General features: G+C 27.8%; 70 protein-coding genes across 70 annotated transcripts; 35 read left to right on the top strand and 35 right to left on the bottom strand.

Moving 5' to 3' along the window:
- Positions 1 to 1971: 1971 nt before the first annotated feature.
- GO595_005056 (carbohydrate binding domain containing protein) lies at positions 1972 to 4251 on the top strand (the record flags this gene model as incomplete). Its single annotated transcript, XM_067918257.1, has 1 exon — positions 1972 to 4251. One exon carries the CDS (start codon positions 1972 to 1974, stop codon positions 4249 to 4251), a length of 2280 nt encoding a protein of 759 aa, XP_067774606.1.
- Positions 4252 to 4574: 323 nt separating this feature from the next.
- On the bottom strand, positions 4575 to 5183 carry GO595_005057 (small GTP-binding protein; the record flags this gene model as incomplete). The annotated part of the gene is made up of 1 exon (XM_067918258.1): positions 4575 to 5183. The coding sequence occupies one exon, from the start codon at positions 5181 to 5183 to the stop codon at positions 4575 to 4577; it is 609 nt and encodes a 202-aa protein (XP_067774607.1).
- Positions 5184 to 5360: 177 nt separating this feature from the next.
- Positions 5361 to 6161, top strand: GO595_005058 (40S ribosomal protein S2-1; the record flags this gene model as incomplete). The annotated part of the gene is made up of 1 exon (XM_067918259.1): positions 5361 to 6161. The coding sequence occupies one exon, from the start codon at positions 5361 to 5363 to the stop codon at positions 6159 to 6161; it is 801 nt and encodes a 266-aa protein (XP_067774608.1).
- A 6136-nt stretch (positions 6162 to 12297) lies between these two features.
- Positions 12298 to 12732, top strand: GO595_005059 (40S ribosomal protein S23; the record flags this gene model as incomplete). Its single annotated transcript, XM_067918260.1, has 1 exon — positions 12298 to 12732. One exon carries the CDS (start codon positions 12298 to 12300, stop codon positions 12730 to 12732), a length of 435 nt encoding a protein of 144 aa, XP_067774609.1.
- A 245-nt stretch (positions 12733 to 12977) lies between these two features.
- On the bottom strand, positions 12978 to 15722 carry GO595_005060 (sensor histidine kinase; the record flags this gene model as incomplete). Its single annotated transcript, XM_067918261.1, has 1 exon — positions 12978 to 15722. The coding sequence occupies one exon, from the start codon at positions 15720 to 15722 to the stop codon at positions 12978 to 12980; it is 2745 nt and encodes a 914-aa protein (XP_067774610.1).
- Positions 15723 to 18988: 3266 nt separating this feature from the next.
- On the top strand, positions 18989 to 20698 carry GO595_005061 (2,3-bisphosphoglycerate-independent phosphoglycerate mutase; the record flags this gene model as incomplete). The annotated part of the gene is made up of 1 exon (XM_067918262.1): positions 18989 to 20698. The coding sequence occupies one exon, from the start codon at positions 18989 to 18991 to the stop codon at positions 20696 to 20698; it is 1710 nt and encodes a 569-aa protein (XP_067774611.1).
- A 1148-nt stretch (positions 20699 to 21846) lies between these two features.
- Positions 21847 to 23085, bottom strand: GO595_005062 (putative membrane spanning protein; the record flags this gene model as incomplete). Its single annotated transcript, XM_067918263.1, has 1 exon — positions 21847 to 23085. The coding sequence occupies one exon, from the start codon at positions 23083 to 23085 to the stop codon at positions 21847 to 21849; it is 1239 nt and encodes a 412-aa protein (XP_067774612.1).
- A 468-nt stretch (positions 23086 to 23553) lies between these two features.
- Positions 23554 to 24183, bottom strand: GO595_005063 (uncharacterized protein; the record flags this gene model as incomplete). Its single annotated transcript, XM_067918264.1, has 1 exon — positions 23554 to 24183. The coding sequence occupies one exon, from the start codon at positions 24181 to 24183 to the stop codon at positions 23554 to 23556; it is 630 nt and encodes a 209-aa protein (XP_067774613.1).
- A 189-nt stretch (positions 24184 to 24372) lies between these two features.
- On the top strand, positions 24373 to 25455 carry GO595_005064 (zinc finger MYND domain-containing protein 10; the record flags this gene model as incomplete). Its single annotated transcript, XM_067918265.1, has 1 exon — positions 24373 to 25455. The coding sequence occupies one exon, from the start codon at positions 24373 to 24375 to the stop codon at positions 25453 to 25455; it is 1083 nt and encodes a 360-aa protein (XP_067774614.1).
- A 414-nt stretch (positions 25456 to 25869) lies between these two features.
- On the top strand, positions 25870 to 26295 carry GO595_005065 (uncharacterized protein; the record flags this gene model as incomplete). The annotated part of the gene is made up of 1 exon (XM_067918267.1): positions 25870 to 26295. The coding sequence occupies one exon, from the start codon at positions 25870 to 25872 to the stop codon at positions 26293 to 26295; it is 426 nt and encodes a 141-aa protein (XP_067774615.1).
- Positions 26296 to 26396: 101 nt separating this feature from the next.
- Positions 26397 to 26852, bottom strand: GO595_005066 (uncharacterized protein; the record flags this gene model as incomplete). Its single annotated transcript, XM_067918268.1, has 1 exon — positions 26397 to 26852. One exon carries the CDS (start codon positions 26850 to 26852, stop codon positions 26397 to 26399), a length of 456 nt encoding a protein of 151 aa, XP_067774616.1.
- Positions 26853 to 29102: 2250 nt separating this feature from the next.
- On the top strand, positions 29103 to 30551 carry GO595_005067 (uncharacterized protein; the record flags this gene model as incomplete). Its single annotated transcript, XM_067918269.1, has 1 exon — positions 29103 to 30551. The coding sequence occupies one exon, from the start codon at positions 29103 to 29105 to the stop codon at positions 30549 to 30551; it is 1449 nt and encodes a 482-aa protein (XP_067774617.1).
- Positions 30552 to 30817: 266 nt separating this feature from the next.
- GO595_005068 (uncharacterized protein) lies at positions 30818 to 32230 on the top strand (the record flags this gene model as incomplete). The annotated part of the gene is made up of 1 exon (XM_067918270.1): positions 30818 to 32230. The coding sequence occupies one exon, from the start codon at positions 30818 to 30820 to the stop codon at positions 32228 to 32230; it is 1413 nt and encodes a 470-aa protein (XP_067774618.1).
- Positions 32231 to 32968: 738 nt separating this feature from the next.
- On the bottom strand, positions 32969 to 33487 carry GO595_005069 (60S ribosomal protein L11; the record flags this gene model as incomplete). The annotated part of the gene is made up of 1 exon (XM_067918271.1): positions 32969 to 33487. One exon carries the CDS (start codon positions 33485 to 33487, stop codon positions 32969 to 32971), a length of 519 nt encoding a protein of 172 aa, XP_067774619.1.
- Positions 33488 to 34347: 860 nt separating this feature from the next.
- On the bottom strand, positions 34348 to 35028 carry GO595_005070 (molybdopterin-synthase adenylyltransferase MoeB; the record flags this gene model as incomplete). The annotated part of the gene is made up of 1 exon (XM_067918272.1): positions 34348 to 35028. One exon carries the CDS (start codon positions 35026 to 35028, stop codon positions 34348 to 34350), a length of 681 nt encoding a protein of 226 aa, XP_067774620.1.
- Positions 35029 to 44887: 9859 nt separating this feature from the next.
- On the bottom strand, positions 44888 to 46396 carry GO595_005071 (Phosphoribulokinase / Uridine kinase family protein; the record flags this gene model as incomplete). The annotated part of the gene is made up of 1 exon (XM_067918273.1): positions 44888 to 46396. The coding sequence occupies one exon, from the start codon at positions 46394 to 46396 to the stop codon at positions 44888 to 44890; it is 1509 nt and encodes a 502-aa protein (XP_067774621.1).
- A 77-nt stretch (positions 46397 to 46473) lies between these two features.
- Positions 46474 to 47076, top strand: GO595_005072 (exosome complex component MTR3; the record flags this gene model as incomplete). The annotated part of the gene is made up of 1 exon (XM_067918274.1): positions 46474 to 47076. One exon carries the CDS (start codon positions 46474 to 46476, stop codon positions 47074 to 47076), a length of 603 nt encoding a protein of 200 aa, XP_067774622.1.
- Positions 47077 to 52117: 5041 nt separating this feature from the next.
- Positions 52118 to 52549, bottom strand: GO595_005073 (uncharacterized protein; the record flags this gene model as incomplete). The annotated part of the gene is made up of 1 exon (XM_067918275.1): positions 52118 to 52549. One exon carries the CDS (start codon positions 52547 to 52549, stop codon positions 52118 to 52120), a length of 432 nt encoding a protein of 143 aa, XP_067774623.1.
- A 206-nt stretch (positions 52550 to 52755) lies between these two features.
- GO595_005074 (Legume-like lectin family protein) lies at positions 52756 to 54039 on the top strand (the record flags this gene model as incomplete). The annotated part of the gene is made up of 1 exon (XM_067918276.1): positions 52756 to 54039. The coding sequence occupies one exon, from the start codon at positions 52756 to 52758 to the stop codon at positions 54037 to 54039; it is 1284 nt and encodes a 427-aa protein (XP_067774624.1).
- Positions 54040 to 58055: 4016 nt separating this feature from the next.
- GO595_005075 (uncharacterized protein) lies at positions 58056 to 60224 on the top strand (the record flags this gene model as incomplete). Its single annotated transcript, XM_067918278.1, has 1 exon — positions 58056 to 60224. One exon carries the CDS (start codon positions 58056 to 58058, stop codon positions 60222 to 60224), a length of 2169 nt encoding a protein of 722 aa, XP_067774625.1.
- Positions 60225 to 60565: 341 nt separating this feature from the next.
- GO595_005076 (SNARE domain containing protein) lies at positions 60566 to 61417 on the top strand (the record flags this gene model as incomplete). Its single annotated transcript, XM_067918279.1, has 1 exon — positions 60566 to 61417. One exon carries the CDS (start codon positions 60566 to 60568, stop codon positions 61415 to 61417), a length of 852 nt encoding a protein of 283 aa, XP_067774626.1.
- Positions 61418 to 62989: 1572 nt separating this feature from the next.
- Positions 62990 to 63679, bottom strand: GO595_005077 (aspartate/glutamate racemase family protein; the record flags this gene model as incomplete). Its single annotated transcript, XM_067918280.1, has 1 exon — positions 62990 to 63679. The coding sequence occupies one exon, from the start codon at positions 63677 to 63679 to the stop codon at positions 62990 to 62992; it is 690 nt and encodes a 229-aa protein (XP_067774627.1).
- A 9002-nt stretch (positions 63680 to 72681) lies between these two features.
- GO595_005078 (uncharacterized protein) lies at positions 72682 to 73779 on the top strand (the record flags this gene model as incomplete). The annotated part of the gene is made up of 1 exon (XM_067918281.1): positions 72682 to 73779. The coding sequence occupies one exon, from the start codon at positions 72682 to 72684 to the stop codon at positions 73777 to 73779; it is 1098 nt and encodes a 365-aa protein (XP_067774628.1).
- A 3480-nt stretch (positions 73780 to 77259) lies between these two features.
- GO595_005079 (uncharacterized protein) lies at positions 77260 to 77751 on the top strand (the record flags this gene model as incomplete). Its single annotated transcript, XM_067918282.1, has 1 exon — positions 77260 to 77751. One exon carries the CDS (start codon positions 77260 to 77262, stop codon positions 77749 to 77751), a length of 492 nt encoding a protein of 163 aa, XP_067774629.1.
- Positions 77752 to 82707: 4956 nt separating this feature from the next.
- On the bottom strand, positions 82708 to 84423 carry GO595_005080 (uncharacterized protein; the record flags this gene model as incomplete). The annotated part of the gene is made up of 1 exon (XM_067918283.1): positions 82708 to 84423. The coding sequence occupies one exon, from the start codon at positions 84421 to 84423 to the stop codon at positions 82708 to 82710; it is 1716 nt and encodes a 571-aa protein (XP_067774630.1).
- A 4813-nt stretch (positions 84424 to 89236) lies between these two features.
- On the top strand, positions 89237 to 90661 carry GO595_005081 (uncharacterized protein; the record flags this gene model as incomplete). The annotated part of the gene is made up of 1 exon (XM_067918284.1): positions 89237 to 90661. The coding sequence occupies one exon, from the start codon at positions 89237 to 89239 to the stop codon at positions 90659 to 90661; it is 1425 nt and encodes a 474-aa protein (XP_067774631.1).
- A 9412-nt stretch (positions 90662 to 100073) lies between these two features.
- On the bottom strand, positions 100074 to 100739 carry GO595_005082 (calcyclin-binding protein; the record flags this gene model as incomplete). The annotated part of the gene is made up of 1 exon (XM_067918285.1): positions 100074 to 100739. The coding sequence occupies one exon, from the start codon at positions 100737 to 100739 to the stop codon at positions 100074 to 100076; it is 666 nt and encodes a 221-aa protein (XP_067774632.1).
- A 7385-nt stretch (positions 100740 to 108124) lies between these two features.
- Positions 108125 to 109411, top strand: GO595_005083 (uncharacterized protein; the record flags this gene model as incomplete). The annotated part of the gene is made up of 1 exon (XM_067918286.1): positions 108125 to 109411. The coding sequence occupies one exon, from the start codon at positions 108125 to 108127 to the stop codon at positions 109409 to 109411; it is 1287 nt and encodes a 428-aa protein (XP_067774633.1).
- Positions 109412 to 110531: 1120 nt separating this feature from the next.
- Positions 110532 to 111971, top strand: GO595_005084 (E3 ubiquitin-protein ligase, related; the record flags this gene model as incomplete). Its single annotated transcript, XM_067918287.1, has 1 exon — positions 110532 to 111971. The coding sequence occupies one exon, from the start codon at positions 110532 to 110534 to the stop codon at positions 111969 to 111971; it is 1440 nt and encodes a 479-aa protein (XP_067774634.1).
- A 513-nt stretch (positions 111972 to 112484) lies between these two features.
- Positions 112485 to 113198, top strand: GO595_005085 (Parkin coregulated protein like protein; the record flags this gene model as incomplete). The annotated part of the gene is made up of 1 exon (XM_067918289.1): positions 112485 to 113198. One exon carries the CDS (start codon positions 112485 to 112487, stop codon positions 113196 to 113198), a length of 714 nt encoding a protein of 237 aa, XP_067774635.1.
- Positions 113199 to 116275: 3077 nt separating this feature from the next.
- Positions 116276 to 116677, top strand: GO595_005086 (ankyrin repeat domain-containing protein; the record flags this gene model as incomplete). Its single annotated transcript, XM_067918290.1, has 1 exon — positions 116276 to 116677. The coding sequence occupies one exon, from the start codon at positions 116276 to 116278 to the stop codon at positions 116675 to 116677; it is 402 nt and encodes a 133-aa protein (XP_067774636.1).
- A 521-nt stretch (positions 116678 to 117198) lies between these two features.
- GO595_005087 (putative centrin-3) lies at positions 117199 to 117723 on the bottom strand (the record flags this gene model as incomplete). The annotated part of the gene is made up of 1 exon (XM_067918291.1): positions 117199 to 117723. One exon carries the CDS (start codon positions 117721 to 117723, stop codon positions 117199 to 117201), a length of 525 nt encoding a protein of 174 aa, XP_067774637.1.
- A 1098-nt stretch (positions 117724 to 118821) lies between these two features.
- Positions 118822 to 121194, bottom strand: GO595_005088 (protein phosphatase 2C; the record flags this gene model as incomplete). The annotated part of the gene is made up of 1 exon (XM_067918292.1): positions 118822 to 121194. One exon carries the CDS (start codon positions 121192 to 121194, stop codon positions 118822 to 118824), a length of 2373 nt encoding a protein of 790 aa, XP_067774638.1.
- Positions 121195 to 121902: 708 nt separating this feature from the next.
- On the top strand, positions 121903 to 122754 carry GO595_005089 (peptidylprolyl isomerase; the record flags this gene model as incomplete). Its single annotated transcript, XM_067918293.1, has 1 exon — positions 121903 to 122754. The coding sequence occupies one exon, from the start codon at positions 121903 to 121905 to the stop codon at positions 122752 to 122754; it is 852 nt and encodes a 283-aa protein (XP_067774639.1).
- Positions 122755 to 122911: 157 nt separating this feature from the next.
- On the bottom strand, positions 122912 to 123241 carry GO595_005090 (putative peptidyl-prolyl cis-trans isomerase E; the record flags this gene model as incomplete). Its single annotated transcript, XM_067918294.1, has 1 exon — positions 122912 to 123241. One exon carries the CDS (start codon positions 123239 to 123241, stop codon positions 122912 to 122914), a length of 330 nt encoding a protein of 109 aa, XP_067774640.1.
- Positions 123242 to 124121: 880 nt separating this feature from the next.
- GO595_005091 (transcription initiation factor TFIID subunit 5) lies at positions 124122 to 125279 on the top strand (the record flags this gene model as incomplete). The annotated part of the gene is made up of 1 exon (XM_067918295.1): positions 124122 to 125279. One exon carries the CDS (start codon positions 124122 to 124124, stop codon positions 125277 to 125279), a length of 1158 nt encoding a protein of 385 aa, XP_067774641.1.
- Positions 125280 to 127962: 2683 nt separating this feature from the next.
- On the bottom strand, positions 127963 to 129435 carry GO595_005092 (glucosidase 2 subunit beta; the record flags this gene model as incomplete). Its single annotated transcript, XM_067918296.1, has 1 exon — positions 127963 to 129435. One exon carries the CDS (start codon positions 129433 to 129435, stop codon positions 127963 to 127965), a length of 1473 nt encoding a protein of 490 aa, XP_067774642.1.
- Positions 129436 to 133619: 4184 nt separating this feature from the next.
- On the top strand, positions 133620 to 134342 carry GO595_005093 (linker histone H1 and H5 family protein; the record flags this gene model as incomplete). The annotated part of the gene is made up of 1 exon (XM_067918297.1): positions 133620 to 134342. One exon carries the CDS (start codon positions 133620 to 133622, stop codon positions 134340 to 134342), a length of 723 nt encoding a protein of 240 aa, XP_067774643.1.
- A 1091-nt stretch (positions 134343 to 135433) lies between these two features.
- Positions 135434 to 137860, bottom strand: GO595_005094 (uncharacterized protein; the record flags this gene model as incomplete). Its single annotated transcript, XM_067918298.1, has 1 exon — positions 135434 to 137860. The coding sequence occupies one exon, from the start codon at positions 137858 to 137860 to the stop codon at positions 135434 to 135436; it is 2427 nt and encodes an 808-aa protein (XP_067774644.1).
- A 673-nt stretch (positions 137861 to 138533) lies between these two features.
- On the top strand, positions 138534 to 140054 carry GO595_005095 (Poly(A) polymerase beta; the record flags this gene model as incomplete). The annotated part of the gene is made up of 1 exon (XM_067918301.1): positions 138534 to 140054. One exon carries the CDS (start codon positions 138534 to 138536, stop codon positions 140052 to 140054), a length of 1521 nt encoding a protein of 506 aa, XP_067774645.1.
- Positions 140055 to 142719: 2665 nt separating this feature from the next.
- On the bottom strand, positions 142720 to 143361 carry GO595_005096 (uncharacterized protein; the record flags this gene model as incomplete). Its single annotated transcript, XM_067918302.1, has 1 exon — positions 142720 to 143361. The coding sequence occupies one exon, from the start codon at positions 143359 to 143361 to the stop codon at positions 142720 to 142722; it is 642 nt and encodes a 213-aa protein (XP_067774646.1).
- A 133-nt stretch (positions 143362 to 143494) lies between these two features.
- On the top strand, positions 143495 to 145717 carry GO595_005097 (nuclear cap-binding protein subunit 1; the record flags this gene model as incomplete). Its single annotated transcript, XM_067918303.1, has 1 exon — positions 143495 to 145717. The coding sequence occupies one exon, from the start codon at positions 143495 to 143497 to the stop codon at positions 145715 to 145717; it is 2223 nt and encodes a 740-aa protein (XP_067774647.1).
- Positions 145718 to 167398: 21681 nt separating this feature from the next.
- On the bottom strand, positions 167399 to 168019 carry GO595_005098 (Ras-related protein Rab-5A; the record flags this gene model as incomplete). The annotated part of the gene is made up of 1 exon (XM_067918304.1): positions 167399 to 168019. One exon carries the CDS (start codon positions 168017 to 168019, stop codon positions 167399 to 167401), a length of 621 nt encoding a protein of 206 aa, XP_067774648.1.
- Positions 168020 to 168644: 625 nt separating this feature from the next.
- Positions 168645 to 169166, bottom strand: GO595_005099 (translocon-associated protein subunit beta; the record flags this gene model as incomplete). Its single annotated transcript, XM_067918305.1, has 1 exon — positions 168645 to 169166. The coding sequence occupies one exon, from the start codon at positions 169164 to 169166 to the stop codon at positions 168645 to 168647; it is 522 nt and encodes a 173-aa protein (XP_067774649.1).
- A 248-nt stretch (positions 169167 to 169414) lies between these two features.
- GO595_005100 (60S acidic ribosomal protein P1) lies at positions 169415 to 169732 on the bottom strand (the record flags this gene model as incomplete). The annotated part of the gene is made up of 1 exon (XM_067918306.1): positions 169415 to 169732. The coding sequence occupies one exon, from the start codon at positions 169730 to 169732 to the stop codon at positions 169415 to 169417; it is 318 nt and encodes a 105-aa protein (XP_067774650.1).
- A 776-nt stretch (positions 169733 to 170508) lies between these two features.
- Positions 170509 to 170841, top strand: GO595_005101 (dolichyl-diphosphooligosaccharide-protein glycotransferase; the record flags this gene model as incomplete). The annotated part of the gene is made up of 1 exon (XM_067918307.1): positions 170509 to 170841. The coding sequence occupies one exon, from the start codon at positions 170509 to 170511 to the stop codon at positions 170839 to 170841; it is 333 nt and encodes a 110-aa protein (XP_067774651.1).
- Positions 170842 to 170866: 25 nt separating this feature from the next.
- GO595_005102 (uncharacterized protein) lies at positions 170867 to 173293 on the bottom strand (the record flags this gene model as incomplete). Its single annotated transcript, XM_067918308.1, has 1 exon — positions 170867 to 173293. One exon carries the CDS (start codon positions 173291 to 173293, stop codon positions 170867 to 170869), a length of 2427 nt encoding a protein of 808 aa, XP_067774652.1.
- A 4132-nt stretch (positions 173294 to 177425) lies between these two features.
- On the bottom strand, positions 177426 to 178121 carry GO595_005103 (33 kDa inner dynein arm light chain, axonemal; the record flags this gene model as incomplete). Its single annotated transcript, XM_067918309.1, has 1 exon — positions 177426 to 178121. One exon carries the CDS (start codon positions 178119 to 178121, stop codon positions 177426 to 177428), a length of 696 nt encoding a protein of 231 aa, XP_067774653.1.
- A 122-nt stretch (positions 178122 to 178243) lies between these two features.
- On the top strand, positions 178244 to 185693 carry GO595_005104 (PIKK family atypical protein kinase; the record flags this gene model as incomplete). The annotated part of the gene is made up of 2 exons (XM_067918310.1): positions 178244 to 178730; positions 178906 to 185693. The coding sequence occupies 2 exons, from the start codon at positions 178244 to 178246 to the stop codon at positions 185691 to 185693; spliced, it is 7275 nt and encodes a 2424-aa protein (XP_067774654.1).
- Positions 185694 to 186192: 499 nt separating this feature from the next.
- Positions 186193 to 188554, top strand: GO595_005105 (uncharacterized protein; the record flags this gene model as incomplete). The annotated part of the gene is made up of 2 exons (XM_067918312.1): positions 186193 to 188454; positions 188537 to 188554. The coding sequence occupies 2 exons, from the start codon at positions 186193 to 186195 to the stop codon at positions 188552 to 188554; spliced, it is 2280 nt and encodes a 759-aa protein (XP_067774655.1).
- Positions 188555 to 194491: 5937 nt separating this feature from the next.
- GO595_005106 (ARM repeat-containing protein) lies at positions 194492 to 196084 on the bottom strand (the record flags this gene model as incomplete). The annotated part of the gene is made up of 1 exon (XM_067918313.1): positions 194492 to 196084. One exon carries the CDS (start codon positions 196082 to 196084, stop codon positions 194492 to 194494), a length of 1593 nt encoding a protein of 530 aa, XP_067774656.1.
- Positions 196085 to 197440: 1356 nt separating this feature from the next.
- On the top strand, positions 197441 to 198817 carry GO595_005107 (leucine-rich repeat domain-containing protein; the record flags this gene model as incomplete). Its single annotated transcript, XM_067918314.1, has 1 exon — positions 197441 to 198817. One exon carries the CDS (start codon positions 197441 to 197443, stop codon positions 198815 to 198817), a length of 1377 nt encoding a protein of 458 aa, XP_067774657.1.
- A 174-nt stretch (positions 198818 to 198991) lies between these two features.
- On the top strand, positions 198992 to 199297 carry GO595_005108 (uncharacterized protein; the record flags this gene model as incomplete). The annotated part of the gene is made up of 1 exon (XM_067918315.1): positions 198992 to 199297. The coding sequence occupies one exon, from the start codon at positions 198992 to 198994 to the stop codon at positions 199295 to 199297; it is 306 nt and encodes a 101-aa protein (XP_067774658.1).
- A 14-nt stretch (positions 199298 to 199311) lies between these two features.
- On the bottom strand, positions 199312 to 199911 carry GO595_005109 (tubulin-specific chaperone E; the record flags this gene model as incomplete). The annotated part of the gene is made up of 1 exon (XM_067918316.1): positions 199312 to 199911. One exon carries the CDS (start codon positions 199909 to 199911, stop codon positions 199312 to 199314), a length of 600 nt encoding a protein of 199 aa, XP_067774659.1.
- A 5689-nt stretch (positions 199912 to 205600) lies between these two features.
- On the bottom strand, positions 205601 to 208369 carry GO595_005110 (uncharacterized protein; the record flags this gene model as incomplete). The annotated part of the gene is made up of 1 exon (XM_067918317.1): positions 205601 to 208369. One exon carries the CDS (start codon positions 208367 to 208369, stop codon positions 205601 to 205603), a length of 2769 nt encoding a protein of 922 aa, XP_067774660.1.
- A 78-nt stretch (positions 208370 to 208447) lies between these two features.
- Positions 208448 to 209413, top strand: GO595_005111 (DnaJ domain containing protein; the record flags this gene model as incomplete). Its single annotated transcript, XM_067918318.1, has 1 exon — positions 208448 to 209413. The coding sequence occupies one exon, from the start codon at positions 208448 to 208450 to the stop codon at positions 209411 to 209413; it is 966 nt and encodes a 321-aa protein (XP_067774661.1).
- Positions 209414 to 210348: 935 nt separating this feature from the next.
- GO595_005112 (Tubulin-tyrosine ligase family protein) lies at positions 210349 to 211584 on the bottom strand (the record flags this gene model as incomplete). Its single annotated transcript, XM_067918319.1, has 1 exon — positions 210349 to 211584. The coding sequence occupies one exon, from the start codon at positions 211582 to 211584 to the stop codon at positions 210349 to 210351; it is 1236 nt and encodes a 411-aa protein (XP_067774662.1).
- Positions 211585 to 211874: 290 nt separating this feature from the next.
- On the bottom strand, positions 211875 to 213065 carry GO595_005113 (Beige/BEACH domain containing protein; the record flags this gene model as incomplete). Its single annotated transcript, XM_067918320.1, has 1 exon — positions 211875 to 213065. The coding sequence occupies one exon, from the start codon at positions 213063 to 213065 to the stop codon at positions 211875 to 211877; it is 1191 nt and encodes a 396-aa protein (XP_067774663.1).
- Positions 213066 to 219259: 6194 nt separating this feature from the next.
- GO595_005114 (Auxin Efflux Carrier family protein) lies at positions 219260 to 219616 on the top strand (the record flags this gene model as incomplete). Its single annotated transcript, XM_067918321.1, has 1 exon — positions 219260 to 219616. One exon carries the CDS (start codon positions 219260 to 219262, stop codon positions 219614 to 219616), a length of 357 nt encoding a protein of 118 aa, XP_067774664.1.
- Positions 219617 to 225835: 6219 nt separating this feature from the next.
- Positions 225836 to 226498, bottom strand: GO595_005115 (uncharacterized protein; the record flags this gene model as incomplete). Its single annotated transcript, XM_067918323.1, has 1 exon — positions 225836 to 226498. The coding sequence occupies one exon, from the start codon at positions 226496 to 226498 to the stop codon at positions 225836 to 225838; it is 663 nt and encodes a 220-aa protein (XP_067774665.1).
- Positions 226499 to 237177: 10679 nt separating this feature from the next.
- Positions 237178 to 239895, bottom strand: GO595_005116 (uncharacterized protein; the record flags this gene model as incomplete). The annotated part of the gene is made up of 1 exon (XM_067918324.1): positions 237178 to 239895. The coding sequence occupies one exon, from the start codon at positions 239893 to 239895 to the stop codon at positions 237178 to 237180; it is 2718 nt and encodes a 905-aa protein (XP_067774666.1).
- A 543-nt stretch (positions 239896 to 240438) lies between these two features.
- On the top strand, positions 240439 to 241683 carry GO595_005117 (uncharacterized protein; the record flags this gene model as incomplete). Its single annotated transcript, XM_067918325.1, has 1 exon — positions 240439 to 241683. One exon carries the CDS (start codon positions 240439 to 240441, stop codon positions 241681 to 241683), a length of 1245 nt encoding a protein of 414 aa, XP_067774667.1.
- Positions 241684 to 241907: 224 nt separating this feature from the next.
- GO595_005118 (Kel2p) lies at positions 241908 to 243797 on the top strand (the record flags this gene model as incomplete). Its single annotated transcript, XM_067918326.1, has 1 exon — positions 241908 to 243797. One exon carries the CDS (start codon positions 241908 to 241910, stop codon positions 243795 to 243797), a length of 1890 nt encoding a protein of 629 aa, XP_067774668.1.
- A 2421-nt stretch (positions 243798 to 246218) lies between these two features.
- GO595_005119 (uncharacterized protein) lies at positions 246219 to 247118 on the top strand (the record flags this gene model as incomplete). Its single annotated transcript, XM_067918327.1, has 1 exon — positions 246219 to 247118. One exon carries the CDS (start codon positions 246219 to 246221, stop codon positions 247116 to 247118), a length of 900 nt encoding a protein of 299 aa, XP_067774669.1.
- Positions 247119 to 247728: 610 nt separating this feature from the next.
- Positions 247729 to 248676, bottom strand: GO595_005120 (CAMK family protein kinase; the record flags this gene model as incomplete). Its single annotated transcript, XM_067918328.1, has 1 exon — positions 247729 to 248676. The coding sequence occupies one exon, from the start codon at positions 248674 to 248676 to the stop codon at positions 247729 to 247731; it is 948 nt and encodes a 315-aa protein (XP_067774670.1).
- A 3218-nt stretch (positions 248677 to 251894) lies between these two features.
- On the bottom strand, positions 251895 to 252431 carry GO595_005121 (uncharacterized protein; the record flags this gene model as incomplete). The annotated part of the gene is made up of 1 exon (XM_067918329.1): positions 251895 to 252431. One exon carries the CDS (start codon positions 252429 to 252431, stop codon positions 251895 to 251897), a length of 537 nt encoding a protein of 178 aa, XP_067774671.1.
- A 463-nt stretch (positions 252432 to 252894) lies between these two features.
- On the bottom strand, positions 252895 to 253359 carry GO595_005122 (putative 40S ribosomal protein S18; the record flags this gene model as incomplete). Its single annotated transcript, XM_067918330.1, has 1 exon — positions 252895 to 253359. One exon carries the CDS (start codon positions 253357 to 253359, stop codon positions 252895 to 252897), a length of 465 nt encoding a protein of 154 aa, XP_067774672.1.
- Positions 253360 to 253815: 456 nt separating this feature from the next.
- On the top strand, positions 253816 to 254700 carry GO595_005123 (mRNA capping enzyme, large subunit family protein; the record flags this gene model as incomplete). Its single annotated transcript, XM_067918331.1, has 1 exon — positions 253816 to 254700. The coding sequence occupies one exon, from the start codon at positions 253816 to 253818 to the stop codon at positions 254698 to 254700; it is 885 nt and encodes a 294-aa protein (XP_067774673.1).
- Positions 254701 to 255021: 321 nt separating this feature from the next.
- GO595_005124 (uncharacterized protein) lies at positions 255022 to 256188 on the bottom strand (the record flags this gene model as incomplete). The annotated part of the gene is made up of 1 exon (XM_067918332.1): positions 255022 to 256188. One exon carries the CDS (start codon positions 256186 to 256188, stop codon positions 255022 to 255024), a length of 1167 nt encoding a protein of 388 aa, XP_067774674.1.
- Positions 256189 to 259553: 3365 nt separating this feature from the next.
- Positions 259554 to 260702, bottom strand: GO595_005125 (uncharacterized protein; the record flags this gene model as incomplete). Its single annotated transcript, XM_067918334.1, has 1 exon — positions 259554 to 260702. One exon carries the CDS (start codon positions 260700 to 260702, stop codon positions 259554 to 259556), a length of 1149 nt encoding a protein of 382 aa, XP_067774675.1.
- Positions 260703 to 288358: the final 27656 nt, after the last annotated feature.

Consider the following 288358-nt stretch of genomic DNA (forward strand, 5'->3'; position numbering starts at 1 on the left):
TGGGGTATTATTAAACGAAATTAAAAAAAGCTTAAATTGAAGAAAGAAGACGATCTTTTTACAGCTATAAATCAATTTTGGATTACGATTGATGATAAAATTGTCGATGCGCTTGTTGGAGATTTTATCAGAAGATGCGAAATGATAAGAGATCTTGCAGGAGAAAGCCCAAAAACCGTTATTTTGAATTCAATTAACTTCTGAGTTATGATATCCAGTGAATAGGCCAACATAGTCCTTGTGATTTTTGGTTTTTAGGACACCGTAAAGAACTTTTAGAGGATTAGGAAATAACAAATTCTGAAATGCTTGTCGATTAATTAATCTATATATGGAATGAGATATCTTTGGAGGAAATTTGATCGGTTTATTGTAAATGGGGAAGAAAGTGTATATGGATTATTGAACACGAAGTAAGGTACTATCAATCTCAATGAACAAACATAGTTTTCATTCATCAGAATAGGGGTGGGAGCTCATTATATTTTGCCTTTCCTGTAATACATAAGGGATAATTTAGCTATTTTATTTATGACCATTTACAAATGCCAAATTATATGTTGTTTTATAATATAATTTAAATAATTTTCAAATATTATTATGAAATACCAATTTATTAAAATAAGTTATATATAAAATAAATAAACATCGATGTCGGAATAGGAATTCCTTGGTGGCTGCAAAAATGGCATTTTTTGAAAGAATTGTGATGTGAAAATGATCGTTGCCATATGTCACGTAACTTGATAAAAACTTCAATATTGCACGATTGATACCGGTTGGAAGTGTTTAAAATGTAAATTTATATTCAAAAGAAAATTGGAATTTATTTTTTATATCTTATCATGCAATTTGTGCTCATGAATTAGTCATGTATCAAATGAAAGTCAGTGTATTCCGGGGGATTGCTCTTTTTTCTCTTCTTCTTGTTCTCTTTTTTTGATTAATTGTCATATGATCTTTATTTCAATTGGATGCCTTTCCATTTCGTCTTCATTTAACTTCGAAATACCAATCATGAAATTTACACAATTGTTCTAATCCAGATCTCCGATCTTCTATATTCTTCTTGTCTTTCTATTTCTTTTTATTTTCTTGCTTTCCTGTAATTCTTTTTTTGGACTTTTTTTCGAACGGATTTTCTTGGTGTCAAGCAATCAAATAACCGTTAAATTCACGGTTATTTTCTACGAGACAAAAAATTCAATTTTTGAAAAGTGAAAATAACATCATGAATTTTAATTTAATTATGCTGCAAATCAGAAATAAATGTATATATATAAAATAAAAAAAAAGGTCATAGGGCAGACCAAGTTTATTTTTTCTTAATTTCGAAATATTTGCATTCCAAAAAAGTGAAGTGAAATGCTTTTTTTGATAATTTTATTGAAAGAAATGAAACGAGAAACTTCGAAGTGAGCAAGCACACAGTTTTTTGTTTTTTATAATCCTTAATTCAAAAAATATCTTTTATTATGGATTTCTTTAATGTTGAATGATACCACTAAAATAAAATTCATTAAATGTGAACTATATAATCACAATAAAGAATCTCTTTCTCTTGGAATTCCAAATACAAGCATTCAACATTTTATATATCTTATGTTAATAGAGTTCACTTTTGACAAAGAAAATTTTCAAGATATATTAACGAATATTTTTATTGAACTTTGTTTGTTTCACCGGCATTCTAGAATAAAGGCAAAATAATCGGATAGCAATATACTAAATTAAAGGTGTTATTAGATGGTTCGATGTGATTTTTGTTTAATTTTGGCTGTACAGTCAAACCGTTGGCCGCAAATTTTAGCAAACGATAGACAAATTAAATGAACAGTTTCACAGAAAAAAATTATCGTCATTCTGAAATTTCTATCGTTTCCCGGTTAACGTTATTTTGACTGTTGCATTCAAACCATTTGAAAATTTTGTTCACAAAATTGTGAAGGAAAATTTTTCTCAATTTGCAACATGATCTTATTCATTGCACTCTGCCTTGCTTTCGAATCAAATTATGTTACGAACCCTTCATTTGAATCAGGGCTGTCAAATTGGGGGTTTGATTACAGCACATGTAAAGTAACATCTGAAGTATCACATTCTGGAAATAGTTCAATTTATTGTCATGATACATCAGGAGAGAGGAATGCACTTGCATACCAATTTAAATCCAAAGGATCATTACCAAGTGGATATTATTATAAACTTTCAGCATGGATTCGAATGAAGGACTGCACATCAAGATTATTAGTTTATGCTGAAGGCCAATGGAATGCATACACAATTGGTCTATATGTTTATAATGATAAAAATCGTTCATGTTCAAAAAATGATAATCAACTCTATAATTGTGATGATGATTGGTATTATATTGAAGGCACCACATTAGAACCATTAGAATCCACACAACCATGCACCATTGGATTTGGTCTTCGTGATAAAGGCACTGGCGAATTTTGGATTGACGACATCACATTTACACCTGTTATGACGACCACATTACTCAACAGCGCCGATGTTACATGTTGGCGTCAAGAAGCGTATCGAGACAAGACCAATGTAATTGTTGATCTAGCAGTCAAAAACACGCATTGGGAGAATGGCGATGATTTAGCATTCGATGTTGATTTCATTAACCAAGAAACAGGGGAAACAGAGTTAACACTTCATGAATTTACGATCAAACGTAACATCGAAAACATTTATGCTAACTTTGAATTAGATCCAACACTTTTAACGCCAGGTTATTATAATGTTAGTGTTACATTATATAATCTTTTGTTTAATATTACTGAGAAAACTCAAACATACATTCACATCTTATCTGAAAAACGTGATTATGCCATTTATATTGATGATAGGATGCGTACTATTGATCATGGGAAAGTTTTCTTTCCACTTGGCGTATACTATGATTATTGCGATTATTCCGAAGATATCATTCGTGACTATATTGCATCTGATGACAGTCCATTTAATTTAGTTATAGGCGGCGGACGTAGTAAAGCAGCGATGGATCGTGTATATAACATTACAAATGGTAAAATCCGTGTTATAGACTTAGGCACATCAAATAAAGTTGCGTATAGTAATGTTACACAACGTAAAGAAATTGCAAAACAACTTGCTGATTATGCGAGAACAGTCAAAGATTCGCCAGGTTTATTTGCATATTATCATCAAGATGAGCCTACGTCACAAGTAGTTCCATCAATGCATGAGAATGTTATAGCATTACGTGAAGCAGATCCTGATCATCCTGTTTATACTGCAGTTAATCGACGATTAGAGTTACATTATATTAAAGAAGGCTTAGATTGTTACGGAAGTGATATTTATCCCGTACAACATTACGACGATTTCCATGCAGTGTATACAGTGACTTATCAAGGACGGAATAGTGTTATAAATAATAGAGCGAATTGGGGAATTCCACAATTCTTTAGTTGGAAAATAATTGATGAAAAACAATTTCCTAATGAATTACCTCCAACTTATGATCAGTTACGTCAAATGACATATCAAATGATTGTCGGCGGCGCAAATGGAATTATATATTATGACTTTAGTGCGACAATGTGTGGGCCACAACAGCCATGGCAAGATGAATGGGAGAAGTTAAAGAAAGTCGCAAATGAACTAATGAATGATTACGTGCCAATTATATTATCTGGTAATGACGTTGATCCAGGTTATGCACAGCCAACGTATGAAAAGGAACTTAATGTTGGCAGAGAATGCGCTGTACGATTCTTTAATTATGATGGATATGATTACGTTTTGGCGGTGAACATTTGGCAATATAATGCAAAGGAATGCACTTTCTTTAAGCCAAATACTACTTCAGATATTGAAATAGTTTCAGGTAACTCAAAAGTTACAAAGCAAACAAATACAACTTTGACTTTGAGTATGCCGGCAATGGACGTGACATGGCTTAAGATTACGAACGAGCCTTACAACGAGAAATTAACAGAGGCTCAAAGCGAACAAGTTAAAACAGGTGAAGAAGAAGAAGGAGGAAAACAAAGTGAAGAAGAAGAAGGAGGAAAACAAAGCGATGTAAAGGAAAGCAGTGAAGAAATAAGTGGAGGACCCGACAGCGGAGAAGGAGAAGGAGACGGAATGTCAGAGACAACAAAAATTATTATCGGAGTCGTCGTGGCCGCAGTTGTGGTGATTGCTGTGATCGTCGGAGTTGTTGTCGGCTTGAAAAGAAGGAACAAAAAGGAACAGTCGGTTTCCGTTTGATTAAATAAATTCTCTCATTGTCTCTGAAATGTACTTTTAGATTTCTGAAGAATTATTTCCATTGTATTTGTAACATTTCACTGAATAACGTTTTCGTGTTATTTTAAAATGAAATGAATTTTTGTAACAGATGATGCAGATGCAAAAATTAATATTTACGAACGAATTACATAAAAACGTTGTGATTGGTAATATCCAAATTCATGCACAGTAAATATTGAAAAAATACTAAGATAAGTTTATTATATATTAAATAATTTTTTGTTTTATGTTCATTTAGCAAACAAAATTTTGTATTCTTTGATACAGAAATATGAAGAGGATTAACAACATTTTTTGCTTTCTTTCTCTGGCACCACTTGTTCTATTTGTATTTCAATGTTCTGGTGTAACTTCTGGCGTCTGTTGTCAATCACTTGTTCTGTTAGAGTTTGAAACATCCTTTTGATTCCGGTTCCATCTAATGAACTTGTTTCAAAGTATTGAATTCCTAGCTCAGCTGCTTTGTCGTTGGCATCAGCCGTTGATACACTGCGTTGTTCATTTGGGATATCGCACATATTTCCACATAAAGCAATAATTGCCTGATCATTAGAACTTGAAACTTCATTATACCAGTTTGTAACAGATTCAAATGTGCTAACCGGGTTAAACTTTTGTATGTTGGAAGGATTTCCTAATGCAAAAAAAATTATGAAAATAGATGCATAATTATAATAAAATCTAGGAATTGATTTATATGACTCTTGTCCAGCAGTGTCCCAAATACTTACATCCATTTTCATTCCTTTTACATTCATTTTAATTTCAAATGTATCATTTGCTACTGTTGGTGGAGCAAAAGTATATGCTCCTTTAACAAGCCAAAGAGCAGCTGCAGTCTTCCCAACACATGCATCACCAACAAGAACAATGTTTATTCGTTGTTGCATATGAGCAAAAACTTGCTCCTGAACGCTTTTTGACTTTTTGATATATCTTTATGAAAATGTTGAAAATTTCGGCTATTTATAAAAATGCCGATTTGTAAACCATTTTTATTTTTGACCGTTTATTCGGACTTTTGATATGAAAAAGGAATTGGCGGTTTTGGTCGGGCCTTTAGGAAGATGTCTGAAGTGAAACAAAATGCTGATGGACAACGTCGTGGCGGAATGCGCGGCCGCCAACAACGCGAGCGCCCACAGAGAAATGCACAAAACAGAGGAAAAGACACATGGCAACCAAAGACTAAATTAGGTCGTTTAGTTGCTTCTGGTCGTATTACATCTATCGAACAGATTTACCTCCACGCTATGCCAATTAAAGAACCAGAAATTATTGACAGACTTTTAGGTGATAACTTAAAGGATGAAGTCATGAAGATAATGCCAGTTCAGAAACAAACACGTGCAGGTCAACGTACTCGCTTTAAGGCTGTTGTTGCTGTCGGTGATTATGATGGACATGTTGGTCTTGGTATCAAAACATCTGCCGAAGTTGCTAACGCAATTAAAGGCGCTTTAATTTATGCCAAGCTTTCTATTCTTCCAGTACGTCGTGGTTATTGGGGTAACAAGATCGGACAGCCTCACACTGTTCCAAATACAGTTACAGGAAAATGCGGATCTGTTAGAGTACGTCTCATCCCAGCTCCACGTGGTTCTGGAATTGTCGCAGGTTCAGTTGCTAAGAAGCTCTTAGCTATGGCAGGTTTCGAAGATCTTTTCACATCTTCAATTGGTAACACAAAGACATCTGCAAACTTCCTCGTTGCAACATACAAAGCAATAGAAGCTACGTATTCATTCCTTACTCCTGACCAATGGGAGCAGAAGGAACCAGAAGCACATCCATTTGTTCAATATAGTGATATCCTCGCAAAAGACAACGAATTCAAAGTCACAAAGGTAAATATCAATTTGGAGTAAACATTATCTCCTTTTTTTATTTGGTTTTAAGAAATAAATTAAAATTTTATCAATTAAACAGCCTAATTCTTAAAATGAATAACCGGTGAAGTTGTTTTATCTGTGTATAAATAAATAATCAACGAAAAAACGGTTTTCTATATAGAAAATTCAGTTATTAAAAAGTCAAATAACTGCCGTTTAGCTGTGAGTAATGTTATCAATTTTTGTTTTTCTGAAGAATATGGTCTGCCAGAAAATTTTTTTGAATTAAAAATTGAAATGAATTTATTTTTGCGTATGTTGCACAATTCACATTATATACGGGAAATAAATCATACCCAATATTTTACTTATTAAAAAATTTTAAAGTAATGATTTTATTGATGGTCTAAACTCAAAAATTATATTTTAATACACAAATGAATAAACGGTTATTCATAACCGTCAAGTGCGCTTCACTTTGTGTATTATTTTAAGAAATGAGCTTCTATGGGAGAACTACAACAAATTATCGTGGGCATAGTTATGTCCAACCAAATTCATTTTTACCAAAACAAAAAGAATACTTGTCAAAACTTAAATCAATGCAAAAAATTATTTTTGAATTAAAAAATGAAAACATAGAAGAATCAGTCAGTTCGATGTTAGGTTTTTTTGATAAAGAGTTTTTAGATTCAATGAATATTATTGTTTATCGATTAATTTATTCATCAGTTCAATCGCTAAAGGAAATCGATGTATATCTTAAATATTTACAATTACTTGAAACAAAAGAAAAAGAAATTTATAAAGATGAGGAATATTCAGAAATTATTCAGCTTTTTTCTGAGTTTTTAAAAAAAAATAGATCACAAGAAAGTTATTACATTCTTGAAAATATGATTGAACAAAAATTAATTCCATCTGATTTCATGACTGGTCTGAGAATTCCTTATTTTGTTCATTATGAAACGAAAGAAGAAATAAAAAAGTATATAAACACAACTTATTTTTATTCCCCTAATGATGTAAAATTTATTTCTGAAAATTTTGAAGAATTATCAAAGAATAATTGGGAACTTCATAAGAAATATATTAAAGAAGGACACAGTCCAAGTGAAATTGCGAAAATAATTCGAAATGATGAAGTAGATAAACTTCAAGAAATATCATCTAATACAAAATTTAATTTTAATCAAACAATTGAGCCATCACTTTATGAAAGATGTTCTTTTATTAATAAGCAAAGTGTTACATTAATTGATTATGCAGCATTTTTTGGATCAATTAAATGTTTTAAATATTTACTTATGAATAATGCAAATGTATCAGACACAGGTAAATATGCAGTTGCATGTGGGAATGAAGAAATCATTCATTTATGTGAACAAAATCATTCATCATTTGAAGGTGCATATGAAACAGCAATTGAATTTCATCGAAATAAAATTTTTCAATATCTTTATGAAAATAAAATACATACTTCTCCATCTTTCATTGTACCATGTATGAAATCATCTAATTATGAAATTATATCATTTTTTGAAAAACAATATATTTCTGAGTCTGAAGCTCAACAATCATTTGAAGTTAAAAATATATTTATTGTTAAATATTTCTTAGAAGGAAATGTTATTTCAAATAATCTTCTTTTTGCTTTAATAAATACACAAAATATTAAACTTATTAAATATGCTCTTAATCAACAAATTCAAGATATAAATGCTAGTGATAAATTTTTAATTAATCATTTAATATTTTTTAATATTTGGTGGATTTTATTCATATTTTTTGAAACTATTCTTTCTATGGCATTAAGTTTTGGCTTAACTGAAATTGTTGAGATACTTTTAAATAAAAAAGATCTTCATTTATATGGTAATTATTTTTGTTTATTATTTATATTGTCTTTAATAATTTGAAATTTTATATTATTTGGCATTTATCATAGTTATTTTATATTGCGCTTTCAAATGCAGTAAACAAGAATAATTTTGAAATTTTCAAGTCAATCCTGGAAAAAATGGATGAGAAATTTGAAGAAAGTTTTGTCTATTTGGTTAATATAGTTTTTTTTATAAATAGATGGGATTAATCTCAATAATTTTTTAAGATATGTATAAAAGCAATCCAAGATGATAGATATGATATTCTTAAGTACTTATTGGATCGAAAAAAAATCAATTTAAAATTAAAAGATATTTCTCTATTTTCCTTTCTGTTTACTGAAAATTGGTGTATGTTAATAATAATTGGTGTTCATTTAGAATACTTGAAACACTTTTAATTTCTGCTGCAAAATATAATAGAGTTAAAATAATGGAGTTACTCATAACACTCAAAGAAACTGATGTGAACGCTAGTGATATTTTTTTAAATATAAAGATGTTTATTCGAAATATGACTTGTAAAAATTTAATATTTGATATTCGAATTCAATATTTCATACAGATCTAATGATTGCTTCAAAATTAGGAAATATTGAAAGTGTTCAATTTCTCACAAAATTAGATAAAGTTGATATTAATCTTCAAAATTTTTCTTTATTAAATATTATAATGTTTAAAAATATTTGATAAATTATATACATATTATTTGAAACAGCGCTTATGCTTGCTATTCAAGAAAACAAATTCGAAGTAATCCAAGAACTTATTAATCAAAGTAAAATCGATATTAATGAAAAAAATATTATTAAATATCATATAAAATTTTTGAAACTATTATACTGTTCATATGAAAAATTTGGATTATATTCTTTAATTTTGAAACAGCCTTAACCATAGCAATAAAGGGGGAGAAAATTGAAATTGTTAAAATGTTGCTTGAACACAAAAATATTGATGTTAATGCAAAAGAAGTTTAATATTTTTGTTTGAAGTTTGTTTTTATATTTCCATATTTGTTTAATGATTTTGGAAATTGTTTAATCAATTTTATACACCATTAATGGTTGCAAATGGATGTAATAATATAGAAATAGCTAAATTACTTCTAGCACATGATAAAATCGATATTAACAACAAAAATTTTTGTTAATATCCTAAAAATTTGGAATTTTTAGAAATGTTTTCAAACTGTATTAATTTTAGCAGCTAAAACTGGAAACTTTAAGTTTGCACAAATTCTTCTTGAAAATAAAGAACCTGAATCAAATATAAAACTTATTGAAATTTATTTTAATTTTTTGAGGTTCAATTTATTTATTTGAATCAAGCATTCCTAATAACGAAGCGCATTTCAACGAAAATAAAAAATTTCACAAACAAAAAATCGATATCAATTTAAAAGATATTAATTAGTTATATTCAATATTTTCTTATTATATAAGAAGTTAAATATTAACTCTTGGAATATCTTCACCTGATTTAAAACAGCACTTATAGTAGCAGCTGAGCTAAATAATTCTTTAATTGTTCAATTACTTCTTTCACAAAAAGGAATTGATATCAATGCTAGAGATATTATTTCATAATTTTTAATGTTTTTTCATCTAACTTTCTATTTGAATGAATTTTTTGGAATAATTTTTAAATATTTAAATCTGCACTTATGGCATCAGAATCTAAAAATAAAATTGGAATTGTTAAGATGTTACTTGCAATGAAAGGAATTGATGTTAACACTCGAGACATTTCATTGATAATTTTAATATTTATTTAAGTATTTCAATGTTTTTATATAAAATTTGGAATTTGCTTTAATTTTTTTACTACAGTATTGAAAAATGCATTGTTCAATGATCACAAAGATATTGTAAATTTATTAATGGAACAAAAAGGTATTAATATCAATGCTAAAAATATTATTTTGATATTTTTAATATTGAAATCAAATATTTGATTTTTTCTAAATATTTTTGGTGTTTTCTAAAATGATTTGATACTATATTAATTAGTGCAGTTAATAAAGAAAAGAAAGATATTGTGGATTTCCTTTTATCGCAAAAAGGAATTGATATCAATGCTAAAAATATTTATTTATTTAATTTAATTTATATTTTTCTTATTTGTGGTTTCAAAATGAAATTAGGAATTTGAGTTTTTATCTTAGGACAGCACTTATGAATGCATGCGTTATTGGTAATTTATTTGGAGCTTGTATTTATTTAAGATTACTTCTTAATAGAAAAGAAATAGATATTAATGCAAAAGATATTTATAATTTTTATTTATTGTAAATTTAATTAATTTCATATTTAAAAATAATGTTTGGTATTTTTTAGATATAGTTATGACAGCATTGATGTATGCATGTATAAATAATATATATAATGTTAAAACACTTCTTAATCACAACAGAATTAATATTGATATAGTGGATATTATTTTACAATTTATAATGATTGCGTGAAAGATTTTTAATTTGAAAATTATTTTTGGGAATTATTTGATCAATTTCGAACAGCATTTATGTATGCATGTGAATATTGCAGTACCAAAATTGCTTCAACACTTTTTAAAATAGGAGCTGATATTAATTTTAAAGATGTTAACTCAATTTTTTTAAAATTTTTTATTAATACATAAAATTTCAAAAATATATTTGGAACTTATTTTTGTATTTTAAGACGGCGCTTATTTTAGCAATCAAAGGGTGTCAATCAGATATTATAGAATTTCTTCTTCAACAAAAAGACATAAATGTTAATATACAAAATATTTTAATTTTTATTTATAATTTTTCTATTAATAATTTAATGTTTTAACATTATTTTTGGTATTTGTTATTAATATTTAGAACAGCACTAATTATTGCTTCTAAAAAAGGAAACATGGAATTTATCAAATTACTTCTTCAACATAAAGAACTCGATTTAAATCTACAAGATAAATATATATTTTTATTAATGTTTTACTAAAAAAATTGGTCTTCAAAACTAATATTTGGTATAAATTCATAATATTTTATACAGCACTTATGTATGCATCTCGATATGGGTATTATGAAATTGTTGAATTACTTCTTGAAGAAGGAGTTGATTATAACACAAAGAATATTTATAAATTTTGTTTGTAATTTGTTTTAATAAAATGAAGTTTCAAAATAACTTTTGGAGATAGTTTATATAATATGAAACAGCATTTACAATTGCATGTGAAAAAGAACATATTGATATTGTTGAATTACTTCTTTCACAAAAAAGAACAAATATTATTACAACTAATATTTATTTTATTTATTTATTATTAATTTCATTTATTATTTGTTTTAAAATGTTATTTGGAATTTAAATATTTTTAATGAAACAGCTTTAATGATTGTAGCACAAAATGGTAATGTAGAAATAATGAAAATTCTTCTTAATAAAAATATTTTTGAAATAAATTCCAAAAACGTATTTTTATATTATCTAGAATTTGTTTAATATATTTTGGGTTTCATTTAATAAATTGGAATTTATCAAATATTAAAGAAACAGCACTTATACTTGCATGCAAAAAAGGAAATGAAGAAATTGTTAAAATGCTTTTGGAACAAAAAGGAATTCAAGTTCATACGAAAAATATTTATTTTATTAATTTAATGATTGTTTTTATAAATTAATGATCAAATATTATATTTGGAAGATAATTAAAATATTTAAAACTACACTTTTTATTGCAGCTAAAAATGGAAACAAAAAAATTGTCAGTTTACTACTTGAAATTAAAGGATTCGAAATTAATGCAAGAGATATTTCATTTAATTATTTGTAGTTTAATTTGATCATTTCTTGTTTTAATAAGATATTTGGAATTCATCCCATCTATATAATACAGCATTAATGGTAGCATGTGAAAAAGGAAAAAAAGAAGCAGTTGAAATTCTTTTAAAACAAGAAGGAATTGATCTAAATGCTCGAAATATTTCTTTATTTATCTTAATAATTATTAATAATACTTCGAATTTTATAATCATATTTAGAATTTAAATTTAATATTTTTTAATGCACTTATGATTGCATGTGAAAATAATCACCCTGATATTGCCGAATTAATTCACAAGCAAATCGATCTTAATTTTAAACGTAAATAAAAATATTTCTTAAAATCAAATTTATCATATTAGCATAATGTGAAAGTTACATAAATAACTTTTAAGAAATTTTATTATTTTATGAAACTAAACAAAGCAAGTCAATTCGATTCGAACAAAGTCCAGTCAATTTATGCGACTGGTCGTCCTTTTCGCAATGGGTAAATCCAAAGCATGCGGACGTCAAGCAGCTCGCAAACTTCGAGTTGCACATAGAAATAACCTCTGGGCAAGCAAGAAATATCGTAAGAGGCAAAGCACTACAATTTATAAGACTCCATTAGAAGGTGTTGCCATGGCTTCAGGCATTGTTACACAAAAAGTTGCTGTCGAAGCCAAGCAACCAAACTCTGCTATTCGTAAAGCTGTTCGTGTCCAACTTAAGAAAAATAGCAAAGTCATCACAGCATTTGTTCCACGTGATGGTTCCCTACGTTTAATTGATGATAATGACCGTGTTCTTGTTGCAGGTCTTGGTCGTTCAAACCGTTCTGTTGGTGATCTTCCAGGAGTTCGTTTCCAAGTTATCAAAGTAGCCGGTTTCTCACTTCTTGCCTTATGGCTTGGAAAGAAGGAAAAGCCAAGGAGCTAAATAAATACTTTTTTCTTCAAGTGATTAATCATTGGGAAAAATTGCATTTTTTTTTAAACAGTCACTCTAAAATCCGAATAATCCCAACACAGTGAAATAGAATTACAATTCATACGATCTGTTTAACAAATCGCTGAATTAGATAAATTGTGTAATGAAAATGACATTTTTTGAAGAAATCTTTTTTCATGTCGAGAAGTCAAAGAAATTCACATTTTATTATTTTAACACTTAAGTAACAAACATTAGTCCACTGATACTGATCTGTCAATCATTTTGACCTGCCCCAACAACCGTTCGTAAGAATCCAAAAGTGTCGCGACCAATTGTTTTTGTTCGTCTTTTGCCGATAAGTCCATCAAAATCTTAATTAACGGCATCAAAAATTTGATGGCGTATTGAATTGATTGCTGAACATTATTTAGTATTGTCGCCTCAAGCAAGTAGTTAAGTTGCAGCTCTGATAGCCTTAAGTATGCAGTGTCACCTTGTTGAACGAAATTCGTCAAATCTACAGCTATGCCACTAATGTGATCTTGATTTTCTCTTACTTTTCCTCGAATTAAAATCCATCTGACTACAGAATCAAATACAAGTGGAATTAGGATATTACAACTTTGCCTTTTCTCAAATGCGGCCATTATCGCAGCATGCGTTGAGTTGATGAAATCTTTTCGAACATTCTGATTGATAGTTGTCCAATTAAATACAATGGTTTTATGAGCATTCGGTTGCGTGGAGAAAGTTCTTTCAGGGTAATTTGCATTTTCGAAAGCGAACATTAACATCTTACTATTATGGAACGAAGTATTAGTAATTGCCAAAGTTTCATTAATACTATTAAACTTATTCACCAAATCGTCGACATTAAACAACAACAGAATCATTTTTTGTGGTGCGCCAAATAAGTACAAATAGAAATGCATATAATTGCCACTACTTGTTAAGAACCTTAAGTTGAAATGTGTTTCCAAAATTCTCTTTTCTTTAATTTGCAAACATGAATCATTAAATTGTTCATAATCATCTGGATAAATATAATCCTTCAAATTAATCAAATAAAATGACTTAATGTTACTCAATATAGAATCATTAGTCACAACACTTTCCATAAATCCGCTATCATAATCAATGCTTGCGATAAAGAATGAGTCGCTATTGAAGCTCGTGTTCTCTTTAATGTTACGATCGGGATAACAAATCGCTTGCATTTGACTTAATTCGCGAGATGAAAAGATGAAAAATCCATTTTGTAACTTGGTGCGTATCGCAGAATACCAAACAAGATGTCCCAAAGATGATATGATTCGGAATTTGATCTTTTGGTCATCTTTGGAAAACAATTCTTTATCTTCCGGATATATGATCTCGTCAATAGACGTAATCGGTTCACTATACCCCAATTCTTTGGATAATGAGATCGGATCAACTAATGTATGGTCTTCACGAACTTTATGGAATCCTAATAATGCTGATACCATTTTGCCATCTTCATGTGCTTCGTTTAATTGGATTGTCTTCTGATTCAACGTTGTGACATCTTCAATTAGATACATATAAATTTGTTTCTCTAACGTTATATCATAATAACTTAACGAAGCCATTGATATCCAGACATCACCGATCTTTGGATGCTTTAAGGATAAGATATGTGTCTTACATTCTTGTCGATTCTCGATCTTTAAGAACTCATTAATAATATTTTTATCACTATTTTTCATGATAAAGTCAAAGATGTCCTTTGTCATACTTTCGCCGAATAACATTCCATGTGAGTCGAAGTATTCATTAGGTTTGTCCATACATTCGACAATTGCAAAACATTTTGATGTTTCCAATAACTTATAAATTCTTGACAACACACCCGATTCACTATTTAACGATATTATTGAATGATGATATGCAACTAATATTGATAAGAAGAAATGGAAACGTCTTTCTGATGATCTAAAGACTATTAAATCTGATCGGATGACCGTTATGATGTAATATTCGACATCGGCAACCGCAAAACGGTTACATGCCAATCTGAATTTTGGATAGTTTACAAGCTGGAAGACGTTAGAGGATACGTTAGCCTTTATATTTGGCAAAGTTTCTTGGATTGCATCAGCTACTTCTTGATCATGGACAACACTGGCTATAGTTTCATACTCACCTTGTTTTGTCATCATATTTACTGATATTGCTATGAAGTCCAATTTTTCACAAATCAGTTCAATGTATTCTTGGAATGCATTAATAGTAGGAGTTAAAGAAATACCTTCGTTAAATATATTAATATGTAAGCAATCCAAATAACTTAAATATAATGATATCATTCCAAGTGGTAACTTCGACTCATCGTTTGGTTTCAATGTGAATTTGCAGTTTGCATCGTCTATTTTGAATTCGATGTCGGTTGTGATGTGTTCGTTCGGTTTGAAATGTGATGTGATAAGGGCGTCCGTTACGGTGCCATAATCGTTGAGCTTCAACTTGCCGTTTTCGATGCGGTAATCAGTGCTATCATGAAGCTCTTTGTAGATGTCGTCCCATAAGATTACCATGTATATGTCATTGATGATGTAATAGACATGAAGTTTGGTGAAGATGATCTCATTAGGTCGTTGAATTGTTCGAATGCTTTCCATGGAATTCTTTTTGGTATTGGAGACTTCTTTAATGAGGTTTAACAAATGAGTTTTGTATGGAGTAGATGTAAATGGTCGAAATGATAAAGGTGATCCGGTGGATGTACAAAACCAAACAATTTGACTTTCTTTGATGTTGTCAAGAACCTTGCGGTAGAGGAGAATCAGTCTTAAGAGCAACAAGATGAGGAAAAGAAAAGTAAGCATGAGGGATAAATATTTGATGTGCTTTGAAAAGCTATGGCTTGGACAAAAATTCGTAATGCTATGTGAATAAACAAATGCAGTGGTTTCGTTTTGAAGATATGGTTCAATTAATGTGAAATTTGATGAAATTTCAAAATTCGGATTTTCCATTCTTTGATACGTGATAACAAACTGCGCATAGTTAACACAGTTCGTACAATACGTCAGCTGTGTAGATAAGTTTTGAAGCATTAATGGGAAAAAATCATTATTTCCAACAAAAGTAATGAAATTTCGTTGATAATTACTACCATGATTCTCATAAATATATGGGAAATCAATGGGAATACGTATGGTACATTGTGGTTTTCTTCCTTCGAGTAAATTTTTTGAGATAAATATATCTGGCTTTAAATTTGTTGAAGATACTTTAGTGGCATCAGAAAAAGGTGAATTTGAACTCATGCTTGTGAGTTTGGTGTCAATACTTATGTATTTTTTGTTGCAAAGGAAGCTAAATAGAACAAACATCACCATTACTTTTACATAAGTTTACATTCCATACAAAATTCTCGTTACATACAAAAGTCAAAAGAAAAATGTAAATTGAATACGAGATAAAGGAGGAGGAAAATACGTATATTCCATTTATTATATTCGTTCAGATGAAAATAATGAAGAATATATATTCTCATATGCATGCATGTTTGAAATTATCTGATATCAAAATTATGATATATCATAATATTATGAAGATATTTTAAGTTAAACTTTTTATCGTAATCATAGAATTTTTCAAACGTCAGGAACAGAATTTGGATAAACTTTTTCGGTTATTAGCCGTTGTAAAAAATTTAGCAATTTGTGTTTTCGGATCAATTAAGAATAATCTAAAGTCTTGTTACCTTCAGGGTTCTTAGTTTCTTTTTGTTTTGTTATTAATTTGCAAGGGTAAAGACAATTTCCAGCACCACAATCACAGATGAATTGATGATTATTTGGTGCAACAACTTCATAGACATCATGACCTTTGTGACATACTTTTTCACATTTAGAACATATGCAATTGGGAGGAAGGACGCCACATGTGTTACATAAGTAATAATGTTTTTTGTGTACTTTTTGATGGTTGGCAATTTCATAAGTACAATGTTTAGATGTGACATTAATTCCTTTTTGTGCAAACAATGATTTAACAATTTTCATGTCACCTCTTTTAGATGCTTTTCGAAGTGCTTCAATAAATATTTTGAACAATTTTCAAATATTATTTAGATATATCAAATTATTAAATTGAATTGATAATGAAATAAATAAACATCTAAAGCATTAATATCTATTCCAGCTCTTTTAAGATGTACTTTAACTATTTCCATGGAATTAACAAATATTTCTTACATTAATACCAATTCTTTTTTGTGCAAGAAGAGGTTTGTCTATTTCACCAATTTTAGAATTTATAAGTGCTGTATTAAATAATTCAAATAATTTCCAAATATTGTTTTGAAATAAAAAATGATTAAAATAAATTTCAAATTAAATAAATGTATATCTTTATAAATAATATCAATTCCTTCTTGTTCAAGAAGTAATTTAACTATTTCTGTATTAGCACTCCAAGATGCTTTCATAAGTGCTGTTTTAAATAATTTAAATAATTTCCAAATATTATTTTGAAATAAACAATACATCAGTAACTCTGTTTGCAGGTTTCCAATTTCCAAAATTTCTTTCTCATCAAATATACAAAATAACCATCAAATCATATTTTCATTTTCCAAAAACGATAAAATTTCATAATTTCCATATTTTCTACAGGCTTCAATAAGTTGAATCTTTATCTGTTCATTAGAAGAAATTTTCTGCGTTGAACTATAACGAGAACCATATCTAGACGCACCATTTGAAGTAGTTCTATTTCCATCTATTTTTTCTAGTTTGTTTTCATAAATATAATGAAAGATATCATTTTGATGAAATTTAATTGCTGCTTTCAATAACCCTTTAAATTGCGCATGATTTTGCACACATAAATGAATGATTTCTTCATTTCCACCTGCAACTGCATATTTACCTGTATTTGTTAACTCAGAATTATTTAATAATAAATATTTAAAACATTTAATTGATCCAAAAAATGCTGCATAATCAATTAATGTAACACTTTGCTTATTAATAAAAGAACATCTTTCATAAAGTGATGGCTCAATTGTTTGATTAAAATTAAATTTTGTATTAGATGATATTTCTTGATGTTTATCTACTTCATCATTTCGAATTATTTTCGCAATTTTACTTGGACTGTGTCCTTCTTTAATATATTTCTTATGAAGTTCCCAATTATTCTGTGAAAGCTGTCTATAATTTGATGTAAATGCTCTTTCAATTTTCTGATCAGTATTATTGCTTTCTCCAGATGTATTACTGGGGCCCCATTGGTTACCCTGATTATTATTTCCTCTATATGTTGTACAAGTTATAACTGTGAATTATTTCCTTTATCTTTTTTATAATGTATAAAATATTTTGATTGAATATTTTTAACTATATCTTCATCTGCTAATTGTTGTTGTATCATTTTATCAAGTAAATAATATGCTTCTTGTGATGTAATTCCTAAAATATAATTTTTAAATTATGCTTGGATTAGTTTGAATTATTTCTTCTTCTTTCTTTTGAATTCCTTTTAAATAATCAAAATATAAATCATATGGGGTTTGTTGAGATAAAAATGCTGAATATACTAAATTACATTAAAAGAAAAGTAGAAATTCTTATCGAAAAAATTCATTGTTTGTTGGATGGAAAGATCTAAATTTTCTTTATTTAAGCTAAATATTATGTTTTCAAGATTATTTAATGTTTCTGTGTTTGGGGAAGTGGAAGTGTTCATCAGAATTGGGCAACGTTAAAAAAACGGAACGAAAAAAACGCCCCTTTTTCTAACGATAAAAAAAAAAGTAATGTGTCTTCGTTACGATTTTTGCACGCCCAACGTTGAAAAGTGGAAAAAACAATCAAAAAATTTGACGTTGACCATGTCTGCTATTCATACCAAATGAAGTGATAAATGGCAAAGATTTCATGAATCACAGAAAAGATGAGGAATAACTTAATACAGATCAAAATTTTTATAAATTTTTTTTCCCGCTAATTTTTAGAACCTTTAAAGGTTCAAACTAACCTATATCTAAAAAATATGTATAAATATTATATTTTCAAATGAAATTGTTAAAATACTTCTTGGGCTTTATATGCATATAGAGAATCTTCTAGAACATTTCATCAGAATTCCCAAATGATTAAAAAAATTTTAAAGATAAAGATTAAATTGAGAATATATTACAAAAAAAATGATCTCATAATATTATGTTTCTTATACCATGAATCCATTTTTTATTTGATATCGAAAAAGCAAAAAAATTTTATTTTTTCAGATGTTTGGGCTTTTTATTTTCTTTCTTCAAATTAGACAAAAACCAGATGGCGCAGTTCTTTGTATCATTGATGGTACGGGAGAAAGTGCGTGGCCTCAAGGGAATGGCCTTGGAGGAGCTCGAACACCAAATCTTGATTTTCTTAAATTTAATTATCCTTATGCTTCTTTAGTTGCAGCACAGCAACCTGTTGGATTAATTCGTGGAGAACCAGGAAGTAGTGCTGTTGGCCATCAAACTATTGGTCTTGGTCGAACAACACCAAGTTATTTTCAATATCTTGAAACATCACTTCAACCAAATGCTAAAACTTCACTTATCAATAATACTCTTCTAAGACAATCGTTTAGGCAAGCCAAAAGCAAAAATTCAAGAGTTCACTTTTTTGGTGAATGTACAAATTCCGCTGTTTTCGCCCATTCCAAATTTCTTAATCCGATGTTTCAAGCAGCAAAAGAAGAAGGTATTTCCAGGGTTTATGTTCATTGTATGATTAATAGTCTCACTCATCCAACTTCTTATTATTTCCAATATCTCCAAGAACAAGCCCCATCAAACTTTACAGCCGAAATTGCTTCGGTCCATAGCAGTTCGACGGCAATGGATAAAAACTTCAACTGGCATAAAACAGCAGAATCATATCAATCTCTTCTTGATCCCAAATATGCAAACTTAACGAACCAAAAATCAGCAGAAGTATTCATTGATTCATTTCATGTTCCATCTCCTGTCTTTAAACCAATTCTTTTTGATAAAGATGCAATTATTAGGAATGATGATGTCCTTGTTATTTTCAACTTTAGAGAGGATAAAACATATCAAATTGCAAAAGCTTTCATTAGGGGTTTAGATGGTTGTCCTCCTCTTCCAAATAACGTCAAAATTGTTCCTCTTATATTATATGATAAGTCATTTCAAGATATTCCGACTGTAATCCCAGCAGTGGAATATCCGAATAGCCTTGGATCTTGGATATCCCAAAAAGGTTTTCGTCAACTTCGAATAGCTGAAAAATACAAAAGACCACATGTCACCACATTTTTCTCTGGTGGTATTTTACAGCCAATATTCCCATTAGAAGAACGAATCATAGACATAGAATCTGTCCCTGATGATCAAGCAGATCTTCACCCACAAATGAATGCTTCACTTGTCGCATCGCGTGTCATAACCGCCATCAAACAGAAAAAGTTCAAACTGATCGTTGTAAACTTTGCAAATGTTGATGCAACAGGTCACCTCGGCAACCTTACTGCAGTGAAGAAAGCGATTGAATTTGTAGATGAGAAAGTCGGCGAAATCTATAATGCGTGTGAAGGCAATGGTTATGCTTTGTTTGTAACAGGTGATCATGGAAATGGAGAAGAAAATATTAATCTTGATGGAAGCAAACAAACAGATCATACAGTAAACAACGTTCCTTTCCTAACTAACCTTAAAGGGTTTAGGATTAAACAACTAAAATATGGAAAGGCGCCATTCTTGGGAAACATTGCTGCATCAATACTTACAGCATTGGATATTGATGTGCCACCAGAAATGGAACCTTCGATACTGGAAAAAGATGATGTGTACAACTATAGTACGGTCTTAGATAGAAGTCCTGTTGCAATTTTGTTGTTTTTGGCTTTGGTAATGCTGATTGTGGCGATTTTCATGAAAAACATCAGAAGGGAAAAGAGCAATTATCAAAATAAATTTGTATTATAAAAATAAAAATAAATTTATTTGTTTTGTTTGAAATTCCATTTTGTAAGAAACCCGAAGATAATGTTAATCAACAACCATTACTTATTACGACTGATGAAAAAGAAGGGAATAAATAAAAGATAGTTTTATATAAAAGACAACATAATATTTTATTATCATTTTTATAAATTTCTTTAACTAAAATAGTAGAGAATAAATATATACAAAAATTTCTAAATATAAACCATTATTATTAATGATATATTAATTATACTCTAAAGTAAACAGAAATCGCTGATAGTGTAATGGTTATCATGTAGGATTGTCGTTCCTGTGATCCGGGTTCGATTCCCGGTCAGCGAGTTTTTTATTTCTTTTTTTAATTATTATGATTTTTTATTCTATTCCTATTTTAAAATGTATGTGATTTTCCATTAAATTTTAATGATCTAAATTTAAATTAGTCTTTGATCATATCTTTGCTTTTCGATAAAAAAAAATTTCTTTTATTATTTTTTCGATTTTTACTTACTCAGTATAATTTACAATTAACTTTATTGTGGTTTTGAATTGTTTTTTGATAATTAAGTCTTTCAATTATCATCAATTTTTTTGGAAAACATGTGAATCTGATAATAGAAATAAAATATAAATACTTACAAGTAAAATGTTATTAGAAAAATTTGTTTTAACAAGTGAACAAATATTATTTTGTAGGTACACAAAAATGATTTCATGTATCATATAGAGAATGAAAAATTACGAAGTAGCTACTTAGGTTTGGTTATAAACCAATTGAAATTAATCCTGATCAAAAATATTATATCAAGCCTCTTTCAAACAGAAAGTCAATTATTTTTTATTGAAATTTATCGATCGATTGATCGATTTTAAAATAGGAATAGAATAAAAAATCATAATAATTAAAAAAAGAAATAAAAAACTCGCTGACCGGGAATCGAACCCGGATCACAGGAACGACAATCCTACATGATAACCATTACACTATCAGCGATTTCTGTTTACTTTAGAGTATAATTAATATATCATTAATAATAATGGTTTATATTTAGAAATTTTTGTATATATTTATTCTCTACTATTTTAGTTAAAGAAATTTATAAAAATGATAATAAAATATTATGTTGTCTTTTATATAAAACTATCTTTTATTTATTCCCTTCTTTTTCATCAGTCGTAATAAGTAATGGTTGTTGATTAACATTATCTTCGGGTTTCTTGCAGCATGAAGTAATTTTCACGCCGAAGTTTGCGATGTTATTGTGTGTTGTTGTACCTAACATCATAAGTACAAAACCGAAACATTGCAAAATCGAATATAATGAAACGCCTTCGCCATATATCCTACTTGGGACAGAGTAAAAGACAATAACCATAACAATCCAAACCAAAATAGTTCTGCAAGCATCCACAAGCGTACGAGCTGTTGCTGAAAGAGCCTTTGAATAAACAAATGAAAACCAGTTAAAGAATGCAATGGAAACGAAATAAAGGAATTGCAAACCTGTAATTAATGGATTATGGAACATCATATAAAATGAGTTTTTCATATTTTCATATGAACCATGGTCATTGCCAGGGATAGCATTTGTTACTGGTAATGCAACAGCTATACTTAATATGGCGCCTGCAATACCTTCGGAACCAACAAGAAATAGTGATGGAATTGGTCCGGTCTTGCTGGTGTTTTGCTTAAGAAGTTTCTCTTCAAAGACAAACTGAATGGAACTGAAGATTTGTGCAACTATAACAAGTCCAATTCCAAGAAAGGTATCTTTGATGCTATGTCCGCTAGAACTCTTGTCGCTGAGAACTGCTGAGGTACCGACAATAGCAAGACCAACAATGGCAAAAACAACACCTAAAATATGATGAAGTGTTGGAATACGCTTAAGAAATATGCGGCCATTGATCATGGTGAAAACTATAACAAAGCCACGAAGAATTTGTACAACAGAGGCGTTGCAATAAACAAGACCAATACCAGTAAGAGTGGTAGATAATAAATCGCAAAGTGCAAATAATGTTACACAGAATGGAAACTTCCAACGCAGACCACCAGTAGGATCTGAATTAACTTCTTCACGTGAAACAAAAACAATTTTGGCTTCATTGCTTTCTGGCGCAATCTCAGAAATTGAACTAACTGTGCCACCATCGGTTGGTTTCGTGCATTTATAGTAAAGCGCAAACAAATAGAATATTACCATGCACATAGATTCACCACAAAACATAACAAATGTACATAGCCATGGTTTCGAATAATATTCAAGCTCTCCATCTATATTCTTTCCTTTCGTTTGATACATGATCTTCTTTGCAATCGTGTTCAGAGATCCTGAAGCAAGCATGGCTGCAGCAAGCAAGATTTCGGCCAAGAAACCCATGAGAAAAATTGGACGAAAACGATGAACCGTATTTGAATAGATATTGAAATTTCTATGCTTTATTTTACCAGTGAAAAATTAACGTACTAATTTACAACATGTCAGTTTTGACGATCAACCCACTTCGATACAAAATGTAAAGTATCTAAATTACTTTATCGTATTAATAACCCAAGTAAAAAAAATGTTGCTTTTGTTTTTGGCTTATATGGCAGAAAATACAACAACCCCTACTCCACAGCCAACAGCAATATCAGGAGTTCCTTCAACATTAGGTGTTATGTTAGTATGTGCATTTGGAATTTTATTAATGTTGGGCTCTGTTCTTATTTTATGCATTAAGCCACTTAGCACAGGTGGAGCTTTATCAACACAACCATTGCTTTCGGTTAATAATGATACTGAACAAAAAATTGATTAGGTTATTATTTTTATAAATAAACACAACTTTACAATACTTATTTCAAATCACGCAAATGAAGAAACCAAACGAGAGTAATATGAAATATCAGGAAATGAAATTTGCTGTTCATTGGGATTTTGTTGATAGTAGTTTTCGATAAGATTTTGCTCATATCGAATTGTTTCTATTGAACATTTAGCTGTGGTAACTAAAATTCCTTTTGCTTTGTCTAGAAGTCTGAGATGTTCTTCTAGAATTTGATTCTGCTTTTCAACATTTTCAACATCTTTTCGGAATTTTCTTATCGCTTCTTTAATAACTCTAACGTCCCCAACATTTTTGATATCATTGATATCTGATAGGTTAGAATTGAAAGAATTTTTTTTGGAAATCCGAGCATAATCAACTTTTGCAAGTCCTTTAGCTTTTGCACGAATCCTATTGTATTCTTCTTTTGTTAGATCAATAGGAACAGATTTTCGTTTTTTTGATTTGATATCTTTTTCTGTGACAAAATTACTAAAATCATGAAACTTAACATTATCAAAATGAGGTATTAAAACAAGTTGATCTACTTCTTCTTGAGTGGGGTTATATACTCCTTGTTCAACTTCTTTTTCGAAACTTTTATGTAATGATACATTTGGCTTATATAACCTTTTTTTGGTCGGCTTTCCTTCTTTTCCATCACCCATTACAGATTCTCTTATCCTGACATTTCTTTCATTGTAAGCAGCCAGGTTATCTGAAATGTTATTTTCCATTACATGAAAACTAACGTATTTAAAGTGACAAAAATTGATAATCACATACAATTTTTTGTAAGGAAATGTTGTTGAATAGTTTATGTAAAAGAGAAAAAAACGTACAAAAAGTAGAAATTAATGGCTAATCTCTCAAACAGCGAAATAGAGCATTATGTTGAAAACTTACGTAAATTTCCGATTGAAGAAATTGGGAGCCCAGCTTGGCTTCAGCAAACGCTGAATATTGAAAGATTAAACGTTTGTGCACATGCTCAAGCTGCAAATAATCAATTCGAAAAAGTGGTTGATGCCATCAATTCTTTTGATAAATTTGAAGTTCTTGTTCATGAGCTTCTTGCTGTTGATTTATGGCTTAAGAATTGTATGTCATCAATCAAAGAGCATTCACCAAAAATGGCATTTGCTCGCATTTATATGACAGAAAGAAGTGCCATTTCCATTATGAATCTGTTGGAACTTGTTGTTTTTCATCCAGATGATCTTTCTAGTGAAGGTTTACTTCCATTAATTGATTTTTGCAATAACAAAATGGCTCAAGTCCTTAACCATGATCTTTCTGAACTTCTCACCGAGAACCCAAGTGAAGAAGTACGCAATATATTTTCATTTGGATTTTCATCCTTATCCATTATTTGGTGTCTTGCAAGTTGTCCTGACATATCTATTACTGTTACTAAGCGTCTAGTTTCCGAAGACGATGTTGTTATGACCATTTGTGCACTTATCATGAAACAACCATGGCGAACTGTTCGTCGAGGAAAAGTCATAAAATGGTTTAATGGTGAGCTTAAAGAACTCAAACCTGCTGAAGCTTTACGCGTTTGTCCACCTGAAGCACATGCATGGACATCACTACAACAACTTCTTGAGCCGAGATGCCTTGAGTTAACAAAGTGGAACGATCACAGAAAGCAAGCAATTATTGACGTCGAGAGTTTGCTAAGCGAAGTTTTGATTGATCAGTTGCCTCCTCTTAACGGTCTCCGCCGAATGATACAATATCTCAGAGTGAACGAAGTTCCACAGCCTAAGTTCTCAGCTATAATAGAGCAATACCCTGAGATGCTCGAAGAATTCGAAAAAAAGAGAGATTGGAAAAAGATTACAGAAAACGCAATCGAAAAGTTCTTCAACCCTCCAATGCAAGTGCTTCAAAGAGAGCTGATGGAAATTTCACAATTCTTCGATATATATCAGTGAGTGAATTATTAAAAATGTGATAAGATACGAATTGGATTTATTCTTTTCATTTTTAATTGCATTTTATCGTCGTTACTAAGTGAAGCTTCAGAGGTAATTTTGGTATTACATCAATTTTGCAAAGGTTTTTTCTTTTCTTAACTTTAAGATTTACTTTTCGTTAAATTAAAATCTTGTAATAATATGTAAATTTTAGTTAAATTTGATTCTCACTTGCTTTGAGAAGATTACTATGATTCTGAATGAATAAAAAAATATTGATCGATGAGATCATATGAAAAATTGAATTTATTTCCATACCTCATGACATGCTAATATGGGTTTATTTTTGCTTATGGGAATTTCGTCAAATAATGATATAATGACAAAAATAATTTTCGCTATTGATGTTAACGTTCTCTTGGTCAAGTAAAAATGAGCAAAAAAGAAACAAAAAAGAAGAAAGATCAACCAAAAGTTATAGATCCGGCATTAGTGAAGGCCGCACAAATGCTGGTTCGTGAAGATGTTGATTTATCAATATTACCAGATTCTAAATTAAAATCAGAATTTTTTGAATTAGCAGATCTCGCATTAAAAGGGAAAATCAGATCACTTCAAAAGGTGCGCCTTGAGTACCTTTGTGGGAAAATGGCTGAATATTATGATAATATTAAAAATAGAGAAATTATTGAAAAACGTAAAAAAGAAGCAGAAATTCTACGCCAAAAGAGAGAAAAAACACGTGAGATGTTAAGAAAGAAAACAAAAAAAGGACAACCAGTTCTAAGGAACTTGGCTAAAGTTCAGCTCATGCAGATTCAAGAGATGCTTGAAAAAGAAAATCAAGCAAATAATTAAATGTATTATTCATAAAACCTTGGTTTATATTAGAAATAATGAATGTTTTTTTTTTTTTTTTTTAAATTTATTGAATTTATTGATTTTTTATTTTTGAGTTTTTAGTCAGTTATTTTATCAGCGTAGCTAGCTTTCTCCTCTTCTGTAAGTGCTTGCCATGCTTTTCCGGCCTGTTTGAAACGTTGTGTATAATCAATTTCTGGATGTTCTTTACTCCAGATACGTACAAAATTTGTATACGGTGTGGGTTTCTTTGGTGAGCTTTCTTTAGTCTTCTGCTGTTTTACGTTTTGATAGCGAGCTCTTGGGATGGCTGTTAAATCGGGTCCATAATTATCTGGAATTGCATTATAGTCTGACAGAGACAATACTATTGGTGATTTTTCCTTAACCTTTAGTTCCCACTTTCGCAAAATAAATTCTTGATAAACAAGATTATTGCAGACTGATATTGGAACGTCAGGCGATTTTTCAGATATCTCAGCGATCCTAGGAGCATACAATTGATTCCAAAGTTCTTTTTCTTTGTTATTGAATCCAGATATGATTTGCTTCATCCAAATGAAAAGTGTTTTCTATCGCCTTCACTTCGCAGGTGTCACTTTTAATATAAACCTAACAATAACGAAAACAAAATGATGAGATTAAGAATTGCTTGATTATAATTTATTATTTTTGATAATTTTTATATGTTTATGCGTGATTTTCTTTTTCTTAGAAATCATTTTAAGATTATTCTTGATCAAGAAGCAACAGCATTATTTCTTTGTGTCCATTTGCACATGCATATTCAATTGCTGTTTTAAATAAATAATTTAATTTCCAAATTTTGTTTTAAAATACCTAAAAATATTTGAAATAAACATTAAACAATTTGAATAATTATCTTTAATATTAATATCAATTCCTTTTTTATTAAGAAGTAATTTAACTATTTCTGTATAACCACTTTGAGATGCCAATATAAGTGCTGTTCTAAATTATTATGAAAATTTCCAAATTTTATTTTGATATTTCAAATCATAAAAACAAAAAATATCGATAGAATTCACATCAATTCTATTATGTTCAAGAAGTAATATTACTACTTCTTTATGACCATTTTGAGTTGCATTTGTTAGTGCTGTTTGGAATAATTTAAAGAATTTCCAAGAATGAAATATAAATTGCATGTTAATTATATAAATATAGAATAAAATAAATATATATCTTTTTTATTAACATCAATTTCTTTTTGCTTCAGAAGTAATTTCACAATATCAACATAACCTTTTATAGATGCTGAAATTAGTGCAGTTTGAAATAATTTAAATAATTTCCAAATGTTATTTTGAATTATCAAATCTTTAAAAAAGATATTGAAGAAAACAAAAAAATATTTTGCGCATTAAAATTAATTCCTTTTTGTTCAAGAAGGAATTTAACCATTTCAGTATAACCCGATTGAGAAGCATAAATAAGTGCTGTATTAAACAATTTAAATAAATTCTAAATATTAAATAGAAACCCAAAAATAATAAAATAAATTTTGAATATAAAAAATCGATATCTTTAACATTAACATCAGCTCCTTTTTGTTCTAAAATGTATTTCAAAAGTTCCCAATTTCCTGATTCAGAAGAAAACAAGAGAACATATTTAGGAAGTTGATTTTCCTTCAGAAAATGTTTAACAAGAAATATATTACCATTTTTTGCTGATTCATTTATAATATCATCATTAATTTTCATTCCTTCCTTCTGCAAAAATGAAAAAATTTTATAGTTATGATATAAAATACATAACATTCCGAATTCTTCTAAATCATTAATTTTTTCTAATTTGTTTTCATAAATATATTTAAAGATCTCATTTCGATGATATTCAATTGTTATTTGATATGAGTTTTTAAACGATGAATGATTTTGTTTACACAAATGAATGATTTCAAGATTTCCACCTGCAATTGCATATTTACCTGTGTTTTCTACTTTTGCATTATTCATAAGTAAATATTTAAAACATTTAACTGCTGAAAAAAATGCTGCATAATCAATTAAAGTGACATTGTTTTGATTAATAAATGAACATCTTTCATAAAGTGATGATTTAATTTTTTGATTATAATCAAAATCATTTTGTGATGATATTTCTTGAAGCTTTTTTACTTCATCATTTCGAATTATTTTTGCAATTTCTAATGGATTAACTCCTTCTTTTATTAACTTCTTATGGAGTTCCCAATTATTATTTGATAAGTCACTTAGAGAATAAGTTTGTTTAGGAAAATAAGTAACTCTTTTTCTTACTGATTCATAATGTAAAAAGTATGGATGTTGAATATTTTTTAATACTTCTATCCCCACTAGATTATTTTGGATTAGATTCTCAATGATATAATATGATTCTTGAGTGCGCCTTCTTAAAAGAAAATCAGTGAATACATTTAATATATCAGATTTAATATTATTGTTTTCTTCAAATTTTTTTATCTCTTTAATAAAATCAATATATACTTCAACGTCAACTCTTCGTACGGCAAAAGAAAAATATATCATTTGACTAACAATTAAATTAAAAGAATATGAATAATTAATATCAAATTTATTATTTATTGTACCCATTGCAACTGAAATATTTTCCTCAGTGAGATCGAAAATATTTTGTTGAATCAATTGAAGAGTTTCCCATTCATTTGAATTTTGGGTTTTATTCATCAAGCAAATAATTAACGTTCGACTGACATTTTTTATTATTTTGGGGCACACCGTTTGTGAATTCCGACGGTTTAACGGTGATTTTATAAGCAAACAAAGTCAATTTCATAAATGACAAGAGTACCAGCAGAATTTAAGCGATACCAATTGCTTTATGCCACCTCATTACTCCTTAAAAAGGAGCAGCCGGTAGTGTCAGCAGTTCTCGATAACTTTTTTTGTATGCAAGTTGAACCTGATGACATGTCAACTTTATCACCAGAGGCACAAACATTTTTAACAACACTCCAAGCAAATTTGCCTGAATTGACGGACACTTCCGTCGAAGAGACAAAACAATATGCCGACCAATTATTTGACGAACTAAACCTTTACATTCAGGTCGGAGAAATCAAGCCTGACATCCCTAAGCGCCTTTGCATGTGCGAACAAATTTATTCCATTTTCGACGACGACGAATCAGCTAAAAAAGTTCAACTATGCAGAACACTTTCCTCTCAAGTCAAAGGCCAAATGGCGTTAATCAGACAACAGGCAGCAGGGAAGCCAGCGCCACCCGCTGCCCAACAAAAGCCTACAGCACCTCCTGCAGCTGCAAAGCCAGCGCCATCAGGTCCACCAGTTTTCACGCCAAATAATGCACCGCCTCCAAGTCAGCCAAAGCCTACAGGACCACCAGTCTTCACACCAAATGCTTCATCTGCTGGAGGACCTCCTGTTTTCACACCAAATGCTTCTTCTGCTGGTGGTCCACCAGTGTTTACACCAAATACTTCTAATGCTGGAGGTCCACCAGTGTTCACGCCGAACAACGCACCGCCTCCAAGTCAGCCAAAGCCATCAGGGCCACCTGTTTTCACACCTAATACTTCTAATGCTGGAGGGCCACCAGTGTTTACACCGAATAATGCACCACCTCCAAGTCAGCCAAAGCCATCAGGGCCACCTGTTTTCACACCTAATACTTCTAATGCTGGAGGGCCACCAGTGTTCACACCGAATAATGCACCACCTCCAAGTCAACCAAAGCCATCAGGTCCGCCAGTCTTCACACCAAATACTTCGAATGCTGGAGGACCTCCTGTGTTCACGCCTAATACTTCTAATGCTGGAGGGCCACCAGTCTTCACACCGAATAATACTCCTCCTCCAAGCCAGCCAAAGCCAGCTGGTCCGCCAGTGTTCACGCCAAGTCCATCTGATACTGCACCTGTATTTACTCCAAACGCTCAGCCTGATCAACCAAGTAACATTCCAAGTATTGATGAACTACCATTAGACCAAAGTATTCCAAAGATTGAACCTCTTCCAACAGATGATTCATCATTGAGTAGTTCTGCTAAAGGTAAGTTCGACCTTTCCACTGGTCTTTCTGTTCTTGATGCTAAAGGACTCCATTTGTTAATTGATGTTCCCGAGGTTCATAATGAACTTTGTCGCATTACAATCAAAAATTATCTCAAAATTGCGCTTGACAAATTGCAGAAAGGAGACACACTTCAATCGCTCGGGTTATTGGAAGACGCATTGTTCACATGGGCCAAAGGAAAACCTCAATAAATAAGATGTAATTTCAACATCAAAGATTTGATGTTGTCACTTTTGTTTCAAAAACAAAATTTTTTGAAATTCGAAAACGTTTTATATCATTTGCAAAAATCGGCTTCACGCACATTAATTTTATCGCAGATTACCGATTTAATGTCAATAGAATGTTCCATCATCTAAAAAAAGATTTCGTTTTCTTTTGCAGTCAAAAATATCTATCGTCAAAATTCACGCCGCCAAATACAAAAGTGGCAAACGGTTTTGTCAGTTTATACCAAATGCAATATGATATTAAGCAAGGAATATGCACAATAAAAGCAACTAAAGATCTTATTGACCAAATAAAAGAAGAGGTGTTTTCTCAAGTCGGACAAAGCATTGATGATTCGATAATGCAAATCATCCTTCAAAAAAAAGTTGTAAAAAATGAATTGCCAAGAAAGGTAGAAAACAAGGACAACACAATTTCACAAGCAATTCAAGATTTAATTAAAAAATATAACATTGAATCCAACGACGGAAAACGTTATACCTTGACATACGGAGAAAATGAAGCTGCAACCATTGATAAAACGTTCAACGGTAAAAATAGGTATGTGGTACATGAAGATAATACAGATTCAAACTCTTTAATTTATATGTTTGATCTCGATTCCGCCAATAAGAAGATCAAAATCCGAAGGAGCCCTAAAGACAAAAACGACACCCACTTCTACACCACGTCTTTATCATTACTAGGACTTTATTCTTCCAATAAGATTGTTCTTAATTCCTTTACCAAGCGTGCTGCATCATATCTTTCCTTTTCACTTGAAAATCCATTTGAATTTACTGATGATGTTGATGTATCTACCATCCCAGAATTCCTTCCAGATCTAATTGGGAAAGTCTATGATCCCATTGAAATCTCATCCTTTACAAAACTTACCTTTACAATACCTATTCCTAAAGCCATATTCATAATTGAGATATATGCCACCAATCAACCAGAAGAAGAAAAGTGTAATTTCAACAAAATTTTTATGGACAAAAAGTACGTTTACACCCTTTCAATTCTTGGCACTTTTCCGGTTTTATTCGAATTAAACGGCTCCTCTGTAAACCTTTCATTTGCCGACACAAGCATTGCCACTGCGGAGACCATTAAGGGTCAAGTTGAACTTGCTTTAAACATTTTTAACAATGTCAAGATGGATATAGCCCGATTTATTAATGTCGATGCATTTAATTATGACATTGGATATGCCCAAAAAATGTCACGCGAACTTGGGTATGCATTAATACGAGGAGATAACATTGAGAATGAACAGTCCCTTGGTAGTTTCATGATTTGGTGCGTCCCAAGTGCGCCAGGACCTGAAGCGCGAAACAAGTTTGAAGAAAAATGTCGAAAAGATTACGAAGAGATCAAAATGTATTTATGTAGTAAGTGTTGCAAATATATCTCTAAAGGTTATAGCGGCGAATGCTTCTTGCAAGAACATCTCGGCGAAAAAATTCCGTTCGATGACGGGAAAATGGAACAAACGGAGTATACACCGGACGGAGAGATAACGCTCGTGAAATACTCGTGCTGCGGCCAGATACCGAAGTTCATGGAAGCGGAGGGCTGCTCGAAAATGGTGTTCCCTTGCCACATGATGACGGAGCAATCGCCTTCGCAGCTCGAGTTCATGTGCTCGTCGTGCTAAACAATTTATTTCATTTTTCTTGTGCTGTAACGTTTTTAGAGAGTGTTTTTGTTGTTTTGATGGAATTTGAGGAAAGAAAAGGAAAGTTGGCTCAGCTATGAGGGATTAATGGCGCTGAGCATGCTGAAAAAATTCGTAGTGTGTCAACAATATGAACTGTCACAAAAGCATTATCAAGGACTTTAGTAAATAATTCATTTTGATCGATGTGATAAGTGTTCGAATGATGCTTGAGCATCTATATATAAAGACACAACGAATTTCATTTTGTATAAAAATATACAAAATAGAGAACAAGGTATAAAATGTATATGAATGTGAACGACAATAAAGAAGTGGTAAACTAGAGATGCAGTCAAATAAATGAGCTTTGTTCCCTTGTATAAACTCAGCTATTAGAACTCGTAGCCTTTGAATATTTAAAACGAGGATTATTCAAATTTATATTGTCATGTTAGGAGAAAGAGATTATATACTATAAAAGACAGTCTTTCCTGAATAAAACTATTTTCCATAACGTTATGGAAGATGAAAAATTTTAGAAATTACAAAAAATAATCATAATTTCTACATATGATTTATCACAGTAATTGCACAATTGTATGTTATACTTTACCAAATTAATACACAATACACAATGCGATCAGAGTTGGATGTGATACCAATCTAATCGTTTCAAAACAAAGACGTGGCACTACGCCAGATGAAACGAAAAGGTAATGATGGTCTGTAATCAATTTATTTCAGAAGTGTTCCTTGGAATTTTTGGATATACCATTCTTTGGCTTCTTCCTTTGTGACCCTTTGCTTGGGGCCAATCCTTGATCTGCAATGCTTCCTTTTAGCAACACGTGCTCCTGGTCTTTCAAGAACAACATAAAGATCCATACCATGAATACCAATATCACGGTCATATTTAAGGCCAAGATCAATGTGTTCTTTGATACCGAATCCAAAGTTACCTGTGCTTGAAAAACAGTGGGAACTGATTTCAAAATCATGAACTTGGAGAGCATCGTTTAAGATCTTAAGAGCATTTTGGCCGCGAACAGTGACGTAAGCAGCAATTTTATCATTACGACGAACACCGAACTTTGGGATTGTTCTGTGTGAACGTGCAAGCATTGCTTTTTGCTTTGTCAATTGTTCAATGACACGAGAAGCACGTGTTACTTGATCACCAACTGAGCCAGGATTAATGTTAATGCAAAGCTTAGAAACGCGGATTTCGTTAAGCTTGTTTTGTTTTACGGACATCGGATAAAGTGGCATGACCAAACCGTCGTGAATTGAATGCTTTTATTCATAGCCTCGAATTTTCTGTGTTTTTATGGTTTGCCAGTAATATATTCTCACAAAAATAGGTTTGCCAAATTAGATAATGAAACTTTACCTTCATAACTTTCTTCAGGATAATTTTCAAGGAAAAACATACTACCCACTAAAAATAATAAACCCACAAGCACAAGATGTAACAGTTGAATATAACCAAGAGATGATACAAAATTTTGTAAGAAGAATTGACTTCCATGCTTTAAAAGAAGCATGTGATGATTTACATGTAGAATTAAATATTCCAGAAGATTTAGATCATCTGGATGAACAACAATGCAAACATTTACATCATATTCTTTTCGAAATTGAGATTGTTGCCGGTGAACTTCATTCACCATCAGGACGTGTGTTCCCAATCATTTCTGGTATACCAGATATGTGCCCACATATTGAACCAATTCAAAATCAAGCAGAAGAAGATATGAATGAATAAATAATTTCAGATATAAAACACTTTATGTTTGTTTATGATTCTGTAAAATTTTACTGAATATTATTACCTTTCATCTTTTTTTCATGAAGGATCATTTAGAACTTCGTATTTACAAACGTGTTACTGATTTTGTTGGTACACTTGCAGCTGTTAAACAAGTAACACAAATTGGTCTCGAACCAGAAGTTCACGTCGAAGTTTCCGTAATAACAGAATAAACGAATTCTTAACAATTAAATTTAAAAACTTTTTACAAATTAAATCTCCTCATTTTCAACTTGAACATGTCTATGGTCAACAGCTCACGTACTAGTTTGTCGCCTACTCCGGTTATGATTGCAATTGCTTGTTATGCTTGTATAGTTCCAACAATTGAACATATTCCTGGAACGACTGGAGGTGGCGATGGCAATTGTTGTGGAACCTGTGGGTGAATACATGAAATACATGGGGATTTTGGATCTGATTCCAAATCACAATAAACAGAAACTTGACCTTGACCTGCTGTAATAGAGCCAAAAGCCATGGGAACTGAAGCTCTGACACATGCATGGTTAACTGCATACCTAACTTCAAAGTTATCTGTGCAATCCATTAAAACATTTGGTTGATGTTCTTCGATTAATTGATAAGCTGTATCTTTATCAATGTGAGTAATAACTGGAACGTTATCTGATAAACAAAGAAGTGGTGATGAAGTTGCTGTTTTGGATTTTGATTTACCAATATCATTTTGTGTATATAAAAATCGACGATGAATATTAGATATAGATACTTCGTCACAATCAATAAGAATAAGATGACCAACACCAGAACGAGAAAGAATAGTTGAACATGTGCTTCCAAATCCACCACATCCTACAATCATGACTGTTGCGTCTTTGAGCTTGGCTTGACCTTCCCATAAACAGGGAGTTGGCGAGAAAATATTGTTTCCAAATCGCTTTCCATTTAAAAATGGAATTCGTTGATTGCAATCTGTGTACTGTTCATCTGTACATTTAGAAATCCATGTAATAAATTTCTGCATAAGTTTGTCCTTTTTTAAATACAACGCCAAGTACATGCATTTTCGTCCTTTTCTATTTGAAAAGCTTTTAACCGAATTTAGATTGAACATTATTCTTTTTATATTCAATAAATATTGTTTGGGATAAGCTTTACAAAGTCTATTCCTTGCTACTACAAGAAAGGTTAACTGTGTGGATCAATACTGATATTTACAAAAATAATTATTAACTCGAATAACCAAAATATTCAACTTATTGGAAGCAAATTACTGAAAATTCCAAACCAAATTAATCCTTTTTGTATAGAAGAAAAAGAAAAATAATTGTAATATCATTAATTACAGTATGAATAAATATAGAAACAATTGCTTTTCTTGTAACATGCTACATTTTCTAAATAAAAGACCTATTTAATTTATAATTTGGTAATCATGAGCTTCATTATGATCAAAACAACAGTTTTATGGTGAATTAGCAAATTATGGCACTCGGATTATGTTTTGGTCAGTATCAAGATTCTTTAGCTTTAACCTAATAGATAGCTCAAACGATTGTTTAATATAATTCAAAAGTGTTAAAACTGAATTTTCAGTTTCTTGAAATTAAACAAAAAAATTGTTCATAGTTGGTTTTTCCAAACAATATGAATCATGAATGAAAACAATGAATTTACTTTAAAAAAATATTCCTTCAGAGTATAACTGTTTATTTTGTGTTATTAAATTTCGAATTTTATTTGGTTTTACTCTTTTTCTCATGAAATAATTTTACGATTTCTATGTAACCCTTTACAGATGCAATTGTAGGCGCTGCATAAAATAATTTAATTAATCTCCATGTATTATTTTGGAACAAAAAATAATCAAAATTTTTATCAAATCAAATCTATAAATATCTTTAACATTAATATTAATTCCTTTTTGTTCAAGAAGTAATTTAACTATTTCCGTGTGATGAATTCTAGTTGCTAAATTAAGTGCTGTTTTAAATAATTTAAATAATTACCAAATATTATTTTGAAATATAAAATTATTAAAACAAATACCAAATAAAATAAATAAATATCTTTAGCATTAATATTAATTCCTTTTTGTTCAAGAAGTAATTTAACGATTTCTGTATGTCCTTTTGAAGATGCACAAATAAGTGCTGTATTAAATAATTTAAATAATTTTTAAATATTATTTTGAAATAATAAATTATTATAACAAATATCAAATAAAATAAATAAATATCTTTAGCATTAATATTGATTCCTTTTTGTTCAAGAAGCAATTTAACTATTTCTGTATGACCATATTCAGATGCATATTTTTGTGCTGTATTAAATAATTTAAATAATTTCCAAATATTATTTCGAAATAATAAATTATTAAAACAAATATAAAATAAAATATTTAAATATTTTTAGCATTAATATCAATTCCTTTTTGTTCTAAAATGTATTTTATAAGTTCAATGTTTTCTGACTTTGTAGAAAATAGAATTATATTTTTTGGGAATTGATTTTTTGATAGGAAATATTTTATAAGATATAAATTTCCAATTTTAGCTGTTTTATTCATTATTAAGAAACTAAATAATTTCTAAATATTTTAATAATGTTTGGGTTATATTTATTGATTTCTTCTTCTTTGAGTTTAATATTCTCTATAAAATTTATATAAATATAATTTAATTCTTTCTTTGAATCAAATGCATAATAAACTAAATTACAAATTATCAAATTAAATGAATATGGAAAATTTAGATCAAATTATTTCATTGTTTGTTCATTTGATATTTCAAAATTTTCTTGTGTTAAATTAAATATAATTTGTTTGAGTTTTATAAATTTTTTTACAATAACAGAAAGTTTCCTTTTTCTTGTTTTCCTGTGTGATTTATGCCTTGCTTTCTGCATTCAAAGATGAAATAATTTTTTGACATCTTTTATTAACATTACAAAAAGTGTTAAATAATTATGCTACCTTCCCCTTTAAAAAAAGCTAGCTTAACAGATCCCTTAGCAAGTTTGAATTTGGAATCAACATAACGAAAACATGGAAAAAAATGAATTTTCTTTGATGCTAAACGTTATCATTTTTACAATTTTCTTACCTTATAACATAAAAAGTTTTGCATTCGAAAAAAAAATTAATAAACCAAAAAATTAATTATTTTATAAACTATGGTAAAATCAAAAAAGAATTTTATGTTTATTTTTTGTACTGGTGACTTGTTAATGCTATGGATGAAAACAAAAACATATAAACAAATGAAAATCAAAAAAGGAAAAAATTCAAAAACTTAAAAGGAATATTAAAAATATTTCATCAAATGAAAATACTTTTAATGAAAATGAAACATTAAATAAGTTAAAAGAACAATTAATAGAATATCAATTACAAAATAAAAATTCTCTTCAAGAAAAACGAAACATTAAATTTCGAAGTTCATAAAACACAAAACGAAATTAAAGATTTAATTGAACAAAACAAGAAATTAAATTCCGAAATAAAGAATTTCGATGAAGAAAAAGAGAAAATTATAAAGGAAAAAAATGAACAAATTATTAAATTACAAGAAATATCTGAAAATCAACAAAATAATATCGAAAAGTTGACTAAAAAGATCGATAATTCAAACGACGAATTACAAAAAAGTAAAAACTTAATTCATGAGTTACAACAAAGTGATAATAAAAAAGAAGATTTAAATAATCAAATAAATTCATCAAAAGATTTAATTAAAAAACTCGAGTTAAAAATTAATGAACAAAAAGAAGAAATTAAAAATTTACAAAATAAAGTTTCAAATGATAATAAAAATGAAAAAATATCAAAAATTGAAGCACAAATAAAGCAACAAAATAAAGAAATAGAAATACAGAAAGAACTTTTAAATAAAACAAAACAAAAGAATCAGAAACTAAAAACAGAAATATTAAATATTCAAGCAAATTCAAATAAAGACAACGATTTCCATAAAATAATTAAAGAAAAAGATAAAAATGAATCAGAAATTTGGCGAATCAGAAAGAAATCAGGCGGAACTGAGAGAAAAACATCAGTCTGCATTGAGATTGATCGGGGAATTATGGACTAAGAACCAAACATTGGCTCGAAATGCTAAGAAATGATCTTAAATTATCAATAAATACTTACTGTAGAACATTTTACTTTTAGCAAATTTTTCATTTCCAAATGGAAACAAAAGTTTCAGAAATAAATTACAATATTCAAATCTTCATGATACAAAATGAACGAGATAGAAAAATTAAGTAAAAATATTTTATTAATAACAATAAATGATTTGTGAATTTTCATATCGAAAGTTTTTTGAACTTTGATATCCAATGCCATATTCGCTCCAAATATCTTTATTCTATTTGTATTTACCATGTTCGATTGCAGGTTCAATCATTATTGCTTATTAAAAGAGTTTATTAACACAGCGGGTGGATTTGCTTCAATTGCAGCTTTCCACATTTGATTGTAATATTCACCATTTTCACGACTACGTTTGTGTATTGTTGAAACCAGGTGATACTGTGGGAATAAAGAACATGTTTTTTCTTTAGGATGAAATCGAACTAATCAATTTCCAATCCGAAATTGTGGATGCATAAATATGACCTTCTGAAGCATCTAGTGTGAAAATACCATCATAACCCTCCTCCATTGATGCTCTAACATCACTTGAATAAGAGATTGTATTGAAAAGAAAAGATTTGGAAATTGAGATATCAAAGTTGGAAGAAAAGACGAATTGATGAAATTGGACTCTGAAAATAATATAACAGGTTTGTTATCAATAGAGAATACAGATGGATTATCTTTATAGTTTTGACAAAAATAATTGATATCTGATTCTAAAGAATAATAATTTTGTGAATTGTAAAAAGGTATAAAAATTCCTACTTTAATGTTTAGTCAGGTACAATATTTATTAAAAGACCAAGTGTTTGTATTGAAAACTTATCAAAACCAACATTAAAGAAATCAGAATGGTTGGTTCCAAAATAACATAAAAACATAGCATCAATTCCAATTGATGATAGGATAGAACAGTGATGTCTTAGGATAAATTCATTATGTGACGAATATTCCTAATTTAGGATATAAAGTTGATGGTATATCGGGTGGAACAATTCTTTCTGGTGAAGAAGAGCGAATTTGATAAGACCAAAATACTAAAGCTTTATCATTTTCTATTGTGCCCCAACATCCAAAGTTATGCATAACTTTTTAATTTGGTAAATTTTCCAATATATTGATAAATACATTAATTTCATGAAAGTCTTTAGATCTGAATTTGATTATTACTTTGGTTAATGAAGAAAGGTAAAATTTTACAATCGAACAAAGTTTCACAAAATATTATGTTTTGGGAAAAAACAAGATTTCCCATTTCTAGAATATTATTAGTTATCTCACTCATTTTTTCATTTCTCATTTATTTCAAGATTTTTACAATCCCACAACTATACTTCAATTTTGATCTGATATTCAGACATAAAGAATGGTGGAGAATTTTCACAGCATTATTTTGCTTTGGATCTATTAGTAGTTCTTCACTGTGTCGTATTTCTACTTTTATATTTTTTTCAGCTGAAGTCGAAATTAATTATTTTTCAAGTAAGCCATTTGATTATATTATTTTCCTACTTTTTGGCTTTACTGGCATTTTTATATATGCGTTATTTTCACCTACAGTAATGCTTTTTGATCAAATGATATCAATGTACATAATTTGTTATTGGCTCCGGAAAGAACCAACAAAACATTTTAATTTAAATGGACATAGGATCTCTGACAAATTGATATACTTTGTTTTTAGTGTTCCAAGTTTAATAAATAGTCGTTTTTCAGAGCTGATTTCGGAATTAATTATTTATTTGTTAGCTCTTTCATACTTCTTTATAAAGGACGTAGTCAATGCAAAGTACAAATTAAATATGTTCTGCTTTTCACAGGATATCAATTCAAAGCTCAATGAGTTAATCAATTGACCAAAATTTTTCATGATTTTAACATGTTTTTATTTAAAAAATAGAGTAAACAATTGTTTGATCATATGTTTTTTAATATGAATGTAGAATTAATTTTTTTTTTAATTTTCAAATTAAATTAACTTTTAACAAATTTACTTTTAAATTAACTTTTAACAAATTAACTTTTCGAAAAAAAAATTGTTTCATGGTGACTCATTTTATTCATGAATTTTTGCACTTGTAAAATCATGTTACACTGAAATAATTAGAGATCAAAGTTAAAGCGTATTTATACACTATTGGAATTTCTTCATGCATGTACCTCTTTAGTGAGATCAGTAAGAATTTATGGGAACCCTTCAAGCATTTTGAAAATTGGAGCATGTTTTAACTCATCAAAAATAATAGGGAAAACAATTATAAAATTGTGCTATTCGGGTGGTTTATGTGTTATAAGCTAACACCAAATACATTTTAGTATATTTGGTGTGTTAAGGAAATATTTCAAATTTTTTAAACTTAAAAAGAATATTCATTTTGTTTTTAATTAGAATATTTCCATTTTTATTTGAATTAAAAAGAATTTTTTATTTTGATGATTTCTAAGTAAGTTTATTAGATATCAATTTGTTTAAAAGCAGTTAAAAATTCGGGGTGGTTCGTAGCGCCGATACTTAACCGTTGATATCACTTTAAATGGAAAAAAAGAATTTTATAAACATCTGGCAGAATGGATGGGAAATCCTTACTTCAATCACAAAAAAAGTTTCTGAACTAAATGAAGAAAATATTGAATATTCAATAAATTCGATAATTAATAATTTCGAAGAAAATTATTCGTTATCTTTTAATATAATTATAAGTCAAATTGTATTTTTATTTTATTCTTTGAGAAAAAATAACTTCCAAATTTATTTTGAATTCTTGAAGAAAATTGAAACATTTGAAGAAAACAACAAAAGCAAATCTAAAATATTTGATGTATTTACGCGTTATCTTCTAAAACAGCGAAATGAAGAATCAAAATATCTTCTTGAAAAGATGATTAAAAACAATTTACTTGAACCCAAAATCGTTCAAAATGAAGAATATGTTTATTTTATACATTATATGCCAGAAAACGAAATCGATAAATTACGTTTACAAATTTCTTTCGCTAAAAATCCTTACTTTATAGAAGATAGAGTTTCCCCATTAGGATCTGAGCAATTAAAAAGATTTTTTGCACATTTTGAGGAACTTTCAGCAAATGATTTTGAACTTCATAAAAAATTAATTAACGAAGGAGTTAATCCAAATGAAATTGCGAGAATCATTCGAAATGATGATATCGAAAAGCTTCAAGAAATATCATCACAAGAAAATTTTGATTTTAAACAATGTATTAAACCATCAATATATGAAAGATATTCATTTATTAATCAATGGAATGTTTCATTAACTGATTATGCAGCATTTTTTGGATCAATTAAATGTTTTAAATATTTGTTTTTAAATAATGCAAAAATGATTTTTGTTCGGAATGCAATTGCAGGTGGAAATGAAGAAATATTTCACATATATGAACAAAATCATTTATCATTTAAAGATGCATATGAAACAGCAATTAAATATCATCGAAATGATATCTTTAAGTATATTTACGAAAACAAATTGGAAGAAGTATACAATGATGATATATTAAGAACATACAGTTTAGAAGAATTAGGAAAAATTTGTATTTTGTATCATAATTATGAAATATTTTCATTTTTACAAGAAAAAGGAATGAAAATTAACAACTATATTATCAATGAATCATCAAGAATTGGAAATTTGCTTCTCACTAAATATTTTCTTAAATTTTATCAAATTCCAAATGATATTTTAGTTTTCTCAGCAGAATCAGGAAACATTGAACTTGTTAATTATATCTTACAGCAAAAAGGAATTAATATTAATGCTAAAGATATTTATTTATTTTATTTGATATTTGTTTTAATAATTTTATATTTCAAAATAATATTTGGAAATTATTTAAATTATTTAATACAGCACTAAAATATGCATCTGAATATGGTCATACAGAAATAGTTAAATTACTTCTTGAACAAGAAGGAATTGATGTAAATGCTAAAGATTATTTATTTTATTTAATGTTCGTTTTAGTAATTTTCTGTTTCGAAATAATATTTGGAAATTATTTAAATTATATGATACAGCACTTATTATTGCGTCTTTTTATGGTATAATTGAAATAGTTAAATTACTTCTTGGAAAAGAAGGAATTGATGTAAATGCTAAAAATATTTATTTGTTTTATTTCCAATATATTTTAATAATTTGGATTTTCAAAATATTATTTGGAATTTTTTCAAATTATTTTTTACAGCACTTATGAAAGCAACTGATAATGGTCATAAAGAAATTATTAAATTACTTCTTGAACAAGAAGGAATTGATGTAAATGCTAAAGATATAATTTGTTTTAATAATTTTATATTTCAAAATAATATTTGGAAATTATTTAAATTATTTGATACAGCACTTAATTTAGCAACTAGATATCATCACACGGAAATAGTTAAATTACTTCTTGAACAAGAAGGAATTGATATTAATGCTAAAAATATAATTTATATTAATAATTTAATATTTCAAAATAATATTTGGAAATTATTCAAAATATTTAATACAGCACTAAAATATGCATCTGAATATGGTTATACAGAAATAGTTAAATTACTTCTTGAACAAAAAGGAATTAATATTAATGCTAAAGATATTTATTTATTTTATTTGATATTTGTTTTAATAATTTTATATTTCAAAATAATATTTGGAAATTATTTAAATTATTTAATACAGCACTAGAATATGCATCTGAATATGGTCATACAGAAATAGTTAAATTACTTCTTGAACAAGAATGAAATTACATTTTGTATATACAGATATGAATAAAAATGTACTAACCCCTGTTGCACTTTTTCACTTCACTTTTTTGAGAAAAATGTAAAAAACAAGCGATCTACGCAAAGCTCCAGCTATCTCGATTGATATCTTAAGAGAAAGGCTAAATCACACTAGCTTAAGCCTATCAGATCGAAGAGCTTCATTAAGAAATCCTGATTTTTTGGAGCTACAAACTAGAAACGAACAAGTCATTTTTATACGGGTATTGCAAATCAGAATGCCATACTTTGCTAAATAACAAAAGATTAAAAGAAATATTTGGCACAAGTCATGGTGTAATCGCAAATATCAGAAAAAAGGCAAAAAACATAAAAAAAGAGTTGGGACGTCCCAAAATTTTTTATGATGAAGAAAAAGAACAAATATTGAAATATATATTTGATATGGCAGATAAAAACAAATTTGTTACAAAATAAGAACTTCTGCACTACATAAGAGAGCAGTTTCATCAAGAAATATCAAAAGGATGGCTCTCGGGATTATTTGGAAAAAACGTTTAACAAATCGGTTTCACAAAAGCAATTCCCCAAGATAACACAAGATTGAGCGTACCAAGAATTTTTTTGGACAAACATATTGAAAATATAAAGAAATATTTGTTCGGGGAAGCTTTCTGCTGAACTTGTGTTTGACATTGATGAAATGGGGTCAAGTGAGTGGGAAGATAAGATAATAAAAACTGTTATTGCTCCTAGAAATTTATGCCAAAAATCAGTAATGGTTCCAGTAAAGCGCTCAGTAAGTCATCAAACATAACTAGCATGCGTTAGCGCAGCAGGGGATGCAATTGTGCCAATGGTTATTGCTACCAGCCCCCAAGCGAAACAAATTTTTTGAACATGTGTGAAGGAAGATATAGATTTAAAAATATCGATATATAATTCACCTTATGTGACAAAAGATATATTTTATGAATACATAACCAAAGTATTTCTATTATAATATGTGAGTAGTCATAGGAGTATCCATCGATGGATTTTCAAATGAATTCGCAGTTTTATCAATATATAATCATTCAACACATTGTGACCCCGAGATTTTGAAAATACTCGCTAAAAATCGAGTAATTGTAATTACATTTCTTTTCCATACCTCAAACATTTTCCAGATGCTTGATCTTGTAATATTTGGTGAACTAAAAAATGTAAAAAAGGGACTTACTCCAAAGGAAACTTTGAATGATGTTGCTGCTTTAATCGAAAAAATATTTCGGGCTTATGAACAGGTTACGACCAGCACAAATGTGCGCGCTAGCTGTGAAAGAGCTGGAATTATGTCTGAACTTGATGATAACTTAAGGAGAATCATTTTTGATGAGGAAAAAGTGAGAAATTCATTCGAATTACTTGGAATATGGAACATCAATTTTGATGAATCAACTTTATCTTAAAAACGAAGAAACACCAAGTGGAGATTTATTAACAAGGAATACTTCCCAGAAGGTTCTTTTGAATAAACACACAAATAATTTAAAATATCTGATGTGTGAAGAAAGAAAGTGAAAATATTAATATTTCTAAAAATTAACATATCACTTCACTTGAGGACAATATTAAGTTATAAACATAAAAACAACAAAATCTAAAAAAATTGACAACAAACATATAAGTTTATTTTCTCATCAAATAAGTAGATAAAAGGATATTTTTGTTTTTTTCAAAAAAGTGAATTGAAAAAGTGCAACAGGGGTTAGTACATTTTTATTCAAATCTGTAAAGAATGAATTTAAACATTTATATAAAGAAATTCTATCTCATCAATATATATGATAGTATATATGAATTAATATTTTGTCTTCAATGCTCAAAAATGAACAGACATTCGGTATACAATTTCTATATTTTTTATATTTACTCAACATAAAATTGTAATATACTCAATTTTTTTATATTTCCTCGGAAGTCATAAATATGGAAATCACGGAAGCAAAGCAGAATCATTGATTTATTTCAGTACTTTAGATCGGAACCGCCAACGAACTCTCTTAAACAAGAGGTGTGTGGAACTATTTCAACAGAGAGTGGGTAAAAGAAGTTAAGGAATCCTTGAAGCCTCAAAGCCTCCTTTGTTACCTCTTGTGATTGAGGAGAATCGGGATCTTCATCAGGACCAGGAATTGATGCTTCAGCCAAAAGTCCTTTTGCGTAAATCGACAAAACTGGAAGCTCATAAACCAATGCCGAGTTAAAGAATAACTCCGCGTTTGCCTGGAATGGGAATATATTATTTTCTTCTCCTTTACGGACGCTTACCCATCTTTGGAGAGTTTTACGTGGTGAATGACCACGGAACTTAAAGTCACGAACGAGTCTTCTTATCAAACGTAATGACGCTGTTGGGAATCTATGAGTTGAGTCTATATTAATTGGAGTAAGTGCTGATACATATATTGGACAAACTCGATCTGCTCCAAATGCGTTAAGAAGAATAGGATTAAGTCCGTGGATGCCTTCAAGTATAAGGAAGCAGTTGGGAGGAAGAGTGATGAACTCAGTGGTGCTGTCTTCGCCAACACCCTTTTTGAATACAAATTTGCGGCGCGGAACGGTTTTGCCACTCAGGAGATCGTTAACTCGCTCACTCAAAAGTTTGATGTTGAGAGTGGAAACATGCTCAAAATCTTGAAGGCCGTCGGGGCCGAACGGGATCTCGGAGTTGTCCTTGAAGTAGTCGTCCATTTCGATGATGACTGATTGATAGCCGACAACACGAAGTGAGATTGCAAGACGTTTGGCAAATGTGGTCTTGTTAGAGGATGATGGACCGGCAATGGTAATGATCTTCTTCTTGTCGAAATTAGCTACAAGATGATCTGCAATTGTGGCTAGTTTTTGCTCATGAAGACCTTCAGCAACCCATTTGATTCCATCTACTTTACGATCAAAGATCAGTTGGTTGAGGTTTGAAGCATACTCACACTTGAGAAGTTTGGCCCATTCTGAATATTCTTGGAACATTTGATGAAGTACTTCTGGATCTTTGAATTCTGGAATTACATCTCCTGCGAAAAATGTTGGTGATCGTAAAACAAGTCCATCTGCATATTTTCTAATTTCGAATATTTTGAGTCGATCTTTATCAGTTGAACATGGCTCTATGATGTAATCAAGAAAGTCTTCATACTTAATACATGAGATTTCATTGTCTTGCCATGTTTTCAACACATTAACTTTGTCAATTTGATTTCGCTCTTGGAAATAATCGCAAAGTTTTGAGTGCTTCATTGTGACTATCTCGATAGGTTGATCGCTTTCAAGGATCTCATTAATTGAAGCTGTCAACTTTTGGCACATTTCTTCGGTTATTGGATTCCTTGCCAAATCAGTACAATAAATTCCATCGTTTAAAGTATGCTCTACTTTTATGTTTCTTTTGAAGTTCTTCCAGTATTGGCACGAGAGAAGAAAGGTTAGTGTTACTGTTTCTGCATGAAGCTGCGAGCGAGGAGTTTTGCTCATTATGAAAAGTGACACTTTCAAATCGGTTTCTGATAATTCAATGGTTTATTTTCATCTGACCAAAGCTTCTGATTTAGATGACACAACTTGGGCTTAGGATTGGAGATATTAAAGGAGCTGCTGGTTCTTCTTATGTTGAACTAAATGGCACAAAAGTATTTGCTGCTGTTTATGGGCCAATTGAACCCGAAAATCAACAAGATTCTTCAAAAACAGGAATTATTGATTGTGTTATTGAAGACGCTTGGGATCAAAATGCTCCTCTAGAAGGGCTACAACATAAATTTTTACATATTTTTTCATCTGCTATTTGTAACGATGTTTATTTTAAAACTTTAATCAGAGTTTCAATTACAATAATTTCAAGAGGAGGCTCTATCGCTGATGCTACCACACTCGCAGGCTCATTGGCTCTTTTAGATGCTGGAATTCAAATGAGCGATTTTGTTATATCTTGTACAGTCGGATTGGTCAATGGGAATTTCGTACCATTTGCCCCAAGTGAAACCACAATTCGTGTGGCATTACTTCCGTCAAAAGATGAAATTGTTGAAACTGAAGTTATTGGAAGCATTGATTCACAATTTGTAGTTAACGCAGTTAATGTAGCAATAACAGGCTGCAAAGAATTAATGCAATCTGTACGGCAATTTATGAATACACAAATTACAAAGAATTGATAAATGTACAATAATTTATTCACTTCTGATTTTCGGATCTTTCTTTTTTTTCTTTCTTTTGTTGCTCAATAATTTCTCTGAGGACTTTGTTTGACTCGAGAAAGAGTCTTTTATATCTGTTTTTGGATTCAATTGCTGCTCTTAATTCAGCATCTGATTTTGTAAGTTCTTCTTCGAGTTTTTGTATCTCAAGACGAAGTGAATGAATGTTACTAAGTCGTTCGTTTCTGGTATTATCAACTTTTATTTTTTGAATTTTTTCATATTCAACTTCCAAATCTTTTAATTGTTTTTCAAGAGATTTTTGTTCTGATGTAGCTGCTTTAAAATCATTTATAAGTGACTCAATTTTAGAAAATCCATCATATATCATGCTTTCTTTTTGTTCCCATTCTTTTGAAACTGATGCTTGTTGTGCATTCCATTGCGTCCTAATCTTTTTAATAAATATATCCATTTCTTTTCTTTGTAGTTGCTTTATTCTTTCTGCTTCTTTTTGTTTCCATACTTCAAGCGAAACAGCTCTTGTTTTAGATTCCATTTCTGGCGCGTTTATTTTTAAATGAATTCGTGTAAACCATTGAAATCTTTAAATAAATCATAGAATTCCTTGTTGAAAAAAAACGAATTTTTTCTTATTAATTTTATTAAATTAACATATAAATCCTTAATTATTACAATCATAGACCTTTTAACCTTATTATTTTTCGTAGTTCAACTTCTTGGATAGATGAATTTAAAAACTTACCTACAAAAATATCCTTATGATTAAGAAGCATTTCCTGAATTTCGCGAACTCCGTTAGCTAAATGAAGTGCTGTTTTAAGTTAAATCAAAAAATTCCAAAAATAACAATGAAACTTGATATTATTAAAAACAAATATTTTATAAAATATTAAAATATTTTTTGCATTTACATCTATTCCTTTTTGCTTAAGAAGTAATTCGACAATTTCTATATGTCCTTTAGAACTTGCAACTATCAGAGCTGTATCAAGTATAAAAACTAAATTCCAAACAATTTACTAAAAAATTTTCAAATTAAACAAATTAATGTTTTTTGCATTAAGATCAATATCTTTCATTCTAATCAATATCTTAACTATTTCAAGATGTTTATCCATGCAAGCCAACATAAGAGGTGTATAAAACAACAAAAATAAATTCCAAATTTTTGTTTAAAACTTTAAATTATTTCTATAAATATTTTTTGAGTTAAATTAACTGTTGTAATATTTACATCAACATCTTTTTGTTTAAGAATTAATTTAGCTGTCTCTGAATATCCTAATTTACATGCACATGTAAGCGCTGACCAATGTATTTTAAACAAATTCCAAAAATTTAATGATAACTTTAAAATAATAAAATAAAGTACAAGTAATTAAATCAAACTTCTTTAACATTAACATCTATTCCATCAATTTTTAAAAGTAATCTAACGATTTCTGTGAAGCCAAATCCACTTGCTAACAATAATGGCGTCCAAACACTTCATAATAAAATCCAAAACATTAATGAAAACATCAATTCTTTTATATAAACTTTAAATAATATTGAAAAATATCTGTTGAATTGATATCATATTGATTTTGTTCAAGAAGAAATTCAACAATTTCATCAAATCCATTTCGACATGCACTTAAAAGAGGTGTTTTATTTATTTAGAACAAAATCCAAAAATAACTTAAAAACATTAAAACTATTAAACAAATTATAAAATTAATCATTAAATATCTTTGATTGTAACATCTGTGTCTTTATGTGTAAAAAGTAATTTAACAATTTCATAATAACCATATCTACAAGCAATTAAAAGAGGAGCACAAAATTTTGGTAATTAATATCAAAAAATGATTTTAAAATGAAAAAGAATGAAATACTTTTTGATCAAAATAGTTAAACATATTTTGTATTAAGTTCAATTAATTCAAATGTAAGAAGAAATGCAACAACATCAGTACAACCATTTTTGCATGCCCAGAAAAGTGCAGTTCCAAAAATTATTTTCGAATTCCAAATAATTTTATAAATCATCAAATAATTCTATAAAATATTAAAATGTATATATAAATATCTTTCTTATTAATATCAATTCCTTCTTGTTCAACTAATAATTTAACAACTTCAAGATTTCCTGTTCTACTTGAGCATATCAAAGGTGTTATATAATATTTTAATAAAATCCATGTTTTCTTTATAAATACTAAAATACAAAAACAAAATCTAAATAAATGTTATTGATATCACTAAGATTAATATCGATACCATCTTGTTCAAGAAGTATTTGAACAATTTCTTTATTTCCATTTTCACATGCAAACATTAAAGCAGTAAAATATATAAGAATGAAACTCCTTATTATTTAAAAAAAACGAAAAATTATCAAAATAATTATTAATAAAATTGATTTTATATCATGATCATTTATGTTTATTCCATCTTGTTCCAGAAGTAACTTTACAATTTCAATATGATTATCTCTACACGCATACATTAATGCTGATCCATATACATTAAAACAATTCCAAATATTAATATAAAATATAAAATTTAATAAATTAACATGATTTTATATAAATAAATATCTTTTGCGATTGGGTTAATTCCTTCTTGATCAAGAATCATTTTAACTACTTCTGTGTTTTCTATTTCATATTTTACAAATAATTCATTTTCGAAAGATTAAAATAAATATCAAAAATAAATATTAAACATCAAATATTTAGAATTAATATCTGGTTTTTTCTGTTTAGCAATGTTTTTCATAGAACAACCTTGACATGCACATATCAATGCAGTAGAAAATAATTTGATTAAATTCCAAAATTTAAAGATAAACTTCAAATTTAAAAATTTAATATCAAATATTATACATAATCATTACGAGCATTAATATTAATTCCGTTTCGATTTAGAAGAAGTTTTACAATATCAAAATGTTTATTAATACATGAAAACATTAAAGGTGTCCAAAATTATTGAGATAAATATCGAATACTTGAATTTAATATTAAATATTTTAAATGTATATTAAAAATATAATTTAAATATTTTTTGTATTTAAGTCAAGATCATTTCGATTAAGAAGTAACTTAGCAACTTCTATTAAACCATCTTCACTAGCAATTGAAATCGGTGACCAAAATATATTAAATAAATTCCAAATATTTTTATAATATTCTAAATTTCCATAACAAAAATTAACTAATTCAAAAAAACACTTTTAGTATTTACATTAATTCCTTCATGATTAAGTAAGAGCTTTATAATTTCTAAATGTCCATTCTCAGTAGCATGCATAATCGGAGACCAAAAAATAAAATTTAAATTCCGAATATTAAAATTAAACTTTATTCTTCCGAAAAAAACATCAAACCAAAATTTTAAACATTTTTCAAATTAACATCAATTTCTTTATGTTCAAGAAGTAATTTAACAATATCTATTTTATTATCTCTACTAGCTATAAGAAGTGGTGTAGAAAATCAAATGAACAAAATCCAAATATTAGCTTAAAACATCTTTTAACAAAAATCAATGTGAAATATTTTAAATAATAATCTTTGGTATTTACATCGATTCCATTTTGTTCAAGAAGCAATTTTACAATTTCGATTTGATTATCGATACATGCTTTCATTAATGGAGATTCAAATAATACATTTTTTGTATTTAGTTTAATGTCTTTTTGTTTAAGAACATATTTTACTAATTCAATGTTTCCTGAAGAAACAGAATTAACTAAAATTTGTTTTGGCAAGTTATAACTTTTAGAAAAATATTTCAATAAAAATAAATTTCCGATTTTTGCACATTTTTTAATAATTGATTTTTTAACTATCATTCCTTCTTTTAATAAAAAAGAAAGAATTTCGAAATTATTATTTATGATACAAGTTTTTCCTAATTTTTTAAGTTTTGTTGAGTTTCTTTGAAAAGTTTTGCTTTGATAAAGATAATAAAAGATATCATTATGATGGAATTCTATTGCTATTTCAGGAGAATCTTCAAACGCTGCATGATTTTGTTCACAGATATGTATAATCTCAATGTTTCCACCCGCTACAGCAAATTTTCCTGTATTTGTTAAATTTGTTGAACCATTCATAATTAAGAATTTAAAACATTTAATTGAACCAAAAAATGCTGAATAATCAATAAGCGAAACATCGTTTTGATTAATGAATGTAAATTTTTCATAAAGTGATGGTTCAATTATTTGATTAAAGTTAAAGTTTGTTTGTGTTGATAATTTTTGAAGTTTTTCGATTTCATCATTTCGAATAATTTTTGCTATTTTTAAAGGATTAATTCCTTCATGAACATATTTCTTATGAAGTTGCCAATCATTTTCTTCTAAGCTTTTAATGTTAGAAATGAATTGTTGATAAAAAGGATCTTTGTTTTGTAAACATTTGATTTCTTCTTTTGTTTTATAATGCGCAAAATATAATGAATTTTGATTGGAAATTAAATCAGATGAAATTATATTTTGCTCAATCTTTTCCTCAAGAAGATAATATGATTCCGATCTTTTAAGCGATAAAAGAAAATGCAAAAAAATATCAATGATTTTATTGTAACTTTGAATGTTATATGTTTCTTCTTTAGTTTGAACTGATTGCAAAAAATCAAAATATGTTTTTGGTTCTTTCTTTTGGGAAATAAAAGATGAAAATATTAATTTACAAATAATAAGGTTAAAAGAATATATATAATTTAAATCAAGTAAATTTATGGTTGATTCAACTGATGCTTGGATATTAGTCTCATCCAAATTTAAAATAATAGTTTCAAGGCTTTCACATATTTGTAAGTTCTTGTCTTCTTGGTTTTCAACAATATCTTCTTCTGAATTTTGGAGCATTTAAATAAACAAAGTAGAATAAAAGTTAATGAAGACGGTTGTAATCGTTCCATCAGAAAAAGTCATATCGTTGGTTTTATTTATGAGATTGGAAAAAGAAACAAAATGCAAAATATGTTTATAAATCCATTTAAGAAAATAAAACAATGTAAAGATATATTTAAAAGTTATTTATTCACCTGTGACAATCCTATTTCCTTCTGTAACGAACAATAATGAATTCTTTGGATCCTTGCTGTAATTGTCAAAATGCCAGATTAAATATCCTGATAAGGCTGCAGCTATGAAAATAATCCAGACAACTATATTTACCCAAAATGTACTCATTTGACTAAATGATGCTGCCTTCTCAAGGAAAAAGAATTTAACAGTGTATCCTTGGTCGGCGTATTGAGAAATGTTTGAAACTGGATCGACAATCGAATTCAATGAAGCTCTTAATTCTGCTAATTCCTGTGTTGTTCCAGTAACCTTGTAAAATGTGTAATTTGACCCATCTTCTCTTTCACCAGAATCTCTCATTACATAAACTGTCTTATTAATATTATATGATGAAGTTTCAACAGCATACTGTTGGCTTTGCGTATTCATTTGATATTGCATCTGAATAAAATCAGTCACTGAAATTGTTATATAATTTGGAGCTGTTGAGCTAACCAAAAAAACCAGAATATGAAACATTTTGGTCCAAAAGTGTATAAAAAACCGTTTTTTATCATTTCGTGTAAAAGTGACTTATCCACAAGCAAAGTAAACCATTCAAATCCGTTATAAATAATTTCACATGACACTTCCAAAAAAACAAACAAATGTTTACCATCTTTTTTTTCCTTTCTTCATCAGGTAACTCAGAAAATTTGTCACCGCCATTCGAACCTACAGAACAAGGGGATGTTGGTTATTGGGAAGTTGGTGGTTCAACAGTAATTTATCCAGACAAAATTATGTTAATTCCACCAATTCAATATCGACAAGGATTTTTATGGGCAAAATTTATGTCTCCACGTGGCCCTTGGTCTGTTTCTTTTCAAATTGATTTTGGTTATGGAAATGATGGTGGTGGATTCAACTTTTTAATTAACAACAAATTTGGTGACTATGGTCCTATTTTTGGTGGGCCTTCAAAGTTTGTTGGTATTTCATTTATTGGATCGCTTACAACAAATCAGAAAACAGATTTTCTAAATTTAAGATTAATTCAATCAACAGGAGAAAAATCATATACGGTAGACAATCTCCCAGATCCAATGGTGTCAATTGCTATCCAAAAAAATAATCCTCTTTTAATCAAACTTGAGATTAAAAATGGAAACATTTCAGCTTATATTGACAGCGTCCAATACATTTCTCAACCACTACAAATCACTCCTTTTGACCATTTCATTGGATTAACTGCATCTAGTGATACGTATTTTACAGAAATTTATCTCCATCAAATTTCAATCGAAGCTCAAAAATTATCAATGCATAACCACACTCTTGGTGATCATAAGAATCAAAGGAGCATTGATCATGACAGAATTACAAGTTATCGAAATCCAATTTTTAATAATACTGTTTCTGAGCTTCAAAAACTTCATAGCATTAATCCCAAAGGCTTATCTGATGTTACAGAAACGACCGATGCATCAGTAGATAAAGTCTTAAACGTAATTGACGAGATCAACGAGGTGACATTTGACATCCCATCGTTCTCGGAATTGACTGGGTTTGTTCAGGACAACTTGATGACAACCGTTCGACGATGGCAACGTCGAACTCTGAAAATCGTTGAGCGAGCCCAAGATGCGCGTAATGTTGCAGGCTCAGCAATTGAATCTACTGAAGAAGTACTTGACTTTTTTAATTATACATTACGATCAAAAGTCTTTAAAACTAATGAACAAATAATGGAATTTCAAGAACTGTTAGTACAGCTTGCATTAGATGGCATAGACGAAGGAGATGTGATGTCTAAAATGGCTGACAGAGTTAATAAGTCAAGTGCGATACGTATTGTTGTGCTCGGATCTATTATAGAACTTTTACTGTTGGCGGGATTCTTCGCTGCGTTGAACATTCCGGCAATAAGAAGAAAATTACTCTCATGGTAAATAAATATACTTTCATGAAATAAAATTTTGCGATAATTTGTCAATTATGATGCTTTTGAAATTACGACCACATATCGAACTTTAAGCCTGTGATTTTTTTCTATTGAGAATCTGAAATCAATGGTTAGACTTGCTAAAATTTTTCAGTAAAATTATTTGAATTTATACTATTTTTTAGAATGCATCAGATGTCAATATTGTTTTAATATGAATGGAGTTTCTAAAATTTTTAAAAGTATTATTTAAAGTGTTTTTGTTTTTTTAAACATTGATTATTGTTTTAGGAAAATATTGATATTTATTACACAAATTTCCCCTCATAAAAATTGACAAGGTTAATTAACTGTAAAAACACATTTATCAATAATTCCAGTCAAATTTTGAATGAAATGTTGGCGTTTTTAATGATCCTACCCAAAGAAATAAAAATGAGAGAGATCTCCTATAATTTAATCATATTTTCCATCCTTTTTGTGATGCACATCTCAAGTATTTTTGCATCTGTCACCCCAATTTCAGATAATGTGACTAATCAACGCTGTGATTTATATTCAAAATTAAATCAATTTCCTTTAAATCATAAAAATATACAATACACTCTTACTCCACTCACACAAGGTTTTTCAAAACATTTTCATTATGACGATATTAATAACATCATATTTTCAAACTTATAGTAATTCATTTTTTATTTCAAAATTTGGATCATTAAATACTTATGTTCAAACAGAAATAATTTATTATGATTATACAATTGTTTTATATTCGTATTACCATAGCTTTTATTATAGTTTCTTTACTTTTATTTATTATGCACATGAATCAAATGATGATACAGATAATACCAAAACAATAATTATAGCTGTTGTTGTTTCGGTCGTCGCTGTTATTGTTGTTGTTACACTTGTGGTGGTTTTGATCCGTATTAGAAATAAACGAATATATATCCAATCTTCATCAACTGTCAAAGAAAAAGAAACAGAAAATACATTCGGAACAGGCGTAACTATTTCGAATATAGAAGAAGATCCATTTGCAAAAGATTTCAACGAAGATAATGAAATAAAATTTGATTCAAATGAAATGTAATAGAAACATAGATAAAATTCTGAAATATATGAAAAAAAGGATTTAATTTGTTGATTACTAAAAAATTGTTTTTAATAGAACTAAAATCTATTGTTTATTAACTTTTTTATTTCTAAAGTTTGGTCGAAATTTTTTGATTTTAATTTGTTAAGAGAATTTAGTAAAATTATGTTAATTTTAGTACTTCCAAACTTTGTATCCAACGATCAACATTTTTGTTTGTTTCCGTGATTTCCATAATTATGACTTCCGAGGAAATATAAAAAAATTGAGTATATTACATTTTTATGTTGAGTAAATATATATTCATCAAAATAACGTGTAATGTTTATTTTTCTCTTGATTGGCAGATATGTAATTCATTATCACATTATTAAAATTATATATGACATTGAATTAAGGTGAAGTGGTTTATGATGTATTTATTTTTGATTCGAATTCATTAAAATACTTATCTTAACTTAGATTGACAATGTTAATTTGTATTGGTTTCATTGAAAAAACGAAATAAAATTTTAAAATGTAATAAATTATTTGTAGTATATTTCATATAATATGTTACATAAAAACTGAATTCATCAAATTCAGGCGGGTTTTCTTCAAACAGGCCATCAAAAATCCATTAAAAATATGTACAATGTTAAAGAAGTTGGTAGAGCTAGATATAACCTGGAGTAATGAAATCCAACAGAGGGAAATCTTGGAATGGAATGTTGTATAAAAATGTTATTTCTAACAAAATTCTTTTGGGCTTAAAGAAATAAAAAGTTTATTTCACTAAATTTGAATCTAATGTTATATTAAATATGTGAAATCATATCTTTATTCGATGCATGATGTAATTTAGAAAAATTACATTTTGGATCTGAATAAATAAAGACGTTAACTAACTTCACATTTACTTCTCTGTCATGTAAAGCAAACAATTCCAATTAACGTTCTTCGTCATTATCTTTGAGTAAATTACAAGCTGCATACAGTCTGTATCATCTGGTTGTTTACAATGATCAGGATGTACTTTCTTTGAAATATTAAGATATGCAATTCGAATTTCTCTTTTATTACAATTCTGTGCTAAACCTAAAACCTCATACGGTGTTTCAGCTTCTTGGATTTGTTCAATAATTTCATCATCAATGTCTTGAACCATTTGATGAATGAAAAAAAATATTTTCTCTAAGAAACATGGATTAAATACTTAATAATTTTTTGATATCCGAAGGTCTCGTAGCTCAGTCGGTAGAGCGTTGTGCTGATAACGCAAAGGTCTAGGGTTCAAGTCCCTGCGGGACCATTTTTTTCATTTTTTTGTTTTTATGTTCTGATTTATGAATAAACGGTCGCTGGAGTCAAAATAATTAAATGCTTTATATATGATGGTGGAAATACTTTTTTTCCCTGTATTGGTTGCATCACTCTCTGATACTGTTGTTTTCGCAATCACTGCAGGCTCTATCTTTCTTGTTATTATTGGGATTATGTTAATTATTTGCTGTTGTGGAAAAAAAAGTAAATTCTGCAAGAAAAATCAAGAAGAGAGTACAGATTTTGACATGTCATCAAACAAGCGTGTTATAGATCAAAGATTACTTCCACCAATTTTTTTTATGCCTAATGAAAATCCACTTTCTCAAGATGATATTCCAAATGTTGAGTATTAAGGCGAAGAATGGGTATTTTTAACAAATGTGTGGCGCCTAATACGTATGCTTGGTTTAAATTTTTCATAAAATTGTTATTTTCAGAATTTATATTTTAAACACAATAATTTGTAAAACTAAATTGTTTGAGAAAAGAAATGATGGGCTAACGCCGTAGTTCTTTATTTTTTATTTATCGAGTAAAATCTCATTTCTCTTTCCAAATTGATAATTTCCTTATTTTCATCACGGAGATGAATCCGTGGAAGTAAGGGAAATATTTGCTCCCAGTTATTAGAGAACCACTGCATTAGCACACGACTATCTCTTTGCTCAAGTCTTGTCATCTTCAAATTCGGAATTTGAAGACATATAAGAGTTGCAATGCTTTTGAGTTCGTTATGGGTAACACCAGAACTGAAGAAATAATACAACGCATCTTTTGCCACACAATTCTCTGGATCGAACGTACCCAATTGATTGATGACTTTTTGCGCTTCGACACCTTGTCCGCGTACAGGCTTATGGATAGAATTCAAATTGGGTATGTTCAACTGAGTTGAAACTTCATCATCAAACATACACAATGAACACCTCACATACACTTTCCAACTTTCTTTTTAAAATTTTTTGCAATTGAAAGCAAAATCTTGAAGTTTTCTGTGGGAAATACGGTTTGTGGCCAGTAATTCAAATCCACAAAAAACCGTTGTATCGGAACAAACATTTTAATGACCGTTAAAAATCAAAAATTGGAATTTCTTATTGATTTTATGTTAAAAAATGAGCATATACCAATATTTTTACTAAAAACTGATTTTTTCGAAATGCTTTAATTTTACTGAGCTGACCTAAATATATTCAAGTGATTTATTAAATTTTTAAAACTAATCAATTTCAAATTGGAATAACAATCATGTTTAAATATAAAAAAATCAATTTGATATTTGAAAAATCCATTTATAATGATTTGCAAATAATCTTGAAGAAAAAATAGCTTTTTTCGTCCATAAAAAAATGAAGAACGACCGTTAATGTCAGGGTGCCCTAAAATGCCAAAATCGATTTTCCAAAAATTAAATTTCCTCAATGTCAACCAATCTAGAAACAATTCTAAATGAAATAGAAAAAAATGATATAGCCCTTGGAGCTTCAGAAGGAATGGACCGAGAACTTTCACAATATATTTCTAATTTTCATGAAAAAGATATAATCTTAAGAAAAGAAGTCAATCTTCTTTTTTATATATGTCGTTTTATACCAACAAAAAAATCTTTTAAAAAACCAATGCCAATTATGGCGCAACCAATTTCTTCTCCAAATAATATTTCTTTATCTTTATCTTATCTTTACCTCAATGAAAAGAAAACCATAGTGGCTCGTGCCCTAGCTGAATATTTTAAGGACAAAGATGAAGAAGTCAAGCAATATTTTGTTTCATGCACATTCCCATCATTATTTAATCAATTTTCTTCATCAGACTACACTAAAGCAGCATACAAATTTATTGAGTGTTATATGAATGTATTTAAAGGCTCAGGTTCATTGCTTACTCCATCTGAACTTGTGGGATCATTTATTCTTCAATCATATGTATTCCAAGAAAACTTCAATAATTCATTCTTTTTCAAGCTTTCACAGCTTCCAGTTCTCGAAGGTTCAGAACCAAATCCTGCACAAATCAAAGAACTTGCAAATATATTATTTCAATCTTTTCGTGATTCTCTTCGTTTTCTTTCCAAGCATCAAATAAAAGCCTTTAGGTTAATGGTTAATATGTCCAAAGAAGAAACCTCAATAATGATAATGGAACATATTTTCAAACCAATAATTAGTCTCTGGTTCTACACTCCAGAATTTTCGTTTAACAAATACATTTTCCAGTATAGCGTTGCACGTGGTGAAGATCAAAAATATACTTTTGATGGTATTTCGATCAAGTTTGCATTCCAAAAGTTCTTAAACGGTCTCTCATATCAAACACACCGCGAACTTTTTGATAGCGTATTTGGTTGCATTGAAAATTCTTCATTTTCTGAATCATTTTATCTTTGCGATATTTTTTCGACGGACAAGATATGTTTTTCATATTTGGATGTATGGTTATATGATGAAATACTCCATTCAGCCAAAGATTCTGGAATCACCAATTTTCCAATGCGCAAGGCAATATGTCAACCTGAATTCACAGACTTCGATAATGCCTTTACATTCTTTAATATAAACTTTGCGTTTAAAGCTACAACAAAACCAACAAGTTCAAAATCATTAACTCAACTTGCAGAAAACAACGTTACATATCAAACACTAGAAAACGTTGACAATGAAACACAACAATTATATCTTAAGCGATGGGAAATAATCAAAAACCAATCAATCACAAAAGGTATTCATCCATTAGCACAATTACAAAATTATGATGAACAATTTCAGTTATTTGCACATGAAGCATATAAAAATGATTTAGAGTCGGCCTCGAAATCAATTGAATCATTATCAACTCGAATTGTTTCAGCGCGACCCATCAAAGAATCGATTCAATGTGTAACGGATGTCTTTTCAAAAGTTTTAATATTTTACGCAAAAGTGCGACCTGTTTCGGTTGAGGGCACCCTAATAAAAGTGCCAAAGGAGTACAAAAATAACGTTCCCCTTATATTTTCGATGGTATTAAATTTGTTGTTTGTTGAACAACTTAAGAATTATGGTTCTGCCAGAATTAAGATGATGATTTCTGACAACAACTTATTTGAGGAAAGAAATGGTGAAAAATTATTTTTTAAGAAATTAGAATCAGAGAATTTTTCACCAGATACGAATGATCGTGTAATGCGATATTTAAATGTTGTTATTAAGTCAGCCAATGAAATTATGGGTTCCGAAACATTTGTAGCTAACAACAATTTAATTGATGAATTTACATTTTTCTTTGATAACTTCGATAAGTTTGAATTTGGACAAGTGATCAATTTCATGAATGAACAATTGATTGAAATTGCTCTGAAAAATTTCTTCGAAGTTAAAATGTTTCATCCTACTGATGCGCAAAGGAAATTGTTGCAACAATTTAAGTTCTTAGACAAAGCGACAGTACAACCGAAGTCATTACTATCAAACTACGCGAGTATATTTAACGAAATGAAGTTTAAGTCGGAGCCAAATTTGTATTACACTGGAACAATACTTTTGGCGTTCGAAAAGATCTCAAAGTATATAAATGAAATAGCAAAAATTTTAAAGAAAAAATGCCCAAACGAAAAAGATATCGGTAAAATCTTCGTGACATCATTGATGGAAGGAAAGGCAAAGGAAGTATGCTACTGCTCGTTCATAAAGGTGGCGAGAATGGCGAAAAGATTCCACTTGCAATACCACTTGAAAATGCCCCACGAACTATCGGAGAATATTCTGTCGGCGTTCGACCTGTTTGATTACCCATTGGATGTATCATCTTAAAAAATGCATTTTTTTTTTTGTTTGTTTGTTTGTTTGTTTGTTTGTTTGTTTGTTTGTTTGTTTGTTTGTTTTGTTTTGTTTTGCTTTGTTTTTTTTGTGTTTATGGAATTAATTATAATTAACTTATTTTAAAAAAATAATTTATTTTAAATTCCAGTCTTTTTTGAGAGAAACAAAAAACAGAATCACTACAAATGTTCAGCGCATTTCAGAAATACGATTATTTGATGACTAATTTTAAAAATAAGGGATTTTCTTCTTAATTAGATATATTATTTCGAAATTTGTAAATGGGGTGCCCTGAATTTGCCCAAAGTTTTTGGAGACGTTAATCTTGTAAGATGTACTTGGCAACAAATGGAGCAAATAGAGACAGAACCCTCGAAGTTGTCAATTATAGAGGCTCTTCATCACCGCGCCCTGTGAGTTCACCTTCTTATTCGGATACAGAACTTCTTTTATCTGGGAATGGATCTTCTGAATCCCTTCTTCAACCATATTTTGACCTTGCAAACGAAATAAAAATGGACATTTCTCGCCTAGATACAGCATATGATACAATTCTCAAAAAGCAAAAAGAATGTTTACGACCTACTTTTGTTGATTCCTCCGATTTAATTAGTGAAATCAACACACTTACATCAAATATAAATTCAAAGCTGCAAGATATTTATCAAAGGATTTCGTATCTCACACTATCAGATGATCATCCTGATCGAAAACGAATATTAGAAAATATTCGGAGCAACCTATTAGAGCAATACAAACAATTCTCCTTCAAATTCAAGATGGCTCAACAAACATTTTCGATGAGTTTCACAAAGAAAACAAAGCCCAAGAAACGGAAGCAAGTCACAAATGATTTTGAGCCATTTGATTTTGGAGAGCCTGGAAGCGAACGACGCCAAGCGCAACTGCAAGATCAGCGTAGTAATGAACAAATAGAACAGATCGCTCAAAGAGCTGAAGAAGTTCGATCTATATTTATGGAGTTGTCAACGATCATCGCTGAGCAAGGAACTGTCATTGACCGTATTGACTACAACATCAATGAATCACTGTCGAACGCAATCGAAGCACACAAAAGTATTGAAAAAGCTGCGAAATATCAGAAAAAGTCGCGAATGTGGATTTGTGCTGTTGTGCTTGCGGTGATGGTTGTTCTGTTGTTTGTTTTAGCTTTAACAAAATAAAAAATCTATCTTATTGTGTTAATGCCAATTTTTAATTTTTTGAGTTTTAAATGTGAAAACAGAATTATAAGTAATTTAAAAAAAAATACTCAAACAAGAAATAGCAAAAAGTTCGTTTGCTCATTTACTCATATAATCATTAATTTAAATCTGAGGAGCAAATCATTTCTTCATCTTCAAGGAAGCATAAAAATATTGAAACAAACACACTAAAATCCCTATTTGTAAAATAAGAAGTAATTGCAACAATTACTGCAAAAGTTACACTATTACCTGGTTTAAATAAAAAAATCGAAATTTCAGTCACAAATTTGATCAAGAAACAAAGTAAAATCAGTAACAATTCAAATAAGCATCAAGTTCTGGATTTCTTAATAATAAACCAAAAGCAGAAATTCAAACCTAAAAGAAATCATTGCATAGGATTATAACAATAAGCATTTATATTCAATTATTAAAGAAGATATCATAGAATACATAAAAATCAACATTTTGATCATTGGTGCCATTTTTTATTAATCTAAAGTTCAAGATCATTATCTCTTTATTCAGAGGAAAATATTGGTTATTAAAAACAATGGTAAACTAAATGTTTCCACTATTTAAACATTGGATGGCATCAATGTTATTATTTGAGGTTCGAATAACTGTAATATTTGTGAGCTCAGTACATTCTACAAAAACATATACGCTTTCACTTATAAGATTATCTCTAATGAAAACTTTTGCCAAAGCAATGCAGTTCTTAAACGTCGTCGTTTGTATGTTTTCTAAATTTTTTTGATATTTTACAACTTAATTTGGTGTTTTATTATTTTTATTGAAACAGCTTTAATGCATGCATGTAGATATGGATTTATTGAAGTCACAAAATTACTTCTTGCATATGATGGAATTAATGTGAATCTTCAAACAATTTATTCAATTTACAAAAGGTTAATTAATTTATATTAAAATATATTTAAATAAAATGGAGTTTGCTTAAATAATATGAAACAGCATTGATATGGGCTTGTATGAAAAACAAAATCGATATTGTGCATTTGCTTTTGAATAGAGAAGATATAGATGTTACAATCAAAGATGTTTTTTTGTTTGTTAAAATATCCATTTATTTGTTTCAGTATTCTTTTTTAAATACTGGTATTTCAATTAATTTTTCAAAACAGCTTATGAATATGTGGATAGTAATTTTGAAGAGATTAGAATGCTTTTGGAAAGGAAACAATAAAAAATTATAAATAAAATCCTTTCACTATATATATTTTAATTTTTCAATTTCCGTCTAATTAGTTTTTGCTCTTAATAATAAATTATAAACTTTATTCTTCACTTTAAGTTAAACATAAAAATGAAAACATGAAAAATGTATTTTCCTTTTATTTCACTAAAATCAAATAAGAAGAAATATTATTATAATTTAGCTAGCATTCAACAATTATGACGAAAGTAGACATGGAATGGTAAAATAAATCATATTTGAAAACATTATCAAACATGTTGATGCAAAATTTAGATAATTTATGTTTATAAGAAATCCAAAAAAAAAAAAATGCATTGAAAGAAAATTTCTCACTCCAGCGCTTTTAATGCAGCTTTTTCTGCATGAATAAATGTGGTATCAAACACATGTAATGGCGAATCTGATTGGTGAATTAGCAGTCCGATTTCTGTACAGCCAAGTATTACAGCTTCAGCACCTATCTTTTCCAGTTTCTTGATGATTTCCACATATTTTGCCCGTGATTCAGGAGAAATAATACCTCGACATAGTTCATCATAAATTACAGTGTTAACAGTTTCAATATCATTCTGCTCAGGAACTAAAACTTTGATTCCATGACCTTCTAATTTGCTTTTATAAAAATCTTGCGTCATCGTATATTTGGTACCAAGTAATGCAACAGTATGATGGCCAGCGAGAAGTAAGGCTTCTGCAGTAGCATCTGCAATATGAACAATAGGTATTGAAATCTGCTCTTGAATCTGTGGTGCTACTTTGTGCATTGTATTTGTACAGATTACAATAAAATCAGCACCTGCTTTCTGTAGGTTAGAAGCGGCCTTTCCCAATACTTCGGCGCTTTTATCCCAATCTCCATCTGACTGGTATTTTTCAATTTCAGCAAAGTCGACACTGTACAGAAGGATTTTCGCTGAGTGAAGACCTCCAAGCTTTTGCTTTATTGTTTCGTTGATTATTTGGTAGTATGTAACAGTGCTTTCCCAACTCATACCACCTAAAAGACCAATTGTTTTCATTTTGTTGAGGTGAAGTGATTTAACGTATTTTCTATCGTTTGTTTGTTGTTTATTTATAACTCGACAAAAAAAAGTAATTAACAGTCACAATACCATCATGGAATTTTAAAAATGATACATCTAGTTTGTAAATATTTTTTGTAATTACTCATAATAGTAATTTTGAGAGGATTCTTTATTCAATCACGTTATTTTTTTAATATAGATTTTTTATTTTAAGCATTCATGTTCCTTAATTTTATTTTAATATCTTAGTATTAATACATAACATAGCAAATAATGCGTATGATTATTCTATAACTTCCTGTTCAACTTAATAATAAAAATCTTCATTTTCAAATAATGTAACAGAAAGAAATTATTTCCCAAATAATATTTCATTACACATTACAATATGGATAAAACACGAATCATTTTCGAAACATTTGAAAAAAAAATTGATGAAGTTAAATTTTTTATTCTACTTCGTCAAAACCACCAGATTTGGAACTTTCATTAATAATTTCATTAACGCCTTTCTCGCGAAGCAATTCAATTATTTCATTATGTTCTTTTTCAGTTGCTTTCTTGAGAGCCTTACTAAATAATTTGAATAATTTCTAAATAACATTTTGAGATATTTCGAAATTAATTTAACAAACAGCAAATATTATAAACAATTATTTAAATCTTTATTTTCATCGCTTTCTTGATCAAGAAGTAATTTAACAGTTTCTGTGTTACCATTTATAGATGCCCATATCAGTGCTGTATAAAACATATCAAATAAATTCCAAATAAAATTTTGAAACAAGAATTTATTAAAGCAAGCAATAAATATAAATAATTAAATATTTTTAGCATTAGTATCAATTCCTTTTTGTTCAAGAAGTAATTTGACTATTTCTGTACAACCATTTCTTGATACGACTGTAAGTGCAGTTTCAAATAATGTTAACAAATTCCAAAAATCATTTTGAAATATAAAATTATTGTAACAAACAAGAAATAAAATAAATAAATGTTTTTAGCATTAATATCAATTCCTTCTTGTTCAAGAAGTAATTTAACTATTTCAGTGTTACCAAATTGAGCTGCATGAATAAGAGGTGTATTAAATACATAAAACAATTTCCAAATATTTCCATCAAATATCAAATTATTTAATTAAATTTGAAACATAACAAAGAAATTCCTCCTTTGAGATTTATTTCAATTTCTTTTATGTTAAGAAGCATTTTAGTTAATTCAAGAGAGCCAATTTCAATTGCCAAAATTAGTGGTGTTTTAAACATATTTAAAAAACATTAAATTTTATTATAAAATTTCAAATTGATGAAATAAATATATTTAGCATTAATATCAGATCCATCTTGAGCCAAAACATATTTAACAAGTTCAATATTATTTGATTCGATCGAATTCACTAAAATATCTTTGGGAACTTGATAATCTTGAATGAAATATTTTATCATATATAAATTACCAATTTTTGCTGTTGCATTAATAACTTTATCATTAATTTTTATTTTGTCTTCTAAATAAGAAAAAATTTCATAATTTCCATATTTAATACAAAAACATCCTAATTCTCTAATATCTTTATCATGTTCATATAAGGTTTCTAATTTGTTTTCAAAAACATACTTAAAGATATCATTTTTATGGAATTTAATTGCTGCTTCATATGCGCCTTTAAAAGTTAAATGTTCTTTTTCACATAAATAAATGATTTCAAGATTTCCTCCAGCAATTGCATATTTACCTGCATTATTCATATTAGCTTCATTTAACATTAAGTATTTAAAGCATTCAATAGATCCAAAAAATGCTGCGTAATCAATAAGTGAAACTTTATCATGATTAATAAATGAATGTTTTTCATAAAATGATTGTTCGATTTTTTGATCATAATCAAAACTTGATGCTATTGCTTCATTTTGAAGCTTTTGGATTTCATCATTTCGAATTATTGTTGCTATTTCACTTGTATTAACTCCTTCTTTTAATGATTTCTTATGAAGTTCTAATTCATCATCTGTTAATTCTTTGTAACTTTTATGATATATTTTCTTAATTTCATGTAAAAGAAAATCAGAATTTTGATATTTAGACTTTTTATCGTCGTCTAACAAATTTCGTTCGATCATTTTTTCAATTAAATGATATGATTCTTTTATATTATTTTTACACATATAATTATAAAAAATGTCAATAATCTTTTGGCCAATTTGATCATTTTCTTCTTCTTTTGTTTGAATCCCTTCTAAATAATCAATATAAATATCATCTGAATCATTCTTAGAATAAAATGCATGGTAAACTAATGCGCTAATAATTAAATTATATGAAAATGGAAAATCGAAATCAAATGATTTCATAGTTTTTTGAATTGACTTATCAAGATTATCTTTACTTAAATTATATATGATTTTCTCAAGTTTAGAAAGTAATTTCATGTGAGGAGATTGGAGTTTTGATTCGGCTAACATGACAAAAAAAATGCACTGAATAATTAACGTCTTCATTACAATAGTTTACAAATCTTTACATTGCAGGCTTAAGAATTTTTTTGCATAAACTTATTAAATATGTAAAATTTATAAAATAAAAATCATCTAAAATGATAAAATCATAATACATATATCTTTATGTTCAATCAATATTATGAAATATTTAATATATGTTAAGTTTTTGTCAGCAAGAAGAAGAAAAAAAATTATTCTAGAAATATTTTTAATAAATAAGCCATTCCTCATCATCATCTTTACTGTTTTTCTTATTTTCTTCTCCTTGAGACAAGGGATCATCTGTAAAGTCTATCGAATATTCACTACTTTTTTCATTCTTTTTTACTTTTTTCTCTTCTTTAGGTCCTTCAGATAAAAATTCAATTGACAAATCATCCAAATTTTTCTCATTTTTCTTTTTTGTATTTTCCTCTTTTTCGATTGCTTCGATTTCCTCTTGTGTAAAATCAATTGATGAATCAATTAACTGATTTTTACTTTGTGATTCTTCGAATTCTTTAAATTCTTCTTCATACGACATTTCGACAAAGTCATCTTTGCTACTTTGCTTTGTAGGATCAAAATCTAAATCCAATACAATTGACGAATTACTTTTTTGATTATGTTTACAATTTTCGAAACTATTTAAATCAACATTCAAACTACTGAGTTCGCTAGATAATTTTGGAAGTACAATTTCACTTGAACTATCATCCAAATCAATTATAACATTTTCATCTTTTTGTATCGATAATTTATTTTTTTCGGGTAAAACTTCAGTTTTATCTGCTTTTATTTCTAATTTATTCGTTTGATCATTGTATTCATTCTTAGGCGAATCGATTTTATTTGTTTTCTCTTTAACTAAATTTTGTTCTTCTTTAGGTTTATCAATTTGTTCTGTATTAACATTTTGAGAAATTTCTGTTTGATGTGTTTCTGAATCAAAAAATTTTTCGTTCTTTATTTGATCTTTTTCCGTTTCCGTTTTTGATAAGTTGTTTTCTTTTGTTTGTTCAAATTGTTCACCACTGACAACTAATTTCATTTCTTGCTCAGATTCTTCACTATCGCCATCAATAAAATCAATTTCTTCAGCAGCAAAAATATCATCGTTGTTGACAATTTCATTTTTGTATCTATCACTTTCCTTCCTTTGGATAGAGCTCAAATCCAAATCATCAAAACTACTTTCACTAAATTCATCTTCTACTGAACTGTTATCTTTTGAAGAATTGGAACTCCAGTTTTTGTTGAAAAATTGGCGATGTCTCATTGGTAATTCATTAGAATAATGGCTTTTGATATTGTTTTTTTGTTGTGAATGTTTTCCTTTATTTGTTGATTTGTGTTTGATTGATGATGAAGAATTGAAAATTTCTTGATTTGAAAAACTACCTTCCAGTTCATTATCCTGTTTATATGGCATACTGTTATTATTTGCTATAACTTCATTTCCATTTGAATTATTTATGGATGATGAATTTGATGGATTTAAATTGTTTTCTTGAATTTCTTTCATAATTTTATAAATTACTCCTTTTTTGTCTTCAGGGTTATCCAATTCTTGCTGTTCACTCTCAGAAAAATAATCAGGAAATTCCAATTGAGCGCATCTTAAACTGAAAAACAAATTGTGTCGTTGTAAAAATTTCACTGTGATTTGATTAGCAATTTTAAATGATTCTTTTGGTATTATTTTTTTGTGCTTTAATAGTATATCAAAATTTGGATTATTATGTATTGTTTCCCTAACAGAAGTCAAATATTTTGCTTGAAGATTATTGAGAATACCTTTTTGGGAAATTTTTCCCATAACTTCTTTTTTCATTTTTATGATTCGATTTGATTTTCTTTCCATATCTTCATTAATTTTTTATACGTTAAGAATTGGCCAAATATATTTTGAATTTAACAGGAGTACCCTACATTTGTATCAGTATATTGGTATTAAACACATTCTTTAAAATAATTATTATTGTATACAAAATTTTCAAGTTGATGATTTTTTTTTCAAATAAGATGGATATAAAAAGTTAAACTATTTTGAAGTTATCATACATATAAAATGCTAGACAAATTTTTTTAATTTTTAAACATGGTATTGTTTGTGACTGCTCAAAACATTCAAGAACTGATAAAAAAATTAAAAAATGTTCACCGTGGGGTTCGAACCCACGCCCTCTCGGACTAGTGCCTTAAACTAGCGCCTTGGACCACTCGGCCAGATGAACTTTCGTTTTTTATTTCAAATGATCATTTTAATGAATTATATTTTAGTCAAAGTGCTCAAATATCAACAGTTAATTGAAACAAAACGGTTATTTGAAATACATTGCCAACTTCACAATTATGGAACCAATAAATTGGAAATCAGTCAATGCTGAGAATATAAATGATCTCATTGATCGACCTGAAGCTTATATTCATGGCCTTGTTATGTTATCCATGTGGGATAAAATTGCAGAAATGATAAACAATGATGAACTTTCATCATATGCATTAACTGCATTGAAGAAACCCAAATCACAAAAAGAATTTTTAAAATCACTCACGGAGGAAAAGGTTCTTGAATTACTTGATAAATCCAACAATTTCATTCGAAAAGAAATATTAATAATATTAATCAGAAACTATGATCATCTCCCATTACCACAATCCATTGGCCATATTTTAATAAATAACATGGATCAACATAGTTGGTCCTATCAATTTCCAAAAGAAATCTTATCTTTACAATCAAATGAATACCTTAAGCATGTATTTAATTGCCATGTTGTTAACGGCAAGATTACAAATGGAATGCCATCTCAAATATCTCGATTAGCCAAATTCGCTAGAAATGATGGTGTTTATTTTTATATCGGAATACATACAGGAGAATTCTTAAACCTTCGTCACTTTGTAACCAAACGAGTCTTAAAATATCGCCGTTCATTTTCACGTTTATTAGCCGATACAATGATTGAAGCACTCAATCAACCCGATGAAATTATCAAAGACGATAATTTTTTCAACGGAATATACTTTCCTATCGTTGATTGTTTTTTTTCTGCGCATAAATTATGGGTTGACGATCAACAAATCAAATCAGATGTTTCCAAAGCATTACTTTCATTTAATCCTGAATTAAGTGAAGAATTTTCGGTATTAAACTTCTTCTTTTCGAGTCAAATCATGGCTGAACACTCCGGATTTTTTGATTATTTCAGATTCTGTTTCTTTATCAAAAAGAAAGTCATTACAACGAAACAATTTTTAGATTCGAAATTCCTCAAAGGCTTTACACGATTAATCGAATCAGAACCAAATTCTGCTTTGTTTAGGAAACTTACAACTAATTATGTTAATATGTTTTCAATGATAGAAAATCAAGGAACTAATTTCATAAATATGTTAAAATATTTATCAATTAAGAATAAAGAACATCCATTATCTAATGTATATCCAATGTTAATTAATCGACTCGAATATGTTACAATTCAAAATGTCCGAATTGGCGAATTTAAATTATTTGAAACATTAATTAAATATATTACTAAAGACAATGAAACTTTAACTAATTTCTCGGAAATACAAAAGAATCAAATCTCAGTACCATATGATTTTATATTAAATATAATTATTAATTGTATAAAAGATGTATTACAAAGGAAAAATGAAATTATACAAAATTCACCTGAACAATATACAAAATATTTATCGATAATATTAAAAGCTTTATTAAATAATCGTAAATGGGAAACATATGAATCATTTACACTTGAAACTTATAATGATCCATTTTATTTAATACCATCTAAATTACGTGATGAATTACTTAAGGAATATATTAATGATCCAACAAATCCAAATAAATATAACATGGAATTAACTAATAATTCATCTTCTTTAATACCTTTAGGGTTATTATTATTATTTGATGATTTAAAGTTAATATCAGAAACTATTAAATTCGATACTAATGTTAATAATAAAATTGATGAATATGGTTTTGTTAAAACATTTGTTAATTTCCCACCTTTAATTATACAAGAAACTCGAGATACAGAATCAGTTGAAACAAATATTCATTTATATGAGAAAATGTTAATAACAAATATTCGTAATATTGATGAAACTATAGCAATTAAATCATTTGCATTATATTCATTATTTATCCGAAAGTTATCATTTATAGCATTAAAGATTAATGAAAAAGATTTTTATCAAAAGACAACAAATGCATATCTTAGATTATGTCGATTTTTAATAAGTAAATATGGAAACATTCAAATGAATGATACACATTTAATTACATTATTTATTAATATTATATGTTATCCATTATATATTTATAATGGTATTAAAGCTTATGATAATTTCATTGAAATATTATTTGATAAAATTTTATTAAAGATTCCATTTACAACTAAAGCGTATTCAATAATACCTTTAGCTATACTTGAAGCAATTCTTAAATGTTCATATTCTAAAGAATTTAATGGAATCGAAAATGTTTATATACAAATTGTACCATTTTTATTAAAACAAATTCATTCTGGAATAACAAATTCATTTGAATATAAATCGAATTTAACTATTATACCGGAATATAATTTATATGAATTAAATCCATTAGAAAAACGATTTTTAAATATAATCAAATTATCTAAAGAACAATCGAATTTATTATTATCAAAGAAATTTGTTAATATTATATTAAATGATCCATGTTCATTAAAAGCTAATCAACAATTTAAAGGTAAATGTATTAATACAAATATTTATACAAATGAATTAATAAATTCATTTAATATATCACAATTAAGTTCTTCAACATTAGTCTTTAAAGAAGTATTAAAATATTTATATGATAAAGTTAATAATTATGATCCTAAAACATATGAAAATGTTTCGACAAAAGTTTTAACAATTTTAATTGATTTAATTAAAGGAATTAATTTCAAAAATGATTTAATAACACAAAAAATTAATTTACCAAAATATGATGAATTTGATTATGAAAATAATAATACATTAGAAACTTATTTAAAGAGTTTAACTAATCTTTCATATGAATTAAAAATATCTAAGTCGACAATATTATTTACACGTAATTTAATGAAAGAAGATTCATTTATTCAACGATTATTTAATGATGATAAATGTATTGAAACGTTTGAAATGATTGATAAAGTATTTAACTTTAAACCTTATGAAGTAACTAAAGCAGAAGAAATCAAAAAAGAAATTAAAGATAATTATTCATTTAAACTTAAAATAGAATATATTACACCAATATCAATTTATTGTAGATTAAAGACGAATGATGAAAAGCCTAAAGAAGTTTCTAAGATTAAACCTGGTTATTATTCAAATAGACCAATTAAACCCAAATTAAAGAGACATTCCCATGGAACAACTACTTACTATATATCAAAATCTAGATTTGATAGTAACACACGAAATGAACAAAATGTTAACATTAAAGTTAAACCTAAAGGTAAAAATCCTTTAATGGATAAATGGATACCAAATGTAACAGAAACATTATTAAAGCCATTATTTGATATTAACAATTATGAAAAAGCATGTGAATTAATTAAAGAAGATGGAGACGGACTTAAATATATTATCTTTTTATTAAAGAAATATATCAAAGATTGGAAACATATAAATTATAAATCAATTGATTTAATTAGTCATTTAATTAATTTATTAATTAATGACTTTTTAATTGAAGATATTAAACCTACAAAAGAAAATCCAAATCCACGAACATTACCGAAGTTATTCTTAAAGTCTAATGGCGAAGTTTTAGATATAATAAATAATAATAATAATGGAAATGAAAGACATCTTACATTTCGATCAAGATTTAATAATGATGGATTAAAACATTATCAATCAACGAAATATTTATTAGGAATAATATGTAATATAATATATGATAACTTAATAATATCCAAAAATATTAACATTAATATATTTTATGATTCATTTATTAAGTTATTATCATTAAATTCCGATGTAATTAAGAATAAAATTGGTGCTGAAGATAAACAATTTTCGAATTCTATTTGTAATTTCATATTTACATTAATTCATTTTGATGATAAACCTAAAAACATTAATTGGATATTAGAAGAAAATAATATTATTTATAAGTTATTTTTCAAAATGTTCACATGTGATTTATTCCATTCAAATTGCATTGAAATTGTTAATAAATATTTGTTATCATTAACAAACCAAAACAAAAAAGACGCAATTCTTCAGTCATTTATCTCTGCCATTAAATCATTAAATAATTATTCTTATACATTACATACACGTATTAGAATTTCTACTTGGTTATTAGACCCTCAATATTGTGGTTTGCCAATACCTAAATATTCTTTGGATTATATAAATGAAATAGTTAATGATCCTAAACTTCATATTGATATTCGGAGAGCAATTTCTGCTTCTGTTATTAATTATTTCAAAGTTCAAAGTGTTATCGGTATGAAGCCGATACAGACAATTGAAATGTTTACGATCCTCAAATCGTTGAATAAAACAATGAAAAATCAAATGGGACCCGTATTCTGCCAACTGGAGGCCCCAATGCTTTGTGAGGGCATCTGTCAAAATATGACATTCAGAGAATTAATACCAAAAGAATCAAATCCAATTAAATTCATTACTCCTCCAAAGTATTTGACATTAGAAATGCCACGAGATAGTGAATGGGGAAAATTACATCAACAATATTTAAGTGAATTTATTGGGCCATTATTATTGTCATCAGATGATCGAATTGTTCAATTAGCTATATCCATATTAACAAACATTGGTATCCAAGGAGGAGCACTAGCTGATCAAATCGCAATGTTTATTGAGAATGCATTTAAAGGATTTAACATTCGATCATCGTCAGAATATTTGGTCAATTTTTCGTTTAATTTCTGTTTCAAACGTCAGCATTCGTCATATGAATCAATGTATGATTCCTTTATCCAAATATTCCACCAATTATGTGATGCAATAAATGATACGAATCAACAACAAGTGAAAAACTTATGGTTCAGTGATCGAAATCGTAACAAGTTCGACAAAGAAGTCTATAAACCATTACTTAGAACGTGCGGAATGTTCTCTAACTCCATCGAATCGATCATTTCTACATTATCTGATAAAGAAGACTGCGAATTTTGTCTTCGATTAGGAAAACGAATATTAAATGAATTGGAGAAATATAATTCGAAGCAATCGATATACTTAAGGCCATTTGAAGCATTATGTTCATGGGCGAAAATGTTATGCGACGAGAACTTAATGAAAGCGATTTATTTGTCTTCTTCGAAAGAAGCATTGATCGAATTGTTGAAATTCGTCGAAAATAATTACGAAGTGATGTACAGAGTTAAAAACATCGTAAATAATTTGGTGAGAAAGAACAAAAATTACATCGACTTCGAAATATTAAATGTGTTGGCGAAGTGGAAAGTGGAAATCGCACAGAATGAAATAGTACGAAACTTGTTCACGCCAATGATAAAGGAGTTCTTCATGAAGATGGGACCCAACAGTAAGGAGGTGAACGACGTGATCCCCCTCATGTGGAAGTTCGCGAACTTGCAATAAATAAAGAAATAATTCATAATGTAACGTGAAAATGTCGTTTTCGAACAAAGGAAGAAATTGCAAAACATTGGAACTGTCGCATGTGCAAATTAAATACAAAATAATGTGAAAATGTTTCGCTGTTTAATGTGCAAATCAAATGCAGAACTTATAAAATATCGGATTTGATTAGTGTGCATATGAATAGGCAAATTATTTTTAAAACAATTTGGAAAGAAATGTTTGTTGTTAAAATTATGCAAATCAAAAGTAGAACTAATAAAAAAATGAATTATACAAAAAAAAAATTGGATTTGTTACATGTGCATAAATAAACTCTTTTAAAAAACAATATGAAAAAAATGTTTTGCTTAACAGCAAAAATGTCCTGTATATTGTCCGAATACTTTTCAAAGTTAAATATTTTTTTTTTAATTTTAACTCACTTTAATTATAATATTCAGAAAATTTATCTGATTTTGATGTAAGTTACAGTCTGTTGTTCGAATAGCGAAATTGGCTGACTTTAATTGAAACACTTTTGAGAAAAAAATTTATTAAAGACAGTCCTTATAAAAGATTAGTAAATTTCTCCGATTCTAAAAGTAATTAGTAAAAGTAAATACATTTGTAATGCATTACAAATTAATTTAAGTAATTAATATTTCTGTATAACCATCATAAGATGCATATATAAGTGCCGTTTCAAGTAATTTAAAGAATTTCCAAATATTATTTTGAAATAAAAAATTATTAAAATAAATTTCAATTAAAATAAATAAATATCTTTAGCATTAATATCAATTCCTTCTTTCTCAAGAAGTAATTTAACTATTTCTGTATAACCTTCATCAGATGCATATATAAGTGCTGTTCCAAATATTTGAAATAATTTCCAAATATTATTTTGAAATATAAAATTATTAAAATAAATTCTATATAAAACAAATAAATATTTTTAGCATTAATATCAATTCCTTCTTGTTCAAGAAGTAATTTAACTGTTTCTGTATGACCATTTAATGATGCCCAAATAAGTGCTGTATTAAATAATTTAAATAATTTCCAAATATTATTTTGAATTATAAATTTCAATTAAAACAAATAAATATCTTTAGCATTAATATCAATTCCTTCTTGTTCAAGAAGTAATTTAACTATTTCTGTATAACCTTCATCAGATGCATATATAAGTGCTGTATCAAATAATTTAAATGATTTCCAAATATTATTTTGAAATAAAAAATTATTAAAATAAATTTCAATTAAAATAAATAAATATTTTTAGCATTAATATCAATTCCTTCTTTCTCAAGAAGTAATTTAACTATTTCTGTATAACCTTCATCAGATGCATATATAAGTGCTGTTCCAAATATTTGAAATAATTTCCAAATATTATTTTGAAATATAAAAATATTAAAATAAATATTAAATAAAACAAATAAATATTTTTAGCATTAATATCAATTCCTTTTTGCTTTAAAATGTATGTAACAAGTTCAATATTTCCTGAAAATGAAGCAAAAACTAAAATATTTTCTGGAAGTTGATTATTTTTAAGGAAATATTTTACAAGAAAAATATTTCCAATTTTTGCTGCTTCATTAATGATATTTTCATTAATTTTCATTCCTTCTTTTTCTAAATATGTAAAAATTTCATAATTAAAATATGAAATGCATTTTTCTCCTAATTTTTTTAATTTGTTAATCTCTTCAATTTTATTTTCATAAAAATATTTAAAGATCTTATTTTGATGAAACATAATTGCTGTTTCATATGCACCTTCAAATGATGAATGATTTTGTTCACATAAATGAATGATTTCTTCATTTCCACCTGCAACTGCATATTTACCTGAGTTATTAATATTTGCACCATTCATAAGTAAATATTTAAAACATTTTATTGCAGAAAAAAATGCTGCATAATCAATTAATGTAACATTTTCTTGATTAACAAAATCACATCTTTCATAAAGTGATGGTTCAAATGTTTGATTAAAATCAAAATTTGTTTGTGATGATATTTCTTGAAGTTTTTCGATTTCATCATTTCGAATTATTTTAGCAATTTCATTTGGATTATTTCCTTCTTTAATATATTTCTTATGAAGTTCAAAATCATTCTTTGAAAGTTCTTCATAAGCAATATTTTCTTGATCAAATAAATATTTATATTCATCTAATTTATCTTGATTAATATGAACAAAAAATGGTTTATGTATATTTTGTATGATTTTTGATTCAAGTAAATTATAGTTAATCATGTAATTAAGTAAATGAAATGATTCTTGTGTGTTTCTTTTAAGTAGAAATTGAGAAAATAAATTTAATATTTTTGTGTCGATTTTATTATTTTCTTCATATTTCTCAATCTCTTGTAATAATCTCAAATATATATCAAAATTATTACTATCAATTAGAAGAGATGTATATATCATTCGGATTAGAATGATATCATAAGATATTGGATATTCCTTACAAAATTTGCTGATAATAAAATTTGATGATTGAGCAAAATTATCTTTATTCAAACCAAAGATTATGTTTTCGAAAGTTGTAAATGTTTCCCATTCGTTTTGAGATTTCTGGTTTGTTGTTGTTGTTTGATTTTGGAGCATTTCTAACAAATAAACGGTCGTTTCAAATCAGAAAATCAATTTTTTCTAATTTACAACTGAATTTAATTAAAAAAAAATAAATAAGTATACACATTCTATTCATTAAAATTATCTTAACCAAATTTTATTATCTTATTTTTTTATGAGAAATCTCCAAAATTTCAAAATGCTTTTTTGGGTTTTAGGATTAAATACAGAAGTTCAAATTCAATAAATATATAGAACTAATAATAGTCAATATTAATTTATATAATTTTTCTATAGTTTTCATTCTTTTTTTAAGTTATACAAGATTTTCAATATCTATAGATCAGAGCAAAAATTCATAAATATGTCTTTGCAATTTTTTTATAAATTATCAATAGGATAATTCTTGAAACAATTTATTCATTATTGGAGGCTCTGGACAAAGAAGAAAAAATAACTTTTTGAATTAGTTTTGCGGTTATAAATCCATCAAGATTCGTTCCTCCACGAGTGAGCGATACTCACAACAAGGAATCAAAATTAAAACAGAAGATAAAAATATTATAAACATTTTTTCAACAATACTTGTATATACTGGTTTAGATGTGGTTAATTGGTACATCCAGTCTTTGCTTAGATGACCGTTTGTGTATTGTATCGTACACGAATTTAAATGGAAAGTGACTAAATTCAAAGGAAATTTTAAGCATTTATAATCGGACGCGACCCTTAAACTTCTGGTGTTCATTTAAAAAAAATGAATTTACAAATCAAAGGCAGAACTTATAAAAAATTGAATAATACATAAAGTATTCGATTTGTTGTTGCTGCTTACCATCAGACAGCTCAAAATTTGTTTCGATTGCACAAAAAGTGCTTTCAAGCAAACAAACTTAGTGAAATGTAAAATGGAAGTCGAAAGTAAAAATGCATTAAGCATCATTATGGAGAAAACTAATGATGATGGAACCAAAATTTACTTGGTCAAATGGGATTCTGAAGAACCAACAGAAAAATATTCATGGGAACCTGAATCAACTTTTGAAGGACATGAATATTTAATTTCAAATTTTTGGCTCAATAATACAGGAGAAACACGAGAGGCTGGAACACAGACTCCTGATTCTATTTGGGTTTCACAAGAATTTCCACAATTCAAAACAACAGATGTTTTCTTCAATTATTCGCCCAATACCTCAACAGTGAATGTAGCAAACTTAGACAAAACAGACGTGTTACCAATTAAAATCATTGATTTTAACAAAGAAGAATCTAAATTTCTTACTTTGCTTTCAGATAAAGAAGAACCTGTCTGGTGTTCATCGAGACTTCTGCTTTCTTTTTCACCGAAACTTGTTGCTGAATATTTTCTCAGAAAAGAACAAAATCAAGTTGTTTAAGCAAAGAATTCTTATTTGTAAATTTTTAAATTTTCTAACATAATTTTCTTTTTATTTACTGATAAATTACTTGAAACATCACTTATGTATGCATCTCGAAATGGTCATAAAGAAATAGTTGAATTATTAAATTCTCAAATCTAAAAATTCTAGAAATGATTTGCTCACAATTTCCTTTTATAAAAAGTTTTCACATATAAAAATTCCTTTCCTATCATAATTTGAATTAAATGCAGATAAAAAATTATCTAAATGTGTTATTTTTTTTTTTTTTGCAAAACTGTATTTCCTTTTATAGTTCGCCGATGGACTAATTCTGAAGTTTATCAAAAACACAATTTTGGATTTTTATGAAGCATTGTGAGCTATAAACAGAGATATAACTTGGTGATTTGCCGTTGGAACCTGGAAAGAAGCAATCTCCAACATGTGGTCTGCTCATCCAGTGAAAGAAAGTAATTACTTAATACATTATAAAATTGACGGTGATGATATTGTACAAAGACAAATTTTTCAGATCAGTCCCAAACTGCACCAAAATTAGGAGCATAAGTATTTTTGATTATAACAAATTTCATCATTGGTACTGTGAGCTCGAACATACGCCAGCAATGTAAGTTTTGGCTTCACAATAGGGTAGGTTTGCATAAGAAATACTTGAAGTGTATGATGTAGTGATCCTGAAAATATTGCACCAAATCTTTCAGCAAAACTCCCAGTGATTGAAGAGCACTCAAGAGAAAAAGGTTATGAAAACCTGCTATAAGTAAATCCACCGTAGAGAGATGAACAATTTTTGAAAATACAATTATGGATTGTTATGTTTGAATCAGAAGCTTTAATTGCTCCTCCACATTCACTTGAAACGCATTTATTAAACACGCAGCTATCAAAGCACACAGACGTTATCATAAACCTGTTGGTTTCTTTTCAAACCTATTATCGATTTACATTTCAATTGAAAGCAGTGCTACTAATAAACTGTGTGTGAAAGGAGTTGGTTGATAAAGATTTTGGAATTAAAGCTTATTGATTTATATTTTTAGAACGTTTTTTGGGTTTTGCTTTGTCTAAACTAAATGAAATATATGTTTCGGTTGTTTTATTATTTAGTACAGAGGATAAATCAATTGAAATGTGTCTGATCTCAGAAAAAACAAATAAATACATCCAAGGAATTGCTACGTGAAAAATAATTTTCTTGAATAATTAACATCGTATTTGAAGTGGTGTGACAATTTGTGTGAGCACTTAAAATATAAAATTTCTCTAACCATATCCTCACGAAAGCATATAACACTATAAAATATGGTTATCTCCGGTTTTATTTCCAGTTCTTTGATTGACTTTTTTTGATACAAATGAAACAAACGAAATAAGATTCTAATATATTATCCAATTATATGAAGTAATTTCTATATTATTAAGATACGAGCTATTAAAAACAACATCTTTATATAAAAAAATTAATAAATAATATTCAATCTTTAATTAGAAGTGATTTATTTCTTAACCAACTTTAAGAGTTTTCTAATATAAACCTAATTAGAATTTCATCAATCAGAATAACTTATGCATAAACATTTTTCAAATTCTTAAATTCTCAAATTTCGCATTCAAAACACCACTGACTGAGGAATAATAAAAAATTAATTCACACTCTATAAAATTACTCTAAATTCCAAACCCAAAACATTATCACAGGAAAAATTAAATCAAAAAATGCATCGCCCGGGAATCGGACCCGGACCCCCAGCTTGGCAAGCTGAAATTCTACCATTAGACCAGCGATGCTGACGGATTCTTTCTATTATTATATTACATCATTATATTTGAAGGTTTTATGATATTTTCTCAATATTTTCATAAAAGAATTTGATAATAAAATTAATGACGTTGAATTGAGTGGTAAAAAGTAACAATGGAGATAAGTATGTTCTCGAGGGTGAGTAAAAGAAAGTGCAAGATTAAAATTTATTGGTGACAAAAGTTCATCTGTTTCTAATACTGTTTGATGCTCAATGATAGACAGATTATTTATTGCTTCATCTATGGTATCCCGAATTTGTTGACAGTCCCATCCCAAAATAAGACGATTTGCCGATCATTTTCATACTGAAACTTGGTGACGATAGCTTTCAAATATTGCAACAGACCCAGTGAAATATATTTCGGTTGGAAAGTCAATTGATCACAGTAAACTGCCAAATTTGGAGAAAAAAAAATCAACTAAAAAATCTGACTTTCTCATGATTTCATATCTAGTAACACTCTCAACTCTCTCAATAGCAAGTAATGATCTAAGGTGTGTTTCTGATTTGTATTTTTTGCAAAATAAAAATGATAAATCAAAGCAAATTTTTAAATCATTTTTTAATTTTACCCAAGAATATAACAAAATTAATATTTTAAGCAAACATATACAGTATTTTACTATTAATTCTTTGATAAAGCAAATACTTTTATTTAAAAATAAATTGTTTCAAACTAATTTTTCTTTATTTATAAAATTATTTGATTATTTTAAAATTATAATTTCACGAATTAAAAAATTCAAACTTTTTATGATTTCTTTCATAAAAGAATTAAAACATCATAAAAGTTATGAAATAAATATTCAATATTTTTGTTGTTATTATTTTATATTTTTATTGATTATTATTTCTCTTTTTCATTATGTAAGAATTTTTATTAATAGAAATAAAATTCAAACAAACATCACAAAAAACGTAATTCCATTTTTAATATCTTGTTATTTTGTGGAAATATTTTGAGAATCATATGATAAAAATATTAAAACACTTACAATAACTAAAGAAGATAATATTACTGATTTAAAAGACTATCAAATTTTTGTTGAGAAAGTTATTATTATTGAAGGAGTTACAACAATACCAAATGAAGGATTCAGTCAATGGGAAACACTTCGTACGATTGAACTTAGTAATACAATTGAAAATATTGGTGCAAAAGCATTTTGTAACTGTTCAAATTTGAAAAATATCACAATTCCAACATCAGTTACAACACTTGGGAATGAAGCATTTAGCGAATGTATTAATTTAGAAATTGTTGAAATTTGTGGAAATATTGCAGAGATTGGAGATTATACATTTTATGAATGTAAAAATATGCAAAGTATAATACTTCCGAATTCAATTACATCAGTTGGTGAATATGCATTTTCTTCATGTTCAAGTTTAAATACTATTAATCTTGGAGATAATATTGAAACAATTAAGGGCAGAGCATTTCTAAGTTGTAGAAATTTAAAAACAGTTCATATTGGAAATAAATTAACAGAAATTGACCGTCTTGTATTTAATCAATGCTCAAATTTACAAAATTTCACTATTCCAAAATCAGTTACAACACTTAGAAATTCTGCATTTCAATTATGTCTTAATTTAGAAATCGTTGAAATTTATGGAAATATTACAGAGATTGATGATAATACATTTCATAGTTGCAGTAAAATGCAAAGTATAATACTTCCGAATGCAATTACATCAATTGGTGAATATGCATTTTATTCATGTTCAAGTTTAAATACTATTAATCTTGGAGATAATATTGAAACAATTAAGGGCAGAGCATTTCTAAGTTGTAGAAATTTAAAAACAGTTCATATTGGAAATACATTAGATACGATTGGAGAATCTGCATTTCAAAATTGTAGTAATCTCACATGCATATATTATTATGGAGAAAGATCACCAAATATTTTAGAAAACGCATTTGATGATATTCAAGCACATACAGTTATGGTCACATCATCATACAGTGATAATTCGTTTGGTGATCTTAAAGTTAACACAACGATAATTGAAGAGTGTAACCCATTCCCGACATTAAAATTCACACAATCAAATACATATTCCAATATATTTACACAAAGTAATTCATTTACTGGCTCAAATACATATACTCAAAGTAACACACTCACCCAATCAAATACATTTTCACAATCAAATATATATTCTAATACATTTACACATAGTTATACATTCACTAAATTAAATACATATTCACAAAGTATTTCATTCACTACTTCAAATACATTTATGATTATTGATTCAAATTGGACTTTATCATTAGTTTTCACATTAGCACTTTCGCAAACATTGAGCATTATTGATATAACAATCATTAATACATTTACTATTTCATATTTCTCATCAAGTATTTATTCCACGCCAACGAAATTTATCAGTTATATATTTACAATTTATCAAATATTGACATTTATCAGTTATTATTCAGATTTTATGATTTATTCAGAAACACAACAAGAAATAACTTCAGGGAATACATCCAAAACGATTATTATTTCAGTGACATGCTCAGCCATACTCATCTTTCTTCTTATTATTGGAATTATTCTCTTTATATTTAGGCATAAAACAAACAAAATAACAAATAACGAAAATAAAATTGAAGAAAATACTGAAGTGAATCCGAATGAAGTTGATGAAACATTCAAAAAAAATATAATCGAAGAAACAGATCAATGGTTATGAAATCAAAGAAACATAATAAAATACAAATGATACTTATTAAATTATGGATATACAAATCACTTTTAAGGTTAAAAAAATCAAAATAGAAATTGCAAATTTTATTCTGCTTGTCTAAAAGAGCCCTGTTCAAGGGCATTTCGGGCGAACCAATTTGTAAACGAAATTTTATTTAAAATTTTTTATTTTTTGCAAATATATCGATAAAAATAAATCATGGATGTAATGATATAAAATCGAAATTTCAGAACGAAGGCATTTTTTTATGCCATCCATAGCATAAAATTATTGATGAAAAGTAATACACGATTTGGATATTGAAACAACAATTTCAATGATTATTAATAAGTTATTTAAATGAGAACATCACAACAAAATTTATTTGAACAATGAAAACTCAAAAACAAACAAACAAAAAAATTATTATTTTATTAAAAATTTATTGATGTTTTTCAAGAAATCTTTTTGCAAACTTCCGTAATAACTTTGAAGTTGATGTTGTGTACTGTTTTAAGTTCTCTTTGAACTTATCCAATGGCACTTCATCACTTCCATACTTCGCAAGCACATAATCAGCCCAAGTAAATATTTCTTCAGCACGTTTTTTCGCACTAATTTTTTCACTATATTCCACATTTGTCATCACCGTTACAATGTTTCCAATTGTTTCTGGTGAAAATTCATATCTTGCTAATAACCCATCAATCAATTCTCGTATTTTACGATTAACACTGGGCGTCTTGTTTGTACTAGCATATTCAAGTAAAGTATCAACTATATAATTTGCTGTTTCATTATCTCGTTGGTAAAAAAGTAGTATAAATTCTGTTTTGGCGTTGGCCGTTAATTGGAGCTTAACGGCTTTCTGAACGATAGCTTGGCACTTTTCAAATGGGAGGTCGTTGATCAACTTCTTAAGAAGATACATGACTGGTCCTTTGGCAGCTTCTTGTTGGGCGTAATCAAAAAAGATCTGAATAACTTCATCAACATCATCATCGTCAACTTCTAAAATGATGTTTTCGGGTCTCTGCGCAAATGTAGTCGGAAGTTTCTTGAGATTCTTGATGAAAAGTGGAATGGCATACTTAGAAACGGATTTGATCGCCAAAGATTTGACAATCAGAATTGGATCATGATCAAATTTTTGTATGGAGTCTGGTGGAGCTGCTGGAAGAGCGGTAAGGGCAATACACCTTCCCACAGCTTTGCAGACTTCGCAGTTTGATTGAATTAATTTCAAACAATCATCAAAAATTAAATCAAAATCAGTAATTTCGTCTATTTCATGTTCCTCCATGCCAACGATTTTGTGTACTTCTTGAGTAGCTTTGATTATTGAGTTTGAATGTTTAAGAATATCATCCTTATTTTTTGTGATTAGACTATGAATTGGAGTAGATGGTGATATTAGAGAAAACCAATGAGAACCATCACTAAGAACTAAATCAGCAACATGTACAAGAAATGGAATAATCGAACGACGATCACTATCGTTCTCTAATTTTGACAAAGTTTGTTTGAATATGCTTGCGAGTATTGATGTGTCATCAACGTTTTGACGCTTAGCTTGCGCCCAAAGGAGCTCCATGTTCGTTGCAAAATCTTGATCTTCAAGAGTTGAAGCAAGTTCTTTAGTTTCTTCGTCATTAAGTTGGGCAGCAAGTTTTTCAGCAGAATGCGAACGAATACTTCGGAGTAATGCACTAATAATGGAAACAGTACGATGCTTATGAGATTCGATATGTCTTTTAGCTGTTTGGACCATTGAATTTTGAAGTAATTGAACATACTTTCCTGTAATTGATGAATAATAAGATGAATATTTTTCAAGGATTTGAATAAAATTATGTACTTCAAGATAATCAAAGGCAGCTACGCTTGCAGCTAGTGGTAAAATTCCCGCTTTTCCTTCGTCATCTTTGAATAATTCCAACGATTGAGTAACAAGCTGAAATGAATTTATTTCGGCAAGAGCGTACCAAATTGGATGTATAGTTGGCAAAACAGATAGTGAATCTTGCAGTATAGATGAGAATGCGTTTAATATTGTATGTGATGTTGGATTTTTAGCCCAGTTTTTTAAGGGAAGATCTGGGAACTTTTGACAAATTCTGATCCAAAGTAAAAAAGAATCAGCATGAGCTGGAGTCATTGTGTCACCAAGTTCATTTACAATTTCAGGATAAATTTCTTTTATGAAATCATCTTTGGTTTTAAAGGTAACATCAATAACTGACCAAATTGTTTGATATCCAATAGTACGATAACATTCTCGTTCATTTGAAATGCCGAATAATTGCCTAAGGATTGTTAAAATAATTTCTGGAGAACGAGAAAAAACACCTGACCTCACAAGGGCATTCCAAACAAAGAATAAAGCAATTGTACTACGTCGATTTTCGGTTGTTGATGAATCTTTGAGAAGAATTTCTGTTGAAAAATTATATAAAAATTGTGGGTCTAAATTATTCTTTTGCTTTTTTACCAATTGAAATAGGGCAAATGAAAGATTTCCTCGTTGAGAAACAGATTTCGATCTTAATGCTAAAAATAAACTCTTCAAAACTACTTCAATCTTTTCCTGATGTTCATTCACTGTTTGAACAAACTGTTGAACTATTGGTATTGGATCTGTTGAAGAAGAGATTTTCGAAATCAGCTCCATCTAACTGTGGTCAAGCAAAAGCCGATCAAAATTAGCGGTTATTTAGTTAATATGGATATTTTAACGGTCATTATTGTCACTTTTTAGCTTGATGATATTTTAAATGAAAATAAATTTTTATTAACAATCATTCATTAGTAAGGTAAAGGCAAAGGGGCCCTTTGTTTCCATTTCTTTGTTGCTTTAAGATAAGGATGACACCTAAGTGTTGTTAAATTGATTTCAAATCTTCCATGATTTGTTTCTAGTTCTATTACATTATGGTTCTTGTTAATCTGTCTAACTTTGTTATCTTCTGATATTATGATGAGAGAATTATAAGTTTCTTTAACAATTCTCCCTTTTAATCCAATTAATCCTGGATCTGGTGAAACTGTTACAGTAATTGTTGCCCCGTGGAAATCCATTCCTGCAACATTTTGTTCATTTGTTCCAACACGGTCTGAATATTCTTTCCAAAGATCTGAAATTTGGTTAAACTTTTCGTAAGTCAAATTAGCTTTTTTAATTTTTTCATTCTTTTTACGAAAACTTCGAGTAGACATTGAAAGCCATTTATATTTTCGGCTTTTTCTTGCATTTTTATGTTTTTCTTTAATATTAATTAAATTTGGATTATTTGTACGATTATTAAGAACTATAACATGTTCTTGTAATGGAACAATATCAGAAATTCCTGTAACATTTTTTTTCATTGATTTCGAAAGGACATAATCGATTCCTTTTTCGCTCATTTTTTAAAAATGAACAGACATAGTCAAAGTCATCAATTGGTCAATGCTCGATTTGGACATAATAAAAAAAGATTTCTTGACATTTAAAATCATTAATGAATAAGTTTTGCAGTACCCATAAGTAAAAAAGATTAAATTTATTCGAAAGTTAATGTTTATTTAAGATAAAAAATTAAAGAATCTTATCAACAATAGAAATATTCAAATGCGGTGTATTTTCAATGTCTTCTTTCGCTTCCTTATTCTTTTTGTATAATCCAAAAACATAAACGAATCCGAAAACTATAGCTATTACAAAAGGTATTCCAATTCCCAACGATAATCCAAGTATTAAATCCAACTTTGAAAATGATGTTATTCCTGCACATTTCTTTTTCAGGGCTGAACTAATTTGAAGACTAATTCCTCTCCAATAACCTTTTACACAAGAAGTTCCATTACAGTCTTTTTCATAATTCTTATAAGAGTCTTCATCTGGCAAACAAATTGATAATTGATTTGAAATTTGTGTAAATACATCACTACCAAATGTATCTGGTGGTTGTTCTGGGAATTGAATCAAGCTTAGGTTTGTACACCCATTAAATATTTTTGTTGAATTCTGAGTTACAGTTCCTAGTAAAGGCAAATGTATTTCTTCAAGATTAGTGCACCCCGAAAAGTGCCCATCACCTTCCAAAAAAGTGACACCTTCTAACGACAACTTTTTCAATGATGTACATCCATCAAAACAGTAAGACGTTAACGTTGTTAACCTATTGAAATTAACGGCTTCCAATTTGGTGCACCCTGTAAAAGCTCTATCAGAAATTCTTACTAAAGCATTTAATGTAATTGAAACCAAAGAAGTACAATATGAAAATGTGTTTTGTCCATAAATTCTAAGTAAAGTTGGTAATTCAATATGTTCAATTGAAGAACAATAAGAAAAATCAAATCCTATGTTTGAAGAACTTAATTCTTCTACTTTAGACAAATCGAAATGTTTCAAATTTGTACAATTATAAAACAAATAACCATTTGTTGAATTTAATCTCTTCAGTGAAACATATTCTAACGAAGGGTTATTATAAAACAAATAAGTTGGCGCCTTCACTAAAGCGTCAAGTGAAACATTAATTATCGAATCACAATCTTCGATAATTGGACCAGCATCAACGACAGTTACCGAATGTAAATCGATTGATTTCAGTGAACTACAATTTGAGAAACATGTATTTATAATCCTTGAAACTTTTGGTAATGAAATATTTATAACATTTATACATCCACAAACAAAATGGTTACCAAGTTGTTGAAGCTCAGGTAAATGAATTTCTTTTATCGAATTACATTGATAAAACATTTCGGACATATATTTGTTAAGTTTTGGTAATGATACATTAATTAAATTATCGCAATTCACAAATGAATATGAACCGATTTCTATCAGATTTGGTAATTCAATTGATTGAACCTTATTACAATTATACATGAAATAATTACCAATATATTTAACATTAGGGAAATCAATAGTTTCGACAACTTCTGATGCATAAGTAAAACAATTTGATCCGATGTTTTCCAAACTTTCAAATTCGAAATGATTTATGTTGACGTAATTTAAAAAGTAATCATTTGCTTTAAGTAATTTAGGCATATCAATTGTTTGGATACTTGTTGAGCCTTGAAATATATCATCTCCAACTTCAATTAAATTTGGCATTATAACTGAATCTAAAAATATCATTTTAGCAAACGCATAACTTCCACATCGTTCTAAATTAGGAAAATTTAATGTCTCAATATATGTATCGCCAAAGGCATATTCGGAACAATTTTTAAGTTGTGGTAATTCGATATATGTTAAAAAAGCACAATCATAAAATACATAACTTCCAATCGATTCACAGCGATCAAAAGAAACAATACTTAATAATGAACACCCATAAAATGCATAATCGCCAATACTTTCAACATTTGGAAATATTGACTCACTTATCATAACATTTTCAAAAGCACATTTCCCAATAGTTCGAGCTTTAGGGATTTGAATTTGTTCGAAATATGATAAGTTCGAAAATAAGTAATCTGGAATATTTGTTAAGTTTGGTAACATTACACTCTTAAGTGACATACACCCTTCAATAAAAGCACCTGTGGCATATGTTAAAAGAGGCATTTCAATTTTTTCGAGATTTCTTAAAAACCGAAACGCACCTTCTGAAATTGTTGTGACTTTTGAAAAGTTTACTTGTCGTAATGATATGCAGTATTCAAATCCATATTCGCCAATAGTTGTTGCATTCGGTAAATCAACATTTTGTAATGTGGCACAATATGAAAACATTTGTTTGGGTACATGTGAAATTCTTGGTAAACTTATTGAGAGAAGTTTACCACAATACATAAAAGAACATTCGCCACTTTCAATTAACTCAGGAAGATAAATTTCTTCGAGTTGTAGACAATCCATAAATGCTAAATTTGCAATGGTTTTGACATTTGGGAAAGATAATGATTTGAGCTGCTTACACATTTGAAATGAATTATCGCCAATGGTTTCTAATGTAGGAGCTTCTAACTTGATTAGGTTTGTGCATTGTGAAAAGGTAAATAATGGAAAGCTTATGACATTAGAAAAATATATCTCTTTTAGTTTTGGACATTGAGAAAATTGTATCATCCCCGTGTCTTCAAAGGGATTATTTATGTGCATAATTTCGACATTTTTGAGAGAATAGAAGATAATACAGAATAAATCGTAGAAATTTACAGTTACATTCTGCTCAATTTTGAATATAACTATCTGTTCCCAAATGACTTGTTTAGAATAATCGTTTTCATATATAAGTTCTCCGTTAATTATAGCCACGTCTGAAAAATCTGTTAAGTTACTATTATTTATATAATTATCATAAGCTTCACTAAGATAAGTATCAGCAGTTGCTTTTGTTTTTTGGTTCACAAGGATTTCTATTTGGGAAAATGCAAAAAAAGGAAAGAGATAGAGCATTTGGTGGAGTTAAAAAATTCAAAACAAAACCTTTTTGTCGTTCATTTGTCATTCAAATCCATCGTTTTTTTCTGAAATATTTAACAGATAAACGGTTGAAATTTTACAACGAAACTTCTTTCACAATAGAATGAATAATTTAATCATTTTTAAAATAAATATTCGCATTATTTTTATGTTCACATGTCTTTTCAACCACTATTATAATAATGTTAAATCTTATAATATGGATTAATTCCGATAATCCCAACAATAAAACGATAGGATCAGTCGATTGAAAAAGGCCGCGTTTGCGCGACCAAAAAATAAGATATTTTTAGATTTCAAGCCATCATTCAACAAAAAATGTCACTAAAAGCAAAGAATAAAAACTATTTATATAAAGCATATTGTTAATTAAAAGTTTTGATAAATACCAAAATCTAATTTTGACAAAAAAACAAAATAATAAGAAAAGATGACTCCAATTTTGTTTTTCTCTTGTGTGCCTAAGCCGAATCTTGAATAAAGATTCAGGAAAAATTCTTTTAGTGAACAAAAAATAAACGTTTATTTTTTCTCTAAAATCTTTATGGTAAAAACCCCAGAAGAAGGCGGTCAAAATAAAATACCAACATGTAAAGTAAGAGGAAATAAACCAGAAGAGTTACACTTATCAACGCGAAGTAAAAAATCACCAAAAAGAACCGAACGAGCAATCGATCCTCCTCAGGCACCTCCACAAGGAGAATTATTAGCGACAGAATATATTCATAATTTACAGCAACAACTTTATTTTCTAAATGCAGAACTTCGATTTCTTAAAGATAGATCAGGAATCAATCAAGATGGCAATGCACTTTCTGTAGATGCCTCAATAAGTAGACTTCGTAGAGCGTGTGCAGTTCATGAAGAAAAAACCAATCAAGAAGTCAAAAACTATGAGTTAGCCATTTCAGATTTAACAGATAAAATCAATTCAATTAATGAAAACAAAGCTTTTAAGAAACTAGATACAGCCGATTCCCATGAAACTGAAGTTACCACAAATCTTGAAAATGCATTTCTTGATATTGGAGGTGATATTCAATCGACATATCTTCAATCCAAGTTTAATCGCCTATCCCAAACCTTTTATGATGTTCAAAGCGAGTCTTTTTTAAATAGCATTTCACAACAAAATGACATCAAACAAGAAGAAAAAGTGCAAAATCAACGAATCCAAACGAACATTACTGAACTTAAATCCACGATGAAGAAGTTACTTTGTAACTGTATGAAATCAATAAAGAACAATCGAATCCAAGAAGAACATATTAATACTATAGCATCAATAGCGCGCGAAGATGAATTTCCAACACCGAACATTCCGAAGTCACTTTTAGATGCGAAGAATGCGAAAGTTAAACTTGAACTTCAATCAACTTTAGAGACACGGAAAGAAATTGAGTCGCAAGTTGATTTACTTCTTGAGAAAAACGTGAAACTTAAATCGGAACTTAATATTATAAATTCGCAAATCGAAAGAGCGAAATATTATAAAGAAGAAACAGAAAAGAAAATCAGTAACAAATATAAAGAGATGAAAGGAACATATAATGAAACAATGAATGAAATAAATGCATTAAAACGAAATCGAAAAGAAATGAAAAATGAAATCGAACAATTAAAAAAAGAATTTAATGAAACATTAAAAATTATCGATAAAGAAAAAAGTGATTTCGAAATGAATCAACAAATCATAGAATTCATTAAAAAGGAAAAGGAAAAAGTCGATAAGAAAAATGATAAAATTAAAAATGATATTAATGATAAAGAAGAAGAAATCGAAAAACTTAAAAATGAATTACATTCAATTACATTAAAAATCGCTGAAGCAGGAGAAAAACAAAAAGAAATTTCGGTGCTAGTGGAGTTAAATAATAAAGATCCAAAGTATAAATTGAAAAAATTAACACCCGAATTAAAGCAATTACTTGAGTCATTAACTGCAGTGAAGGAAGATATAATGGATTAAATTGTACGTTTTTAAATAAACTTTTTGTGTGTAATAAATATTTTTTATAAACTGAAAAAACTGTAAACAGATAACAAAAACTCATCGAAATTTCAATATATCTTCAGTCCAAAAAATATTATTTAATTTATATTTGAGAAAAAAAAATCTTGTTAACATTCCCCCAAGGAATTAAGTGAAAAACAGGAATATTGCAAAAATTACAAATTTAAATCAAAAAAATAGGGTTGGGAATCGATAAAAATCGATGAAACGGTTTGCTTTTATCGATAAAAATTGATAAGTAACCGTATTATCGTTCGATATTCGATTAATCGGCTTTCGATTAATCGATTAAATTCGATATACGGTTTTTTCGATTTAACATCAATAAAAACCGTTTATTTATCGTTATCAAGTGATTTTATCGATAAATAAACGGTTTAGGCCGATTAAAAACCATTCAAAAATTTCGTGATATAAAGAATATAAATATATATCCTATTCCTACATGATATTCCTGTATCATTCCTATTGACTTAGTCTTATAACATGAAAACTAGGGGGGTCTTTATCCAATAACGTCTTCTCATTCAATCCAGGAATTTTCGATAAAATCGATAAATAACGTCACTTTTCAAAATCGATTTTTTTGATAAAAAAAGTGGCTTTTATCGAGTTTATCGATTTTATCGAGATTCAAACCGTTATTAATCGATTTTTATCGATAAAAAAAGTGACTCGTATCGAAAATTAATCGATTAATCAGCTTTTTTTGGTGTTTTCATATTCATTAATAAAAAAAATTGTAAGCAAGATTATTTATTACTTACTCTAAATTTGATCACTTCGGAAAGCGTCCTCATAATTATTTTTGTTCCTTTTTATTGTTAAGTAATTTCACTATTTCTGTATAGGTATTTTCACCAGAATGCGCTTTTTGATTCGCAATATTAATTGGTGTTTTAAAAATTCAAAAAAAGTTCCTTTTATTATTAAGAAACATAAAACCATTTAGCGAAACTTTAATAAAATTAAAGTGATAGTTTTAACATTAGTATCAATTTCTTTTTGTTCAAGAAGTAATTTAACAATTTCTATATTACCTTTTTCTGTAGCAAATAGTAAAGCTGCCCAAAATAATATGTATGAATTCCAATAAATTATATTAAATGTAAAACTATTAAAACATACATTAAATAAAACAAACAAATATCTTTAGCATTAATATCAATTCCTTCTATTTCAAGAAGTAATTTAACTGTTTCTGTATGACCATTTTTAGATGCTAACATAAGTGCTGTTTCAAATAATTTTTATAATTTCCAAATATTGTTTTGAAATAAAAAGTTGTTAATACAAATTATAAACAGAATAAATAGATATCTTTTGCATTAATATCAATTCCTTTTTGTTCAAGAAGTAATTTAACTATTTCTATATAATTTTTTTCAGATGCATAGATAAGAGCTGTTTTAAATGATTTATATAATTTCCAAATAATATTTTGTTATCCAAAATTATTATAATTAACTTTAATAATAATAAATTAATATCTTTATCATTAATATTTATTCCTTTTTGTTCAAGAAGCAATTTAACTAATTCAGGATAACCATTTGTAGAAGCTTGTATAAGTAATGATGAAAATAATTAGAAAAAATTCCAAATATTTTATGAAAATATTAAAATTATTCAAAAAATATAATGCAAAATAAATAAACATCATAAATATCAATTCGAATTCCTTTTATTCCAAGTAACAATTTCACAATTTTGTATTGCCCTTTCTTTATTGCTTCCATAATTGTTGTACAAAATAATTCGAATAATTTCCATAAATTATTATAAAATTTCAAACAACAAAAATGAACATTAAAAGAAACAACTTAATATTTCGATCATTAATATTAATATCTTTTTGCTCAAGAAGTAATTTAACTAACTTTGTTTTACCATTTTGAGCTGCTATCATTAATGAAGTTTCAAATAATTTTTATAATTTCCAAATATTATTTTAAAATATAAAATGAATAAAACCAATTCTAAATAAAACAAATAAACATCTTTAGCATTAATGTCAATCCCTTTTTGTTCAAGGAGTAATTTAATTATTTCGATATGACTTTTTTTCGATGCTTCCATAAATGCTGTAAATTAAAATTAAAATAATTTTCAAATAAATACTTAAAATTTTTAGAAATTAGGTTTATAAATATTTTTAGCATTAATATCAATTCCTTTTTGTTTAAGGAGTAATTTAACTATTTCTGTATGACCATTTAAAGATGCAATCATAAGTGCTGTATTAAAGAATTTAAATAATTTTCAAATATTATTTTGAAATATCAAATTATTAAAATAAATTTTATTTATAAAAAATAAATATCTTTAGCATTAATGTCAATTCCTTCTTGTTCAAGAAGTAATTTAACTATTTCTATATGACCTTTTGTAGATGCTTTCATAAGTGCTGTATTAAATAATTTAAATAATTTCCAAATATTATTTTGAAATATAAATTTCAATTAAAACAAAAAAATATTTTTATCATTAATATCAACTCCTTTTTGTTCAATAAGCAGTTTAACTATCTCTATAAGATTTTTCTCTATTGCAATAAATAGTGCTGTATCAAATTGTTTAAATAATTGCCAAATATTATTTTGAAATATAAAATTATTAAAATAAATTCTAAATAAAACAAATAAATATTTTTATCATTAATATCAATTCCTTTTTGTTCAATAAGCAGTTTAACTATCTCTATAAGATTTTTCTCTATTGCAATAAATAGTGCTGTATTAAATTGTTTAAATAATTTCCAAATTTTGTTTTGAAATATAAAATTATTAAAATAAATTTTAAATAAAACAAATAAATATTTTTAGCATTAATATCAATTCCTTCTTGTTCAAGAAGAAATTTAACTGTTTCTGTATGATCATTTAAAGATGCTAAAATAAGTGATGTATCAAATAATTAAAATAATTTCCAAATATTATTTTGAAATATAAAATTATTAAAATAAATATCAAATAAAACAGATAAATATCCTTAGCATTAATATTAATTCCTTTTTGACTAAGAAGTAACTTAACGATTTCTGCATGATCATTTTTAGATGCAATCATAAGTGCTGTATTAAATAATTTAAATAATTTCCAAATATTATTTTGAGGTCTTAAATCATCAAAACAAATATTAAATTAAACGAAAAAATATTTTTAGTATTAACATCAATTTTTTCTTGTTCAAGAAGCAATTTAACTATTTCTATATGACCTTTTGTAGATGCTTTCATAAGTGCTGTATTAAATAATTTAAATAATTTCCAAATATTATTTTGAAATATAAAATTATTAAAATAAATTCTAAATAAAACAAATAAATATTTTTATCATTAATATCAACTCCTTTTTGTTCAATAAGCAGTTTAACTATCTCTGTATAACCTTTTTCAGATGCAATCATAAGTGCTGTATCAAAATCCAAAAATAAATTTTAAATATTTCCCCAAAATATCAAACCAACCAAAATAACATTAAAAAAACATGAATTAATCCCTCTTACATTAACATCAATTCCTTTTTGTTCAAGAATATATTTCACAAGTTCATTATTTCCAGAATTTGCTGATGAAATTAAAACATCACTTGGAAATTTGGTATGCTTTATGAAATACTTAATAAGAAACAAATTACCGATATTTGCCATGGTGTATATTAAATTATGGTCAATTTCCATACCTTTTTCTTCTAATAATGAAAATATTTCATAGTTATTATATAAAATACAATGTCTTATAGCTTCAAACATAAAAAATGTTTTTCCAATTTTATTTTCATATAAATAATTAAAGATATCATTTTTATGGAATTCAATTGCTGTTTCATATGCATTATTGAATAATGAATTATTTTGTTCACATAAATGAATGATTTCAATATTTCCACTTGCAACTGCATATTTGCCTGCATTAATTACATTTGCTCCATTTAATAATAAATATTTAAAACATTTAATTGATCCAAAAAATGCTGCATAATCAATTAATGTAACATATTTTTGATTAATAAATGTACACCTTTCATAAAGTGATGGTTCAATTGTTTTATTAAAGTTAAAATCATTTTGTGATGATATTTCTTGAAGTTTTTCGACTTCATCATTTCGAATTATCTTTGCAAGTTCATTTGGATTAACTCCTTCTTCAATTAACTTCTTATGAAGTTCCCAATCATTCTTTGATAGTTCATCATAATTTTTCCTGAAAGTTTTAAGAAATGAATCATTATCAAAACCTTTGTCTTCTATATTCTTATAATATTCTTGGAAATCTTTTTTATTTATATGATGAGCAAATAATAAAGATTCATTTTTTACGACATTTATATCTATTAAATTATGTTCACTCATCTTCTCAATTAGATAATATGATTCATTCGTCTTCAAATTTAAAAGAAAATATGAAAAAACATTATTCATTTTGAATTTATTTTCTATTTTCTCTATTAATTGAAAATAGACTTCGAAATTATGCGGCCTTATCTTGTATGCTGAATATATTATATGGATGAGTTCCAAATTGAAAGTTACTGGGAAATTTGAATCAAATAATTCGACTATTGATTCGATTGATTTTTCAATATTGACTCGATCTACATTCCATATAACTTTTTGGAGGGCTTTGAGATTATTAAAATAGTCTTTTTCTTGCCAATTATTAGTTCCTGACATTAAAAATAATTTTTATGAACATCCAGGGCACCATGGCATTTTTTAAGGCAAACGTTTATTATCGGGGTACCCTAAAATAAATATTTCAACAAACATTAAACCAAAAATTAAATTTATTTTACCAATGGTAATTTTTAAAGATTGGTTTATTAACAAAAAATTTTAATAAAGAAGTTGTTGTATTTTATTAATTCAAAAATTGTAAGATATCAATGGGGCTTTGGCTCCCATTTTTTAATGTCTGTACAACCTGAATATTTGTTATGAAGAGACTTTGAAGAGGCAGATTGGTTAACTTTATTAAGTTTATATAACAGAATGTTAGCAATATCATTATTATCATTTAAAGATGCCAATACAAGTGCATTATGATGAATATTAAATAAATTCCAAATATAAAATAAAAACATCAAATCATTAAAATAAAATTTATTTTTAAGATTAACATCAATTTCGTCTTTTCCAAGAAGCGATTCAACCACTTCTTTGTTACCAGTTTTAGATGCCAACATTAATGCAGTTTCGAACGATAAAAACATATTTCAAATTTACCATTAAAATATTAATTTTTTATAATAAACAATATACATAAAAAACAAATGTAATTTTTTGTATTAATATCAATTTCTTCATTTTTAATTAATAATTTAACTATTTCTGAATTACCATTTTCGGATGCATACATGAGTGGGGTGTTAAATAATATTAATAATTTCCAAATATTATTTTAAAATATCAATTTATCTTAACAAATATCAAATTAAACATATAAATATCTTTAATATTAATATCAATTGCTTTTTGTTTTAGAAGTAATTTGACTATTTCTATGTTACCACATAAAGATGCAAAAGAAAGTGAACTCCAAAATAAAATGAAAAAATTCCAAATATTTCATTAAAATATTAAAAATATTAAATAAATATTATCTCTAGCATTAACATCAATACCTTTTTGTCTAAGAAGTAATTTAACTATTTCAATTCGACCATATTTTGAAGCACATATAAGTGCAGAATTAAATGATATAAATGATTTCCAAATATAAATTTAAAATACCAAATTATTAAAATTAATATTAAATATAATAAACATACATCTTTAGCATTAATATCAATTCCATTTTCTATAAGTAACTCAGCCATTTCAACATTTCCATTCTTAGATGCATTGATTAATGCTGTATAAAATTATTGAAATAATTTCCAAATATTTTTATAAAACATTAAATCATTAAATCAAATAATAAATAAAACAAATAAATGTTATCCTTATCATTAATATTTATGTCTTCTTGTTTAAGAAGTTCTTTGACTATTTCCATGTGATTATAAAAAGATGAATATGTAAGTGCTGTATCAAATGATTTAATGAATTTCCAAATATTACCTTAAAATACCAAATTATCAAAACATAGATTAAACATAATAAAAAAACAGTTTTTGCATTAATATCAATTCCTTTTCGTTTAACAAGTAATTTAACAATTTCTGTATGTCCTTTTAAAGATGAAATAATAAGTGGTGTTTGAATTAATTTTAATATTCTCCAAAAATTAATTTGAAATACAAAATAATTGGAAGAAATTCGAAAATTATTTAATAAAAATCTTTAGCATTAATATCAATTCCTTCTTGTTCAAGAAGTACCTTTGCAACTTCGGTGTGATCTTCACGTAATGCCCAGTGAAGTACTGTTTCAATAAATTTTAATGAATTCCGGAATTTTTAATAGAACATCAAATATTAAAGAGAAATATATTTTGCTTTGATGTTGAATATTTTTTGTTGGATTTGCCATTGAATAAATGCTGCAAGTTCTTGGTGAAATTTGTCACAACTCATTTTTATAAGTCACTTTTAAATATTTTTATAAAAAATATTTTTTGTATAGTTTATTAGTATTCGAAACGAAGATAATTTTTTCTGCCAAAAAGTTTCCTTGTTATTTGTTCACTCTTGATTAATTATTATCATTTTAGTAATGGTTTATATTATTAAATTCAAAATCAATAACATGATTTATTAAATTTATTAACATGAAAATTTCAACCATATCCTCTCAATCGACCTCTAAAAAGCAAATTAGAACGATAGAAAACGATCCCACTTTTTAAAAGAAATTATTTTTCTTACAATTTGATTTCCAATAAAAATATAAATGATATATATTTTAAATGAAAATATGCAATGAAAAACGGTTCAGAAAAATACAGTCCGATTAAAAAACATTAAAAAAGTGATGCTTGTCACAATAATCCAAATTATTAAAACACATTTTAAATTATTCAAATGAATAGTTTTTGTATTAACATCGCTTCCTTTATCTAAAAGTAATTTTACTATTTCTATATTATTATTTCTAACTGCTCTATGAAGTGCTGTTTCAAATTATTAAAACATATTCCAAATTTTTTAGACATATTCCAAATTTTTTAGACATATTCCAAATTATTAAAATATATTCCAAATTATTAAAACATATCCAAAATTATTCAAATGAATATATTTTGCATTAACATCAATTCCTTCTTTATCTAAAAGTAATTTTACTATTTCTATATTATTATTTTCGACTGCTATATGAAGTGCTGTTTCAAATTATTAAAACATATTACAAATTATTAAAACATATTTCAAATTATTAAAACATAACCAAAATTATTAAAACATATTCTAAATTATTCAAATGATATATCATACTTATTATATCAATGTGTTGACATGATATTGTATATTGAGATAAATCGACAATTTTAATGAAGAATCAGAAGATATTAAAATCTTTGGAATGATTGGTAACATCAATGATATCATTTGATTATTTGGTAATTTCCTTAATATTTCATCATGATGTTTATATCAGAAACTAGAAAACTATTATAATGGAGTTGATAAAGCTTAATAAAGTTTGGATATTAATTAAATGATTCACAAAAATATAAAATCAGATATCTCTTTGATCTCTAATTCATTTTCTATTTGCATTGATCCTTTTGTCAACTCAATATAATGGTTTACATTGATAACTTAACCAGTTCAAAAGTATTTTTCGAATTTCAATGTCATTAATACATATAAATGGAAATATATCATCAATAACAGTAATGACATTCATAATGCTTTGGTTAAAAAACAAATTTATTGATTCGATGATTTGGGATGGCTCTTTTAAAGTTTTCATTGAATTAATCACGAAGTTATAACAATGTACAAATTGTTCTGGATTTAATGATAATGAAATCTATGATATTATAATATGGTACAACTTCATTGGGGATGTAGTGCATTGTTGTGAAATACCATAAATATTAATGTCATAATCAGAAGCTGATTGAATATAAAGTGCATCGACAACAGATTTAAGAGCTTCCGTTGAGCCTTGGGAATTTATTTCATTCTCAAAGATAAACACTGCAGAGGTTGAAATGATTTCGTTGACGAATTTGATGAATTCAATGATTAAATTTAAGATAGAAAGAATTAACGTTGAATCATATGTTTCACTGGTATGTAAAAATGTGGATATTAAGTCAAGGATTTGTGTTGTGAATTAATAATTCGTCAAGTTGTTTGATGTTTTGTAATGGTGGATATATTAAATTGGTGAAAAGTGGCCTTGAAATAAGGCTAAATGTTGGAAGTTCGATAAGATACGAAAGATTGTGGATATAAATCAGGATTTTGTGAAAAAATGACAGAACAAAATTAAAATGCTTCAGAATCAAAAGCTGGATTTCCGAGTTCTATCTCACGAATAATTTTTAATTGGGATATCTACCATTAGCATTTAAATTATGCCGTATTAAATTACATGAAATACAACGATTTCAATCGTATTAATACTTAAATTTTTGATCATTGAACATATTGATTGATCTTGAATTAAATTAAGCAATTTTGAAATTAACATTATTTCCATCTTGTTCAAGAAGAAATTTAACAAGTTAACTTCTATATGACCATTTGAAGATGCATACATAAGTACTGTCTTAAATACGATAAGTAATTTCCATATAATATTTTGAAATCACAAATTATTTAAACATTAAATTAATATTTTTATCATTAATATTAATCACTTTTTCCTCATACAATAATTTGACTATTTCTAGGCTACCAGATTCAGCTGCATCCATAAATGCTGCTTTCAATAATTTTAACAATTTCCAAATATTATTTTAAAATTAAAGAAAATTAAACAAATAAATATCTTTAGCAGTAATATCAATTCCTTTTTGATCAAGAAGTAATTTTACTACTTCTGTGTTACCATTTTCAGCATGCTTTCATAAGTGCTGTTTCAAATATTTTGAATAATTGCCATTTAATCTTATTTTGAAACATATCTATCATTAATATTACATCCTTTTTGCTCTATTAAATATTTAACGAGTTCAGCATTTGCTGATTGCGCGGGAAAAAACAATACAATAAGTAATTTCCATACACATCTTCATAAAACGGAGCTGAATGGTTATCAAGAGATCTTAAATAGACACTAATACATACCATGAGAAAGCATTCTAAAATTACATATCATTAGCATCCAAAATTTAGAATTCCTAAACCAATTATTCGGCAAAACATCTTATCCAAAACCTTATAAAAAATCAGATCCACCTCAAAATTATAATTTTGGATTCAGATTCCAAAAAATTCAAAATCATATTATGTGAACTTCAAATGCTTGTTTATTTCTTCTCGTCTTCTGGTTTCTTGTGTTGCGCTTCCCACATTGCCTTTGATATTGTTCTCTTCATTTCATCATCACCTTCATCATACATCTTCTTCATCATATCCATCAAAGCTGCATTTGGATCTTCTTTGACCTTGTCATCTTTAGCATGTGCTTTAGGCTTCTTCATATCAGTTGCAGATTTCTTAAGTTTCATCCATGATGTCTTCTTCTTCTTAGCAAGAGAGATTGTAAGAGTTTCATTGCGCTTTGTGTACTTGGAATCTGCTGGGATAATCTTTTTATAAAGTGGTGATATTGTTAACTTGAGATCTGACATGTTCATCTTTTCACGAATAACATAAATAACGCACTGACGCTCTGATGGCTCAAAGATAACTTCGGCTTGTTCAAGTCCACGAATATTACGGATGATGATGGTTGCTTTTTCATTTGAATCGCTAAATGCATATGATGAAATGGTTTCATATGATTTCTTTGGTGCGTGTGTGCTTGTTGTTGGAATTGGTTTTGGAGCAGAAGAAGATTCTTCTTCCTTAACATCAGCAAACTTTTTTTCAAGTTTTGCAATTTCTTCCTTAAGAAGTGATTCAACATAAGGCGTTGATCCGTTTGAGAGAATACGCTTAAGTTCAGTTAAGTCTGCTTTTGTAGCTTCCATTTTGTAAAGTGGTCGGCTATTTATAATTTACGATAAGAAAATTGAATGCATACGATAGAATTTTTTCTATGCATAATTGGCAGGACAAAATGCATACTTCACCATCTAATCAAATGAATAAAAATATTGATTTTTTTTTCAATTTGTCTCAACATAATTTAATAAGATTATTTCCAGAAATTATTTACAAATGCATTTGCTTTATATAACTTCTTGGTTTCAAGGATTGCTGTGAAAATTAACGTTTTTTGTATATATGATCGTTTTCCTTTGAAATTTACAGTTGGCCAACTTGGAAAATAATGAGCGAAGAAAATCATCCATCAAGTTCGAAAGATAATCATATAAATATGTTAAAAAGCATTGAAAAAATTATTTTTAATTTAAATGAAAGTAACATTATTACTTCTTTTGATTCAACATTAAATTTTTATGATGTGACATTTCCATATTCATTCAAACTTGCAGTATGCAAGTTATTATACTATTGTTGTATATCGCATTTTCAAAATATTGATTTATACCTTAACTATTTGAAATTATTTGAAAAAAGAGAAGAAAAAATCCACAGTCCAAATAATCAAAAACCAATCGAAATCTTCACACAGTTTCTTTTTTCATTACATAATGTGAAAGAACCATATTATCTTCTTGTAAAACTTATCAAGCAAGATTTAATTAGTCCAGATATTGTTAAAAACGAAAAAACATTGTATTTTATACATTATACAGAAAATGAATCTTACCAAGAATATTATAAGAATATAGAAGACAAAGGTTTTGATAATGATTCATTTCTTAAAACTTTCAGGAAAAATTATGATGAACTATCAAAGAATGATTGGGAACTTCATAAGAAGTTAATTGAAGAAGGAGTTAATCCAAATGAACTTGCAAAGATAATTCGAAATGATGAAGTCGAAAAACTTCAAGAAATATCATCACAAAATGATTTTAACTTTAATCAAACAATTGAACCATCACTTTATGAAAGATGTTCACTTATTAATCAAAGAAATATTACATTAATTGATTATGCAGCATTTTTTGGATCTATAAAATGTTTTAAATTTTTACTTATGAATGGTTCTAAAGTAGAAAACACAGGTAAATACGCAGTTGCAAGTGAAAACATTGAAATTATTCATTTATGTGAACAAAATCATTCATCATTTGATGATGCATATGAAGCAGCAATTATATTTCATCGAAATGATATTTTTTATTATCTTTATGAAAATAAAATAGCATGTTTCAATAATTTGGAGGAACTAGGTGCAAAATGTATTGAATTTAATAATTATGAGCTCCTTTCATTTTTTTTAGATAAAGGAATGGAAATCAATGATTTTATTATGAATAAATGTGCCAGCCTTGGTGATTTGTTTCTTATTTTGGATTTTCTAAATGGAAAACAAATTCCAAAAAGTTTTTTGATATATTCTATACATTCAACAAATATAGAATTAATCAAATATGTTCTTGATCAAAAAGAAATTGGAATAAATGATAAAGATGTCATTTTATTTTAATGGAAGTTGATAAAATTAATTTTCTATTTCAAAATAATATTTGGAAATTATTTATATTATTTTATACAGCACTTATGTACGCATCTGAAAAAGGTCATATAGAAATAGTTAAATTACTTCTTGAACAAGAAGGAATTGATATTAATGCTAAAAATATTTATTTGTTTTATTTATTATTTGTTTTAATAATTTAATATTTCAAAATAATATTTGAAAATTATTTAAAATATTTTGGACAGCACTTATTAGAGCATCTTACAATGGTCATACAGAAATAGTTAAATTACTTCTTGAACAAGAAGGAATTGATATTAATGCTAAAGATATTTATTTCTTTTATTTGAAATTTATTTTAATAATTTTCTATTTCAAAATAATATTTGAAAATTATTTATATTATTTGAAACAGCACTTATGATTGCATCTAAAAATGATCATGCAGAAATCGTTAAGTTACTTCTTAGTCAAAAAGGAATTGATATTAATGCTAAAAATATTTATTTGTTTTATTTATTATTTATTTTAATATTTTAATATTTCAAAATAATATTTGAAAATTATTTAAATTATTTTATACAGCACTTATTTTAGCATCTTTAAATTATCATACAGAAACAGTTAAATTACTTCTTGAACAAGAAAGAATTGATATTAATGCTAAAGATATTCATTTGTTTTATTTAAAATTTATTTTAATAATTTTTTGTTTCAAAATAATATTTGGAAATTATTTATATTATTTGAAACAGCACTTATGAAAGCATCTTTAAATGGTCATACAGAAATCGTTAAATTACTTCTTGAACAAGAAGGAATTGATATTAATGCTAAAAATGTTTATTTATTTTATTTAAAATTTATTTTAATAATTTTCTATTTCAATATAATATTTGGAATTTATTTAAATTATCTGATACAGCACTTATTAAAGCATCTATAAAAGGTTATACAGAAATAGTTAAATTACTTCTTGAACAAGAAGGAATTGATATTAATGCTAAAGATATTTATCTGTTTTATTTAATAATTATTTTAATAATTTTATATTTCAAAACAAAATTTGGAAATTATTTAGATTATTTAATACAGCATTTATGAAAGCAGCTGAAAGTGACCACATAGAAGTAGTTAAATTACTTCTTGAAAAAGAAGAAACTGATATAAATGCTAAAGATGTTTATTTATTTTATTTAATGTTCTTATTTCAAAAATAATATTTGGAAATTATTTATATTATTTGAAACAGCATTTATGAAAGCAGCTAAAAAGAATTGTATAAAAATGGTTGAATTTCTTTTTGAACAAAAAGGAATTGATACCAATGCAAAAGATCTTTAGATTTTTAATTTAATGTTCATAATATTTATTTGATATCTAAAAGTAATTTTTGAGTTTTTCTTAAATTATATAAAACAGCAATTTTTTATGCATCTTTATATGGTCAAATAGAAGTAATAAAATTTTTGTTAAAACAAAAAAATGTAAACATTAATTGTAAAGATATTCAATTTATTGTTTTACGATTTATTTTCATAATATTATTTTTCAATATGGAATTTGGAAAATGTTTAAATTATTTAATACATTACTTATGCTTGCATCTAAAAAAGGACATCAAAAAGTAGTTGAATTACTTCTTGAACAAAAAGGAATTGATATTAATGCTAATAATGTTTAAAAGTTTTATTTAATATTTATTTTTATATATTAATATTTATAAATATTATTTGGAATTTATTTAGTCTATTTAATACAGCACTTAATCTTGCAGCTGAAAATGGTCGTATTAATGTTGTCAAAACACTAGTTGAGCAAAAAGAAATTGATATTAATGCTCAAGATATATATTTCTTTAAGTTTGGATTTATTTTAATAATTTAATGATTTAATATAATATTTGGAATTTATTTAAAATATTTTGGTCGGCTCTTATTTATGCATCTATTTATGGTCATGTTGAGATTGTCAAAACACTCGTTGAGCAAAAAGGAATTGATATTAATTCCAAAGATGTTTTTTTCTTTGATTCTATATTGATTTCAATATTACGATATTTGCACATTATATTTGGAATAAAATTACAATATTACTAACACCACTTATTTGGTCATCTGAAGAAAATCGTTTTGAAATAGTGGAACTACTTCTTAAACAAGAAGGAATTGATATTAATTCCAAAACTGTTTACTAACTTTTTATTTAATTTATTTTGATGATTTTATATTTCCAAACAAAATTTGGAAATTCTTTAAAGTATATGAAACATCACTCATGCTTGCAACTAAAAATGGGAATATAAGAATAGTTAATTTACTTCTTAGGCAAAAAGGAATTGATATTAATGCTAAAAATATTTATATATTATGTATAATATTTGTTTGAATAATATAATATTTTAAAATAATATTTGGAAATTATTAAATTTTTTTGAAACTGCACTTATTTATGCAGCTGTTTATAAGCAAAAAGAAATAGCTAAAATACTTCTTGAGCAAAAAGGTATTGATATTAATGCAAAAGATGTTATTATGTATTACCCAGCGTATATGTTTATAAATTTATGTTTCAAAATAATATTTGGCTTTTATTCATATGATATTTTACAGCACTCATATTTTTATTAAAAAATTTCAATAAAGAATTAGTGAAATTACTTCTTGAAAAAGATGAAATTGAAATTAATTTACAAGATATTGATATTTTATTTTGATAATTAGAAATTATTTAAATAATTATATGTAGACATTATGAATGCATCTGAAAAAAATTATAAGAGATTACTTAAATCAGTTGTTAAACAAAAAGGAATCGATATACTAACTAAAGTTTATTTCTTTTCTAATAATTTGATATTTATAGATAATATTTGAAAATAATTCATATTATTTCAAATAATTTTTATATTGGCATCTTTAGTAGGTGACATAGAAATGGTTAAATCACTTATACAAAAAGGAATTAATATTAATTCTAAGAATGTTAGGATTTAATATATAGGGCTTATTTTTATAAATTTATATTTCTCTTTAATATTTGGGAATTATTCAGGTTATTTAAAACAGCACTTATGTATGCTTCTGAAGAAGATAGGAGAGAAATAGTTACATTACTTCTTGAACAAGAAAGTATTAATATTAATACTGAGGATATTTCTTTATTTTATTTAATCATTATTTTAATAATTTGATATTTTTAAATAATTTTTGGAAATTACTTAAATTAAAAAAAACAGCACTTATTTATGCAAGTAAAAAGAAGTTTTTAGAAATAGTTAAATTACTTCTTGAAAAAGAAGGAATTGATATTAATGCTCAAGATATTTATTTGATTTATTTAAATTTTATTTTAATAATTTAATATTTCAAAATAATATTTGGAAATTATTTAAATTCAAAAAAACAGCACTTATTTGTGCATCTTTTTATGGTCATACAGAAATAGTTAAATTACTTCTTGAACAAGAAGGAATTGATATTAACGAAAAAAATATTTATGTATTTTATTTAGAATTTATTTGTTTTATTTCTTATTTAAAAATAATATTTGGGAATTATTAATATTATTTAAAACAGCGCTTATGATTGCATCTGAAAAAGGTTGTATAGAAATAGTTAAATTACTTCTTGAACAAGAAAGAATTGATGTTAATGCTAAAGATATTTATTTGTTTTACTTTGGATTTATTTTAATAATTTGCTATTTTAAAATATTGTTTGGAAATTATTTAAATTATTTTGGACAGCACTTATGATTGCATCTTGGAATGGAAAAACAGAAATAGTTAAATTACTTCTTGAACAAGAAAGAATTGATATTAATGCTCAAGATATTTATTTGTTTTATTTAAAATTTATTTTAATGATTTTGGATTTCAATATAATATTTGGAAATTATTCAAACTATTTAAAACAGCACTTATGATTGCATCTCAAAAAAGCGATATAGAAATAGTTAAATTACTTCTTGAACAAGAAGAAATTGATATTAATATTAAGGATGGTTATATGGTTTGTTTGGGGTTTATTTTACTAATTTTATATTTTAAATTTTTTTCTGGAAATAATATAAATTATTTAGAACAGCACTTCTGATTGCATCTGAGTATAGCACAAAAGAAATCATTGGATTACTTAAACAAAAAGAAATCAATACAAATTATAACCGACGGTCAATAAACGGTCGACACTCAAAAAGGGGTAATCAAAAGGTTAAATTTAACCGTTCTATATTCAAAATAAAATACAGAACTTAAACAAACATACTCTAAACGGTCGCTAATAGAATTAAAAACAAATTTATCTAATTCTAGAATAAACAAAGGAAAAAATAAGATATTAAAATTATTTTAATTCAATCATTGTGGATTTCTTGATACAAGATTTGATGAATAAAATTTAAAATTACTTTTTCTCTTTAAGATAATTACTTCTAAAATTAAATAGAGAATAAAGAAAAAAATTTAGAAAAATATTTAAACAATATTAATAAAAGTAAATCTCTTTATCAAAAGCGAAAAAACCTTATTCAACATATTTGATGCTTGTTTTTAAACGGTCACCAAAAATGTACGTTCAAGATAAGACAGATCAGATAAAAATATTTGGATTATTACACCTTAAACATAATCAAACATAGAAATTAATTTACTGCAATAATGTTTTTTCCGTAAAACTCATTTGTTAATTTTGTGGCATTTGGTCTGTTAATTGTTATTAATATTGAAAATATTCTTTTCTATTAATTTTATTACAAATAAAATCTAACAAATGTTGGTGGATCTCTCTCTTTTCCTGGTTCAGTTTTAATTTGTTTAATGGTATTCCTTCCTGTTTTACAAGGTTCCAAAAAAAATTACTTTTCTGCATACATTTAACGGCTTCATTTTTTGTGTTGTAAAATGGTCGAATAGAGAACCGTTGAAGGTTAATGTGCAACAATCCCCTAAATTTACCTCCTGAACAGTACAAATGTTTATGGCCTAAATGTATTGAGTATAAAGCATTTAGCGAACAACAAGAATTATTTAACAAAAAATACTTCGATTTATTACGGAAATTTCTATATTTTTCAGTTCAACATGAACTTCGCAGTCCATGGTTGATCAGCGAACAAAGTCGCAACATCCAGTTTATTAAAGATTTCATGAGCTTTCAAAGCGAAAAAGAAAAGTTTGAATCAATCAAAAATACTGATTTAATACAATATTTAAAACAAATCTACCAAGATAGAATTAATATCATCAAAATTTTCAGCCAAGAAGAAACAGTGAAAAATTTTCATACAATGAACTTTTATTCAGGAAAATCGACAATTTTTCTTTATGTTTCAACTTTTATCATTCCTTCGATTTTTGGCCATTTTGAAGGGCAAAAGAACATTGAAGATTTCATTGAAGCTGTTGGTCAAACGTTTGATGTTTATGCAGATGACAAAAAAGAAACAGATGATTTTCTTCTTAAGTTCAACAATTCATTTTTATGCTGGGTTCTTCGGCAATTTTTCTTTTCTCCATTAGTCAGGCCATATATTGGAGAACAATTCACAGCATTTTTTGATTTCTTCAGATCTAAAAAAACTAGTGAAAGTCAGTTTTACCTCAGAATCCAACGCTTTATCTCACATATTCTTCACGAACTTGAGCCAACACTTTCAAGTGGACCTCATTTCATTCTGTCACTTTTTAAACGTCTCACTCAGAAATTTCCGAGTGATGAAAACCCGGAATTAAATCTCAAATATAAGGTCATTCTCACCATTCTTCTTTATTGTATCATAATTCCATTAACAACATATCCAACAGCTTTTTCTGTTATTCCTCCTACAAATTCTTATACACCTGAAACTAGAGAAAAAATGACAGCAATTAAATATTTTTGCGCTGTTAACTTTAACCTTCCAATCCCAGACGGAGCAAATCCATTAAAGCCAGTTAAAGAATCTGAATTATTAGAAAAAGATGAAATATTCAATCTTTGCAAAACTATCTTACAACCAACTATTAAGCCACCAATAAATGAAAAACATGTTTCATGTATTGCAGCACCTTATTCAGCAATCGAACTCTTAATCAAACTTGAAAAAGACCAAACAAAACTCTCCAAACTTTTGAATGCTCTATCGTCTGAAGAAATTCAAAGCAATTCAATAGTTTATATAACATTTGATGACTCACTTCACTTCACTGACGATAGCCATCAAATTATGGCACAACATGTGATAGATATTGTATCACAAAAACATTATGAAACGCAATCAACATTATCACCTCGTTTATATGCTCTTCAGCGATGGATTAACAAAACTCGACCCAATTTTGATGAAATACTTCAAACGATCATTGATATGAATGAAACGAAACTTCAAGAAATCATTGATGTTCAATGCTGTTTTATCCAAATTGAACGAAGTATTGAGCTCACGCAGAAAGCTATCAGTACGACTAATTACATATTTGCAGATCGGATTTCCACCACAATATATAATGAAATCGAACGAAAACTTGAAAAGAAGGTCACATTAATGATGGAAGACTCGACTGTCTTTTCCAAATATGTTATCTCCAAACTTGAATCATATTATTCCAAGAACCAATGGTTAACATCTCTTTTGCCAATGGTTGCGCGCCGATTCCATTCATTAATAATGCAATCATTTCCATTACCTCTTTTTGCGCAAGTTCATAAAAACCAAATAATTCTCGACCAAAAGTTCCTCAATCAAAAGGCGAATTTACTACAGAAACTTGAAGGAAATGAATTAGATCCAAGTGTTGCGAAGATTGTTCAAAACAAATCGATGTTTAACCCTGCACAAACACCAATACTTAGAGCATGTTTATATGAAAACCCAATCGAAAGCGTGCGACAAATCGTTTTAAGTCTTTGCGCGGTCGAAGATTTGTTCGTGTTCGAATATGGAACACAACCTGAAGCAAATCAATTAATGCCATTGTTGGCAAACTTGTTCATCCTTACGCCGATACCGTCGCCGTTAATGTTCGGGAAATGGTTGGCGCACTTCTTGCAGAACTTGCAGCAAATGAAGCCAGAATGGTTTAGTGACGAAGAGTTACGACCTTTAGAACATTACTTCCAATTCAATGCATGGATGGAAGATATGCTCCAATCATTTGATGAATAATAAACTATTGAATTTGTGTTATGTTTCTTGGGTTTGAATTTGTTTGTGTTTATGCTTTTTTTTATGATTTTATTTTATTCGTGGAAATGAATTCGATTCAAATGTTCACAAAAAGTCGTATCGGAAATATCGTTTTGGTATGCAAAAATTTTCATCGTTGGAGAACGTTATGGCGTTAAATTTTGTGTGAAGAAACTTCAGATGAAGATGATTTGCAAATTAATAAATTAACAACAATAACCTCAACATTTAAAATTCGAAAGAAAGGATCACCCTTCTGTGTAGTTAATGGTAATATTCAAAACAATGTGTTGCAAAATTTCGACATGGAATTAAAACTGGTTTACAAAATCATGGTATTTTTTTTTAATGATTACCAAGGTTAATACTAACCAAATTTGGGATACATTAACAAATTGTTTCATCATAAATAAGGATGAAAAAAAAATTGATTTTTTTTACTTAAAGAAACTTATTCACAGAAAGAAAAAACAAGGAAAGACTATTCCAAAACATGTTTAACCAATGAAATACCCACAACAAATCCCCGACCATGTTAGGACGGTTTAATCGGTTTATTGGTCACATGTAACCGAAAAGTGACATTTGTGCCTGAATGGAATCATCCGGTACTCCAAATCAAAATGGACTGCCATACGATGACCTTCCTATTTCCCAAGGGACTGGAAATGAAAGGCCTTTGTCCAAAAATCAGTCTCCAATCAATTGGGAAGCCCAATTTTTAAATTATCAAAATCGTGTTGAATGCCTAAATGAAAAAATCAGAAACCAAAGGGAACACGGAAAGAACCTTTTTTCTGAATTTTTTTCTTTAATGTTTTCAACAGAATTATTTGCATTTGATCTTTTCATGTTTTATTACGATTTGGGCGGTTCCCATGCGCGCGTAATTCGGCAGTTTATTGAAGACTGCTGTATTCCTAAATTTAATTTTCAAAATCCAACAATTGATAACATTAAAAATGCTGGTGACCACATTTACAATGTCCACCAAACTATACATAATTTGATACATCAAATAGAGCGGGAAATTGGTCGTCCTGTTGAACCACCTAATACGCAAAAATTTAAAGAACTCTGTGATAAAATTGAACAAAAAATGGAACCTTTTAAGGCCCCAAGCTTGCCCCAACCCCAAACTGTTTCGATACCTCATCCATTTCCATCTTCCTCTTTAAGTACACTATATCCCATCTCTTCTGATTTTCAAAATTGGGCTTCTGACTATCTTAAAATCACAACAAGAGACATTGATGAGCCAACAGCTCTAAATCGCAGTATGTTTGGGAAGCTGTTATTCAGGATTGGAACAATTGAACGTTTAAAAAAGGAAATCACCGAAATTCAGAGGAAAACCGCTTCGCCAAATGCTCCAACACTCAAACCGTCGGTTTACAACGAATCCCCTTATTTCAAGTCTCTTCTTGGGAATTCTACTTTCCTCAGGAAAACTATTCTTCTTTCACATGCGTATGAAGACCAAATCCAACAATGCATAGATTCACTTGATAAAAAATCATCTGATTTTAATACTCTTCAAGAAACTTGTAATAATACCTTAGAAAAGATCAAAACTTCACAAGCATCAATCAAGGCAAGCACTGAAAGGAGATTTAAAACGTTCAAAGAACTTACTGCCCAAACATTACCATTTGTCGATCTTTTATTACCAGAGAAAAAAAGCGCAGAAATAGTCAACTACCTCAACGAGATTAAGTCTCTTGAAGAGATAATCAATGAACAAATCCCACAAAAGCTAGAAAGCATTAAAGCTCGAAGTCAAGAAACAAATAACCATGGTATTGAAGCACTTCCTGATCTTTTTGAAGAGCTTCAATCTCTTCGAGAAGAAGTAGTAAAGCTTACAGAAGATTGCGTTGAAAGCCGACGAAAATGTGCATTAGGACAAAATGGTCTTTATCGACTTTATTACAGTGAACTTCGTACAGATGAAACCAACAGACTTTACCGGAAAGAGCTTGATACCCACAAGAAGTTTAACACTCTCTTGAACGAGTACAAAATGAGCATCAACTTCCAAAAAGTGACAAATTGGACTGCCCGAATGAAGACCGTTAACGACCAATTATCTTGGATCAATGAACAAGAACAAAATATCAAACAAGCGATAAATGAATTAGAGCGACAAATTTCGAATGATGAAGAAATCGAAATGTTAGAGAAAGAATATAATGAACTTCAACAACAAAAACATGATTTAATTATTGAAGAAATTAACTTAAACGAAGAATTAGAAGAACAAAAAGAAGAACTATTTAAACAGTTACAAATGAATGAAATATATCGGAAATATATGAAATCGTCAACACAAATGAAAGAAAGAAAATATGAAATGGAGGAATTTAAGAAGCAGTTAATATGTTCGCAATGTAACGAAAGAATTGCAGACGTAATAATAAATAAGAAGAAATGTAGACATGCGTTCTGCGAGCAATGCGCCAAGAATAATGACCAATGTCCGATATGTAACAACAAATATTCGAAAAGTAATATACTTAAGTTTTACTTTAACTCATAAAAGTTTTATGTTTTTGTGCATTTATATTGAATAAACAAAAAAATATATTTTCAAGAAATATGTAAATGATTTTATCAAAACGCAAATCAGAATCACTTATTGTTCAATAAAAATATAAATTTCTAATTTTGTTTTTATAAAATATTTTACTTTTTGATATTTTTAGAGATAATCGATGAGCATGTGCAAACATAAAAATTTATCTTCTTCTTCATTTAACAACATGCTAATTTGCATTAAAGTAATGCCAAAATGTAATCTGTGATTTCATGTTCATTCAGGTAGATAAATATTTTATTCTTTAATTTGAGTTGCATTATATAGTTCAATTCAATAAACAATTTTTTTAGCTATTTTGCACGCATGATTATCAATTATTATAATAGTAATAAAAACATAAATGAAATGTTATATAAAATTTGAAAAAACTAAGTAAATATGAAGATATTTTAATTTTAAAAAAGATTAATTGAATTGTTATTTGGTCAATGTAAGCATAAGTACGTTATAAAAATGAAAGTTACTCGCCCAAGACTTGGTAAAACAGATGACAAACCAGCAACTCGTGTAACACGCACAATTAAAAAACCAGCTCCAAAGGTTGTTTCTCGCGGACTTGGACAAGCTAGAAAACCAGTCGCTCATCATGAGATCACACAATTCCGACGTTTTTATGATCGTGGAGATCTTCCTATTTCACGTAACTATGGTGAAGAGCAAGGTCCCATTCATTGGAAAGTATCACCTGATCTTCTTGATTATCATCATTATTTACCAGTTTTCTTTGATGGGCTTCGTGAAACTGAGGAGCCTTATTGGTTTTTTGCATACTATGGATCTCTTGATCTTATTAATCAAGGTCCGTCCAAAATTCTTCCAGTTGTTCCACAACTCATCATCCCATTAAAGAAATGTCTTAACACACGAGATCCAGAAATTCTTTGTCGTATTATGTTTGTCATACAGTCCCTCGTTAAGGCGGACCCGCTCGTTAGCGAAGCGCTTGTTCCATATTATCGACAAATTTTACCTGTTTTTAATGAGTTCATTCTTAAGAACGTGAATTTGGGCGACAGAATTGAATATGGACAACGCAAAAAGACAAATTTGTCTGATTTGATTACGGAAACATTGGAAGAAATGGAAAAAACCGGTGGACCAGATGCATATATTAATATTAAATATATGATTCCAACTTACCAATCGGCAGTAGTCGGAGGTGGTTGATAAGTAATAAACATTTTATGATTTTTATTAAAATAATTGACAAAAATGCATTTCGTGATTGTATACATATTAAATATGTTTATACTAATAATAATTGAATTGAATTTAAAATATCTTCTTTCGAAGGATGTAAACAATTACAAGAAATGGTATTTCCTGATAGTGTAAAAATTATCGAATATTGTGCATTCCAATCATGTGAAAATTTGGTCAAGATTGTACAGGGGGTGAAAAAGTACCCGACCCACCCCTGTAATTCTTTATTTAGAATGAATTAAAACATAAAATGGTATTTATATATAAGTATAAACTCTTGTGTATTTAAGTATATAAAAATTTTTAAAAAATATAAATTCAGTAAAAAGTTATATACGTTTGAATTTTCGAACGTTTAAAATTTGGTATTATGTCTATTGAGCAAAGGTATGTCATTCATTTTTTAATGCTACAAGGTAAAGGTTGCAGGAAAATCAAAAAGCAATTAGAAGAAACTTATAAGTAGGGAGCATACTCTGAAATCCAAATAAAATATTGGATTAAAAGCTGGAAGGAGGGTAGAACCACAGGCGAAGATATCCCAAGGAGTGGAAGGCCAAAAATCGATATTAAGGAATTAATTTTAAATTTTCTCAATGATGAACCTTATGCATCAACCAAGGTAATGGCAAAAGCTTTCCACGTTGATAAATTTGTAGTTAAGAGAAACTTATAAGAAATGAATTATAAAAAATATTCAAAAAAGTGAATTTATCATTTACTAACTAATGAACAAAAATCAAAAAGGGTCCAAGAATCAGAAGAACTGTTAAAGATATATAAGGCAGATGAACCAAACAATTTTGCCAATATTATTACTGGTGATGAAAGTTGGTTTAATATGCATTATGATCATGCCTTTCAATGGGCACCAAATCCAGATTCTGTTACACCAAGGTTGAGACAGAGTATCAATACAAAAAAACGGTTACAATATTCTTTACTGGTGTTGGCCTTGTAACAGTTAAGATTTTAGATCCAGGTTTAAAATTTAATTCAACACATTTTTGTGGATGCATTTTATCCAGCATCGTCAAAAATGGACGAATTGGTACTAGAAAGAATAAAGTTAAGGGAATGTTTATTCATATGGACAACTGTCGCATTCATAATTCAAAAGTGACCACTGATCGTATAAAAAAAAGCGGACTAATAAGAGCACCCCATCCGCCATATTCCCCCGATATTGCACCAAGTGACTTCTGGTTTTTCGGATACTCGAAAAACAAGTTCGCAGGTAAATCATTTCACGATGAAAAAGAGTTAAAAAGTGCCATCAAAGAAATATGGGACAATCTTACTTTCGAAGACCTTCAAAATGTGTTTCATGAATGGATTAACCGATTGGAAGATGTCATCAGAAACAATGGTGAATACATTAATTAAAAACATTAACTAAATTAATTAATATTAAGATTTGAGCATTTTTGAGGGGTGGGTTGGGTACTTTTTCACCTTCCTGTAATTGGAAGTGGTATTCAAGAAATTCAATTTGCTGCATTTAAATAATGCACTTCATTGAAATGTATCTATTACTATGGTGATAAAGAACCATCAATTCAACAAAATGCCTTTTTGTTTATTAATACAACGACTGTTATGACATTAAATTCGTATGAAGGCTTAACATTTGGTGAATTAAACATAACGAAAGGAGAATTCTTTGATGATTGTCCTCCAATTGAAAACCACAGATAATGAAAGAAATGAATAAATATGACTTAAGAGTCAAACAATTAAATGAGTAAAAAATATTCCCAACTAATTCTATTCTCAACTAATTAAATTTTTAAATTTAAGAAAACATAAAAACTTCGATGTTATCTTTACACAATATCTCATTAATTATCACATACATTTCACATTATGTACTTCACCCCAAAACTCATCTGTTTCAGATGGAATTTCAAATGTTATATTAGTGATTGCGATGGTTGAATAACGAACTGGCATCGAAGCCAATCGGTAAACATATCCAATTCCAGACCAAAACGCCATCATAGTTTTACCTATTGTTGGAGAGTATTGGCCTTCCAATTTTCCATCTTTCGTAACGAAGTATTTACTTGTTGTTATAGAGTCAATTTTAACTCCATAAGCGAGATTCCATAGAATTGTTTTTCCATTCTTCGAAGAAGTTTGTGGTAATGATACACTATATAAATCAGCGAATTTTGTAATAAATTCCTTTTGTTCTGGTGTTTCATCACTAAGAAAATTAAATTGGAAATACGAATCTTTTGTATATTCGGCTATATCATAATTTGATGAATAGTTTGTTATGTTAAATTTTATCTCTTTTGATTCACAAGAAGCTGATTCATACTCTGAGATCGAATATGATCCAGTAGCAGAAAATGAAATATATGGAACATCACATGTCACATAATTTATGATTTGTTCATATTCAGTGGGATTAATTAAGTTATTCCATGCAGTGTTGACGGCTTCTGTCTTTTTTATTAAAAATGGATTAACAAAATATAGAGAAAGTACGCCGCTTCCAAAGATAAAAATAGCAATTGCTCCAAACGCATAATTAAGGTTTGTAGAATGACAATATATCATAAGATGAATAGAGAAGAGTAACAAAATGATAAAACATTCGAAAAGCCAATGAACAAGTATTACATTGGATGGAACTGTTAAAAAATCAAAATTTGGGTTTTCTTTCTTAGTTTTGTTTTACTGAGAAAGTGGAACAAAAAATGAACAGAAGAAAACAATTGTGAAAAAAACCATTAATGATCCACACACAATTGCTGTGATAGTATATGGTTTAATTGATTTTTCTTTTTCTGGATTATCTTCTGAGATATTAAGATTTTCAAAATTATCTGGCGGAATGTCGGTTTTAATTTTTGTGTCAGGACACATATCCTAACTCAAAATTTTATCATCATTATATAAAGTTCTTTCTTTTTGCATAATTGATCGATTATGGATTTTTTTCCGAAAAAAATTGAATGGTTTATACTTCTAACAAAATTTTCCTCTTTCAATTTGTTTCTGAAAACCGAACCAATATACATCTAAAGAGCATGCTTCTCTTTCTAATTATCTCAATAAATAATAAATACGAGAACATTAACGACAAACTAAGGTATAAATTCAGGTCACATAAAAATGAAGCAACAGGAAAAGAACTTGTAGCAATTGAAAAAAGGTTTCATGATTTAATAAAATATCGTAATAGATTCAACAAAGATGTTGACTTTTCTAAGCTCGAAATGCCAAAGATAACACCCGAATTGGCAACGCATGAAATGGAAGAATTTTTTGCAGTACCAGGAATGTATGGAGGATTCTCATATAAACTTGTTAAAAATGGAGGACATTATGAATTGCACACTAGCAGTTGGTCTCGTGTTATAGAAGGATCTGGCCAAAAACATATCATTACAGAAAATGAAACAAAATTAGTCGAAGAAGGCTTTGTGTAACCTTTGTTATTCCAACCTTATCAATGCAACGTATCTCAATAGGGGTAAATAAATCTTCAGTAAAACAATAAATTATTTTCAACATTTGAAATGAATTCGAAATTGATGAACAGATAAATCTGATTTCATAAAAATTAGTAAAAAGTTCAATATTTGATATTTTCATTTATCTTTTATTGTTTTATTATATAAATTTGCATCTTTGATTTGAAGGAAAAGTGATTCAATTAATTTTAAAAAAAATCAGATTTTTTAAATAGTGCATTAAATAAGGAAAAACTTAATGACAGTGAAGTTTTTTCTTGAAGATCAAAATTTATGGATAAAAAAGATATATTGATATCCAGAAAATTTGTGTAAACATTATATTAAATCCTTAAATTTTTTAAACTTAAAGATATACAATGGACAAGCACATTATTTCTTAAATTTTAATGGAAACTTTAATTGACATAATAATTTCGATTAATCGAATTAAAAACTAAATTAAATGAAAAATAAAATTCGGCTTTATTGATGGATTAAAATGACTGTGATGGATCCATAATTGCTATAAATTCTGCTTCGCTGATTTGGCCATCATGATCTGTATCAAATTCGTCAATCATAGCTTGAAGTTCGTCATCTGTCATTGACTCTCCAAGTTCTCTAGCAACACGACGGAGATTTTTCAAGCTTATTTTTCCAGTGTGGTCGTCATCGAAAAGAGCAAATGCCTTGCGAATTTCTTCTATTGGGTCTCTTTGTGCCATCTTCTCTCCAACAACGTCTTGGAAAGCTGCAAAGTTGATTGTTCCGGTATTATCAGGATCTTTTGCTTCCATAATTTCAAGAATTTCATTTTTTGAGACATCAAAACCCATAGCCCTCATTGCAACACGAAGTTCATGACGATCTATTGTTCCACTTTTATCGGAATCAAAAATATCAAAAGCTTCTCTAATTTCAATCATTTGATCCTCTGTAAGTTCAAAACGTGGTTGTCTTCCTGTACGGCGAGATGACTTTACGTATGTATTTGGGGATCCTGTACCAGTTCTCTTCATCTTAAAATGATGAAATATTGTAAACGGACAAAGTGAAAACCGCCAAACCGCACGAAGCGTCTCAATTTTCATTATGAAAAGTTTACACTTTTCATATTCCTCTAAATGTTTTGTTCTGATTTATTTTCCGATGTGTAAATTTTTCATAACTAAAATTCAATTCATTAACACTTTAAAGTGTATGTATAACATGATTTATTAAGGATTACAATTCAAAACCATGTTCCTATAACTCAAAATAAAAATTTTTTTCTATAAATACGTGTTCAGCTAAAAAAGAAACAAAGATACTAATCAGAACAAAAATGAAAAAACATGATCATCTGCTTATCTTTGAATTATATGGAAAAAATTGTTTCTCAAACAAATCGTAGGAAACAAATTGTAATATCCACCAAAGTAAAATGATAACCATTTTAGTGAACAAAACTTATTATACTGTAAATTTGTTTCTCAAACAAATCGTAGGAAACAAATTGTAATATCCACCAAAGTAAAATGATAACCATTTTAGTGAACAAAACTTATTATACTGTAAATTTGTTTCTCAAACAAATCGTAGGAAACAAATTGTAATATCCACCAAAGTAAAATGATAACCATTTTTAGTGAACAAAACTTATTATACTGTAAATTTGTTTCTCAAACAAATCGTAGGAAACAAATTGTAATATCCGCTAAAGCACAAATGATAACCATTTTAGTGAACAAAACTTATTATACTGTAAATTTGTTTCTCAAACAAATCGTAGGAAACAAATTGTAATATCCACCAAAGTAAAATGATAACCATTTTAGTGAACAAAACTTATTATACTGTAAATTTGTTTCTCAAACAAATCGTAGGAAACAAATTGTAATATCCGCTAAAGCACAAATGATAACCATTTTAGTGAACAAAACTTATTATACTGTAAATTTGTTTCTCAAACAAATCGTAGGAAACAAATTCGTAATATCCACCAAAGTAAGATGAAAACCATTTTAGTGAACAAAACTTATTATACTGTAAAATTGTTTCTCAACATTCATTTTTTACACAATTTATCGAACAGTTAACTAGAAAACATTGAGAACACATTTATTTATCAAAGAGATTTATCTTCTTCTTCTTTTCAATCCCCTTTTCGTCATCACTTCCCTATTATCGTCCAGGGCATAATTTTCTACCTCTTCTTCAACCACTGGAATTCTTTCTATTTTATTTCTGTACGCCATCCCGTTGAACTCTTCGTTTTTATTATCGAACATCAAAGTGATTACGCTAATGTTATCTCTACTTTCCAACGCGAATGCCGTATTTTTTATATTTACTGCAGCGTCCATTGCGTCATTTGATTTCATTATAATATTAACAACGTCTTCATCATCCAACACATCCCATACTCCGTCACATGCAATGACTATACCAATGTCATCATCATCTATTTTATAACTTATTACGCCTGGTAATTCGAACAATCCTTCGCCACACCATAAGTCGCCTAAAGCTCTTGCGACACTAAGTTTCTTTTTAACTCTTCCTTCATTCGATACTCCGATTCCATTCTTTTTAAGTCGTTTATATTCCGATTTTAACAAAGGCTTATGATCGATAGTTAATCGTTGATATTTATAGTTTCGTTTAATACGTAAAATTCGTGTGTCGCCTAAACCTATTGACCATATTCGATTATTATAGATGTAAAGGATTGCAACTGTACATCCTTCGTTAATGTTCTTTTCAATTAATATGTTTTGAAGTTCTTTTAAACAGTTTTGGAATTGTAATGGCTTTAAAAGAATTGACTTAATCATTGGTATTATTAACTCGGATGATAATTTAGATGCTATTGATCCAACATGACCATCAAATATTCCTAAAATTGTTAAATCTTTTTCGGAGTATAATGTAATTGAATCTTCCATATTATTACGTATACCTATAGTTGATGAATAACCAATGTTATAATTAGTATTAATATATATTTTATCATCAGATATTATATGTAATTTTGTATTAACTTCTTTGTTATATTCATATGATATTAATTTGTTATTAATTATTTCTAAAAATTCAAATGTTTTGGATTCGTTTGTATTTAATAATATTTCATTTAATGTACATCTTAAATTATTGTTCGATAATGATAAGAAATGTATATCTTTAGAATTAGAAATAGAAAATGTTTCTATTAAATTATTACTTAAGATTAATGATACTATTGATGGTAAATTAATAGATTGAAATGATTGAAGTAAATTATATGAAATATCTAATAAAATTAATGATTCTGGAAATTGGAATTCTTTTGGTACTTCTGTGATTAAGTTATGTGATATGTTTAAATACTTTAACACTGGTAATGATGCTATTGCTATTGGTAATGTTTGGAAATGATTATTCGATAAGTCAAGTGTCTTTAAGAACAAAAATGTATTTAAACAATTAGGTAATGATGTAAGTAAATTACCCGAAATATATAATTTGTTTAATGTTATTAATGATAATATACAATTCGGTAATTTAATAAATTGATTATTATTAATATATAACTCTAATAATCTTGGTACATATTTTAATGATTGTGGTAAATCTGTTAATAAATTATTCGATAAATTCATATGTATTAAAAAGATACAATTAGAAAAGGAATCTGGTAATTCTTTTAACTTGTTAAACGAAACATTAAATTCACGTAATTGATGAGTATGTAATTCGGGTATAGTTCGAAGTCGATTATGTGATAAGTTTAAGCGCTCTAACATTTTCGCATGTTGTAATAATGATGTTGGGACATTTTCGAGTTTGTTATGATCTAAAAACAATTGCGTAATATGGACATTCTCTTGAAAGACATCAGGAATTTCATATATTAAATTATGTGATAAACTTAAGATACTTAATGTACCACATGAAGCTACAAAAGTGGGTGAAAGTGTGGTAATATGATTGTTGGTAAGGTCTAAAATGGCTAATTGCGGAGGAACTGTAAAATCAAGTTCACCGGAAATATCTGATGATTCTAATGACAAACAACGAATGCATATGAAGTCAAGAATGGAGGTGGGAAAGACTCTGAATTTGTTGTAACTAAGATTAATGGTTTGGATTTGACTCTTATCAATAAAAAATTGTATATCATTCATCCCAAGATCAATGCGATTAAGTTGTTGAGGGACTTGTGAAAAGTCAAAGAATTGAATATCATTACCAAATAATGAAAGATCTTCAAGATTTGGAAAGAATGAAAATTCATTGGTAAACGATGTAAGTCTATTACCATCAAGTTTTAATGTTTTAATGGTCCAGCCCCAAGGAGGACGCTTTTGAGGAAGTTCGGTGATTTGGCAATTGGAAAGTTTAAGGATTTCAAGACTAGGAATGGATAAATCAAAAATGGAATTGATGTCAAGTTTGGTATTAAAAGATAAATCTAGGGTGGTAAGAGATGTGGGTAATGCGCACTCAATACGAATTAAGCTATTCATGCTTAAATCAAGAATTTTCAAAAATTTAGACAAGAAAAATTTTCGAGTTTGAATATTTCTATGTTGTTTTCTGATAAGTCTATTGTTCTTAATTTATTTAAGCAAAGGAAATTTGATGGAAAAGTATGGATTCCACATCTACATATCTTAAGCCGTGTAACACTTTCAATCTGTTCTTGATCAATTGTAACTTCATTCACTTCTCTGTTGAATATCTCAATATATGAGTTCCTGGTACTATTTGGAGAAGAAATTTCGTTGATCATAGGTGTAAGGGAAAATTAAAATGAATTTGACTGTGGCTGTCGTTTTTAACGGTCATTCTTTTAAGAAAAATTGGCGGTTAATTTGTGAAAGGTTATTCTTTTTGTGGAGAAAATAATCGATGGATTCAAAAAGTTTGACTTGACTTCACCTTTAATTTTTTTGTTCAAACTTGATAAAATTAGTTGTGATTATCAAGTTGAATGATATTTTTAGAATGCCTTCGATATGTATATTTCAGTTTTGTTCGTAATATTAAGAAAATATTAGGAATTGCAGGAAATGTTGTTGATGAAAGATAATTTCCAACAAAATAATATATTGAAAAAGTTGATTTACGACATCACAATTTTTTTTGACATTACCAAAAGTGAAAAATTGAAGCAAATGTTGGCAGGCGGTTTGGGTTACGCTGGGTTTAACGGTCGATTTGTTCGTTAGTTTATGTTTGATCCCCAATCAATTCCCCTTACAGATGATGGGCTCCTTACTAAAAAAATCTTAAAAGAAGGAACAGGACCTCAACCGAAAGATGGAGATCGAGTGCGAGTTCATTATGAAGGAAGATTAAATTCCAATAATAAAAAATTTGAAAGTACCAGAGCTACAGAGAAACCATTTGAATTTACTATTGGCCAACGCGTTATTACAGGATGGAGCATTGGTGTTAAATCCATGAAAGTTGGTGAAATATCACTTTTTAGAGTTGATCCTAAATATGGTTATGGAAATCTTGGAAAACAACCAGATATTCCACCAGATGCAACTCTTATTTTTGAAATAGAATTACTTGAAATTCTTGTTGGACCAACAAAACAAGAATTAGCAGTTGCTAAAGCTACAGATGAATGTGAACAAGGAAACGTTGCTTTTCGAGAGGGCCGTCTTGAAGATGCAATTAATTTATATTCACAAGGTCGTCTTACTCTTCTATTTGAAGGAAAAGATGATAGTGATCCAAGTTATTTTTCGGATGCTTATGCACAAATTAAGCTTCGCTTAAACCGAAATCTTTCCGTTAGTTATGCCAAATCAGGTGATTATGAACAATCATTGCATTATGCTCAAGAAGTTCTTGATTTTGTTCCAAACGATCTAAAAATGTTAGTGAGGAAAATAGATGCGGAAATTCATCTTCACAAAATCGTCGATGCAAGACAAACATTAACAAAAGCTATGGGATACTCGCATAATGATCCTGCATTGAGAACATTTCGTGAACAAATAGAAAAATTGGAAAAAGAAGATAGAATAAGAAGAGATCAAACTTTCAAAATGATGACTAAAAAGGAATAAATCTGTTGAATTATAAAAATTATTGTCATATGTATAAATTAAGATTAAAATTGTTAGAAATTCATCTGAAAAAAAAAATAAATTGTTTGTTTCTTTTTGAGAATAAAAAATTCTTTGAAATCGATGAATAAATTTTCAATTTAAATAAATAACATATTTATGGTTTCGGTTCGAGATACTGATAATTGCCTGACTTGACTTCACCAGCTTGAGCTTCAAATTCCCAAATTGCTTTACGTCTATCAACAAGATTGCCCTTCGTGGCATAAGTTACTTGTATTGTCTGCCCATAAAGCTCTGAAAGATGCATATTATCAACTGCGGCAGCTGCATCTCCTTCTTCTTCAAATTCAACGAGACATGTTGATTTAGGTTTATCAATACGAACATCATTAATTTCACCAAAAATTAGAAACGCGTTCCATATTGCATCGCGAGTTGCTTCTGGATGAATATTTTGAACAAACAAAGTCCTTCTGTCAACCATTTTTTTTCGCCTTGGTCAACCGGCACGATAGAATCGTTCTAACCGTATAAGTGATCGTTTAAATGCACCTTCATCATAAATTTGAATTTAAGAAAAAAAAAATATTTAGTTTACCTTGTGGCATCAACATACTAGAAATAGGTCCCTATAGTTTTGAAGAAATTGCAAGGTTTAAAAAATTTCTGATTAATACATACATTCTACACATATAATAAGAAGAAACAAAAAGTGTTTATTTTTTATTAGGATGCAAAATTGATTTGTGGTCGTTTTTTGTTCGAATATCTTATGTAACATTATTTTGTTTAGTTTTGAATTTAAATCGTGTGTTTTTTTTAAACTTTGTGATAAACATGAAAAATTGAAAATAAATTATATTATAATATTGTTGGAGCACGTAGAAGATTTGTATTCATTTTTATATATGCTTAATGAATCTTAGCATTTGATTCAGGAAATGAAAAATTAATGTAATAAAATTTGGGTCACCCAATGTCCTTTAGTTTTGCATGAATATATAAAAATATAGTTATAGCGATTATCGATGCTATTATTGATAATTGAAAGTCTTTTGTGATGGCGCCATTTTTGGGGTGCCCTAATGGCCAAAAGAATGAGAAAGAAAAACGAACATAAAAAATTCGATATATCTGATTTTAATTATATAGACAGTGGAAATGCTTCAGGGATTTCACTAAGTGAATACACACAGATGTGTTTATTTGCAAATTCAAATCCATCGACAATTTCCTATACTATTTCTGGGAAGAAAAATACAAATTATATAGAACAATATTCATCATATCTTAAGTTTGCAAAAGAACATTCAGATAATCGGGCAATACAAACTATTTTATTTCCTTTATTCTGTCATATTGTAATGAAATTTCATCAAGAAGATGAAAATCAATCAATTGATGCATTTGTTCAAGAATTTTTAAGCTCAGTCCCAGAAGAGTTTCAAAACGAAACACAGAGTTTTTTAAATTTTAATGATGATACCACATATAGAAAGCTTTCAGGTCTTTTTTCAACACAACGATTTATTGTCAGTGCCGATGACAATTCAGCCGAACTATTAAACAAATTTATTAATTCACCAAATAATTCACAACTTCGAAATCTTATCATAGACTCCATAATTCTTGATCCTATCATCAATCCCATCCCTGACAAAGAAGTATTTCAAAAGTATTCGTTAGAAACACCCACTCAAAATTTCAACATTTTACATTCCCATCTTCCCTCATCCACTAATGCTGTTATTTCTCCGACTTCTGTTTATTCAGTGTATGACGAATCAAGTGTATTACGTATTAACCTTGAAACCCAAACACATGAAACACTTTATGATCATCCATCGATCATTACATCACTAAGTGTTTCTTCCACCAATGAAATTCTTCTTTCGACTGACATCGAAGGGAACTTTACTGTTTTTTCCGACCATAATCAAGCTCATTTATCATTACATTGTATTCCAATTTGGTGTTCAAGCTTTGCGCCACAAGGCGGCTGCTTTTTGATTGGCACAGACGACTATTCGATTCGCTTATATGACACGCGCACGTTGCGTTTGCATCGAGTGTTGTGTGGCCATGATTCGGCAATCACTGAAGTTGGATTTCATCCAAACTGTTCATTAATCGGATCGATTGCAGTTGATCCAGCAGTCCGAATTTGGGATTTAAGGGAAGCCGAAACTGTTCGAATATTCATTGGCAATAAATCGAAGAATTCGGCATTGACATTCTCTCACAATGGGAAATACATTGCATTTTTCGATGGATTCTTTATTAAAGTGAAAGATATTGGAACAGGTAAAAAAGTGGCAAAAAGAGCATTCGCAGAAAAAGTCGTGTATCTCCTGTTCTCTATGGATTCCGAATTCATTTATGTGGTGGATAAGTTCGGTGCAATATACACATATGATTTCAACGCGAAAAATGAAATTAATTTGGTATATGGTGTGGGAGAAAGAGTTATATATTGCGACTATAAAACATCTGGAATAATTAGAATCGTAACATCAGATTAAGCTTTTTTAAATATGTAATAAAATTTAAGTAAAATAGATTGTGTTAAAAATTTTTCATGAAAAAGTCTGTGTTTAATGAACTCAAATGCTTTCAAGTCGTTAATATAAAAAATATAAGCAAAATAATATATTATATTGAGAAGTATTATTACCAAGCATTATAATATTATTTGGAAAATTCCAACAATATACAGTTATCTTCATATGATATATTTCATATTAAATTTATTGAGATTGGTTCGGATGATGAAGTTTGACAAAGTTTTATAAGAGTTGTTTATGATAAAAATTTCAATAATGTGATGAATTTAACTAAAATTCTAAACACACTTTTACATAAAAAATTATTGTATTAAGTCGTAATGTCACTTTTACGATAGAGATACGATAGAATTTTTTGAACACCCTAAATCTGATTATATTCTTTTGACCTAAAATAATATATAAACTCTGTTCTTTTTACATTTATGGAACTGCTTTTCTGAAATTATTATAATTCTTCTTATGCCTCTGAAAATTTATGAATTATATATTCAACAAAGAATGTTCTTTATATTAAGTAAATTTATCTATTTGTATGGCTATGGAGTTGTCACTTTTATTTTGGAATGAAGAGATCGCTATCTGAAATTTTTCTTCAAGTCGCTTCGTACCTATCAAATTTACTAGCACTCCGGGTAATTTGTTATTGCTTTTGATGTGCAAAATTTGTTCATTTGTTAATTTTAGAATTTTTATCTCCCCACTCATTTTGTTTCAAGGTTACTTTTATGTAAAGTAATTAATAAAAATCGAATATTTTACTCGACATAAACACGATAGAGGACGTTAAAAACAACCATTTTTGAGTGAATTTTATCAATTTTGTGCGATCCCGCTATTTTCTTCACAAAAAACTCGGTTGTTAGCTGACTTTTATCTCAAAAAATGAATGGATGGCGTTTATTTTAACCTCTTGCTTTTAACGTTCAAAAGCCAGTCAAATGGCCTGCGACAATTGCTGTTTTCGATTCTTTTGCGGGAAATGTTGCGCAATTTGTTGGATTTTTATTGGCATTTGGGCTTTCTTCTTCTTAGGAATTCTTTCAATTCTTTTCATGATTGATAAACAAGGAAATATAGGACATTTCAAGCATGACTCAAAAGAAAATGCAAAAGTTTGTTTCGCTGCTTGGATAGTTTATGTTATTTTAACAATATTTTGCGCTTTTAATCTATATTATCGTACTAAAAATCCATTCCCAGAAAAGAAAGATGATGAAACAAAGAAGACATACTCAACCATTACTCCAACACGTGACACTCCACTTCTTTCGGAATATAAAAAAGAAAAATGATATTTGCAATTTCCTATAGGAATTGTTCAGGAAAGAAACTGAAATGTGATGTGAAATAAACATTTTATTTTTTAATACACCAAAATAACATTTTTGTTCGAGAATATTTCTTTATTAATCCAAAAAATGATGCGCCAATATTCAATGAATCCAATTGGATTCTGATGGTGTATTTATAATAAAAAGATTTCCAAATTTAGCAAAATGAATTATTAAAATATTTGAAATTAACAAATTCAGCATAGTGACATTTGAATTTTTCAAATTCAAAAGCATATAAGGAAAAACGAGAATTGTTGTGCTTGTTATTTTTGTTCTTTTGAAATAGCAAGTTATGGAATTTCATTAATTTTTTTGTTTGTATCTCTCGATATCATTCTTAGAGAGTTCCGTTCTATTTCATTTCCCATGTTCACATTAATTTGTATCAGAGTAATTTCATATGAATTGAATCATTTTATATCATTATAATTTTTTTTAAGAATCTATGTTTTAATCGAATTTAAATGTTTTGGTGAAACTTTTTCCAAATTTTGTATTTTAAACAAGGTCATTATCATTAAATGTTTGATCAATTAACACATTTTTTGTTGGGGATAAAAATAAAACCTTCATGGATTATTTTTACATACATTTAATTGAAATTTAGTATCTGAAATCACATGGATAGTTGAGAATACTGTGTAAATCAATACTGTGTTACTGATAGAATCAAAGATTTTTATGGCGAAATAACGAAAGATGTTAATAATCCAACCATTTTCTTATGTGCTAATAAGTGTTATTTAACCGTTGGTAATGAAGTAACGCATGAAGAGGGAGTTAAAATGGCCCGGGAAATACATGCTGTAGAATACATCAAAACAAGTGCTTTAACAGGCGTAGGCGTCGATGTGTTATTTGAATAGATTATCGAAAAGTGCTATACTGCGAAAGAAAATGAAATCAAAAATCCTCAACCTGCGAATAATGTGAATCAGGAAAACAAAAATAGAAAATGCGAAATTGCATAGCTATTGGTATGTAAAAATTCTTATTAGTCAAAGTTTTATTTTTTTTTTAAACAATCTAATTTTTTCATATTAAAGTGAATTCCGTATTATCCATATTATCCATAAAACACCTTTTACTTATATACATTTTTAGTGATTTACGATTTGTGAATTCTTAAATTATAATATGAATGGGGTATATTTATTTATTATGAGAAACTCATTTCGAAATTATCCCTTAGTGGACTCGACATCATAAAATAAGAATCACTTTTAATAACAACACTTAAAAAAGTCAAAAATATTAATTTATTTATTTTCTTATTGAAATTATCCAACTAAAAAATGTTATCTTTAGAATCCAATTATTTCCTTTAACTCCATTAACTTGTCCACAGTCATATTATACAAACTCTTTGTTGACTGTTCGTTACAAGCTGCCGGAGTTGCGAATATTACTCTATACTCACATTGACTCATCTCAACAGTACTCAACAACTTATTCTCACTCCAACACATAAGAACAACATCAGATTTTCTTCCTCTTCCTGTCTGCCAGCAATATTGGCCATTTTCATATTTCATTGTTCCGTTTTCATAACTATGGAAGTTGCCGAGTTTCGTATGATCTTGTTCAATGTAATTCATGAAGCGCATCTTAACATTCCCATTTGTAAATTCTTTATCATAAAGCGTGTAGAATTGCGGCGAAACTCCTTTCTCATACACTTTCCCTTTGTCATTAAGGTCACGTTCTTCGCGTTCAAGATCTTGTAAACGTGAACGAAGTGCTGATATTTGCTTGTCGTATTGACGTGTAAGCTCGTTCTCTGGTGTTGGAACATCGGCAGAGTCAATAAAGAACGTGATTTGCCAAAGCTTGATAAGGAAATCACGGAACGAAAAAGATTTCGTGTTTGGCGCTGTTGTTGTTACTTCGCTTTCTTTTGGCTTTTCATTGTTTTGCTCATTTGGTTCTTCTGTAACTTCTTCTGTAGCTTCTTCATCATTAGTTTCGGTTTGCTCACTTTCTTCTTCTGTGGCTTCTTCACTTTCGTTTTTGTTTTCATTTTCTTCTTCGTCTGTCACTTTTTCGGATTTGGTTTCAGTTTGTTCACTTTCGTCTTCAGTAACTTCTGTTTGTTCACTTCCTTCTTCTGAATATGCGTTTTCTTCGTCTGAACTGTAATCTTCGTTATGTGGTTCTTCTTCATCATCTTCATCAGGACTGTCTGAATTATCGGAGGTTGGAGCAGGTGGTGGGGTTTGAGGTACTTGTTCTTTTTTAAGAGTTTCAAGTTGTTGTATTTGAGATCTAAGTAATGAGATTTTGGATTGAATGGACTCTTTTTGCTTAAGATGTGAAGATTCTTGACTTTCTCCTTTTGCTTTAAGTTTGTTTGATTCCTTGATACCGCGGTTATATGAATCTGTTAATTCTTTGAGTAATTTTTGTCTTTCAGCTTCAAGGCTAGAACACGTATTGGAACAGTTAGCATGAGGATTGTGAAGTTCATCTGATCCATCACAACAATCACATAATCCATCATTAACACTCCATCTTGAGATATAATATGGAATATACCCATCATTTTGACAATAAAAATTTGGTAAATTTCCTTCTTGTGTTTCTGGTTCATCTGATCCATCGTCACAATCTCTGTAGTTATCATTTAGCTTGGAAAGTGGAATTACCTTTGAATTATCAAAGCATGTGAAAGTACCTTTGTTTTCATCAATCGCTAAATTATATTTTTGTTGTAAATCTTGATCAATTCCATGAATTGCAATCGAAAAAACAAATGATTCCAACAAAACCAAAAGCATTTGTTTGGTCTCATAAAAGTGACAGGGATGTTTCCTATTTGTTCAGATACAAAATAACATCGCTTATTTCGCATAAAGCTTTAAAAAAAATTAGAGATAAAAAAACAAGTTTTTGAAGTGTGCTATATAACTAACAACAAAATTTATTAACAAACAATTTATGAGATTAAGAAACAATATTTTTCTTCCGATAAGAAAAGCCTCTCCATGTTTTTTGGATTACCACAGCTGCTTCCTGTAATTTTATATCTTTTCTTGAAAGATATTTAATTCTTTCTTTTTCTCTTTTGATTGAATGCTTGAAATTACTGATCTGTGTTCTAACTGTTGTTTCTGATAAGTCGTTTTCCCCATGAATATTTTGATTTCCTTCTTTTGATTGGGTTATAGTATTTCGAAGTTTTTCCAAATCACGATGGTCATGATAAGCTCGAAGCTTCAATTTCAAAATAATCATGCGCCTTTCTTGTGATAATGCCACACTTGTTAATGTTTTATTCTCTGCTAAAAGGTCTTTCTTTTGAACATGATTTTGCTTATTAGCAACTGGTTTGTAAATATCTTGAGAAAATAAATTTAGCCTTGTTTCACATTGAGAAATATTGAACATTCTTTGGTTTATTCTTTTTGAAATTTCATCAAGATCTTGAATTAATTCTTGATAAAAATCATTTCTGGATTTTTCACTTGTTTCAGAATCTTGAATGTTATCAATTGTCAGTTTTAGCCTTCTGTTTTCTTTTTCAAGCTGTTTAATGGTTTCTTGATATCTTTCAATTTGCTTGGATGAATGTCCTCTTTTATCTGCACGTGTTATATAAGTGCCCTGTGACTTAGACTTTATGGTGGACATTTGCCGTATAACTGGGGATTTGCTAAAGGCCGAAGATTGTAACATTTTCGTTAGATTTTTCTTGACGGTTAGAAGAAATGAGGTTTATTGTTATTTCAAATTATTTTAATTTATAGAGGAGTATGAAAAGCATACGACCTTAATAGGAAAGTTCATTCAGATAATTAAATTAGGAAAAGTCTATATTTATATGTGTTTTGATACCACATTTTTAAAATAAGAATAATAAAAAAATGATAATATTGAATAAGTTTAATGGATAAAGTAATTGTTCTGATCGACTAAGAAGACCTGGTACATCAGAAGGTAGATGTTCTTACACTTGGCTGTTCAATTTTGCATAGATAACTTGACGTTTGTGATTGTTGTGATAGATTTAATTATGATTCAGAGTTGTTTTTATTATTTATTTATATTACTAAATATGTATAAGGGAAAGGCTATTAAAAATAAAGTTTCTATTCACACATATTCCAAATATATCAAAATGAAAATTTGTCTTATGGTTAGATAACCTAAATCCCACAAACATAGCTATAAATCAAATTTTTTAATCTAAAGATAAAGGGTGAAGAAAATTAATTTATACTTTATGAGTCATTTAAACATATTTAGATAGTATACAAAAACGATATTATTTTTAGATAAAAATATATAATATAATTATAGAAAAGCAGGATAATCGATTTTACTATGATGCTCTTGAATGGATTTTTTAAATAGTTTATTTTCGGCTTTATCCGTTTAGAATGCAGGCCGGGGGCTTTGAGAAAGAAATCAGTGTTCTTCGAGCCGAGCGTCAAAAAGCAATCAAGGAAAACAATTTTGCAAAAACTAGAGAGATAGATGAAAGTATTAAATTCCTTAAAAATCAAGCAAGCAATTCTCAAGCAGCAAATAAACAAAGCCGGAAAAATTTATATGAATTTATCAAGCAAGAAACACTAGATGAGGCTCGCCATCTATCAAGCGAATGTACACAAAAAGTTTATCAGATCAGATCAAATTATAATGCCAAAAAAATTCAATCACAGGCACTTCATTCTGCTGACCTAATTCAGTTATCAGCAGAGCTCGCAAGAAATCTGGAACTTTGCGCCAAAAGAGGAATTCCAAAATGTAATGCCCTATTATTAGAAGCCCAGGCTCAAGTATCATTCTCTAATTATGAACTTGCCGAGGAGATCGTGCAAGAATCAAATCAACAAAAAGCTATTAAGCTTAGAGATCTTCAGAATGAAATACAAAATAGATATGAAGAAAAGAAGAAAATTTTAAATTCTAAATTTGAAGAAAACACAAAAATTCAGATCGAAAAACTTCAGAAAGATATTGAATCCGTTCATCTACAATTTAACAGAAATATTGCTGTTATGAAGCAAAAATTAATTTCGCAATCTGCTAGACATAAAGTATCAATTACAAAAGAGGAAATCGACAAAATGTTTGAAAACATTAAAATTGAAGACAACTATGAAAACGATCAAAAAGAAAACAAAACATTGAAAAGAAATATGGTCGGGTCCCCTAAAAGGTCCGTCCGTTCAAGAAGCTCGAAAGAAACAAGCTCCAACCTATCCACATAACAAATAATTTTTAGTAAAATATTTCTGATTTAAATTCTACCAAATTAATCTATTATACATGTTTAACCAATTTTTTGCAAATTAAATATTAAATTACGATAAACTTTTTTCATGTGCTGAAGGATATTCTTATTGCCCTTTGGGTTGGTAATAAAATTTGGGTGATTACTTTTCATTTTTACGAATTACAAAAAATTGGTTATTGTATCTCAAGCCCAAAAAATCGACCTTTTGACCAAAGAGTCGGAGGACGTGCTTGATGTTAGTCGTGATATATGGAAACAACAAATTTTTGAAGTTGATAAATTTTTTTTGGAAATGATTAAAAGAGAAATTTCACCAATTACTTTCTTTCAAGAACTATTTGGATTCCCATTCCCAGCATTTGACATTGATTTTCTTAATATATTTATTTCATATTTCATAAATCATTATAATGAGTCACATTTATTTATTGAATCCATAATCCCTAACAACGCACAAGCTCTCATCTCACTTCATATATTTGGTATACTCGGGAAAATAATTCCAATATCCTTTAAGTGGATTCGACAAATCATCCAAAATACAGGAGAACCTGGCATGACATCATTTTTAGATGACATTGGGATTCGTCCTTTAATTGCCAATTCATACAACCGAAAATTCATTGATGAAATCACAAATATTATTTTTGATTTATCGAAAATTAACGCCGAATTATTATGTAATTCACTATACAATGAGCCGGAATTTATTGAACTTATTTATAATGTCTTTAATAGCAATGACTCATTCGTCATTTCAAATCTCATGAAATCATTCCGAAACATTTTCAAATTTTCTCCACAACTATGTCACGACTTAGGCATCCCATTAATTAAGTATTCATATGCCATTTTTAGTGGTGAAGATTCAGATCTTAAAACGAGTTTTTCATCTGCATTTTTATATTTAATTAATTTTTTAAGCGATGAAAACATCAATGAATTTCTTTTTATTGCAACTTTATCATTTCAAAGTAATATCGAAAATGTGATTATTACTGGAATTAGGATTTCTAAAGCAATTGCAAAATTTAGTAATTGTAATTCATTAGATTTAATATTCGGAGAACTCGAAGAGAAAAACATTATAAATATAATTGTTGAAATTGCTTCAAACGGAAGTTATAAAATAAAAAAAGAAGCTATAAGTGCAATTGCTGTTTTTTGTACAACATTTCCTTTTAATTATTTAGAAACATTAAAAAGTTATAATATAATTAATGTTATTACGGAAGATAATATTTTCGATGAAAGTTTCGCTGTTTCTATTTTCCAAATTATTCGATTTTATATTTCTTTTGATGTTAAAAATGAAGATGAAATGAATATAATTATATTAGCACTTGAATCTCTTAAGGATCATCCATCTATCGAACTATATGAAGAATCGCAAGCATTACTTAATATGCTTTGTCAAAATAGTTAAGAAGAAGATTAAAATGATTGAGAAATATCTTAAAACATTTTCAAAAAACAACAACAAATACAACTTATACCAATAAGGCAATACATAAAAATTAATCAAAAATTGTTCTTGGGTTCAAATAACTTACTAAGAATTTTTTTTCAATACTTTGATAGTTTTCAAAAATGAATGTCTCAAACTGACATAATACAAAATGGAATTTTGTCGTTTTAGTGTTACAAAAATTACAACTTTTTCAATGATTTTGGCGGGAAAATTGAGCCAAAAAAGGCGCCAAAACTTGGTTCACTAAAATGCCTGAAAAAGCAGAGAAAGAACAAGCCAAAAAGGAAGAAAAGGAAGAAAAATCAAAGGTTGAAAAGAAACCAAAAAACACAGTAACTAAGAAAACACGAACAAAGAAAACTACCACTGATACAAAGAAGAAATCAGTTAAAAAAGTTGTCACAAAGAAGTCAACAACAAAGAAATCAACCACCAAAAAGGAAGCCACAAAGAAGATGGTCAAGAAGGCTACAAAGCCAGCTAAACGAGAAACCAAGAAAAATGTTGATAAGAAAACAAAGAAGGTAACTAAGAAGGATACCAAAACAAAGAAGGAAAAGAAGACAACTAAGAAGGCAGCTGTCTCTCGCGATATGGGACTTTATAGTCGCTGGGTATCAGAAGCTATCTTTAATCTTATGACAGACGATAATAAGTATATTAGTTTTATTAAGGTTAAACAGTATCTAACTGACTATATGGACGAAGGATTACCCCAATTCATTCCAAAGAGAACGAAGAAAACACTTGAATCTCTTAAGGAAAAGAAGCTTTTAAAAGCAAAGAAAGGTTCATACGCATTCACAGCACTCGGCTTAAAGACTATTGCACCAGAGAAGACAGTAAAGAGGAAGAAGATTGTCAGACAAGAGAAAAAAGAAAAGAAGAAAGTTGTAAAAGCAAAAGAACCTGTACAAAAAGAAATCGTTACACAATCTGGTCGTGTTTCAAAGAAAATCAGTTACGAATAAACCAGTTTAATCATTTACAAATTATATTTTTAAATTAAAAATAAACTTCATGTGAAGCAATAAAAAATGATTCTAAATTTCTTTTAAATACAAAAATTAAAAAAGATATGATCTAATAGATGCAAGGAATGATCTAATATCTCCATTTTGGTTAAGTATATTTTCTAGTTCTCCTTTTTTGTGTGCAATTGCTGGTGGAGCTTCGGTTATTCGATAATAATTATTTTCATCTTTTGAAATTATGATTTGTTGGTTTGATTCTGTAAAAGTAATACGAATGCCCTTTCCTTCTATGTTGAATATAATACCGTACAGTACTTGATATGCATTCAATTCATCTTGAATCGAATTAATACCTTCTTCTGTTTTGTTTTGCTCTTGAATTAAACGCTGCTTTTTGGTTTTCAAAAGGAAGATTTTGTTTTCCAGATAGTCAAAATCTTTTGGAATTATTTCTATTTCTTTTTTGATTTGATTTTGTTCTTGTTGAATAGCTTTGGCCGTCTCGAGATTGATTTGTTCTTGTGTCTTTATTTGATTGATTTCCTTGATTATCTTGTTTTGCATATCTTGATTTTCTTTTATTTTCATAGCATGATCAGATTTAACTTGTTGCGCCTCTTTTTTCGTTTGATGGATTATTTCCACTTGTTTTGCATACCACTTATCGAAGTTTTTCCTTGTTTTTTCTATATTCTGTAGAATTTCTTCAATATTTTTTTGGATATCCATTTTCGATTTTTTAAACGTACTTTACTGCCAATGAATTATTTACGAAAAAGTGATAAAGATGTAAACAACAACTTAAGAACTAAAATACCTCAAATTAATTTTAATCCAAGAACTTTGAATCATATACATTATCATTGACATAATTATCTAATTACAATTCCTAACTCCGAAATAATTATGTGCAGAAAAGTGATATAATTTGCTTCTTAAGATCTATTAGATTCCATTAATGTTATTGCATCAGTTACATTTTCATTAGCATAATTTATAAACATTTACAAATGCATTAAACCATTTCGCGTTGCAAATTTCACATTTCATGAGTTTATTTATTTAAGTTTCGCAGTTTCGATTCTTTCTCACGGCTCTTGTGATGATTCTTTTTTCGTTTTCTTTGCGCTAAACACGATCAGCACAATGATTACAGCCAATATTACCACAGCAGAGCATGCGATTCCAGCTATAGCTCCTACGCTTAAGAATATTCTCTTATCGCTAGCGCTGTAACCACTTTGTTGTTCGTCACCGCCGAAGTCATCTCCGTAGTCATATTGCACTGAGTTATCTGGGAATGTTAAGTCTACTTCCTGTCCATTGTATGCTGATATTGCCGCCGTGTTAATACTTCCGAGTATTGGGTCAAGTGCACGTGCTTGCGAAGGTAACACAGAAGTCATTGCTTTGACAATGAATGGCTTAGATGGGACAGACATGAAATTGGAGATATCATTTACAGATTGAACGAGATTCGATGGAACTTCAATACCAACTGCTGAGATATCATTTAATGTAATGCTTTGTTGTATTGCATTTGATTGTAATTGAAGTGATACATTATAAATATATGGAAGTGGTAATACATGATAAATAGATACATTAGCTGATGGTAAAAATACTATGCAATCAATGATGTTTGGAAGTGATAAACATGCAGCATTAGAAATATTAGTTAATGTAGCTGAGATATCACAAAATGTATTTGGTATTGCACTAAAGACATCATTAATGGTTCCATTCATAAGAATTCGTTGAAGTGGTGGTATTAATAAGAATAATGCTTCATCAAGATATGGATTAATTGGATCAAGTAATTGAGAAATAGTAAAATCATGTTGCAATAATGTGAATACGTTGATGATCTTTTCAGAGATGAATTGATATAAGTTGTCAAGATACCATCGCTCAAAGAAGGTCTGAAGACTTTGTGTATAAAACACAATGTTGGTGCTGATGGACTTGATGAACATATCAATGACACTTCCGAGTGGAAATGATTGACCACCAAACTCAATCGTGGTGTTCATGTTATTAATAATTACTTCATTGACTGTTTGCGTTTGCAATTGTGTTATAAGTCCATAAATGACATAAATTGTTTCAGGAGAAATGTTGAGTACATTAAGCAGGTTGATTAATGGTGTTTGTGCAAAAAATGGTAATGTTAACATTTGAAGCATATCTTTGAATTCATCTTCGTTTATCATTGTTGTGTTTAGTAACTGTGATATCATTTGAATTATTGGGTAATCAAACACAGATGCGTTGCGATCTGTAATTTGATATATTGTTCCACAGATTGCAGCTGCAATATTTGGCCCAATGTCATTTCCGAATAAAGAAGTAAGGGAAAGAAGACTTAAGATGTTTGTTGATAATGAGAATGTGCTCAAGCTTTGGTTAATCATTCGAAGTGCATTACTGATCATGATGAGTGTTTGATTTTGTGAATACTGCGCATAATATGAAAAGGCATCAATGACATTATACTCAGCTGATGTGCACATCTCAATTAACTTAAGGGCAAAGTTGACTTCAGTTTCATTGCAGCCAAAGCCAAGAAGAAGGGATTTGATGTTGGGGTGCCCCGTGGCAAATGCTTGGGCAATTGGAATGATGTAATAGTTAGAAATGAATTCAATCTCTGTAGTATTTATATTAATTGAGAAAGTCGCAAGGAAATTGTATAAAGTCACAAGATGAGTATTGTTATACAATGTAACAGCTAAGTCCTCAAGGTAGTGCATTCTTCCTGCAATTGGAGAGTTCTCAATGTCGGCGGCTTTAGATAGTGGACCGCGAACAAGATCATAAACATTAAGGAATGTAGTGTTGAATAAGTCGATGAGATCGCTGACCCAGTTAACACCAGTTATGACAGGCATTAGGATGTTGGTGATTGACATGTTTTGATCATTATAAGCTGAGGTTAAACTAAGAAGAGAACCATAAAAGCTTTGATAGTTTTCGACATACGAGCTGCCTCCAAGTGCTTGATATACTTCTGTCCATGATGTTTGACTTGATTTTAGTATTTTGATCAATACAGGATATACTTGTGAAATATAAACTGTATCAAGATTAACTGATTCGAGAATTTGTTGTAATGAAAAATGGTAGGTTGATAAAGTGGCGTTTAATTGGCCTAGAAGTGATAAATCCCAATTCATTAGACCGAATATATCATATGCAACAGAAAATATTCCAGGCATTACAGGCTGAAGAGCATCCTGTAATAATGATATGTCTATGGTACCAGTAATTGAATCTGGAAACATTGGTAAAATGAGCGATAAAGGAGAATCTATATTAACGAGAGATGAAACATCAAATGTAGGTGAAATTATGGAAGTAAAGTTTTCAATACATTGTTGAAAATTAGTCAATCCAGTCGCATTGAAGAATTCACCAACAGTGTATCCGCCGTTGATTAATTTAGAAATTACTTCTATTATGTTCACAGGCTGTGATGAAACATTTGCACACAGAAGCGCAAAAACAAGAAACATCCAAGCTCAAAAATGAAACCGAAATCTTTGCTCAAACATTTGCTATTGAAAAAGCTTTATCACCCTCGCAAAAATTATAATTATCCGTTATTTATCGTTGTAACGAAAAAATAAAATATCATGGCGTTTAAATGTGATTGATCATAATTCTAAAAATAATATTATCAAACTTACATTTTATTATAATATTCTACAAAATAATTGACAGTTATATTTTATATTTGGAAATATTTTTATTTTATATTGTTGGGCCCACATCCTATCCACTTTTTCATATAAAGTGTGGGATTGCTTAAACTGTATTGAATTTTCAACCAACGATAATTTCAATTTAGGTGGTCGAACTATGTTCTGAATTTCGGTATTTTGGTGCTTCCAACGATAAAACAAGAAAAAAAAGATTAACAATTTCTGAATTAACAATTTTCTTTCACTGTGCCCTGAACATTTAATGTTTTTTTGGTTTAAAATGTTATAAGTTCATTTTCGATATTTATACATATAATAAAAATTTTCGAATGTATATAAAATAACAAGGCACCTAACTGTGTATTAAATTTCTTCGTTATAATATATAGAAATTGATACACCGCACATTTAATGATGAAGTTATACATATTTTTTTGTAGAACGATAAATAAAGTTCACAATATCAACTTTTTGACCAAAAGAAATGGACGATGGCCTAAATGAGGCTGCTCAGACAAATGAAACAGAAGAAAGTAATCCCCCCATCATATCAGCTCTTATTCCTGCACATCAGCCTGTTAATACAGACCCACCTACTAATCTTGAAATCGAAGCAAGTAAAAGATTATTAAAATTTCTTCAAAAAACATGTTATGAAACACAAGAGCGCTCTGAACAACGCGCTGTTGTATTACAAGAACTTCAAGAAATTGCAAATGAGTTTACTCGTCAAACATGTATCAAGCTCGGACTTCCTACAGAAATTGACGGTTCACCAGTTCAATCACAGCTTTTCCACTTTGGTTCATATCGTCTTGGTGTATGTAATCAAAACTCAGATATTGATGTTTTATGTATCACTCCACGTTATGTTAATCGTACACATTTTTTTAGTATTTTTTATGATCTTTTATCGTCATCACCGAAAGTCCAAGATATTCAAAAGATCGAAGGAGCCTTTGTTCCAATTATTACCATGACCTTTGATACCGTAGATATTGATCTTTCATTTGCGCATGTTGACATGGACAATGTTCCAGGTGACATTGATTTATCAGATGATACTCTTTTAAATAATCTTGATCAACAAGCTGTCAATTCAATTAATGGCGTTCGTACTAATGATATGATGCTTGAACTTGTACCCAACAAACAAGCGTTTCGTATCCTCCTTCGCTTCATCCGACTTTGGTCTCGCTCACGCGCGATCTATGGGAACGTCTACGGTTATTTGGGGGGTGTCAACTGTGCACTTTTATCGGCGTTTATTATTGAGCGATATCCTGAAGCAGCGCCAGCCACATTAATCTCTATGTTTTTTTATGAGTTATCTGAGTGGAAGTGGCCACGTCCCATTTACATTAACACTCCTAACATTGGCTTACTTCCATCATGGGATGCCTCCACATCAAATGATTTAATGCCGATCATAACTCCTGCATATCCATGTATTAATAGTCTTCGTAGTGCTACCAAATCAACACGAATGCGAATGACTGAAGAATTTAAGCGCGGCTTTAAAATCACAAACTCTATCATCATGAAAGGTAAAAAATGGAGTTTATTGATTGCGCCGTCGAATTTCTTTACTAAATATAAATGGTATTTACAAATAAAAATATCAGCGGATACTAAAGAACGATTTTTAGCTTGGGAAGGAGTAGTCGAATCGCGGATTAAGAAGTTGTCGATATTATTAGAAGAAAATGATAAAATCGAATACGCAGCTACTTACCCAAAGGCGTTCGAAACACCTGGCGCAGATGGAAAAGAATTCGCTGGTTCTTTCTTCATCGCAATGGGTTTCAAGAAGTTGCCTCATGGCGAAACTGTTAACATTGATGAACAGACTAAGAACTTCTTAAGGGATTTGAACCTGGTTAAAGAAAAACATCCCCAAATGTTAACGGTCCCCGTGGTAATACAAAGAAAAGATATACCTTTGTTCGTGTTCCCTGATGGAAAAAGACCAGAAGTAAAGAAGCCAAAAACTAAGAAAAAATAGCGGTTAATGTAAAATGTTTATAAAGTACTCAAAATGTTTTTTCAAAAATGCATACGTTTATTTTACGAGAAAAAGAATTCGATTTACTTTCAGAAATAGGAATGAATTCATATAAATAATTAATAAAAAATAAAAATGGAAATTAATATTATGTATTAGGTCTTATCTTTCTTATCGAAAAAAAGTGAAAATTGATTAAAACATATTAATTACAAAAATCAGATATAATGACGCCAAAAAAGATTTTTAAGTTAAGAAAAAAATGATAAGTATAAGTCTTGATATTTGTTTTATTTCATGATTTGTTTTTTATAAAATTTTATAAAATGACTGATTTAAAAATTCAGAATATTTGTCATTTTGTGAATAAAGAAATTGACATAATTATTAAAATATTCCAAAAATTTTGATGATTCATGAGCATTGAAATAGATAATAAAATTATACAGTATCTAAAAACATTACAAGAAATAACATGGAATTTAAATGAAGAAAATATCATAGAATCTATTGAATCAATTACAAATTTGATTGATACAAATTACCCACTTTCTTTTAATTTACTTCTTAGTAATTTATTATATTTTTCATTTTCACATACTATGAATAATTATGAAATATATTTTAATTTCTTAAAATTATTTGAACAAAAAGGAGGGATTAAAATCATCGAAGCATTTACGAAATTTCTTCTTCTTGTTTGGGAAAATGAATCATTTTATCTTTTAGAAAAAATGCTTGAACAAAATTTTATTGATTCCAAAATTGTTGGGAATTCTATTTTAATGCGTTCATTATATTTTGCACATCGTTTATCAGATACAGATATTAATAAATTAAAATGTAGTGAATTTAGTAATAAATTTTTTAGGAAAATTAATGAACTTAAAGAAGATAATTGGAAGCTTCATAAAGAATATGTTTATAATGGAATTAATCCAAATGAAATTGCACAAATAATTCGGAATGATAAAATTGAAAAACTTCAAGATTTAACATCACAACAGAACTTTGCATTTAATCAAAGAATTGAGCCATCACTTTATGAACGATGTTCATTTATAAATCAGAATAATGTAACATTAATTGATTATGCTGCATTTTTTGGCGCAATTAATTGTTTTAAATTCTTAATGTTAAATGGATCTAACATGAAAAACACTGGTAAATATGCTGTTGCTGGTGGAAATGTCGAAATATTTCATTTATGTGAACAAAATAATTCATCTTTTGATGGTTCTTATGAAGCGGCAATTGAATTCCATCGAAATAAAATATTTCATTATCTTTATGAAAATCAAATTGCCGAATTAAATTTAATTGAATTAGGTGAAAAATGTGTTTTATACCATAACTATAAAGTTCTTTCTTTTTTGGAAAAAGAAAAATTTAAAATAAGTTATTCAATTATGAATAAATCAGCAAGAATTGGTAACTTATATTTAATTAAATATTTTCTTGAAGGAAATAAGCCTCCAAAAGATATTCTTGTTTCTGCAACTAAATCAGAAAATATTGAACTTGTTAAATTTGTTCTTGAACAAAACGGTATCGATATTGATGCTAAAGATATTTTTTGATTTTGTTTAATGTTTTTCTGTATAATTTTCGATTTGATAATAATTTTTGGAATTTTTTCATTTTGTTTGATACAGCATTAATTTTCGCATCTGAAGTGGGTAATAAAGAAATAGTTAAATTACTTCTTGATCAAAATGGAATTGATATTAATGCTAAAAATATTTATTTGTTTTGTTTAAAATTTGTTTTAATGATTTTGGATTTCAAAATAATATTTGGAATTTTTTCATTTTATGTGAAACGGCACTTATGAAAGCTTCTAGAAATGGGAAAACAGAAATAGTTAAATTACTTCTTGAACAAGAAGAAATAGAGGTAAATGCTGAAGATATTTATTTAGATTATTTAGGTTTTATTTTGGTGATTTATTATTAAAAAGTAATTTTCGGAATTTATTCAAAGAATTTGCAACAGCATTAATAAAAGCATCTCAAAATGGAAATGTCGATGTTATAAAATTACTTATCACAAAAGAAGGAATTGATATAAATGCAAAGAATATATATTTTATTTATTTAGAATTTATCTTATTGGTTTATGGTTTTAATTGAAGATTTGGAATATGTTTAATTTATTTGAAACAGCATTTATGTATGCATCTGCAAATGGCTATCAAGAAATCATCAGATTACTGAGTTCTTTTCAAAACTCAAACCAATAATTTAATAAAATATTATTTATGTAATGTTTATTAAAATTTTTTATTGTGAAAAATTATCAAACACAAATAACAACAAAAAGTTTTCATAATATATATATATATATATATATATATAAATAAACTACGTCTTAAAAATCTAATTCACTTGGTTAAAAGCAAATGAAGAAATGAACATTTTAGAAATATTCAAGTTTGTTTTCCATAAAACTTAAAAAATATCAAAGATTGCTAATCAAAAACTTATAATGTAAACAATTTTTGCTTCCAAAATATTTGTTCCATTTTTTTAAAAAAAAATTATTAAATATCTTATAAATATAACCCAAAAAATTTATTTTATCATTTGAAAAAACTTATTCTCTACCAAATGAAATTATTTTCGTTTTTCTCATATTAAAAAAAATTATTAAATATTTGTTTTACTTATTCGAAATTACTTGGAATATGTGTTATTATGATCTGTGGCACTGGTTTGTTTGCATTAAAGTCTGCAGTAATAGCTTGTGCAACTTGCTGTGGTAAATTTGTAATAACAGAAAGTGAAATTCCGTATTCGAGGAGTTCATATATGTGATCTCTTTTCATTCCATTATTACTAACAGGAGGAACGTCAGCATATTTTTTACTCATTCCAAACATATGGAAATGAGGTATGTTTGTTTGAGGCTTTTGTTCTTGTTCTGGATTAATAAATTCATTTGGATCAACAGAAAAATCAGTATTTGGTTCATTTTGAGTTTCTTCTTCTTTATGTTCTTCTTCTTGATTAAGTAATGTTTGAGCGTCATCATCAAAAATAGGTTTTTTATTGCGTTCAAATTGAGTTTCATTACGAAGAACCCCAACTAGAAACCATTTGGGCATAGCATCTACCATTCCTTGGTGATAGTTTCTTTTGATCAATTCTTTTTGAATAAGTTCAACTGGAAGAGACATTAAATCATTGATTCCATCTTTAACACTTTCATCTTTTTTAAAGTCTTCGATTGGAATAGGTTTCTTTGGTTTTGTTTTCTTTTGGGTTGTTGACGTTTTGGTAGTTGAAGTTGCTTTCTTTCTTGGCATTTGGAATTTTGACCAAATATCGATTGAATATATTGCCAAAAGTGAAGTTGGCTTCTTTGGGTATTAACGTTCTCCAAGGAGTGCCCCATTAAAATGGTTGTGTAGTGTAAACCGTTTAATAGCACTCAACCAAATGGAGGAAAAACAGGAAATCCCAGCGCAGCCACTACAAGATGAATTTGGCCGAGAGATCCAACACAGTGAAGAACCTGAACCTGAACCAGTTGAAGTTCAATATATAACTCCAAAGCGTCATGTTATTGATGCAAATATCGAACTTCCTTTTTCAAAACATTATTCTCCAGAGAACATCAAAATTGCTAGACAGATAGCTGAAAAGCTTGTTCGAGTTTGCAATCCATCATCACGATTTGGTTGCCAAGAGATTAAACAAATGGCGGGTGAATTATTTAATGATTTTTCGGAACACACAGAAATTCTCTTTGACGTATTTATTGAATCTGCTGTCCGTATGTCTCCTCAAGTTGAATGTCTTGCTGCTTTAGTCAGTTGTTATATCACACAATTTGCAAATAACTTACAAAATGATTTAGTTACCAGCACTATACCAGCGAAACTTCAAGAAGCCTTTACTAACGATTACTTCCGAGTTTTCAAGCTATTATTAAGATTTATTGGATCATTAGCATATTTCAAAATTATTACTACAGAGTCCTTTGACAAACTTCTTGAATCTATTTCAGACATTATACCTTCTTCTTCACTATGTCGAGCTGAATCCATTTCTCGATCACTTTTAATGGCGATTAAGATGGGTCCTGTTTCTCCTGATACCAAAGAAAAAGTCATTGATAACATTAAATCCTATATTCAAAGACGTCCACCCAATTTCATACTAAATCTTTCACCCATGAAAGATAATAATAATTCATTTCTTGACACTCTTCTAAATTCCGAAGAATTACATTTATTAAGTGACTCATACATTGAGCTATTTTCTAATAGTCCGATCACTCCGATTGATTTACCTGAGATCACATTCAATTTTGGTGAAGAAGATCTTGCGCCATTACCATTAGTCTTTTTGCGTAGTGAACACATCGAAAGTGGACCTAATCCGATCATCTCCGACATAGCTGATGACATTTTAGTGTTTTTTGGGAATGATGCGAACTTAACGGCCGCCCAAATGATTGCCTTACCAATGCTCTTGAACTATAAATCGTTACGATTTCCAGATAATGAACAATCTCCATTGATATTTGTCGTTCAATTATTTAACACAGTCATTGTTAGTGATATTCTTAAGATACCAACTCCATATTATCCTACATGTTTTCATGTTCTTTTATATTTAAATCTTGTTGACTTTTGTAAGAATTGGCCATTTTCGATCATCCAAATGTATTTCTCACCGATTATACTACAAATTGTATCAAACATCACCAAACTTGACACAGGTTTATATCGAAGACTCATTAACTTCTTTGTGCATTTTATTTCATGTTTCGAATTCTCATGGTGTTGGAGTAAGTGGCAATTTTTCTTACAACTTGCTGAGAATGATTTACGTTTTATGTTTTTGAAAGATATCATAAATCAATTATATAACATTAGTCATGAAAATTCATTTATTAATGATATCCAAGAATTCCAATCGATATTTCCGAAAGGAAGAAAACTTAATTTCATATATGGTGATGAAGGTAGTGATTATGATTTACGTTCCAAACAACTTAGGAAGAAATTAGAAGACACAGTTGAAGTTGTCGATAAAGAATATAAAGAACTTGTTGGTATATTTGGTGAATATGAAGCATTACAATTCCTTATTACCAACATATATAATGCAGCTGATGGTGTACCTGATAGAACTATAAATCTGATCGAAAAGTTTTCGATTGTAATTAAAGAGGCGTATGATGCTGATTGGAAAGTCCAATTATTAGTTAAAGCTACTGCGGAATTTTACTCCGACTTCCAACCTGTATATCAAGAAATAATGGTATATATGATATTAACAAAATTCGTAACAATCAAATCTGTCTTGAATTATTATTTCGATATAAAAGTTAACCCATTGTCAAATTATAATAATTGGCCAAGCTTTTACGTGATATTGGATACGTGCTTGGCAATGAAAGTGGAAGAAAAAAAATTCGATGAGGCAAAGGATTTGTTGTTTAATATAATCGAATCTGCTTGCGATTACTTTAATAAAATGGAAATGACAGTGGTCGCAAAGAAGTTCTTCTTGGGTAACTTGGCTGAATTGGGAAGACAGTATTATAACGTGTTAGAGGAAATATATGAAAAAATTAACATAATGATGACCGAGAAAAAGGCAAAAGAAGAATTTGTGGAACTGGTAAAGTCAATGATTTTGGCAAAATAAAGTGAAATTTTAAATGAAGTTTTATCGTTTTTGTCATGAAATTACAAAATTTGCCATTGTTAATTGCATTCAATTTGAGACATTTTTCACTCTTAAAATTTCTGCCAACAGTTTAAATATCGTTAACATTCAAAAATGACAGTTTTGTGTAGATTGTTCAAAATAGAAAAAATAAAAATCTGTCTAATCGGACATCATTTTTAATTAAGGTAAAAATAAGAAAAATTAAACCATTAGATATTGTTTTTCTAAATTCTTGATTAGAAAAACATATCATTTACAAATTTGATTTTAATCAAATTAGGATAAAGTACAAAACTATAAATGTTTTTCATAGGCTGATGAAAATTTAGTAAAAATGTTATCCCTTTTCGTTTTGTATCTGAAAGCAAAAGTTCTAATGAAACTCAAAATCATGGAAAAATCTTATTGATCAGTTTTCACTTTTTCAGCATGATTTGACATGTTTTGTGTTGATCGTTTTCAATTGAAAAGATTTCATCGTCCATAAAAACGATGAATCTTTTGTTGTTTTCAAACTTTGTTTGATGCAGGAAATGGAATCTGATGGAAACAAAGAAAAACAACTAATAAATTTTACAAACAATTCGACACAAAGTATCCATCAGAGCATTCAAACAAGTTCTCAACAAAATGCTCAATTTCAGCCTTTTTCGAACCTTGGACCAAACGCTGACAAAAATATACTTTTAAAAAATGTACCAATTCATGGTGTTAATAAAAGTATACAACTAAATTTTGATCAACCATCAAATACAATTAACCAACAAAGTTTTCCACAAAATTCAAATCCACCAGACATTACAGAACAACCTTTTCAACCTCAAAATTCCGAAATTACAAGTGATTCCAAAAATGATTTGTTGATTTACAAGGTATACTTTTCTAGAAAAGAGCCTGCAAAAGATACAGAATTTCTTTGTTCGTTAACAAATACATCGCATAAACAATTTGCTAAATGGATTGATACATCAAAAATAACAACTTTTCCCAATTTCATACGAGAAATAAACACGTTCAACACGAAACAAGATGAAAGTGAATTTCTTTCAACCATATCTAAGCCAATTCAAAATACATCTCTTTCGAAGATTGAAGTTATCGCAAAAATTGAAAATAATTATCTCTTCAGGTATTCATACAATGATTTTAACTTATTTGCTTTTGATAGTCCCATAAACCAAAATCTTTCAGCTTTAATTACAAATTTTAATGAACGAATGCCAACGCCAAAAGAGCTTCCAATAGAACCAACTAATGGCTTTAAGTTTCTTTATAATGTGTTTAGTTCTGAGAAAAGCTGTCTTTTTATGGGAGATTATTTTGATGTATTTGATTGTATTGCAGCATTTAACGGTCGAATAATTATTGTTTCTTTACCCACTGAAATTGAGAAATGGTCATTTTCTTTACAAGAAAGAAATGTCATTCATACATGTTATTTTGGTGATGATTTTTGTCGATCTGTCAAACGCCAATATCAAATACCGAATTCTATGGTTATAATTACAGATTATTATACCTTATATCAAGATTATCTTTTCTTTCTTGATGAACAATTCGATGTTGTAGTTGCAGACAAAAGTGACGCCATAAAAAGTGCCAACAGCAAAAAATACAATTTAATATATTCACTTCATTCTAATCAGAAAGTTTTCCTAGCAAATGATATAAGTATTTCTTCATTTAATGTTTTACAACCATTAATAGAGAAACCGAATCTTGTTTTTGAATTAACGATTCCAAAAACAAAACATATTTTTTTAAATCTTTCAGATGAACAATTAATTTTATATCAAAAATGTACAAATGACAAAATGAAAATTATAAATCATCCATTATTAGTTGAAGGGATTGAGAAATTATTTCAGTCAATTCCACGTTCACAACTTTTTATATTATTATCCACGAAATTTTTATATTTATATAAATTAATTAAACAAATTACAACTAAAATTTATATACATAGTTCATCGAAAAAACTTTTGATATTATTTGAAGAGTTTTGTAAACTTAATTATATATCAACAAAATATTATCATGAAACATTTGAAGGAAATGTAATATTAACAAATGAAATACCAAAAGAAAATGATTTTGTGTTTTCTTTTGATACTGAAATTCCAAATTGTTATCGATTAATTTCATATGGAACAATTGAACATCGAATTTTATCTGAACAAATATGTTCACGAAACATATATAACAAACCAATTTTCTCTGTTGATCCTCCAAAACAATTAAACATTAATGATAATGAATTTAATTATACTGATTTCATTATCGAAGAAGAATTTTTTGATTATAAATCATTTAATGGAATTACAAATGAAGAAGAAACTATTTTCGATATAACAAATAACACATTAAAATCATTAAAATTAAATGGTTATAATAATCAATCATCACTTGAAACATGTTTATTAATTTCATTATTTAGAGCTATTAATCCATTAAATATTTCTTCTTATCCATTATTATTATATAAATTATTATCTATTTCACAAAATTATAATTTACAAATTTTATTATGTAGTGATAAAAGTCAATGGTTAAAACCATTAAAAAATTATTTTTCAATTGATTTTTCTGGAATTAAAAGTCTTAAGAAACATATTTTTAATTCTGCGGAAAAAATTCTTAAAAAAATTGAAACAAATTTGATAATAACAAATTTTAAACTTATTTTTAATGAAACTATTCTACAACAAATTTGTATAAATTCCGAAGTTGATATTAAAATATTGGAATCATTAATGAACTTTACACATCCAATGATTTATGATCAACAACGAATTGAACGAATTATATTTGAAATGAAATCACAACTTATATTAAACAATTTTGAGAATAGTTATAAAATTCCATTTTGGACAAAATATGAAATTAAACAACTTCTAAAAACTATTTCCGATTTTGGATTTTCATTAATTAAATATTTACCAAATGTATTTCATTCTAAAACCGGATTAATGAGTAAGACTACTGACGAAGTATATTATTTTAGTACAAAATTAATTTCAATGATAAATTCAGCAACTCAAATAACAATTTCTTTACAATTAAATATTCCTAAAGAATATGTTTCATGTGGAATATCAAATACATATGAAATTGAATCAGATCAAATTATAGAATTACAAATTCATAATAATTTAATTTCAAAAATATTTCAAATATCAGAAATCTTAAAACTACAAAATCATAATGAAAAAATTAATGATGATTTAACTAATATAGAATGTTTATCATTATTTAATTATATTAATCAATTTGGTATAACTACACGAAAGAATTTTTTATTAAAATTATTTCAAACAAAACAAAATATAAGTAATGAATTTCTTACAGGTAAATTTCAACTTTATTTTGATTCTGATATTAGAAAATTTCCATTTTATATATTAAATGATTATCAATTCCAAATATTTTTAAATGATATAAATATAGAACAACAAAACAGAAAAGAAAACAAAAATAATCAACAAGAATATAAGCCAAGTAATGAATTACTTCAAAGAGTTGCACAACTCGAAAGAATAATGCATCAAAAGATTCAACAAAAACGAAATATTTCACGTAAAAAGAATTTTAAAACAGATAATAAGTTACAGCAACAAGAACAAAAGCCTCAACAACAATACACACAAATACCAGTATGGAACAACATTGTTTTTCCTGCTAAAAGTATTGATACACAACAACAAACACAACAGCAACAACAACAGCAACAAAACAAAATTGTGCCATTAACAATTCCAAATAATATTACGCCAATTAAAAAAAGAAGATTTAATACAAATCAACAACAAAATAAAAATCAATTAAATAAGCAAGCGCAAATTAGAGCTTCACAAGAAGCTGCACGAAAAATGACAGATGAGTTCTTACGAACTTTACCACATAGAGCTGAGCCTCCAAAACAAGAAGTCCAACAACAAAACGTTTTGACTACGCCTGTGTTTTCTTCAAACGTTACGCAAAATCAACAAAATTCAACAAAAAATAATGAAAATATTACAAATCAAAATAATGAAACAGTAATAAAAAGCGAGGTAAATTTTGGGGTAAAAAGTATTAAAAGTAATTTGCCTCCTGATATTCCATTGCCTTTAAAAAAAAAACTTTACGGGTGATGTTTGTGTTGTGATTAAAAAATTTTAGTTTATTTTGTTATTTTTAAATGTTTTTTTTATGTTTAAACATTTTTAATGGAAAAAAGTAAATAATAAAATAACATTTACCGTTGTATGCAATTAGTTTTTTATCATTTCTTGGTGAAAACAAAAATCATTTTATTCAAAAGTTTTTTTCCTGTTCTTCAGGTATAAATATCAGCAGGAGTATAGGTACACGAACTCCGAACGATATTTGCGATTCTTTTGGTTTTGAGGATCACTATGTTCATCATTATTTTGAAGTTTCGTATACTTTAACGGTCCACTAAGTCAACTAAAGTATTCAAAAAGTTTCTTGATGATTTTTCATGAAAAATTATCGCAAATTTCGACTGGCCGGCCATTTTTTACATCTGAATTTGAATGGCTGAACTTCAGAATTATGGAATTTGAAAATCAAAATCGGTTAATTACCATAGGGTTCTCAAAATTTGATGATCTCATCAGTTTTCGATTAAGGGTCTCTTAATCTCCAATATGTTTGCATATTGTTTTATTCTTACAATGCTTGAAATTTGCTCGTGCAATTACCATGAAGATAATCAAATATCTCCTTTTACTTCGAAATTTATATTCCAATTCAAGTGTATATCTTATCGTTTTCTTGCATCAGCAAAAGACTCCAATGTTTTGTCTTCATTTTTCAAAATAGATAATGTTTTAGTAATTTCAATTATGTTTTTTGCTGCTTTATTATTTTTCAAAAAGAGTTATTTTAAAAAAAAATTACATTTAAAATCTTATGAAAGTATCACCAATAAACTTCTTCTTTTGATGTTCGTTCTATTTTTTATACATTCAAATGAAGGATTTTCAGGAGAAACATTCACAATCACGACCTTAGATGAATACAATGATAGATCTACATATAAAGATTCGACTAAATATCTTATAATTGAAAGTGGAGTCACAACAATTTCATTAAGTGCATTTGATTCATGGAAATCTTTGATATCAGTTGTAATTGGAAGTTCTGTCACAGTAATTAGTAATCATGCTTTTAATTTGTGTTCAAATATAGAGTCAGTTAGTATTGGAGAAAATGTTCAAACCATTAAAAGTTGTGCATTTCAGGGTTGTACTGCTTTGAGTGGTATAACAATTCCAGCTTCAGTTGCTACAATTGAAGATTCTGCTTTTAATCTTTGTAGTAATATAGCATATTATAAAGTGCAGCAAATAATCAAAATTATTGTAATTTAAATAATGATGATGTTCTTTATGATAAAAATGTACAAACACTTATTTGTTATCCTCCAACAAAAACAGGTTCTGTGTATGAAATTCCATCAACTGTTACGACTTTAAAAGGTAGCGCATTCTATCATGCTACCAATTTGGAAGAGATTATTAATTGTGAAAAAATTAATAGTTTTAATACGTTTACATTTTATGTATGTTCCAATCTAAAAACTTTTACCATTTCTAATGAAGTACCAGAAATTCCAACTAGCTTATTTTCAGCATGTTCTAGTTTAACAACGATATATATCGGTAAAAATGTAAAATCAATCGGAACTAATGCATTTTATTCTTGTAATTCACTGAAATGTTTTTATTTTTATGGAGAAACTGAACCAGAAATTAATGAAAAAGCTTTTAGTAGTTGCACAATCAGTATCGATATTATGGTATTAAATTCATATCAAGGGAGTACATTTGGAGGATTTAATGTAATTACTACTGCAGCTTCTGGTTGCTCTATAATGCCAACACTTCAATTTACACCGACACCATCATATCCATTTACAAAATCAAATATATTTACATCATCAAATGTTTTTACAAAATCGAATACATTTTCGCAATCAAATACATACTCTCAATCAAATACATTTTCGCAATCTAATACATTTTCACAATCAAATACATATTCTCAATCAAATACATATTCACAATCTAATACATTTTCACAATCAAATACATATTCTCAATCAAATACATATTCACAATCTAATACATTTTCACAATCAAATACATATTCTCAATCAAATACATATTCACAATCTAATACATTTTCACAATCAAATACATATTCACAATCTAATACATTTTCACAATCAAATACATATTCACAATCAAATACATATTCACAATCTAATACATTTTCACAATCAAATACATATTCTCAATCAAATACATATTCACAATCTAATACATTTTCACAATCAAATACATATTCACAATCTAATACATTTTCACAATCAAATACATATTCACAATCAAATACATTTTCGCAATCTAATACATTTTCACAATCAAATACATATTCTCAATCAAATACATATTCACAATCTAATACATTTTCACAATCAAATACATATTCTCAATCAAATACATATTCACAATCTAATACATTTTCACAATCAAATACATATTCACAATCTAATACATTTTCACAATCAAATACATATTCTCAATCAAATACATATTCACAATCTAATACATTTTCACAATCAAATACATATTCTCAATCAAATACATATTCACAATCTAATACATTTTCACAATCAAATACATATTCACAATCTAATACATTTTCACAATCAAATACATATTCACAATCTAATACATTTTCACAATCAAATACATATTCACAATCTAATACATTTTCACAATCAAATACATATTCACAATCTAATACATTTTCACAATCAAATACATATTCACAATCTAATACATTTTCACAATCAAATACATATTCACAATCAAATACATTTTCACAATCAAATACATTTTCTCAATCAAATGTATTTACATCTTCAAATCTTTTTACAAAATCGAATTCATTTTCTCAATCAAATACATTTTTACAATCAAATACATTTTCTCAATCAAATACATTTATAAGTGATTTATTAGAATTTTATACAACAATATCGCATTCATTAACAATGAAATATTCTTTATCTTATGTTAATACTATTATTAATTATTCATTTGTAACAAATACATATGTCATTTCAATGATATCATCATCATTTACATATCTAATCACAGAATTCATTTGTTATAATTATACATTTGTTCAATATTCGACATATTTTTATTTTTATTCAGATTTTTATACAATTATCAAACAAAATGAACAAAATAATAATGAAAATCAATTTAATAATAATATTATCATTATTATTATTGTATGTGTTTTAGCTGTTATTATTTTAATTATTGTATTTGTTGTTGTTTTTGTTATTCGTTCTCATAACAAAAATAAAAACGAAAGTGTTGTTAGTTATGAAGTGAATGAAAATAAAAGTATTGGCACATTTTCAATGGGTGGTAATATGAATGTTATTGATGAAGACCCATTTGCAGAAGATTTCAAAGAAGAACGTTTTGTTAATATTTAAATATCATAAATGATTTCGAGTTTAATTTTATTTTATTTTTTTTTTTAAATTTGTTTCTGTTTTCACATATAGTGTTCATATCTAAGAATTAATTTATATATTTCGAATTAAGTTATAATATATTATATGTATCTAAATTTGATGGTGATTTTTATTTGTGAAACCCCCTTTGCAAAACGATTTAGTAATACAAATTTTGGGTTTTAAATACAGTTAGCACTTTTTCATTGCTAACGATGCAACCGCATTAAATGAATTTGTCATCAATAAGAAAACTAATTCAACTTTTTGATGAATTTTCAAATATTTGAGAAATTTAAAAATTTATTCAAAAACATATTATACGAATTTTCAAGCAATATTTATTTTGAAGATTTTCGCAAGGAAAACCTTCTGAAATTTCCACTTTTTCCGAATTATTTTTTGTAAATATATGAAAAAGTGATTCACATCCGATGGAAAGCAAAGCAGAAAGTGAAAATACTTTTATAGCAGTCATCCAAGATATAATATCAGATAAAACACCCCCAACAAGGGGCTTTAATTTAAATTTAAAAATATCATCACTTGATAATGAAAGGGATAAAGATGCAATATATTTCATATCATTTTTACTTCAGCATCCAACAATTTCATGTACTTCACTTAGAGCCCTATCAGCAAGGTACCAAATAAAAATCAACGAAATTCCAGAAAATTTACCTGATATTTTCTTTTCTAACCTTTTTCCTTATTTTCAAAAATTATTCAAAATAAATCCGAAGCACTTTGTAAAAGTCATGAGTGCCTGTTCATTATTTCTTCCATTAAGGATTTTACCACAATTTATTTCCTTTCTTCTTGATTTTCCTATTCAAAACAATGTTCCCATATATCAAATTCTTCTTTCTCGCGATCCAAATCTTATAGAAATAGTCGTAAACAAATATATGCATGATACCAATTCCGAACGTGTTTTGAATTCGTTACTTTTATTACAACAACGTCAATTTCCCGAAGAAATTATACATAAAATTTCGCTTCTTTTTTTCACGGGAAAAGCGCCAATCAAAAATTCGTTGTTTATGCCTTTTGTCTTTTATATTTTCCGATATTATTTTGAGTTTGATGAGACGCAACTTTCAGGTGCGAAATTATTGCGAACATTTTTCACGAATTATTTCCAAATGTTTCATACATTTAAAGAGAATTTTTTTGAGCGAGTTATCACTACAATTGATGAATATCCACTTCCATATTTAACGGTACAAATAATTTTTGATCAAATGAATTTTAATTTGTTTCAACGATTATTTATTACATTATTAACTAAAAATGGGACAATTGAAACGTTTTATATAATATCACGTAAAAGTAATATCGAAAACATTAAATATTTATATTCATATTCATTTTGTTTATTCTTATGTCAATATAAACCAAATAATCGAACGAATGAAAACTTAATAATTAAAGCATTTCAATCGATTCCTTATTTATATCATGAATTAAAAATCTGTAAATTTATGATTTCTCTTTTTTGTCAAAGGAAAAATCATAATTATATATTTAAAGTTTTGGAAATATCACAAAACTATTCGCAAACATCAAATGTAACCAAAATATTATTAAACTTCATTAAAACTAACAAAAAACCAAATTCAAATAATATTTTATCATCTTTTGATGTTTCTTCTGTATTAACTTCTTTTTATTTGATATATAAATCGCAATTAATGTTATCTGAAAAGGTCAAAACGTTATATAAATCAATTGTTAAGTTAATAATTCCAAAATTAAATTTAAATAACTTCGAAATCAAATGTAAAATGCCAAAAACATTTCAAACGATTTTACTTAAACATAAAAAGTTAACACATAAAAAAGTTTTATCATTTTTGACAACATTTTCTAAAAAAGATTTTGTAATAAAACCTATAAATCTAAATAAAAAAATCGAACAAATTATACACTTTAAAGAAAATGAAAATATTCCGGGCGCATTAGAATTAATAAATTATAACGCATTAACGCCAATAAGACAAAACCCAATACAAAGATCACGAAGAGGTTACACATTAAAAGCGGCTTCAACAGATATATTTCGAATGCCACAAAAAGATATTAATAATAATTCAAATGAGATAAAAACTTTTCCGGAAAATAATGAACAAATACAAATAAAAAATGAAATTAAAAAAGAAGAAATCGTTCAAAAGGAAAACGTTTTGGCATCGTCAAAAAGAAAAAGAAGAGCAACGTCAAAAACTTTAAACATCGAAAAGAAACAAAAGAATTTCTTCGATTTCGAATTAAGTTCGGATTGCGAAAAGTTGCCGAAACCGGAAATTAAGAAAATGCCAAAAGAAATCTCAAGTTCGCAATCGTCGGATTCAGACTCCGATTTTTTGGATGACGAATCAATCGATTATTTCGCAAATTTGATTGGACCAATAAAGAAATAATTGTTATTTGTAAAGCATTTAGTAAACGGCTTTAATTTATAACACAATTTTCATTTACTATTAATTAAAAATTTTGTTACTGGCGCTTTAAAATTCAGGACAAAAGACGAAGCGTTATTTGTACATTGAACTTATAAAAGTAAAATCAATATATATATCTCAATTTGAGTTTGTAGAACTTTTTTTAGGTCTTTATTTATTTTTATGGATAATAAATTATATTTAATGCTTTATTCTTCTTTCCCCCTTCAAATCTCAAGGATTTAATAAAGGAATAACAGTGTTGATATTGCTTTTAAATAGATAAGATATCAGCAAATGACAATGAACTAAAAAGAAATATTACCTAAATTTTTACATTAATTTTTTTTTTTTTTGTGCTTCATGTAAGAAAAGAAAATCATTCACCTCTTAACATAATATGTGTTCTTTTTCATCATTTAATCAAAAAAAAAAAATAAAGTTTTTTATGTTCTAGACATGTTCTACTTAAGTATTTGAGTTCATTAAAGAATCCCATTTTGTAACCAATTTCTAAGATGCTACATAGGTAATCGAAATTGTGATTAAAACCTTGTTTAATAAACAAATTTTCCTTTCATTTTATCTTCTGTAAAAATATACCCTCCAAAAAGACGTTAAAATTCACTTTTGAAGCACTTAGCAGATATGAAGTTGCAAGGAAAACCCCCATTGAATCCTCGAAGAACATCAACACCACAAGAAAATTTAACAAGAAGAACCCAAAATCCTTCAATTGCCAATTCAGCTCCATTACAATCATTAGAAAAAATTATATTTGAGTTAAAAGAGGATAATATTGAAACATCTTCTAAATCTGTGATGAAGTTTTTTGATAATAATTTTCCATATGCTTTTAATCTTTTAATTAGTAGTTTAATATATACAGCTTTTTTAACTCAAAGAAATGAAGCAATTTTATATTTAAATTTTTTGAAATCTATCGAAACATTAGAAAAAGACATTCAAGGTAACTCAATAATTAATGTATTTAAGAATTATTTATTAATATCAGAATCACAAGAATCAAATCATTTACTTACTAAAATGATCGAACATGAAATAATTCAACCTGATTTTGTTCAGAATAAGAGATCATTATGGTACGCCAATTATTATACAGATGAAGAAATTCATAATTATAACTATAAATTTCAAGAACAGTTTCTTTTAGATCTTGAAGAACTATCAAAGAATAATTGGGAACTTCATAAGAAATTAATTAAAGAAGGAGTTAATCCAAATGAACTTGCGAAAATAATTCGAAATGATGAAATTGAAAAACTTCAAGAAATATCATCACAAAGTGATTTTGATTTTAATCAAAAAATTGAACCATCACTTTATGAAAGATATTCATTTGTTAATGAAAAGAATGTCTCAATAATTGATTTTGCAGCATTTTTTGGAGCAATTAAATGTTTTCGATTTTTACTTATGAATGGTTCTACAATCAAAAGCACATTAAAGTATGCAATTGCAGGTGGAAATTTAGAAATTACATATTTATGTGAAAAAAACATTTTATCAATTGAAGAAGTATATAAAACAGCAATTGAATTTCACCGGAATGAAATTTTTCAATATTTTTATGAAAAGAAAAAATACCAAATAAAGATTTAACAAAATACGGAATGTATTGCTTGAAACATTCTAATTTCAAAATGTTTATGTTTTTAAAATCAGCTGGTATGAAAATAAGCAAAGAAATTTTAGAAGAAGCAATAAAAAATGGCAATATATTCTTTATTAAACGTTATATAACAAATAAAAAATATTTCCCAATTATTTCCAAATGTCCAAATGCTTCAAGAAATTATGAGTTAATTAAAATGATTCTTGAACAAGACAATTTTAATATAATTTCTATAAATATTTGTTTAATTTCTATCGAATTTGTTTTAATTGTTTTATGTTTTCTATTTCTATTTAAATTTTCTTTAATTTGTTTAATGAACAACTTTTAAAAGCTGTAAAAAATGGTTATTTTGAAACAATACAATAGCTTTCTAAACAAGCAGGTTTTGATGTTAATCATCGTGATATCTTTTTGTTTTATTTGATATTTATTTTAATAATTTTGGATTTCAAAATAATATTTGGAAATTATTTAAATTATTTAAAACAGCACTTATTTTAGCATCTGAATATGGTTATATAGAAATCGTTAAATTACTTCTTGAACACAAAGGAATTGATATTAATGCCAAAGATATTTATTTGTTTTATTTATTATTTCTTTTAATAATTTGATATTATATATTTGGAAATTATTTCGGTTATTTAAAACAGCGCTTATGATTGCATCTCAAAAAGGTTATACAGAAATCGTTAAATTACTTCTTGAAGAAGGAATTGATGTTAATGCCAAAAATTTTTATTTCTTTTATTTAAATTTTATTTTAATCATTTAATATTTCAAAATAATATTTGGAAATTTTTTGAATTATTTGAAACAGCACTTATTTTAGCATCTTGGAAAGGTCGTACAGAAATAGTTAAATTACTTCTTGAACAAGAAGGAATTGATATTAATGCTAAAGACATTTATTTATTTTGCTTAAAATTTATTTTAATAATTTAATATTTGAAAATAATATTTGGAAATTATTTAAATTATTTTGGACAGCACTTTTGAGAACATATTATTCAACACATAACGACGTTTTTAAATTACTTGTTAGGGATGAAAGAATAAATCTTAATTTGCAATATATTTGTACAAATAATTTAAAATTTACTTAAATAATTTAAAATTTTTGCTTAAAATATGGAATTTCATTTAAGTATTTGAAACTATTTTAATGCTTGCAATAAAAAATCGACCTATTGAAATGATTAAATTTCTTCTTGAACAAAAAGAAATTGACACCAATAAGAAAAATTTTTATTTCATCTGCTTTCTGCTTATTTTGAAAATTTCATGTTTATAATGAATATATGGAATTTTTTTATATCATTTGATACAGCACTAATGATTGCAACACAGGTTGGTAATATCGAATTAGTTAAATTACTTCTTCAACAAGAAGGAATTAATATCAATGAAAAAAATATTTAAATCTTTTGTTCAAAGATCATTTTAACAGTTTGATGTTTCAAAAAAATAATTGGAATCTGTTTTGTCTATTTAATACAGCACTTATAATTGCATCTTCGGTTAGGATGCAAAACGCCCTCCATTTTGCGGTTTTTGAACGATAGGAAATTTGAAAGGAAAAAAAATGGCAATAAAAATATTCGACTTTTGATACGGAGATCAAAGTCATTTCAAAAAGTGAATAATGGCAAAATATCTTATTGGGGGCGTCTGATACACTTCAAAATCATTTTTTTGATAAAAATATTATAAATTATGATTAGTTCATTAAGAAATTTCACCAATTATTGCTTTCCAGCATTTTTCAAATGTATTTCCTATATTTCTTCGATAGCACCATGAATGGATATATGATTCGAGATAATTTCTATCTCTAAATCCATTTTTTATGAGGAATTCTTTTATTAGATTTTATGTACCTTCTATTTTTTGAGTATTTGCCTTAGTAATTGAATATACAAAATTTTCTAAGTGATTTACTGTTTTGTGTACATAACCTAAATCACTAAGAGTATTAAATGCCTACCATTCATCAGACCAAATTTCTGAATTAGGTCTAACTGTTGAACAGATAATTGGAATGAGAACTTCTTTCGATCTATTTTCGCAAATCTCAGCGACAACTCTCATTGTTTTACTGTCTATTTCGCCAAAAACCCAAATATTTTCTTTTTCCAATGCACTTCCTTTGTTGTATTTAGCACCGAAAAAATGACTTTCATCAATTTCGACTATTCCATCACCAAGTAAATCTTGAGCTATATCTTTTCGATATTCTTTTTCTGCAATAGATTGAAAAGTTTGAGACCATGTTATTACTGATCGTTCACATACACCTGTGATTTTAGATGTAGTTCTTATATCAAAACCTTCTACCCAACATGCTAAAATGTGAACAAATCCCCTTAATGAAAGTTTTGATTGTGATACTCATGAATATAATCTGATTGCTTATGAATTTCTGCATTTACTTGAGCAGCATCTATATGCAGCACCATCAGGGTAACTTGGTGAAAAATAAACTTTCATTAACGATTGACATTTCGGACATATTTGAATTTGGTGGATATCAGGAATGATTCCCTGCTCAGAGGCCCATTTGATGAAGCTTTTGTCATTTAATTTTAACACTTTCTTAATGGTTTCGAATTGCAATTGCATCATAAAAAAATGATCGACTTTTTAACTACTTTACAAACAAAAAATATGAATAAATTTTTATCGATAACCGTTATAATAAATTTTATATTATCGTTATGTCAAATATTTTGTCTGTCAAAATATATATATTAATATGAATCAAATGCGAGCACCGAAGGTGCGAGCGGTTTCGATCGTTATCCATTGAAAAACTTCGTTTTTCAATGGATAACGATCGAAGCCGGCCGTCAGGATGGTGGATGGGGTGCCCTAATGTGGCATTTCTATTTTTTATCAAATTTCCTATCGTTCAAAAACCGCAAAATGGACGGCGTTATGCATCAGAGCCGCATCTTCAAATGGTAATCTTGAATTAGTTAAACTACTTCTTGAACATAAAGGAATCAACGTAAAATTGAAAAATACTTTTTTGTTGATTTTAAAGTGGTGTTTAACTAAAATAATTACAAATTCTTTTTTTGGAATTTACATTAACTATTTCATACAGCACTTTCTTATGCAATTTCTAGACGTCAATCTCAAGTCGTTGAAGTTCTTCGCGTAAATTTCAACATTAATAAATAAAAATGTATTAAAAATCTTTTATGTTCTAAAACATACTAAAATAACTTACTTCTACGTGATTCTATGGATCTTATTTCATAAAAATTAAGCCAGTTCTAAAGTTTGTGGTTAATAACTTATAAGCCAACCCTAATCAGGTTGATATTGAATATTCAATATGGTTATTCTGACATAATGTCAAAATTTCAACCAAATTTTGCTGTTATTATGAGTCACTTCATTTTTTTGTAATGAAGAATTGCGCTGGTGTTCTAATTGATGTATCTAATTCCATGAAAGAGGCTTTTCAATCCACATCAAATGATGATACAAAAAGCAAAGCAAATCAAGCGATGATTTCAACTCTTTCTTTAATCACCAAAAAATTAGTCAAAACTTTGATGTATTTTGTGGTGCCTTTGGTACCAAAAATAACGGTGTATGTGATCTTCTCTCCCTGTTTCAGATAATTTCTCAAGATAAATACATTTCAATATTAGAGAAAAATTCCAATGCAAACGATTATAAAGAAAAATTAATACAACTTTTAATAAACTTTGGTGCTGTTGGAATCAGACAATTTATTGAAAAAAAAAAGTGGACCAACAGAATTACAATGCGAATTCTTTTATAAAATACTAAATTCAAATTATTTAATTAGAAATACTGTTGTATTGTCTGAATTAATCGCCCAACATAAAGAAAATGAAATACTTAATGAAGATATTAAGTGTCCATTATGTAACCAAATTTCAAAAGCAAGGGAATATCATGGAAATTGCTTGAATTGTATATGTCCAAAATGTTTTCAATCGTTCGAACCAACAATTCAAACTCTCGCACAATGCATTTACATGCAAAATAACTAATGACAATGATACGTTTTTGCTACTAGGTTATCCACATCGTCAGTTTTTGCAAAGTAAAATGATGGAAAAAATCTTTTTGCAAAAAGATTTATGTTTTATAAGCTTGTGTAATGATTTTTCGAATAATAAAATTTGAATGTCTATTAATAGACAGAATTTTATTTTGGGTCTTATTTTTCACAATGATAATGTTTTAAAATTAAAATAAAAATTTCTTGAAAAGATATTTCTTTGAATAGTATAAAGTATATTTGTAAAAATATATTATTCGCTAAGCAAAAATTTTATTGTGAATGAGTTTTGTCGGAATTCAAAAAAAAAATCATTAACAAAGCATAATTATAAAATACAAAGATAGAATAGAGAAAACAGGAGCTTTGCTAAATAGGATAAGTTTTTATCTATCAAGGATAAAGCTGCAGACGAAAAATAATTCCCTTAACGTACAGATTTTTGACCGTTTAAAATCCGAACATCCTGTTCATCCAACCAGATATGAATGAAAGTATTAGTATCAACAACGAATCAATCTCCACCAAAAATCCATCAGATGATAACATAAAATTGTTAAGTGTTCTCCAGCAAATTGTTTTTAATTTAAAAGAAGAAAATCTTCATTCGTCAGTTCAACAAACAACTCAATTATTTAATTCATTTCAACCATGTTTGTTAAACTTTATCATTTGTCATATTGTTTATACAACATTTTTTTCTCAAAGGAATAAATTTGATATCTATTTAGAATATTTACTATTAATTCAATCAAAAGAAGAAGAAATAAATGAAAGTTCACCACAAATCATTAAAATTTTTATTAATTATATTTCTACATCTAAACAACAAGAAGCAAACTTTATAATCAATGATTTGATCGAGCATAATTTGTTTAATCCAAAAAAATTTCAAAATATTATTCATTCATATTTTGTACAATATATGAAAAAAGAAGACATAGAAAAACAAGGTTTTATGAATGAAATTACCAGTATCTTGGGGAATATTGAAGAACTTTCTAAGAATGATTGGGAACTTCACAAAAAATTAATTAGAGAAGGAGTTAACCCAGATGAAACAGCAAAGATAATTCGAAATGATGATATAGAAAAGCTTCAAGAAATATCATCACAAACAAAATTTGATTTTAATCAAAAAATTGAACCATCACTTTATGAAAAATGCTCATTTATTAATCAAGAAAATGTTACATTAATTGATTATGCAGCATTTTTTGGATCAGTTAAATGTTTTAAATATTTACTTATGCTAATGTGATCAATACAGGTAAATATGCAGTTGCAGGTGGAAATGAAGAAATCATTCATTTATGTAAAACAAATCATTCATCGTTTGAAGGTGCATATGAAACGGCAATACAATTCCATAGGAATAATATCTTTAAATATATTTATGAAAATAAATTTGAAGAAAATATTAAATTAGATCAATTAGGAAGAAAATGTATTTCATCTGACAATTATGAAATTTTTTCTTTTTTGCTTCAAGAAGGTATGAAAATAAATGGTGGTATTATAATCGAAGCAGCAATTAATGGAAATATATTTCTTATCAAACATTTTCATGAATTCTTGCAACTTCCAAAATATATTATAGTTTACTCAGCAAAGTCAGGAAACATAGAACTTGTCAAATATATTTTAGAACAAAAAGTAAGCAGTGATATCAATATTAAAAATAGTGTTGATTCCATAGATTTAAAATAAATATTTTATGTTCGGAAATTATTTAAATTATTCGAAACAGCGATTATGTGTGCATCTTCAAATGGTAATATAGAAATTGTTAAATTACTTCTTGAACAAGAAGGAATTGATATTAATGAAAAAAATATTTATTTGTTTTATTTAAAATTTCTTTTAATAATTTTTAATTTCAAAATTATATTTGGAAATTATTTAAATTATTTGATACAGCACTTATGTGTGCAACTTTAAATAGTAATATAGAAATCGTTAAATTACTTCTTGAACAAGAAGGAATTGACATTAATGCTAAAAATATAATCTATTTTTATTATTTTATATTTCAAAATAATATTTGAAAATTATTTTAATTATTTGCTACAGCAATTACCAGAGCATCTTCGGAAGGTAATATAGAAATTGTTAAATTACTTCTTGAACAAAAAGACGTTGATATCAATGCCAAAAATATTTATTTCTTTTATTTGAAATTTATTTTAATAATATAGAATTTCATAATAATATTTGGGAAATATTTTAATTATTTGATACAGCACTTCTGTTTGCATCATCAAGAGGCTATACTGAAATTGTTAAATTACTTCTTGAACAAAAAGGAATTGATATTAATTCTAAGAGTGTAATTTATTTTAATAATTTTATATTTCAAAATAATATTTGGGAAATATTTTAATTATTTGATACAGCGATTATGTGTGCATCTTTACATGGTCATACAGAAATTGTTAAATTACTTCTTGAACAAGAAAGAATTGATATTAATGAAAAAAATATTTATTTGTTTTATTTAAAATTTTTTTTAATCATTTGATATTTCAAAATAATATCTGGAAAATATTTTAATTATTTATTACATCACTTATGTGTGCATCTTTACATGGTAATATAGAAATAGTTAAAATACTTCTTGAACAAGGAGGAATTGATATTAATGTTAAAAATATGTATTTGTTTTATTTATTATTTATTTTGATAATTTGAAATTTCAAAATAATATTTGGAAATTATTTAGATTATTTATGACAGCACTTATGTTTGCATCATCAGAAGGCTATACTGAAATTGTTAAATTACTTCTTGAACAAGAAGGAATTGATATTAATTCTAAGAGTGTAATTTATTTTAATAATTTTATATTTCAAAATAATATTTGGAAATTATTTACTTTATTTGATACAGCACTTCTGTTTGCATCTAAAAATGGTCATCGAGAAATAGTTAAATTACTTATTAAACAAGAAGGAATTGATATTAATACAAAAAACTATGTTTATTTTCATCATTTTATATTTCAAAATAATATTTGGAAAATATTTTAATTATTTGATACAGCACTTATTTGTGCATCTTTAAATGGTCATAAAGAATTGGTTAAATTACTTCTTGAACAAGAAGGAATTAATATTAATGATAAAAATATTTATTTGTTTTATTTAAAATTTATTTTAATCAATTGAAATTTCAAAATATTATATGAAAATTATTCAAATTATTTTTTACAGCACTTATGTCTGCATCTTTAAGAGGTTTTATTGAAATTGTTAAATTACTTCTTGAACAAGAAGGAATTGATATTAATGGTAAAAATATGATTTATTTTTATTATTTTATATTTTAAAATAATATTTGGGAAATATTTAAAATATTTGGTACAGCGCTTATGTGTGCATCTATTTATGGTAATATAGAAATAGTTAAATTACTTCTTGATCAAAAAGGAATTGATATTAATGCTAAAAATATTTATTTGTTTTATTTAATATTTATTTTAATCATTTGAAATTTCAAAATAATACATGAAAATTATTTAAATTATTTGAAACAGCACTTATGTTTGCATCAACAAGAGGCCACACTGAAATTGCCAAATTACTTCTTGAACAAGAAGGAATTGATATTAATGCTAAAGATAATATTTATTTTAATAATTTTATATTTCAAAATAATATTTGGAAAATATTTAAATTGTTTGACACAGCACTTATTTGTGCATCTTCAAATGGTCATACAGAAATAGTTAAATTACTTCTTGATCAAAAAAGGAATTGATATTAATGCTAAAAAATATTTATTTGTTTTATTTAATATTTATTTTAATCATTTGAAATTTCAAAATAATACATGAAAATTATTTAAATTATTTGAAACAGCACTTATGTTTGCATCAACAAGAGGCCACACTGAAATTGCCAAATTACTTCTTGAACAAGAAGGAATTGATATTAATGCTAAAGATAATATTTATTTTAATAATTTTATATTTCAAAATAATATTTGGAAAATATTTAAATTGTTTGACACAGCACTTATTTGTGCATCTTCAAATGGTCATACAGAAATAGTTAAATTACTTCTTGATCAAAAAGGAATTGATATTAATGCTAAAAATATTTATTTGTTTTATTTAATATTTATTTTAATCATTTGAAATTTCAAAATAATACATGAAAATTATTTAAATTATTTGAAACAGCACTTATGTTTGCATCAACAAGAGGCCACACTGAAATTGCCAAATTACTTCTTGAACAAGAAGGAATTGATATTAATGCTAAAAATATTTATTTGTTTTATTTAAAATTTATTTTAATAATTTTATATTTAAAAATAATATTTGGAAATTATTTACTTTATTTGATACAGCACTTCTGTTTGCATCTAAAAATGGTCATCGAGAAATAGTTAAATTACTTATTAAACAAGAAGGAATTGATATTAATGCTAAAGATATTTATTTGTTTTATTTAAAATATAGGTGGTGTGGCACTCACAAAAAAATGAAAATTTTCAGATCATCTTGTCAAAAAAATAGTCCACGAAATTTTTGGTCTTAATAAAAAATAATCCTATACAGTAGAGATAATAAATTTAAATTATCAAAGGAATTTATTTTTAAAAAATAAAATTTAAATCTTTAAAAAAATCATGATTTCACTCAATTTCAACATAAAAATTATAATATTTTCCATATATTTCGGAGGAGAATATGCTGAGCCTAGTAACACCCAATGAGAATGTGTAGTTATGAAGATATAAAATTGCTCTGTTGAACAAACAAAAATACCGAATGACGTACCGATACAATGTTCCTTTTTTTCAAAATATTTTCAATTTATTCAATCTATTTAATCTATAGTTAGAGTATCTTTTAAAAGCTGATGGACAATTTATAGATATTATCAAAATAGTTTCCTATGCACACCTCAAAGGCAAAAACGGTTTATTTGCCCTTTTTACCCAATATTTTCAATACATTATAATCGTCACCAATAAATTGTCTCCTTTTTTTGATGTCATCTTCCCCTTCTTCTCTTTTTAAAGCACAGAACAGGCGAAAGATATTGGAAATAACTAAAACATTAAATAAGAAAAAGAAATCCGAAATGTATTTGAGAAAGTCTGTTTGAATTTTGATATAATATTGTAAATCTTGCGCGACCGTTAATGAAATGAAGGTTAAGGGGTAAAACCGCAAATTTAGGCTTTAATTCAAAATTGAGAGAATTGAAAATTGATAACATCGAATTCAAAAAGTCGACTTTTTGTGACAAATTCAATTTTCCACATATTTTGGAGCTCTTCTCCATCATCCTATAGTTAGTGTTCATCATTATCATAAATATAATATAAAACAAATTCATGGTGTATATTTATATGATCTTATTTTTATAAAATATCTATAATATATTAAAATATGAAGCTTAAAATATTGACTTTTTTACGAATTATAATATCTTGCCTCTGAAAAAGAAAATTGACATTCTACTCTCTGAGAATTATAGTAAATCATTCTTGATATATTTTATCAAAATCATATTTAAAAATATTTCGAAACCAGGGACTTCACCCTCAAGTCATATCGGCATATTCCCGTAAATTAACGGTCGAGCAGAAGTAAGAAAAAAATTTTAGTAATATTGAAGCAAGCTACGATAGTTTTATTAATATTATGACCAGTGATGAGACCTGGTTTGATTTGAAGTATGAAAGTCCTTTTATATATGCTTCGTCACCTGAAAAAGTGCCTCACCGTAGGTACCTCTAACAATTTTCTATGTACGTAAGGAAATTCTCTTTTAGGATTACTTTTTCGTAAATCTTTGAAATCCTTGAACTGTCTTTCAAAATGTGATTTGGATGTTTAAACATTATCTGGGGCAATTTATAATTATTTATATTTTTCTAAGTGAGAATAAAATGATGAAGCAAAAAATTCTTGATAATAAAAAGAATTCAAGACCACAAGATTTATAAATAGAAAATCCAAGAATCAACAGCATCTACTTCTAGGCTCAGGATCACCGATCGGTTTTTGAGTTGGTTCAACAATTGTTTTCTTTTCGAATTGTTCCATTAAATCACTCGCGATCTTTGTAAAAACAGTCGCAACTGAATCAAATGAAGTTGCAGTCGTAGTGAAAAATGGAACTTCGTGAGATTTAGCCCAAGCTTCAGCTTGAGTTAGATCAATTTGACATTGTAAATCAATTTTATTTGCTGCTAAATAAACTAAGCAGCCTTCCTTGATATTCGCTTGAAGTGATTTATACCACGGTTCGATGGATTCCAAGCTTGTTGGGTTTGAAACGTCAATTACTAAAATTGCAGCCGAAGCACCCCTCGAATACATTGGAATTAGACCTCTATACCTTTCTTGCCCAGCTGTGTCCCAAATGTGGAAGCATAATTCAGAATTGTCTATTTTAACAATTTCTGTCACAAAATAAGATCCGACTGTCTGATTTTCAGCTTCTGAAAATGTATGTTTTACATATTGTGTGACTATGCTTGTTTTCCCTACAAGAGAATCCCCAAGCATCACAATTTTTGCTTCAGAAGGAACACAGAGGTTAGACATCCTTCCAAGAAATTTAAGGTGCTGTAAGTTCATTGAAAAAGTCAAAGATGAGAAAAAAGTGGCTAATTATTCCAAGGACCTTTAAATTCAATTTTGATGAGAATATTATCGGTTAACGAATATATAATCATACAAAAAGTTGGAATTTCAATTAACTTTACAAAGTCTAAAAACAACCAAAACAATGAAAAATATTTTAGCGTTTAAAGATTGAATTCAGTTTTAAACCATTTTTGAAAGTACAAAACAGCTGAAGAAATGCCAAATAGTAAAATAAGTACCATTAAAGTTTTTCATTATTTCAAAATATGTAATCAAAATTTTTAATTTTTTGAACAACAACCTTTTTTATCATTAAAGAATGAATGGCATTCGTTTTTTTCGTTCGCTAATGTGGAAAAGTCTTGAAAAAATTAATCATTTGTAACCAATTCTTATACTCACAAGACATTACAAAAACTTATGATGTTTTGAAACTATGTGGAGCATTAAAAGCTTTTTTATAACTGGTTAAAAGGAAATTTCCAAAAAATTTTTTGGTTTTCATCTGTCCAATTATCCCTCATAGGGTAACCATGGGTTCAATTTTCAATACCGAAACTGCTATATAAAGTTCTCAAAAAATGGAATTGTTCTGTTGTGTTTTAGTGAGTTAAGTTTAGTTTGCTTTAACCTTCTTTGGAACATCAACTTCATTCTTATTCATCATCCAAAGGAAGTATGGGATGAAAACTGAAGCAAGTGCAGCAAGTATTGTGATGCCATATCCGATGAGGTTAGATTTGGCACCAATTGAGTGTGTGGACTTTGAGTTGAACCAGAAAAGTTGTGAAGAAAATGCAATCCTCTTTTGGCCATCAGCAACGTATCTAAGACGAGAAGAGCCAAGACGAAGGTTGCCTGAGATGATAGGCTTGATTGTGAATACATATGATATGTTTTTACCAGGTTCAAGAACGTTCCACCTTAAATTGTTTGCAGACTTTGGGAAATCCCATTGATCACGTGTAATTCCGGAGTCATCAATGTGAAGATCAGTAATTTCTGTATCACCAAGGTTGTATATGTTGTAAAGGACATGGACTGGTTCACCAATCCTACCTTCATCATCAGTAACCTTCTTATCGAACATTATGAATGGTGCTGAGCTTGCCAGACACGCAAGAAGAAAACCAAACATTTCAGTTTGGCCTCACGACGGTTTTGCCAACAAATTGAATAATATCAAAAAGTACGTAAAAAATGTTCAAAATAAATTTGTTTAAATACTTTCGATTCTCCTTTAAGTGCAGCTCGTACATATCAGTTTCTTCCAAAAGTTTAATTTGATATTAAATATAGTTACAAAATAAAAATTTTATAATTAAATTAAATGCAAATTAAAACATAAACAATTAATAATGAAATATAAGAAATTGACGTGTTTACTTAATCGAAAAGATCATCAAAGCCACCCATCATTTCGACGACTTCTTCTTCTTCCTTCTTCTTCTCTTCTTCTTTCTTTTCTTCAGCAGGACCTGATGCAGCGCCAGCAGCTGGAGCAGCACCACCGAGTGCTGTACCCTTTACAAGTTCAGTGATGTCGTGGTTCTTGAAATATTCTGCAAAAAGATCAACCCAATATGATTCGAGCTTAACTCCTGCGGCTGAGATAAGTTTGTTGATTTTATCAGCTGTGATTTCGATTCCATCATCGTTAAGGATGAGAGCAGCATAAACAACAGCTAATTCTGGTGAGGCCATTCTTCTCTAAGGCTGTCAAAACCGTTTGCTAAAACAAAACTTTGTATCGAGGCGGTTATTATCTTTGAAATTTGTGTTGAGAACGTTAGCCGAATCTTCATATTCTTTCCAAACTTTCTTCCAAAATATATATCCTTTTTTTAATAGATAAGCACCAACAAAGTGTTTAGTATGCTATTGAATTTTTTGTTTTTAGACCTCAAAAAGAAATCGTTTAAATCGACGATGTTGAATACAAAAAATTTTTATTATGCATAAACCTATGTTTCTAAGAGTTAATTACAAATAAAAATATCGTTCCAAATTCACAAAAACATTACTTTTGTTTATACGATTATTTGTTTTAACTAATTTTGGACGCATAGAAGGTTTACACCAGGGGAAAAATAAGAAAGCATTAATAAAATACTGTTTATACGTAGTGATAGATATGTTAAAGGTTTTTGTTTGTAGCCCATTCAACTCTGATTTCTTTAGAATCGAGATGAAAGCCATTCATCTCGTTGATTGCCCTTTGTGCATCTCTGCTTCTTTTGTATGATATGAAACCACAACATTTTGATTCATTTCGTTCATTAAGAACTAATCTACACTCTGTCATTTCGCCAAACTTACTAAACAAGTGGTATATATCATCTACATGAGTTCTAAAATTTAAATTTGTAATTGCTACTCTTGGAGATTCTCCCATTTTTATTAAGCTAAATTCACAAACTTTGTTCAAGCAAACATTGTTAATTATAACGGTTATATTGAATTGGCCATTTATCCAAATGATGGAACTTAACTCATTTTCCCAATTACGAAAAGAATTTGTCGAGAAGTACAGGAAACAATCATCTCTCCTCCGCGGTTTTGATGCAATTGCACTCTATGGTTTCATCACACTTTTACTTCAAATTGTTTATGCGGGAATTTCAAAAGCCTATCCATTTGAAAGCGTTATTTCATCTATTTGTGGATGCCTTGGTCTCATTATTCTTACAATTGCATTAAGAATCCATCTTACACCAGAAATCAATAGCAAAGTAACAAATGAACGTGCCTTTGTTGATTATTTGTTTTGCATCTCTCTCATGTTCCTTTTTGTTTGGAACATTATGGTTTAACTAAACACATTTTTTAGCATATTATTTATTCAGAATATCCCAAATTATTCAATACAGCGCTAGCTTTTTGTTGGTCAACATCTGCAGCCACAAATATGAGCTGACCTATGCTTTCTTCTTCTTCTATAGCAATCAGAAGATCATTCTTAAATTCTACTGAAAGATACAAATACAAATCCAAACAAATGCTCATTAAGCGCTCTATAACATCTTCTAATTCAGACACAAACGACAAAATATCAATAGCTATATCGACATAATTCTTTGCCAAATCTTTTCCTACAGCCAACATTGCAGAATATGTACATTTAGCCAATGCGTTTGCCATTAGTTGCGCTTCTGTAGCATTCATCGACATTTGGATTTTTAATCCGCTAATATTACAAAAAGCGCGGATTAATGTCATCACCGGATTTGCGAACTGTACGAAAAGTGGCGGTGCCTTTTGAGCAATAACACCAATTAAATCAATTACAGCTCTTCTTGTTATTACTGCAATATTCATATCTGCCAAAACTTCTGTTAATAGTTGAAGTAAAACAGGCATTTGTTGAGTAATGTCATGGCCACCTAATATTATGAAATAAAGAGCAGTAGCAGCACCATAAACAGCAGCAGAATCCGAAACTTGTTTTAATGCCATTACGGAAATTTCAAGAAATTGTGGTAAATAAGGTGCAAACACTTGTGGATAATTCATTGCTTGTATACCAAGTGGTACTAGTCCATCACTTGCATATTCATTAGGGAATCTTACAACTTGAAAGAAAAGTTGTATCACAGGTTCCGAAAATTGGATAATGTCATTACCAAAACGTATTACATATCCTTGTGTAAGTTCACTTAGCTCTGGAATCAAAGGGAATAATGATGGATTCTCAATTGATTCTTTAAGCGTTTGAATGACTGTAGGATAAAACGCTTTAACACTTTCAGGTTCGCCAAAATCAATGATTTTAGAGATATATAAAAATGGATTCTTCGAGAAATATGATCGATAATGTATCGAACGTGTAAATGTTGTTTGAAGTACTTCAAATGTATTTCCAAAGTTTGGTACTTGTACAATTTGACTCATAAGTTTAATGGTTTGATATGCTGTAAATGGATCGTCATCAATATGTGATATTAATGGTAAAAGTGTTTGTGCAATAGCTAAAAGATTTGGATCTTTTGTATCACGAAGACGATTTATAACATTCGCAATACAATTAATTGCTGCTTGTTTAACTCTTGGAACTTGATCGTTTGTAAGTTGGAGTGATAATTCAAGAATTTCTTTAATAGGTAATGCTGTTGGTGATTCCGAGTATTCAACGATGAACGATAGAAGACATAAGCCACCATAACGGTCGCCGAAGACGTTTGATGTCAAAAGTGACTGAATTAATGGGAAAAGTTTGAAGAGCTCCTGATCGCCGAGGGTCATTGTCACCAATTTAAGCGTTGCCTTTGCAGCGATAGGTGGATTCCATGCAGTAGAAATATCACACTCGGGATTTGATACGGAACAACTCATCTTAAGTAATGTCATCACAATTACTTCATAATTAGCTCGAATAACATTCATGTTTTCTTCGTTCTTCATTTCAAGCTTTGAAAGCTTTTGAAGAAGAAGGAAGCCATTAAGAAGTGTAGCTTCTTCTTGTTGAGGATCAGAAAGAATTAAAAGAACAAGAGGCACAAGTTGTTGTGAAAGCATAACTAAAAGTTCGGGTACAATTTTATAAAGCTCAATCCATGAAGTAAGAGCTGAGCATTGACATCCTGGCGTTTGAAGAAGAGAAATAAGAACACTAACAATAGTATTGCATACTTTCTCATCTTCAAGAATTTGCGCCATGGAATTGATAATGGAACTGAGTATCTTAGAAACTTCATTAGTAACTTCGGGTGATGTTGGATTTGTGAGATGTTTGAAAATTGCCGTTAATAGAGCTGATAATTCATTATCTTCTGGCTCGCATTCAGTACATATTTTGACAAGAGCAATAGAAATACTGCGTATGATATTGATGTCTTGTGTGCTGGCAAGTTCTTCTGATAGTTTAAGAAAGATTTTTGAATCAAGATTCCTATGAACTTGAAGTGAAGCAACACGGCCAAACAAAGTAGCAGCCAAATGTCTAATTGACAAATCACCACTAATCATTAAATTGTGTGAAACATTAAGGATGTTTTCAACTAATGGTTGGGAATATACGTCAAAAGGATGTGGTGCATCAATATCTAGATCTGAAATTTCCTCAGGAAAAAGTTGCCATGTTAAAATAATACTCATGGCAAGTAATTGTGGTGGAGAATTTGGGGTTGAAATAATTTGATTTAAGACTTGTATAAACCCTACAATGTTTTGCTCTTTTAAACTATTAACAGCTGCTTCGGCTTGTGCACGGATTGCTTCATCAGGATTTTGTAGATTAATTAAAATCTTGGAAACCTCTTCGACCATTACAAGAACAAAGGGACCCTAAGAAAAAGTCATAATCAATACTGGTAAACGGTTTTCATTTTAAGCTCAATTATTTTTTCATTGTGTTCACACATAATAAAGGGCATCCCCTTCTTCGCCATTGATATTTGGTAAAATATTTTTAATGTTTATCATCAATACAATCTTATTAAGTATTAATTATTATGCATAAATCGCAAATTTTAATTTCTTCATTTTTACAAAATGAAATTAAAATGCATTTTAAAATTAAAATTTTTGAAATTGAGTCTGTAAATTCCAAATAATTCACTTATATTTTTTCTCAGAATAAAAAGAACAATGACAATATTATGGCCAAGAACAGAGCATATTGTTGTAAAAGGACATTTTGAGAGGAGCAAACCGTCGTCATAAAATGCATCTTGGGGCGAATTTATTCCAGGTGGTGAGTACCTAATGAGCAATTTGGATAGATTCTATAAAGGCCTTCAGCACCACCTGCCTAACCCTAATATTATTTTCGCACATGGATGGTGTCTCATCCTGCGACAATGAATATCGGAGCTCCAACATCGTAGCGGTTTTTCGACCCTCAATACAAGACGATCAATTTCAACACAAATAAGAAAACTGTCGTTATAAAAATACGATCGTGCTTAAGCATTCAATCTATTCCTCAACCCGACCCAAATTTGTGTTGAGGTTAAACAACAATTAATGGAGAACAAACAATTCAAAAAAACCGTAAGAAAATTTGAAATAGTTATTGAAAATTGAGAGATAACCACAACAGGGCTTGACATTGGGGTTACTGCAACAAGCATAGTAACATTTGAAAATTCAAATAATATGTTAAGGTCTTGGTCGAGGAACTTTCACGCTTTACTCTTGGTGATTGTTATTTATTTATTTTCCAATATATTGTTTCCAATTTATAAAACCAAGAAAACATCATATTTCTTTCATTATCAGTCTGAAAACGAGATGTACAATATAACTTTATTCATCAGATATATCTTTACCAATGATTTCTCGACTTTTATTGTGACAAAAATTTGCATGATAATTTCATTTTTTGTTTTTTTCAAGCCTAGTAAAAAAGTAGATTACAAATATGTTCTTCTAATATTTATTATTTTTTTCAATCATACAAGTGCAAAATTTTCATTCGAAACATCAACACTTACCATCACCAGTCCAAGTGAATATAATGAAAGATCTAAATACAATGAGACAACGCTACATGTTATTATTGAAAGTGGTATTAAAACAATATCAGGTTCTGCTTTCTCCCATTGGACTTCTTTACTCTCAGTTATAATTGGTGATTCTGTTACATCAATTGAATCTAATGCATTTAATAATTGTTTAAGTTTAGAATCGATTATAATTGGAGAAAATGTTAAATCATTTGGAAATTATGTGTTTTTACAATGTATCCAATTGCAGAACATCACTTTTCCAGCTTCAGTAATTTCATTTGGTGATAATGTTTTTGGACAATGTAATAGTGTTAAGTTTTATAAAGTATCTGAAAATAATCCGTGTTTTTGTAATTTGAATGATGATGGTGTTTTATATGATAAAAATGTTAAAACTATTTACTTTTATCCAGCAGCTAAAGAAGGAAATACATATGAAATCCCTTCAACAATTACATCTCTTAGATCTCGTTCATTTTATTTTTCTAATTTAGAAGAGATTACAAATTGTGATAACATTGAAAGCCTTGGAGATTATACATTTTGTCAATGTACAAAACTCAAATCATTTACCATTTCGCACAAAGTCACAACACTACCAAAAGGGTTATTTTCATTCTGTAGTAGTTTAAGTATTGTTTCCATTGGGAAAAATGTAATTGTGATTAAAAACTTTGTATTTAATGCTTGCAATAACCTCAAATGTGTTTATTTTTATGGAAAATATCAACCTACAATTGGGGAAAGTGCATTTGATTCTGTTAAAATTGATATCATGGTATTAAGCACATATCAAAATAATACATTTGGTAAATTTAATGTGAAATATGAAACAGTTCCAGAGTGCTCTCCAATACAAACATATACTGAATCAAATACATTCTCGAATACATTTCCTAAATCTAAAGCATTCACTAGATCAAATACATTTACTAAAACAAATATATTTACGAAATCAAATTCATTTACACAATCAAATGCATTTACTAAATCAAATATATTTTCTAAATCAAATGCATTTACTAAATCAAATATATTTTCTAAATCAAATACATTCACTAGATCGAATGCATTTACTAAATCAAATACATTCACTAGATCGAATGCATTTACTAAATCAAATACATTCACTAGATCGAATACATTCACTAAATCTAACTTATTTACACAATCAAATGCATTTACAAAATCTAATTCATTTTCGAAATCAAATGCATTCACTAAATCAAAATTATTCACTAAATCAAATACATTTACCAAATTAAATACATTCACTAAGTCAAATTCATTTACTAAATTAAATACATTCATTAAATCAAATACATTCATTAAATCAAATACATTCACTAAATCAAATACATTTACTAAATCTAAATTAAATACATTTATAAAATCAAATTCATTTACATTTTCATTTCCATCTAAAATGATTTTATCTCATTCTTCAATTTTAACACATTCTTTACTTATCACAGAAACGATTTCAATTAGTGTATTATTTGTATCAGAAACTGTTTTTCTTTCATTAATTTCAACTATATTTACATATTTTAGTACAAAATTTATATACTACGAATTTATAACATATCATTTTTCAACATATATTATTTATTACTCGAATTATTTCACATTTATTCGTCAAACAGACACAAAAAATGAAAGCATTTCAATTAAAATTATAATTGGTATAATTTGTGGTTCAGTTGCGTGTGTATTAATCCTTATTGGCATCGTAATTTTTATTATACGCCATAAAACTAAAAAGAATTATTCAAAAGAAATTAAGCAGATAGATTCTCCAAGTGATCTAAATTCAGAATATGTTTCTCATGATTTAGATGAAATTGCCCATAATGAAAATGACAAATGGTTATAACACAAATTTATAATCAAAATTTTCACACTATATTTTTTGAAACCAAATATAATTTATGTACAAAAATTTAATATTATAATCAATGAACTTATTTTTCATCACTTAGATACAATTAATAATGAAAATAAAGAAAGAAAATGCAGAATGAGTTTCAAAAAAGATTGAATAATACCATAGTCTAAATACGAAAAAAAATAAATTTCTTTCAGGAAAATTAATGATAAAACATAATACAGAAATAGTTTCAAATAGTAATCGAAAAATGTTAGAAGAGATGGAATTCAAAGGGAAGTGATTAATGAAATTAAAAACAAGAACAGAAATCAAATGGAAACATCAAAAGAGCTCTTTGAAACAAAAAAACTTGAAGAAGAAAAGGAATTAAACAAATGAAAAATCATGTAAAACCAATATTTCCTAGGAAATATGTTGAATAAATATCGAATGGAAATATCTCAATTTTATACAATGATAAATAACAACATATAAATAATGAATGGACATATCGCATGCAAAAAATATAAAATATAATTTTGCCTTTTAGGCTAAAATTTTTTGGTGAAAATAACATTCATAAAAACGAAACAAATTATGATGTTTTTCCGTTTTGTTTTCTGTTTGGAAATGGATAAGGTAATGCTATATGATTCTAATACCATTATTTTTTTATTAATAATGACGAAATGTGAGTTTTGAATATTTTTTATTTCATTTTCGAATGTTTTTGAACAAAATTTCACTCTACAATTTTTTATTTAAATAAAAGTACTACTTCCAGTATCCTGAATTTTTATCATGTAACAAAGAATATTAAAATAATTTATTTATAAATAACAAGTTCCGTAAAACTCCATTGAGTTATATAATATCAGATCAATTTCCATTCAAATAATGATATAAATCTTTCATACAAAAAAATTTTGAGCAAAAACAATTTAAAATAAAGCGTTCTGTTCTTTATAATATTAATAAAGTATAAAAAAAATTGTCGAAGTTTTTTGTGTCAATAGTTCTCATCATGCTTTTTTTGGATAATTATAATTATTAAAAAAAAAAATTCTTACATTTACATTTATCTAGATGTTAACATTTGCTCTAATTGCGTTTTTAGCTGTGATGCTTGACGCCGAAGAAAAGCTGTTTCATTTTCGTGTTCTTTTTCCTTCTTTTGAATATAGCTTTCTGTACGATTTTCTATTTCTTGAATTTTTTCTTCAAGTTCTTTATTTCTTTCAGCAAGAACGCGATTCTGTTCTCTCAATGATTCATTTTCAGCTATAGCTTCATTTCTTGCTAATTCATTTTGCATTGCTTTACGCATTCCATATGTTAGAGCTGATTCATATAATGATCTGTATGCAGAAATTGTTGACTGCATTTCATCACGAATTTTTCCAAGTAATATACCACGTGCGCTGCAATCTATTGTTGTTTCTCTTATAATTTCATCAAAACATTGTCTATAAAGTTCCGATCTAATCGGACAAATTCCATTTTCTTTTGCTTTTTTTTGTTGTAATTGTTGATCAAGTTGTTTTTGCAATTGTAATGTATCTGATCGAGTGGCTGGAGAAGAGCTTACATACTGTATTAGGTGTTGACCATTTTCTGTAAATTCACGAGGTGGAAGTAATTCATTTAAAATATCTCGAATTACCATATTTGAAGTAAACTGATTGTTTTTCTTCTTTTTTTCGTTTGAATTATTGTTTTGAGATAAAACAGGAACATCATATTTAAGAAGAGTTTGCTTACTTTTTTCAGACATTCCAATTGGAAAGTTAGATCTAACGATTTTTTTTTGTGACGGCAAAAACAGTTCAAAAATGTTTTTTAATAATAAGCAAAAAGTGAATTTTTTCTAAAAGGGTAAAAGGGTAATTTATTTAGATGGCCTCAGAAGAAGAAGAATTTGATCCACAATTTGAGTTTTATGAATGCTGTCGTTATGGTGACGAAGAAACAGGAATCTCTTTATTACAAGATTTCCCAGAAATTGATCCTTGTAAACCAGATGAGTATGGAACAACACCTATACATGCAGCTTCTGCAAATGGACTTGTTGCTCTACTTACAGAAATAATTAAGAAACCAGGCATTAATCTTAATGTTCAAACAAAGAGTGGATCAACACCTCTTCATTTTGCAGCAATTAATCGAAATAGTAAAATTATTGAAATTCTTGTTAAAGCAGGCGCCAATCCCAAAATCAAGAATAGCCAAGGACAGTCACCTCTTTTTGATGCAGTTTCTAAATTTGATGAAAATAGTCCCGAAGAAGTCAAAGCTGTTGACTTACTTATAGGGCCTGACTCAGAGATACCAGATAGTATTCAAGTGAAAGATGAAGATATTAGTGACGATGAAACAGAAGAAGGTGCAAATAAATAAATTGTAGAATTATTCAATGAAAAATCATGTAAACGGTCGTAATACCAACTTTTTCTAAGTAAAAATTGTTTTTTGAAATTGAATCGGCAGGTTAACGTTCGACAAATTTTTTGGAATGGATTTAGCCCAACTTCCAATTCCCAATAAATTCTCAGAACTAGTTAAAACATACACGACATATTACGACTCTTTTTACCTTGATATGGTAAGAATGAGTAATTCTAATTTAACAACTTATGTTAAACAATACATTAAACTTTTAGAAGATTTATCTAAATATCCTGAGACAAAAAACTCAATAAGAACTGCAATTGGTGTCACAAGTATGAATGAATTTGGTTATCCCAACTTTGCTGAACTTGCACAAATCTTTGATCGTTTAGTTCCTCAAATTGAAGAAGAATATGCTAAATTTACTAGCTGGTGTATTGGACGTTTAATTCATCATCCAGGAATAGAAAAATCTAGATATGTTTCTCATTTATTTACTAGAGCTATTGGATGGACAAATTCTAAAGGAAGGCGTTCACGACCTTTAGCAGCTGCTATCATGTTAGAAAGCTTATCTTTAAATGCAGGAAGTATTGTAGTTCTTTTTTCTCAAACCTTGCAAAATGCCATTTGGCATTTAATTTCAAATCCATCACTTAAAGTTTTATCAGCCACAGCTTCAGCAATTTCAGCGTATGTAAGAGCCATTAGTCGATATGGACGCTCTGACTTAGATAATTTTATAACATATTTTTCAAACATTTGTAAAAATCTTCTATTTTATGAAGATCCAATTCGTAAAACAGCGGCACTTTCTTTATATATAGTTCTAATTAATAGTTGTCCTAATTATTTTTTCCCATATTTTATGCATATAATTGATTTAATTAAAAATAATACTGATGGAATGCCATTAATAGTCCAAGTTAAAGCATTTGTAGCTATATCACATTTATCAGAAGTTGATCCTACCCAATTTATCGAAAATGTTGCAGAAGAAAATTTAACACAAGCCGAGTCACTTTTAATTGAATTTCCATTTGAGGTGACAAGAACGTTAACTTTATTATGCCAAACGGTCCCCGCTTTTATGGAGAAGAACGTTAAGAGATTAATTGGTTTTGCAAAACTTTTAATTGGTGATGTTACTGATTGTTCTTTTCAAATTCTGACGTCAATAGTTAAATCATTTCCAGATAAATGTTGTCCATTTGAATTAGATTTATTAAAGCAATTATTAGATGAACCATTAACACAAGAATTTACTGATTTCTTTGTAGCATTAGCAAAGAATGAAAAAGGATTACAAGATGATTTAGCTAAGTTATTAAGTTCACGTTTACTTACAGAGTTAAAACGATCGAATAATATTATCGCATTAAAATTCATATCAAAATTACCAAAAGAAACGTTTTATAATCAAGAAGAATTTTTAAGTATTTTATGGAATTTATCAACAGATAAATCACAAGAAATCCGAACAATAGTTCCCGAAGCCGTATTTAACTTAGGTAAAAGTTCGAATTCCATATCAATTGAAACGATATCAAAACGATATTTACAACAAATAGTATTTGAAGAAAATGTACAAGTTCGATGTTCAATTATTAAAGCGATCACTAAAAACATTTGTGATTCAATTGCAAGTCAAGAATATGTCAAATTTTATGATATCTTTATAAATGATGAATCGATTTCAGTACGAGAAGTTGTATATAAACTTATTGCGAAGTTATCAAAGATTAATCCAATGGCTATGTCATCATTAACACGAAAAGGTTTATTAGATTCATTCTTTATCATTCGACATGTCCCATCAATTCGTACTAAGTCACGTTTTTTACGTGTATTACCCGAATTAATTAAAGCGTCCTCAACAATAATTAAAGCGTATTCAGGTGGTATGTTAGAAATCATTATGGACATATTAACAAAATATGATTCCAAAGCTAAATTTGAGAATTTCTTAGAAGAAGATGCACAAACTTCAATATTAATTAGTACATGTCGAATATTATCATTATTAGCTCCATTAGTACCTGATCAAGTATCGAAATATGCTGATATTTTTATACCAATTTTATGTGATATTTCATTAACTACTGAACATCGTTTATTATCATTAAATATATTTATGTTATTTTCAATATTATTATCACCAGGTGCTTCACGTATTACTTATAGAACTTTATTACCTTTAATACTTTCAACTTGTTCAACTTATTTAGCATCAACTAGATCAAGAAAAGCTCGAATGACAATATTAAAAGTTTTAGGCGCTATAGGTGTACCAGAAGTACATCAAAAGCCTCCACCTAAAGGAACACAAACACCGGAAAATATGGATGATGAATTAGCACGACAATTCTTTCATCCTTCACGTGATGCAGATGGTGTTATAGATGAATCATTATTAATTAATAATAAGACTACTACTGAACAATATTATTCATCTTATTGTGCTAATGCTTTAATTAACGCATTTAAAGATGATAATATGAAATCTTTTTATGAAGATATAGTTAAAGCACTTGTCGAAGTTTTAAGATTTCCGAAAATGTCTTTATTATCATATTTCGATTCTTTTGTTTCACGATTTTTAGAAGTATTAGAAAATTGTAGTATTGAAGAAATGAAAGTTTTATTACCTTTATATGCACAATTAATTAATAATTCTACACATAATACTTCGCCATTTTTAAGTCGATCATTAAAATTCATCAAAAATCGATTTTGTGATGAATTAGTTCATCAATTCTTAGATATAATTGTAGCATTTTTAAAGTCTGTTCGAGATGGATTTAGTCCTTATGCTACAGATACTATTTGTTTATTAGTAGAAATTTTAGATGATAAGAAAACTCATGATGCAAAATGTTGTGAGAAAGTATTAAAATCATTTTCTTTATTAGGTTTATATTCAAGTGATTTATTATATTTAATTATACCACAAATATGTGATGCCATTATTTATGAGAAAACATTATTCGGTGTTCGAATTAAATCACTTGAAACATTAATTGAAATTGTACAAAACGTTGATACATTTTCTTATTTAGGTATTATTTCAAGAACTTTAGAATCTTCAATTATATCTACTGATAAGAAAACATCGAATATCTCATTTGAATTATTATATGCCATATTAAAAGCACATGGATTTTCATTCTTAATGAATGCACAACCTTTATTTGATTTTCTTAAGAAGAATAAATTAGAAACAATTGAATTAAGGAAATTAGTATCAGAAGTATCGAAAGGTAAATATTTAGATTCATTTAAACCATTAAATATTAATGAGAAACCTCCATCACCACCAAATCAAATCGAAAGTAATTTCATATTTGTAGAAGATACAATTTTATCAAGAATTACTTTAGCTAATCCTACATTTGGTCGACATTTAGATCAATGGTTTAGATCATTTATCTTAAATGTAATATCTAATTCACCTTCAGCTTCTATTCGATCATGTTCAACATTTTCTTCATTATATCAACCATTTGCACAAAAAATGTTTCATCCAGCATTTTATAGTTGTTGGAAGATTATGAGTGAACAAGGTAAACGACAAATTACTTCATTCTTTACATTATTATTAGATGCATCTGAAAATTATGAAACTATTGCTAGAACTATTATTAATTTAATTGCTTATATGGATAAAACAGAAAATCCTTTACCTATCGATACAAATAAATTAGTAAATTCTTGTTTACGTTATGGATGTGTAGCATATGCATTAAAGATTCAACAACAAATTTTTGATAATAATATTAATGAAGAAAATGAAATTGGACAATTAATTGATATCTTTGTAAAACTTAATGATTATTCAAATGCTACAGGAGTATGGCAAAGAAGTAAAATGAAATTAGTCTCATTAAATAATGCAGAAGTATTATCACGATTAAAAATGTATGATAAAGTAGAACCAATATATCAAAAACAATATGAAACATTTTCACAATATAATAACTTTTCTAAGTTAATTAAAACTCAAATATCTTTAGCAATGTATCCACAAGTCTTAGAAAACATTGATAAGTTTTATAAATTATTACCAAATCAAAAACGTGAATTATCGAAATATTTTGCAGAAGCTTCATTACGATTAAATGATTGGGATGAATTAGAAAAAGTATTAAAATATTCATCACAAAACTCATTACGTTGTACAATTTTATCTGCTTATAAAGCATTACATAATAATGACTTCAAGACATTAAATCAATTAGTACAAACAGGATTTTCTCTATTAGCATCAAGACCTATTACATTAGAACATGATAATCAAAGTGTTCATCAAGATATAATGTTACAATGTCAAGAATTAGTTGAATTATTAGAAATGCAAGAATGGTTAATTAATGAAGATAAACGAAGTGAGATTGAATTAGTATGGAAACAACGACTTAAAACTACTCCACGTAATTTTGATTTATGGTTAAATATATTAACAAATAGAGTTAAAGTTGCCGAATTAAAAGATGATACATTAATACATTTCTTTCAATTAAGAAGTATTACATTAGGAACTAAACTTCATGTAAATGCATTTGATATATTATTTCCTAATTTCCAATATGAAAGAGCTACAGATTTACAAAAGTTATATTATTTAATAGCTCAATGGAATATTGGTACAAATAAAGAATTAACATTAAATAAAATGAAAGAATTAATTAATAATAATAATATTCAAGATCAAGCAAATTATTTTTATTCAAGTTGGTTAATCCAAATGAAAAGTAATGATTATAATACATTAATTGAAGCTTATCAATCATTAGAGAAAACTATAATTAATATCGATGATAGTAAAATCCGAATTCCTGTTGATCATAAGAATAAAGAACAAAATTTAGAATCTATAGATGTATCAATAGTTATTCCATCACAAATATATAATGAATTAACAATGCATACAACTAAAATAGAAGCGTTACGTAAATGGAGTGAAATTAATATATCGTTAATTAATTATGATAAAGAAAATAAAGCAAAATATATAATAAACGCTATCCAAACATTAGCTAGATGTGCAAGTTTATCTCCTTCATTTCCAGATGTAGTACAAATGTTAAATTTGTTCTTTGAAAATGCAGAAGATTTAAATATATTAAATTCTTGTCGTGAATCAATAGAAAACTTAAGTATCAAACTTTTATTACAAGCATCACCACAAATATTTATACATTTATGTCATCCATGTGAAGAAGTTAAGAAATTTGTAGAAGATTTAGTCTTTAAATTATTAATTGATCATTATCATGATATTGTATTTTCTTTAATAGTATTACGATATTCTAAAAATATAATTCGTGCAAAAGGTGCAGCATTAATATTAGATAAATTAAAAAATGTTAAACCAGAAATATGTGCTGAAGTAAAATTAATACGTTCAGCATTATTACGTGCAGCTATTACATGGGGAGAAAAAGTATTACAACGAATTTCCGATTGTTTTGATCATTATCAACGTCGTAACTTTGATAAAATGGTATATACATTACGATCGATCTTAGAATTAGTTAAACATCCACAATGTGAAATGCATGAAAACTTCATACAACAATATTCTAAAAACTTATCACAATTAGATCAATTATTAAAGAGTTATCGCCCAGGAAGTACCACAAGTATAAATCAATTATCACAATGGTGTAAATCTATGAGTGATCAAGTCGAAGATGAAGTTAAACGAATACGAACAATTCAATTAAGTACAATTTCTCCAGAATTATGTGAGAAAGATCATTTCTTATTAGCAGTACCAGGTACATATAAACCTAATTCGCCAATTATTTATATTAATTATTTTGTACGTCAATTCTCTGTTTATATGTCGAAACAACAACCTAAAGATATAATAATTAAAGGTGACGATGGAAACTTTTATCAATATTTATTAAAAGGTCATGAAGATTTACGATTAGATGAAAGGTTAATGCAATTCTTCCGATTAATTAATAGTTTATTAATGAAAGAAACAAGTTTTAATGGGAACTTCATTGAAACTGTTAGTGTTATTCCATTATCAATGTCTCATGGATTAGTACAATGGGCTACAGGTACTGATACATTACGAGTTGTCGTTGAACAATATCGGAAATTACATGGAAGAGAACCTATGGAAGAATATAACTTAATAGAACAATTAGGTTGTCCTAACTTTGATTTCATGTTACCAATTCAAAAGATGGACTTAATACGAAAAATATTTAATATAATACCCGATACTGATATCTCTAATTTCATATGGTTAAAGGCTTTTAATCCTGATATATGGCTAAAGCAAATTAATGCTTTCGCAATATCTATAGCTATGACTTCGATTGTTGGTTATATCATTGGTTTAGGAGATCGACATCCATCGAATTTATTATTAAATCGTTTCACCGGTAAAATCGTTCATATCGATTTCGGTGATAGTTTTGAGAAAGCTGCGAAACGTAAATATTTGCCCGAAGTCGTTCCATTTAGATTAACGAGAATGATGGTGAAAGCTTTAGGCGCTGGCGGAGTCGATGGTTTGTTTAAGAGGACATTGATAAATACGTCGCATATATTAAGGAATAATCATATCGTGCTCGAAATGGTTTTGTCCATTTTCGTCCAAGAGCCATTGATCGATCCAGATTTGACTATCGATAAGTCGGCAATGGAAATCGATGACTCAAATGAATTGGCAATGTCGCCGTCATTCTCAAAGACTTTGTCAAAGGCGCCAACTGGAAGCGTAATAGACGCAGGAAGAGCGTACATGACAGACGACGAACAAAGCGAATTGTCAAACGACGAAATTAGAAAAAGAATTCATCAGAAGTTGACCGGAACTGATATAGATAAAAATAAAAAATATTCGGTCGAGGAACAGGCAGATTGGCTAATCGAACAGGCAACAAGTTTGTATAACTTCTCGAGAATGTACAGCGGGTGGTGCCCGTTTTGGTAAATGATTATTAAAAAATTCAATTTAAAAAATGTAATGAAAATATAGAATGAGATTTTTGCTGAAATACTTTAAGTATTAATTAAACAGGAAAATATTCAGTTTCAGGAGAATATCTAAATTTAGTATCAAAAAAATATTTACATGTGTTTATGGAAGTATATATACTAATATCAATAACATCTAAGAATTAGAAAAACAAATGCATGTAATTACCATTTTGTTTAAAAATAATGGATTTTAATTCTTGAAGAGCGATAAATATTTTGAATATTTTACTTTATTCATAAAGTATTAAAAAAGTTTATTGATGTTTTGCCAATCTTCACTTATTGAATTGAATTTAATCTCCTGAAAAGTGCAGGAACATTTCCTTGTGTAAAAATTGAAAGTGACAGTTTCCATCGAACAATAATTTCAATTGAAATAACCGGTGTAATCGTTCTGCGCAGAAACGAGCCCAATGCTTTGGATTTTCTTCCTCAAAATAAAAGCAGATGGGATGTTTTGCATTGCTCCTGATAGCCTGAGGCAGAGCTGTCCAACTGGGTATATAAATATTACTTCAGTCACAGAAATAAATGAAACAAATTCATCAGTTTTAAATTTGTATATAATTAATGATGGCAATAATCCATTAGAATTAAACTTCAACAATTTTAGTGTCACAACTTTCGAAATTAATGGTCAACCCAATTCAGTTGTATCATTATCAAATATCAAAGAAAACAATATTCTTTCCATAGCAAACATATCCGTCATAACACAGAGTGATAAGTTTGATCCCATTTTCTTAAAATTGCGGCACGTTAATTTTCTTTCCTCAAATGTCATTCTCAATACCATTAATTTGGACACTGACTTCTATTCTCTCACCAACTTCACGCAAATAACAGCAGACGAAGGAACATTTACTCTCGAAGAAGAATCGTATTATCCGACAAAAGACATTTCCATTCGTTTCGCGAAGTCGTGGAGCGGGTACAAAGTCATCGGCGCCGCGTCCGACGCCAACATATGTTTTGGCATTGAAACGGACGTTATGATCTTTATGAATATTCCATACAAAGTCACAATATACAAACAGCAGATCAGATACACGTTACAAGTTGAGCTTGTAAACCCATCTGGAAACATCACTTTTACTGATGATTCATACAAATGGCTTAATTATATTCCAACGTTACAAATTTATATTTATACCGGATGTTACTTCGCGATACCAATTTACTCTGTTCCACTTGAGAAGCATTGTTTTTTCATTTATGTTTATGGCGAAAGTACAATTGAGTTAAATGAGAATTCAAAGTTATCACATATTTTCCTTTCTGAGTCGACTCTTCATTTCCTTCTTAACCCCGGAACCCAATCGATATATTCATTTGCTTCAGTTGGTGATAATATTATTGACGTCAATGCGAAAAACAAAACTTCAAATTCAACGCAGTTAATATTCGATCAAATTGAATTTTCCGAGTATTCAAAATCACTTTTTCATTCCAACGACCGCATCAAAGTTCAATTCAATTACATCGTTTTCAATTCCGGTGTAAATTCTTCTCAACTCGACTTCACTGGTGATTCCAGTTATGTCATCCTTAATGACATCGATTTACTTTCAGGGACTATCAACTTTTCCAACCTTGAGTTTGGCTCATTATGTCAACTTAATTTCAAATTTAGCTTATCAATGATGGGTACAATTAACATCGATAACGTTATCATCAAATATCGTACTACCATTGATGTTGTCATTGATTATTGTGTAACTTATATACCAAAGGATGAAGAAGTTACACCGCTATTTACTACCCCACATAAGATCGTTAACTTGAATGGGTATTACGCCAATATGACAAAGATACATTACCCACAGTTTGCTAATGTTTATGGTTTTTGTGATGATACGTCATTAACAGATGTCAAATTTAATGAGGATACAGGTGACTTAACATTGTCTATGACTAATTACCCATCGATAATCGACTCATATCTTTGTTATGGTGAAGTATGTAATGATAAAACGTATTATCAAATTACAAAAGATAACTTCAGTCAATATAAAACGCGTATTGAAGATTTCACTGTTGGTATCACTATTATTATTAATGAGTCAATGCCACCAGACATATACTTTGATTTTTCAGATATCAGCGCAAGTTTAACAGTAATTTGTCTGGATTCCGATTATTCATTTAATGTTTATATTGGGAATAATTCTTTAGCATTTATTACTTTTTCGAATGGAACAATTAATTTCATTGATAAAGGCGAAGTTTTACAGCCATATATTATGTTATTTATATTGTTATATGGCGCAAGTATTAACACTACGTCAATTGATAATATTTATTTCTGTAATTCGAATTGTATTATTGATATTGATTCATTACAAACGTTTGAATTACGAAAGTTTCCATTTCCTAAATTCGATAGTGTTCATGTAACTATTACACAAAACACTACAATCGAATTTAAAGAAAATGGATATAACTTAACTTCGAATTATGGCTCGTTTGAAATTGATAGTGATTATACATTTTCGATTGAAACTCCAAATATCGAAATACACTGTAATGGTAATATATATAATTCGACAAATTTATTATATTCAAGTATAACTCTTGCTGAATATAGAACATTAAATATTACTGGCGATTGGAGTAAAGGTGTTGAACCTGCTATTCGTATTGAGCCTGATCAATTTAATGTCGAAACTTTGAATATTATTACTGATTCCGAAATAATACCATTAGAATTAAATGTCGAATTCCATTTAAATATTTATAGTTTAAATAATAAGTTCATGTCAAAAGTATATATTCCTTATAAAACAATAATTAAAGGTGATAAATATGAAGTAATTAATATCAATGTGAATGATATCTCTGAAATATATTTTAATGAAATTGAAATCTATTCTTTATCTAATACTGAATCAGCTAATTTAATATTTTTTAATTCATTAACAACTTATGTTAAAAAATTGGTAATTTGTGAAGGCGCAGCTCAAACAATTATTGGTATAACTGTACAAGAGAAATTGATATTAGATAAAGTTAATGTTATATTGTTCTTATCTTGTGATATAACATCCGCTTCATTAGAAATTCATTATGGAAATAACTTTACTTCAATTACTTTGGATAGTTTACCGAAATCAGTTGATATATATTTAGATGAATATAGTAATGAATATAATGGTCCAATATTATTTGGATTAGGTGATGGTCAATGTCAACATTTACTTGAGAAAACTATTCTTCATGGAACAACAAAATCTATTGAAGATAATTCAACATTTTTATCAAATTTATATTGCGGGAAAACAGAATATGAATATTTAGGTCTGGAATTAAAGATAACAAATGTTAAAGATGTTAATGAAACAAATACTACATTGGCTGTATCGATTGTGAGTGTATTCGTTTTGATTTTGTTGGTTGTGATTTTATCGGTTTCATTTTGTAGTACTAAAACAAAAAAGAAAAGAGATAACGATGAAGACGTCGATACTGGTGATGATATTGATACAAGTGGAAGTTTAAACTTAACTTTAATCCAATAATAGTCGGCTGTCACTTTTTGTCATTTGTAAACGTTTTTAATAATTATTTCCATTTGTTTTGTTTCTTTCATGATTTAATTCGTAGTATACCTCTTTCGTTTTGTTGGTAATACATTTGGTTCAGGTTTCCCAAATAGAAAACTTAAGAAATTACATCCGCCCATACCAGGATTTTCATTTGGAGCCGTATCTTTATATTTCATAAGTAGGTCAATGATTTCTTTGTTCCCAGTTTCTTCAGCAAGATCGATTGGAGTGACATTCTCATAATCAGGTTGATTTGGATTAGCACCAAAGTCAAGTAACATTTGTACGTTGTTCAGTTTCTTTGTCTGTACTGCCCAATGTAAAGGAGACCAAAAAGAATTAAAGAAATACCTTCTCCATCAGTATCATTTGGATCTACGCCTGCGTGAAGTAGCATAATAATAGCGGTTCTTTTGTTCTTGATGACTGCTGTATGAATTGGCTCTCTAAATAAGCGAAATAAATACCAGCAAATGTATGAAATAAACTATATTCGGTTCTGTTGCCGGTGCTCCGTTATCTAAAAGGTACTGTAAACAACTCATTGCGTCCTTTTCGATAGCTAAATCAAGTAATGATTTCGGGAAATATAAAATAAATATCTTGGATCTGAGTGTTAAAATTTTAAAATACTTTCGTTTCAATAGACACCTTCGAAGGAATTAAAGCAGAGAGTGCATTAAGGTCATCATTCCCTAATGCATCAACAACAGCTTCAGTTAATTCATCCATTAATTCCACTGACACTTTTTGAGGCGTTATTCGGTCGTAATGATAGAGTTCTGTTTATAACCAATTAAATGATAACCATAGTTCGATGGATAACCATATTCAGGAGGTAAACTAGAGAATTTTTGATAATCATTTTGTTGTATAATTATATCATTAGAAAGAATTATATATGGAATTAACGTGTTTTGATTATTTTGATTATTATTAACAATTAAAGTTTCATTATGAGTTTCGTTATTTGAAGTTATATTCTTTAGAAAATTATATAAAGAATTGGAACTTAATAAGAAGTTTGGTATATTTGAGTCTTCTTCTTTATATTCAGTGTTAGGATTTAATAGCCAATTTATATCATTATGCGTTAAATAAGTATGAAATGGTAATGTTTTGTCTAAAAGTATATTACGTATTGAAGAAAATGCACCGAATTCAATTAGTTTTTGGAAAAATAAATGGAAATCTTTTGTTGACCAATTACCATATTGCAAATCAATAAATTTTTTATCTGATATTACATTAATTGATCTCTTTAACATTATCGACATTAGTATCCCTTTGTATATTTCGTTTATCATTTTATTTTCTATTTTCATTGTAAATCGTATTGGTAATGGCGCATCATTAACATGTGTTATTTCATTTGGTATTTCGAAGTATTCTTTAGAATTTGGTTTGTAATGTGACAAAAGTTGTGAAATGTTCATTACAAATGTCTCTACTTCGAATGAGTTCTTACTGAGTAATGCTGACTTAAAGTGTAACTCCTTTCGATTTAACATTACCAAATTATTACCATACGAATGAAACATATTTAGAATGGTATTAACTTCATATGTTGTCCAAAAATGAAATGTCTTCCTATGGAATCCAATTACATCCAATAACATTCCTTTCATTATTTCACATATTTGTGTAATTCGCTTTTCATTTTTATCTAAAGATTTCTTTGTTAGTAACATATTAAATATTCGTTGATCTTTCTCATGTTTATATCCTAAATATGGAGGTAAAAGATGAAATGGGAAATCTTTTGCTTTAAAGTTTTTGTTCCATTCTGTGACAAGTAAATTTCTTTCAAGATTTGACAAGAAATGTTCACATGTATTATATATATAACATGGGATTTCTCTACATATTAAATAGTAATCTTTGACGAGAAATTTGTCTTCAAATATATTATACCATTCCATTTGTGACTGACATAACACTTGTGAACAATCTAATTTCAATTTGTAGTCGTATATAAGTCTTTGTAATAGTATCGGATAACAAAATACTTTCGATGGATTACATGAACGGAAGTAAAGAAGTATTACAAATAAACAAAAGTTTTTGATTTGTTCAATTGAATATAAATTATTTGTTTCTTTGGAAATTCTTTCCCATTGTCCATAACCAAAATATTCGAGTTCTTCTATAATGAATTTCGCATTTTCGATGCTAATTTCTATTTTATTTTCTTTTGTTACATTTTGTCGAGGTATTGGATATCGAAGAAGAAATTCTTTATCACTTTTCCGAAATGATAAATCAATTTCATCAAAAGATATTTCATCTTTTGTAAAAGTAATTAAATAATCAATTGCAGTTGATGACTTTTTGATGATATTTTCATATGAATCAAATTTAATACTTTCATTATATATCAATTCTGGTGGTTCTTTAATTTTAAGAATTGTATGTTTCTCTGCAATTGTTACTTCGGCACCAAAATAATCAGAAGTATCTTCTAAATGAAATGTATTAAATATTGTATATATATTATTGTCATTAATTTCAATGTTTTGATAATTCTCGTTTTTGTTTAAAAGTTGATTAAATAATTTATTCTTTCGTCTTTCGGTACAAAATGTTTCATGTTCAATAGTACCATAAGTTATTAATTGTAATATATTAATATTATGTTTAAACATATTTTCAATTTTTTCCATTTCATTTGATGAATAATTCGAATCAATTAAAATAACTAAATTTCCTTTTGTAATATTAAATTTCATTTTCTTAGTATATATAATTAATATAAATATATCATTTCCTTTATCACAAAAGTCTTTAATTGCATTATTTTTCTCAATTTCAGTCATATTATCCGAATATTTCACATAAGTATAAAACATTACATTACAATATTGTTCTAATAAATTTAAATTACTTTCGATATGAGTTAATAATATTACTGATTGACAATTCTTTCTAAAAAATGGTAAAATTCTATCAATGAACAAATATTTGGATGAATAGTCAACAAGTAATTGATGATCATACGAAGCAGAATGTGATAAATAATATTCTTTAATTCCATTAATTAAAATCGGATGACAACAAATTAAATTTTCGAATTCATTTTTGCTAAAATTATTTAAATTTGTTTTGGTAATTCTCCAAAGTTCATTTAGTTTAACTAAACGTAATAATTCTTTTTGATATTTCGTTAAGCTCAAAAAGATAATTTTCTTGTTATTATTTTCATTATTATAATTAATTGTTCTCTTTAATACATGTGGATTTATTAAATGATTAATTTTATCAATAATATTTGTATTCACATTTCGTATATCATCATCGGGAAATATTTTTATATCATTAAATTGTTTTTCTATTAAATTTAATTGTAAATAAAAATTTGATAAATTATTTTGTTGAAGTTTTGAATTTAATATTACAATATGTAATGGATCTAATTGACGAATTGATTGATAAAATTTTAAATTATAATTTTTAATTGTATATAAATTATCAATTACAATTATTTCCCAAATAATATTTTGTAATTCATTAATATCAGTTAATAAAGTTTCATATGAAATTAATAAAACATTAAAACTAATTTTATCATTAAGAATTTCTCCGTTTATATCATCTTTATAAGGAAATTGTTGGTTCCTAATTAATGATCGAATTTCATCTGAACCCGAATAATTTATACATATTAAATCAGAAGTTTTTTCAATTTTGTTTTTCCATTTATATATTTCTTTATCTGAATGAACAATTACTATAAATGGACCATGAAAATCATTTTCTTTATTAAGATGATTTAAAAATTGTATTAAGTCATTTCGTGTTTCTGATTTTTTTTCATCTGCTAAAATTGATCCATGTTCATTTACAAAAGATTTAATTAGAAATTGTATTACTTCATTTTGTTCTTCATAATTATTATTTTTATAATTTTGACAGAAGATTTGAAATGTTTTTATGATTTGTGACTTCGTATTATCTATCATAGGCCTTCTTTGATATTTTTCTAGTAAAACATTTGGAAATTTTAATGGATCTTTCTCCCAGAAAAATGTCGTTTTGTTGTTACTTTCAAGTTTATAAAGATATTCTCTTGATCCATTGACATTGATTTGATGTGAGATGATTTCAAATGAAAAACTATTTTTAAAACTATTTTCTTCGTTAAACTTTTTAAGACAATTTAGAAAATTGGGAAAATTTAATAAAAAAGCAACTGGAATCCAATAAGAAAATAGTTGTGAATCACCATAACTTACAAGAAATTCAATGTTACCTGGCGTCCTTCTTGTTAAATATATTTGGTTGACATTTACATTAATTCTTTGAATGTTTTTTAACATTAAAATATCGAAATTTGTTTGTACATCAAATTTAAATGATGTGGTAACCGTCGAGACCGTTTAGCTTTAGCTACAAAAAAATGGGAAACGAACAGTCAAATCTCGATGAATTAATAGATTGGGTAACTTTAAAGGCATTCAAAGACACTGATTTCGATCCGAAGTTTCGTCATTTGACCATAAGCGAAAAACAACAAATTGATTTAACAATATGCAGAACATTAGAAACAAATCGTAGAATAGAAACAAAGTTGCTCCAGGCTGGAAAGGACGATCCAGACATATTGGATCCTTTAAAATATTAATAAGCTTTTGAAAATAAAATTTATTGTTATTTTAATTTTTTAATTACAAATCTAAAGAAACCTTAGGAACTTTGCTAATTTCTTCGACAAGTGGGTCTTCGTAAATTTCCTCAGCGCTTGCACCTTCTACAATAAACATATTTGGTGAAAAGTAATTCCTAAAACTTCCTTTTTTAGGTTTCCATCCTTCAACCGCATAAACAAGCAATTCTTTTTCGTCTTTTAATTCATCAAAGTTGCATTTTTTATATTCTTTTACATAAAAAAGATGAAAAATACCCATTGAATTCATGTATGAAACTTGTTCTTCTGATAAAAATTTTTTATACCATCCAAACTGTATCATTTCATTTGTTTTAAATTCAATTCCATGATTGGTTTTTAAATCATTAATTTGCGATACTGTAATAGTTGTTAAAAGTCGGACAAAAAACCATCCCATAGAAAATCCATTTAATACACTTGCTCCATTATCATTTATTTGTATTCCAGTGGCAGTTCTAAGTGTTTGGGATCCTGCTTTCATTTTAAATGATCTCATAGAATAATTTGAAAACATTACGATTAAAAACCATAGAAATATATTTACTTATGTGTGGCAAAATAAACAACGTCTGGGTCTTCATCCGCTTTCAATTGCTCTAAAATATTTGATCCGCTTGGAACAGTTCGAGCTAGAACTAACCTTACATTTGGCACTGGATCTTTTGCAGCTTTTTTTAATATATCGTTCATTCTATCACATAGATTCAGTTCCACTATTGCGATAATAGCTGTTTCCCTTAACAAATAATCATGTTTTGCAAACAAATGTGAAATCATGGGGATAACATTTGCTTTTATCCATTTTCCTCCAAAATGTGCTGTTAGTTCAGAGAGACCTTTCACTGTTGAATTCCGGACTTCACTTGCATCATCCTTTAATAAGGATTTCACAATTGGAAGGAATTTTCTGTTAAATTTGGTTTCTTTTGTTGTTTTTGCAACTTCTGGAAGTAATAAAGCGATACCTTTCTTAACTCTCCAATCGCTAAGCTTGATCAAGTTAGTAAGATTCTTTGCAGCTGGTTTAATGGCTTTACCTGTATGTGATACTGTTTTCAATGCAGCCATTTTAACAATAAGATCTTTATCACCAAGAAGAGCAGCCAAAGTTGAATTGATTAAATCATCAGGACCATTTTTAATACGGCCAATTGACTCTGCTATTGATTTCCTCACATTAAAATCAATGTCATTAGCAAGACCGTTAATTAACCGTTTAAAACCGTCTGAATTGAAACATTGAATTGAATAAACGTACGGAATTTGAAGCGCTGTTGATGCTCTGATTGCACTAAGCTTTTCGACTGAAGATTGCTGAATAATATCTTTTATGAAGCTCTTGGGCGCGTTTCCTTTAAAAATAGAATCAATGTGAGAAACAAGAACAGATTTTGCTTGCCATATTTTCGTCTGCATTATTGCTTTAGATATGTCAATTTTGAGTTGAGTTTCATTAGATGGTAGAAATGTAAGAATTGGAGGTATTTCGATTGTTACTGCTGGCGCTTTATCTTTGGAAAGAGCTGTGAGAATCTTGGAAATGATTTCAAATGGACATTGATTTTGAATAAGGTATGAAATGTATTGACAGAATGTGCGCCGCACTATAACATTTTCATCTGTACAAATTCTTTGGAGATATTTATTAAATTTTTGCTTGCTTTCCTGCGAAATCTTATTATATAACTGACAAATAATCATTACGCCTGAGCAGCGTAATGGATACCATTTGTCTTTAATTAATTTTCTAAAAAATGATGGAAATTTTGTATTGAAGTCGCTTTCTGTTAGTAATTTTCCTATTTGAACAACTGAATCAGTAGCGGCATTCCTTACATCGAAGTCCTCATTTTCACAAATTAATTTTAAGGCATCAATTAATGTTTGAACATTACTAGGACCGCCTACTACATCAAGCATTATAGCAAGTTCTTTTGCAATCATTTTTAAAGCTGTTTCATCGTGGTCTGTTGTTTCCATTGTATATGGAATAAGTTCATTAATTGTACGTTTTGGGCCAAGAACTCGTGCTATTACATGCAAATTTGCAAGTGAATGTAACCTTTCATTTGCGTTTTCACTTCTGATTGCAGTTATCATTGATATTATTTCTTCGATGCTGTAATTGCTCATTTTGTTGGACTAAAAGTGCAAGATGAACGATATTTGATGGCAGAAATAACCATTTTTCTTTGGTTTATTCAATGAATTTTTTTTGTCAAAATGTATTTTTTTCTGTCAAAATTGAACGGTGGTTCAACATTTTCAAAGCGAAATGCGGATTTGATTTGTGTTGGTTATTATTCTCAACTTTAAAACTATAACCGCTGGAACACAATCATTAAAAAATTATGCTGAGTCAGAGATATATGTACAACAGCAATAATATTCTTTAGTTATTTTGAATATTTATTTGCTTTTTTTGTATAATTGATATTAATATTTTGCTAATGCATGTGTAGATTTAATGTTGAACAATTACAAATTAGAGTAGTGAATATAACAGTTTAATAAATTATTTTAGGGTGTTGAATGTACTAATATATTTCAAATAACATTTCGAAATAATATGTTTTATAATGCATCACATTAAATTTGATTTTCTGTTGTATTAACTGAGAAAATCAAAATATAATGTATCCATTGAATAATGTAACGCACTTCTTATATTCATGATTGATATTCACCATGATTAATGGAAAAGATATCATATGGATGAAAATGCCCACTTGGTATCGTACATATTCAAATATTTTTTTTGATAGCCGAAGATTTTTGCCCACAAACTTTTTGAATTGATTAAAGTGTTTGTCGATTTGATTTGTTCAAATGATTGTTGTGGCTTTTCTTTTAAGTCATGTCATCTGTGATTTATCTCTCAAATCTAATCTAGCACAGAAAACACTTGATATTTATGATAAACCAATTGTATATCAAAAAGATTACACAGATATTTATTCGGAAGTCCAACATATTATAATTGGAAAAGGTGTTTATATCTTGGAACAGTGCTGTTTTTATAAATGGCCGAAATTAGAAATAGTAACAATTGGTAATTCTCTCAACAAAATTGGATTTGAAGCATTTAAGGAATGCCAGTTACTATCATATATTACTTTTGGAGAGAATCTCACTGAAATTTGTGAATCTGCTTTTCGTTCAGTTTTTATTGACACCCTCAATTTACCAAATTCTCTTAAGGCAATTGGTTCATATGCTTTTGCTTATTGCAATAATCTTCGAACAATCAATTTTGGTAATGGATTAACTAATATAGATAAATATGCTTTCACTTGCTGTCTTAAATTATCATCTATTACTTTACCTAATTCACTTACAAACATTGGAACTGATATTTTTTCAGGGTGCAAAAATTTAAAAACCATTACACTTAGTGAAAACATTCAATGTATTCCACAAGGTTTATTTTATAATTGCTTAAGTTTACAAAAAATCATAATTCCAGATTCAGTTACATATATTGGAGTAATGGCATTTAAATACTGCCAACTCCTTCAAAGTGTTATCATCGGCAAAAATGTTAAAGATATTTATGAAGAAGCTTTTGCGGAATGCATTAGTGTAGAAAATGTACAAATGAATGAAAACATTGAAAGAATTGGATATTATGCATTCAAAAAACTTAAGCAACTTACAAGTATTTATTTGCCAAATTCACTTGTTACAATTGGTCAAAGTGCATTTCAAGAAACGGGAATTCAAGAATTAACAATTCCAACATCAGTCACTGGAATTTATAAACAAGCATTTGCATATAGTTTAATATCTAAATTAACAATTTTATCGAAAATCCCAACATTAGAAAATTCTGTTTTTGAAGGATGCAAAAAATTAACTGATGTTTCTCTTCCAGATAACTTTTTATCACTTCCATCATCAACATTTAGACAATGTATTTCACTAAAAAATATAACAGTTCCAGGTTCTATTTTTACCATATCCAGTTATGCATTTTCTGAAGATGATTCACTTGAAACAGTTGTATTACAAGAAGGAACAGCTGCAATTGAATCTTATGTATTTTATGAATGTCATTCACTTACCAATGTTACAATACCGAATACAGTCATAAAAATTGATTCATATGTATTTTATATTTGCAATTCTCTAGTCACAATAAATATTCCTGATTCAGTTATAGAGTTTGGAGATAGTGTAATGAAATATTGTCGTTCTTTACAAAATGTTTATTTATCTGCAAATATTACACAAATTCCAGGCTATACATTTATGAATTGTGCCGCATTAAAAACAATTAGAATTCCAGAAAAAGTACAACAAATTGGGAAATTCGGATTTATGGAATGTTATGCTTTAGAAGAAATTTATATACCTGGAAAGGTAAGTTACATTGGATATATGGCATTTCACGCATGTAAAGCGATTAAATGTATACATTTTAATGGAACAAATGAACCATCATTTGAATCATCCGCTTTATGCTTTGTTTATGCAAAAGTTATTGTTCCAGCTGAATATACTGGTACATCATTTGGTGATTTGAGTATTGTATATGGTCATGATTGTAATGATCTATACACAGAATCGGTTTCATATGAAACTTCAATAGATACTTCTGAGGATAAATCATCTTCATCTTCATCAGGAACATCATCTTCAACGATTATATCCTTCTGTACTTTGGGTGGAATATTCGTCATATTCGTTTTTTGTGGATTAGTTTCGGGGTGCCTTAAGAAATTGGAGAGAAAAGAATATAATGAACTTTCATCTTCGTCTTCATCTTCATCTGATAAAAATAAGACTGTTAGAAGGGCTGCTTGTGGTACCTCTTTAATAATGGGTAAAGAGGAATCAGGTTTTATTTATTGGAATTTTACATAATAAACATTGGTTACCAACTTAAAATGATTTATATTTTCATTTCTATGCGAGCTAAATTGGGAACTATTTAAAATGATAAAAATATTCAAGTTCGAACAAGTAAGACTTCGGTAATGAATTGGATTCTACGCACATTAATTAACGTTTCAGTAAACGGTCACAATTAACCAAAAAATGAACAAAGACCAGGTAAAACTACAAGCAAAAATGATCGAATTAATGAAACCTCTTGAAGAGACGACATCGAAAAAAATCAAAGAAGTTAAAGTACAACAAAAAGAAATTGATTCCAAACTTGAAGATCTAACAATTGCCTTTGAGAAAGTCCTTAATAATCTTCCTCCATCAGACCTTAAAGATGTAATAGACAGAATTAATTCTCTTTGCGATCGTCTTGAGAATGCCCGTTCACGCATTTCCAACATTTCCAAACGCGCGGATACAATTCTCAACCAACTTTCCACAACAACTACACAATAGAATTTTTTATTTAGTTAAATATCACTCTTTTCTATTTGTTGAGAAATTGATCTAATTTTAAATGACTTCGCTTGCAAATCTTCATTTAACTCCATATCTCCAGCTTTTGCAGCAAAGATGATACTTCCATCATTACAACCAACCTCAAGAAGTGTTTGTTCTGGGTATAACAATGATGTTTTATAGTTCCCAGTCTGGATTGCAAGCTCAATTTCTGTGCCTTGTATTTTAAACATTCGTGTTACATGTGAATTTAATGTTCCAATTTTCATCGATAGCGGAACGGTTTTTTCAATAGTGCGACCGTTAAAAACAAATTTAACGGCCGCTCGCTTCTTTTGTACAACTTTTTCCTGTTCAACTTGTGGAGCTCCGTATTTCTGACAGAGTTCATTCCATCTAGGATGCCTTTGTGGGCCATTTTTCACTACATCTTTGGAAAAATATTCCAAATATTGGATTTCGCTTTGTTGAATTTCAGATGGTGTAATCGGACTACCATTAAGTTTTTTAAGACATGGGAAACGAGCTACACACAAAAGACGAGTTTCTATTTCCCCAATTGAATCTTGAATGGGATTTCTCTGAATTTGTAGATCTTCTAATTTTGGCATCTGCAAAAGCCCATCCAATGAAAACAAATCAAGTATAGAGTTGGATTTAAGAAGAAGAGTTTTCAATTCTAAAAATGTTTCTGGAATATATTCAATAATTTTAATTTCGTTATTGCAAAGAGAGAGACATTCCAGATTTGGAAGTTTTCCAATAGCTTCAGAGACTAATTTGAAGTCATTTATTTGAAGTCCATCAAGATGAATCTTATGCAAATTTGTGTATTCTTTAAAAATCATAAGGGAAAATGGCGTACAAAAAGAGACATCGATTGTAGTAAGATGTGGAAATGCTGATAATATTATTTTGATTTGATTTTCTGTGATATTTGTATTATTTAAAATAATTTCTTTGAGGTTATATTGCTTTGTAGGAGGAGGAAATTCAACAAAAAATATTTTGCCCATAATAAGACATTCAATGTTTGGGGATATGTCTAAAATATCCCAAATAAATTGAGATGTTGCAACCAAAGTGTTTGAAACATTTACTACTTTTACGGATGGAGGAAGTTCGCTAATGTTTCCAAGTGATGCAAGAAGACTATTGTCAAGAGAAAGAAATCCACCTGAACAAGAATAATCTGAAATAACATCTGATAATTTTATACCTTCTTTAACCGTTCCTTCCCGAAGAAAGGACCCACTGTTTGGGATTTTAACATCGAATAATTTTTTTCCTTTGTATTCTCCATTATGTTTTCCACGTGATTGTTCATCCCACTCGACACCTATATATTTAATTTCATTGCCATGGGCGTCTTTTAAAACTCCCCTCCATCGAACTGTTGCACGAAATCCATCCTGAGAAAGTATTCTTTCCATTATTTTTTCCTACACAGCAAGCTGAGTGACATGTGACATGAAAATTTACTACGCTTTGATCAAAACAAATAATTATCCAACTACACGGTTGAAATTGAATAAGTGATATATGATATCCAAAACGTTTAGTCAGAATGTAAGTTGTTTTTATCTTTTCTTCTTCTTTTTGAACAACAAAACATAACAAATAAGATATAAATATCTGGCAATAAACATAAAAATGTAATCGCAAGTAAGTCAATTTCAAGGCCGTGTTATGCTTTATCTGCTGAAGGTCGTTTTCAGATAATGCTTCGTCACGTGATCATATAGGATTGAGTGAATAGTGAACTAGTGCTGCAGCAACACATAATTCAACAACTTTAAAATACTTATATCTTGAATTTAAGAACTTTAAAAATCACAGGTATTAGTATTCACATTGACTAAAATTTTGATTTAGGCATTCATTATCGAAAAACATGAGAACAAATTTTTATATGAATCACAGGGTTTTGGTAAAATGAATAAAAAATTTCATTTTTTTTTTAAATAACACTCCTTTTACGGAAATACAAATTATTTTTTTTTTGTTTGAAAAATGGATTTAGATCTGGTATAACCTACCTTATTCAGCATAAATTAAAGCAAAGATTTAAAATAATAAAAACATTACAAATACATAAAATTTCATTTTTTATGAAATTAAATTTAAAATTTAATTTCCACGATACATTTGACAATTTAAATTTATTTTCATATGAGCCTTATATGACAGAGTCAATCAATGATCCTTCTTGTAATTTTTTTTATATAAAAATTCGTTATTATTGTTTTCATACTTTAAATGAATAAACATTTAAACATCTTTCTCATGAGAAAGGTCATTAATATCAAAACCTTTTTGTTCGAGAAGTAATTTAGCGATTTCTATTTTGTTAAGTTCAGATGCTATCATAAGTGCTGTATAAAATAAATCGGATAATTTCCAAATTTTATTCTATAATTTCAAATTGTTAAAATAAATTTGAAATAATATTTTTATAGAGCCTTGGAATTTATATCAATTCCTTCTTGTTCAAGAAGTAATTTAACTATTTCTATATAGCCATATTTGGTTGCATACATAAGTGCTGTAAAAAATAATTTAAATAATTTCCAAATATTATTTTGAAATACTAAATTATTAAATTAAATATTAAATAAAACAAATAAATATCTTTAGCATTAATATCAATTCCTTCTTGTTCAAGAAGTAATTTAATTATTTCTATATGACCATTTTCAGATGCAATCATAATTGCCGTATTAAATAATTTAAATAATTTCCAAATATTATTTTGAAATACTAAATTATTAAATTAAATATTAAATAAAACAAATAAATACCCTTAGCATTAATATCAATTCCTTCTTGTTCAAGAAGTAATTTAACTATTTCTTTATAACCATATTTGGCTGCATACATAAGTGCTGTCTTAAATAATTTAAATAATTTCCAAATATTATTTTGAAATAATATAGGGGGTGGAAAAAGTCCGTTCGTCAGGCCTTTTTCGATTTATATTAGATATTTATAAAATCAAGTTATATAGATAAAATCTATAATAAATATATTATCATTATAATACTTATTTCCAAATAAATATGATGCATGAAGTAAAACAACTTTTTTTCAGGATACCCTCTGAAAGAGAACGTTTAAGCATTCTTATGTCAGTTCCAATTGAGGAATTACGTTCTGTTGTCCATTTCCTTTGGTTAGAATCAAATGAAAATCAAGACATATATAGACGATTATATGCTGTATATGGTGATATTATTATTACACTTCGAACAGTTCAGAAATTAACAAAAAAGATGAATGAACATACCTTCTTTATTTTCGAATCGAAAAAAACAGGGAGACCAAGAAGATCAGATTTAGATCAAAAAATAACCAATTTCATATTAAGTTATCCATATGCATCGACGAAGAAAATTGCGAAGAATGTAGGTGCGGATCCAAAAACAGTGAAAAATATAATGATTAATATTTTAGGGATGAAAAAAATAACTTCAAATGGATCCCACATAAGTCGACTCCAGAAATTAAAGCCAAAAGAGCCACCATTGCTTCGTAATTATTTGAATTCCTTTATAGTTCAAATGACCACAGACTGAGGCACATATTGACACTAGATGAAACCTGGATTTATATTGTAAACGGGAGAAACTCGATGTGAATTGAATCTGGAGTGCAAAAACCAAACAAACCCAAACAAATCATTGTCTCCAAAAAAGTAATGATATCTGTTATATGGTCTATAACTGGTATCAAATCAATGACAATGCTTCCGATAAGTCAAAAATTTTATCGGAATTTTTATCTAAAGTTGTACTTGGAGATTTGGCAAAAAAAATTTTAACTAAGTAGTATTTTTTGCATATGGATAACGCCAGACCTCATTTGGTTCATGAAAAATTGAATGAATTAAGCATTAAAAGGCTTCCGCAACCTCCATTTTCGCCAGATCTCGCACCATCTGACTTTTTTCTGTTCGGATATCTAAAAAAATGCTCGAAGGTGAGTCGTTTGAAGATGAAGATCAACTTTTTAAAAAGATTGAGGCATTACTGTATAGTATTCCTAAAGACACCTGCAGAGCCGTATATAATGAATGAATAAACAGACTTTTAATTACAATTGAAACTCAAGGTGAATACATAGCATAATAAATGAACAAATTTTCTTTTACTTTTTTATTCATTGAAAAAAAGGCTGACGAACGCACTTTTTTTACTCCCTATAAATCATTAAACTAAAAAATAAATAAAACAAATAAATATCTTTAATATTAACATCAGTTCCTTTCTGTTCAAGGATATATTCAACAAGTTTAATATTCCCTGAATATGAAGCAAAACACAAAATATCTTTTGGAATTTTATTATTTTGTAGAAAATATTTAATGAGATATAAATTCCCATTTTTTGCTGATTCATTTATAATATTATCATTAATATAAATTCCTTTTTATTCAAAATATTTTAAAATTTCATAATTATCTTTACTAATACAAAAACATTGCAAATCATTAACTTTATTTCTTAACATCATCATATTATTTTTTGTTTTTGGTTGTATTTTTTCAAATTTGTTTTCATAAATATATTTAAAAATATCGTTTTGATGAAACATAATTGCTGCTTCATATGCATCTTCAAATGTTGAATGATTTTGTTCACATAAATAAATAATTTCTTCATTTCCGCCTGCAACTGAATATTTACCTGCGCTATTTACTTTGGCACCATTTAATAATAAATATTTAAAACATTTAATTGATCCAAAAAATGCTGCATAATTAATTAATGTAACATTATAATGATTAATAATTGTACATCTTTCATAAAGTGATGGTTCAATTGTTTGATTAAAATCAAAATCACTTTGTGATGATATTTCTTGAAGTTTTTCAATTTCATCATTTCGAATTATTTTCGCAATTTCATTTGGATTAACCCCTTCTTTAATTAATTTCTTATGAAGTTCTATCGAAAACTCGTAAATATCAGAAATAAATATTTGACAAGTTTATCACAGTCAATGAAATTTATCACTTTTTGAATACTATATTATACCGTTTTCGCGTCAATACAATTGGATTCCAGTAATGTAAAGTATCTAAAAACTTAAATCAGGAACAAATTAAAAAAAGATTAAATTTTGCAAATAATATTCTTAACAGCAGCGATTTCCAGTATTAAAAAATTATCTTTTTAGATGAGTCCAGATTTTGTTTAAAATCAGATGGGAAATGGGTTTGGAGGAAGATTGGTGAAATAAATGACCAAATCGTTGCAGTAAAAGAAAAATTTTATAAAGGGCATATGGTCTTCAGTGCTGTAGGTGTATATTACAAAAGCGATTCCCTATTTATTGATGGAACAGACTATTCAAAAAAATATGTAGAAATTTCGAAAAGTTATTCAGTATTTTCAACACTTGTTCGAATTTTTGGGCAACGGCAGTGGGTTTGGCGGCAAGATGGCTCCCCATCACACACATCGCACTACACGTAAGATTTTTTAAATAGTGCATGCCGATTGATTAATGATTGACCTCCAAATAGCTGTGATTTTTCCCCTATTGAAATCTGATGGGGAACCTTAAAGCACTATGTGAATGGATGCCATCCCGAAACCTTAGAAGATGTAAAAATTCATTTAATATAAGGGTGGAATTTGATTCCAATGGTAACCATACAAGCACTTGTATTATCATTCAGGGCAAGGATCCTTGCGTGCCTGGAAAATGATGGAAAAAGTATTCAGCTCTTGATAGCTAGCCACAGATCACCACGAGATGATAATCTTGTGAACCTCCAAAGATACAGTCCAATCATTAATGCATGGACCATTATAATGATCCAGCGGTTCATTTTGATAAAACATTTTCGAAAAACTCAGAAATTTTATAATATGTCGTTAATTCATATCCCAACTTCTTGTATAATTCTTTGGCATAACCTTTTGATGGGGACCTTCCTTCTTATCCTGTAAGATATGCTTGATATATGATTTTTGCATGTTCAGGATTGATTTTCTTTCCTTTTCCCATGTTCAAAACTAGAGTTATAACCGTTTAAAAACTTCATGCGACCGTTTTAAATGTTTTCATAACCGTTTTGATTTTTTTCGTAACCTTCTAGAAAATTCCGATAAGATTATGAATTAATTGATACATATGCTGATCAGCATTTATTTTGCTCTTTTTATTAATAAAATGCTTATAAATTTAAGTGGAGTAAAATGACATTTATTATATAAGGCCATTTATATATTTTTGTAAATGATTTTATACGACAATTTTTAATAAAAACATATTTATAATAAAATATATTTATTATTTCCCGCTTGATAACAATAAATTCATTGCGGATTCATATGTTATAACGTTTGGTAGTTTAAACTGTAGCTCAATTTGATCAAACGGATCATTCGCATTATATTTGTTGAGCAATTCCACAAAACTTTCATACGAAGTATCGAATTTCTTTGTTTCGTCAAATGGCGAAAAGTTATTCGTGGAATCAAATGCAGGAAAACTAACGTTAGCTGACCAATCACCGAATGAAGGAAATGCGTTGCCTTGCGTGGGCGCATCAAATGATGGAAATGCGTTATTTTGCTGTGTCTTGTCTGATTCAGAAGTTTTATTTTCGCTATTAAATGTATCAAATGATGGAAATGCATTGCCTTTGTTGTCTTGCTTTGTTGTATCATTTGATGGGAATTTGTTTTCTTTATGTGTTTTGTCTGCTTCCGAGTTATTATTTTCGTTATTAAATGCATCGAATGAAGGAAATGTGTTTTCTTGTTTAGTTGCATCAGCTGATGGGAATTTGTTTTCGTTATTTTCTTGTTTATTATCATCAAATGATGAAAAGTTGAATTCTTGTCTAAACTCATCAAGCGACGGAAACTTGTTCTCTTGTTTTGATGAGTCTGTTGATGGGAATTTATTAGTAATGTTTTCGTTGTGTGCTGTGTCTACTTCAGATGTTTTATTTTCATTGCCAAATGTATCAAATGAAGGAAAACTGTTTTCGTTAATTTCTTGTTTTGGTGAATCTAATGAAGGAAAATTATTTTCACTTTTATTGTGCTCATCAATTGAAGATACTTTATTATCATTATCAAACTCTCCAAATGTGGCAAAATCATTTTGTTGGTTTTCATGTTTTGGTTCATCAAATGAAAATAATTCATTGTTATTTACGTTTTCATTTTTGTTTAGTTCGCCAATCGAATCGCTCTTAATTTCATCAAACAATTTGTTCTTTTGCGACTCATCAAATGACGAAAAGTTAAACTCTTGTCTAAAATCGTCAAGTGATGGAGTTTTGTTCTCTTGTTTCGATGAATCAACAGATGGGAATTTGTTCTCTTGCTTTATATTATCAAATGAAGGAAATGTATTCTCTTTATCATGTTGTGCGGCGTCATTTGATGAAGATTTGTTTTCTTGATGTGATTTGTCTGTTTCCGAGTTATTATTTTCGTTATTAAATGTATCAAATGAAGGAAATACATTTTCTTTGTTTTCTTGCTTTGGTGAATCAAATGATGGGAATTTGTTTTCTTGATGTGCGATTTCTTTTTCAGAATTATTATTATCTTTATTAAATGCATCAAATGAAGGAAATACATTTTCTTTGTTTTCTTGATTTGGTGAATCATTTGATGGGAATTCGTTTTGTTGATGTGCGATTTCTGTTTCAGAAGTTTTATTTTCGTTATTAAATGCATCGAATGAAGGAAATGTATTTTCTTGTTTAGTTGCATCATTTGATGGGAATTTTTCGTTATTTTCTTGTTTATTATCATCATATGATGAAAAGTTGAATTCTTGTCTAAACTCATCAAACGACGGAAACTTATTCTCTTGTTTTGATGAATTAGTTGATGGGAATTTATTAGTAATGCCTTCTTGTTTATCATCAAATGAAGGAAATGTATTTTCTTGCTTTGGATCTAGTGATGAAAATTTGTTTTCTTGTTTTGTTGCATCATTTGATGGGAATTTTTCATTAACATTTTCTTGTTTATTATCATCAAATGATGAAAAGTTGAATTCTTGTCTAAACTCATCAAGCGACGGAAACTTGTTGCCTTGTTTTGATGAATTAGTTGATGGGAATTTATTATTAATATTTTCAGTATTACTATCGAATGAAAGAAATGCATTTTCTTGCCTTGATGAATCTATAGATGGGAATTTGTTATTCAGATTTTCCTGTTTATTATCATCGAATGAAGGAAAAGTATTTTCTTGTTTTGTTGCATCATTTGATGTAAATTTGTTTTCTTTATGTTCTTGTTTAGTATCATCAAATGATGAAAAATTGAATTCTTGTCTAAACTCATCGAGTGATGGAAATCTTTTCTCTTGTTTTGATGAGTCAGTTGATGGGAATTTATTTGCAATATTCTCAGTATTACTATCGAATGAAGGAAATGCATTTTCTTGCTTTGATAAATCCATTGATGGGATTTTGTTTTCTTGCTTTGGTTCATCAAATGAAGGGAATTGAAACTCTTGTCTAAACTCGTCAACAGATGGGAACTTGTTATCTTTCTTTGCTTGAGTTTCATTGGTGTTTTCCTGTTTAATATCAAACGAAGGAAAAGTATTTTCATTCTTAAATTCATCAAAAGATGGAAATTTGGTATCTTGCGTTGAAGTGTCATTTGAAAATTTGTTATCTTTTTGTGGTTCATCAAATGATGAAAAGTTAAATTCCTGTCTAAACTCATCAAGTGATGGAAATTTATTGCTCTTATTTTCTGACTTATGGTCACTAGATAGAGATGAATTTTCTTTACTATGTTCTTGATTTGTTAAGTCAAATGATGGGAATTTATTATCAGAACTTCCTTGATTAGTTAAATCAAATGATGGGAAATTGTTACTTTTGTTAGGTTCGTCAAATGATGGAAATTTTGTTTCTTGTTTTGGAGAATCAAAAGATGGGAATTTTATTTCTTCTTTTGAATTATTTCCAAATGCTTCAAAAGAAGGAAATTCAAATCCACCTTTGCTATTTGAGTTTTCACTCTTTGGGAAAGAATCAAATTGTGGAAAGTCAAAAAAGTTATTATTTGTTGCCATCTTATTACCAATATTCGACCAAATAATAACTCAAAAATACACATAAATGGGGTACCCCACTTTATTTGGTTGAAGCTAATGTTGGTTCTGATCTCTCTTCTAGCTTTTGTCCAAAGATTAAATATTCCCGAATATGCGATGAATAATCTTTACCAATTAATTGGGCTGAAAAAGGATTCTACTCAACGCGATATAATGCGATCTTTCAAGAGATACATTTCACAAAAAACAAAAATATTAAATCCAAGTAAGAAAAGATTAAACAGCTACAAAGCAATAGAGTTTGCATTTGGAGTAATTGGTAATCCAGAATCAAGAGCTCTTTATGACAATCTTCCAGAATCAGCCATCAACATCACAAATTTTGAAGTTTTAGGTTATCAATGTGATGCTGCCATTGCAGAGCTTAAGCGCTTGTTAGCTCGTCTCCCACAAGAACTTGCTCGAAGTGGTGGAGTCATATTTTATCCCATCCAATTTCCTCTCAAAGATTTTCTCACAGGTGGCGAAAGAACTGTTTCTGTAATTCGTACATCCAAGTGCGAATGTCCTAGTGGCCAAAAATCATGCGTTAGATGCCGAAAGAATCCATTAATCGAACAAATTGTAAAACATAAAGTTGCAATTCCACCAGGTGCAATGGAATTCCATCGTGTTTATGTCAAAGGACTCGGTGATGATGAACATTCTCGTGGTGCATCTGATGTTATATTTATTGCATACACAAAACCTGATAAAAAGTTCATCCGTGATGGCGTTGATGTCATTTCTACACTCACTGTGAGCTTGGCTGATGCTATCAAGGGCTCTGTAGTTGAGTTTGATAATTTCGATGGCGAAAAAATAAACATCGAAATTGAAGCTGGTGCAATGCACGGAGGTCAAAAGCGAGTTAAAGGCGCTGGTCTTCCTTATTATCTCGATACATCAATAAGAGGCGATCTCATTTTGAACATAGAAATTGAATTCCCAAAGAAACTTAGTGACGAACAACGCGAAGCTTTAATGAAAGAGCTACCAGCTGATGAATCGTTTTATGTATAAACACTGGTTTTTCCAAAAATAATTGAAATTGAAATTTTGAAATTATTAATTTTTAACTTAATCAACAAAAATTACAACATGTCATAATTCAGAATAAACTATTAAGGCCATTTTTTATTAACAAGGACAATTATTTCCAATCGTTTCACCCCTTCCAAAATTGTTAAGATTCATCTCAAGTGCACTGGTTGTTGTTTGGTTGCCTTGGCGATTATATATTGCTTCTGTCATTCTTGTAAACATTTCTTGTACATTATATGCTGTTTTTGCAGATGTCTCCATAAAAGGTACACCTAATTTGTTTGCGAATTCTTGCCCTTCTTCAGTAGAAACAGCACGTTTATCACTAAGATCTTCTTTGTTTCCGATAATAAATTTACATACAAGAGGATTTGCCAGCCGATCTACGTCAGAAAGCCATTTCCTGATATTTTCAAATGACTTTCTATTTGTTATATCGTAAACTATAGCAATTGCATGAGATCCATGATAATAATTTGCTGTTATTGATTGAAATCTTTCTTGCCCGGCTGTATCCCAAATCTGAAGTTTTATTTGTCTATCATTTAAGTCTATTGTTCTAATTTTGAAATCAACGCCAATTGTTGAAACATAATTCTGGAGTTATAAAATAAAGATACTTCACTAAATGTTTTATCTGAAAATTGGAGCAAAAGGCAACTTTTCCCTACGCATGAATCCCCAACAATGAGAATTTTATAAATAAAATCACAACTGCTCGCCATCCTGCTATTGAATATTTTTAACGTGCGAAAACCATTTAATTTTTTGTGCACTTTACACTGACGATAACCTCTCAATAATCGGTCAGACAAACACAAAACCAAACAGAAGAAATTGGGCCACCCCGAAAGGAGGAGAATGACATAATTATCAATAATGCCGGAAATAAAAATTTACGCAAAATTTAATATTTATTCTATAAGAGTTTTGTATTTGTTCGTTATACCAGGAAGTCGTGGTAACTTTTCTTCCATGACTTTATTTATTATTTGACTCCAAATTTTCCGATGTTTCTTTTTAGATGGCCAAACTTTATGATACAGAGTATTCTTTTCGTATTCTTTTCTTTCTATTCTAATTCTATTTTTGATGATATTATTTTCGTGAATTGCTTGTTTCCATTTCTGTTCATCCCAACCCCACATTCTTGAATCGATTAATTCTTGTAATGAACTAAATGGTGCAGAAAGAAGAATTGCATCTGCAATCATTTTTGATTTAAGTCTTTTCTCTTTGCCTCTATAATAATTTAATAATGGCCTATAATTCACTTCTAAGACATAAGGCTTTGCATTCTTGTCTAACAATATATCAAAGCCAAGAATTTGAAAACAACGCGGAATTTCTGAATGAGTGAGGTCATTTCCCACTTCACTTTTGAGGATGAATTTCAACGACGATATGATCGTCAGACCGATGCAATCTTCGATTTCAACCCAAAGTTTATCAGTATCAATACCATCATCTTTGAGTATTTGAAAAACATCTGAGATGAATCGAGATATTTCGGATATGTCTTTCCCATCGGCAACTTTTTTCTTATTGATGGCAACATTTGTAAGTTGTGAAAAAATAGAATCATTGCCTGCTTTTTCTGTGCAAAATCGTGCAATTCCATCATGGTAAACGTATATTCGAAGAGGATTAACAGAAGCGATTAATGCATATACTCTGAGATCAAATTTGGTATCGTCAATTAAATATGACTCAATGTATTCTTGTGCAACAGCACGAATTCTTGATGGTTGATATTGTTCTGGTGAATTGTATATTTTAATTCCATTTCCCAATGAACCTAAACTTGGTTTAACAATATAAGTCTTCCCTGTATTTGTTAAAGCTGAAATAAATTTTTTTTGTTTTGATGGAAGTAAAAATGTTTTTGGTATAAAATTATATTCGTTAGGATAAAATTTTGCGATATTATCCAGAACAATCTCCATTGGAACTTTACGACATATTACTTTTATCATGGGAACTCTGTTTATTACCTGCCATGGTTGAATTTTAAATGTTGAATCGCCATCGTATATGTTATCTGACCAAACCAGAACAGCATGATCATCAGAAGGGCAAGGCTCGATACCGTCTATTTGGAATGCTTTTCTAACTGAAAGGAAATGTGTTTTTTGGCTATTGACCCTCATTTTTCCCAAGTTCTGTTCTAAGCATTTTTGTTTACACTTTCCCACTTTTTGACTACATCATCCCGCGTTTTTCACTACTTAATTGCAGTCGTTTGAGTCAATATTGTGTTCAAATTACGGTTATTATTCGTTTTTTGCAATAATAATTCTGGGAAAAAAACACAAAATTTTGGAAATTTCCATTTTCAAAAACTTCATCTGAAGTATTGATATTTTTCATCAAAAGAAAAAAAAATATTATTATTTCCGAACTATTTTATTTTGAAAAAAAAAAAATTACAAAAAATTTCTTATTTGAGAACAAATTCCCAATCATAAACAGAGACTTCGCACAAGCTAATGTCGACCTTTATATTCTGTATCGAGCATTGCGACAATTTCTTTTCTTGTATCACCATGAATTCACCAGTATCGAAACAAATTGAACAAATTCTAATTTTTCCATTTCGATGTCCAACAATTGCATATTTATCGAATATCGAAAATCCGGTACCGAAACAAGTGATTGCAGTAATTTCGTCATCAAATTCTATTTCTCTAACCAAGAAACCATTTAAAGTGTATTGAAGCATTTTCTTTCCGACTCCAATAAACATCGAATTAATATCTTCGTCAATTTTTAATGCGTTAACTTTTTTGATAGGAATTATATTCGTGATGAACCCATTAGAGATTGACCATATTATGATTTCATTAGTACAAACAGTGACGCACATTAATTGTTTCTCTGATATATATGAAAATTTGGCTTCATTACGAAACATCGTAATTTGACTAACAAATTGTCTTTCTTCAGTTATTTTATAAATAGTGGACTTATAATTATCATATGTTACAACACAAAACGCTTTTCGTTGTGAAAATGATTCATGAATTGAATTTTGTAAAATTTCTTTCGGAATGTTAACGGTCTCTGTGTAAACATCTGAATTTAATGTGTAAACAAAATTTAATGGATCAAATTTGCCGCGCTCAATAGAAGGACTATGTGGCTCATTAAAAAGTTGACACGGAACAGTTCCACATGCTTTAGCCCATTTATGCTTTTGAGATATTTCACTCTCAGTCGCATCCATTGAAACATATGACAATGGATTAAACACATTTAAAGCTTCTTCAGCTGCTGGGCCACTTAACTTATAACCAAAGGTAATATCAAACCAACTATGGATATTCCTTCTAACTTCAAGTGATTCTAATGCATGTCTATGTTGTTCAATAAATCTAAATATATTTGGTGACCATTTTGGAATAACAATATCAAAAGAATCACCACCAGGCAACACAAACTTGTTTAAATTTAAAAATATTTCAGGGAAACAAAAGAATTCCGGAGTTAATTCATAATGTGTTGTTGGACGAATAGTTATTGATTTCGGAAAAGAGAAAAAGTTTCGCTCACCTTTATCCCAACCATCATTAACCTTCCATTGGAATCTACAATAAGGTTCGAATCTACAAAACGTCAATGAAACGTTCATAGAATTTGATATGTTTTCTGCATGATGAAATTTTTGATTTCTAAACCTTGCTTTAAATTGCTCATGTTTTGGATCTTTATCTCCCACTATATCCACAGGTGTATCTAAAGGCCTAATATTATTTCCAAGTTCGAAATGATCTCCAGTTAAATCTCTTAAAACACAAGGAGAGATTGGATAAGCTGATGGATCAGTAAAAGATCTATTAGCATGAAAGTTCAACACATTTATATAGTCAAGATTCGACATTCTACAATTTAACCAACTTTCTTTGCTTTCCTTTAAGTCGACATGAGCCAAAGGTGAAGAGAAGCATTCAAAAACTGGATTTTCTTCGAAGACGATAATAAACGTTCCCTGCGTAATTGAGGAGAAAATGATCGCTGTTGGTATAGCGCTATAAATGTGTTTTTTGACCATTAAGAAATTCTTTTTAGATAATTTAACAATGAAATGTCCACAGAACAATGAATATTTACCAAATTCATTTAAAAGAATTGATTCGAAAATTGCAATTTTTGTATCATAATGAAAATCGAGTAAATTAATTTGATCATTTTCATATTTTGCGTTTAAGAACAAGTAAAAATCTTTTTTATCTTTTTGCTTGAATAAAACGCAATGTACAGTTGAAAATGCATAAACGAGTTTACAATTCAAAGGGTTTTCTATATTTGGATATCTAAAGTTAAAAAGTTTAGTAATTATACTTTTGTTATCCATATCAAATAACGTCGAATATTTGAAGATATACTTTGGGAATTCGGAAGGAACTTTAAATTGATTGGAAGGTAACATACCGAAATATTTTGCTGAGTTAACTATTACTGGTTCAGGTTGTATTTCATTAGGTGCATAAATCTTAAAAGGAGAAGGAATTATAATTGTCGAACAAACACTTGGTAAAGCAAATGGTGAAATTTTATATGATTTAGTTTTTAATTCTTTCGTAATTTGTGATTTACATTTTAATTGTATTTGATGGAATTTTGTAATTTGATATTCTTGTATAATTAAATATTGATTCATATTACTATAAAAATCATTTAACATTGTGTCACATAAATATGAACTATATGCTGCACGTGAATATAAAAATTTAATGAATTCTTCTGATTTGTCTTCTGAATGAATTGTCTTTAATGATTGATTTAATTTATCAATTAATTTTATCGAATAAATTCTTTTATTAGCTGTGAAAAGTGATTCCAAATATACTAAATATTCACCAAAATCAACAGTTTTGATTTGTGATTCATATGATAAATTTAAAAATTCTTTTATATCCACTTTACGAAATGACCATTTATTTCTTATAGTAGTTAAAAATAATGTATATAATTCAAGTGATTTAGGAAATTCGGTTGGAATTTTACGCTTTAAGAAATGATATATTAAATATTGTAAATTTTGTGTGTTTGGTTTTTTAGATGTTTTAAAGTTATTTAACATATAATCGATTAATATATCAATTTCATCATTAGTAATTTCATCCAAAATAAATATAAATAAATTCATGAATTCTTTATATAATATTTTATATGATTCTGCACAACTTAATAAACTTTTAAATAAGTTTAAATCTTGAATAATTTTCGAGTTTTGTAACGATGTAATTAATAATGTATTAATAAATATTTCGACACCTTTAACATAAATTCGATGAATAGTAAAACGATTAAAACATTTAGTAAATACTGCAATTTGTAAATATATATTTGCATGAGATATCATTGTATATAAGAAATCCTTTATAAATGATGAGTCTTTAATAGCCATAAAAATTATATTCGTAACGAAACTTCCGAAAAATTGTATGAAATCTGATGAATAAGGTGGATGTATTGTATAATTCGATAAATATTCTGAAAGTTTATTAATAAATTTTGGATATTCAAGTTCAATTTCACCGAAAATGTTTTGTGAAAAATTAATAGGTATATATTTATAAAGATTTTGATCAACAGAAACAGTTGGTAAATGTACATTTTCTGTTTGTAAAAACTCTAAGAAATATGGATATATATTTGGGTTTAAAAGAATTTTCGGATTTAGGATTTCACTATCAGTTCTTAATTTAAATGAACTCGAATCACTATTATTCCAATAAGCAATATCAATTGTTAATAAAATTGGTATAAATAATTCTAATTTGTTCTTATCTTCGATATTTTTATTCACAAAATTATGTAATTCTTCAACATTAGAATATCTTTTAGATGTATTACAAACAATTGATAAATATTTAGAATCATTATAAGAATTTAATACTCGCATAAAACATTTGAAACCGGTTTCTTTAGGTAAAACAAATGATAAATATAATAAAGAATCAAAGTTTAATAAAGTTAAATTTCCAATGTTTTCGGATTCAAATATTAATCGTGTAAATAAATCTTGTACAGAAGATTCATTATTAAATGACAAAAACAAATTTCCAATTTTATTTTTAGTGATAGAAAATGTCCACATATTTGTCATATGAACAATTTCTGTTAATGATGAATATATTTGTGAATTTTTTATATAAGAAATTAATAAAAACAAAAATGATTCTAAAGATTCAAGTAATGGTTTATAATCAAAAAATGAGACTAAATAAAACAAAAATCGAATAATTCCAGTTTTATAAAGATATTCGAATTGTATTAAATCAGCTTTTTTAGATAAAGTATAATTTAAATTCTTAATGAAATTATATAAAATCGTTGGTTCGATAGAAGACCATAATTCTACATCATAAAAGAAGTTTTTAAATAAAGAAGATCTTTTCTTTACATTCTTTATATTAACAATACAATCAAATACACTATTTATCCATGTAACTTTTACATAAGAAATTTTTTGTTTGATTAAATATATTAAATATGAAATTGCTTTTTCTATATTTTTAACATTAACAAAGTTTATAATTTTACAGATATAAAATATAAATTTTTCATATTTCGTTGGATTTGTTTCTTCTTCAAATCGTGCAAATACTATAGATAATTGATTAAAATCTTCATAAATCGAAGTAACAAAGAAATATTTAATTAAAATTACTCCATTTGTATAATATTCAACATTTACCGAGTTTACAATTTCATTATTTTTATAATTAAAAGTTTTCATTGTTTCAGCAATATAAAATGGTAATTCAGGTAATTGATTTTTACTACCAAATGATTCAATATCTAATAAAGTTTGTTCAGGTACATTAAAACTATATAATAATTCATGATCAATTGTAATCGAGAATTTACCTTTTTCACAAGTTAAAATAATTTGTATCCATTTATTAAATTGTATTTTCTTAGATTTATCATCAACGATTATTTGATCTTTCCAAATTATGAATTGTTTTTTATTAAAATATAAAAATGTATATTCATTAACAAAAGGTTGAATAAATTTTACTTGGAATGAAAAAGAAGAATTTAATTTTTGCTTTATTATTATATAAGAAGGAATACCAACAGGCAAAAACTCATAAAAATTAAAATTATCATCAGTATCTAATTTATCCACTAATAAAGCACAATCGATATAACTTTGTGTCATTATATCTAAATATTTAGGACTTAAATATCGAGATATAGCTATAGGTAAAGGAGGGATTTTATTAAGTGGTAAATCTAATTTTAATAATATCGGAATTGAATAATTACTAATCAAATATAAATTTAATGGATCTTTCGTTTGAAAAGGTTCACATAAACATAATAAAGAAGGAATTTGTATTGGTAAAAATGGGTTTTTAGGAAAGACAAATTCTTTAATCTTTTCGCCTGATAATGAAAATAATGGCGAATCTTTAGGTAATTCTAAAACCCATTTATCGAAAAAATAATCATGAAAATGTGTATTAACTTTAACTATAAATGTTAATAAAGGCTCATAAAATTCTTCAATTTTATCAATGTTTTTCTCAATAGGACAAAAAATATCAGAAACTATTATGTCTTGAATTCGTTTAAATGAATTAAAAGAAAATGTTTCCATAAATATATTTCGAATTTCGATATCCAAAAAATTATCAAAAAAATATCGTAACATTCCGGGAGTATAATTATTACGTATTAAATCGACAAAAAAATCTTTTAATTCATTATCTAACATTATAAGTTCTATTATCCTTTTAAGGTTATTTGCTTTATGCCATTTAGTTCTTTTAGTAGAGAATAATAAACTAAAAAGATCATGAAAAGAATCAAATTTTTTTGTACATTCATAAACATTATCCAAAGGATTTTCAATTATAATTTTCTCAATGAAATATTCATCATCAAACACTAAATTAGAAACAGCATTTTTCTCTAAGAAATCATTCATCCATTTAAATATTTCGGAATAAAGTACATTTTCTTTAAATAATGGCGATATATAATCAACAATTTTATGTATCGATGATGTTATTGAATCAGGAAAAACTTTATAACAATTCATAATTAAAATCGAATATTTCTTAAAGAGTTCAATGTCTTCACATACCGAATTACAAAACCAACTTTCTAATGAAAAAAGAGAATCATTAATACAGAATTCATTCGAGAAGATATTGTTTTGATATGCAAAAAAATTAATGATTCCATTCTTAATGTCATTATTTACACTTTGATATATTTTACATAGTTCACGAATAATAATTGGATTCATCGGTATTTGAACACTATCAATTGTACATGGTAATAAATATCCATAAATGTCTAAGATTTCTTTGGCCGTAAAATTCATTAAAATTTTGTTGATTTTATCAAAGATTTTCTCATCAAGTAAAAGATTAATGATTCCATTTTCATTCCGAAAAATATTTGGAATTAATTGAAAGGTAAAACTTAATATAAAATATATTGACTTAGGATCTAAACTTGATATACAAATATAATTCAAAATTCGATATATTTCGCCTGCTGATTGTTTTGTCGTAAAATATGTTAAAAATAATTCTGATTTAATATGCGGAATAAGATTGAAAAAAATATTGATTTGACCAGTCTCTGTAAATTTCATAATTAAACTCTCTAAACAATGATTATCTACAAATGATTTACAAAATGAATTATTTGAAAATAAAACATCTGTAAGTGGAAGTAATTTTTGACAAAACTCCGGTACCCCTACAACGTAGCTACAAATTGAATTATAAAAATACACATAATCATCGGCATTTGGAATATCACCAACAATTTGAAACATTGAAGGAATTATACTAACTACTTCATCAATGCAATTGGTTAGAAGTTGGTAGCTTAATGATATTTCTGTTAATAAGTCCTTGATCATTTGGATTTTATTTTTTGATGAAATCTTTTTAACATTTTTTAATGATTCAAATGATTGAATAGCTTCAATAATATAAGTTGGCTTATCTTTTTCTTCAAGAGCTGTAAATTTTTTTAGATCAAACTGGAATTCTTTCTTTTTTCCAGACATTATAAGCTGGTTACAACTTTAATAACCTCCGAAACGCGGATTTTTTCTTTGGTTTATTTCACGGTTAAAATTGGAATTGAGTGGAATTTTTTTGTTATATCTTCTAAACGGCTTCTTGGCTGAGCTCAGCCAATGGAATGGTTGATTACTCAAATGTGATTTCTGTAGGTGGGGCTGTTATAACACTCATTTTTATTGGTTTTATAGTCAGCAAATTTAGAATTGTAAAAACTTCAACACTTGATCTAATCAACAAATTTGCTTTTAAACCTTGCTTTGTACCTTTAATAGCCCAAAACCTTGTATATCAAAATCTATCAGAAATTGATTTTAAACCATTCGGGGTTGGTACTTTAGCAATTATTAGTACTTACGTTTTTCTATTGTTTTTATTTTTCTTTAAAAACGACAACAGACTTGCTTACTTCTTATCCACTACTCTCTCTGCCACTTATGTAAATTATGTTGTAATTGGAATTACAATTTTTGAGAGTATTTGGGGTAATGAAGATAAACAAATTTTAGTTGTCATTACACTATGTAATGACCTTATAGCTGCCCCATTATACTTAATTTTAGCTGGAATAAATTCATATATCGTCGAAAACCGAGAGAACGTTAAAAAGGGTGAACCAAAAAAGAAATTTTCCTTTAAAATATTTTTAGATATTTTAATTGGCATTATCAAAAATCCAATTATCATTGCCTATATACTCGGATTTATTTGGGCAGGTGCTTCAATTCCTCCAATTTATTTCATTGATCGATTAATTACAATTATGGGTCAATGTGTTTTAGCACTTTCATGTTTCTGTGTTGGTTCATTTCTTGCTGTTAACTCATTGTTAAGTTGTCCACCAATTCAATTTATTATTTGCGCTGTTTCAAGGCATATTATAATGCCAATATTTGCTGGATTATTTTCCGCTGCATTTGGTTTATCAGCAAAGGCTTCAAGACAAGCAATAATCATAACAACATTGCCAACAGGTATGGCGACATATTTGATGTCGTCAAATTCAAATGTTGGAACAGGAGTCTCTTCAACAATGATCTTTTGGACAAATATCTTCTTTGTTCCAATTATCATCTTATGGTTTACAGTACTTGACGCTTTAGGAATTTTTGTTGAGTAAACTTATAGTAGTCTTTTTACTTGTTTTTGAAAATGCTTTTCAATGCTTTGATTCATCAATTAGCAAATTAAGTCATCAGTAATAAATTAATGAAAAAACTTAAATTTTATCACTAATATTTGCTATTGAAGAAAATATTTATTATTGCTAATTACTTCTTAAGGAAAGTTTTGTGTTCTCATTATTAGAACAGAACGATCAATAACCGCAATTTTACAATAATTCCACCAATTAACTGTGAAATAGAATAATCGAATGGAAGAAGTTCTTGCGGAAATAACAAGAATTTCGACAGGAAAGTGTTTAATCCAGCCAGAAGTTGCTATACTTCGTGCTTTATCATTTCTAAATACAAGACTACAAATTGATGACGCATTTGATTTTGAATTGATATTAACTTCGTTGTTAAATATATTAAAAATAAACAATGGAGATATTTCTTTTCAATGTGCACTTTCATTTAGTTTTACTGTTGTAGATATATGTAAGCAAATTCCTCAAAAAGTACCACGACTATATAATAACTTGATTCAAAATATCACTCCAATTTCATTGGTTTTGCTTGCAGAGCTTACTTATTCATTTGGATTAACATTAATTAATGATGTTAAACAATTAATCATTAATTACCAAACCATTCCAGAACCACGTTATCATGTTCTTTACTTCCTTCGAAGGTCTTTTCAAGGATGTAAAGAACAATTATCAGAACTTGCACCAATAATTTTTAATAATATTAAATCTGTCATTAATTATATTCCCGAAACGTATCGAATTCTTTCACTACAGCTTGTACGTTCACTTGTTAAATCCAATCATACTTTAATTTCTGATTCTGTTAATTTTTCCATAAAAATAATTTGTTCATCTAAGCCTGAATTTATCAAGAACGAAGGCTTAAAGCTCATTGGCCTTTGTGCTCGACTTTCTCCACTTAAAGAATCCTTTGATATTTTAACTCGTATTATCCCGATATCACATGAAATAATTCCAATTTATATTGGAAAACTTTCAACTAAAACTTTAATTAAAGAGCAGTCAAACATTTTTCGCTATTTATTACGTACTTCGCCTCTTGACATCAATTTGATAATTCCATTTTTCACATCTAAACGAAAAGAATATTTTTTCAGTAAAATATTATCGAATCAGCAAACGACAATAGCGCAAATTAATGCGTTAAAAGAGTTAAATATTGATGAATATATTACATCGAATATGTCATTAATGTTATATAACAATTCTAATTCCGAAATCGACAAAGAATTTTCACTTAGATATTTACAAAGTGTTAATAAAGAAATACAAAAAATTTTAGCAAAATCGATCTTATCTAAAATTAATACTATAAATGACTTAAATTATTCCAATTATAATTTAATTAAATGTTTAATTGACTTTATAAATGAAAATGAATTTAATTCCAATCATTTAACAAAATATTCATTTGATAATCCATTATATTATCTATTTAATAAAAATATTGAAGAAAAATCTATTGAATATGCAATAAAACAAATAAATTCAAATGAAATATTTTTGGAATCATTAATAACATATTTTATTAATCCAAACTTAGTTATTCATATAAAACAAATTATTTTATATGTTTCGAAACATTTTAAGTCATTAAAAGCGAATACGATTTTCGAGTTTTTGAAACTTTTACTTAAAACGCAAATTGAAACTGATTTAGTTATCAATGATTTCATTCATTATGTAATGTCTAACACACCAAATAACAAATTTTATAATAAATTAATAAATAATCCGATTATTACAACAGAAGAATTATTATATTTTCACAATCGCAAAGAAATTATTCCTAAAAATATTCAATTAACAGAAGAAATTATATTAAACTTTGGATATCTTTATGATAAATTAACAATTAAATTACAAAAATCGATTTTAATGCATTTGTTACAAAACTTAACTAAAGAAAACATTTGTTTATTAATATCAATCATTAAAATACCAAAATATAAATCGTTATTAAACGTTGATCAATTAATTATTAATTTAAATGGTAATGATTATTTACGATTAGAATTAATTTCCGAATTAATATCATTAAATCACATAACGAATTTTAATAAAATATTTTCATTAATTCAAAGTAATAAATCTACAAAACATATTATATTATTAGCAGCAATAATATCAAACATTGAAATATCGAATAAATATTTGTTATTGATAATAAATTTATTAAATGAAATTATTATTTCTACAAATACAAATTCATTACCATTTGCATTACATTCATTAAATATTTTGTTGTCGAAATATTGCGTCGAAATTATTACATTAAATGTCGGAATGGAATTATTAACAACTTTATTAATATTATTAAACTCAAATAATATATTAAAACCTTTAAATTTATATTTAACAGCAAATGTATTTAATAATATATTACCAATAATTTCATATAATTTATTTGATAAAGAAATACATTCGAAAGTTTTATCAATTTTATATATAATTAAATCAATTCCATTTGAATTATCCAAAAAAGTTTATTTTAATACATTAAAACAAATTATAATTTATTCGCCAAAATATTTAAATGAAATAAAATTTAATTTCCCAAAGAATTCGACAATTAATATAAAACTTTCTGCAATTGAAACATTAACAGAAATTAACAAATTTATAAATTTCGATGATAACATTCATTTGTTACCAAAACTTTTTATATTATTACAAAGAACTAATAATAAAATTATATTAAAATGTATAAAAAATATTTCATTTTCACCTAAAAACAATGAAAAAGTTTTGGAAATTTTAATATCAATTTTAATAAATAATTCATTACCAAAATATATAAACATCGAACCATTAAACATTGTTAAAAAATCGGCTTTAAGTTTAATTCCTTTATTAATTAAAGATTTCGATGATGAAATATATCAAAAGTTATTCCAATGTATATATAAATCATATGAACAATTTGAGAAAATTTCATTTAATGTATTGACGAAAATGATAAAAAATTATAAAAAAATGAAAAATAAAATAATTTTTGATGAAAATGAATTAAATCAAATTATCAAATTCGCTTTTAATATTAATTTGAAAATTTCTTCAAATTTCTTAATCGAAATTGCAAATGAAAATAATATAAATGAATTAATTAATTTGTTATTAAATGTTCAGAACAAAGATTCGAATTTCTATAAAATTTCGATATTTTATTGTAAAGTTTTATCGAAACATAACATGAAAAACAAAGAAATTACAAAAATTTCGAATTTATTAAAAGAATTAATTGTCGATTTAATGAATGATATCAACAAATTACGGAATTTTACTTCCGAATTTTATGATCATATTTATAGTTCTTTCGTTTATATCGAAAGTTTATTAAACGAAGAAATTGTTCCGATGAATTCTTTGTACAAATTTTTGGAAAATGAAATTAATAATTCTAAAGAAATTTGGAGAATTCGTTCTGCTATTTTTGGGCTAATTGAAATAATGAAATATTTTCCAGATAAAAATAATGAAAATGATATTATTAATTCATTAAATTTATTAATTGACTTAAATAATGAAATTAAAATTACAATTAAAAAACAAATTTTGAAGTTTTGCATTCAATTAACAAATTTGAATTTGTCAAAGAAAGTTTTCAATAGTTTATTGTTTGTTTGCATTAACGTTTCTTTTGATTACAATTTGTTGGCAAAAATAATTCAATCACTGGACTCAGAATTTTTGTGTACAGTTTCTGAGGATTTGATAAAAGCAATTCAAAATTCTGAAGAACCATTGAAAAAGGCGGCTTTGTTTAGAATTCTAATGGAAAAAATACCAAAAATATCAAATGAAATCTCAAAATCTGGAAATTGTTTTGACGTATTTCATGTATGTATTAAATATGGCGGTTATTGTGATGAAAATTCATTTGTTAATTTTGTGAATAATAATTTTGAATTAGGGAAAATATTAATTTTTGATGTCTTTGAAACAAATTGTAAAAATTTGTTTCATTGTGCTTTAAATATTGCGTTAAATGAGTTCATTAATTCCAATATGGAAACAATTCCTTTAATTGTTAAAGGAATTGAAGTTATTGGAAAAGAAAATTTTGCTGTAAATTTAATTATGGAAAAATTGATTGAGAAAATGAAATCTGGAAATAATATAAATGAAATCGTTTTCGTGATTCGGAAATTAATTGAAATAAATCAAAAATATTTAAATGAAATTTGGAATAATATGAATGAAGAAAAGAAAAAATTTGTAATTAATTGTTTACAAAACAATATTACTAAATAAAATGTTTTTTTGTTTTAATAAATATTTATTTATCCCTTTTTTATTTGTTTATGACAAGGCTCGAATTGTTTTGTTTTTTCTTGAACAAGAAGGATTTTAGCAATTTCGGTCTAACCTTTTGTATCTTGTTATTTCACTTCTTTCTTCATTCGATAAGTATGGAAAAAAAATCAAAATAAATATCATCCTCATAAAAATAAATATTTAAATATATTAAATGACAAATGATTAAGTTAAAAGAATATAGAGATGTGCCAAATATTTAATTTAATAGAAGAACCAGTACTGGTTGATAAATATTTTTTTTATTCAATCCAAAAATGATTTGCTGGATTAACTGAAGTATTTTCCATTCATGTGAATAAATATTCATTTACTTTTTTGTAAAATTTAGACATTGAATTTTGTCATTAATCCAGAAAAAGTTGTTTTTGAATATAAAGAACGTTTACATTCTTATTCTCAATATATTATATGAGTTAATATAAAATACTTAAAAAGTTGTTCCTCATGTTGGACAATACTTAAAACGGCTAGAAATATATTACTTTATCTTCGCTTTATTCCACCATTTCTTATATTTTCTGTTACAATGTTTCTCATGTATTTAGGCGTTACACATGAACTTGCTGGTCTTTTTCTTGAACATTACTATATTCTTGTTGTAATTGTTTGGGCCATTTTATCAGTATTTTTTGTTTTATGGGTTGTAGCATTTTTGCAATTAATGTTTGGTAATCCTGGTGAAATTAAATATGAAGAATATTATCACAAAAATACTGATTGCCGCTTCAACTGTCCAAAATGCGGTCATTTAAAACCTCTCAGAACGCACCATTGTTCAACATGTAATGCATGCTTTGCACGAATGGATCATCATTGTGGAGCACTTGGTCGATGTGTTGCATTACGAAACCATAAAATTTTTCTTTTATTCCTATTATATTCCATTGGGATGCTCCTTATATATGTAATATTATCTGTCTTATTTGCTCTTGTTGGTTCTTTTGATGGATTTCCATATTATGTTATGGTTGATCTTTTCTTTGGGAGTACATTAGCATTAATACTAAGTTTTCTTCTTTTTGGGCAAATAAGAACAATACTCTCGGGAAGAACCGTCCTCGAAAATGAGCTTGGAATTGTATATGAAAATCCAAGAAGTCGCTACGAACGATTTTGCGAAGTTTTCGGGCCGATGTCAATTAATTGGATTTTGCCGTATCCGCCATCGTTTGAAGAAATCGACGGATTTATGTGGGAAAAAGAAAGGGAGAAAAATAACGCCCCTAACAATAAGGTATATTAATAAAATAGAGACTTTTTGTTGTTAAAAAGAAAATTGATTAAACGCGAAAAAGATATATACATAAATTAAAAGTAATTATAAAAGTTAATGTTTTTCAATCAATATTCGATTGTTAATATATCAGAAATTTTATTAACTTTTATAAATACCTTTATGTAACATTTTTGAGTGGTTTTATCCCTTTATTTTATAAATTATGTTTCTGATCATATAAACCAAATTTTTATACACATATTTTTATAATCTGTTCTTGTCTTTTTTATTCCGTATTCATCTTTATGATCTTTTTCTTAACATAATAAAGCCAAGCAAAAAACGATTTTTTTTATATAAAAATTGTATTTGTAAATTATAAGTTTTAATAAATCAAGAGATATAATAAATCATATAATTAATTTTTTAAGAAAGAAATTGGTTTCCATCAATATCTAAGATATCTTTATTAAGCATTTTACATCTTTTTATTAAGAAATAAGAATTGTATTCATCAAAATTAATTGTACAATTCTAAAATGTATTTAATCTTTCAAAATATGAGAAAAAAAAAAAAAAAAAAAAAATCTATTTGACTAATTATTTCAAAAAATTTAAAAACAAAGATGAATGATATATTATTTATTTTATTTCACTGGCATGAATTGCTTCTTATAAAACCCAACGCAATCGCAATGTATAGTCATTGGAAAAGCAACATCCAAATATGACTTCACCATCTTTGAGAACGGTGTTCCGTATTTTAAGTGATGGATTGGATACGCTAATGTTTTCCCAGCAATGTTGGAAAGATGAACAATAGTCAGATTTCGAATCCAATTAACAGCTGAGTTGGTTGAATAGGGAACTGTCTTTTGGAGGGTCTCCATTGTGGCTGAAAATCCAATGGAAGCGCCAAGACGATCTGTATACGTTTTGGAAATTCCTTTCAATAATTCGTTAAAATTTTGTTTCTTGCCTTCTTGAAGGGAAATTATGGGGTAGTTGATGACAGCATAAATGCCAGCAGCACCAGCACCTCCGATAGTGAAATATAAAATTTTATCAATTATCTTATCACTCGTCGAAAAACTTTTATATTTGGGTGATATTTCTGAAAGAAAATGTGTAGAAAGAGGAAATGATGACAGTGTGGTTCCAGTCTTCATTGCAGACAAAAAAGAATGCTTAAAATCAATTGGTGTATCTGTGGGACCAAGTCCTCGAAGAATTGAATCTGAGAGGATGCCTCCAATTGTAGCTCCTACATAGTTGTTAAGGATGGATCTAAAGAATTTTTGGCTGCTCATTTGAAGAATCTATGAAAATAACTGTAAATAAACGGGTTTGATTTCAATGCTGGCCAACCTTACGATACGCTGAAATGTATTCAAAAGGTTTAACTCAAACAATTATTTCAATAAAGTGTGGTCAAAAAATCTCGATGGAAATTTCTCAAAACTTCTGCCATAGGAATATAACTATATACCTGAGCATCTATTTTTGGGATTTCCTCAGTACCTTTTGGAAAAAAAGTGATATTACGAAAAATGGAGATCTCGAGAGATGGTAAGAGTTTTTATAATAATATTACTATTTTTTTAAAGGACATATATATGTGACAAAAAGTTAATTTGAATTTATTTTGATATATCCTATTTATAATGAGATAAACATAAATTTACATCCAACATTAGCTTTCTTGTTTGAACAAAAAGTTTTCTCAGTGTAAACAATTCAAAAAGATAAGTGTCAAAAAGTGAGCAGGTGGCTTGAAATGAATAACAACTTTTTGTGATTACGATTATAACGACTCCGATAGGTATTTTCATTTTATTTTCTATCATTATACCAATTAATTGGTCTACAAACACCATACATCAAATCACATCGACCAAATCACAAATTATAACAAATTTTCTGTTATGACCTGTTTTCACTATCAACCTGAGTGTTATTTTTACTTGTGCTCTTTGTATCAATTCTAGGTGACTATTGACATATGCTAACCAGGATTCCATTAATTGTAAACAGTATTTATTCGGTTATGTGGAAATGAATAGATTATCAGATTATCATTTTAATGAAGAAATCTTTCGGAAATTATTGAGTTGGAACTACTCTTTTTATGAAAAAATAAGGAGTGTTCAAAAACATAGATATATCGAAAAGTGTCGGTTCCAATGTCTATCGTATGAAATTTTATTTGTACTGACAATTGTATTTTCTCACAAATATTTCGGACAGAGTTTTGAACCATTTTTTTATTGATGGAACTTTCAAAATCATTAGAATCAATCATCTTTAATCTCAACGAAAAAAATTTCGAAACATCAGTTCAGGCAACAATTAGTTTATTTGTAGATAGGCTACCATATACATTTAACTATCTTGTTTCTAGACTTATCTATTCAGCTTTTGTATCTCAATCAAATAATGAAAATATATATTTTAAATATTTATTAGCTTTAAAAGAAAAAGAAGATGGTAAAGATAAAAACAAAAGTGAAACTGAATCCAATCTTGTTCAAATCTTTTATGAATATTTACTGAGAACAGAAAAACAAGAATCATATTTCCTTCTTGAAAAGATGATCGAAGAAGAAATAATTAAACCATCTTCAGTAAAGAACATAAACACATTTTATTTTTCTCAATATAAAACAAAAGAAGAAATAAATGAATTAAAGAACAAATATCCAAGACCACAATTCCTTGAAGAATTTGTTTCAGTACTTGATGAATTATCAAAAGATGATTGGAAATTTCATATGCAATATGTAAAAGAAGGAGTTAATCCATTAGAAATTGCGAAAGTACTTCGAAATGATGATTTAGAAAAGCTTCAAGAAATATCATCAAATAATGAATTTGACTTTAATCAAATAATTAAGCCATCACTTTATGAAAGATGCTCATTTATTAATACTGAAAATGTTACATTAATTGATTATTGTGCATTTTTTGGTTCGATTAAATGTTTTAAATATTTATTATTAAATAATTCGAATATCAAAAATACATCTAAATATGCAATTGCAGGTGGAAACTTAGAAATTATTCATTTATATGAACAAAACAATTCATCGTTTAAAGAAGCACATGAAACAGCAATAGAATTTCATCGAAATGAAATTTTTCATTATCTTTATGAAAATAAAATTGGAAAATTTTCATCTTCAAACTCTTCTTTTACAAAATCGAATTCTGATATCGAAAATCAAGATAATTGTGATTTAAGTGAAGAAAATTTAATATATCTTGGGAAAAAATGTATAGAATTTAATAATTATGAAATCTTCATGTTTTTAGAAAAAGAAGGAATGAAAATAAATAATAAAATTATAGAAGAAATAGCATCAAAAGGAAATACATTCATGATAGAAAGTGATATAGAAAGTCATCAAATTCCTAAAACAATTTTACCATATTCAGTTAAATCAGGAAATATAGAAATAGTAAAATTACTTTTAGATAGAGGAATTGATGTTAATGCAAAAACTATTCATTTGGATAATTTAATGTATATTTTAATAATTTGAAATATGTTTTAATAATTTAGAATATGTTTTAATAATTTGGAATATGTTTTAATAATTTGGAATATGTTTTAATAATTTGGAATATGTTTTAATAATTTGGAATATGTTTTAATAATTTTATATATGTTTTAATAATTTGGAATATGTTTTAATTATTTGCAACAGCACTTCATATAGCAGTTAGAAATAATAATATAGAAATAATAAAATTACTTCTAGATAAAGAAGGAATTGATGTTAATGCAAAATATATTCATTTGAATAATTTAGAATATGTTTTAATAATTTAAAATATGTTTTAATAATTTTATATATGTTTTAATAATTTGAAACAGCACTTCATATAGCAGTTAGAAATAATAATATAGAAATAATAAAATTACTTTTAGATAAAGAAGGAATTGATGTTAATGCAAAATATATTCATTTGAATAATTTAGAATATGTTTTAATAATTTAAAATATGTTTTAATAATTTGAAATATGTTTTAATAATTTTATATATGTTTTAATAATTTTATATATGTTTTAATAATTTGAAATATGTTTTAATAATTTGAAACAGCACTTCATATAGCAGTTAGAAATAATAATATAGAAATAGTAAAATTACTTTTAGATAAAGAAGGAATTGATGTTAATGCAAAATATATTCATTTTAATAATTTAGAATATGTTTTAATAATTTGAAATATGTTTTAATAATTTAGAATATGTTTTAATAATTTAAAATATGTTTTAATAATTTGATATATGTTTTAATAATTTTATATATGTTTTAATAATTTTATATATGTTTTAATAATTTGAAATATGTTTTAATAATTTGAAATATGTTTTAATAATTTGAAACAGCACTTCATATAGCAGTTAAAAATAATAATATAGAAATAGTAAAATTACTTTTAGATAAAGGAATTGATATTAATGCAAAAACTATTCATTCGAATAATTTAATATATGTTTTAATAATTTTATATATGTTTTAATAATTTTATATATGTTTTAATAATTTGAAATATGTTTTAATAATTTGAAATATGTTTTAATAATTTTATATATGTTTTAATAATTTGAAATATGTTTTAATAATTTGAAATATGTTTTAATAATTTGAAACAGCACTTCATATAGCAGTTAGAAATAATAATATAGAAATAGTAAAATTACTTCTAGATAAAGAAGGAATTGATGTTAATGCAAAATATATTCATTTGAATAATTTAGAATATGTTTTAATAATTTGAAATATGTTTTAATAATTTGGAATATGTTTTAATAATTTAAAATATGTTTTAATAATTTAGAATATGTTTTAATAATTTAAAATATGTTTTAATAATTTTATATATGTTTTAATAATTTGAAATATGTTTTAATAATTTGAAACAGCACTTCATATAGCAGTTAGAAATAATAATATAGAAATAGTAAAATTACTTTTTAGATAAAGAAGGAATTGATGTTAATGCAAAAAATATTCATTTGAATAATTTAGAATATGTTTTAATAATTTGAAATATGTTTTAATAATTTGAAATATGTTTTAATAATTTGAAATATGTTTTAATAATTTGAAATATGTTTTAATAATTTAAAATATGTTTTAATAATTTTATATATGTTTTAATAATTTAGAATATGTTTTAATAATTTAAAATATGTTTTAATAATTTTATATATGTTTTAATAATTTAGAATATGTTTTAATAATTTAAAATATGTTTTAATAATTTAGAATATGTTTTAATAATTTGAAATATGTTTTAATAATTTAGAATATGTTTTAATAATTTAAAATATGTTTTAATAATTTTATATATGTTTTAATAATTTAGAATATGTTTTAATAATTTAAAATATGTTTTAATAATTTTATATATGTTTTAATAATTTTATATATGTTTTAATAATTTGAAATATGTTTTAATAATTTGAAATATGTTTTAATAATTTGAAACAGCACTTCATATAGCAGTTAGAAATAATAATATAGAAATAGTAAAATTACTTTTAGATAAAGAAGGAATTGATGTTAATGCAAAAAATATTCATTTTAATAATTTGAAATATGTTTTAATAATTTTATATATGTTTTAATAATTTGGAATATGTTTTAATAATTTAAAATATGTTTTAATAATTTTATATATGTTTTAATAATTTAGAATATGTTTTAATAATTTAAAATATGTTTTAATAATTTGAAATATGTTTTAATAATTTAGAATATGTTTTAATAATTTGAAATATGTTTTAATAATTTGAAATATGTTTTAATAATTTGAAATATGTTTTAATAATTTGGAATGTGTTTTAATAATTTGAAATATGTTTTAATAATTTGAAACAGCACTTCATATAGCAGTTGAAAATAATAATATAGAAATAGTAAAATTACTTTTAGATAAAGAAGGAATTGATGTTAATGCAAAAAATATTCATTTTAATAATTTGAAATATGTTTTAATAATTTTATATATGTTTTAATAATTTGGAATATGTTTTAATAATTTGAAATATGTTTTAATAATTTAGAATATGTTTTAATAATTTGAAATATGTTTTAATAATTTGAAATATGTTTTAATAATTTAGAATATGTTTTAATAATTTAGAATATGTTTTAATAATTTTATATATGTTTTAATAATTTAGAATATGTTTTAATAATTTGAAATATGTTTTAATAATTTTATATATGTTTTAATAATTTGAAATATGTTTTAATAATTTGAAACAGCACTTCATATAGCAGTTAGAAATAATAATATAGAAATAGTAAAATTACTTTTAGATAAAGAAGGAATTGATGTTAATGCAAAAAATATTCATTTGAATAATTTAGAATATGTTTTAATAATTTGAAATATGTTTTAATAATTTGAAATATGTTTTAATAATTTGAAATATGTTTTAATAATTTTATATATGTTTTAATAATTTAGAATATGTTTTAATAATTTAAAATATGTTTTAATAATTTAGAATATGTTTTAATAATTTGAAATATGTTTTAATAATTTAGAATATGTTTTAATAATTTAAAATATGTTTTAATAATTTTATATATGTTTTAATAATTTGGAATGTGTTTTAATAATTTTATATATGTTTTAATAATTTGAAATATGTTTTAATAATTTGAAATATGTTTTAATAATTTGAAACAGCACTTCATATAGCAGTTAGAAATAATAATATAGAAATAGTAAAATTACTTTTAGATAAAGAAGGAATTGATGTTAATGCAAAAAATATTCATTTTAATAATTTGAAATATGTTTTAATAATTTTTATATATGTTTTAATAATTTGGAATATGTTTTAATAATTTGAAATATGTTTTAATAATTTAGAATATGTTTTAATAATTTGAAATATGTTTTAATAATTTGAAATATGTTTTAATAATTTAGAATATGTTTTAATAATTTGAAATATGTTTTAATAATTTTATATATGTTTTAATAATTTGAAATATGTTTTAATAATTTGAAATATGTTTTAATAATTTAGAATATGTTTTAATAATTTGAAATATGTTTTAATAATTTTATATATGTTTTAATAATTTGAAATATGTTTTAATAATTTTATATATGTTTTAATAATTTGAAATATGTTTTAATAATTTGAAACAGCACTTCATATAGCAGTTAGAAATAATAATATAGAAATAGTAAAATTACTTTTAGATAAAGAAGGAATTGATGTTAATGCAAAAAATATTCATTTTAATAATTTGAAATATGTTTTAATAATTTGAAATATGTTTTAATAATTTAGAATATGTTTTAATAATTTAAAATATGTTTTAATAATTTTATATATGTTTTAATAATTTAGAATATGTTTTAATAATTTAGAATATGTTTTAATAATTTAAAATATGTTTTAATAATTTTATATATGTTTTAATAATTTGAAATATGTTTTAATAATTTGAAATATGTTTTAATAATTTGAAATATGTTTTAATAATTTGGAATGTGTTTTAATAATTTGGAATATGTTTTAATAATTTGAAACAGCACTTCATATAGCAGTTGAAAATAATAATATAGAAATAGTAAAATTACTTTTAGATAAAGGAATTGATATTAATGCAAAAGATATTCATTTGAATAATTTTATATATGTTTTAATAATTTGAAATATGTTTTAGTAGTTTGATATATGTTTTAATAATTTGAAACAGCAATTGAAATTGCTAAACAGTTGGGTTTCAGAGAAATAAATCAATTACTTAGTGAAAAAGGTGCCATATAGTTTAGACTTTGGTAAGGTTGTAACTAATTTTTTGTTAGGTTGCACCTTCCAACTTATAACACATAATAAAAATCATTAAATGTTATCTACATTTGATTTACTAATGAACCCCTTCTGTATGAGCTTTACATGGTTTTTCCATTCCAAATATATTCGAATACAAAAAATATATACGTGACGTTCTTCGTTGTTTATTTGTGTAGTTGATTTTTACCAAGATGAGAATGAAAGTAATTTCCAGATATTTTTTTTTTATTTTTTGGGTAACAAATTCTTCTCATGAGAATTTTTTCGCATTAACTTTGATGATGTAAGGCATTAGATAATCAGAAAAAATCGAAAAAAAACATGAACGTGAATATATCTTTATAATGGCAACCAAGATTGTTCTTTCAAGAGAAAAAAATCATTTCTTTCATCAGTTCATTATAAATTCTAAGTTTTATACAAATCGGATAGAAAATTCATCTTGTTTCTTACCTCTAAATAGTAGATGATTATTAGTTAGTATTTATGGTATGAAATTATGATATATTAAAGCAAAGAGTATCACACCTTTACTCATTTATTAAGATATTGAAGAAATAATACTTTTGATTATTTTTACTTTTTCTTCACATCTACAAAATATCTGAAATCAAACAAGGTACCACAGGCAACAACACATCGCAATGAATCTGAAAATATATTGCAGGATAAAAAATGTCCATTACACCTATTTCAAAAATTTTCTCTTGTTAATGATGATAATCAAGCCAAACTCATAAGTAATTATCATTTTGCTATTTCACTAAGTACACAGTTATCGCTTTCAGAAATTTTATATTTAGCATAAATTTATGCTCAAAAAATTTTTTTTCCATGTGAATTTGAAGAAAAAATTAGTTCTCCCGGGAGGAATCGAACCTCCGTCCCGGGATTCAAAGTCCCATGTGCTAACCATTACACTACGGGAGAGAACTGTTGAAATTTAATTATAGTTCACTAGATATTAAATTATAAGAAACTTCAAAAAAAAATATAAATTCACTAATTGTATTTTATATTCCCCAAAAAAATTTAAAACGCTTATGATAAAGCAAAGATAAGAAAAAAGAACTACAAAATTATCAATAACTCTTTGCCTTAAAATGGATTTATTATATACAAGTCAATTCCATAAACACCTTATGATTATCTTTGTTTTTTTTGTTCAACTTTTTGCAAAAGTATTTCCCAATTTCCTTCAATCCATTCTTCTTTAATTATTTTAAGTGATGGTATCACAGACAATAATTCTTGGAATTCGCCTTCTACAAACAAGTGATAATATCTTTTGAACTTTGGTGCTTCTTTGTTGTATTGAGGATGAACATTCCATCGAATTAATTGATCTTGTTCATCATATTCTTTTCTTGTTTGTTTGGTTGCCCATGCTGTTAAATACGCATATCCACCAGGCTTTAAAATTCTTGCTATTTCTGTAAGGCATTTTCGTCTTCTTTCAACAGAAGCGAAATGATGTATTACAGCTATACATATTATACTGTCAAACACTTCATCTCTTATTGGTAAGTCAAGTGCTGTTGCACAAAAAATTGGTCTGTTCTTATTAAGAGCATATTTGCATAATGGCATCGAATAATCTGTTCCAAAATCAATAACTTTTGGATTAATACATAAATTACGTCCATTTCCACATCCTATATCTAAAAGTGTTGAATAAGGAGGAAGATCTTCCACAAATTTTTTAATTCCTGACCATGGTTTGTATCTTGTGTGATCAAAATGTTTAGCAATTCCATCATATACTTTGTTGACATATTCTTCTTCTAGTTCCTCAGGTGGAAGGTGTTTCATTTCTTCCTTTGTTTTGGTCTTTGGAGCTCATTAAATTGATATTTGGTCAGACGGTTTGTCCAGTTCTATTAGAATTTTGGTGGGATTAAAGTGACAATTTATATTAAATTGTTTTTCTAAATTTTATTTAAATGAATTCAAACATCCAAAAAATCCTACTGCCTTTTTTAACATTTATTACTTGTGTTATAACATGTTATTTCTCAAGAAAGATTAAACAACCTAATATCAAAGAAACAATACCAATTCCAATTAAAACAACAAACAATATTAGCTCAAACAAATACGTATGGGCTTTATATTATGCTAATTATGGTAATTTAGAAATAGATGGTGAATGGGTAGAATGGAATCATCAAGTTGGACCATGGACTTCTTGGAGGTATGACCCGCCAACGTCAATCCCATCTATTTTATATCCTAGTCTCGGTCCGTATTCGAGTCATGATAAGGTTACACTTCAATCACATTTAAAAACAATTCAAAATATTGGAATTGATTCAATAATTGTTGCATGGGATGGGTACAACAATTCACACTACAGCGATACTCCAACAGATTTTTCGGATAAATCACTTCAATATTTATTCAAATATTCCCGTAAAATGAAAATCAAAATTGGTGTCCTACTTGAAGATTACTTCTCCCAAACCCAATACTCTATACGCAAAGACATCGACTATTATCTCAAGAATTATGGAAATACATCACTCAAATTGAATGGTTTACCCGTAATATTTCTTAAAGAAACCGTTTTCAAGAAAGCAAAAGATTCACTTTACAAGTATATTTCTCAATGTTTTTTTATTATTCTTACAGACAACATTAAAGAGTATCAAACAATGTATCAACACGGCATTTCAGGTATTGCAAATTTAGGTACACTTGATAATCAAATTAAAATTATTAAAGAAATGAATAATAATGGAATTTTATACATTCCATCTGTTTCACCTGGATTAAATGAAACTGCTTTTGATAGACATTTTACGCATAGAGCACAAAGTCGAAAAGGCGGAATTTTTTATGAACAAATGTGGAAGAATGCAATGGAATATAACAATGAAATTGTTCTAATTAATTCGTTTAATAATTGGTTTGATGGAACAAATATTGAAAGTTCAATGGAATTAGGAAATTATCGTTTTAGCTATGATATTTGGGGCGATAAAAAACCTGATTACTTCATTAAAAAAACGAAGGAATTTGTAGATGATTATAAAGCCGAATAAAATTGGTGTCGCTTTTTTAAATAAAAATATTTGTTATATTTAACTCTTTTTCATAATAACAGCAAAACATCAAAAATATAGTTAAACAACAATATAGAAATTTGATTAAAATATTATGGGAATAAAGTAATGTATAGTTTGCATTATAAAATTATCGCAGGTAAATACATTAACTAAATTAAAACACCATGATTTTTCATTAAATAAGATAAAAGTATGACGCCCATTAATTTATGGATATCCATTGGATCGTGAAATTGATTGATTTTTTTACATGAAATAAAATCATAATTTATAGAAATGTTTATTATATATTATTTGAGGTATAACACACTTTTCTTCTTCTTCTCGTTGTTCATCATCATAGTTATTCTCTAGATTTTTGAAATAATTGATCCATTCTTTGTCAAGAAACTCCATGAGTTCTTGGAATGATTTTTGATTTTCTATTAATTTTTCAAGTCCGAAATCATCTTGACTTCTAAATTCATTATGTTCGTCCAAAAATTGCTGAAGTTCTATATATAATTTTGCTTTTGTTTTGATAGCGAGATCATCTTTTGCATATTTTTTGTTGATTTTTTTTTATAAATGATAAAATCAATCATTTATTATAATAAAAAAAATGCCTATGTTGGACGTTAACATGTTAACATGAGTGTAACACTCAGAAAATTGAGTACATAATTTTTTGATTTGTGTAGTTTGTTGCCACGTTTCATTCCACTTTTTGATTGTTTTACTAAAAATTATGATGATCATAATAAAATAATACGACTTTTTGAATAGTTTACTCAATATAATGTAAGATGAATCGTTCATTTGAAAGATAATAGTCACTTTTATATATCATTCTATTCTGTACCAGTGGTTGTGATCGGTACGAATTGAAATTTTTTTTTACAATATCCTGTTAAAGAGAGTACATTATGAACATTTTTATTCTGAGTTCGAAGTAATTTGAATGTTGTGAGGTCTCAAAACGCTTATGTTTGTGCTATTCTATTGATACGATATTTTGTTACATTACAAATTATATTCTTTCTTCACATGAGTTGTTTATTTAATTATATATATAAATTACATTTTCTTATTATTTCGCACTTATTGCCACATTTCGAGTCGCACTCTGAAGTTTATTCCTTTCGGCACTTCCATGTTCAGGAACGGGTCCTCAGGCAGCGGATACCCGGGAAACAGTTCGTCGACACTTGGGTTTGTACGAGGGAATTGATTTATTTTATCGAATGCTTTGTTCTGCGGTGAGTTAAACGGATTTTGACCGTTATTTGCATTGAATGGATTTTGATCACTAACCGAAATATTTTTATTATTTGATGCTCCAAAAGTGCTTTTGATGTAGAAATTATTTTGTTGATTGGCAAATGGACTTTGGGCATTATTTGCATTGTTCTGTTGTGCATTTGCATTGAAAGGGTTTTGGTTGTATGCATTGTTCTGCGGTGAGTTAAATGGATTTGCATTGAAAGGATTTTGTTGAATATTTTTGTTTGGCATTCCGAAAGGATTTTGGATATTTACATTGTTTTGTTGTGCGTTTGGTACATTGAATGGATTAATCTCTTCTGCGTTACTTGTCCTTTTTTCTTTTGTTTCATTATTGTTTTGTTTGTTGTCGAAGGAATCGACATAATGAAACAGATCGTCTGCGTGATTTGATTGGTTGTCGCTGCTGCTGTGATAACTTTGCGTGCTGTAGTCATTAAACGCGTTCTCTGAGCTGTGCTTTTGCGAACTGGTTAAATCTGTTCGACTTTGCTTCGCCGTGTCAAACGACTTTCTTTCCTTGTGCGCGGGAGAGCGCTCAAATGGACTTCGGCTCGGGGCATCGAACGATTTTCGTCCCTTTTGCGAATTCGACATTTGGAATTGGTTTTGATTTTGGTTTGGTGCATTAAATGGATTTTGCTGATTTTGTAAAGTTTGCGCTTGGAACTGATTTTGATTTTGGTTTGGTGCATTAAATGGATTTTGTTGATTCTGATTTGGCGTGTCAAATGACTTTTGCTGATTTTGTAATGTTTGCGCTTGGAACTGATTCTGGTTTTGGTTTGGTGAGTTAAATGGATTTTGTTGATTTTGTAATGTTTGCGCTTGGAACTGATTCTGATTTGGAGTGTCAAATGAATTTTGCTGATTTTGTAAAGTTTGCGCTTGGAACTGATTTTGGTTTTGGTTTGGTGCATTAAATGGGTTTTGTTGATTCTGATTTGGCGTGTCAAATGACTTTTGCTGATTTTGTAATGTTTGCGCTTGGAACTGATTTTGGTTTTGGTTTGGTGAGTTAAATGGATTTTGCTGTGCTTGATTTGGCGTGTCAAATGACTTTCTTCCGTTTTGTGAGTTGGATAATTCGATTTGATTTTGATTTGCTGAGTTAAATGGGTTTTGCTGTACTTGATTTGGCGTGTCAAATGACTTTCTTCCTTTTTGTGAGTTGGACAATTCAAATTGATTCTGGTTTGGTACATTAAATGGGTTTTGTTCGCTTTCATTCTGAAGATGATTTTGATCTTTTCCTGTGTTTGGCTGATTTTGTGGAATTGGGTCAAATGGGTTTAATTCGTAATTATCATTTTCTTTATCATAGTTATGAATGAAGTTAATTAGATCGAATGCGTAGCCGTTCGATTGGTCACTACTTTTTCGATGTGTTTTATTAGTGTCCAATGAATTTTGCTTTTGCATATCAAATGGATTATTTGATATTTGTTCATTGTTTGTTCCATTTTGTTGATTATTTGATATATTAAATGGATCTACAAAATTTGGATCTGCTGGAGGTTGAATAAAAGAAGTGTTTTGTTCAGTCTCAGTGGGATTTTGATTTGTTTTGTTGTGACCCTGAAATGCAAGCATATCAAAGAGAGTATGATTGTTGGATTTGCTATCGTTCTGTGGGGCGCCCTGATTTTGTTGTTGACCGTTTGTGGGCTGCGGTTGTTGATGTGGAGTTTCTGTGTTTTTATACCTAATAGTGGTGTTGGAGTGAACACGTCTTGGTAAGTTAGGTACCTGGTTGAAGTCTTTGTTTTTTGGAAGCGAACTTGTTCCACTTTGATTATCTGTAAATAAATTAAACATGGGGTTTGGCGTATTATTATTAATGGAGGACGCAGAGCTTTGGCGTGGTAATGGAGCTTTTGGCGATTGTTGCTTTTTTTGATTGTAATCATTGAATAAATTGAAAAATTCATTTGTGCCACTGGAACTTGATGAATTTATAGTATTTGGTGGTGAATGTGTCTCATCAGGCACTGAACTTGTAGTGACAGATGAACTTCCTGTTGCATATTCTGATGAATTTGAATCTGATTCTTGAGGTGATGATGTAGAAGGAGGAGGTGCAACAAGTGGTTCATGGAATGTACGAAGGACTGCAATTTGGAAATCATCATTTTGAAGTGGTTTCCCGTAAACTAAATTATAATATAATTCCATTGCAGTTAAATGTATTTGTTTTCTTAAAATTGACTTTTTCCCTTCAAATGTCAGCAAAGAAATTAATCGAATTTCAGGAGCAAAAAGTTTTGCAGCATTAAGGAAAGTTTGACTATTTCTCATGCAAGATTCAATAACAAAAAGACACTTATGAACAGGAAATGAATGGGATGCTGATTCATCTATTGCTTGAAGAAGGCATACCATCAAGATTTGTGCATCTTCATTATTATTGGCATAAAGCATGGCTTGTTGTACTAGTTTTGGTGCAATTGCAGTTGAGTTGCCTACTGAAATTTGACGTACTAATGACTTTATTTGATGTTTTCGAGGATTTTCGGAAAGTTTAAACAGCGGCATTACTTTACTTTTGAATGGTTTATAATTATCATTTTTAATTTTTATGGGACGTTGTATTTCTTTTTGAAATGTTTTTATTGGCATTTGTTTTCATGTTAATCACCTAAAATTATTATATTGTTTATTTAATTTTGCTTTAAAGAGAATGAAAATTTTTATCAATGAAGGTTTATAATTGTTAAATTTCGATCATAAATAATATTATTAATGCATTTATTTATTATCACATTCTCGTGTCATCAAAAGTTATGATAAGATTTATTTTCAGATAATGTTCAATAAATTTTAAATCTGAATTTTAGATCAAATTTTACAGTTTTCTTGATATATATCTAATTTAATATTATATTAAAAATTCTCGAAAGTTCATCTGGCCGAGTGGTCCAAGGCGCTAGTTTAAGGCACTAGTCCGAGAGGGCGTGGGTTCGAACCCCACGGTGAACATTTTTTAAATTTTATTTTTAAATTAACGAACTCAAATCGATTTCAATGATCATTGAAAATCAATTCAAATTTTATCGTAATCATCTTCATTTTTTCTAAATGATTCGTGCTCTTGTTGGCAACGAAATCACATTTACAAATCCTTTAGCACCTGAATTCCTTAACTTAGCAATAAAATTCAAGGATTCAAAATATGTTGAAAAATCAGTTAGAAATTTTCAGAAACTTTTTGTTGGCCTTCGGACAAAAGTAGAAAATGGATATTTTGTTAAAACTTCAGAAGCTCCGGTTCTTAAACTTCCATCTTATATTCAAGATTGCCAAAGCGCCTGTGATTGGATCACTAATAATCATTTGCCAAAAATACATAAAAATATGGCAACTCTTGCAGCCAATGACCACATTACTGTTATTTCTTCATCACATAGTCTTTCAGATGGAGGTTATTGTATCCGTGCCATGGAACATTCTCTTGATGATGATATTCATGTTACTGGATTTCCTATGTCCATTGCTACTGCTTTTTCTCGCGAGTTATCTTCAGCCGAGAAAAATAAGCCCAATCCATTTCCATATAAATCATGTTCCCATTTCATTAAAAATCCATTTGATCCACATCTAGCGCCCAAAGGCATCAAATCCATCAATATTCTAGACACCATTTCAGCCAATGAACTTAAATGTTATGATTCCATAAAAAAGCGGCCCAAAAATCTCACAGAAACTCTAATGGCAGCTCTTTCAATTTCATTTAATGCGTATGGTGACAGACCCAATTCTCCTTTAGGACTCCCAGTAATTATTGATTTACGACGATTTACAAAATCACATGTAGATTGGCGTTATGGAAATTGTGTTGCACACCCAAACATGGGTATAACGCAACATTCGAATTCTACGCTAAATGAAATCTTAAAAATGTTCAAAGATGAAATTAAAAGAAATCAAACAGATGGAATATTTTATGCTGTAAATCATAACCCATACCCTGGTGAACCTTATCATATATATTGTTCACTTTCTAATATCGGACCGATAAAAGTTAAATCGCCAATTATTGATTTTTATATCCACTCGCAAAGTGACGAAAGTAAAGAATTTCACCTTAATGGGGCAGCAAGTGGTTCGTCCTTTTGTTTGATTTCGTTTTCGAAAGTCTTTGACAATAGAAATATTATATATAATCAGTGGAGATATCAACCAGCTTTAATGAATAGAAAAGCATTTGAGGTGTTACGAAATTCAGTAACTTACTTCATGAAGAACATTCCAATGGACGCAAAGTTCAATGATGTGTATAAAGAAATTAAAGGATACCAAGAAAAAGTTGAACGCGAATTTTAATAAAAATAAATTTCTGTTTTATGTGCATTAAAACCTTAAATATTGTGTAACAAATCAAAAACAGATAACAATAACAAATGTCATTTCATTTACATTAAAATATTTACAGGAAAGTGCTGCTCAAGCGACCGTTATATATTCAAAATTTTCTATGAGAAATTTCAATTAAAACTTTCTGAAAATCGTCAAGTAAAAAATAAGTAAAAAGTGGTTTTGTACCAAACATGCATGGAAACCACCAATTCCCAAACCCAATCAAATCAATAGCCGATTTCCCACAGGACCAAGCCAAAATGCCCTCCTGCGTATTTATTAATGATCAATTATATCAAGTATACGAGGATGGTGATTCTCTCAGTGTTAAATCATGTTATATAGGCAAAAAATTTGTGAAAATTAAATGTGACGGGAAAGCTCCATCAAAAAGAGAAGGTTATTGTTGTGTTGCTTTAACAGCTAAACAGTTTGCATTAATTGGTGGATCGACAAAAGGAGTTAATCAACCCGAAATTTATTTATTTAACATAGAAACAAATGAATGGTCCAAGCCACAAATTATTTCAACCGAACTAGGAGTTAGAGTCATGCACCGAGCAGTTACCATACAAACAGATCCGAGCAACTACGACATTTATCTTTTTGGTGGAAATAGCCTTACGTTCTGTAATCCCGAGCTTCTTCTTTTTAAGTTATCAGAGAATTACGGAAGTTGTTTTGTTGTTCCTTGCAAAGGAACTTTTCCATGCGGACGATACAATCATTCAATGGTTTACAACGACGGGAAGATTTTTGTTTTTGGAGGGATAAATGCATTTGGAGAAGTTCTTGGTGACCTGTGGGAGCTTGACTTAAACATTTCTCCATTTTCTCCAAAGTGGGAATTAATCATAAATGATGAATCTATGACAAGACATTCAAACATTCTTTATACAAAAGAAGACGGAATCTATGTTGCAGGGGGTATAAGTGAAAGTGGTGAAATCTTGCATGATATTTGGAGATTTTCGTTTTCTTCTGCTTGGGAACAAATCAGTGTATTTCAAACAAATAATCTTGTTTTTACTTCCCAAAATAACGAGCTTTTGGATATCTCAAAGGACTCTGTTAAGTATCTTGAACAATTTTCACCGTTATCAATATTAAATAATCAATTTGAGAAACTTGCCAAACAACAAACAGAAATCCATCAATCTATCATGGCCCAAGAGAAAAAAATACATGACCTACAACTCGAAATAGCTTCACTTCAAGAACTGAAGAAGCGAATTAATTCCAAGGGTATTTATAAGAACGAAATCATTTCCAAAACAACCGAAGAAAAACTTAGGAATGAAGTTATAGGCCTTCGTAAAAAGCTCATTACGCTCTTGGATCAAGTCGTCGAATCAAGCGTAAGAAACCGCGTCATAAACAAACCGCCAAAATCGCTTCTATTCAATTTTTCAATGGAGCTGATGATGAAATTGGCAACAAAAACCGAAAAATTTGAACGTCAAAAACGAGAGCTTCAAGCTGAAAAAGAAATATATTCTTCACAGAAGGAAGCTCTACAAAAGCTAGCTTCAAGTTCTTCGAATAATTCAACTGAAGTAGACAAAAACGCAGAGATGAATAATTCATTTGTTAGAAAACTGAAAGAATTGGAAACAATACATAATAAAACAAGGGCAATGAATGAGAAGCTTAATAGAGCGCATGCAAAGTGCTTTGAAGATGATGGATTTTTCATCGAGCTCATGTCAAAAATGAGTCAATCTGAAGAAAACCTTGAAAAAACTCAAACAAGAGAAGAGAAGCTTAAGGTACAGATAAGCCAAGCGTCACATAATTTGGATAAAATCAAAGAATGTTTAGCGATATGGAAAGATGATGATTCTGATGACAAATATTTCAAGAAGAAAGTGAAAGACCTTGAAAGTGAACAATCCTCTTTACAAGAAAAGATCAGTAACGAAGTGAAAACCTTCGTTCGCGACAAAAAAAATATTTTGGCATCATTCAATCAGAATTTGAGTTTAATGAAGACAACTCTCGAAACATCGCAAAACACAGATTACAACAAAAAGCTTTCTCAGGTCTGTATGTCAATGTGCGATGCAATAAATGATCTATAAATTATTTTGTAAATGAAAGCAATTGAATTTTTTATTATTAAAATGAATTTATTTCAAACGAAAGTGTTTTTCTTGGAATTTTAAAATCATTTAATAATTTAACCATGTATATATTTTTGGGGTTTGGATCAATTCTTTTTTGTTCACAAATAAATTTGACAATTTCTTTGCAACAAAGCAAAGATGCATAAGTGAAAGCTGTTTTAAATAATATAAATATAATATCTCATTTCAATTTGATTTTTGTAATATCATATTTTTTAATTTATTAATTTTCATAAAGTGTTTTTCATGATACCACAACTTTTTTACATAAATACATGTCAAGCATGATTCTTTTTATTTATGACATATTTTTTAAAGTTAATGTTCATGAACTAATTCTCAAGAATTAGAAAAAAGGTTTAAATTACAATTTGAATGTTTTATAAGAAATTTGACACACATTCGAAAATAATATTATTTTTACTTAAATACAAAAGAACATTAATTTTACATATTATTGTTAAACCCGTTCTGAGCCAATGCACATAAAAGAATGTTTGTTGCTAATTTTCTCTTTTCTTCAATGATTTTAGCCTTTTCCTTAAGCCTACGTTTCTCCCTCCAAATCCTCCTATACTCACTGATGAGTTCATTTTCACTTTTAATTTTACATTGAACTTCATAATCTTGTTTTTGAGATTCATCAGCTTGACTCGATAGCAAATAGTAACTATTAATTTGTTTCGATAAGTTCCTGTGACTGTCTAAGAGCTCTTCTTTTTGAGAAAGAATTTCATTTTTAGAGTATAATTCATTTTCAATGTGATTGATTTCTTCGTCAAGATCTGGATATTCGTTTATTTGATTGGTGAGTTTGAGTTGTTTATTTTTCAGTAGCTTTATATTATCGATCAATTCTTGCCTTTTGAGTAATTTCTGTTTTTGTATTTCTTCTTGCTTTTGAAGCCAGTTTTCTAAGCTATCAAGATATTGAGAATACTCTGTAAGAGATGCATTTTCTTTTATTTCCTCTATTGAGAACGCTGGTGAATAAGCAATTGAATATGTGGATTTGTTTTGATTTGATACTTGAAGATCTTTAAACATTAACTGAATGCTTTTTATTTCATGCCGTATGCCATTGTCTTTCGTGTTGGGGATTTCTAATGGTTTTCGATTTTCAGAGAGAGAAAGAATCGAACCCATTTGTACTTGCGTTGTTTTCCTAAATTTTCTTACGTTTTCTGATATCTCCGATAATGCCTTCTTTTTGGATTGGAGTTGTTCTTTAAGTTGCTCCCTTTCTTTAAGAAGTTTGATTTTAGATCGCTGCGACATTTTCTTGTGAACAAACTTCGTCAATTTTTATCGAAAAAATTCTTGCGAAAACAATCTTCAAATAATTCTTTTCTTTAAGAATGCAAAAAAGATTTCAAGAGATAGATTTTATTGAAAAACATGTGATTTGTGAAAAATAAATTAAATTAAGAGTCGATTTTTGATGAAATCGAATTCATCAAGGATCAATGGAGTTCTTAGATCCAGTTTGTAATCCTTGTGAGAACAAATGTTTGGTGACTCAGCCTTTTTCTCTGTCTGACTTCGATCAATTTCTAATGAAATTAAATTATCGCTGTTGAAGTCAGTGCGTAACTTTTGGGTATGAACCTCTTTGTTTGTATCTTCGGAATTTTTATTTGTAGTGAAATATTCGATGCTCCATTCATCAAATTCCATTCTGCGTATTATGACGCAAAACCAACAAATTGAATAGATTCAAATTTGAATAAATTTTATACAAATCCCCAATACACAAAAATTAAATTCGTTTTGATCGAATACATTGAAATTGGCTTAGTTAACCGTTAACCAACACCAAACCGTGAAAGGGAAAATGATCGTCAAAATGGCGGGTTACACCTGGCTCTTGTGGGCAAAAATTCATTAAGAAATAAATCTGTCTTGAAAAGTGCACCGCCATTAGGAAGTTTAACTTAATTTTCTGCTGGAAAATTATATGAAAATTATGAGTATATTTTCGTAGAAAACAAAGTTGCACGTACTATTCAGTTTTGGTCTATATAAAATTAGGAGAATCATCATGAGGATATCAGAAAATTTTGTTACATAATATTATACTTCTGATTACGTAATGTAATTTCTTATTTTATAAAATTCGAATAATTCAAGTGAGCTGAATATGGATCAAAATCCATCATTAAATGGAGCTGTGAATATACATAAAGTTCTTTTGAGTTCTTGGCAATTGCTGGATAATAACCGCTGCTTTACAACCAAAATACGGAATCCGTTACAAATATCGTTCCATATGGAATTGTGGCCGGTTACCCCATAAATTTGACTGGATTATTTCATCGTGCTATTGGAAGTTGATAAGTTTACGTCATAACGTTCTAAAATTTACGAGCTCGTAACATGGATCCATTTGATTCCTATGATCCATTTGCACTTTTTGGGTTAGATGATGACAGCCCAAAAGAAGATTTTGAAGATGCGTTTACCCTTGCTCTTAATGAAATGGATAAAGAATCTTCAATTAATTTTGCCGATCCTTTTACACATCCGAATTTTACATTTCAAGATATTCCGCAGCAACATAGACGTGCTGTTTCTTCTCCCATGAAAATCTTACCTGTACCAACAAGGGAATCTTCGCAGCAATCATATATTAACCAACTTCCTATGGCAGTTTCTGCATTTGATTTGGCATCTAGTTCACAGCGTCATCATAGCTATACTCGTGAGGTAGCATCTCCTCAACCCATTTTGCGGCGTCCACCAGAAGACATTTCAAACGCGACATTTATAACTGCATGTAACGACCCTAATTTAACATTCAATCCTCATTTAGTTGGGTTCATACCATCAAATCTTTGGCCTGATCATATGATTACATTTGGTGATATTGTAGCCAACTTTTTCCAAAAGAAGAACAACGCAAACAGCAGATTCTCACACAAACTATTCAACGCCCTTAAACTCAGCGAATTATCGCCCATATATCCGCAGTTTGTTGGGGTACAATGGCTTACTCCATTAATTCTTCGAGTTGACAAAAGAGTTTTTGCTCGCCTCCTCGGAATTAAATCTATTGATGGATCGTTATTCCACCAACAGGGCAATTTCCCGTCTCATGGCTTCTTCGAAATTGGTGCCGGAGATGCTGTGAAATATTGTCCGCCTGGAATAGACTTAACAGGTGTAGACTTCGAAAATGTGCGACTCCTCATCCACATGGAACATCGATTCAGGAAAGGGTGCACAGAAGCAGATATTGAGCCCTGTAAATGGGCGAATTCTCATGCGCATAAATGAATGGATTTGTACAATAAACTTTTACACTTCACTTTGGCATTTTTAATATTCGTGGCTCGCTGAAGAAAACTGAATTGATCCCCATAATCGTAACGCGAAATACATTTAATTCCTTATTTAATTGATAATTATGATATAAAATACAAAGCCTTCCTAATTATAATAGAAACAATAAAAAACATCATTTCAATGGAATTCAATTGCCGTTTCGTGTGCACCTGCAAATGATGAATGATTTTGTTCACACTAATGAATGATTATATTTTCACCAGCGATTGCATATTTACCTGTATTATTTATATTTGCACCATTCATAAGTAAATATTTAAAACATTTTATAGCAGAAAAAAATGCTGCGTAATCAATTAATGTAACGTTTTTTTTTATTTGTAAAGCGTTCATTTTGTCATAAAATTTAACGATTTTAGAACGTTGTGAATTCGTTGTTAAACATCCGCCACTCCATTGAAGTTTGAATGATACGAAAATTTGTTATGAAAATTCAATCGAATAAAATCGTCAGATTTGACAAGGCTTTGAATGTCAGATTGAACTTTTTCAAAAGGCTTATGTCGCTATTAATGGTGACTTTATTAAAACGTATCATAATTCATCCCTGAGATGACAAGAAAGCATTTTGACACCGTGTTAGACCTTCAATAGCTTCGTTAACCATCTGTGCTACATAATCTTCTGCATAATATTCCCGATCATAAGGAGCGATCTCTTCTTCTGACAAGTCGCTAAACCATGGATGTTCTAGAACTTGCTCTGCATCGGGCCGAAACCGTGGGTCTGGAGTCAGCATTTGACTTATAAGCTCTACAAGTGGATATGAGAGTGTGTCTGGATATTCAATATGACATGAGCAAATTTGTTCAATAGCATGATTAAACTGATCTTCTTCACTCAGGTTTTCATTTTGTTCCCATGGGAAGCGTCCAGTGACTATCGTAAACAACATAACACCGGCCGACCATATATCGCATTTCATGCCGTCATATGGTTGTTCGCTAAACATCTCGGGAGCACAATAGAAAAATGTACCGCACCTTGTGGTCATTAATCTGTTGTTAATTGCTGGACGACAAAGTCCAAAATCTGTTAGTTTGAGTTGCATTCGACCTGGGCAATTGGGATCGTGAACGTAAAGAACATTTTCTAGCTTGAGGTCCCTGTGTGCAAAACCAACTTTGTGAATATGTGCAACTGTTTTCATTATCTGATAAAAATAAAACATGGCTTGACGTTCGTTGAAAGAACCAATGCTTCTAACTAAGTCGGATAAATCACCCTCGCATAGCTCTATTACACAATACAGTTGTTGGTTGTCGATCATTATATCATATAATCGAGTAACTCCTGGGTACCGAATTTTAGCATGAGCTCTAAGTTCGTTCACAAGGTGAGGGAAGAAATTTGGCTGCAGGCAATATGCAAACGGGATAACTTTGCAAGCATATAATTGATTTGTATCTGTTCGCTTAATTTTCCAAACCGTACCCGAAGAACCGGACCCTATCATTTCGATGGGCTGGTATTTCCCAGAGACTTCCATTTAAAGTGGGTGGTGGGAATTCAAACAAAACGCAAACGGCCCCTATAATTTGTGTGGGAAGCGTTTCTTAATACTGAATTTTTGAGGGCATAAATCGGTTATTTGATTGAAAAAGTATTGTAAAATGGACTATAGCCATTGGCAACGTTTGACGGTCAAATAATTCGTTATTTAATGCCATTGTTGGTTATTCATCGTTATCATGTTTTGTGTTATCATCTATTCTATATATGGTTAAAATTTTCTTCCGAATAATAAATATTATATCATAATAATGAACAAAAAAATGTATTTTGTGCGTAATTAACAAAACAAATTTGGAAATAGAGCTATTTCCGAGTCACTAAATCATGTCTCATTCCTTATTTCGGATAATAATAGAGTAATTATATGATAAGAATAATGTGTTTCTTGATGTGTAAATGATCATTCCCTTTAGTATGATATCCATCACTTGTAGAAGGAGTCCTTCATCAAGTTAAGCATGCGTGGGATGAAGAGAGGATGATAATGGGATTGTGGCCTGCCAAAATGTTTGGATTTTGGAAGTACAGTCCTTCTGAAAAACAATAATTCTTCAGAAAATGATTTTTCAATCGGATATCTTGGTTGTTGAACTGAATTCGTTTTTTTCTGATCAGAAAATTATTTTTTCAATGAAAAGCTGGCGTTTCTCTATTCAAAAAACCTCCGGGATAGCAAAAGTGACGTACTTTTTGAATAATTTTGTTTATCATAAATAACGTATAAAGACATTATCGTCATCGCTCCAGAAGTAATGTATCAAAAAGTTTAGTCAATGGTATTCAAATTAACCCATATATTTGTTATAAAATTGGATGAAATGAGGATCGATCCCATTTTTTCAATCGACTATTTTAACATGCTTTTTTAATGACACCTTTTAAAAAGTTAAATATTCCACATCCTTCTATGACCAATTTGGCATTGATCAAAAATCAATAAAGTATCAACTTTAATCTTGTTATATTCCGTGAAGACTGATGTAAAATATTTTTAGAAATGCAGTAGTATTCCAATGAGTGATAAATTGATGATTCAATATATATATATATATTATGAAAAAAACAACATATAATGCATTCACAGCTCAAAGAATTTTTAGATCGTAATGATTTCTTCAAAAAAAAATTCAAATTGGAAAAATAAATTTGAATTTTCATATGGAGAAGAATTTTGAAAGAAAATGAATAATATTAAGATTCGCAAACCAGAAGCCATTGCTTTTTTGTAAATATCAGTAATGATTGCTTAAAGATAACAAGTAATATTTAATCACCTTAAATCCTCTAGTAAGTGGCTTAAATTCAAGTGAATATCATGAAGTTACAATACTTTACATAATATCTTCAAGTATATTAATTCATTTTCTTTAGATTTTGTAGAATTTGTGCTGTAAAAAAGAATGCAAGAAAATTCGAGCCGCATTACGCATTGCGCCACCCTTCTACCACCCACACAAAAAAAATGAATTTTCTGAAGAAACCGCTGTCAGATGTCTTAAAATAGGATTTTTTGTTGCTTGGATAAATGATATCAGAGTTTTGGTTGGTTCACATATCAATTTTTTTCGAGTCAAAGTATTTTGTCTTATTAATTTAAACATACCGACTGAAAAAAAAAAATAAATCTTGAAGAACAAAATTATGAGATAATTATTTTATACAAATTGTTTCCTTTATTTGTTATATTATTGATACGTCCTTATCATTTACATAATACGAAAAATCACGAATTATGATTCATCATGAACGTCACCAAAGAAGCAGTAAAACGTGAACATAAAAATAAAAAATTCAAAACCCATCGCCTCAGTCATCATTTTGGGTGAAATTTGATTGTTTGACTCGTTCATGAGAAGAGGATATCTCCAAAGTACACATAATTTGATTTTCATCAAAATGATGATACATATTTTACTTATAATATGCTTGTAGAGAAGATACAGGTTTAAGTATTATGCATAATGGCAAAAATACTTTTTCGTATGAAACAGAAGAATACAATGTTTGTGAGATTTAATGATAAGTTTGCGCCTTACAGAATATGGAAGCGAAAATGATTTACACAGACCATTAAAAAAGTGGATCAATTTGTTCGCATCATATGCGCACTTCTATTAGGCAAATTTGTATGTAATGCATATGAATTTTTGGTAAAGCGCTCAGATGTCCATATGCATGGAATTGAATTGTATTGATCAAAAATATTTTTCATCTGATGAAAGAAATTTTTTAATTCAATGAGTTATAAGAATTAATAAAATGAATATTGGGATTTCTCTCGTGTAAGGGAAAAATATGATTATAAGGTTAAAAAAGCGCAGAAAACATCAGTAAAGATAAAATTAAATAATTTATTTATCGTGGAAATGATTTTGATAAAAATTATGAAGAAGAAATAGAGACTACAGACAAAGTAACAAATGCCGAAGTTGTTAAAAAGTAAAGAAATCAAATAGTAGGAAAGTTTGGCTGACTTACGACAGAAAGACATTGATAAATAGATAAAGCAAAAAGCGAATAAAAAATCATTAATTAAAATATTGGAAGTCATCTTCAAAAGATTTGACTTCTTCGAAATCAAAGAAATAAAGGAATTTTAGTTGAAAGACAAACTGCAAAAGAAGAATTAAAAAACTCAGTGGTTTGGAGAAAGAATACATCGATAGATTAAACAAAGCACATACTGATGAAATTTAGACAAATATTGAATGACGTCAATAGCTGTTCCAATTGTTTTATTGACATTGTCTTTATTTATGTAATTATTTTTAGAAAGAAGAAATATGAAAAAATTAATAAAGTTATGATGAAAATTAATAAGGCTGTATCGGCTTCACTTTTTGAACGTGATTCTATTAAAACCGATCGAAAAGTGCTACTAATTCCCCTTAACAAGTTTATGTAAGTAAAAATGCTTAATTTTACTTTGTTAAGGTGAAAGAAAATTCTTTTATAGCCATCACTTTTGTTTGTATAATTTAGAAATGAATGAGCATTTGTATAAATATCCAAATATTTTTCGAATTACATTCAATCAAATACACAATTATCCACATTTATAAATTATTATACACATTATCAAAACTTGAGTTACAATAATGTATCCATTAAGCAATAATTTTAAACGGCATTCAATATTTATTTGCATTGAAAAAAATACATTAAAATTCTACAGTTAGTATTTACAAGTTGCTAGCCTTCTTCAGGCGGTTGCTGACACATTAGCTCATTTCTTTTCATTTGCAAATTTCGACAATCTTCTTCAAGCGAAGCTAGTGTTTTCTCTTGTGCCAAAATGGATGCAAGCAACGCTTTGATATCTGATGATATCGATAGGTCATCATCTAAGTTTGGGTCAAATTCATCTTCGGCATGAAGTATATCATCTGAGACAGAATACTTTGTAAGAAGTTGGATCCTCTCTGTAACTTCTCGCTCTTTAGCTCGAATCATTAGTAACTTTTGATCGAGTTCTGATAATGTTATCATATAATCTTTTTTCCGTTTTTTGAACTTTTCTTTTAAAAACTTGGATCTTGTCTTAAGCAAATCATATAATTCTTTTTTCTCGTTAATAGATTTTGATGTTTCACTGTATTTTTGAGAAATTTCTTTTCTCATTTCTTCTGAAATGAGACGAATTTGATCCTTCTTTTTAAGTTCATTATCTTTGATTTGACTTAAACGCTCACTTGCCGCAAGTCTTGACGCTTTAGCCTTTTCAACCATACTCTGAAGTGTTTTTTTTCTTAGATCAATATTTTGTATCTTTTCCCTTTGAAGCTGAAAATTTACCTGAAGCTGATTATATTTCTCGTTCATTTTTTTAATTTCTTCTTTCAGCTTCTCAATGTAAGGATCGACTTTAGTCATGATAAATCAATTTTCTAATTGAGCCAGATTTTAGTTATGAAATGTTATGTGAAAATAACCGATTTAAATCATCAGAAATTCTCTCCTAAAGATTTCCATTAGAATGAATTACTTTTTTGTTTAAAACATTTGTTTGTACAAACCATTTTAAAATAAGATACTTTAATTTTTGGATTCAAACATGAAAAATTCAAACAAGCATGATCGAATAATGATTCTCAAAAAAATATTTCGCAAAACATTTTATTTACAAGCCCTATTATTACGAAATGGTTATAGTGATTAATGGAAAAATCTAAATCAGATTGGATAATGGAGTTTACTTCTTACGTTCAACACCAACTGCAACACCGCGGCGTCCAGTTGATTTAGTGCATTGACCACGAACCTTAAGGCCAAGGCTATGACGGATACCACGCTTCATTCTCATCTTCTTCATGCGTTCAATTTCGTTACGGTGGTTAGAAGAGAGATCAGTTGAAGCCCATTGAAGGTTCTTTCCTGTTGCACGGTCGTTTCTACGGTTGAGCATCCAAACTGGAATTCCATTTTCAACTGGGTTTTGTATTATGGCAACAATGCGTTCTTCTTCTTGTGATGTAAGTGTACCAGCACGTTTGAGTGGATCAAGACCAGCACGACGAGCAACTGCATGAGCAAATCTGCGACCAAGACCAGCAATAGCTGTAAGTGCTAAGTAGAGTGGTTTGCGACCATCGACGTTTGTAGAGAGCATACGAACCATATCACGAAAAGCTGATGGATCTGTAACCTCGAGAGGCATAATACCAAAGGCCGACCAAACCGCAAGCGTCACTTTTCGTATTATGATTAACGGTTTTGATTTTCTGGAAAAGAAGAAAAAAAATTTTGGTTTAAATTCTATTTTTTATATCTAAACTTGATGAATTTCCTATTTGTTAGTTAAGTTATTTAACTCATTAATTTTTTTAAGTAAAATATAGATTTAAAAAATTAAATCATGATTACTGTTTCTTCTATTAACTTCACTTTACTAACATTGCTTTATTAATAGTACTCTACTAATATATGTTTTGTATCCTAAAAAAAGCTCGAAATCAATTTTGGGTTCTTTTGTGTTTTGAGTAAGTTCGTTCGTATTTAAAACATGCAGAAGGATGTAGCAGTAGCTTATGATGGGATTGCACAAAATACTTTTGGTACTGTAAAAGAAAGACAAAGCTCCAAAATTATCCATCTAAGGCAATTCAACAACTGGATGAAAAGTGTTCTCATTGATCAATATTGTCCAAAATATGCTTCAATTTTTGATTGTGCATGTGGGAAAGGTGGTGATATTCCGAAGTGGAAAAGAAAAGATCCCAATGAATTTGTTTTTGGAGATATATCATTTGATTCTTTAAAGCGTGCTTATGAGAAATACAAAAAAGTTGAGAGGTCATGTAATGCCCTTTTTTATTCTGGTGATATATTTTCATGTCGTATGACAGACATTCTTCCACAAGATATCCGCTTTCATATAAGTTCATGTCAATTTGCCTTTCATTATGCATTTCGTGATGAAACCACAGCACGTTCAGCCATTTCTAATCTTTGTGATCGCCTTCATCCCGGTGGTTACGTCTTATTAACAATTCCAAATGCATGTCGTATAGTGAAATTACTTCGACAATATCCAGATCAAAGGCAAATTGGCAATTCCCTTTACTATATTGAACGTCATTTTGATCTTGATGACATACCAATTTTTGGTGCCGAATATGTATTCAATTTAGTTGAATCAGTCGACAACTGCGCTGAATATTTGGTGCATCCACAAGTAATGGCGTCTCTTTTCCATGAACAAAAATGTGAACTCATCGAAACAATGCCGTTTCAAGATTACTATCACGTCTGTATGACTTCGTTTCCACATATGAAAAAGCTTTTTAGTGAGTTACTTATGAGGCTCGGAATGGAAAATGCAGAAATGACAGAAGAGGAGTGGCAAGTTATCAGTCTTTACTCGTATTATGTGTTTAGGAAAAGCGGTAACTTGCCACCAACGCATGCTAGATCGAAAATGAAAGAGCAAAAAAGTGATACATTTCAAATACAAAATGTGGAAACTGGCGAAATAGTAACTGTGAACATAAATAATTAGATAAATTTTTTTTATTTCATAAAAGATAAACAATATTACTGACATGTGATATGAAATATTATGCAATGCTACTTTTGGACTTATTTCAACCTCCCAAATTTATTATATAACATTATTTTCGGTGCCATTAATGCAATCTGGTACATGGAATAACCTTCAAAAAATTTGGCAAAACATAATAATTAATTATTGTTAGAACCAAATTTCAAATGAAACACAAAGAAAGGAATTTATAAGCAAATCATTACCATTACACTAGTACACAATTTTTAAAAAATAGAATGAAATTTATAATATTTAATAAGATATAACAAATCATATCTAAATCACCGATTTTGTTGCGTCCAAATTACACAGTAAGAACTCTGCCCTTTCTTTGATCATATGCGACCCGCGTTCGATCAAATTATTTAATGGGTTGTATAAGTCCTTTGTCTGTAACAGCGACAAGAATTCCTCATCGCCTGTTGTGCTATTTACGTGCACAAATCTTAATAGTGCATCCAAACATCTTAACACTATTAAATTTGATGAACATCCTAACATCTCAATCATCAAATCTACGACGTCTTCATTTTTGAAATATTTCAAATCTGCATTCTGTGTGAACAACATAAGAGTTGCAATAAAGAAGGCTGCTTCCTTCTTGACCTCGAAAGACGAGGTCATCGCAATTTCGACCGTTTGTGCGACAAAATTTGGATTGAAAAGCCCTATCGTCATTTGTGGAACAGACTCCAGAATATTTGAAAGGACCCAATAAACGTCCGCAGTGAATTCGGTTTGGATTAACTGCATCAAAAGTGGAAACAGACCGCAGTCAAGAAGCGTCTTAATGTGAAAAGATTGACCAACACTAAGGTTACCTATGAGTGGAAGGGCCATACCTATCAACTCGGGATTATGAAGAAAGTTAACAATGACAGGAAATAAATTCAAATCATACATATTGAAAACAAGAGCTGGTAACTTGTTGGTCATGGAAATAAAACAGGCAAGAATGATATAAACCGCATGAACTGAATGAAGAGAAAGTAATTCGGCAATAGGTTCAACACATGACGTTAATGTATTTGAATCAATATGTTGTTTGTTAGAAAAGATTTTGCTAAGAGACTCACATGCTTGAACTGTGATTTGTTCGTTGATTTCGGATTTGGCAATTTCAATAATAAATGTATGAAGACCAAGACATAAAACAGAATCACGCCCATACCCAGAAGATTCAGAAATGGTGTCAACTAATGCAATTGATGCTTCAAGAAGTGGTAAAGATTGGGAACTAAGGAAATCAAATAAGCACATACATAAACCTGAATCAATGTAAATATCTTGTACTTCGGGTGAATGTGGAAATATAACTATAATTGTTTTCATTATTAAGATATTTAAATCTTCGGGAAAACCTGAATTAAGTGCATCAATAAATGCTTCTGGTAATTCTGGATTTTTTAGAAGATTGTTAGCTAAACGAGGCGTCTGATGCATACAAAGTAAAAGGCTGTTTAACATTTCTCGTAATTTGATGGGATTTGATGTTCTGAGTTGAGATATTGCATAAGCTGGATCAAGAAAAGGGAAATTAGATGTATCAACGAGCAATGGTGAATTAGGGCTTTTGCTTGAATTTTTGCTAAGAAACTTTGCAATTGTTGGGCGATTTGATCTTCTTAAATTTAACGTCCTTGCATTTCTTTCACGCATAAGTTGATCTCGATAGCTTGATATATCTCCACCTATTGATTTTAATACGGCGTTGTCATCTTCACTACTTCTTATTCCTAGCGATTGGCTCATTAAGCAATGATTTGTAATCCTATCAAAAAGTATCGCATATAAACTTTACAATTTACCACCACAAGCAGTCAAATCGGACACTTTTCAACTTAGCACAATTTTTACTTTTTTAAAGCGAACGCACGTTAAAAGTTTTTATTTGATTGGTTCCATGATAAGCTTTATATTTTGTTGGCTTATTATTGAAATAATTTATACGACAATGAATTTATGATGACTTAGTTCGTTAAATTCCTTGATTTTTTTTTTATTATAATTTTTTCCAGCATATGTTTAAAAATACCTAATTAAGTAGATTTGATTTCGCTATTGAGTTATTTTCAGCTTGAAAAGCAAAAAATCGTAGTATATTATATTTTGAGATTATTTCGATTAAAAATTATATATCATTAATTTTTCTCTATATAATTATATTAAACAATTACATAAAGAAAGTTGCACAAGATGATTCTATAATTTATTAATGTGTATAAACTTTGATCTTCTTCATGAATATTAGAAAAAATTTTAAATATGACGATATCAATTTAAAGTTATCCTTTAGTTAAAGAACAAAAGAATTTCTGAAATATTTACTAAAAAAGAAAATATTAAAATATTTTTTTCAGCTCGAGGTTATTATTAAATTTAATTAAATTTAATATGGAGTTACAACTCAATAATATATTATTTTGTGATCATATCGTTATGGGAAACATATAAATTAATTATATCAGAAGCATACTAAATGCACAACAAAAGTTTTGATCTGTTTAAATATAATATATCAAAATGTTTATGATTAATATCATTAAAAATTGTTAAGTTCAAATATGTAATAATAATCTTTTTTTCCATACTTATTTAAATTTTCAGCTTTTCACATTGTTTATATATTACTCACAAGAAAAGTATTTTTGTTCTAAAAGAAATGAATATGAAATAATCACAACAATATTTTAAAATCTTAAAAATATTATTTTTATTTTATATATAAAATATTTATTTTTACTAATTTTTAAATATGATTGAGAAATTTTTCTTATTCAAAATCATCAGCAAATGGATCTTCATCCATATTTGTTGATACATTTTGAAAAATGAGTTTTGGATTTATTAAAGAGTTAAAGAATATTTTTGTTAAATAACAAGGACTCAGAGTATTGTTATCCTTGTTATTTCTTCAATTTGTGGGACAATTATCATTGGAACCAATTTTCTAACTCTCAGACAAAGTTTCAACGCTATTCGTAGCACACGGTGATAACAATGATATAAAAGGTCGCCATCCAATGCAAACTTTGCGTCCAATAATCTAAAAATTGCATATTGTATTGCATTCACGATTTCTGATGATTCATTTGATTTATTTTTTCTTAATTCATTTAACATTTTCTCCAAAAAGGTTTAAACAAATTCCATCGATTTAATACTTCAGCATAAACATTGGAATATTTCATAAATTCTTCGGAACCGAATTTATTTCCTTCGAAATTCTTCGGAATCACTTTTTGCCAGATTTATATGTTATATACCATATATAATTTAATAAAATACATGAGTATATGTCTATAACATTGAATTGTATATAACAATGCATATAAAATAAAATATGTGTATGATGGTACATATACTGCTGTATATATATTAGTTCTTATGAATCTGAATACATGAGAAAGTATACATTAGATAGAACATATGTTCTAACTCGTGAATGAGTGATTGAACTTATTAATGTTTTGGATATTCACATATAATATAATTAAAAAAGTACAGACAGAAGCAATATTAATTATAGTTATTAATTGCAACAAATGTATTTTGATGAATTAAGAATAGATATTTGTTATCTTTTATCACATTTTATTAAGAAGGAATCAAAATAGCTTCCATGATGAAATGGATCTAAATAATAAATATTATCTATTTTCAGAAAAGTTCTTATAAATGCATTTCTATAAAATATTTTTTGAATGTAACCCAAATACCATTAAGTCAATTATTTAAGTTTAATTTTAGAAATGTTAAAAAATATTTTACATAATGAATTAGTAATATAAAACAATTCACAAACAAATATATTAATGTGAACAAAAACAATTCACAAACAAATGTATTAATGTGAACAAAAACTAATTAACCATTAATTAATATTTATTTACAAAAATAATAATTATTTTGATTACTTTTTTGTCGCAAAATTTTCCCAAATAAGCAGAAAAAGCACTTGCAAAAAAGAAAAAACGGAAACAAAAAAACTTATAACCTGCGAAAAGCCATTTTTCGTTTGGAAAACGACATTATCGATTTTTCTGTCAAGAACTCTGAGCTTTTCATTTGCTATTTCTGCTGTCTGAACCAATAATTGTGACTTCTTTTTGATCTCCTGGATTTCATAATTATTGTTTTCTATGATCTTCTCGGACAATGCCAATGAGTCTTCAAGTGAACTAATCTTGTCTGATGTTATAGAAAGGAGAACATTAGATTGTGTCAGTGATATATTTAACTCATCAATTGGAAGTTGAAGAGATAACTTCTCTGATAGAACTTGACTTATTGGCGTCGTTTCGGTGATAGGTGTTTGGGGATATAAAGGGCTTTCTTGTCTTTGTGGTAAAATTAATTTGCGATTAAATTTTTGCTTTGTTGAATCACGTCTTCCCTGATTTCTGGTCTTTGTTTGTGAAAAGAGTAGATCACTTTTATTTTGTTCATTTAATTGCTTGAAAGAATTGGAAGGAGAGATCATTGGCCGAAGTGATGGCTTTGACTCAATGAAGCTTCCCTCAGCTGCACTTGATTTCCTAAAGCTTGATGGCGGAACATTGTTTGCATCAAAATTATTTTCAGGCAAACCAACAAAGCTATTCTCCTGATTTACTGAATCTGATTTAGGGTTCCTTTTATCTTTTGTATTTTTGATTTTTTTTACTATTTTATTCCAAGGATTTAAGAATGAAGACATTTACTTACTTTGGGCTGTTCACTTTAATGTAAAACTCACAATATTGAATGTTTTTTGATCGGCATTAATGGAAAGATTTTACAAATAAAATATTTACAAATAAAAAAAATTAAGATTCCACTAGAAGTGAGAATCCAAATAACCGGATCATATTTCTCATTGAGCTTAATGCAAGTTCTATTCTTACAGCTTCTTCTTCATTTTCTGTTTCTAATTTCACTTCTTCTTTCGAGTTTACACCCTTTACCACCACGAACTTTCCTTCCACCTTTAGCAAAATCAGATCAGCAATTCTCATATACCGAATTTTGTTATCATTTGATACCAAGTAAATATTTGTATCAGTAATGAAAACATTTTGCGTATCTCCCTTAATAGCCAATCTTATTGTTTCATTTTGTATATCCTTTTGGACAAAGCTTTGGAACTTACTCACGGATTCATCGAAAACTCCAATTCCATTATTAAGGAATGCTCTTGGGTACCTTTTTCGGGACACCCCAACCATCAAACCGACGTCTTTCAACGGATTAACCGATCCCGTGAAAAGTGCCAAAACTCCTTTTCCGAAACCGGCGCCATTCAATACTTTATTTTGCATTCCGAAGTTTACATTCTCGATGAGTCCCATTGTTAAAGAAGATGGTGTTAAAGAAGCATTTTTGATTAATTCAACTAATGCGTTTAAAGATTGTTGTGAAAATACACCATTTAATTCTCTTCTATTATCAAATGTATCTCTTTGTGTTTCAATCAATCTTGAAATATCTGATGACATATCAGAACACATCTTAATTCCAAGCATATCTGCTACCATTGACGTTATTCCGAATGTGGATAAAATTTTTCCTTTTGTTCCAAGCATTTGAAGGATTTGATTGAAGGCGGCGGTTTTGTATTCAATGAAAACTTTTTGAGAGATTTCTTTGACAGAATCTTGCAAACCAGAAATGACAATTCCTGGAAGCAATATCCTTCCTTCTTTAATGCTAGGAACATACTTTAAGTACTTCATCATTTGATGGATAGTAGCATTTCTTCCTCCTTTTCGATTATATCTTAATATCATATCTATTGACGACATTTCTAACCAATTACATGATATTATTTTCGAAGTTTGGTCAACTAGTTTTGGTTGTAATGGTACAATTGTTGTTTTAATTGGTCTTTTTAGTTGAGTCAAGAAATAATACAAATCTGAAACTAAAGATGAATCAACTTCAACATCTATTCTTTGGAACACAATTGACGTGTACATGATTGTAGACAAATCTTGTGAAAAAATTGAATTTAATTTGAAAAATGGAATTTCATTATTATTCCTTCCAATAATTACGACAGGTCTCGGCGCTTGTGCACTTTGGTCGTCTAATTGAATTGATTCGATATAACATTGTAAAATTTTTTGATATGAATTTGATTCGATAGATGCAATAAATTTATTAAAACTTAACAAAGCAAATTCTCTCATTTTCAAATCGATTAAACTCACAAAAATTTGATCGAAATCCAATTTAAATATTGTTGAGGAAGTAATTTCTTTTTGTGGTATTTCGGTTGTTATTGTTATAATTTGATAATTTCCTTCTTTGAGAATTGCAGTATAAATTGGTTTGTCGTTGAATTTCGCTTCTGTTTGAATATAATCTGTTTCGGATATTAATGACAAATGTAAAATCTGATCATCAAATTCAACAATAACAGATGGGTAAGAAAATGGTTCATCAAGTGCATATACAGATGTTGAATTTGGTTCAATAATAAAAGCTGATTCTTTATCATTTTGATATGCAATCATTTGTGTATTAAGACAATTTGCTATAACAAAAGGTGATGGGAACTGAACGGGTTTAAAGTAAGCATCAAAGTGTGTTCCAACGTCAACAATTTCTAAAAGTATTAAAATATATGTATCATTAGTTGACTTAATTTTGAAAACTGTTTTGTACTCTGAAATGAGGTTTAGAATTGGAGATGTTGAGTATCCAGAAATTGAAATTATGAACATCCCTTTAGTTGACATTGAACTTATTATACTTTTAGTATTAGGATCAATCATATAAGGGTCACAAAGCACATCTGTTCCATCTTTTTCTACTGGTTGTAATACGAAAGGAAGGTCCAAATTATTATGAACAATTAATAAATGAGAAATTGTAATTATTGATACATTACTTTTGAATGAGACATCCACTTTCATTTTATATTTACAATCAGCAGAATCATTTGATTGGAATTCAATGATATCCTTTCTTGTAGTTAAACAATCATAACCTAAAACTGGTTTCGCGCCCTCAATTGAGAGGTTTACGCTTAAGTGCTCCTTATCGTTCAAATAATTTTTTGGACACCAAAACGCAATAATTTGAGGTTCTGCAACAATTTTTTGATTTATATCATATACATTAATTTTATAAGTCGTATTATTAAATATTATACAAGGAACGAAGAATTTGATAATTGTTTGTTGAATTTCTTCCAAATTTTCGAATGAAACAACAATAAACGAATTTACATCAGCCAAATGATTATAACATTGTAATAATTTTAATTTCGAATTTATATTAATTAATTCGAATGGCAAAAAAGTAAAACCGTCAAGTGACAAAGCGCATTTAAATTTTTTGTTTTGTAGAAAAGGTTTTTCTTCTTCAGGACCTAAAATGATATTATCTTCGAATCCTTCGATTTTAATATGTAAAGGAACAGGTAAATTTGAAGATAACATCAAAGGAGTCACCAAATTAAAAACTCTTGTAGCAGTAGAAGTATCATTATATATTAATATATTAACAGGATACGAATTACCATTTATGAAAATATTAAATGAATCACATTTTATAGTTTTAGAATTTATATTTATAACGTTATGTCGAATTTGATTATTATAATTACCATCAGTGAAAACAAATTCATTTCTTGTTGGATTATTTAAAAATATTGGATATGATGAATTAGGTTTTAATGTAGTATAATATTTAAATGCAGTTTGTTCTTTTTGATATATATCGATTTGAATTCCTAACGAATTCTTAAATTCATATGGAGACTTAAATTGCATTATAATTCCGCCTTTATAAGGTTTTCTAGAAATAGATAATTCATTACTTAATAAAGTAGGAAACAATAAATGATTTGGAATGATATTATATTGTTTTTGATTAAAATCAATTGTTATAGTCGTGTTTAAATCAATTGTGAAAATTGGTATCTTTTGTTTATGAATTAATATGATGTTTTGTTTATCATTTGTTTGTATTATTATATCAGATCCTAATAAATTTATCATCCAGAAATGTGGATATTCAACAAATTCAAAATCAGTCATTGTTAAATTCTTTTTAATGTCTTTTGATAATGTTAAATATTGCTTTAATGCAACTGTCGGTAAATTTATTTTTAATGTTTCATCTAATTGAGCTTTAATTTCATATTTATTGGTTGACAAAATTGAAAAAATTTTGAGATTAAATGGCTCAATAATTAAGTCCCATAAACCTGTAGTTTCATTAAAATATGATATATATGGATTTAATGTGGTAATTATTGAATTAACTGACTCATCATTATTTAATTCAAAATTAATCGATGGAATAACAAACTCAAACATTGGAATATATCGTGAGGTCCTACGATTATCTTTACATATAATTAATCGGTTTTCTTCTGTCGATATTTTAATTTTACCAAATTTCTTTTTGTTTGATTTATTATCGGTCTGAACGTTTCTCTCTGAAAAAGTTATAATTTCGGTTGACTTTTGAATACTTTTTCTCATTTTATCAAAAAGTACAAAATCAATTGCCGATAGAGTCAGGAACACTTTTGAAATAATTAATTCCATTGAGTTTTCAGAATTTATTTGTTTGAATGTAATGTTTAACGGTTTTAATATTGGCAAATAATGAACATTTGAGATTTGATCTGAGAAATGAGAAGATAAATCATTAATATTTAATTCTATTCCATCTTTAGATAATTTTAACTCAAAGTTTAAATCAAGATTAAATAATGGAAAACGATTTGATTCAATTGAAGTTGGAATTATAATTCGAAGTTTTGGTTCTTTAACTAATAATTTGATATTTAACTTATTATTATTTTGATTTCCAGAATTTGATGTTTGTCTTTGATTATTTAGAAAAATCGGCGAACGTTTTATATAATTTAAAATTGTTAAATAAAATTTATAATCGAAATTTAACATTAATTCACTTAATATTATATTACATTCGTTATTAAAATATGAAAATTTCATTAATTCTGAATTTGGTGGTGAATATACTAAAGATGTTTCATGGTTAAATATTTGGAATGATTTAATTTCTGCATCGAATTTCTTATTCTCAATTGAAGTAATAATATTTGACAATGAAACTTTTGCAAATTGTTCCAATAAATGTAATGAAATATCAAATTGATTAATATTAATCAAACCTTTAAACAGAATATTTGATTTAGTTTTATTTGAATTTTCGACATTTTCATTAATTATTTCGATTTTCTTTGTTTGTTTAATTCGATTTTTTAGTTTTTCAGTTATTTCTTTATTTATTAATAAATTTATTGAATGAAATTCCGGAATTTGTTTTACTAAAAAAGTTTTTATTAATAATTTTATGAATGTATGACTATATATGAAATTAATATTTGATATATTTAACTTCATAAATATATTATTAATTGGAGTTATGTTTTTAGTTTTATCAAATTCAAGTTGATTTATTTGTTCAAATGCATATTCATCAATTTGATTTAATTGATCAAAAGAAAATATCGAATTAACATTTAATATTTCGATGCCTTTTTTAGCATCGATAAATGATTTAATTTTATCGAATGAAAACGTTGCCAATTTTTTCGAATTATGTAATATTAACTTCAAATTCGAAATCAAAAATTTAATATTTGTGTTAAAATAATTCAAATTTGCTTCTTTGATATTTATATTAAAACTATTTGGAATTGTTAATGAATTTGATTTTTTAGGTTTATCATTTGATAATATTTTAGAAACAGTTTTATAAAAACTTGAAATAAATGATAAATCGAATGAAAAATTTAAGGAATTTGTATTAAATGTAATTAAATTATTTTCTTTTTTATAATAAAATCCTTCTTTGAATAACAAAAATTCATTTTCATTATTATTAAGCCATGTATTACCTTTAATAAACGTTGAATTCATTTCAAATGTTTTAATGTTTTCGTTTCTTGTTTTAATAGTATTAAGATTTAAGTTTAAGTTTGCAATTTGTTCGAGATTTTCATTTATTGGTATTAACTCGAAATTATTTAATGATAAAATAAGAGAAGATTTAACATTTTTATTATTATTTTTGGGTTCTTTTGTTTTATTTCTTGATGTAATACTTAAGAAATATTTATAAATTTCACGTGTTAATTTAAGATAACCATTTGATATATTTAATTTCATTTCGCTTTCATTTTTATTTCCATAATATAATAATGAAAGTCCATCATTAAAATTCAAAAACTCATAAAGTTTACAGTCAAATATTTGTTGACCAAACATTTTATTAAAAGTAATTTTAGCTTTCATTTCCTCATTTAATTTCATCATAAAAATTTCCATTTTTTCCGCATTTAAATATGCAATTGTATTATCTTTCTCATAAAACAATATATTAAATCCATCAAATGTAACATGAAATTGTTTTTCAGTTTCATTTTTATGATTACTTTCTTTATTATCATTAGATGAAAATGAAGAAATATCATTAAATATTCGAAGAAATGCATCGAGATCAGTTGGTTCATATTCGATCTCGATTAAAGGAAAATGAAAGTTATTTAAATCAAGTTTAAATGTACTATTTTTAATTATACTATGATTATTTCTATTTAATGTCAAATTATTAAATTCAATTTGTTCATTAAATATAATTTTTTCAATATTTAAATAGAAATTTCCTTCGATATCAGAAATTTCAAACTTTAAATTACCAAAAGTTAAAATGAAAACAAATTTTTTATCTTTTTCTACAACAATTTTTTCTTTATTTTGTATAACAAATTCTTTATTCTTTATACTTTCTGTTTTATCATTAAATTTAATTAAATCGTTTTTAACATTTTCATTTTCTTTATTTAATTTAAGTATTTTAATTACTTCTGATTTAAATGAATTCATTATATTCATTAATTTTGTATAAATATTTTTATATTTATCTAAATCAATTAACATATTAAAATCATTTAAATTAAGTGAAATAACAAATGGTGAAACATCATTTTCTTGTGAAATTATTAAATTTGTAGAATTCGATGGTAAAGAAATTAAAGGAATATTATCTTCGATTAATGAAAGTAAACCAATCGAAAATAAAGAAGAAGTTTTACCATCGAAAATTTTATATTTCGCTTTAATATCTTTCACATTAAAACAAGAATTCACATCATTCAAATAAATTCTCATTTCATTTAATTCCATATCTATATTAGTTTGTAAGTTATTAAATGAAATTATTGTTTTCGTTTTTGGTTTATCATGTTTTATACCTAAAATAGAATTTTCTTGATAATTTAATTCAGCAAATTTGGAATATATTAAAGCAGAACGTAAAATTTTTAATATTTCAGATCCGAAATCAATAGAAATGTTTGAAATTCCAAAAAATGAATTTAAAATTACTTTATCGATATGATTAAAGAATGTGAATGAAAAAATAAAATCAAATTTAAATCTTTTTAACAAAGAGATTTTATCCAATAAAAAATCATCAATATAAAATTGTATATTAAAATCCATTTTAATTTCAGGCGCATCATAAGTTAATAAGCCAACAGCAGCTTTACTAATAGATATATCACTAATCGAAAATTTAATTTCAGATGAATTCTCATTATAAACAAAAGGATAAACAAAAGAAATTCCATTCATTTTTAAGTTCAAAAGATGATTTTTAAAATATAACAAACGTTTTAATTGTTGTGCTATATCAATTCTATTAATCATTGTAATATCATTGTTATTATTTTTCTTGTTATTTTTATTATTCTTTTTTCCAAGATTAAAAAAATCTAAAATACTATGAATAGTATCAATATCGAAAATAGTTTTAATATTATTAATTAATATTTCCATTGATAAAGGTTCATTAGTTGCAGGAATTTTAGTATCAATTGATAAAAACGATTCATTTTCATTCTTATTTTCAGTTGTAATTATCGATCGAAATGAATTATTAATATATGAATCAATTAACATATCTTGAACATTCATTTGAAATGTTGCGCCATCTTTGATACTTTTTAACTTCGATTCGATTTGAAGAATCGTAAATTTACATAATGGTGCAAGTGTTGAATAAACTAAATCAATTTGGAATAATGGTACATTTAATATTATCGAAAAAGATGTTGAATCAAAAAATTTGTCTGTTGTTTTAATTAATTTCTTTAATTCACTTAAATCTAATGCTGTTAAACCCGAATCTTTTGCTGAGATTTCTTTCTGGATAACAGCTTCAGCATATTCTCGTAAGAATAATGAAGCTGTTTCCCCAACTTTCTTTTCAATCGATTTAATCTTGTTCTTTAAGATCGGATGTGGAATTTTATTTTCGATTTTCTTTCGATATAACTTTAAATAACTTTTTCGATTCTTTAATATTTTTAATGCAATACTTGGATTAAATTTGTTCGGTTTAAGCTTTCGAAGTGCACAACGTGTAAAGTATAACCAATATTGTGTCTCTTCAAATTCTTTAGGTCGCAAACAACTCGAAAATTTTCTTCGATTATTGAAAAAGTTCCATCTTCCTATCAATTCATTGATAGCTTTACATTGAAGCAAGTCAAATGAAAATTTTAATGTTGGAGATGTGATTTCAATGATATTCTTTAACATATCAGGAACATTACGAGTATGTAATAATATACATTCAATGAAAAATGGATTAAGCAAAAATTGATGCTCATTTGAATCAATCTCATTTTTCATGTTTTCAGAAAAATTTGTGAGACTTGTTTCTTCAATACACATGGTATCTAAATATACAGATAAGCCATTTAGGTTAAGGCGCTTCCGGAGTTTGTTGGCTTTTTTAACAACTTTAAGAAGTGGAATATTATTATCATCAACAGTAAAAAGTGTTAACTCGGGAATAATGATACCAAATGTATAATAACCACAGTCATGAGGAATCTCAAGTTTGATGTGGATATTTTTGATGTTGATTCTAGCATTGTCAATTACAGTATTTATGAAAGATTGCCATGTACCTTTTTCTTCTTCCTTTGTAAGACTGCCATATGTATGAATGGCGCTTTGTTTTGCTTGTAAATCACCCTTAATTAAAATATCAAGATCAAGATTTAAAAGAATAAAAACATCACTAACTTCAACAATGCATGCTTGAGAATTTAATTTTTTCCACGGAAAATTAAGGTAAATACTTTTGATTGTTCCCATTTTGACTTTAAATGGTAATCCATGGGAAGAAAGGGCTGTAGATTTTAATGATAAATTTTCAAATACGGCTTTGCCTTTCCAGATTTCCATTTCCATTTGAGATCTGCTAAGCGTCTCAATATATTGTTTAAGGTATTTTGCAATAAATTTTGATACCACTGTTTCAAGCATTTGTTTTATTGAACGATAAAGAATTCAATCATAACCGTAATTAATTTCAAAGTTTACAAAAAATCGCCAGTTTTTCAATTTTCGAAACAAAAAATCATCAAAAGTCGCGACTGATCGAAAAATTTGTTTACCCACTATTGATTCAACCAAATTATGATTATGCTTTTTTGAGCCCATCTTTCGCGAAAGTTCATTGTAAAAATTTTGTAGTTTTTCAATATGATGAACGTTCATGAATGCCATATTGTTAAAGTTATGGTGATTCATTCTAACATTTAATAGGATAGATTGCTTTTGCGCAAATTGTGATTTTTGATATTTTTTTTCACTAGTACATTTATCTGTTTAGCATTGAAGTATTTTTTTCAACAAACCTATTATTTTTTAAATATTAACAAGATGGTACTTTGGCCGAGTGGTCTAAGGCGTTGGATTTAAGCCCCAATACCGAGAGGTGCGTGGGTTCGAACCCCACAGGTACCATTTTTTTAAGAATTTTTTGTTTTCATTAAATTCGAAGAGAATAAAAGATTGTTTTTGAACCATTCTTTAAATTTCGCAAAATAATTCTAATTGAATCTTTATTTATTATTTATTGAAACACATTTCATTTGGTTTGTTTTTTTCTTCCAAATGTATTGATATTTCCAATGTTAGTTTTTTCTTCCTCATAATTTCAAATTTTCAAATTTAAATTATTAGAAAATAAATATAAATGCATAAAATTTTACACAGGCAATAATCAAGATAAGAAAAAGTTTATTATCAAACATACGATATTGTTAATAAGTTTTGATAAAGCATGTTAAATGAAAAAAATTACCGAACGAAAAACAACCATTCGGAAGCTAGAAATTGTCAATTTTCGACTAAAAATTTACTAATAAAATAAATGAATATTAAGTCATTGACATTTATATTATTACTTGATTTCTTATGCTGAATTTAGAAAAAGCAAGTTCAGAAGAAATTCAAAACTCAATTACAAGATATTTTGTGATGTAATACAATTGAAGTGAAAATATTATCACTGACTGACAAAGTCATATCATTTATTAATCTTATGAGGATAGCATTAAATGATTAACGATTTTTATATTATAAAAAGTAATTCTTAAAAGCATTAAGAACATTATCAGCTCTATTACATTTTCATTTTCTTATTTTACAAAAATATAATTTGGAATTGAATGTGATTTTGCAGAAGAATCGTTTAAATGTTTTTATTAATTCACTTATTATACATTTTGAATCCTTTTGCTTTTCGTTATCATTGTTTGACATTTTTCTTTCTGATAATTTTTCAAATACTTTTTTATCATTTCTTCGAACATTTATTGCATCGCCAGTTCCATCGCTTTTCTTCTTCCTTCTTCCTACAGCGTAATCACCGATAATAGTAACATTCATTTCGATATCTTTGGGAATAATTGTTGGCGCGTATCCATGGATTCCTTCCTTGTATAACATTATGGTTCATTTCAAAATTAAGATATCTTTTATCAACATACAATTCAAGATTTGACTTAATGATTGGGTAATTAAGGATATCATTGATATTTGGGCGATTTGAAGGATTAATAGATAACTTTAACTTCACAAGATTTTGTATGTCTTGACCATATGCGGATGGAATTGGTTCAAAATCGCCTTTTGACACTGACGCATTGATGACTTCAAAAGTTTTATCACCAGAAAATGGAGGCTTGAGACGACAAAGTTCATAAAGAACACAACCCAATGACCATGCATCGGCTTTGGAACCATATGGCTTGCAGGAGTATACTTCTGGTGATGAATATCCAGGAGTTCCACATTTTGTTGCACACAGAGTGGTGGCATAAAGGTTTCCCAACGATAGAATTGAATGAATGAAAAATCATCGGATTTATATTCAAAAACTAATGTGTTTAATTCATAAGTATTTTCTGAAACTTTTATGACAGTTATTTAACTGTGATTTAATGTTCAAATATATGGCGGTTATTTACTTTTCGTATATGAAATAATCGTTTGATCTGGAGAAAGCATTTTATTCGGATATTGAAGGTCTATATCAAAAAAATGCAATCAAATAATTTATGCAAGAATCAAAGGAAAAATAATACACAATTTTATTTAATCATATAATAAATTGGTATAATTTTTTCAGGTAAAAATGAAAAACTTTGGTTTGAATAGTTTACAATCATTGTTAGGTTTATTTCCAAAAATTGCCATTTAAAATGCCATTGGCAATTTTTTTGGTGGAAGGGAATAAAACAAAAAGAATATATGAAAAAAACGTTTGTCTTATTTAATAACTTTACTTGATTACTTTTTCAATTTGTATTCAGTCGGACCCTTTGCTTTTTCAGGATAATCTGTTTCAAAAAAGCCGGGCACCCCACTCAAAAAGAATAAATATCGGTTAAAAGAAGTGAAAAAAAGTTGATATAAACCATAGAAATTACGAGAGTTTCATCGGTGAACATAGAAACTATAAGAATTTTTCTGTGTCGTGTTCGAAGGTAGATATATACAAATGTTTAGAATTAAAATCTTCATGTTCATTCAAGAACAAAAACTTTTTGAAAATGTTGTCGTCATCAAAACGATAAATTCAATTTTATTCAAATTACAATTGAGACGGGGTTGGACATTGGATAAAACTTGTCATTCTCATGTAAAAAACAGAGAAAAGAATCAATAATTGGGTTAAACTTGATGTAATTGACATGTGCATTGATTGGTTTTGAGTAGGATAATCGATATATAAAAAAATTGTAAATCAATTTATCAATATATAATATTAATGTATGGAAAATTACTTTGATGCTGATAGAATTAAAGCATTGATTTTCACTAACATCTTTGTATATTAATATATATAATATTATAGAAGTAAATATTATGCAATATTATCGATAATAGGTGTTAGAATAAATGATAGTTTTGCATTATATAACGATTAAACTAACATCTGATATTATTGAATTCAAATATTAGAAATATTTATTTGAAATTTAATATATTGTGAAATATAATTGATGTTATAAGATGATCTGGTTGGTTGTTGGAGCAAAATTACGTTGCTGTAATGCTAGGGCAAACGTAAGATTTTCGGAAACTTTCGTTAGATTTTCTCCATCAAAGTTTGATGGTTTGATTGGTTTTTTGATCATCTCACTTAAACTAATTTTTTCAAAACAATCAAGGTTTATATCAATTTATTGTATAGTTTACTATGCTTTCTATCAAATATTGAAAGGAATAAAATTTTACTTAGTTTTGATGTTACATATTTTTGAGACAAAGATTGAATACTTACATGGCCAGGTGTTAATTTTTGAATTGATTTTGATCGAAGTTCTGCGGTTTGGGGTCTTCACAGCCATGTTTGTAAATCCATTAAATTGAAGCAACAAAACGGAATGGAAAAACCAAATACAAACAATGAAGAAATTACAATAAAGAGAAGGAGAAGTTCAATAAATAGGTCACGTACAAACAGAAGCTCCAGCTCACATTCTAATCCAAGCTCAGAAAGTATTCAACCTCAATTTCAAAATTCAACATATGATATTAATCCAAATGTTACAGAAACCGAAGGTCTACTTTACGTAGCTCCTTCAACAGAAAAAAATGAAGAAGAAGAAGATGTTTTAACTTTAAATTCAAATATTGATAATAATTCTAATGACATTTCTAGTTCACCAACATCTACATCAAGTTCTATTTCATTGCCAAAAGCTCCAAAACTTAAATATATTAAAAAAAAAGATAGAACATTTTTTAACCATGCTAAAGGTCGAATGAATTTATACCCTTTACAGCGTCTAAATCTTCGAGATAATCGACTTCCATTTGAAGATCAGATACAAGGATTATCTAATGATTTTGTTCGAATAGTTGTTATGATATATGAATATCGAATATTTGACAGTATTATTCATCTCAAACCTCTTGGGATTACAGATTATTTTGGGAATGCCACAGAAATTACATTTGCCCGCTTTTATAACAGTTTTCTTCGCCAAAAATGCCGGAGATCGAATTTATTTGTACGAAAACTTTATGCAATTTTAAAGATTTGCACGTATTGTCCCGATTTTTATCCATTATTAGGCGCAATTTGGGTATCGGATTGTTATTTTAAGGTCAACGCGACAACATTCGGTTTGGCAGTGAACACAGTCGGAGGAAGAACGAACTCGGCAATCTTCAACAACAGCGGACTGTTCAAGAAACACGGATTTATCGAAGTGCTGAGGAAAGATATCGAAGGAATCATCGACCCGAAGAAAATGGAGGACGTAAACGACTTAACAGTGCGAATCATAGCCGACCCGGAGTTCAAATTCAATATCAACTCGAATTCCGATGAAGTGAATCGATTCGTATTCATAAAATAAACAAAAAGAAATTTTTGTTTTCTGTTTTGTGAGTGAATGAAAAAGGAAAAAATGCTTTGATGTGTCATATGTTTGAGTTATATCTTTACTTAGAGTAAATATCTCGAAAGAAAAAGGAAAAAATGTTTTGATGTGTCATATGTTTAAGTTATATCTTTACTTAGAGTAAATATCTCGAAAGAAAAAGGAAAAAATGTTTTGATGTGTCATATGTTTAAGTTATATCTTTACTTAGATGAAATATCTCGAAAGAAAAAGGAAAAAATGTTTTGATGTGTCATATGTTTGAGTTATATCTTTACTTAGAGTAAATATCTCGAAAGAAAAAAGAAAAAAATGTTTTGATGTGTCATATGTTTAAGTTATATCTTTACTTAGATGAAATATCTCGAAAGAAAAAGGAAAAAATGTTTTGATGTGTCATATGTTTGAGTTATATCTTTACTTAGAGTAAATATCTCGAAAGAAAAAGGAAAAAATGTTTTGATGTGTCATATGTTTAAGTTATATCTTTACTTAGATGAAATATCTCGAAAGAAAAAGGAAAAAATGTTTTGATGTGTCATATGTTTAAGTTATATCTTTACTTAGAGTAAATATCTCGAAAGAAAAAGGAAAAAATGTTTTGATGTGTCATATGTTTGAGTTATATCTTTACTTAGAGTAAATATCTCGAAAGAAAAAGGAAAAAATGTTTTGATGTGTCACATGTTTAAGTTATATCTTTACTTAGATGAAATATCTCGAAAGAAAAAGGAAAAAATGTTTTGATGTGTCATATGTTTAAGTTATATCTTTACTTAGATGAAATATCTCGAAAGAAAAAGGAAAAAATGTTTTGGTAATACATATTTACTTAGTGCAAATATTAGAAATGAAGCAAATACTACATTTAGATATATTAAATTTTTATTTTGAATGATCAAAAGGACAAGAATGCATTACGTGTTGTTTGTGGAGCAGACAAAAAGAAGAATTAATATTCATTGAGGAAGATAATATGAATAATAAAAAAATTATAATTCGATTCGAAAATATTGTGTGTTAAAAATAAGTAAATTTGATAATTTTATGAAAATACATTTCAATACAAATTAGATTTATTCGTATATTTGATCAATTGATAGAAAGATATTAATATATATAAAATAACGGAAAATGCTAAAAAATGCGTTGCCCGGGAATCGAACCCGGATCACAAGCTTGGAAGGCTAGCACGATAACCACTACACTAGCAACGCATTCGATATTATTCTGATATTCTATCATACAAAATAAAAAATTGATTTTCATGAATCAAAGTCTGAATATCATTCTCATCAATGAATTGATTCTTATTTGTAAACATACAAATATATTATATACAAGAATTATTGCAAAATTGACAAATATTATGAAAATTTACTACTAATTCATAATCTTTTAAAAAAATATTAGTAAGACTACATTTCTTCCTTATCCAATTAACATCGCTTTGTTGGCACAATTGCAACCTCTTGATGAAAATATATAAAATTTGTTGCTATAAATTTTTTATGAAGTAGCATAACGGTCGCCAATATACAAAAACCGTTCAAATTCTGGGGGTCTGAATTAATGAATTAATGGAAAATTCTTCAAATGAAGATATAAATTATGAAACACCAGATATCAAATCAATACCACCAATTGCATCCAATGTTGAAATAGAAACTTGTATACAATCCTTTTATACCTTTTTTTCAACAAAAACAATTCTCGAATATCCTCAACTTTCTTCGAATTTTAATGATAATCAAAAGCCAAAGAAAAAGAAATATATTTTAAATGAAGAAGAAATCAAAAAATTATCTTCTTTTTCAAAGAAGAAAAACTTATTTACTTATCTTGTATCACACCCATACCTATGTCCAGAAGCTCTATTAAGGTATCCAGTTTCATACTTTTCTGATTGTAAGATGAAGAATTTTGAGTTATTACAAATCTCACTTTTTTCAAATTCATTAGAATTATTAAAAATGGCACTGATTGATTCATCAAAGAACACCAAACCAAAGAAAGGCAAACGAAATTTTCCACAACTTTCACAATTCATTGATAATCCTCAAAATTATTCCAAAATTTATTTTAATCCGAAGTCCAAACACAATTCATATCCAGTTTCTTCATATCCTCTTTCGTCATCCACTTCTTTTACTGCCAGTCCCTCTGAATTTTATTTTGGGAAAGAAAATGGGGAGATTCATGTTGTCAAACCAATATCAGACATTTTAGTTTCACATAAAACTTTTTTTTCTCTTACGCCTAATGGACCTTATTCTCTAGTTTGGATTAAAGGGTATTTATGGATTGTTACATCTACAAATGCTATTCAAATCAACACTTTTACATCTGCCGTCAAAATCCACACAAATCTTCCGAAGGATTTTTCACCACCGTTAATCACCGACGGTTTTTTATTTTATAGTATCAAAATCAAATCTAATAAGAATTATATCTCAGTTTTTTCATTTGATGGGGAAACATTTAATTTAGAGAAATATATTAAATTATCATCTACTTTACTTACACAACAAAATGAAAATAAAATTCCATTTACTACGAATGGTCGAATTATCTCATTTATTTTACCAGGTAAAGGGAAAGAAACTATTTTTAAGACATTTTCGATTCATACTGGGAAATTTATCCAAGAACATATTGTATCGAATAATCTGAACGTAAATAATTGGTGTTATTTATATGAGAAAAGTCAATTTATATCAATTTCGAATAATTCTATTGATATATATAATTCAAATTTTTCATATCCAAAGTCATTAATTGGAATTCCATATCCAAATGATTCGAATAATTTCTTTTTTAATACTGTTGAAATAGCATTATTTAATGGCGCAATTTTTTATGAAGAAAATGATATTCATAATAACTTAGAATTAATATTAAATTATTTTTTTAATGAAGTACATAAAACTGGAATTATAATTATTGGACATTTATTAATAACACAAAAATATTCAGAAGAATGTATTAAAAAATGTATCCAAATATTTTCGATATATTATAATGAATATTTCATTGATTCAGAAATGAAACATTTTATTTGTTTTATATATTGTGTAAATTATCGAGAAGAATTTAAATATTTGGAACCGAATATTTTATCGGAGTTTTTAGAAGAAAATAATCAAGAAAAATGGATATTTCTTTTATGCTTCCCTAAAATATTTGATTTTAAAGATTGTAAATTATCTGATAAAGCTATAATTAATTTAATATCGTATATATGTTCACAATGGAATTTTTATTCTAAACCTTCGACGTATATATTACAATCATTTTGTGAGAATTATTTAAATGATATGTTTTTAAAGGGGAAAATCGAAAACTTAATTCAACCAATAAAAAATATTTTTAATAAAATTGAAGAATCAATTAAAATTTCAATTAATGAACAAAATTTTTTGATTTTTTTTCAATTAATAAAATCACAAATTGAAATTTGGGAATATTTAATAAAGTTAATCATGAAATCATTAAATTATTGTTATAAATATTCAACGGAATTAATAAGTATATTAAACATTGCATTTATACAAAATATCCCACAATCTATGAATTATTTGAATAATTTAATTAACAAAACATTAATTTTGATTTTAAGATTAATATTATCGAATCCTTATATATATAAAGTGAAATTTAAAACAACTAAAAAATTATATTTAAGTTTTCATCATATATTAAATGGTAAATATAATGAAATCGATTCTTTAATCATAAAAATTTTGGATAAATCTTATGATATATGTTCTAATGAAGAATATTTTCATTATTTCACTCGAATTAGAAATATGATAATATTTGAATATAATTCCAATGTCGAAATTTTAAAAGATATTTTAAGTAAATATAAAAATTATTCCATAAAAGGAATAATTAATTATATTAAAACTAATGATATCCAAAATATTATAACAATTGATAATGATAAAATCATAAAATTTATTAATAATTCTTTTTCCGATTTTAATTTCGGAGATGATTTAGAAAAGAATATAATTTGTTCTTTGTTTATTTCCAAAATTAATAGTATAACTAATGAATATACAAAAAAAATGATTTCATATGAAAAAGATATTACAAATAATTATTTTATCTTTTTGTTTAATCCGAATTTAATAAAAATTAAAAATAATATTAAAATTAATGTCGATATAATATTAAATATGTCGACTGAAATGATCGAATATTGTTTTAATAATATAATATATTTATATCAATATATTAATGAAAAAGAAAAATTATTAAAGCCGATAAATAAAATATTGAAAAAGGATTTGAAAAAAATTGATCAAATTTCCGAATTTTTTAATTATGAAAATGAATCGAAACATTATAAAGAAATTCTTTTATATTTAATACCACTTTATTCTAATGATAACACTGAGTTTATATTTTCACAGAAAAGAATCTTTAAATATTATTTCTATTTAGGTTCTCCACGAATTATTGAGTCAATAATGAAAAGTTTAATAATTTTTGAAAAAAACGGAAGTAAAAATTTAGAAAATTTTTATCGAATTTCATTTAAATTCATTATAAATTATTTTAATAATAATAATATAAATATATTTAAGTTTCAAAAAGAACCAACAAATTCATTAATTTCAATTTTTATTATGATAAATTACTTTAAGAAATTGTTTAATATGAAAAATAGTATTTTTAGGGAATTTTTGTTGAATTACATTAAAAAATCAAATGAATCAAATTCAATTATAATATTTGCAATTATGAATAACTCATTAGAAGTTATACGTAAAGGAGTAAAAATACATTTTATAACTTCTAATTACACAGAGATTTCAGGAATTATAGAAGAATTTGATATTATTAATTATATAATTAAAATTAATAATAATAATTATTCGATTCTCAACATTAAAAAAATTTGGTGTGAATGTGAAACTTTAATACAATTAAATTCATTTAAAAAATTTTCGATTTTTATAAATTTATTTGAACGAATTAACTATAAATTACATTATTTAAATGTATTTAAGTATTCTTCTTTATTATTATTTTTAAATCATAAAAAATTCATTCAATTGTTATCAGATGAATTTAAATCAAAACTAATGAATTATAAATTTCTATATAACTTTTCTCCAGAAGATTTTTTTTATGATTTTTTTCAACATTTATCTTTACGAAATGTCCAACAACCGATTTTCACACTCGAAAGTAATTTAAGGTTTAAAAATAATAACGTAAAATTTAATAATAATAATATTAAAGAAGGTTTAATAATGTCATTAGATGAAGAAACTATTTTTGTCTCTTCTCCAATTTATTCACAATTACCAACTGAAATTATTTTAAAGTTATATCCATCGAAAACAAATCCATCAATGAAATTAACATTTTTTGGTATCCATAAATTCGATTCATTACTTTTTAAATCAAAATCATTAAAAGTAAAAAACAATGAAAATGATTTAACAAATATTAAAATTATAATAAATCCAAAGAAATCAATGATTTTAACTTATGTTGATCAAAAATTAACAACAAAAATATTAATATCGCCATCAATTAATATGTTATTTTTTAATATTAAATTATTTCCTTCGAATATTATCGAATATCAAATTAATTTCGACAAAATCCAAAATTTCAATTTGAAATATCCAAAGAATTCGAAATGTTTTAATGTCAAAAACATGAAAATTAAATTAATGAAAATCAAACAAAACATAAAAAGTTTTAATTATTTCCCAAACATTGATTCATCATTATATAATCAATGTATATTTTTAAAATCATCGAATAAATTAATTCAATGTTTTAAACAATTAATTTGTATTAAGTTATTATCAAATGTAAAAAATAAAATTATATTGAAACCTTCGATATATTATAAAGTTTTTTCGATTTTGTTTCCTTTTCCTAATGATTCAATTGATATAAATAATTTACAATGTAAACATTTATGGAATAATTCGGAAAAAATATTTTTCGATTTATTTCAATTAATTCTTCAAAATGTTACAATTGATAAATTAAAACTATATAATGATCAACTAAAAAAATATTTTTCACTTTACGAAAATAATATAATTCGTAAATACAATGAATCTTCAATTTTTTTACCGAATAATCAAATTGTTAAACTTAATAATTGTTATATATTTAACAGGAATTATAACTTTGAAATTATTGGATTTTCTTCTGATTTCTATAAAATTAATTTGAATTCAATCGTTATACCTTTAAATGATTTTCATAATAGTTGTATTGACTTATTGATTTATACTTATAGTTTAATTATATTATATTTAAAGTTAAATTTCGATTATTTTCATAATATTGTGTCAATAATTAAAAATTCCGAAATTAAATTTTTAAGTTTGTTTTCAAATGTTTTCGAATTAATTTATATAATTTCACCGAAAAATCCTTTAAAATTTAATGTAATTTCATTTTTATTCCCAAATTCAATAGTTTATAAATATCCAAAAAATTTTTTGTTACCTAAATACATAGAATACGTTTGTAGCCCTATCGTTTCAAAAGGAAAATTGCCTTTAAACTTCGAATTTGGTGAAGTAAAAAACATTTATTTGAAAATTAAAACAAAAAAAGAATTGAAATTCAAAATTGTGGACTCAGAAAATATTGATTACTTTATCATGTCTAATTCATATGTTTATATCAAAAGTGGAAAATTTAAAGTTAAAAATGCTGACGCAAATAATGAAAATTTAGTAGTTAAATATATTATATGTAAAAATGTGGATTATTCTTTAATATTAAATGAATTAATTAATTGGAAACCTCATCATACTCATCAATTAATTTGTTCAACATCATTTAAAAATAAGATAATATCTGAAACAAAGTATTCTTGTTTACCTTTATCTACTTATTTTTCATATGAATCAGTTTTATTTGTACAAAAAATTATCCAAAAATCATCGAAAACCGATTCAAAACTTTACGGCGTTAACCGTCATTTCATCACTGAAAACCCACTTTTTCTGAATAATGCAAATTTGAATGTTTACATGAAATTTGACAACTGCAAAGATTTTTCGAATTTTATTAATCAATCACAAAATAGAATTAATTTTTTAATAGAAAATCAACTAAATTTATATACACAAATTGATCCTGACTTAATTCGGATAATTCCTGAAGTATCAAATTGTCAAATATTAATTAAAGAATTAAAAGAATATTTATATATAAATATTTTGCCAAATAAAAAGAACACAAAATCAGAAGAATGGCTAAAAAGATATATCAAAATAATGCCAAATTTCGTTGTTTTGATGTTTGTTGAGTTTGTAATTGGATATTGGGGAACAAACGCATTAAATTCGCAAAGTTTCCCTAAAATTAATTTGGTTTGCAGCGAAGAAGAAAATGTAATCGAAACAATTCAAGATGAACATTTGTTGGTGATTGGGAAATTTGAAGATGAAGAAATTTTCTTGAAAGAAATGAAAAAACGACTTCAAGAATATGCGGACTCGCAGTTTTGTTCTGTATGAATTTTAATGTTTAAATAAAATTTAGAAATAAATATCTATTTTTTTTTTTCTGATTGGAAGTAAATAATGTGGAAATTATTGAATGCAAAATTCAAGTAATGATTATTTATAGGTAAATAATGAGTTAAAATAGTGTAATTACATTATGATTTGATTAATTAATTAAGTTGTGAATTTTGATTTATGTTTAATAACATTTGTACTCTACAACAACATTTTTCAGGTGGTTACGGAAAATACAAAAAACAATTGCATCAACAATTATCAGTATAAAATTTCTATGTATTCATGAATTTAAAATAAAAAATAATGTCTGTATGCATACAAATTGGTAATGTTCTTATCTGCATTTATATTTTCTGATGTTTCTTTATTTCACAATGTATTTAAGAATGCAATTTCAAAAATTGAATAGCCAATGCTGTTGCAATTTAGGCATTATATGCTGAACCATTGGTCAGATATTTTTAGCATCAAAAAATATTACAGACCATATTCATTTTTATGACAAAAGAGTTTTAAGAAACCGTTTATAACAATTATGACTGTAAAGCGTTAACGGTCAACTTAAGGAACCTGATATATTTCATAATTCTTATTAGATTGAACATATACAATTGTATTCAATTGTACTCGATTTGTAAACCTATAATTGAATTGATGATCAATTTTTAGAATTAAATAGCAACATCTAATTTCCAATTTCGAAATTGGACACTATTTAAAATAAAATATACTCATTTTCATATGACATTATTAGAAGTGACTCTTACTATGCATTAGATAAATTTGATTTACTATTATTAAGTGCGTGACGTTGCGCTTTTTTTGACTAGATTTCCCAAAGAAATTTTGTCAAACGGTTATTTTCATATGAAATTGTTGTTTTGAATGATCCTATTAAATTTGAATATATTTAACGTGCGTTTTATAACATATTATCAATTATCTTTATGTACATATCAATTTTAAATTCGAAATAATCGGTGAGGGGTTTTGCTTATGTCAAAAAGCTGCATTTTGACTGAACTAATAAACATTTTTTCAATGCTTTTTAATCGTAAAATCGATCGTCAATACCTCAAACAGAAACAAAAAAAATCCTGCAACAAGATGAATGTTTCTTTCTTTTTTATCTCCTTACCTCTTATTTTGATATTATCATCTGAAAAATTTTCAGATGGTACACTTGAAATTAGAAGTTCCAGTGAATTAGAACAAGCATCACAATTTAAGAATATAACAGCTCATGTTATTATTGGAGGCGATTTGACTAAAATCAAATCAAGTTCTTTTTCGGAATGGCCTCTATTAAAAACTGTAAATATTTCAGGCTCAATTGTTACATTAGAAGTTTATTCATTTTATGCATGCCCAGAATTAGAAACAGTTGACATTGGCGACAATGTTACTTCAATTGGAGGCTCATCATTTGAAAAATGTAGAAAATTATCATCAATTAATATTGGATCTTTTGTCAAAGCAATCAGAGTTGTTGCATTTTCTGAATGTTCATCATTAAAATCATTTAAATTTGGAAGCTCTGTTGAATTAATTGAAGATAAAGCATTTTATAGATGTTATTCTTTAGAAACTATTGAGATCCCACATTCAATGCAAATTGGACACAGTGTATTTTTTGAATGTATATCATTAAAAACAGTTAATATTAAAGGCGAAGAAACCACAATTGGAGAACAATCATTTACTAATTGTACAAGTCTTCTATCTATAACTGTATCAAAAGAAAACAAACATTATTCGAATTACAATAAAGATGGAATTCTTTATGATAAAAACATAACAACATTAATATGTCATCCAATAAATATTTTTCATACAACATTTAATATTCCATATTCAGTTATTAAAATTGAAGATTATGCATTTTATCAATGTTCTTATATCAGAAAAGTTAACAGTGGCGATAAAATTATAATAATTGGGAAATATGCTTTTTACAAATGCATATCAATAGAACAAATTGAAATTCCAGATTCTGTTACGACAATTGAAGAATATGCATTTTATTATTGTTTGAATTTAAAAACAGTATTTTTTGGGAACAATGTCAAAACAATTGGCGATTATGCATTTTATTATTGTTATTTATTAAAAAATATCATTATTCCAAGTTCAGTTGAAATAATAGGTATGAATTCCTTTTCTCGATGCAACTACATTGAATCAGTTATCATAGGAAATGGTGTTAAAAGAATTGAGGATTGTGCATTTTATTCGTGTAGATCTCTGGAAAAAATAATTTTTGGTGATAGTGTTGAAGTAATTGGTAATAAAGCATTTTATGAATGCATTTTTTTACAAAATATCACAATGCCAAATTCTGTTAATACAATTGGTATTTCTGCATTTGCTGAATGCACTCGTATAAAAATTATTGGATTATCGAAATCAATTATTAAAATCGAAAATTCAGTATTTTATAATTGTTATCATCTACAATCAATTTCTCTAGGGAATAAAGTAAGAACAATTGGAGATTATTCATTTAGTAATTGTGGTTTATTAAAAAAAATCATTATTCCAAGTTCAGTTACTACAATTGGAAATTCTACTTTTTCATATTGCAATTCATTGGAAGTAGTTTACAATGGAGAAAATATTGAAACAATTGGAGATGAAGTATTTTATCAATGTTATAATTTAGAATCATTTGTTATTGGTAATAAAGTTAGAACAATTGGAAAGAAAACATTTTCTGGATGTAAAAGTCTTAAATATATAACTGTATCAAATGAAAACAAACATTATTCGAATTACGATGATGATGGAATTCTTTATGATAAAAACATAACAACAATAATTTGTTATCCAAAGGGAATTTCAACTTCAACATTTGATATTCCATCTTCAGTTACAACAATTGAAGATTATGCATTTTATCAATGTTCTATACTTGAAACAATAAACATTGGTAATAATGTTGTAATAATTAAAACACAAGCATTTAATGATTGTATGAATCTTAAATCTATAAAAGTATCAAATGAAAACAAACATTATTCGAATTACAATGGTGATGGAATTCTTTATGATAAAAACATAACAACAATAATTTGTTATCCAAAGGGAATTTCAACTTCAACATTTGATATTCCATCTTCAGTTACAACAATTGAAGATTATGCATTTTATCAATGTTCTATACTTGAAACAATAAATTTTGGGAACAATGTCGAAACAATTGGATTAAGTTCATTTAGTGGATGTCTTTTATTAAAAAATGTTGTGATTCCAGATTCTGTTACAACAATTAAAGAATATGCATTTAGCAATTGCGATAAATTAGAAACAGTCAGTATAGGAAAAAATGTTACTTCAATTGGCGACGATGTATTTGTAAATTGTGACCAACTTTATTGCATTTATTATTATGGAGAAACAGAACCAAAAATTGGAGCAAATGTATTCAAAGATGTACCAGCAACTTCAGTTGTTGTGCTTTCTTCTTATCAAGGCGAGAAATTTGGTTCACTTCAGATAACATATGAAAAGGAGTGTAAGCCACCAAGTGATAATAGTACTCTCGCAATCGCATTAGGCATTTGTATTCCTGCTGTGGCTCTGATTATTGTTGGATTGATTATATTCTTCGTGATTAGATCAAGAAAGAAGAACCAAAATAAATTTGAAGAATTTGAAGAATATATTAATATTAATATCATATTATAATATTCATTTTATAATCAAAAAACAAATGTGAGCTAAAATATATTTAAAATGTTTTCTGAAGATGACATTAAAATAAGTAAACTTGATATATTTTGAAATATTCATGTAATGAAGAAACTTGAAATTTATTTTAGAAATTACGCATTAATTAATTTGTGATGAATACATTGAAATTTATTTGTAAATTTTATTGACCATTTAATCATTCAATTTTACTAATGCCTCATTCAGGCGGCTGGGACACTTTTGAATGCTTTTAAGTTCAATTAGAAAAAGTTTGTTTAAAGGGTTTTGAACTGAGCTTTATAACATTTTTGAGAGACTTTGATTCTGTATATGAAAAAATAATGTAATTAAGAATTTTTTAATAAATTAATTTATGAAAATAAAGCGAGAGATACACAATATGATTTTTATATTGTAAACTTTCTGATTAGATTTCAAAAAACGGCACTTATAATTGGTCAGTTGGTTATAGAAAAGTGACAGAAAACTAAAAATGGCAGAGGTTTTGGATCAAGTGACTGGAATGATTACAGATGAAGAACCAGAAGGTTTTCTTCACCTCACATACTCAGAAAGAATTATAGGATTTATTATTACTGGAATATGCGCTATTTTAGCAGGAATATTATCAATTGTTTCATTATTTATCTTAAATTTACGAAAATTTTCTGTTTTATTCACACTGTCTTCGATCCTTTTTTTTGCTTCACTTTCACTTCTGATAGGATTTTCAAAAATATTTCGTTCTTGCAGTGATAAAAAGAGATTAGTGTCATCTATTTGCATGGTTTGCGGAATGGTTCTCACTCTTTTCTTTGGAGCATATAAACACTGGATTATACTATCAATTATTAGCTTTGTGTTTGAAATCCTTTCATTTTTATACTTTGTTTTATCATATATTCCTGGAGGCGAAAGGTTCTTCCACTTTATTTTATTTTAATGTTTATTGATAAATATATTTTTTTCCCCTATAAGTTTTTATCATATGTTAAAACTATATATGTTTTATTAATAAAAATGATTTTAAGAATATTTTCGAAATTATTAACTGTTTAAACAGCTTTAAAGCTCAACAAAATTATGAATGATTTTTATCAATAATTTGGATTAATTAAAACTATTTTAATATATTAGAACTCAAAACAAAATGAAAGCGTTGCTAGTGTAGTGGTTATCATGCTAGCCTTCCAAGCTTGTGATCCGGGTTCGATTCCCGGGCAACGCATTTTTTAAATTCCCATCATATGATTAACGGTTCTTATTAATGAGCACTGGAATTGTGGTTATCATGCTAGCCTTCCAAGCTTGTGATCCGGGTTCGATTCCCGGGCAACGCATTTTTTAAATTCCCATCATATGATTAACGGTTCTTATTAATGAGCACTGGAATTTGGGTTTTTATTGTTATTTTTTGCACATTTGCAGCTATATACCATAGTATCATTTTAACTAAATTGACAAATTTCCACTTCAACAATACAAATCCAATTGACCTTTGCATATCTTTGGAAAGACATGTAAAACCTATAATTGCTTGTCAACTTGCAAACACAGTTCTCCCTTTGTTTGTATTTTGGAAAGGCCTTCCTGTTTTAATTTTAAATGGAACAATCCTTATTTTCATATTCAGACTAAAATCGAAATCTACTGATAAAAACAAGCTCACTTTCGAGCCTATGACAATTGTTAGGGACATGGACTTAATAAAGAAGAGGCATTTAGCAGCATTTCTCATTGAAATTCTTTCCGGGGTGTATGCTCTTTTACAATCGATTTTGTGTTTAATAAGCGATTATAGAAGTAAATAAGTTCAATGTTTTTCTTTTTTATAATTTTTTAAATTATTTTTTTTTGCATCGTTGTAAACAAACCGCAAAATTTTCTACTAACCGTAGATTCTGGTGATTTAGAAAAATGACTTCCATCTTTCGTTGGCTTGTAGGTGCAGTTGCTGACACAACAAATGCGGCCGCTGAAACTTTACTAAGAAATATTATTAAAAGATTTCTAGAAGAACCAATTCAAGATGACATGTTATCTCTTCAATTATTTGAAGATTGGACAATTCATTTAACTTTAAATCGTGTTTTTTTGGATTGCAAATTAGTCAATTCTTATGTACCATTTTTATTATTTAAATCAATTTATTTTTCAAATCTTAAATTTGACGCTTCATATAACTTATCTAAATTCAACTTAGAAGTTTCGCGAAGTGTTGTTGAAATTGATGTTTGTGCAAATGAACCAGTTGAAGAAGATCAAGAATTAACAAATTCAATTATAACCTTTAAAGAACAACTTCCAATCAAAAAAGAACAAAAGTTCAAGGATTGGCTATTAGATTGTGTCAAACAAGTTAATGGTAAAATCGAAAACTTTACATGCATTATCCATATTTCTGATAAATATGACAAATTATCTTTTTTAATAGATAAGCTTCGATGTGAGTATAAGAAATCGTTTGATCTCAATCTCACGAAGTTATATCTTGTAATTGGTGAGAAACGGCGCCAAAAAGATATTGCAAATATTCTTGAATTAAAAGCATTTTATGATCAAAACACAAACAAAATCAATGGATCCATCGATAAAATCACTTTATTTATTGATCCTAATATTACTGAAACACTTTTTCAACTTATCAATATTATTCAAAATCAACCAAAAACTAAACAAAATCAGCAACAAAATCAAGCAAATAGTATCCAATTGGACTTCACGGTGAAGTTAATCGAAGTTAATTTATATAATTCACTATCTTTAAAAATCGAAAATTTCCGATTTAAAATGAATGAAAATGAAATAATTTTTACAATAAAATCTTTTACTTTCTCTTATAAAAACAATCCAATAATTTCATTAAGTCAACAAAGTGAAATTTCTATAAAACTTCCAACTCCACAAAATGAATTAACAATTTTTAATAACTTTAAATTATTCGAATTAAATAGTGAATTTAATTCAACAGTAATAAATTTAATAATGCCATTTCTTGTAATTAATATTACACAAGAAATTATTACTGCAATTTTCGATTTTGTTGAAATGATTTCAAAACATTTTAATTCAAACGAACCGAAGACAATTCAAATGAATAAAAGTTCGATTATTTTCAACACAAAATTACCGAATGTCTCATTGAATATTAACGGTCTTCTGGTTGAATTGAATGATTTATTTGTCAAATTATTCTATTCAAAAACTCCCGCCGATACACAACTTCATACAACTTTAAAACTTCAAAAATCGGAAATCAAATTAAAAGATAACATAAATATTTTAACATTTATACCGAATAATACTAATAATTTTTTTGGATTGAATTTTTCATATATTCAAAGTTTAGGTAAAGATCAATTAATTTCAGGAAATCTTAATTTAAGTAATATATTAATACGTATACCAAATGACTTTGAATTTATATCTAAAATACTTCAAATGTTTCCTAAATCAAAATCATCACAAACGGAATCAAAAACTATAATTCCACCAACGAATATCAATTATAACATAAATATAACAAATGTTTATATTGATCATTCAACATTAAAGATGCCATCACGTGCAATAGTACAAATTCCAATGATAACATTAGAACTCAAAGGGAAATTAAATCCAATGAATATAAATATTAAAGTTAACACAAATTTACAATTATATTTTTCGAATCAACGAACAAATTTATCGATATATTCATTTACACATACTGAATTTCCATATACGGCAAATAACTTTGCGAAAATTGGAACTATAAATGTAAATCCACTTGAAGTTAATTATCAAAATTCATTAACTTCTATTAATGTACCAAACGTTGATATCAATTTAACATTTTGTTATGATTCTTTACGTGTATTTATCTCATTCATTAATCATATAATGTATGGGTTAGATAAACCACAAGAAAAACAACAACAAATTCAAACATTTGATGTTCCACAATCATTAATGGATTTAACATCAACAATTACACAATCACTTCAATTAACGAACTTTGATTTTAATCCTAAAAAAGTTAATGAAACATTAACAATGAAAGAGCCAAAAGTATTTGAATCGATTGAAGAGTTAATTGATTCCGTAAACATTAATGATAAAACTATAAATGAAAATGAAGAAAAAGAAAATGTATTTAATGTACCAACAAATAATGATTTAGTTATAGAAATCGAAGACCCGAAAACTAAACCGAACATTAATATAAATATAAATAATATAAATTTAAATGTAACATTATATGGTGGAAGAGATTTATCGACAATTTATAACTTAAATTATTATGATAAACAACCAAATATTACGAATGAAGTCGAAGATATTAATTCAGATGAATTTGATATAATAACAACACGCGATGAATCAAATTCTATTTTAATAGTAATCGAAACGAATTTAATAGTAAATAATTATCAAAATGATCCAACATTAATCGGATCACGAATTATATTAAACATAAAAACTTTAAATGTTTATGATAATATCCAAAATTCTGAATCTAAAATTTTATTGGGTATTAATTCGGATGAATTATTAAATATTATGATCGATATATTTAACACTAACACATGTAGAACTGAATTATCATTTAGAATGAAACTTCCAAATTTATTAATATTTTTGACCCAATCACAAATTAACTTTTTTATAAAATGTTTTAATATTAAAATTCCAC

The sequence above is a fragment of the Histomonas meleagridis genome (assembly GCF_020186115.1).
Source record: "Histomonas meleagridis strain 2922-C6/04-10x chromosome Unknown contig_32, whole genome shotgun sequence".
NCBI classification, from domain to species: domain Eukaryota; phylum Parabasalia; order Tritrichomonadida; family Dientamoebidae; genus Histomonas; species Histomonas meleagridis.